Raw genomic sequence first — 269,945 nt, forward strand, 5'->3', positions numbered from 1 at the left:
GGCCTTGACAGTGAAGATGTGAGGAAATATATAAAGCTTTATCCTGGCCAGTGTTTGCAAAGCAAAGCTAAGACCAGAAGGTTTTGGCCAAACTAAATTATTTGGTCCTTTTTTTTTTTTTTTTTTTTGTGGTACGCGCGCCTCTCACTGTTGTGGCCTCTCACGTTACGGAGCCCAGGCTCCGGACGTGCAGGCTCAGCGGCCATGGCTCACGTGCCTAGCCGCTTCGCGACATGTGGGATCTTCCCGGACCGGGACACGAACCCGTGTCCCCTGCATCGGCAGGCGGACTCTCAACCACTGCGCCACTAGGGAAGCCGCTATTTGGTCCTTTTTATAAGGGTAATGATGCTGCTAGTAAGGGGGATAAAAAATCAAAATGGAACGGTGGGGGGGGTGGTAAACAGTCCATTCCCAAGGTTGTCTAATTAAGTTTCTTGTATACCCTTCTAGAAATGTTCTAAGCACATATCCTTCTTTCATAAAACAAAAACAAAAACTCGGACTCCCATTGTATAGCTCCATTGTTTCCCACTTACTCTATTTTGTGTATCTTGCCGTATCCACAGAGGTCAGCCATATCTTTTTTTTTTTTTTTTTTTTTTTGGCTGCATCATGTGGCTTGTGGGATCTTAGTTCCCCGACCAGGGATTGAACCCAGGCCCCCTGCCTTGGGAATGCAGAGTCTTACCCACTGGACCACCAGGGATGTCCCTCTATTTGATTTTAATACTTGGAAAAGCCCTGAGTTGGGTAAGATTCTTAGGTAGTAAGTTGATATTTGGGACTCACATTTAAGCAAAGCCTGAGTTTCCCTTACCAAGTATGAAAGCCAAATACCTTTAGGGACTGGACAAGTAAAGGAATGGAGGGCAGAGGGATGGGTAGGATCAACGGGAACCAAGGTCAATTGTCAAATGTATATTTTATCTAAAAGCAGCCTTCCTGCTCCTTCTAAAGCGTTGGCCAAACCATGTGCCCTAGCTTTATAAAGATTTTCTATTTATTTATTGGCTGCACTGGGTCTTCGTTGCTGTGCGCGGGCTTTCTTTAGTTATGTTGAGCAGGGGCTACTCTTCATTGCGGTGCATGGGCTTCTCATTGTGGCGGCTTCTCTTCGTTGCAGAGCACGGGCTCTAGGCACACGGGCTTCAGTAGTTGTGGCACGGGGGCTCAGCAGTTGTGGCTCGCGGGCTCTAGAGCACAGACTCAGTAGTTGTGGCGTATGGGTTCAGTTGCTCTGCAGCATGTGGGATCTTCCTGGACCAAGGCTCAAACCCGTGTCCCCTGCATTGATTCTTAATCACTGTGCCACCAGGGAAGTCCAATATAAGGATTTTCTTATTTGCAACAATAATTATGTCTCTCATTAGTCATTTCCAAAGCTAAGTCCTCCCCAGTTGCATCAGCTATTCTACATATGATGGCAGTTTCAGACCCATTTCTTCTGGATAAGATTCACCTGGTCAGTGTGCCAGAAGCATATTGATTGCTTCCTTTCTGCCCAGAATTTTAGGTGCTGAGGGTACAATAGGAAAGGATAAGACTTGGTCGGTGAGGAGCAGAGGTTGCAAACTAGTGGCCACAGATGTTGGCCAGAATTGTTTTAAAAATGGTAAAGTTCACCTGATCTTGATTTGGGGCTTTTTCTGGAAAATCAATAGATTTTTCTTGCTGAGAGGCAACCAACTGGAGCAAAGTAGTAGTGAAGCAGCTTTGAGCAGAGTTCTCTAGTTCACTGCAGGCCCCACCACTGCTTGGTTACTTTTGTACCAAACCTTCTAGTTTTCTTCATTAAGGGCAAAGAGTGGGTCTTACAGTCCCACAAAGTCTAGCACAGTGCTTGTGGGGATTTAGGTTTATTGAATGAAGAATCAAAGTCAAGAGTGTGTTTCTGTCCCAGGACACAGTGTTCCTTTGAGGTACCGACAGATGGGCTGGTACCATTTGATTCAGACTTTCCTAAATGACCCTATGTCAGCTGCCTGGGAGGGCAGCTACTCTGTAGACAGATTTGGTGCTCCCTGGTGAGACAACTCTCTTCATGGCACCCTCTGCTCAGGCCATTGAGCCCAGTTCACAACCACCTGCAAGTCCCCTCCTCCAGGGTCATGCAGTGTCCCTGCTGGCTGGCACAGAGGAGCATCCGTTACTGGTGCAGTGAGGGAAGCTGGTAAAGGGACAAGAACAGCCTTGATTTTCTGCTGAGCTTCAAAGGGCCATAAACCAAATCAACTCACCTTATTTGCCTTGCTCTGTCATCTAATTTCCCATCCCGAGGCTCCTGGCCTCACATGTGTGGTCAGTTATGGCTTAGTGCCAGGGTGGGAAGGGCATAGACCGAGTCTTATTTGCCACAAGGTATTGCACAAATTACTTCTGGAGCCTCAGTTACCTTGTAATGTGGGGATAAACCAGTTCCTACCCCGTAGGGTAATTGTGAGGAGTAAATAAAACAACGTGGGAAGGTGCTTTGCACAGAGCCTAGCACTCAGTAAGTGGAAGCTGCTGTTTGAGAGTGAAGACGTTCACTCCTTTGGCTTCAGGGAGTATAGTGCCTGGGGTGAAGCTGAGGAGGGGAGGAGAGAGCCCATCTGTTATCCCTGATGCCAACCTGAAGAACCTGCTGTTCCATGGCGGAGCGACCCCGGAGCCAGGGGCCAGAGCCAGCACAGCAGTCAGTCCCACCAAGGCAGGGCTCCCTTCCCTGACAGCTGCCTGTGGGAGGGGGTGAGGAGGTCTCTAGACCCTGCCCTTCTCCAGCATGCAGCTTCTCCAGTCCTTCTCTGGTTGAACAAGAGAGGAAGGGGAGGACCAAAGCATCCCACTGTAGCCAACACGTGGGCCACCAGAGGCCCTGCAGGGAAGGCTGTGCAGATGAGATGATGCAGCTGGAGTATGGTCAGACCACCTCTCCCTGGAGCTTGTTCTTCCCTCCCCTTTCTCCCATGGACCCTGTTTGCACCTCTTCTCTTCCTGCACTTCCCCTTCTCAGTCTTGCCCCTTGCTATTCAAAGTGTGGTCTGCGGACCAGCAGCATCAACAGCATCCTGGAGCTCGTTGGGTAGGCAGAATCTTGGGCCTGCCCCAGACTGCTAAACCAGAACCTGCATTCCAACAAGACCTCTGGGGGACCATTACCTGTCAGTGTCTGAGAAGCACTGATCTGGGGTATCCCGTGCCTCAGTCCATTCCCTCCCTTTAGGACTGGACCTCCTCTGGTAGTGCCAATGGCTAGGAGTAGGGGCACCTAGAAGGTTAGTCCCTCCTCCTCCATCCACCATTATTCTCCAGCTAAAACAGTAACCCCCAGTGTCTTGGGGAAGCTTCATAGAAATGGCACAGAAACAATGCAGGAAAGCTTTGTGAAGATCCATTTTTTTTTTTTTTTTTTTTTTTTTTTTTTTTTTTTTAAAGATCCATTTTTGTGAGCAGTGAGAAATCAAAAGAGAAGTCCCACAGATGGGGAAGGTCTGTGGCAGGAGTGGAAGCATGCTTTGGTGCTCTGAAGGCCAGGGGAAGGGACAAAGTGTACTTTATGACCCAATGAGAGACAGGATGTTTTGTCTCGGTTTCTGGGGGAGGCAGACCTGGTGGCTCAGGAATTTACCCTGAACACTGAAGTGCTGGCTTTCCTCCCTGTCTCCATGGGTCTCTAATGCCTCCAGTATTTCATTCCTCTCACTAACTTGGGAAGAGCCACTAGAAAATGCTCCAGTCTGGGAGATAAAGGTTCTTGGCCAAGATGCTAATCCTTTGAAAGGGTTTTCTCTCGGATTGATGGCCGCCGAGTTTGCTCTGAGATCACCACCCACAGGACCACTATCCCCCTACAACTGAAAAGATGGCAGCAGCAGAATCACCAACACAGCCTCGGAGGGTTTGTGGCCTGGCAGAGTTGAGAAGATGACTTGTCGCAGGTGGGAGGAATGACCTTGAGGAGCTGGGGAAAGTCAGATCTCTGTGGACATAGCTCCCGGCTCCTGCCCCTGGACTGTGATCTGAACATTTTAACTTAAGAGGTTACTGACAGGAGACTTGCTGAGAGCTCTAAGTTTCTGCTTCTTGGGGATGTCAGATATTGCCAAGTCTTTTCCCCATTTAATGGAGTCTGAAACCACAGTGAGACCAAAAGAGCCATGGAATGATGCTGGCCCCAGATCAAGGACTCCTGCTCATTCTGAGCATTGACTCAAGGTGGCATTCCATTGTGTTGCTCTCTCAGCTGTTTGCATCCTGCCTCCAGGAAGGAGCCAGGGAGTCTTCTCTCTCCTCCAGTCTCATCTCATATTAATGGAAGTAAAAGAAGTTAACTTCTCAAGTTGCAAAGATTCAGATTTTGCAGTCTAGAAAAGCAAGGTAGGCACAAAGTCTATGAAGTCACATGCAGTGTTGGCAGAGTGGATCCACATTTACCTACCAAGCCTCAGGTCACCAAAACTTGAACCTTGAGAGGACTTTGGGGGCAAAATATCTCTTTATTAAAACATCTCAAACATTAACCAAAAAAGTAGACCACAAGCTTTGAAAACAAGTCTATCTTTTTGTTTGTTTGTTTGTTTTTGGTTGTACCATGCGGCTTGTAGGATCTTAGTTCCCCAACCAGGGATTGAACCTGGGCCACAGCAGTGAAAGTGCCAAGGCCTAACCACTGGACCGCCAGGGTATTCCCAAGTCTATCTTGATACAGTTAGATCTTCCATGTGTCTTATTGGTCACAGCTTTAACCTTTGTTTTATCTCCAGACTTTGATTTAAATTTGCCTATTAATTCACCTTGAATTCTACTTTTAAGTTTATCCATGAAATATTTGGGGCACCCACTATGAACATTTGCTAGGCCTCAAAAAGGAATGTCCACTTCCTCCAGAAGTTCGCAACATACTTAGAGAGAAAGAGGTCCATACGTGAACTAGCTAAACAAATGCAATAAGTAATATTAATAAATGAGTAATTTAGAAAGTTTTTTCTCTGCTAAGTGGATTGGAGAGGAAAGGAGGCTTAGCGGGCTCTGAAAAGCATCTGGCTGAGACAAGGCTCAAGCTAGACCACAGGCAGGTGGGAGGGAAACTTGGCCTGGTCCCAAACTGGTAATGGGTACTGTGGTCTGGGTGCCCAGGCTGGGCATTGGGAGAGCTGGGGATTAAGGTTGCCAGAGTGACACAGAACTAGGTTGTGACCAGCTAAGGAATGAGGAACTTTGATAGCTTTCTTTTTAAATTTCGTTTTATTTTTCTCAAAATTATCAATGCACATACTTTAAAAAGTCAAATGATTCCACCAGGCTTGTCATGAAAATCAGTAGTACTCTGCAACCCCTCTTCCCTTGCTCCCCAAGAAATAATCACCTTCAATTCTTCCAGCTGAAACTTTTTGTATTGACTTCACTATCTCCACATGAAATATATTACCACTTAACAATATTTCAGTATTAGGCCTAATCAATTGATTTTATCCAGTGGGAGGTGGAGATTTTGCTCTGTTCCCTCATCGTCTCCCATGATACTCACATACTTCCAGGCCCTCCATTTTCTCCATATAATTGTGTCATTTTGGTTGGATCAATATTAAATGTTGATATTACCAAGAATACATAGACCTTATTTGCAGCTAAGCTAGGACAGATACTTATGACTTACTTCTCCTTTCTGACACAACTTTAGTTTTTCCTGGAATTAACAATCTTGCTTTGTTTGTTTGCATAATTTTCTATGTATCTATCACTAATTCAAATTGTTACCATTTGTATATATCTCCTAGTATTTCGTCTATTTCATCTTGAAGAGCTCTGTCCAGAGCCTGCTGCCCTGTTCTCCACCTGCTCATGCTACTTCGCAGGTGAGGATGTGACTGCAGTTCCTTTGGGCGTCCTGTGTGACATATGTGGAGATGTCTGGTAACACTCTGATTCTAGGTTCTTTATTTTGCTATTATTTTTCTTTCTAGATGCTTATAGGATTGTTTTCACTGTACTGAAATCTCACGATGATGTGTCTTATTGTTGGTCCATTTTTTATCCAGCACCCATTATCCATTACACCAGGTGTTCCAGATACTTTCAGTCTAGGAACTCCTGTCTTTCAGTGTAAAGGAGTTTTCTGAAATCAATTCATCCTATAATTTCATTCACTCAGATGTCTCTGTTTCCTATTTCTGGAATTGTTTCCTTAAAAGTTAGTCTTTATTTTTTCTCTCCTATTTTCCATATTTTTGTCTTTTTTCCATATTTTATCTTTTTGATCTCCTTTATGGAAGATTTCCTCAGCTTTATGTTCCAGCTCTTCTGCTATACTTTTTATTTTTTTGCTATCATGGTTTTGAGGTCTAAGGACTCTTTTACATTCTGGGTGTTATTTTTGTAGCAAGCAATTTTTATTTTGTGGCTGTAACATCTTTTCTTATCTCAATATGTTCTCCTATCAACATAAAGTCTTCACTTATCAGCACAGTAGTCAGAGTGACCCTTTTAAAATATGTCACATCATGTCATTTCTCTTAAAATTCCACAGCAGCTCCACATCTGACTCACAGGAAAAGCCTGCATCCCTGCAATGCGATGGGGCCCAACACGGTCTCCCCCTCACCTCCCTGTCATCGGCTGCTCTACCTCTTGTTCACTCTGCTTCAGCCACACCAGCCTTGTCAGTGCTCCTTGACTTCTCTGAGCCTGCTCCCAACTTAGAGCCTTGGCTTTAGCAGTTCCTTCTGCCTAGAATGCAGAAAAAAGTAACAGTGAGTTAGAAAGTGACAATTGCTACGGAAGAAGAGTTGAGCAGAAGGGAGATGAGGAATGCTGATGCTAGGGATGGATATGATGGAAATGTGAGTAGGCTGCAGTATTAAACAGAGAGGCCAGGGAAGGTCTTACTGAGAATATGCAATTTGAGCAAAATCTTGAAGGAACCAGCTCCATGTTAAAATCTCTCTGGACACAGCCAAGACTGTGGTAGTATTTCTGGTCACCAGGGTTCAGCCCAGGGTTTTCCTACTACCTGGCCAATTTTCAGGCTTTGAAAATTAATAACTTAATTTATTTAAATGTGGAATTATATTAAATAAAAGAGTAAAGACCTCCTTTATAAACAGTATGCTCTTGTATTCTTCCAAAAAAATTCAAATATAAAACTATATACAGATACTTTTTAAACTCTTTTCATTGTGAAATATAATACATATACAGAAAAGTGGGGTGGGAGAGAGATGCAAGAGGGAGGCCATATGGGGATATATGTATATGTATATCTGATTAACTTTGTTATACAGCAGAAACTTAATACACCACTGTAAAGCAATTATACTCCAATAAAGATGTTAAAAAATAATGATAATTAAATTAAATTTTAAAAAAGAAAAGTGCACAAAACATAAATGTATGGCTTAAATTTTTATCATAAAAGTGAAAACTCGAGGAAGTACCTTCCAGGTCAAGAAGCACGACATGGGCATCCCAGAGAGATGGAGCAGCACAGGCAGCATGGTAAGAAGCAACAAAGCAGTCATGGCCTGAGAACTACCAGGCTTCTTTATGGCTGGTAGGTTGTAATAGGAGAGGCCTTGGGAGAGGATTCAGGCAGGTGAGATCTTGGAGAGCTCTCTGTGCCATGGGAGAGAGTCTAGCTTACTGTCCCCTATCCCAGCTGGGGATCCAGCCCTTCTCTTCACTCTCAGGTCATACTAGAGAAAGTATGACTTTTCTTCTGTGTCTGAGACTAGAAGATTAGAACAGGAAACCTCATTTTTTGATCAAGCTCATCAAACTCCTCTGACACTGGACAAAAACAGACTCCTTTGGGTAAAAGATGAGAAGAGGCACTTGGCTCATGAAAAGATTCAAGAACACAAAAGAAAATGGATCAGAAGTGGAGGAGAGAGGCTTCCAGTAACAGGGGAAACTTGTACAAAAGGAAGATTCATAATTGTACTTTCAGGTGAATCTCAGGATTCAGAGGTAGACACTCAGAGAAGAGAATATTAGGTACGATTTTATGTGAGAGTTTATAAATGGAAATGAAATGTATTATTAAAAATATAAATTACTAAAATTGACTCAGGAAGAAATAGAAAATCTGAATAGACCCACTAACTCTAGAGGATAGGAAAAGGGTCCTCAAAGGTTTTAGCTGCCCAAATTTTCAGGTTGGACAATAGTATGGAAAATTTTTGGCAAAATCTTCAAGAAAGGTAATTAAAAAAAATTTTTCCCCAGGCATATTTTATTATTTTTTCCCTTTTAGTTACAATTTTTGTCATGAAAGTGATTTCTTGTTCATTCTTTTTTTTTTTTTGGCCACCCCATGTGGCATGAGGGATCTTAGTTCCCTGACCAGGGATTGAACCCATGGCCCCTGCAGTGGAAGCGCAGAGTCCTAATCACTGGACCACCAGGGAAGTCCCCCTCATTCTCTTTTAAAAATTTATTTTATTGAAATATAGTTGATTTACAAGGTTGTGTTAATTTCTGCTGTACAGCAAAGTGATTCAGTTATACACATATATACATTCTTTTTCATATTCTTTTTCATTATGGTTTATCACAGGATACTGAATATAGTTCCCTGTGCTAATCAGTAGGACCTTATAGTTTACTCATTCTATATATACTAGTTTGCATCGGCAAACCCCAAACTCCCACTCCATCCCTTCCCCCACCCCACTCCCCCTTGGCAACCACAAGTCTGTTCTCTATGTCTATGAGTCTGTTTCTGTTTCATGGACAGGTTCACTTGTGTCATATTTTAGATTCCACATATAAGTGGTACCATATGGTATTTGTCTCTCTGACTTACTTCACTTGATATGATAATCTCTAGGTCCACCCACGTTGCTACAAATGGCGTTATTTCATTCTTTTTTATGGCTGAGTAGTATTCCATTGTATACATGTACTGCATCTTCTCTATCCACTCAAGAAAGATAAATTTTACGTTATAGAATCTACAGCATGAGAAAAATTTAGAAGCATCACTATTCATTTTATAACCCTAGTATAACCCCAATATCAAAGCTTGTCCAAATGAATTTTCTTTTTTTTTTTGGAGGTACGTGGGCCTCTCACTGTTGTGGCCTCTCCCGTTGCGGAGCACAGGCTCCGGACTCGCAGGCTCAGCAGCCATGGCTCACGGGCCTAGCCGCTCCGCAGCACGTGGGATCTTCCCAGACCAGGGCACGAACCCGTGTCCCCTGCATCGGCAGGAGGACTTTCAACCACTGCGCCACCAGGGAAGCCCCAAATGAATATTTTTAAAAAGTATACATCAATCTCACTTATGATTATTGATTTTTAAAATGTAAATAAATTATAAGACCAAATCCAGCTGTGGATTAAAACAAATAAGCAAAGTCAAATTTATATTAACAAAATCCGAGGGGCAGCTTCAAGATGGCGGAAGAGTAAGACGCGGAGATCACCTTCCTCCCCACAGATACATCAGAAATACATCTACATGTGGAAAATGCTCCTATAGAACACCCACTGAACACTGGCAGAAGACCTCAGACCTCCCAAAAGGCAAGAAGCTCCCCACGTACCTGGGTAGGGCAAAAGTAAAATGAAAAAACAGACAAAGAATAGGGACGGGACCTGCACCAGTGGGAGGCAGCTGTGAAGGAGGAAAGGTTTCCATACACTAGGAAGCCCCTTCGTGGGCAGAGACTGCGGGTGGCGGAGGGGGGAGCTGCAGAGCCGTGGAGGAGAGCGCAGCAACACGGGTGCGGAGGGCAAAGCGGTGAGATTCCCGCACAGAGGACCGGTGACGACCAGCACTCACCAGCCCGAGAGGCTTGTCTGCTCACCCGCCAGGGCGGAGGGGGGCTGGGAGCTGAGGCTTGGGCTTCGGTCGGATCCCAGGGAGAGGACTGGGGTTGGCGGCGTGAACACAGCCTGAAGGAGGCTAGTGCGCCACAGCTAGCCGGGAGGGAGTCCGGGAAAAGGTCTGGAACTGCCGAAGAGGCAAGGGACTTTTTCTTCCCTCTTTGTTTCCTGGTGCGTGAGGAGAGGGGATTAAGAGCGCTGCTTGAAGGAGCTCCAGAGACGGGCGCAAGCCGCGGCTATCAGCGTGGATCCCAGAGACAGGCATGAGACGCTAAGGCTGCTGCTGCCGCCACCAATAAGCCTGTATGCAAGCACAGGTCACTATCCACATCTCCCCTCCCGGGAGCCTGTGCAGCTCGCCACTGCCAGGGTCCAGTGATTCAGGGACAACTTTCCCAGGAGAACGCATGGTGCTCTTCAGGCTGGTGCAACGTCATGCCGGCCTCTGCAGCCACAGGCTCACCCTGCTTCCATACCCCTCCCTCCCTGTGGCTTGAGTGAGCCAGAGCCCCCAGATCAGCTGCTCCATTAAACCCGTCCTATCTGAGTGAAGAACAGAGGCCCTCAGGCGACCTACGCGCAGAGGCGGGTCCAAATCTAAAGCTGAACCCTGGAAGCTGTGCGAATAAAGAAGAGAAAGGGAAATTTCTCCCAGCAGCCTCAGGAGCAGCGGATTAAATCTCCACAATCAACTTGATGTACCCTGCATCTTTGGAATACCTGAATAGACGACAAATCATCCCAAATCGAGGAGGTGAACTTTGGGAGCAAAGATATATATATTTTTTCCCCTTTTTCTCTTTTTGTGAGTGTGTATGTGTATGCTTCTGTGTGTGATTTTGTCTGTATAGCTTTGCTTTTACCATTTATCCTAGGGTTCCATCTGTTCGTTTTTTTTTATTACTTAAAATTTTTTTCTTAATAATTTTTTAATTTTTATTTTAATAACTATTTTACTTTACTTTATATTATTTTATTTTACCTTCTTCTTTCTGTTTTTTCCTCTCTTTTATTCTGAGCCATGTGGAGGACAGGCTCTTGGTGCTCTAGCCAGGCGTCAGGGCTGTGCCACTGAGGTGGGAGAGCAAAGTTCAGGACACTGGTCCACAAGAGACCTCCCAACTCCATGTCATAACAAACGGCGAAAATCGCCCAGAGATCTCCATCTCAATGCCCAGACCCAGCTCCACTCAATGACCAGCAAGCTACAGTGCAGGACACCGTATGCCAAACAACTAGCAAGACAGGAACATAACCCCATCCATTAGCACAGAGGCTGCCTAAAGTAATAATAAGGCCACAGACACCCCAAAACACACAACCAGACATGAACCTGCCCAACAGAAGGACAAGATTCAGGATTATCCACCAGAATACAGGCAGTAGTCCCTTCCACCAGCAAGCCTACACAACCCACTGAACCAACCTTAGACACTGGGGACAGACACCAAAAACAATGGGAACTGCAACCCTGCAGCCTGCAAAAAGGATACCCCAAACAGTGAGTTAAGCAAAATGAAAGACAGAAAAACACACAACAGATGAAGGAGCAAGGTAAAAACTCACCAGACCTAATAAATGAAGAGGAAATAGTCAGTCTACATGAAAAAGAATTCAGAATAATGATAGTAAAGATGATCCAAAATCTTGGAAATAAAATAGAGAAAATACAGGAAAAGTTGAACAATGACCTAGAAGAACTAAAGAGCAAACAAACAATGATGAACAACAAAACAAATGAAATTAAAAATTCTATAGAAGGCATCAACAGCAGAATAACTGAGGCAGAAGAACGGATAAGTGACCTGGAAGATAAAATAGTGGAAATAACTACTGCAGAACAGAATAAAGAAAATGAATGAAAAGAACTGAGGACAGTCTCAGAGACCTCTGGGACAACATTAAACACACCAGCATTCGAATTATAGGGGTCCCAGAAGAAAAAGAGAAAAAGAAAGGGACTGAGAAAATATTTGAAGAGATTATAGTTGAAAACTTCCCTAATATGGGAAAGGAAATAGTTAATCAAGTCCAGGAAGCACAAACAGTCCCTTACAGGGTAAATCCAAAGAGAAACACACCAAGACACATACTAATCAAACTATCAAATATTAAATACAAAGAAAACATATTAAAAGCAGCAAGGGAAAAACAACAAATAACACACAATGGAATCCCCATAAGGTTAACAGCTGATCTTTCAGCAGAAACTCTGCAAGCCAAAAGGGACTGGCAGGACATATTTAAAGTGATGAAGGAGAAAAAACTACAACGAAGATTACCCAGCAAGGATCTCATTCAGATTTAATGGAGAAATTAAAATCTTTACAGACAAGCAAAAGCTGAGAGAGTTCAGCACCACCAAACCAGCTTTACAACATATGCTAAAGGATCTTCTCTAGGTAAGAAATACAAGATAAGGAAAAGACCTACAATAACAAACCCAAAACAATTAAGAAAATGGGAATAGGAACATACATATTGATAATTACCTTAAATGTAAAGGGATTAAATACTCCCACCAAAAGACACAGACTCACTGAATGGATACAAAAACAAGACCCGTATATATGCTGTCTTCAAGAGACCCAGTTCAGACCTAGGGACACATACAGACTGAAAGTGAGGGGGTGGAAAAAGATATTCCATGCAAATGGAAATCAGAAGAAAGCTGGAGTAGCAATTCTCATATCAGACAAAATAGACTTTAAAATAAAGACTATTACAAGAGACAAAGAAGGACACTACATAATGATCAAGGGATTGATCCAAGAAGAAGATACAACAATTGTAAATATTTATGCACCCAACATAGGAGCACCTCAATACATAAGGCAAATACTAACAGCCATAAAAGGGGAAATCGACAGTAACACATTCATAGTAGGGGACTTTAACACCCCACTTTCACCAATGGACAGATCATCCAAAACGAAAATAAATAAGGAAACAAAAGCTTTAAATGATACATTCAACAAGATGGAGTTAATTGATATTTATAGGACATTCCATCCAAAAACAACAGAATACACATTCTTCTCAAATACTCATGGAACATTCTCCAGGATAGATCATATCTTGGGTCACAAATGAAGCCTTGGTAAATTTAAGAAAATTTAAGTTGTATCAAGTATCTTTTCCGACCACAACGCTATGAGACTAGATATCAATTACAGGAAAAGATCTGTAAAACATACAAACACATGGAGGCTAAACAATACACTACTTAATAACGAAGTGATCAGTGAAGAAATCAAAGCAGAAATCAACAAATACCTAGAAACAAATGACAATGGAGACAAAACGACCCAAAACCTATGGAATGCAGCAAAAGCAGTTCTAAGAGGAAAGTTTATAGCAACACAATCCTACCTTAAGAAACAGGAAACATCTCGAATGAACAACCTAACCTTGCACCTAAAGCAATTAGAGAAAGAAGAACAAAAAAACCCCAAAGCAAACAGAATCCAACAGCACATTAAAATGATCATACACCATGATCAGGTGGGGTTTATTACATGAATGCAAGGGGTCTTCAATATATGCAAATCAATCAATGTGATACACCATATAAACAAATTGAAGGAGAACAACCATATAATCATCTGAATAGATGCAGAGAAAGCTTTTCACAAATTCAACACCCATTTATGATAAAAACCCTCCAGAAAGTAGGCATAGAGGGAACTTTCCCAACATAATAAAGGCCATATACGACAAACCCACAGTCAACATTGTTCTCAATGATGAAAAACTGAAACCATTTACACTAAGATCAGGAACAAGACAAGGTTGCCCACTCTCACCACTCTTATTCAACATAGTTTTGGAAGTTTTAGCCACAGCAATCAGAGAAGAAAAAGAAATAAAAGGAATCCAAATTGCAAAAGAAGAAATAAACCTGTCACTGTTTGCAGATGACATGATACTATACATAGAGAATCCTAAAGATGCTACCAGAAAACTACTAGAGCTAATCAATGAATTTGGTATAGTAGCAGGATACAAAATTAATGCAGAGAAATCTCTTGCATTCCTATACACTAGTGATGAAAAATCTGAAAGTGAAATTATAAAACACTCCCATTTACCACTGCAACAAGAAGAATAAAATATCTAGGAATAAACCTACCTAAGGAGTCAAAAGGCCTGTATGCAGAAAATTATAAAACACTGATGAAAAAATTAAAGATGATACAAATAGATGGAGAGATATACCATGTTCTTAGATTGGAAGAATCAACACTGTGAAAATGACTCTAGTACCCAAAGGAATCTACAGATTTAATGCAATCCCTATCAAACTACCACTGGCATTTTTCACAGAAGTAGAACAAAATAATTTCACAATTTATATAAAAACACAAAAGACCCCGAATAGCAAAAGCAATCTTGAGAAAGAAAAATGGAGCTGGTGGAATCAGTCTCCCTGACTCAGACTGTACTACAAAGCTACAGTAATCAAGTCAGTATGGTACTGGCACATAAACAGAAGATAGCTCAATGGAACAGGATAGAAAGCCCAGAGATAAACCCACGCACATATGGTCACCTTACCTTTGATAAAGGAGGCAAGAATATACAGTGGAGAAAAGATAGCCTCTTTAGTAAGTGGTTCTGGGAAAACTGGACAGGTACATGTAAAAGTATGAAATTAGAACACTCCCTAACACCATACACAAAAATAAACTCAAAATGGAATATAGACCTAAATGTAAGGCCAGAAACTATCAAACTCTTAGAGGAAAACATAGGCAGAACACTCTATGACATAAATCACAGCAAGATCCTTTTTGACCCACCTCCTAGAGAAATGGAAATAAAAACAAAAATAAACAAATGGGACCTAATGAAACTTCAAAGCTTTTGCACAGCAAAGGAAACCATAAACAAGACCAAAAGACAACCCTCAGAGTGGGAGAAAATATTTGCTAATGAAACAACTGACAAAAGATTAATCTCCAAAATATACAAGCGGCTCATGCAGCTCAGTATCAGGAAAAACAAACAACCCAATTCAAAACTGGACAGAAGACCTAAATAGACGTTTCTCCAAAGAAGATATACAGATTTCCAACAAACACATGAACAAATGCTCAGCATCATTAGTCATTAGAGAAATGCAAATCAAAACTACAATGAGATATCATCTCACACCGGTCAGAACGGCCATCATCAAAAAATCTAGAAACAATAACTACTGGAGAGGGTGTGGTGAAAAGGGAACACTCTTGCACTGTTGGTGGGAATGTAAATTGATACAGCCACTATGGAGAACAGTATGGAGTTTCCTTAAGAAACTACAAATAGAACTACCATATGACCCAGCAATCCATCTACTGGGCATATACCCTGAGAAAACCATAATTCAAAAAGAGTTATATTCCAAAATGTTCATTGCAGCTCTATTTACAATAGCCAGGAGATGGAAACAACCTAAATGTCCATCGACAGATGAATGGATAAAGAAGATGTGGCACATATATACAATGGAATATTACTCAGCCATAAAAAGAAACAAAATTGAGTTTTTTGTAGTGAGGTGGATGGACCTAGAATCTGTCATACAGAGTGAATTAAGTCAGAAAGAGAAAAACAAATACCGTATGCTAACACATATATATGGAATCTAAGAAAAAAAAATAAAGTTCATGAAGAACCTAGGGGCAAGCCAGGAATAAAGACACAGACCTACTAGGGGAGGGACTTTATATGGGGAGGGGTAAGGGTAAGCTGTGACAAAGTGCGAGAGTAGCAAGGACATATATACACTACCAAATATAAAATAGTTAGCTAGTGGGAAGCAGCCGCATAGCACAGGGAGATTAGCTGGGTAGTTTGTGACCACCTAGAGGGGTGGGATAGATAGGGTGGGAGGGAGGGAGATATAAGGGGGAAGAGATATGGGAACATATGTATGTGTATAACTGATTCACTTTGTTATAAAGCAGAAACTAACACACTATTTTAAAGCAGTTATACTCTAATAAAGATGTTAAAAAAATCTATGATGTACTTCATTACATTAAAGGAAAAAAATCATATAACCCTGTTGATAGATGCCAAAAGGCATTAGATAAAATTCAACATGTATTCCTGATTTAGTAACAAAAGGAATTAAAACTCTCTGCTCAGCTTCAAAGAGGTAGACCTTAGCATCATAAAGAATACGAAAAATCAACAGCAAATGCTATATAGTAAAATACCAGGTGCATTCTAATTAAAATCAGAAATAAGGTCAAGGTGCTCACTAACACCTGTTATTCTGGTTAAAGCAAAAGCAGGCATAAATCTCAGCTCATAGACTCAAGTTTGCAAGAAGTTAGGTGTTCCAGTTTTTTTTTCTGCTTTTTAAATAATTTCATTGAATTTCAATCATGAGTCACTGTTATATATACCAGATGATCGAAATTTACTCTTGGTCATTATGAGAGTTCCCCTTCCTGCCAGATTTGCCATCTCAGTTGGAGTGGGGAGGTATCCAATACCAGGGAAGGGAAGCATCTGGCCCATGTGTATCCACAGTGGCATTTGCTGTGATGAACTTTGTTTTGTCTAAACCTCAGATGTTGGTCCATACATGTAGCTGTGGTGTTGTTGCTTGTTCTCAGCTGCACAGTTTCTTAAGTTCTGTCTCTCAGCTCCTTCTGCACCCCATTTGGGCACCTGAGAACGTTAGGTGACCCTTGTGCCTCCATTGTGGGAGTGTCTCAGGTTCGTCACTGCCTTTGGGCTCCTTCTGGACACACGTCAAATTATTCTGCTGCTCCCACCCCCATGCTGGGGTGCATGGAAATTGTGTGGGCTTTCTCCAGTCCAGTTGCCCAGCTCTGCCCATAGCCTTTTCATTTCTCAAAGAAATGATACAGATATGCTGCTTTCCAGGCTCTACCTAGAGAAAGGGCATGGATCCCTTCTGATTCCAATTTCCCAGTCTATCAAGGATACCTCGTTCTCCTGCTGGCAGCTCTTCCCTTCCACCCCCCACCCTCCATTTATGTCAATGCTTGGGCTTCTGGGAGAGGGGGACAGGATGGATGCAGGGACACATTGAAGTTTTGAACCCAGTTGCTTCCCTCTAACTCTTCTCTTTTCTCTGAATCCAGAGCCTTTTATTTAATCTAAAGAAACACTAAACTAAAGCACATTCATCTAAACATCAAATAATTTGTAGTGAGTAACCTTTAGTTTAACTTCCAATTGTCATGAGTTAATAATTTTGGTTTATACCACTGTTCAATGAGATGAGTCTGCCAATCATGCATTTGGATGTTGTGGCAGCAACAAATTGCTGTAAAGGGTTATAAATTCTTGCTCTTGATATCTGTACTTAACTCATCATGGGCCAGTGACAAACAACTCATGGACCAGCCATGGTCCAGAGGCCACAATCAGTAACTTGATTCAAAGGCTTGGTCACCTCCACATATGCTTTTCTAAATCTGGTAGACATTTGAAATTAAAAATTCCAAGGACTTGGGGACTTCCCTGGTGGCACAATGGTTAAGAATCCGCCTGCCAATGCAGGGGACACGGGTTTGATCCCTGGTCTGGGAAGATCCCACATGCTGTGGAGCAACTAAGCCTGGGCACCACAACTACTGAGCCTGTGCTCTAGAGCCCGGGAGCCACAACTACTGAGCCCATGTGCCACAACTTCTGAAGCCCATGTGCCTAGAGCCCACGCTCTGCAACAAGAGAAGCCACCGCAATGAGAAGCCCACGCACTGCAACGAAGAGCAGCCCCTGCTCACCACAACTTGAGAAAGCCCGCGAAGCAAGGAAGACCCAACTCAGCCAAAAATAAATAAATAAATATTTTTTAAAAAGAATGTAGTTGTGGAATGGAGAAGAGCAAAATGTGGTGTCGAGAGGGACAGTCAAGAGCAAGGGGGACGAGGGAGCCCTTTTCCAGTTTCCCTCACCTTGGTGCATCAACCCCACAAGGAGGCTGGAACTGTGCAACTCAGATTGGGGCTTGAACCCATGGTCTTTTGATTGAGGCCACACACCTGGTCTCAGGACTTAATGAAGCTCAGGTTCTTGATGTCTAGTTACAGAAAGAATTCAGTGAGAGACAAAATGATAGGTAAGAAGTGGATTTATTTAGAGAGAAACACACTCCATAGAGTGTTGGCCATCTCAGAAAGCGAGAGAGGCACTAGGGTATGGGGTTGTCAGTTTTTATAGCGGTGGGTAATTTCATAGGCTAATGAGTGGGAGGAGTATTCCAGCTATTTTGGGGAAGGGTTGGGGATTTCCAGAAATTGGGCCACCGCCCATTTGTTGACATCTTATGGTCGGCTTTGGAACAGTCATGGCGCCTGTGGGTGTGTCATTAGCATGCTGATGTGTTACAAGGAGTGTTTACTGAGGCTTAAGTTCTAGTGGAAGTCTCGTCCGCCATCTTGGACCTAGTTCGTTCTAACCATTTATGTCATGTCCCAAGGCTATGTCATTCTTTTAAAGGTTGTTCCCTGCCCTCTTCGCTCCTGTTTCAGAACTAGATCTTTAGGAAGCTCCAGCTCATGCTCTTACAGCCTCATGACCAGCAAAGTAAAAGGCTCTTCCCTGCCAGCTTCAGGTAGAAAAATCCCAGAGAGTGTTCTGCTTGGCCAGTGTGGATCATGTCTCCATCCCTGCAACCATCACCATGGACAGGAAAATGGGGTTTTGCAAACTCCCCAAGAACTACATAGTTAGAAAGTAGGGAAGCATTTCCTAAATGACAGTGGAGCTGTTCTGGCCAGACAAAACAATAAATGGTAACTGCACCTGTGAGAATATAGGCTTGGCTGCAAGTGACAGAGACCAAAAATAATACCACCTTAAACAGATAGAAATGGTTTTTTTTCTCTCATGAAAAGGTCCAAGATGGTATAACATCTCAGCTCTATCATGTTGCCAGAAGCTCTGGCTCCTTCTCACTTCTTGCTCTGCCCTTCCTGCTCTGTGTTGCTTTTGACCACATGATTCAATATGGCTCCCCAGCCCTCTGCATTCCATCACTGTAGTGGAGGAAGGGGGAAAGAAGAGGGGGACAGTATACTCCTCTTTATGAGCACAATCCAGCACTGAGTCCCATGGCCCCATCTAGCTGCAAAGGAAGCTGGGCAGAGCTGACTTTATTCTTGGCAGCCATGTGCCCAACTAAAAATTGTTATTCTGGAAGGAAGAGGGAAGAAATATTGGGAGACAACTTGTCTCCAAGACTATTTCCAAATATTATATTTATGGGCATTTAGGGAAAAGACTACTGGGATTCAAAAAAATTGGTTGATAAGCCACAGTGAAAAAGGACCAACTTAAAGTAATATTTCTCAGTCACATCTTACAAAATGCTTCTTCTAAGGCATGCTAATAGGTGTGACAGGGAATCAGAGTTCCATGATCAAATTCATTTGGGAAATGATGGGCTAAATGCTAGGGGTTCTTCTTGTTGTTGTTGTTTTAATCACATGACTTCTGTGATGCCCTCATGGACACTATGACACACCCGGGAGGACACAGATTGCATTCACACTTACTGACATCTCCATGAGGAGTGTTTTCAGGAAACCAGTTGGAAAATATTATCTTCAAAAAGGGTCATCTTTTTCTCCGGCTCTCTAATTGACATTTTTCCATTGTAACTCCTACATTAACAAAGATAACTACTATACGTATGGTCATTTTTCAGTTTGTTTCTACTAAAACTTTTGTGTAGGCCCCAAACTGGGTCAGCTTTGGAGAGGTGGAGAGATCTGTGCACACAGTCCCAAAGGTAGGGAAGAAAGAGCATCTACCTCAATGGGGTGCTGACCAGATTGATTTAACTGAAGTCAAGTACATGCAGAGTTGGTTAGTGTCAGATGATGACAGACTAGGAAAATAATTAGACTATCCAGCAGGCACTGAGGAGTCCTTGAAGGTTTTTGATCAGGGAAGTGGTATAAGTATATTTGTATTTTAGCAAGATTATTTCATGGTAGTAGGTGTGACAAACTGGAGATGGGAAGAGGATGTACAAAGTAAATGAAAGTCACTTTTGTAGCCAACCAAGTTCACATGGTACCAGGCCCAAATGTTTCTCTGTACACTCTAGCAGATTTGGCAGGTTAGGAGGGACCTTGAAGACAGGGCAGTGCAATTCAGCGGGTAGAGCCACAGCCCCTTAAGAATGTCCTCAGACGATAAGCTTCTATCTTCTGGAATTAAGGTGACCCCAGGTCTGCAGTTCGGCACGTCTAGGTACTGTTTCTCCCACTGTTTCTTAGCCTCAGCTCCATTCACAGCTCTGTCTCTGTGGGCATCCCTATTATTGACATCCCTGACCCTGATTCCTGGGCCTTGGGAGAGGTTAAGCTGCCCTTGAAAGTATCACAAAGGTCCACAAGGATGGGTGGTCCAAGGGCTATTCTGGGCATGTAGATGGTCCCAACACAGACCACAGAAGGCCAAGGTCTGCTGGCTTTGTGCAGCCCAAATGTAGGCCAGTCAAACCCCCTAAAATGGGGGAACAAGAGCATGAATGAGTCAAAGCTTTCTTGTGTTTACTTTTTGGCATGGTTTCCTACAGAAGGACTCAGAAAACCTCCACGTGGCCAGAGTCTGCCCGTCACTATGCTAAAGTTGCTCCAGTGAACTTAGAGGCCAAACTTAGTGAATCCTGGGTCTTGAGACACATAAGAGGCAGCATCAAGGCAGGCCACGGCTCCTTCTTGGGTGAGCCAGATTTTTAAATTTCAAAGTTTAATTTTCTTTCTTCTTTTTCCCTTTTGCTTTTAAATTGTTATTGAAGAATAATGTAACATTAAAAAATTATGCATAAAAATAATTACCCTCAGGGAATTCCCTGGCAGTCCAGTGATTAGGACTCAGTGCTTTCACTGCCAAGGTCCCAGGTTCAATCCCTGGTTGGGAAACTAAGATTCTGCAAGCTGCACAGTGCAGCTGAAAAAAAAAAAGAAAAATTACCCTCAGCCCTTTCCCTTAACACAATCCCACATGTTTCGTATTTGATTCCAGTTTTTGTCACTGGAACATATTTTTGTACGTAATTGTATTCATAGCACACATGCTATTCTGTACCATTTTTTAAACCTGGCATTAATTAATTTTCAGGTTGCTTGAAAAGATAACCTAACAACAGTAAAAAAAAAAAAAAAAAACTTTTAGAAATACTTTTAAAATTACCAGCCCTCTTAACCTTCTATCCCAGTCTTGTTTCAAGTTCCCAATCTGGAGAACCGTTAAAATACAGAGGTTGTCTGGGTAGGCCTGATCAAATCCCACAGGCCCTTTAAAAAACAGCAGAAGAAGGCAGAAGAAAAAAAGATTCTTCGCATAAGAATGACTTTACATATCATTCCTGGTTTGAAGACTGTGGGGACCACATGAGAAAAATGTGAGTGGCATTAAAGAACTGAGAGTCAGCAGCCAGTGAGGAACAAGTCCTCAGCCCTCTAACAACAAGAAATTGAATTCTGCCCACACCCGAAGGAGCTTGGAAGTAGATTCTGCCCCAGTAGAACCTCCAGAGAGGAATGTAGACCTGCGCACACTTCAATTTCAACCTTGTGAGACCCTGAGCTGAAGAACCAGCCAAATCTGCCCAGATGCCTGATCTATAGAGAAGTGTAAGATAATAAAGAGGTGTTGTTTTAAGCTGTTAAGTTTATGGTAATTTTTATGCAGCAACAGGCAACTAATACAATGCCTCTTCTCAACCATCTTAGTTCTCATATATGGTTAGTAATAATTTTTGATGCTTCATATTTCAAATCCTTCTGCAAAGGATGAGAATTGTTTACAATAAGGTGAATCCATTTTATCATGGACCTATTTGTGTGTTATCATTAATTAAACGATGTGCCACAGATTCTGAAAGCAATGTGCATGTAAAAAAAGCCTTTTTGGATCAGGAATACCCACAAAGAATCACTACTATACTCCTGAAACAGCTTGGTTGAAAACTGGATATTTATCATAGACAGTCATTTTTCAGTAGAAAAATTTCACAGAAATAAAACATAACTAGGTACATTATTAGCTTACATAATTAGGACATAGCTTTAAAAATTTCCCCTTTTTCCTGATGCTGGAAGCCCTCTATTTGCCTCGACACCCTAACTAGATGGGAGATAACTAAACGTGTCTACTAGTCGGAAGCCTTTCCTACAAAGTGTTTTATACTTTTTCTGTATCTTTAGTCTTTTCTTAAAAAAAAAAACAACTTTCTTTTCGGATAAATGATGCAAGTTCATTTTACAAAAAACAGAATATATTAGATGAGCAAAAGGGAAAAACATTTACCTGCAATTTCACCATATGTAGGGAAATAAACTCTCATATATATAACACTTCGTAATACTTTTCTGTCTATCTCTCTACATGCACATATTGATATCTATATTCATCTTGATATATATGTATATATATATACACACATATATATATATAATTGCTATAATTATGAATCTATATATTCTTACATGTATATTCAGGTCCCAGTCTTTCTCCAGCTCCCCATCTCCACACCCGTTTCTGCATCTGTCTGTGTATTTGTGTGTTCTTGACTTGCTCCTGCCCTGCATTAAGCCACACATAGTCTAGTGATCCATACTTCCTGAGCTGAGACATTCCCTAATGACTGGAGTCAAATATATTCCCACTTCCAAATTTTACCATCCAAGTTTTACCGGGCATCTACAGATGTGATCTTCTGATTTTTGAGTACCTCCTGACAACCACTCCATTGCCATTCACCTGGAAACAAGACATTGTCAGCTCCTAACAAATAAGAAAGAACAAAAAAACAAACAAAAAATCCCATACATCTTCTGAGAAGTCTATTTCTTTTCCTCTGCCACACTTGCTCCAGAGCAACCAGCAACAATAGTAACAAACAAACAAAACCTGCCAGCTATTTGCCCAAGAGGAGTAAAATCCTTTTATGCAAATATTTGTTAAGTCTTCTCCCACTCAATAATTAAATACTGCTTTCCACTTCTACCTGGATGAATGGAGCCAATGTGGTGGAAGAGTACCACCTGTCACCTGCCACAGCCCTTAGCGCTAGTGCACCTGGAACAGGGGTATGGCAGAGTAGGTGCTGGGCTGTGCTTTCTCACCAGTCAGATGCCTGGGTAATCAAGACAACTTCTTCAGGGTTCTCTTCCTTAGATTTCCTTCTTTCCCTGTATCACTTCCCCACTTCTTCCTGGAATCACTTCCAGACAAACTACACATACACAGAACCTACTTTTGTAGGAACTCAAACTAAGACTGGCTGGAGGTCAATGGGAGCACCTAGAAGCTTTAAACAGGGGCTCAGATATGTGTGAGTTGGCAGCTAGGGACCCTAGCGATCAGGAGATGTTAAACAAAGAGGTCAGTCAGGAGATGAAGACGCTCATGTCCGAGAGGGGTGATGAAAGCCAACCCAAGTCAGTGATGTTCTGTCTGATCCCAGAAACATTCAAGGTGTAAATTTCATGAATCACAGGTGTGTGTAACTCTGGAAGGAGGTTCTTTGGTTATGTTTGGGGTTTTGACATATTTGTTTTTGAACACATGCTCTTTTCCTCTGCTTCCCAGTCTTGCCTTTTCTGGAATGCTCCAGAACTCTAGGAGGACAGAGCAGCATTTCACATCCTCCATCAGGAAAGGCAGCATCCTCCAAGGAAGAATGACTCCATCCTGACTGGCCAGCATAGTGACCCAAGGGCAGTCCCAGCCCAGTCCATAAGGAGGCCTGCCACGTTGGCAATGATGTGTCACCTACTTGGTTTACTGGCCATAACTAGCCTGACCATGACTTAGCAAAGCTGTGAAGTTTCCCCGTCTGGGCCAGTGTGGGTGTGTAGGCAGAATAGAGCAGGGGGTGAGGGCAGAGGCCTGGGCAGAATGCCAAACCTGGGAAATTTTGTGGGCTACAACATGGCGGCCTCTTGCTACCCTTACTCAGTTTTGCTCTTGCTTCTCTGATCCTCACAGGGATGGGGTTTCCAGTGCAGCCCAGCCCCCATCATGGTATTGCCTATCCCCAGTGCAACTCCAAGCTGACCTACAGTTGTAGTGTCGGCATGCCAGGGGCATGACCTGCACCTGAACAACCAGTGAGTCACAGCCTATGTGGTCCAGTCCGTGGGCTGGTCACTTCCTGTCCTTCATTCTGGAGCCCTGCCCCAGAGTTCAGTCATTAGGCCCTGGTTTTAACCCAGTTATTCCGAAAGTATCCCCGTGTGAGTCCAGGGAGCCTGAGAAGCTGGTGGCAGTAAGGGGTCTCTGCTCTGGCCACCTGGCCTCCTCTAGGCCCAGGCAAACAGGCCATACCAACTGCCTGTCCCCAGCCTGCTAGTCTCTAGGAGATCATCAGAGCAACTTTGCTGCCCGTAACAATAAGGGCTGTTGGTAAAAACAACACACTGCTAAGGGAGGTGGATCAGGGACATCAAAGAAACAGAGAATTCTCTCTTCCAGTCTCCACCAACACAAAGCATCAGCCTCATTTCTCCTTATCAGGAGCAATGTCTGGTCCACCTCTCAGACCACATGTCTGGTCCACCTCTCAGGCATCTGAGCCTGAGACGTTCCCTTCTTTAGCAACATAGGTCATGCCATTCATGAATAATTCCACTTTGTTAAGAAGTTATTCCTTATAATGAAGCCAAACCTGCTTTCCTATATTTTCCATCATTTCATATGTTTATTGTATATTTGTATTTCATTCACAAAATATCATAAATTTTGTTCAAATTTTTAAAGTTATTGCTATAAAGTTGTGCCAATTTTTTTAATTTATTTTTTTATTATTATTTTTTTTATCTACTCATACCCGACCAGGGATTGAACCCATGCCCCCTGCAGAGGGAGCACAGCACCAAGTCTTAACCACTGGACTGCCAGGGAAGTCCCAATAATTTGTTCTTAATTAACATTTTTCAAATGTTATTTTTGTTTTTTCCTTTTTTTCTTGGATAATACTTTTCAAACATGTCTATTTTATTGTTTTTCTTCCAAACAATTAGTACTTAGTTTTATTTAGGGGTTTCATTTGTCTTCATTTCTGCTTTTTAAAAACATCTTTTTTTTCCCTGCTGTGTTTACAGTTTTTTTTTTTTTCTTAAATTTTTGGCTGTGTTGGGTCTTTGTTGCTGTGTGTGGGATTTCTCTAGTTGCGGTGAATGGGAGCTACTCTTTTTCTTGGGAGGGGCTTTATTTTACTTTATTATTTTATTTTTTTTAACATCTTTATTGGGGTATAATTGCTTTACAATGGTGTGTTAGTTTCTGCTTTATAACAAAGTGAATCAAAGTTATACATATACATATGTTCCCATATCTAGTTCCTCTTGCATTCCCTCCCTCCCACCCTCCTTATCCCACCCCTCCAGGTGGTCACAAAGCACCGAGCTGATCTCCCTGTGCTATGCGGCTGCTTCCCACTAGCTATCTACCTTACGTTTGGTGGTGTATATATGTCCATGCCTCCCTCTCGCTTTGTCACAGCTCACCCTTCCCCCTCCCCATATCTTCAAGTCCGTTCTTTAGTAGGTCTGTGTCTTTATTCCTGTCTTACCCCTAGGTTCTTCATGACATTTTTTTTTCTTAAATTCCATATATATGTGTTAGCATATGGTATTTGTCGTTCTCTTTCTGACTTACTTCACTTTGCATGAGAGACTCTAGGTCTATCCACCTCATTACAAATAGCTCAATTTCGTTTCTTTTTATGGCTGAGTAATAGTCCATTGCATATATGTGCCACATCTTCTTTATCCATTCATCCGATGATGGGCACTTAGGTTGTTTCCACCTCCTGGCTATCGTAAATAGAGCTGCAATGAACATTTTGGTACATGACTCTTTTTGAATTATGGTTTTCTCAGGGTATATGCCCAGTAGTGGGATTGCTGGGTCATATGGTAGTTCTATTTGTAGTTTTTTTAAGGAACCTCCATACTGTTCTCCATAGTGGCTGTACCAATTCACATTTCCGCCAGCAGTGCAAGAGTGTTCCCTTTTCTCCACACTCTCTCCAGCATTTATTGTTTCTAGATTCTTTGATGATGGCCATTCTGACTGCTGTGAGATGATATCTCATTGTAGTTTTGATTTGCATTTCTCTAATGACTAATGATGTTGAGCATTCTTTCATGTGTTTGTTGGCAATCTGTATATCTTCTTTGGAGAAATGTCTATTTAGGTCTTCTGGCCATTTTTGGATTGGGTTGTTTGTTTTTTTGATATTGAGCTGCATGAGCTGCTTGTAAATTTGGGAGATTAATCCTTTGTCAGTTGCTTCATTTGCAAATATTTTCTCCCATTCTGAGGGTTGTCTTTTGGTCTTGTTTATGGTTTCCTTTGCTGTGCAAAAGCTTTGAAGTTTCATTGGGTCCCATTTGTTTATTTTTGTTTTTATTTCCATTTCTCTAGGAGGTAGGTTAAAAAGATTCTTGCTGTGATTTATATCACAGAGTGTTCTGCCTATGTTTTCCTCTAAGAGTTTGATAGTTTCTGGCCTTACATTTAGGTCTTTAATCCATTTTGAGCTTATATTTGTGTATGGTTTTAGGAAGTGATCTAATCTCATACTTTTTTTTTTTTAATCTCATACTTTTACATGTACCTGCCCAGTTTTCCCAGCACCACTTATTGAAGAGGCTGTCTTTTCTCCACTGTATATTCTTGCCTCCTTTATCAAAGATAAGATGACTATATGTGCGTGGGTTTATCTCTGGGCTTTCTATCCTGTTCCATTGATCTATATGTCTGTTTTTGTGCCAGTACCATACTGTCTTGATTACTGTAGCTTTGTAGTACAGTATGTAGTCAGGGAGCCTGATTCCTCCAGCTCCGTTTTTCGTTCTCAAGATTGCTTTGGCTATTCTGGGTCTTTTGTGTTTCCACACATATTGTGAAAACATTTGTTCTAGTTCTGTGAAAAATGCCAGTGGTAGTTTGATAGGGATTGCATTGAATCTGTAGATTGCTTTGCGTAGTAGATTCATTTTCACAATGTTGATTCTTCCAATCCAAGAACATGGTATATCTCTCCATCTGCTTGTATCATCTTTAATTTCTTTCATCAGTGTCTTATAGTTTTCTGCATACAGGTCTTTTGTCTCCTTAGGTAGGTTTATTCCTAGATATTTTATTCTTTTTGTTGCATTGGTAAATGGGAGTGTTTTCTTGATTTCACTTTCAGATTTTTCATCATTAGTGTATAGGAATGCCAGAGATTTCTGTGCATTAATTTTGTATCCTGCTACTTTACCAAATTCATTGATTAGCTCTAGTAGTATTCTGGTAGCATCTTTAGGATACTCTATGTATAGTATCATGTCATCTGTCAACAGTGACAGCTTTACTTCTTCTTTTCCAATTTGGATTCCTTTTATTTCTTTTTATTCTGTGATTGCTGTGGCTAAAACTTCCAAAACTATGTTGAATAAGAGTGGTTAGAGTGGGCAACCTTGTCTTGTTCCTGATCTTAGTGGAAATGCTTTCAGTTTTTCACCATTGAGGACGATGTTGGCTGTGGGTTTGTCATATATGGCCTTTATTATGTTGAGGAAAATTCCCTCTATGCCTACTTTCTGGAGGGTTTTTATCATAAATGGGTGTTGAATTTTGTTGAAAGCTTTCTCTGCATCTATTCAGATGATCATATGGTTGTTCTCCTTCAATTTGTTTATATGGTGTATCACAGTGATTGATTTGCATATATTGAAGAATCCTTGCATTCCTGGAATAAACCCCACTTGATCATGGTGTATGATCCTTTTAATGTGCTGTTGGATTCTGTTTGCTAGTATTTTATTGAAGATTTTTGCATCTATGTTCATCAGTGATATTGGCCTGTAGTTTTCTTTCTTTGTGACATCTTTGTCTGGTTTTGTTATCAGGGTGATTGTGGCCTCGTAGAATGAGTTTGGGAGTGTTCCTCCTTCTGCTAAGTTTTGGAAGAGTTTGAGAAGGATAAGTGTTATCTCTTCTCTAAATGTTTGATAGAATTCACCTGTGAAGCCATCTGGTCCTGGGCTTTTGTTTTTTGGAAGACTGTTAATCACAGTTTCAATTTCAGTGCTTGTGATTGGTCTGTTCATATTTTCTATTTCTTCCTGATTCAGTCTTGTCAAGTTGTGCATTTCTAAGAGTTTGTCCATTTCTTCCAGATTGTCCATTTTATTGGCATAGAGTTGCTTGTAGTAATCTCTCATGATCTTTTGTATTTCTGCAGTGTCAGTTGTTACTTCTCCTTTTTCATTTTTAATTCTATTGATTTGAGTCTTCTCCCTTTTTTTCTTGATGAGTCTGGCTAATGGTTTATCAATTTTGTTTATCTTCTCAAAAAAACAGCTTTTAGTTTTATTGATCTTTGCTATCGTTTCCTTCATTTATTTTTCATTTATTTCTGATCTGATCTTTATGATTTCTTTCTTTCTGCTAACTTTGGGTTATTTTTCCTTCTTTCTCTAGTTGCTTTAGGTGCAAGGTTAGGTTGTTTATTCAAGATGTTTCCTGTTTCTTAAGGTAGGATTGTATTGCTATAAACTTCCCTCTTAGAACTGCTTTTGCTGCATCCCATAGGTTTTGGGTCATCGTGTCTCCTTTGTCATTTGTTTCTAGGTATTTGTTGATTTCCTTATTGATTTCTTCAGTGATCACTTCATTATTAAGTAGTGAATTGTTTAGCTTCCATGTGTTGTATTTTTTACAGATCTTTTCCTGTAATTGATATCTAGTCTCATAGCGTTGTGGTCAGAAAGGATACTTGATACAATTTCAATTTTCTTAAATTTACCAAAGCTTGATTTGTGACCTGTTATATGATCTATCCTGGAGAATGTTCCATGGGCACTTGAGAAAAATGTGTATTCTGTTGTTTTTGGATGGAATGTCCTATAAATATCAATTAAGTCCATCTTGTTTCATGTATCATTTAAAGCTTGTGTTTCCTTATTTATTTTCGTTTTGGATGATCTATCCATTGGTGAAAGTGGAGTGTTAAAGTCCTCTACTATGAATGTGTTACTGTTGATTTCCCCTTTTATGGCTGTTAGTATTTGCCTTATGTATTGAGGTGCCCCTATGTTGGGTGCATAAATATTTACAATTGTTATATCTGCTTCTTGGATCAATCCCTTCATCATTATATAGTGTCCTTCTTTGTCTCTTCTAATAGTCTTTACTTTAAAGTCTATTTTGTCTGATATGAGAATTGCTACTCCAGCTTTCTTTTGGTTTCCATTTACATGGAATATTTTTTCCATCTCCTCACTTTCAGTCTGTATGTGTCCCTAGGTCTGAAGTGGGTCTCCTGTAGACAGTATATATATGGGTCTTGTTTTTGCATCCATTCAGCCAGTCTGTGTCTTTTGGTGGGAGCATTTAATCCATTTACATTTAAGGTAATTATTGGTATGTATGTTCCTATTCCCATTTTCTTAATTGTTTTGGGTTTGTTATTGTAGGTCTTTTCCTTCTCTTGTGTTTCTTGCCTATAGAAGATCCTGTAGCACTTGTTGTAAAGCTGGTTTGGTGGTGCTGAACTCTCTCAGCTTTTGCTTGTCTGTAAGGGATTTAATTTCTCCATCAAATCTGAATGAGATCCTTGCTGGGTAGAGTAATCTTGGTTGTAGCTTTTTCTCCTTCATCACTTTAAAGATGTCCTGCCAGTCCCTTCTGCTTTCAGAGTTTCTGCTGAAAGATCAGCTGTTAACTTTATGGGGATCCCCTTGTGTGTTATTTGTTGTTTTTCCCTTGCTGCTTTTAATATGTTTTCTTTGTATTTAATTTATGACAGTTTGATAAATATATGTGTTGGTGTGTTTCTCCTCAGATTTATCCTGTATGGGACTGTCTGTGCTTCCTGGACTTGATTAACTATTTCCTTTCCCATATTAGGGAAGCTTTCAACTATAATCTCTTCAAATATTTTCTCAGTCCCTTTCTTTTTCTCTTCTTCTTCTGGAACCCCTATAATTCAAATGTTGGTGCATTTAATGTTGCCCCAGAGGTCTCTGAGACTGTCCTCAGTTCTTTTCATTCTTTTTTCTTTATTCTTCTCTGCAGTAGTTATTTCCACTATTTTATCTTCTAGGTCACTTATATGTTCTTCTGCCTCAGGTATTCTGCTATTGATCCCTTCTAGAGTATTTTTAATTTCATTTATTGTGTTTTTCTTCATTGCTTGTTTCATCTTTAGTTCTTCTAGGTCCTTGTTAAATGTTTCTTGCATTTTCTCTATTCTATTTCTGAGCTTTTGGATCATCTTTGCCATCATTACTCTGAATTCTTTTTCAGGTAGACTGCCTATTTCCTCTTCATTTGTTAGGTCTGGTCGGTTTTTATGTTGCTCCTTCATCTGCTGTGTGTTTTTTGTCTTCTCATTTTGCTTATCTTACTGTGTTTAGGGTCTCCTTTTTGCAGGCTGCAGGTTCGTAGTTTCCATTGTTTTGGGTGTCTGTCCCCAGTGGCTAAAGTTGGTTTAGTGGGTTGGGTAGACTTCCTGGTGGAGGGGACTAGTACCTATATTCTGGTGGATGAGGCTGGATCTTGTCTTTCTGGCGGGCAGTTCCACGTCTGGTGTTGTGTTTTGGAGTGTCTGTGGACTTATTATGATTTTATGCAGCCTCTCTGCTAATGGGTGGGGTTGTGTTCCTGTCTTGCTAGTTGTTTGGGATAGGGTGTCCTGCACTGTAGCTTGCTGGTCGTTGAGTGAAGCTGCGTGTTGGTGTTGAGATGGAGATCTCTGGGAGATTTTCGCTGTTTGACTTTACAAGGAGCTGGGAGGTGTCTTGTGGACCAGTGTCCTGAAGTTGGCTCTCCCACCTCAGAGGCACAGCACTGACTCCTGGCTGCAGCACCAAGAGGTTTTCATCCACACGGCTCAGAATAAAAGGGAGAAAAAGTAGAAAGAAAGAGGATAAAATAAAGTAAGGTAAAATAAATTTTTTAAAATAAAAAATAATTATGAAGAAAAAAATTTTTTTAAGTAAAAAAAAAAAAAAACAACGGATGGATAGAACCCTAGGACAAATGGTGAAAGCAAAGCTATACAGACAAAATCTCACACAGAAGCATACACATACACACTCACAAAAAGAGGAGAAGGGGAGAAAATAATAAATCTTGCTCTCAACGTCCACCTCCTCAATTTGGGATGATTCGTTGTCTATTCAGGTATTCCACAGATGCAGGGTACATCAAGTTGATTGTGGAGATTTAATCCGATGTTCCTGAGGCTGCTGGGAGAGATTTCCCTTTGTCTTCTTTGTTCACACAGCTCCCAGGTTCACCTTTGGATTTGGCCCTCCTCTGCATGTAGGTCGCCGGGAGGGCGTCTGTTCTTCGCTCAGACAGGACGGGGTTAAAGGAGCCGCTGATTCGGGGACTCTTGCTCACTCAGGCCGGGGGAGTGAGGGGTACGGAGTGCGGGGCGACCGTGCGGCAGCAGAGGCCAACATGACGTTACACCAGCCTGAGGCACGCCGTGCGTTCTACCGGGGAAGTTGTCACTGGATCCCGGGACCCTGGCAGTGGCGGGCTGCACAGGCTCCCCGGAACGGGGGTGGGGATAGTGGCCTGTGCTCGCACACAGGCTTCTTGGTGCCGGCAGCAGCAGCCTTAGCGTCTCATGCCTGTCTTTGGGGTCCACGCTTTTAGCCGCAGCTCGCGCTCGTCTCTGGAGCTCCTTTAAGCAGCGCTCTTAATCCCCTCTCCTCACGCACCAGGAAACAAAGAGGGAAGAAAAAGTCTCTTGCCACTTCGGCAGGTCCAGACTTTTTCCCGGACTCCCTCCCTGCTAGCCGTGCACTAACCCCTTCAGGCTGTGTTCATGCCGCCAGTCCTCTCCCTGCGCTTCGACCGAAGCCCAAGCCTCAGCTCCCAGCCCCGCCCGCCTCGGCGGGTGAGCAGACAAGCCTCTCTGGCTGGTGAGTGCCGGTCGGCACCGATCCTCTGTGCGGGAATCTCTCCGCTTTGCCCTCCACACCCTGTTGCTGTGCTCTCCTCTGTGGCTCCGAAGCTTTCCCCCTCAGCTACCCGCAGTCTCTGCCCGCAAAGGGGCTTCTAGTGTGTGGAAACTTTCTTCCTCACGGCTCCCTACCGCTGGTGCAAGTCCCGTCCCTATTCTTTTGTCTCTGTTTATTCTTTTTTCTTTTGCCCTACCCAGGTACGTGGGGAGTTTCTTGCCTTTTGGGAGGTCTGAGGTCTTCCGCCAGCGTTCAGTAGATGTTCTGTAGGAGTTGTTCCACGTGTAGATGTATTTCTGATGTATCTGTGGGGAGGAAGGTGATCTCCGCGTCTTACTCTTCCGCCATCTTTCCCCTCTTCCCAGCTATGTCTTTTTCATGGCCCAGACCATAAACTAAAACCCCAAGCCAGTGTTTCCCACACTGTGTTCCATAACATCAGTCCTGTAGATATTAATAGGTGATATACAGAAAGGGTTCTGTTTGGGGACTGCTGAATTAAACAAAAAGAACTGACTACAATGGGTACCTCAGAGCCTCTGTATTTTCTAGTGCATTAATTGACTTAATATGAGCAGGGAAGAGCATGGTTTTGTGTCCCAACCTAATCTGGAACCCAGCCTTTCTGTGTGACATCAAGGGTAATGTTTCATAACAGACACTGCATGCCACTGCTATTCTCTTTTTTGTTGTTGTTATTAGATGTTTATTTTTACTTTTAAAAATTTAAGCACAGTTAACTTATAGTGTTGTGTTAGTTTCAAGTGTACAGCAAAATGATTATTATACATACATTTTTGTGTGTGTGTGTGTGTGTGTGTGTGTGTGTGTGTGTGTGTTTGCGGTATGCGGGCCTCTCACTGTTGTGGCTTCTCTCGTCGTGGAGCACAGGCTCCGGACGCGCAGGCCCATCGGCCATGGCTCACGGGCCTAGCCACTCCACAGCATGTGGGATCTTCCCGGACCGGGGCACGAACCCATGTCCCCTGCATCGGCAGGTGGACTCTCAACCACTGTGCCACCAGGGAAGCCCCATACATGAATGTTTATATGCCACTGCTATTTTCAGATATGCTCCTATGAAGTCTTTTGTTTGTCTTGGTCAAATTTTATTTAGCTCAATGGTTAGAGCCTGTACTTCACTCCACCCTCTCGGTGTGCTTGTATCATGATTCTGCAATCCAGTGTTTCTGCTACCCCTCTAGAATTCTTACTGTAGACACATCAGATCAGCCTGCCACCTATGTTCTCATGAAGTGCACAGATAAACGCTTTGGAAGAACAGGACCAAGGACAGAGGCTTGCAGTGTGCCTCTGGAATAGGGAGGACACACACATTTCACTGGTATTTTGTAGATGCTGCCTAAGCCAGCACTTCTTATACTTCCTTATGCAGGTGAATTACCTGGGAATATTTCTTAAATGCAGACTCTGATTCAGTAAGTTTGGAGTAGGGTCTGAGATTCTGCATTGCCAACAAGCTCCCAGGTGATGCTCTTGCTGCAAGCCCTGGGACTACATTTTGAGTAGTAAGGTATTAGAGCACTGAACTGAGAAGGATTCTAAGGCTACATTTGTGCTCAGTGGGAAAGAGTGCCATGATCAATTAGTAATGTGTGCCATGAACAGAGGAATGAGTTGTGAATACATGCCATCTTTGTCCTACAGCTCTCTCTCTATGTTGAAAATGATTTATTATTTAAGATAGTAGAGAAAATAAAAGTCATAACTAAGAACGTTAAGCAAGCATGAAAATGGATGTCTATATATTCTAGATGGCATACATTCCAAGATGTATTTTTATATTTTTAAAAAGGCAAAGTTGGACTTTTCTCTGCCATATTTGCTAGGAAGGCCCATCTCTATCTTTTCTGAAGTGAGTCATTAGGTTTTATCATAGGGATTTTTATCAACTGTTACTATCCAATCAAAGAATTCAAAATAAAATGATGCTGCTATATTACCAAAAAAAAAAAAAAAAGGCAAGGTTGGAGAATGAACTTTACACTACTTTCCTATTTGTGTAAAATAATAATATACTCTGACAGTACCAAGAGTTGATAAAGCTATAGAAATTTCTTATACTGCTAGTGAGAATATAAGCAGGTATAACCACTTTGGAGAACTAGCTGGCATTATTATTAAAGTTGAAAGCGTTTGTACTCTATAACCCGGTAATTTCCCTTCTGGGTACACACATGAGAGAAATTCATGCACCTATGCACCAAGACCCATGGACAAGGATGTTCACAGCAGCATTGCATTTAACAGCCCCAACTGCAGACAACTCAAATGTCTATCAAGAGGACATTAAGATGGAAAAATTAGAAAATTTTTAAATGGAGAAATTGTGATGTTTCTTTTTTGTTGTTTTATTGTTTTGTTTTGTGGTAAATTTCTAACGAAATACTACATGGTAATAAAAATGACAAAACTACAGCTATGTGAGGATGAATATCACAAACAAAATGTTGATTGAAAGAAACAAGACTCAAAAGACAATACAAGACTCAAAGGATTATACAGACTCCATTTTGTAAATTTTGAAAACAGGAAAAATTAAATTATATCACTTAGGGATATATATGAAGGTGCTAAATTTTTTTTTTTTTAAGGCAAGGAAGTAACTATCACAAAAGTCAGAATCATGGGCACCTAAAAGGATGAGTCAGTTATGACCAGGGAGGGGCACACAGGGAGATTTGGCAAGGGAACTTCTCATTTCTATTCCTTCACCTGGGTGTTGATGAGTTGTTTTTTTGTTTGTTTGTTTTTTTGCGGTACGCGGGCCTCTCACTGTTGTGGCCTCTCCCGTTGCGGAGCATAGGCACCGGACGCGCAGGCTCAGCGGCCATGGCTTACGGGCCCAGCCGCTCTGCGGCATGTGGTATCCTCCCGGACCGGGGCAGTGTCCCCTGCAACGGCAGGCAAACTCTCAACCACTGCACCACCAGAGAAGCCCCGATGAGTTTTTTTTTTTAGTTAAACTCTACATGCAAGTTTTTTTGTTTCTTGTTTTGCATTTTTCTTTATGCTATATACAACACATACTATATATAACAAACTCATATTTTTATAAACATGTGTGATTATTTGTAGATAATTTGGAGGGAAGGAGACACAGAAAACTGGTAATCATGATTGCCCTGTAGAGGAGAACTGGGGGTTGGAGTATCCAAGTGACAGGTTGACTTTTCATTTTATTTCTTTAGTTCAGATTGAGGGATTCTTTCTATTAAAAATAATTAGAAACCAGTATCTCCCATTGCCTACCTCTCCCTCAGCTCCACAAATTAAAAAATAGCACCATTCTACTTATACATAGAGCCTGTGACTGACATTATTCCATTTGCCAATTTCTAATCTCCCTCATATCTGGACATAGGGGAGGATTCTAATTCCCTGTCCCCTTAAAGTTAGGTATGACCATCAACTTGCTCTTGCTAATGAAATAAGGACAAAAGTGACATGTGCCACATCTAGGAAAAAGCAACTAACAATCAGTACGTGTCCTCCATCTTCCTTTCTCTCTGTGGTGGTGACCAGTGGTGTTTCAGATGGGGCAGCCCTGTTAACTTGTTTCCTGAATTGCAATGTACATGTAATGTGAGTGAAAAATAAACTCTAGTTTTGAGCCACTTAGATTGTTGTTTGATACTGCAGCTTTACCTAACCTATACTGACTAAAACAGAGCCCTCATTTTTCCAAGCACACAGTTTCATGAAGGCTTGAGCTCTAAGTACTTATTTTCCCTTTGATGACCATACTCAAACATCCATCTTTTAACCTATTCCCTCTAGGAAAAGATTAATGACCATGAGTGATCATGGTGGTTTCTTTAGGTGTCCAAAAGATGAAAGTCAGATCCTGTGAAGTTTAAAGAAAAATCCAAAAGGATGGTCATCTATGGAAAGGACTATCTTACACATTTCCACATAGGTAGACTCAGGTGAGGGATAGTATGGTTCCTTATGGGGAGGAGAAGAATGGAGGTTAGAAGAGGGACAAAGGATGCTGATGAGGCCTACTCAGTCATGAAGGGGTTTTTCTAACCCAGTTCCTCTGCATTTATTTCCCCATAACCCTGAAGACCCTCCTAGTCTGGCCCTGGAGAAAGGATGCAGAACCTGGAGGAGGGTCTACCTGTCAGAATGGGGTATCAGAAATAGGGAAGAGGGGGCATTTCTCAAGAGTGACTGGGCCATGCGTGCTCTCTAATGGAAGGGACATGTGAGTTGAAGACTTAGAAGACTTAAATAACTAAGTGGATCTGAATATCAGCCTCTTCATATGTCCCTGTTAAGTTTGCTTTTACTTGTTCAGTCCATCATTCTAGCCCATGGGAATTGCCCTAAAACCTGGTATTATCATCTCATGTAGTAACTATTCCTTCAAGCTTGAGTCATTTACAATTTGATAAACATTTTTTCATTCCAAACCACTGATTAATACGTTAAACAGACAAGGACAGTACAGGCCTCCATGGGGCACTTTTAAAGAGTACTAAGGTAAGACTCCTTTAACAAAGGATCCACACAATTTCTTGATTATGTGCACAAAGTTATCTCAAATTCAGATAGCTTATTACCATACAAAAATATTGGGAAGTATTGGGATTTGGCTTGTAGCAGGGGATACTATGTAAGGCTATGGGCTTTTATCTTTGAGATCCATGAGCATCTTGAAGTATTGTTAAATAAATGATAGTATTGATTAAGCTATAATTACTGCTGGTGATGTGTCTGAAATTCTCTCTTCCTTCTGGGCATGCATACAATTTTTTCCAGCCCTCAGGATTTTAGGAACAACCTTTGGAATGTATCACATAAGGTCTACTAATCACTTGGTACATTGTGTTCTTTATTTCTTTTATCATGTAGTTATATAATAAGATACATCTTATCTTTCAGTCTAGTTGTAGTCATCAGCTTTCAGGAGGGTCCTCATGATAATCACCTCATGGTATTCTTGCCCTTGTGTAGTCTCCTCCCATCTTGAAGTAAGGCTGGCCTGTGTGATCAATAGAATATGACAGAAGTGATGGTGGGTGTCTTCCAAAGCCAGATCAGAAAAGGCAACACAGCTTCTGCCTTGGCCTCTTACATTGCTTGCTCTGGGAGAAGCCAGTCTCCATGCCACAAGACCATTCAGCAACTTCATGGAGAAACCCATAAGGAGAGGAACCAACTTGCCAGCCATGAGAGAGCTCTGGCCAAGCCTCCAGGTCACTGCAGTCCTGGCTGACATCTGTGACCTCAAAAGAGATCCTGAGTCAGGAACACAAAGCCAAACAACTCCCAAATCCTTGCATGGCAGAAACCATGGGAGATGAAATTTATCACTTCAGCCACTAAATTTAGAGTATTTGTTACACAGTGATAGTAACTAATGTACAAGTCCTTGAGCTCATGGCATTAATCAATATCCTTAAGGTTGAAGATTTGGCAGGGGATAGTGTAACAAACAGATGGAAAGTTAGGTTAGGGACAAGCCCTGCTTACCAGACTTACCAAAAAATTCTCCCAGAAGCTTTTCTGGCTAAATCCCAGGACTTCCTACCATATGCGTGGAGAAAATCAGGCTCTTTCTGCCCCTAAAACATGTTTACTTCAATTCATGAGAAATTTAGTGAACACCTGCTATGTGACAGGTCCTGTGTGAGATTCTGGGGGTCCAAGAACAAGTCATACTGCTTTTCCTCCAAAAGTCCACATTTTAGCTGAAAAGGCAACCTCGCATACAACTAATAAGTGGGTAGTGAAACAGCAGTTCCTGCCATGCTGTGATAATGGGGCTGGAGGGCTTGGACCAGAATGGGGGCACACAGGTGGTGAGGCCTTGAGAAAAAGCAATGTCTTCCCAGATGAAGTGGGAATGCAAGGGCAGGAAACAAGCATTCATTCTAGGCAGAGAGGGCAGGCAACGTGAATTAACAACCATCTGATGAGTCCAGGGGACTGGAAGGTTGAGAAGGAGCCAGTCTGGGAAGGGCCTTGAAAGCCATGCTAAGGAATATGGACTGTCTCCTGTAAGTAAAGAAGGGTAAGTGATGCAGGATGATATTAGGAGCAATCTGGGTGGGTATTAAAAGGTTTCAAGCTGGACCAAAGTCAATCCTAATAGTTTTACAAAAAGGCACCATACACTTCTGTACTTTAATTGAAGCCAAGAAGAATTAATAGGGACTCCCCTGGTGGCTCAATGGTTAAGAATCCCCCTACCAAAGCAGGGGACACAGGTACAAGCCCTGGTCCAGGAAGATCCCACATGCCCCGGAGCAACTAAGCCCATGTGCCACAACTACTGAGCCTGCACTCTAGAGCCCGGAGGCATAACTACTGAGGCTGCGTGACACAATTACTGAATCCTGCACACCTAGAGCCCATGCTCCGGAACAAGAGAAGCCACTGCAATGAGAAGCCCATGCACTGTAACGAAGAGTAGCCCCAGCTCGCCGCAACTAGAGAAAGCACTTGAGCAGCAATGAAGACCCAACGCAGCCAAAAATAAGATTAATTAATTAATTTTTAAAAAGAAGAATTAATAAAGAGAAAAATTTATTCAAAAACTAAGTTAAAAAAATTTATAGATTAATATCAACAAGACATATGAACAGTAAAATTTGCTGTTATAAACAAGCACTACACATACTGTATAGCACTTTGGGTCAAACATGTTTAGGAATATTTGCACCTTGGGTGGCTATAACTCTATATATTAATGATATAAATATATTATCTTTGTCACTGCATTCTAATAAAAATGTGACATACATTTGAGCGCATGAACACCAAGTATTAATCATTAATCTTAAGCTGGTTTGGGTTCAGCAAATTGTTCCTAGTAAAGTGTAAATTTTTTTTTTAAAGGAAGCATTTATTATAAGGATATGAGGTACATCTTTACAATACAGAAATGCACTAGGCTGCAGGAAGGGACTGGAACTAAGAAGTTGAACAAGTCAGGAATCCAGGCCATAGTTCCCTTAACCTCTCTTACCTTTACCTTTCTTTGCATTCTTGTTCTTCTCATTCTCTTTTACTTTGTCTTCCTTCTCTTCCTCCTCCTCCCCCTCTTTCTTCTCTCTTTCTCTTCTCTGCAGATTGGCTTTCTCTGCTTCTTAGGCCTTACTGCTGATGGCTACGGTGGTATGCTGGAACTAGCTCTTACAGACTCTTGAAAGAAGATTGTTATTTTTAGGAATTTTGTAGTCTAGCTCTTAAACACACCCATTATTAAAAATTAAATTATAGGGCTTCCCTGGTGGCACAGTGGATAAGAATCCACCTGCCCATGCAGGGGACATGGACTCGAGCTCTGGTGCAGGAAGATCCCACATGCTGCAGAGCAACAAAGCCTGTGCGCCACAACTACTGAGTCTGCACTCTAGAGCCCACAAGCCACAACTACTGAAGCCCACGTGCCACAACTACTGAAGCCCGTGTGCATAGAGCCCATGCTCCTCAACAAGAGAAGCCACCACAATGAAAACCCCATGCACCACAATGAAGAGTAACCCTGCTCTCCACAACTAGAGAAAAACCAGCACGCAGCAACAAAGACCCACTGCAGCCAAAAATAAATAAATAAACTAAATGTATATTAAAAAAATTAAATTATATAGGGACTACCCTGGTGGTGCAGTGGTTAAAAATCCACCAGCCAAGGATTCTTCAATATACACAAATCAATCAATGTGATACACCATATAAAAAAATTGAAGGATAAAAGCCATATGGTCATCTCAATAGATGCAGAAAAAGCTTTCAACAAAATTCAACACCCATTTATGAAAAAAACCCTTCAGAAAGTAGGCAGAGGGAATGTACCTCAACATAATAAAGGCCATATATGACAAACCCACAGCCAACATCATTCTCCATGGTGAAAAACTGAAACCATTTCCACTAAGATCAGGAACAAGGCAAAGGTTGCCCACTCTCACCACTATTATTCAACATAGTTTTGGAAGTTGTAGCCACAGCAATCAGAGAAGAAAAAGAAATAACAGGAATCCAAATCACAAAAGAAGAGGTAAAGCTGTCACTGTTTGCAGATGACATAGAGAACCCTAAGGACACTACCAGAAAACTACTAGAGCTAATCAATGAATTTGGTAAAGTAGCAGGATACAAAATTAATGCACAGAAATCTCTTGCATTCCTATATACTAATGATGAAAAATCAGAAAGAGAAATTAAGGAAACACTGCTATTTTCCATTGCAACAAAAAGAATAAAATACCTAGGAATAAGCTTACCTAAGGAAATAAAAGACCTATATGCAGAAAACTATAAGACACAGATGAAAGAAATTAAAGATGATACAAACAGATGGAGAGATATACCACGTTCTTGGATTGGAAGAATCAATATTGTGAAAATGACTCTACTACCCAAAGCAATCTACAGATTCAATGCAATCCCTATTAAGTTACCAATGGCATTTTTCACAGAACTAGAATGAAAAATTTCACAATTTGTATGGAAACACAAAAGACCCTGAATAGCCAAAGCAATATTGAGAAAGAAATACAGAGCTGGAGTAATCAGGCTCCCTGACTTCAGACTATACTGCAAAGCTACAGTAATCAAGACAATATTATACTGGAACAAAAACAGAAATATAGATCAATGGAACAGGATGGAAAGCCCAGAGATAAACCCACACACATATGGTCACCTTATTTTTGATAAAGGAGGCAAGAATATTCAATGGAGAAAAGACGGCCTCTTCAATAAGTGGTGCTGGGAAAACTGGACAGCTACATGTAAAAGAATGAAACTAGAACACTCCCTAACACCACACACAAAAATAAACTCGAAATGGGTTAAAGACCTAAAGGTAAGGCCAGACTCTATCAAACTCTTAGAGGAAAACATAGGCAGAATACTCTATGATATAAATCACAGCAAGATCCTTGTTGACCCACCTCCTAGAGAAATGGAAATAAAAGCAAAAATAAACAAATGGGACCTAATGCAACTTCAAAGCTTTTGCACAGCAAAGGAAACCATAAACAAGACGAAAAGACAACCCTCAGAATGGGAGAAAATATTTGCAAATGAAGCAACTGACAAAGGATTAATCTCCAAAATTTACAAGTAGCTCATGCAGCTCAGTATCAGGAAAAACAAACAACCCAATCCAAAAATGGGCAGAAGACCTAAATAGACATTTCTCCAAAGAAGACATACAGATTTCCAATAAACACATGAAAGAATGCTCAACATCACTAATTATTAGAGAAATGCAAATGAAAACTACAATGAGGTATCACCTCACACCAGTCAGAATGGCCATCATCAAAAAATCTACAAACAATAAATGTTGGAGAGGGTGTGGAGCAAAGGGAACCCTCTTGCACTGTTAGTGGGAATGTAAATTTATACAGCCACTATGGAGAACAGTATGGAGGTTTCTTAAAAATCTAAAAATAGAACTACCATACAACCCAGCAATCCCACTACTGGCCATATACCCTGAGAAAACCATAATTCAAAAAAAGTCATGCACCACAATGTTCATTGCAGCTGTATTTACAATAGCCAGGACATGGAAATAACCTAAGTGTCCATTAACAGATGAAAGGATAAAGAAGTCGTGGCACATATATACAATGGAATATTACTCAACCATAAAAAGAAACGAAATTGAGTTATTTGTAGTGAAGTGGATGGACATAAAGTCTGTCACACAGAGTGAAGTAAGTCAGAAAGAGAAAAACAAATACCGTATGCTAACATATATGGAATCTAAAAAACAAACAAACAAACAAACAAAAAACAGTTATGAAGAACCTAGGGGCAGGACAGGAATAAAGATACAAATGTAGAGAATGGACTTGAGGACACAGGGAGGGTGAAGAGTAAGCTGGGACAAAGTGTGAGAGTGGTATGGACTCTCTCCATGAGAGTATATATATACGGACTTATATATACTACTAAATGTAAAATACATAGCTAGTGGGAAGCAGCCGCATAGCACAGAGAGATCAGCTCTGTTCTTTGTGACCACCTAGAGGGGTGGAAAGAGAGGGTGGGAGGGAGACGCAAGAGGGAGGAGATATGGGGATATATGTATATGTGTAGCTGATTCACTTTGTTATAAAGCAGAAACTAACACACCATTGTAAAGCAATTATACTCCAATAAAGATGTTAAAAAAAAAAAAAAAAAGAATCCACCTGCCAATGCAGGGGACACGGTTGGAGCCCTGGTCCAGGAAGATCCCACATGCTGCAGAACAACTAAGCCCATGCACCAGAACTACTGAGCCTGCACTCTAGAGCCTGCGAGCCACAACTACTGAGCTCGTGTACCACAACTACTGAAGACTGTGCAGTTAGAGCCTGTGCTCCCCAACCAGAGAAGCCACCACAATGAGAAGCCCGTGCACCACAACAAAGAGAAGCTCCCACTCGCTGCAACTAGAGAAAGCCCACACACAGCAACAAAAACCCAGTGCAGACAAAATAAATAAATTTTAAAAATTAAATTATACAAATTTAAAATACATACATTTGGCCTTCCCTGGTGGTGCAGTGGTTGAGAGTCCGCCTGCCAATGCAGGGGATTCGGGTTCGTGCCCCTGTCCAGGAAGATCCCACATAATGCGGAGCGGCTGGGCCCGTGAGCCATGGCCGCTGAGCCTGCATGTCCAGAGCCTGTGCTCCGCAACGGGAGAGGCCACAACAGTGAAAGGCCCAAGTACCACAAACAAACAAAGAAACAAAACAAACAAACAAAAAACAAGCATACATTTTATTAAAACTGAAAGTAATAAATACTTGAAAGCCATCAATTCCTAATTTTGTATTTTACTACATTTTCTATTGTCTATGCTCTGGAGGCTATTTGTATCTATTTTATCTGTATGTTGGAAATATGATATAATGGAATAGCATTGTGCATCCAATTCCAAGTCTGCATTTGGTTTATCTTCATGTCTGTAGCTTGAAATTGGCCATGATAGGAATATTTACACCACAGAAACTGGCAAAAATTATCATCAAGACTTGATTCATTGTTTTGTTGATTGTCAAAACTTAAGAAAGTAATAGTAAAATGTTAATAATGCAGAGTAGACCACGTGAAAGTATTATCCATTCAAAAATTAAACTTAATGGGACATCCGTGGTGGTCCAGTGGTCCAACTGTCTCGCAATGCAAGGTACATAGGTTTGATCCCTGGTCGGGGAACTAAGATTCCACATGCTGCTGGGCAACTAAGCCCACACACCACAACTACAGAGCCCACGTGCTCTGGAACCTGCGTGCCACAACTAGAGTGAAGCCCACACACCACAACAAAGAGCGTGTGTGCTGCAACGAAAGATCCCGCATGCTGCAACTAAGACCTGATGCAGCCAAAAAATAAATAAATAATATTAAAAAAAATTAAACTTAAAATAGTGTATTTTGAACTCCAAAATAGTATACAATTTACATTTTTTATATATGTAGGCTTTGGACTGGGAATAGCACAAAAATTTGAGGAAATATTCTTACAGTGTTCAAAAACCATCATATTTTTCAGCAAAGAAGTCCTCATGTCACTGATAAATATATAAAGATTTTTTTGTAAAGTTTTTTTTTTTTTTTTTTGCGGTACGTGGACCTCTCACTGTTGTGGCCTCTCCCGTTGTGGAGCACAGGCTCCGGACGCGCAGGCTTAGCGGCCATGGCTCACGGGCCTAGCTGCTCCATGGCACGTGGGATATTCCCGGACCAGGGCAAGAACCCGTGTCCCCTGCATTGGCAGGCGGACTCTCAACTACTGTGCCACCAGAGAAGCCCCCTTTTGTAAAGTTTTGAAATATGTTTTTGTTGTTTTACTTTTACCTTCCTTGGTAACATAAATGAAAATTCATGTTCATAAACATTCATGTTGAAGCTATACTCACTCATCAATTGCAACTATAATTTTGCTACAGATACAAGGGTTCAGCAAAAATCAATGAAAGTTTTCTGTTAGAATCAATTGGCTAAGTGGAATTTGCAATAAACAGTATTGTATATTTTATTATCTATAAATTTTAAGCCATACATCCTTTATTTTATTTTACTTTTTTTTTTTTTTGGTTGCATTGGCTCTTCTTTGCTATGCACAGGCTTTCTCTAGTTGTGGTGAGCGGGGCTACTCTTTGTTGTGGTGCAAGGGCTTCTCCTTGTGGTGGCTTCCCTTGTTGCAGAGCACGGGCTCTAGGCATGCGGGCTTCAGTAGTTGTGGCTCATGGGCTCTAGAGTGCAGGCACAGTAGTTGTGGCACAGGGGCTTTGTTGCTCCTCAGCATGTGCAATCTCCCCAGACCAGGGCTCAAACCCGTGTCTCCTGCATTGGCAGGCAGATTCTTAACCACTACGCCACCAGGGGAGTCCCAAGTTATATTATTAAAAACAATGCTTTGCAGATTGGGACACAAAATCATAACCATATGCTGGTTTACAAGCCACATCTATAATGAAGTACCAAAAAAGTATAAAATGGAAGACAAGTAAAAATTCTATCAGGGAGGAGGGAAGATGGCAGTGTAAAAGGACATGCATTCACTCCCTCTTGTGAGAGCACTGGAATCACACCTAACTGCTGAACAATCATCGACAGGAAGACACAGGAACTCACCAAAAAAATACCCCACATCCAAAGACAAAGGAGAAGCCATGATGAGATGACACGAGGGGCGCAATCACAAAAAACTCAAATCCCATAACTGCTGGGTGGGTAACTCACACAATGGAGAACACTTATACCACAGAAGTCCACCCACTGGAATGAAGGTTCTGAGCCCCATGTCAGGTTTCCCAACCTGGAGGTCCAGCAATGGGAGGAGGAATTCCTAGAGAATCAGACTTTGAAGCCTAGAGGGATTTGATTGTAGGACTTTGACAGGACTGGAGGAAACAGAGACTTCACTCTTGGATGACACACACAAATTATTGTGTGCATCAGGACCCAGGGGAAGGAGCAGTGACCCCATAGGAGACTGAACCAGAACTACCTGCTAGTATTGGAGGGTCTCCTGCAGAGGAGGGGGGTGGATGTGGCTCACCATGGGGACAAGGACAGTGGAAGCAGAAGTTCTGTGAAGTACTCCTTGGCATGAACCCTCCCAGAGCCCACCATTAGCCCCACCAAAGAGCTGGGTAGGCTCCAGTGTTGGGTCACTTCAGGCCAAACAACCATCAGCAGACAAGTGGATTAAAGTTTTACTGAGCTCTGCCCACCAGAGCAACACACAGCCCTACCAACCACCAGTCCCTCCCATCAGGAAACTTGAACAAACCTCTTAGATATCTTCATCTACCAGAGGGCAGACAGCAGAGGCAAGAAGAACTACAATTCTGCAGCTGTGGAAGGAAAACCACATTCACAGAAAGATACACAAAATGAAAAGGCAGAGGACTTTGTACCAGATAAAGGAACAAGATAAAACCCCAGAAAAAAACTAAATGTGGAGATAGGCAACCTTCCAGAAAAACAATTCAGAATAATGATAGTGAAGATGATCCAGGACCTTGGAAAAAGAATGGAGGCAAAGATTGAGAGGATGCAAGATATTTTTAACAAGAACCTAGAAGAGTTAAAGAACAAACACCTAGAAAAATTAAAGAATAAACAAAGAGAGATAAACAATACAATAACTGAAATGAAAAATACACTAGAAGGAATCAATAGCAGAATAACTGAGGCAGAAGAACGGATAAGTGACCTGGAAGACAGAATGGTGGAATTCACTGCTGTGGAACAGAATAAAGAAAAAAGAATGAAAAGAAATGAAGACAGCCTAAGAGACCTCTGGGACAACAGTAAATGCAACAACATTTGCATTATAGGGGTCCCAGAAGGAGAAGAGAGAGAGAAAGGACCCAAGGAAATATTTGAAGAGATTATAGTCGAAAAAATCTCTAACATGGGAAAGGAAATAACCATCCAAGTCCAGGAAGCACAGAGAGTCCCAGGCAAGATAAACCCAAGGAGAAACAGCCGAGACACATAGTAATCAAATAGACAAAAATTAAAGACAAAGAAAAACTATTGAGAGCAACAAGGGAAAAACAAAAAATAACATACAAGGGAACTCCCATAAGGTTAACAGCTGATTTCTCAGCAGAAACTCTACAAGCCAGAAGGGAGTGACACCATATACTTAAAGTGATGAAAGGGAAGAACCTACAAACAAGATTACTCTACCCAGCAAGGATTTCATTCAGATTCGAAGGAGAAATCAAAAGTTTACAGACAAGCAAAAGCTAAGAGAATTCAGCACCACCAAACCAACTCTACAACAAATACTAAAGGAACTCCTCTAAGTGGGAAATGCAAGAGAAGAAAAGGACCTACAAAAAACAAAACCATAACAATTAAGAAAATGGTAATAGGAACATACATATCGATAATTGCCTTAAACATGAATGGATTAAATGCTCCAACCAAAAGAAACAGGCTTGCTGAATTAATACAAAAACAGGATCCATCTATATGCTGTCTACAAGAGACCCACTTCATATCTGGGGACACATAGAGACTGAAAGTGAGGGGATGGAAAAAGATATTCCATGCAAATGGAAATCAAAAGAAAGCTGGAGTAGGAATACTCATATCACATAAAATAGACTTTAAAATAAAGAATGTTACAAGAGACAAGGAAGGACAGAACATAATGATCAAGGGATCAATCCAAAAAGAGGATATAACAATTATAAATATATATGCACCCAACATAGGAGCACCTCAATACATAAGGCGACAGCTAACAGCTATAAAAGGGGAAATCATCAGTAACACAGTAATAGTGTGGGACTTTAACACCTCACTTAAACCAATGGAAAGATCATGAAAACAGAAAATTAGTAAGGAAACACAAGCTTTAAATGACAAAATAGACCAGAAAGATTTAATTGATATTTATAGGACATTCCATCCAAAAACAGCGGATTGCACTTTCTTCTCAAGTGCACATAGAACATTCTACAGGTTAGATCACATCTTGGGTCACAAATCAAGCCTCAGTAAATTTATGAAAAATGAAATCATATCAGGCATCTTTTCTCACCACAATGCTGTGAGATTAGAAATCAATTACAGGGGAAAAAATGTAAAAAACACAAACACATGGAGGCTAAACGATACATTACTAAATAGCCAAGAGGTCACTGAAGAAATCAAAGAGGAAATCAAAAAATACCTAGAAAGAAATTACAACAAAAGCACGACAATCCAAAACCTATGGGATGCACCAAAAGCAGTTCTAAGAGGGAAGTTTATAGCAATACAAGCCTACCTCAGGAAACAAGAAAAATCTCAAATAAGCAATGTAACATTACACCTAAAGAAACTAGAGAAAGAAGAACAAACACAACTGAAAGTTAGTAGAAGGAAAGAAATCATAAAGATCAGAGCAGAAATAAATGAAACAGAAACAAAGAAAACAATAGCAAAGATCAATAAAACTAAAACCGGGTTCTTTGAGAAGATAAACGAAAGACTCATCAAGAAAAAGAGAGGACTGAAATTAATAAAATTAGTAATGAAAAAGGAGAAGTTACAACAGACACCACAGAAATACAAAGTATCCTAAGAGACTACTACAAGCAAGTCTATGCCAATAAAATGGACAACCTGGAAGAAATGGACAAATTCTTAGAAAGGTATAACCTTCCAAGACTGAACCAGGAAGACATAGAAAATATGAACAGACCAATCACGAGTAATGAAATTGAAACTGTGATTAAAAATCTTCCAACAAATAAAAGTCCAGGACCAGATGGCTTCACAGGTGAATTCTATCAAACATTTATAGAAGAGCTAACACCCATTCTTCTAAAACTCTTCCAAAAACTTGCAGAGGAAGGAATACTTCCAAATTCATTCTACAAGGCCACCACCACCCTGATAAAGCAGACAGAGATACTACAAAAAAAGAAAATTACAAGCCAATATCACTGAACATAGATGCAAAAATCCTCAAGAAAATACTAGCAAACAGAATCCAACAACACATTAAAAGGATCATAACCATGATCAAGTGGGATTTACTGCAGGGATGCAAGGATTCTTCAATATACACAAATCAATCAATGTGATACACCATATTAACAAACTGAAGAAGAAAAACCATACAATCATCACAATAGATGCAGACAAGGTTTTGACAAAATTTGACACCCATTTATGATAAAAACTCTCCAGAAAGTGGGCATAGAGAGAACTTACCTCAATATAATAAAGGCCATATATGACAAACCCACAGCAAACATCATTCTCAAAGGTGAAAAACTGAAAGCATTTCCTCTAAGATCAGGAAAAAGACAAGTACGTCCACTCTCACCACTATTCTTCAACATAGTTTGGGAAGTCCTAGCCACGGCAATCAGAGAAGAAAAGGAAATAAAGGGAATACAAATAAGAAAAGAAGAAGTAAAACTGTCACAGTTTGCAGATGACATGATATTATACATAGAGAATCCTAAAGATGCCACCAGAAAACTACTAGAGCTAATCAATGAATTTGGTAAGGTTGCAGGATACAAAATTAATGCACAGAAATTTCTTGCATTCCTATACATGAGTGATGAAAAATGTGAAAAAGAAATGAAGGAAACACTCCCATTTACTACTGCAATGAAAAGAATAAATACCTAGGAATAGAGCTTCCCTGGTGGTGCAGTGGTTGAGAGTCCGCCTGCTGATGCAGGGGACACGGGTTCATGCCCTGGTCCAGGAAGATCTCACATGCCATGGAGCGGCTGGGCCCTGAGCCATGACCGCTGAGCCTGCGCGTCCAGAGCCTGTGCTCCACAACGGGAGAGGCCACAACAGTGAGAGGCCTGCATACCACAAAAAACAAAACAAACAAAAAAAACCCCAAAAAATCTAGGAGTAAACCTACCTAGGGAGACAAAAGACCTGTATGCAGAAAACTGTAAGACTGATGAAAGAAATGAAAGATGATACCAAGAGATGTAGAGATATACCATGTTCTTGGATTGGATGAATCAATATTGTGAAAATGACTATACTACCCAAAGAAATCTACGGATTGCGTTCCCTATGAAATTACCAATGGCATTTTTTACAGAACTAGAACAAAAAATCTTAAAACTTGTATGGAGTCAGAAAAGACCCCGAATAGCCAAAGCAGTCTTGAGGGAAAAAAACGGAGCTGAAGGAATCAGACTCCCTGACTTCAGACTATACTACAAAGCTACAGTAATCAAGACAGTATGGTACTGGCACAAAAACAGAAATAGAGATCAATGGAACAGGATAGAAAGCCCAGAGACAGACCCTCACACCTATGGTCAACTAATCTATGTCAAAGGAGGCAAGGATATACAGTGGAGAAAAGACAGCCTCTTCAATAAGTGATTCTGGGAAAACTAGAGAGCTACATGTAAAAGAATGAAATTAGCACACTCTCTAACACCATACACAAAAACAAAATGGATTAGAGACCTAAATGTAAGACTGGACACTATAAAACTCTTAGAGGAAAACATAGGAAGAACACTCTTTGACATAAATCACAGAAAAATCTTTTTTGATCCACCTCCTAGAATAATGGGAATAAAACCAAAAATAAACAAGTGTGACCTAATGAAACTTAAAAGCTTTTGCAAAGCAAAGGAAACTACACACAGGACAAAAAGACAACCTTCAGAATGGGAGAATATATTTGCAAACGAATCAACAGACAAAGAATTAAACTCCAAAATATATAAACAGCTCATGCAGCTCAATATTAAAAAAACAAACAAGCCAATGAAAAAATGGGCAGAAGACCTAAATAGACATTTCTCTAAAGAAGACATACAGAGGGCCAAGAAGCACATGAAAAGCTGCTCAACATCACTAACTTTTAGAGAAATGCAAATCAAAACTACAATGAGGTATCACCTCACACCAGTCAGAAAGGCCATCATCTACAAAATCTACAAACAACAAATGTTGGAGAGAGTGTGGAGACAAGGGAACACTCTTTTACTGTTGGTGGGAATGTAAATTGATACAGCCACTATGGAGAACAGTATGGAGGTTCCTTAAAAAACTAAAAATAGAATTACCATAAAACCCAGCAATCCCACTACTGGGCATATAGCAAGAGAAAACCATAATTCAAAAAGACACATGTACCCCAATGTTCATTGCAGCACTATTTAAAATAGTTAGGTCATGGATGCAACCTAAATACCCATCGATAGATGAATAGATAAAGAAGATGTGGTACATATATTCAATGGAATATTACTCAGCCTTAAAAAGGACTGAAATTGGGTCATTTGTAGAGACGTGGATGAATCTAGAGACTGTTATACAGAGTGAAGTATGTCAGAAAGAGAAAAATATCGTATATTAATGCACATATGTGGAGCCTAGAAAAATGGTACAGATGAACCAGTTTGCAGGGCAGAAATTGAGACACAGATGTAGTGAACAAACGTATGGACACCAAGGGGGGAAAGCGGCAGGGGCAAGGGGATGGTGTGATGAATTGGGAGATTGGGATTGACATATATACACTAATAAGTATAAAATGGATAACTAATAAGAACCTACTGTATAAAAAAATAAATTAAATAAAATTCAAAAATTCAAAAACAAATTCTATCAGGGAAATACCAAAAAAGAAAACAACGTAGTAAATTGACATCAACAGGTAAGATTCAATGTGGTCTTGTTACATTGATAAAATTCACAATTTTACTATTATGCATTAAAATGTTTGAAATAAAAATTGTTTGCAATCTTAAGAGGAAGTAAATAAAAGGTAATAATTATAGAGATTTACCTCACTCTCAGTATTAACCTATCAAGGAAGATTAGCAATAAATAACACTCTAGAGGATCTGAATACCATACTTAATAAAAATGATTTATGAATTAAAAATCAACACCTATCCTTTAGAAGCATAGAATATGTGATTATAATCAGCATCCAAGGGATACTGGAAACACACACTATTTACTAGACTAAAAAACAAAATCAAAACCCAAAAAAACCACAGTATGGGGCTTCCCTGGTGGCTCAGTAGTTAAGAATCCATCTGCCAATGCAGGGAACATGGGTTCGAGCCCTGGTCCAGGAAGATCCCACATGCCGCGGAGCAATAAGCCCGTGCACCACAACTACTGAGTCCACATGCCACAACTACTGAAGCCTGTGCATCTAGAGACTGTGCTCTACAACAAGAGAAGTCACCACAATGAGAAGCCCATGCACCACAACGAAGAGCAGCTCCCTGCTTACCACAACTAGAGAAAACCCACGTGCATCAACGAAAACCCAACGCAGCCAAAAAATAAATAAATAAAATAAAGTAACATAAATAAATTTAAAAAAAAACCCACAGTATGTTTGCAGAAGCAGAAAACATCCAGGCCACTTTCTCTGAGCATATTGCAGTAAAAGCTATAGGCGAAAATAAAAGTTTAAATTAAAAAAAAAAAATTAGCTACTTGGAAAAAAATTTTAAATCACCCTCCTAAATAACATTTAAGGGAAAGAAGAAAGAAAAATCAAACGACAACTGTTTAGAAAATAAAAGTATACATCAAAATTTGTGCCATAGTACCAAAACTGTATTCAGAGGAAACTTCATGTCTTTTAAAGTTTTCAAAGTTAGTAAGACATAATGAAAATACATTAACTAATATAACTCAAGAAGTTGAGAAAATAGCAATGAGGTAAAACTAGGGAACATAAATAAAAGAAATCAATCAGTTAAAGGTATCGACTAATAAATTAGGATACTAAATATACTTTTAATTTTTATTTATATTAATTTTTAAAGAAAGATCAAACTTTGTCACTATTGAATAATATTTATCATGACAGTATCATAACTTTTCAGGGATTCTGTCAGGAATGATACAACACAAACTCACCTAGATTATCTGATTGTCATACTTGTGACTTTGTTGAAGCCATAGAAACTTTTTATTAAAAAAATTAATAAATCATGAACATTTATTAAGCAAACTTTTAAAAAAATTATTTATTTGTTTATTTATTTATTTAGGGCTGTATGGGTCTTCATTGCTGCATGCAGGCTTTCTCTAGCTGCAGCGAGTGAGGGCTACTCTTCAATGTGGTGCTCCGGCTTCTCATTGCTGTGGCTTCTCTTGCGGAGCATGGGCTCTAGGCACGTGGGCTTCAGTAGTTGTGGCACGTGGGCTCAGTAGTTGTGGCGTATGGGCTTAGTTGCTCCGCGGCATGTGGGATCTTCCTGCACCAGGGATCGAACCCATGTCCCCTGCATTGGCAGGCAGATTCTTAACCACTGTGCCACTAGGGAAGTCCAACAAACTTAAAAAACAAATTATTTGGAAAGATTGATACAATGGACAAGTGTCTAGCAAGTGTATCATTAGGAGTGATCATATCCAAGATTTTAGAGATTAAAGGGTTTAAAGAACTTTGGGGAATTAGAAAAGAATTCACAGATTGAGAGAAGAATTAAGAAAAGTTTGATGGGAATAGCATGTTCAACAAATCACACAAAAGAACAGGGAGGGATCATTCAATAAATCATATTAGGATAACTGATTAGTAATTGGGAAGGAAGATACTTAATGTCTTCTTTCACATAATTTACCAAAAATCAATTTACAGTATATTATATGCTTTCTCTAAGGCTGATTTTTTCAGCTTTTTTAACGAAAATTTTTAATTGTGGAAAAATACACATAATATAAAATTAACCATCTTTACAATTTTAAAGTGTATAGTTTATTAGTACTAAATACATTCACATTTTTGTGTATCTAATCTCCAAGACTCTTTCATTTCGGAAAACCTATACTCATTTAACAACATGTCCCCATTCCCTCCTCCCCTCCACCGCTGGCAACCAGCATTCTACTTTTTCTCTTGATGAATTTGATGACTGTAGGTACCTCAAATAAGTGTAAGTATATGGTATCTGCCTTTTTGCGATTGGACTACTTCACTTAGCGTAATATCCTCAAGATTTATTTATGGTATAGTATGGGCCAGAATTATCTTGCTTTTTAAGGCTGAATAATATTCCATTGTATGTATATAACATATTTTCCTTATTCATTCATCCATCCATGGATACTCAAGTTGCTTCTATATTTTGGTGATTACAAACAATGCTGCCATGGGAATTCCCTGGCAGTCCAGTGGTTAGGACTCCATGCTTTCACTGCTGTGGGCCTCGGTTCTATCCCTGGTTGGCGAACCAAGATCCTACAAGCCACTCAGTGCAGCAAAAAAAAAAACCCCAAAAAACAAAAAAAAAACAAACCAAACAAATAATGCTGCCTTGAACATGAGTGTAATATCTCTTCAAGATCCTGCTTTCAATTCTTTTGGTTGTATATCCAGAAGTGGAACTGCTGGATCCCATGGTAATTCTATTTTTAATTTTTGAGGGGAACTGCCATAATATTTTTCATTGTGGCTGCACCATTTTACATTTCCACCAGCAATACACAAGGGTTCAAATTTCTCCACATCCTCACCAACACTTGTTATTATCTGTTTTTTTGTTTAAATTATAGCCATCCTAACAGATGTGAAGTAGTACCTTATCATGTTTTGATTTTCATTTCTGTAATGACTAGTGATGTTAAGCATCTTTTCATGTGCTTTAATAGCTGTTTGGAGAAATGTCTATTCAAGTCCTTTGCCCATTTTCAAACAGGATTTTTTGTTGTTGAGTTGTATGAGTTCCCTATATATTCTGGATATTAATCCTTATCAGATATGTGATTTGCAAACATTTTTCCCATTCTGTGGGTTGCCTTTTCCTTCTGTTGATTGTGTCCTTTGATGCACAAAAATTTTAACTTTGATGGAGTCCAAATTTTTCTATTTTTTCTTGTGTTGCCTGTGCCTTTGGTGTCATATCCAAGAAATCATTGTTGAATCCAATGTCATGAAGCTTTTCCCCTATGTTTTCTATAGGTCTTTCATCCATTTTGAGCTGATTTTTGTATATAGTGTGTGGACTTAAAAAATTATTCACAACCTAAAAGTTGAGAGTTTTGCTTAATTCAGTGGGAATTTTTAGGACTTCAAGCCTGGGAGGCAGCATCTCAAGTAACCCTGAGAAAAATACTCCGAGGAGGCTGGGAGGGAGCCAGGTTATATAGATGTTTTGCAACAAAGGGCAAGTAGTCAGGAACATCAAAAGATTATTGTTAATTAAAGAAAACCAGATATCCCAAGTTAAGGAATTTAGCTCTTTTCTATGTATGGAAATACACTCTACGACATAAATCACAGCAAGATCCTTTTTGACCCACCTCCTAGAGAAATGGAAATAAAAGCAAAAATAAACAAATGGGACCTAATGAAACTTAAAAGCTTTTGCACAGCAAAGGAAACCATAAACAAGACCAAAAGACAACCCTCAGAATGGAGAAAATATTTGCAAATGAAGCAACTGACAAAGGATTAATCTCCAAGATTTACAAGCAGCTCATGACACTCAATAACAAAAAACCAAACAACCCAATCCAAAAATGGGCAGAAGACCTAATAGACATTTCTCCAAAGAAGATATACAGATTGCCAACAAACACATGAAAGAATGCTCAACATCATTAATCATTAGAGAAATGCAAATCAAAACTACAATGAGATATCGTCTCACACCAGTCAGAATGGCCATCACCAAAAAATCTAGAAACAATAACTGCTGGAGAGGGTGTGGAGAAAAGGGAACACTCTTGCACTGCTGGTGGGAATGTAAATTGATACAGCCACTATGGAGAACAGTATGGAGGTTCCTTAAAAACCTACAAATAGAACTACCATACGACCCAGCAATCCCACTACTGGGCATCTACCCTGAGAAAACCATAATTCAAAAAGAGTCATGTACCAAAATGTTCATTGCAGCTCTATTTACAATAGCCAAGACATGGAAGCAACCTAAGTGTCCATCATCGGATGAATGGATAAAGAAGATGTGGCACACATATACGATGGACTATTACTCAGCCATAAAAAGAAACGAAATTGAGATATTTGTAGTGAGGTGGATGGACTTAGAGTCTGTCATACACAGTGAAGTAAGTCAGAAAGAGAAAAACAAATACCATATGCTAATATATATATATGGAATCTAAGGGGAAAAAAAAGGTCATGAAGAACCTAGGGGTAAGACGGGAATAAAGACACAGCCTTACTAGAGAATGGACTTGAGGATATGGGGAGGGGGAAGGGTAAGCTGTGACAAAGTGAAAGAGAGGCATGGATATATATACACTACCAAATGTAAGGTAGATAGCTAGTGGGAAGCAGCCGCTTAGCACAGGGAGATCAACCTGGTGCTTTGTGACCGCCTGGAGGGGTGGGATAGGGAGGGTGGGAGGGAGGGAGACGCAAGAGGGAAGAGATACGGGAACATATGTATATGTATAACTGATTCACTTTGTTATAAAGCAGAAACTAGCAGACCATTGTAAAGCAATTATACTCCAATAAAGATGTTAAAATAAATAAAAATAAAATTTAATTGTCTTTTTTAAAAAAAACAAGAGTCTGGGCTCACTGAACTCATTCTTTTGATATGCACCTCAGCTATCTGGGACCAGTATCCTGAGTTTTCACATCCTGAGTTTCCTCAGGGCTCACATTGGAGGGCTGCAACTACTGATGACCGTGACATCCTTTGTTTACTGATACATCAATAAATATTCCACTTCTCAGGGGTTAGGTAAGGGTCCAACTTCATTTTTTTTTTTTTTTTTTTTTTTGCATTTGGATATCCAGGTTTCCCAACAACCACTTAATGAAAAGACTGTCATTTCCCCCATTGAACAGTCTTGGCACCCTTGTCAAAAATCACTTGACCATATATGGGTGGCTATTGGCACAAGACCTCAGTTTCCTTAGACATTGCAGCTGACTTCCTCCAGGGTGAATGATCCAAGGTGACACAGCCAAGCTGAAGAAGCCATCCGCCATCATTTCTGCAATGTCTTATTCATTACACAGGTCACCACTGTAGCCCCACAACCCCGTTCAAGGTGGGAGGGGATTGCACAGGGGCTGGAGGTGGGGATCACTGGGGACCACCTTGGAGACTGAATACCATACCACATAGATAAAAATATGAGCTAACATGACTGTAGTGCTTATTTTGAGCAAGGCACTGTTCTAACACATTAATACATTTAATTCTCCCTATAGCCCTATTAGGTAAATATTGTTATTTTACATATGAGAAAACTGAGGCACAGAGAAGTTCAGTTAATGGCCCAAGACTCCACAGCTAGCAGGAATGGAGGCAGAACTTGAACTCAGATGACCTGGTGCCAGAGTATTCCTGTCACACAGGATACACCACTGCCTCAGTGGGCACTGAATTGGTGAGCAGTAAAACAATGAAGATTAAATCAAAAGGGTGAGAAAGAAGATAAGGGAAACAAAAATAGAGCAGGGGGGAAAAAAGCAAGGGTTCGGGGACAGAAAACCAGTGAAAAGAAAGGGAGAAAGTAGATCAGTAAAATGGTGATGGTTCAAAATGGAAGCTATAGAAGGCAAGAAGAAAAAGCAGAATAAGACTATAGCTTAAAATTCTGCAAAGAAAGATTAAGAGTTTTGGAAAGAACAATCAAGGGAGAAGCACAAAGCTGAAACACATGGAAAGAAGGTTTACAAAGCTATCAAACAAACTGAAACAAAACACATGCATAAAAGAATAATCAGTGAGAAGGTTAAAAAGGATATAGTAGAGGGTAGGAACATCTTGCTTGAGGCAGCTAAGAGGCTGGAATAGGGTTTTTAGGACACTTGAAGCTCCTCCCCTGTCTGAAAACAGACAGGAAAGTCTCAGGCACCCTCTGCATCTGCAGCCTCCCTCTCTGTGGCTCACAGTCCACTAGGCTGGGCCCCTCACTGCCACCTCAGGAGGCCTAGGGCAGAGTTTTCTAGAACACTACTTCTCAAAGTGAGGTCTTTGAACCAGCAATATCTCATCACCAGAGCTTGATTGGAATGCAGAGTCTTATGCCCTCTGACTCAGCAATTTACAACTGAGATACAGCAAAAGTTAACATTTTAACATATTTCCTTCAGATCTACCTTTTTTCCTTAATAAAATATTAGAGATATCCATTCCTCTGTTGATGGACATTTAGGCTACTTCTATGTCCTGGCTATTGTAAATAGTGCTGCAATGGACATTGGGGTGCATGTATCTTTTGGAATTATGGTTTTCTCCGGGTATATGCCCAGGATTGGGATTGCTGGGTCATATGGTAGTTCTATTTTTAGTGTTTTTTTATTTTTGTGGTTCGCAGGCCTCTCACTGTTGTGGCCTCTCCCGTTGCAGAGCACAGGCTCCGGACACGCAGGCTCGGTGGCCATGGCTCACGGGCCCAGCCGTTCCGCGGCATGTGGGATCTTCCCAGACCGGGGCACGAACCCGTGTCCCCTGCATCGACAGGCAAACTCTCAACCACTGAGCCACCAGGGAAGCCCCATTTTTAGTTTTTTAAGGAACCTCCATACTGTTCTCCATAGTGGCTGTATCAATTTACATTCCCACCAACAGTGTAAGAAGGTTCCCTTTTCTCTACACCCTCTCCAGTATTTATTGTTTGTAGATTTTTTGATGATGGCCATTTTGACCAGTGTGAGGTGGTACCTCACTATAGTTTTGATCTGCATTTCTCTAATAATTAGTGATGTTGAGCATCTTTTTGTGTGCCTCTTGGCCATCTGTATGTCTTCTTTGGAGAAAAGTCTATTTCGGTCTTCTGTCCATTTTTGGATTGGGTTGTTTGTTTTTTTGATATTGAGCTGTGTGAGCTGTTTGTATATTTATATTTTGGAGATTAATCCCTTGTCAGTTGCTTCATTTTCAAATATTTTCTCCCACTCAGAGGGTTGGCAAAGCAGAAAGAGAGACACAGACGTAGAGAACAAATGTATGGACACCAAGGGGGGTATGGGGTGGATTGGGAGATTGGGATTGACATATGTATACTACTATGTATGAAGTAGATGGTTGGTGAGTGCCAACTGTATAGCACAGGGAACAAAAAAGAGAGGGTACAGTCTGTTTGCAGGACTTAAGTTAACCTTAAAAATGCATTCCAATATATCAATACATTAGGTGCAGACAAATACTGTTTGATTCCACTTATAGGAGGTACCTAGAATAGGCAAATTCATAGAGTCAGAAAGTACACTGAGATGCCACGGGCCAAAAGGGGGCAGTGGGGGGAGTGGGGAGGTGGAACAGGGAGTTAGTGCTTAAAGGGGACAGAGTTTCAGCTTAGGAAGGTGAAAAATTTGGGAGATGGATGATGGTTAGAGCTGCACAACAATGTGAATGTACTTAGTGCCACTGAACAGTACAGTTAAATATAGTTAAAATAGTATGTTTTATATTATGTGACTTTTACCACAATAAAAAATATTTTTTAAAAATTAGAGGTATAGTTTCTTCCCACATCCACTCCCTCTCTCCCCTCAGTTCTCTTTCCTTCCCTTGAGATAGCTGCTAATATGAAGTTGGTATGTTTCCTTTCCTGAAGTTTATTTACACCTTTATTGTAAATGATAGAATAAACACAAAATTTTGTGTGCATTTCATTTTACGTAAATATTATCATATCCTATGTACCTTTCTGCAACTTGCCTCTTCAACTCAGCGCTGAGTCTTTTTGTTTTTTACCCATACCCCCTACTGCGGAAACACAGACTCTTAACCATTGGACCACCAGGGAAGTCCAGCATTGAGTCTTAAATGTTTGTTTGTGTTAACATATAGAGGCTGAGTTCACTCATTTTAATAGCTGTATAGTATTCCTTTGGTGTAATATTGTGAAATGTATTTATTAGTTCTCTTGAGTAACAGTTGGGCTGTTTCCAATTTTTTGCTATTACAAAAAAAAAAAACAGAAAAGAAATGCTGAAATGAACATTTGCATATCTATGTGCACACGTGAGAGTTTCACAAATGCAAACACCTAGAAGAGGGTTTTCTGGGTTGCCCCGTATTTATATCTTTATATTTACTGGATATTGCCAAATTGCTTTCCAAAGTGATTGAGCCAACTTACTCCTGCCAACCAAGTGCAAGTTTTTCTACGTTCAAACCCTCACCCTCACTTTATTGTCTTGGTGTTTTAGACACTGTGGGCTGGCTAACCAAATACCCTGGTCTAATCCTTTTTGCCTGGCATACCTCTGTTATAGATATTGGAAAACTAAATATATTCCTTTCTCCCTTTCCTCTGGGGAGGCCATGAAACATAGTTCTGGACACTGTATCGCTCATGTTTTATTAAAGAAAAAAATAAGAAGTAAAATTTGCAAAATATCAACATTTGTTAAGAATTGATTGTAGGTACATAAGTCTTGCGTTATATCATTCCCTGTTTTTTTCTGATGTGTGAAGAATTTAAAAGTTTTTCCTTTTCTGACAAGGAGGATGGGTTCATTAGCTTTGCTCTCTCTTCCCTGATTCTGTCTTTAAAACTGGGTGAAATCCCTGAAGGCACACCAGCTACCTTGAAATCAGGTAGCTGAGCTACTGAACTGATGTCCACAGTTGCTTACCTCCAGACTTCTTGTTATGTGAGAAAAAGAATCTCCCATTTGTCAGTCACTGCTACAGTCTCCTTCCGTATCTGCAGGAGGAATTGGTTCCAAGATCCCCCTGGATAACAAAATCTGCGGATTTCAAGTCCCTTGTCTATAGTGGTGTGGTGCTCACGGCCCTCTGCATCAGCTGGTTCTGCATTCTCAGATTCAACCAACCATTCCATCTGCAGCCTAGTGTCCTTAGGTCTTCTTTTATTTGCAGCCTAATGCATTCCTGATAAATATAGCCAGGCTTGCTAATTTTTGCCAGTCTGAAGGATGTAAATAGCATCTCATCATGTTTTAAGATGCATTTCCCTGCTTATGGAAGAAGTTGAGCTTCTTTCTATATGTTTCATGTGTTTATTGGTCATAGAAGTCATCATTTGCCCATTTTCCTTTTGGGTTGTTTGTCCTTTCCTCATTAATTGTAGGTTAAAAAAATATTTTGGATACCAATCCTTTCTCAATTATATGCATTACATATATCATCTTCCAAGCTGTAGCTTTTCTTTTATTTCCCCCAGTTTTATTGAGAAATAATTGACATTCATCACTGTATAAGTTTAAAGGGTACAGCATGATGGCTTGATTTACATATATTGTGAAATGATTATCACAATAAGCTCAGCTAGCATCCATCATTGTAGCTTTTCTTTTTCACTTTGTTTATGGCTTTCCATGACATGTGTCTGTAAAAATGTCTTAAATTTCAATGTAGTGTAATTTGACAGTATTGAATCTTATTAAGAGTTCTTGGGACTTCCCTGGTGGTCCAGTGGCTAAGACTCCGTGCTCCCAATGTAGGGGGCCCGGGTTCGATCCCTGCTCAGGGAAATAGATCCCACTTGCCGCAACTAAAAGATCTCACATGCTGCACTAAAGATCCTGTATGCCACAACCTCACAGGCCGCAATGAAGATCCTGCATGCTACAGCTCAGACCTGGCTCAGACAAATAAATAAATAGATTAAAAAAAAAAAAAAAGGACTTCCCCAGTGACACAGTGGTTAAGAATCAACCTGCTAGTGCAGGTGACACGGGTTCGAGCTCTGGTCTGGGAAGATCCCACATGCTGCAGAGCAACTAAGCCCCGGCACCACAACTACTGAACCCGTGTGCCACAACTATTGAAGCCCGCACACCTAGAGCCTGTGCTCCTCAACAAGAGAAGCCACTGCAATAAGAAGCCCTCGCACCACAACAAAGAGTAGCCCTCACTCGCCACAAGTAGAGAAAGCCTGCGCGCAGCAACGAAGACTCAACTCAGCCAAAAATAAAAATAAATTAAAAAAAAAAATTCTTCCCTATCCAGAAGGCATAAACATACTCTTCCAATATATTCTTCTGAATGTTTTACTTTTAATATTTAATTTTAATTAATTAAATAATTAAATTTAATATTTAAGCCTTTAACCCACTTGGAATTTATTTTGAGTGTGGAATAAGCTAGGGATCAGGTTGGTGCTTTTTTCTATCTGCATAACCAATTGTCCCAGTCACATTTATTGCAAAGTCCACTCCTTTTCCTGCATATTTGTAACTACACCACTCTTATGTACTATGGTGGGTAAACCCTAATATGATCCCCAATGATCCTGCCTCTCAGTACTCAGGTTCTTATGTAGTCCTCTCCCCTTGAGTGTGAGCTGGACATAGTGACTCACTTTGAAAAAATGGAATACACATCAGTGAGGGTATGTGAGATTAGATTATACCCTTATGAGATTAGATTATTATAAGGTGTGGCTTCCATCTTGAGTTTTCTTTCTCCACTCATTCTGGGGGAAGTCAACTGCCATGTTGTGTGAGAAGCCCTCTCTATGGATTGACCCATATAGTGAAGAAGAGGAGCCTCTTGTGTTAATGAGCTTGGAAGTGGATTTTCTTCCCTTCATAAAACTGCAACTCTGGCCAAAAACTTGCCTACAACCACATGAGAGACCCTGAGCCAGAACTACTGTGCCACTCTTGGACGCCTAATCCTCAGAAAGTGTGTGGTAATAAATGTTTGTTGTTTTAAGCTGCTAAAATATGGGATAACTTGTTATACCGCATTACTTAACTGATACAAATACCAATTCCATATATGTGAAATTCTTCAGGATTTTCCCTAAAGACAATTATATTATCTGCAGATAATGACAGGTTTTTGTTTTGTTTTGTTTTGTTTTCTTTCCAATACTTTCACTTTTCATCTTTTTCTTTTTCAATCTTTCTTTATTGTGAACAAATGTACTGACAGAGGCCATCCTTGTTTCTATCTTTAAAGGTAATACTTCTAACATTTCACCACTGAGAATGAGGTGTTTTGTTTTAGTTTTTTTGTTTGTTTTGTTTCTGTTTTTGTTTTTTTCAGTAAAATTCTTAACAACAAAAGACAGGTTAAAGTAATTAAGTAATTCTCTTCTGTTTCTAGTGTGCTGAGTGTGGCCCCTTCCATATCTTAGAGCTTCAGGGTGCCTAGGCCCACATTCAAATACCAGAATCAGCCTCTCTCAGCCTGAGGCCTCCGCTGATCCCCCCCAAAACTTAGGAAGACTGCTCTGCCCCAGTGAAGAGAAGTCTAGACTTGCTGTGGAATCACAGCTCCAGGAGCAGTACTCAAGCAATGACTTTCTCTTAGGAATTGGACTTCAAATCCCCTAGCTCCCTCACCCCTCTGGTGGGATCATTGTAAGGGTCTGCTTCTGGGGAACCCAAAAGAAGACTGTTTTCATAAAATGGTTGTTGAATTTATCATTTGGGTTTTTTTTTTTTCTGAATCTATTGAGATGACTTTTGTTTCTTGATCTGTAGCTGGGAAATTATATTGCTATTCTCTACTGGCTAAATGACATCATTTTCTTCCTGGGATATTTCCTACATTGCTGCATTTGGATAGCTAGTGGTTTATTTATAATTGTTATATGTGTAAAGTGAAACTGAACTGTCAATTTCACTGTCCTTTCTGATTTGGTGTCAGGGTTACACTAGCCGTGGTCAGTGACTAGCCTCATACAAATTGTTCAATCTTGCTTCTGAGTTTGGGTAAGATGGAGGTTTTCTGTTCCTTGAAGATGACAAAAGTGCCTATGAGGACATCTAGGCTTGGTGAAGTATTTTTGTGCCTAGAATTTTTATTTGGATTCAATTTCTTAAATGTATAAATCTATTCAAGTTTTCTATTTCTTGAATAATTTTTGGTAAGTGATATTTTTCCAGGTAATTGTCCACTATATCTCATTTTTCAAATGCATAGTTTAACATACAGAGCTCAGAGTTTTAGGAGAGCTGCTCATCTCTCCTCCCTTGCAGGGCTGGGCAGACACAGAAAGGTGGCAAAGAAAAAAGATATTTTTGTTCATCTCTGAGATAAGCCTCAAAAAGACATGGAGGAGGAGCTGTTAATTTCTCAGACACTCCTAGTTATATTCGTTAAAGACTTTTCATTGTAATTTTTAAAAAACTCACTAACACATTCTGAGTGTGTAGGGGATAGGGTGAACAAGGGCCCATAGGCTAGGCAGAGGCACCAAAGGTGACTTTAGGTGAAGGTGAACACCAACTGGGCAGAGAGGAGGTTTTCTTGGCAGGATGATAAGGCAAGATGCTTACTTGGCACAGAGGCCACAGCCACATGATGGAGACCTAGAGGCCAAATCAAGGAGGTAGAACTTCATCCCATAGTTACCTGGTTCCCCACATTTTGCCAAATACACCATTTTGGAGAGAACTGCAGGGTAAGAGAGGGGTGAAAGACACAGACTTTTTCTTAGTACTTTTTTTTTTGGCTGCATTGGGTCTTCGTTGCTGCACATGGGCTTTCTCTAGTTGTGGCAAGCAGGGCTTACTCTTCGTTGCAGTGCACGGGCCTCTCATTGCGGTGGCCTCTCCTGTTGCGGAGCACAGGCTCCAGGCATGCGGGCTTCAGCAGTTACAGCACGTGGGCTCTAGAGCTCAGGCTCAGTAGTTGTGGTGCATGGGCCCAGTTGCTCCGTGGCATGTGGGATCTTCCCCAACGAGGGATCGAACCCGTGTCCAGGTGGATTCTTTTTTTTTTTTTTTTTTTTTTTTTTTGTGGTACGCGGGCCTCTCACCGCTGCAGCCCCTCCCGCCGCGGAGCACAGGCTCTGGATGCGCAGGCCCAGCGGCCGCGGCCCACGGGCCCAGCCACTCCATGGCATGCGGGATCCTCCCGGACCGGGGCACGAACCCATGTCCCCTGCGTTGGCAGGCGGACTCCCAACCACTGCGCCACCAGGGAAGCCCAGCAGGTGGATTCTTAACCACTGCGCCACCAGGGAAGCCCTACATATGTGTTTCTGTAGAGTTGCAGTCAAGAGGTCCTTCTTAGTACTTTTAAGCCCTATTTTAACATAACTTGGTGGGGAAAGGGAGATAAGGATAAAGAGATAAGGGAGAGGCTGGATCAGTAGAGGTAGTGCCCCTAGAGCAGCTAAGTCTTAGGTGTGACCAGGGTGGGAAAAGCCTGTAATCAAGTGGGAGAATTTGACCTGGGTGTTGGGAGGAAAGGATGTGAATGTAGCCTTGGGACAAGAATGCACAAGGGGTTTGGGAAATCCAGTGCTTTGCAGCTGTGTGACCTCGGGCAAGTTACTTAACTCCCAAAGCCTTGGAATACCAGAATAAGGTCTCTGACTTTCAACTGAGTTCCATGCAATTTTAAATTCATGTGGCTTTGCCACAGGGATCTGAGAATCAGTGGGGTGGGTGGAAACTTTGGGACATATTTCCCAAGGCCCCGTCTTCAACCTTAGTAGCACCCGTATTCTATCTCATTTGTGCACCGGGGCTCAGAGCAATAGTGTTGTTTGGGAAAACAAAAGATTCTGTGGTTTAAAAATTAAAATACTAAAGAGAAACTGCCATGGATATTCAACAACCACTGGGATTTTTAAAATGATGAAACATAGCGTTCTAGAAAAGTAAATGCACAATGATATGCAAAATGGATTAGAGAAGGGAGAAATTAGAATCTTGGTTCTCAAGGAGTGGTCTGTGGACCAGGAACATCAGCATCACCTGAAAGCTTGTAAGAAAGGCAGGATCTTGCGCCCTGACTCAGAACAACTGAATCAGAATTTACATTGACTTTAGATGATTTAGAAATACTTCAAGCCTCTGTTAATGCGGGCCCAAACCAGGGGCTTCATTTTTAGTGACCTGCTAGGACTGAAACCATGTAACTCAGATTGGGACTTGAACCCACATGCCAGGACTCGAACCCAGCCAAAACCCACATTGGGACTTGAACCCATGGCCTTTTAACTGAGATCACACACCTGCTTTCAGGACTTAATGAAGCTCAGATTCTTGATGTCACAGAAAGGATTCAGTGAGAGGTAAAGTGATAGGTAAGAAGTGGATTTATTTAGAGAGAAACATATTCCACAGAGTGTGGGCCATCTCAGAAGGTGAAAGGTCTTGGGAGAAACACACTCCACAGAAAGAGTGTGGGCCATCTGAGAAGGCAAGGCAGTCCCAGGGTATGGGGTTATCAGTTTTTATAGGGGTGGGTAATTTCATAGGCTAATGAGTGGGAGGGTATTCCAGCTATTTCGGGAAGGGGCGAGGATTTCCAGGAATTGAGGCACCACCCACTTTTTGACCTTTATGGTTGGCCTTGGAACTGTCATGGTACCTGTGGGTGTATCATTTAGCTTGGTGATGTGTTACAATGAACATATACTGAGCCTCCAGGTGTAGTGGAAGTCAACTTGTCTGCCATCTTGGACTTATTTGGTTCTACTCAGTTCATGTCATGTCCTTGGGCTATATCATTCTTTTAAAGCTTGTGCCCTGACCCCTTCCCTCTGTTTCAGGACCAGGGAGGTCCAATAAATGAAGGAGGAGCCCACTGTTCGAGACTCATGAATGGCAAAGAGACCCCACTCCTCACCCCTAGGGGGGAAGGACCCTCAGATCCAGCCTTGAAGACGGTGGTCATACCAGAACAGAGGTATTGCTAGGAATTTTGATTTTTCAAGAGAAGCATGAAATCCAGATTCCAATGTTTAATCTCCTGACTTTTTAATCTTGACAGCCAATTTTTTAAATTGTTCCTAATTTTGAGAAAAAAAAAACTGAAAAGAGAATAATAAAACAAACTTGTTTTCTTTTAACCCAGGGTTGGGGGGTGGCAAACCAAGGAGGGTATGAAACAGTGTATATGGTATACTATGTGTCTTGGTTTGGGTTTCTCCCAAGGTAAACTCTGAGACCAGAATTTGAGTGCAAGTAGTTCATTTGGGAAGTGAGCTTGTGGGAAGTGAAGAAGTGAAACAAGGAAGGGAAAGCAGCCTATAATGAGTGGCTTATTCAACAAATTACTGCTATGGGAAACTGGAGCCCAATGCTGCTGAGAAGCTCTTGGAACCAGTGTAGAACTTGCACTCCCAGTTATCCCACCAGAAGGATAGGTGGCGAGTTGGCATGTTAAGATACCACTTCCTGAGCTTCTTGGATGGAGCTGTTCCTGGGTAGGAGTAATTCCCCCCTACACACGGCCTGCTGTTAGTGCTTAAAATAGTCTTCCCAGCTTCCGTCAAGTCTTCAGGCACAAAACTACACTCTTGGTAAGTGAGTCTGTAGGAGCACACTGACAAGAGAAGGTCCAAAGGATACAGCAGAGTACTGACAGCAACTGCTATGCAGCTGTTTGCGTGAGGAAGTTCTTTTTATTTACCTGTGGCCCAAATGTGTATGGATATGAAAATACCAGAAAACAATAAGAATGGTTGCTGCTGGGGAGGATAATTGGAGAGAAGGGACAGGGATGTCAGGGAGGCTTTCATCATGGATCATTTTACCTTTTGAATTTTGAAACTGGTGAATGTATTACTTATTTTTAATCAGTACAATTAAAGCATAGAGTTTTAAAAGTGTCCTGCAAGAAGAGAAAAGAATAAAAATAGATTACAAAATGACTTGCATGTGACATCTGAATTCAGGAAAAAGGAGATAGGTGGTGGGTGAGGAGAAGTAGAACACACTTAAAGGAAAGACAGGTGTTCAGATAGGCTGAAGTGATGAGTGTGTACAGTGACTAGGCAGCTCAGATATCTGATTCCATGCTACTTTATATATTTTAGTATATTAAATTTTGTGTAGCACTTAACTAAATGGGATTTAATACTTTTATCTTTACCAGGCTATGCATTCTACTTCTTGGTACAAACATTAGGGTCACCAAACCATGAGATGGGTTTTGAAGGCAGCCAAACACAGTCACCAACATTCTTCCTAAAGTGTGTAAACGTTGACTGTTATGGATCATCTCTTCCTTTTTTTTTTTTGGCCACACAGCCTGGCTTGCGGGATCTTAGTTCCCTGACTAGGGATTGAACCTGGGCCCAGCAGTGAAAGAGCTGAGTCCTTACCACTGGACTGCCAGGAAAATCCCAATCATCTCTTCCTTAATATCAAATGGAGTCTCCAGGAGTCCTGTTTAAAAAGTAACTGCCCTCCATGAATAGCCAACACAATGTTGAAAAAGAACAAAGTTGAAGGACTTATACTTCCTGATTTCAAAAATTACTACAAAGCTACAGTAATCAAAACAGTGTGATACTGGCATAAAGATAGATATATAGATCAACAGAATAGAATAGAAACCCCAGAAATAAATCCTTAAGTCTATGGTCAATTGATTTTTGTCACAGATCTCAAGACAATTTAATGGAGAAAGGACAGTGTTTTCAACAAATGGTGTTGAGAAAACTGGATTTCCACATGCAAAAGAATAAAAGTTGGACCCCTACCTTACAACCATATACAAAAAAATTACTCAGGGTGGCTCAAAGACCTAAACATGAGAGCTAGAACTATAAAACACTTAGAAGAAAACACAAGGAAAATCTTTATGAAATTGGTGTTTATAGCTGCGTTATTCACAATAGCCAAAAAATGGAAGTAACCCAAGGTGTCTGTTGATGGACATCATGGACAAAATGATGTTTTATCAAAAAAAAAAGAAAAGAAAAGATTTCCCTACATCATCAATAATGGGAGAAAACAACAATGCTTCCAGATGTCATGCACTGAGAAGGATACAACATCACATTTGTGATTCTTGCCAAAAATGTTTAACTCAAATCTAATCACGAGGGAACATCAGCAAATCCAAATTAAGGAACATTCTGCAAGATAAGTGACCCAAACTCTTCAAACACATCTACATCATGAAAGACAAAAAAAAAAAAAAAAAAAAAAAAAAAGCAAAGAGGAACTTCCCTGGTGCTCCAGTGATTAAGACTCTGCCTACCAATGCAAAGGACATGGGTTTGATCCCTGGTCTGGAAGATCCCACATGCCGCAGAGCAACTAAGCCCGCGTGACGCAAATACTAAGCCAACGCGCCGCAACTACTGAAGCCCATGTGCTGCAACTACTGAAGCCCATGCACCTACAGCGTGTACTCTGCAAGAGACACCACTGTAATGAGAAGCCCACGCACCGCAATGAAGAGTAGCCCCTGCTCGCCGCAACTAGAGAAAGCCCACACACAGCAACGAAGACCCAGCACAGCCAAAAAAATAAAAAAACAAACAAATAAATAAATAAAAGCAAAGAAACTCCTGCAGATTAAAAGATTAAAGAGGCATGACAGCTAAATGCAACATGGGATCCTTAATTGGATTTAGGATCAAAAAGAAAAATATATACAAAGGACATTATTGGGACAATTAGGGAAATTTTAATATAGACTGAATATTAGAGATCGGTACAATAACAATGTTAAATTTCCAGAGAGTGATATTGTGGTTGTGTAGAATGTTTTTGTTTGTAGGAAATTTATGGTGAAGTGTTTAGAGGTGAAATGCCATGATGTCTGCAGTAACTCCCAAATGTTTCAGCCAGGGGAAAAAATGAGAGAGAGTAGGTACAATTGGAGAATCTAGGTGAACGATTATGAGTGTTTATTATATCTTTCTTGGGACTTTTCCTGAGGGTTTGAAATTTTCAAAATACAAATTCGTGGATTAAAAACAAAATAAAAACAAAATTTGGGGTTAAAAAGGAACTGTGCCCATAGGTGCAAACTACTGTGGATTTACAAATGTGCCCAGATGTGGGCTCAAGGAGGGCAGATACCTCACCTCTGGGTTTTCTAGTAGAGGTGAACAGAAAAGCCAGATTTATCTGCTGCTGCGGTGGAGTCAACAGGTAGTGAGTCAGAAGCCAAAGATGGGGCGCTGAGATGGGCTGTGCCCTTGGAGCGATGGGCAAGGATGTAGAGTCAAGGAAAGAGGTACAAATGTATGATTTCCAGTCCTGATGCTTGGCTGGGCTTCCCTGCTCAAAAACATCTCTGCCACCCCTATTGCAGTGCCTAACAAGAGAGACATTACCTTACTCTCCCAATAAACTCATATTAATTCATTAAACAAGTAGGTGCTGAGCATCTACTACTGGGGTACAAAAACGGACAAGACTGATGTGGTCCCTCTACCTCACAGAGCCCAGAGTCCAGTCTTGAGGACAGATGGGGAAATGGTGTGACAAGTGATTTGGAAAGGCCCCATAACCTGAGCTGGTGAACTGGGCAGCGGAAAAGGCTCCCCAGGGGAAAGTAATCAGCAAGTTGGGGAGTAAGACAAGCTAGCTGAGGGTTACAGGAGATGAAGGTGTTAAAAATGAAGAGAGGGGGCTTCCCTGGTGGTGCAGTGGTTGAGAGTCCGCCTGCCGTTGCGAGAGATGCGGGTTCGTGCCCCAGTCCGGGAAGATCCCACATGCCGCGGAGCGGCTGGGCCCGTGAGCCATGGCCGCTGAGCCTGCGCATCCGGAGCCTGTGCTCTGCAACGGGAGAGGCCACAACAGTGAGAGGCCCGCGTACTGCAAAAAAAAAAAAAAAAAGTAGAGAAAGGGAAGTGGGAGGCATCAGTTTAAGTGTGCTTTCTTCAAGGGACAGAATTCACACAGATTTCTTTGAATCCTAGCTCTTCACCTTAAACACTGTGCAGCATTGAGCAAGTTGCTGAACATTTCTGGGCTCTGGTATCTCAGAATGAAAATAGAGAAAATAATGCCTCCCTGCAGTGTGAGGGTGAGAAAAATATGGTGCAAGGAGCACCTGGTACCTGGTAGATACACATAAATATTAATGTGGCACTCTCTTCTCTTCTCCACCATCTTATGTGCGGTTAAACTTGCTCCTCGCCATGTCTTGTAATGAGACTTGCAGGATCAAGTGATTCCTGGCCAAGAAACAAAAGCAGTATTGTCCCATTCCCCAACGTATTAGAATGAAAACTGATAATACAACAGGTAAAATTCGGAGAGAAGACATTGGAGCAGAACCAAGCGGGGTCTATAAGCAGCCCCACACATGAGGAGGCAAACATATTTATGCTGTGTCAAAGTCACTTACATCTTACCATATCACCCTGAGAACATCACTATCTGAACAGCTGGATGTATTTTATTGGGAAAATGATTTTTCTCTTTGTGTCAGTGTTTCTGCACTAGTGCTTTGGCTTGGTAATAAATATGTAAGACCTTTTGTTGGAAGGAAAAAAATGTCAATGTGAACTTCAGTTTCACAATTTTGCCTGAGGCCAGCTCTTGCAATACATGTACATGTATGTGAAAAACTCAGATAACCAGTGTCCAGAATGTATGAAGAACTTTTTTTTAAACCATGATGAAATGCTATTTATTACCACTTAAAACCTCTTACTAATTGTCTATAGGCACAAAGCACAAATTTCCATATCTTAAGTTACCAGTTGGTCATTTTATTTATTTATTTAACATCCTTATTGGAGTATAATTGCTTTACAATATTGTGTTAGTTTCTGCTGTGTAACAAAGTGAATCAGCTATATTAATACATATATCCTCATATCTCCTCCCTCTTGTGTCTCCCTTCTACCCTCCCTCTTGTGTCTCCCTCCCACCCTCCCTATCCCACCCTCTAGGTGGTCACAAAGCACCTAGCTGACCTCCCTGTGCTATGCGGCTGCTTCCTACTAGCTCTGTATTTTACACTTGGTAGTATATATATGACAGTGCTACTCTCTCACTTCGTCCCAGCTCACCCCTGCCTGCATGACCTCAAGTCCATTCTCTATATCTACGTCTTTATTCCTGCCCTGCCACTAGGTTCATCAGTACCATTTTTTTTTAATTTTTCAGATTCCATATATATGTGTTAGCACACAGTATTTGTTTTTTTCTTTTTGACTTACTTCACTCTGTATGACAGACTCTAGGTCCATCCACCTCACTACAAATAACTCAATTTCATTTCTTTTTATGCTTGAGTAATATTCCATTGTATATATGTACCACATCTTCTTTGTCCATTCATCTGTCAATGGACATTTAGGCAGCTTCCATGTCCTGGCTATGGTAAATAGAGCTGCAATGAACATTGTGGTGCATGACTCTTTTTGAATTATGGTTTTCTCAGGGTATATGCCCAGTAGTGGGATTGCTGGTCATATGGTAGTTCTAATTTAGTTTTTTAAGGAACTTCCATACTGTTCTCCATAATGGCTGTATCAATTTACATTCCCACCAACAGTGCAAGAGGGTTCCCATTTTCTCCACACCCTCTCCAGCATTTATTGTTTGTAGATTTTTGATGATGGCCATTCTGACTGGTGTGAGGTGATACCTCATTGTAGTTTTGATTTGCATTTCTCTAATGATTAGTGATGTTGAGCATCCTTTCATGTATTTGTTGGCAATCTGTACATCTTCTTTGGAGAAATGTCTATTTAGATCTTCTGCCTATTTATGGATTGGGTTGTTTATTTATTTTTTAATTTTATTTAAATAAATAAATTTATTTATTTATTTTTGGCTGCTTTGGGTCTTTGTTGCTGCACGCAGGCTTTCTCTAGTTATGGCGAGCAGGAGCTACTCTTTGTTGAGGTCGCGGGCTTCTCACTGTGGTGGCTTCTCTTGTTGTGGAACATGGGCTCTAGGTGCATGGGCTTCAGTAGTTGCGGCACGTGGACTCAGTGGTTGTGGCCCATGGTCTTAGTTGCTTAGTTGCTCCACGGCATGTGGGATCTTCCTGGAACATGGCTAGAACCCGTGTCCCCTACATTGGCAGGTGGATTCTTAACCATTGGGCCATCAGGGCAGTCCCTGTTTGTTTATTTAATATTGAGCTGTATGAGCTGTTTATAATATTTTGGAGATTAATCTTTGTCCGTTGATTCGTTTGCAAATATTTCTTCCCATTCTGAGTTGTATTTTCATCTTGTTTGTAGTTTCCTTTGCTTTGCAAAAGCTTTTAAGTTTCATTAGGTCCCATTTGTTTATTTTTATTTCCATTTCTCTAGGAGGTGGGTCAAAAAGAATCTTGCTGTGATTTATGTCATAGAGTGTTCTTCCTATGTTTTCCTCTAAGAGTTTTATAGTGTCTGGCCTTACATTTAGGTCTTTAATTAATTTTGAGTTCATTTTTGTGTATGGTGTCAGGAAGTGTTCTAATTTCATTCTTTTACATGTAGCTGTCCAGTTTTCCCAGCACCACTTATTGAAGAGGCTGTCTTTTCTCCATTGTATATTCTTGCCTCCTTTATCTAAGGTAAGGTGACCATATGTGTGTGCATTTATCTCTGGGCTTTCTATCCTGTTCCATTGATCTATATTTCTGTTTTTGTGCCAGTATCATACTGTCTTGATTACTGTAGCTTTGTAGTATAGTCTGAAGTCAGGGTGTCTGATTCTTCCACCTCTGTTTTTCGTTCTCAAGATTGCTTTGGCTATTAGGGTATTTTGTGTTTCCACACAAATTGTGCAATTTTTCATTCTAGTTCTGTGAAAAATGCCATTGGTAGTTTGACAGGGATTGCATTGAATCTGTACATTGCTTTGGGTAGTAGAGTCATTTTCACAATGTTGATTCTTCCAGTCCAAGAACATGGTATATCTCTCCATCTATTTGTATCATCTTTAATTTCTTTCATCATTGTCTTATAGTTGTCTGCATACAGGTCATTTGTCTGCTTAGGTAGGTTTATTGCTAGGTATTTTATTCTTTTTGTTGCAGTGGTAAATGTGAGTGTTCCTTCAATTTCTCTTTCAGATTTTTCATCATTAGTGTATAGGAATGCAAGAGATTTCTGTGCATCAATTTTGTATCCTGCTACTTTACCAAATTCATTGATTAGCTCTAATAGTTTTCTGGCAGCATCCTTAGGATTCTCTATGTATATTATCATGTCATCTGCATACAGTGACCGCTTTACCTCTTCTTTTCTGATTTGGATTCCTTTTATTTCTTTTTCTTCTCTGATTGCTGTGGCTAAAACTTCCAAAACTATGTTGAATAACAGTAGTGAGAGTGGGCATCCTTGTCTTGTTCCTGATTTTAGAGGAAATGGTTTCAGTTTTTCACCATTGAGAACAATGTTGACTGTGGGTTTTTCATATATGGCCTTTATTATGTTGAGGTAAGTTCCCTCTATGCCTGCTTTCTGGAGAGGTTTTATCATAAATGGTGTTGAATTTTGTTGAAAGCTTTTTCTTCATCTATTGAGATGATCATACGTTTTTTATCCTTCAGTTTGTTAATATGGTGTATCACATTGATTGATTTGCGTATATTGAAGAGTCCTTGCATTCATGTAATAAACCCCACTTGATCATGGTGTATGATCCTTTTAATGTGCTGTTGGATTCTGTTTGCTAGTATTTTGTTGAGGATTTTTGCATCTATGTTCATCAGTGATATTGGTCTGTAATTTTCTTTTTTTGTGACATCTTTGTCTTGTTTTGGTATCAGGGTGATGGTGGCTTCATAGAATGAGTTTGGGAGTGTTCCTCCCTCTGCTATATTCTGGGCGAGTTTGAGAAGGATATGTGTTAACTCTTCTCTAAATGTTTGATAGAATTCGCCTGTGAAGCCATCTGGTCCTGGGCTTTTGCTTGTTGGAAATTTTTTGTTTCTTTTTTTCGGCTGTATTGTGCCTTCTTGCTGTTCGTGGGCTTTCTCTAGTTGCAATGAGCGGGGGCTACTCTTCATTGCAGTGCATGGGCTTCTCATTGCGGTGGCTTCACTTGTTGCATAGCACAGGCTGTAGGTGCACAGCCTTCAGCAGTTGTGGCTCATGGGCTCAATAGTTGTGGCTCGCAATACAGGCTCAGTAGTTGTGACACATGGGCTTAGTTGCTCCATGGCATATGGCATCCTCCCAGACCAGGGATGAAACCCATATCCCCTGCATTAGCAGGCAGGTTCTTAACCACTGCACTTCCCTGTTGGAAGAATTTTTAATCACAGTTTCAATTTCAGGGCTTGTGATTGGTCTGTTTATATTTTCTATTTCTTCCTGGTTCAGTCTTGGAAGGTTGTGCTTTTGTAAGAATTTGTCCATTTCTTCCAGATTGTCCACTTTATTGGCATATAGTTGCTTGCAGTAATCCCTCGTGAGTCTTTGCATTTCTGCAGGGTCAGTTGTTACTTCTCCTTTTTTTTTTTTTTTTTTTTTTGTGGTACACAGGCCTCTCACTGTTGTGGCCTCTCCCATTGTGGAGCACAGGCTCCAGACGCACAAGCTCAGCAGCCATAGCTCACGGGCCCAGCTGCTCTGTGGCATGTGGGATCTTCCCGGACCGGGGCACAAACCCATGTCCCCTGCATTGGCAGGCGGACTCTCAACCACTGCGCCACCAGGGAAGCCCTACTTCTCCTTTTTCTTTTCTAATTCTGTTGAGTTGAGTCTTCTCTCTTTCTTTCTTGATGAGTCTGGCTAGTGGTTTATTGATTTTTTTTAGAGAACCACCTTCTTTTTTAAAGAACCACCTTCTAGTTTTATTGATCTTTGCTATTGTTTCTTTCATTTCTTTTTCATTTATTTCTCATCTGATCTTTATGATTTCTTTCCTTCTGCTAACTTTGGGGCTTTTTTTTTGTTCTTCTTTCTCTAATTGCTTTAGGTATAAAGTTAGGGTTTTTTTTTGAGATTTTTTTGGTTTTTTGAGGTAGGATTTTATTGCTGTAAACTTCCCTCTTAGAAGTGCTTTTTCTGCATCCCATAGGTTTTGGGTCCTCGTGTTTTCATTGTTATTTGTTTCTAGGTATTTTTAAATTTCCTCTTTGATTTCCTCAGTGATCTCTTGGTTATTTAGTAGTGTATTGTTGACCCTCCATGTGTTTGTATTTTTTACAGTTTTTTTCCTGTAATTGATATCTAGTCTCATAGTGTTGTGGTTGGAAAAGATACTGATATGATTTCAATTTTCTTAAATTTACCAAGGCTTGATTTGTGACCCAAGGTATGATCTATCCTGGAGAATGTTCCATGAGCACTTGAGACAAATTGTATTTTGTTGTTTTGGATGGAATGTTGTATAAATATCAATTAAATCTATGTGGTCTATTGTGCCATTTAAAGCTTGTGTTTCCTTATTTATTTTCATTTTGGATGATCTGTCCATTCGTGAAAGTGGGGTGTTAAAGTCCCCTACTATTATTTTTTTTAATTAAAAATATTATTAGTTTATTTATTTATTTTTGTCTGCATCGGGTCTCTGTTGCTGCATGCAGGCTTTCTCTAGTTGCCGCGAGCAGGGACTACTCTTTGTTGAGGTGTACGGGTTTCTCATTGTGGCTTTTCTTTGTTGTGGGTTTCAGTAGTGTGGCACGTGGGCTCAGTAGTTGTGGCTTGTGGGCTCTAGAGCGCAGACTCAGTAGTTGTGGCACATGGGCTTAGTTGCTCTACGGTATGTGGGATCTTCCCAGAGCAGGGCTCGAACCCGTGTCCCCTGCATTGGCAAGCTGATTCTTAACCACTGTGCCACCAGGGAAGTCCCCTCCTACTATTACTGTGTTACTGTTGATTTCCCCTTTTACGGCTGCTAGCATTTGCCTTATGTATTGAGGTTCTCCTATGTTGGGTGCATAAATATTTACAATTGTTATGTCTTCTTCAAGATCAAAGGATCGTTAAGTAGCATCCTTCTTTGTCTCTTGTAATGATCTTTATTTTAAAGTCTATTTTGTCTGATTTGAGAATTGCTACTCCAGCTTTCTTTTGATTTCCATTTGCATGGAATAGCTTTTTCCATCCCCTCACTTTCAGTCTGTAGTGGGTCTCTTGTAAACAGCATATATACAGGTCTTGTTTTTGTATCCATTCAACCAGTCTATGTCTTTTGGTGGGAGCATTTATTCCATTTACATTTAAGGTAATTATTGATATGTATGTTCCTACTACCATTTTCTTAATTGTTTTGGGTTTGTTTTTGTAGGTCCTTTCCTTCTTTTGTGTTTCTTGCTTTGAGAAGTTCCTTTAGCATTTGTTGTAAAGGTGGTTTGGTGGTGCTGAATTCTCTTAGCTTTTGCTTGTCTGTAAAGGTTTTAATTTCTCCATCAAATCTGAATGACATCCTTGCTGGGTACAGTAATTTTGGTTGTAGGTTTTTCCTTTTCATCACTTTAAATATGTCCTGCCACTCCCTTCTGGCTTGCAGAGTTTCTACTGAAAGATCACTATTAACGTTATGGGGATTCCCTTGTATGTTATTTGTTGCTTTTCCCTTGCTGCTTTTAATATTTTTTCTTTGTATTTAATTTTTGATAGTTTGATTAATATGTGTCTTGGTGTTTCTCCTTGGATTTATCCTCTATAGGACTCTGCACTTCCTGGACTTGATTGACTATTTCCTTTCCCATATTAGGGAAGTTTTCAAGTATAATCTCTTCAAATATTTTCTCAATCCCTTTCTTCTTCTCTTCTTCTTCTGGGACCCCTATAATTTGAATGTTGGTGTGTTTAATGTTGTCCCAGAGGTCTCTGAGACTGTCCTCAATTCTTTTCATTCTTTCTTCTTTATTCTGCTCTATGGTAGTTATTTCCACTATTTTATCTTCCAGGTCAGTTATTCATTCTTCTGCCTCAGTTATTCTGCTATGGATTCCTTCCAGAGAATTTTTCATTTCATTTATTGTGTTGTTCATCATTGTTTCTGCTCTTTAGTTCTTCTAGGTCCTTTTTAAACATTTCTTGTATTTTCTCCATTCTATTTCTGAGCTTTTGGATCATCTTCACTATCATTAGTCTGAATTCTTTTTCAGGTAGACTGCCTATTTCCTCTGTATTTGTTTGGTCTGGTGGGTTTTTACCTGGCTCCTTCATCAGCTGCATATTTCTGTGTCTTCTCAATTCGCTTAACTTACTGTGTTTGGGGTCTACTTTTCACAGGCTGCAGGTTCATAGTTCCTGTTGTTTTTAGTGTTTGCCCCCAGTGGGTAAGGTTGGCTCAGTGGGTTGTGTAGGCCTCCTGGTGGAGGGGACTGGTGCCTGTGTTCTGGTGGGTGAGGCTGGATCTTGTCTTTCTGGTGGGCAGGGTTGATTCATTGTCTATTCAGGTATTCCAGAGATGCAGCGTACCTCAAGTTGATTGTGAGGCTGCTGGGAGAAATTTCCCTTTCTCTTCTTTGTTCGCATACTTCCTGAGGTTCAGCTTTGGTTTTGGTCCCACCTCTGCGTGTAGATTGCCCTCAGGCTTCTGTTCTAGCCCAGACAGGACAGGGTTAAAGCAGCGGCTGATTAGGGGGCTTTGGCTCACTCAGGCCAGGGGGAAGGAGGGGTACAGAATGCAGGGCTCGCCTGTGGTGGCAGAGGCTAGCATGATGTTGCAACAGCCTGAGGTGCACCGTGTGTTCTCCTGGGGAAGTTGTTCCTGCATCATGGGACCCTGGCAGTGACGGGCTGCACAGGTGTCCAGGAGGGGAGGTGTGGATAGTGATCTGTGCTTGCACACAGGCTTCTTGGTGGCTGAAGCAGTAGCCTTAGCATTAAGCCTCAGCTCCCAGCCCCCACCCACCCTGGCGGGTGAGCAGACAAACCTCTCAGGCTGGTGAGTGCTGGTCAGCACCGATCCTCTGTGCAGGAATCTCTCCACTGTGCCCTCTGCAGCCCTGTTGCTGCGCTCTCCTCTGTGGCTCCAAACCTTCCTCGCCCCCACCCCCACACCCCCGCCCAGCCCCCGTCTCCACCAGTGAGGGGGCTTCCTAGTGCATGGAAACTTTTCCTTCTTCACAGCTCCCTCCCAGAGGTGCATGTCCTGTCCCTATTCTTTTGTCTCTGTTTTTTCTTTTGCCCTACCCAAGTATGTGAGGGTTTTCTTGCCTTTTGGGAAGTCTGAGGTCTTCTGCCAGCATTCAGTCTGGCAGTCTGCCAGCGTTCTTCTGCCAGTCTGAGGTCTTCTGTTCTGTAGGAGTTGTTCCACAAGTAGATGTATTTTTGATGTATTTGTGGAGAGGAAGGTGATCTCTTCTCCACATCTTACGCCTCGCCATCTTGAAGGACCCCCCTCCTGTTGGTCATTTTATATTAAAAAAATACTTTATTGAGTGTGCAATTTAAAATTGAGTGTATTTTACAGAGTGTGTGCATCCATGAGCACAATCAAGTTTTGATCATTTTCATCACTCCCATTAGCAACCATTCTCCATTTCGCTCCAATTCCCCCAGCCCTAGGCTACCACTAATCTACTTCTGTCTTTATGGATTTGCCTATTTTGGACATTTTGTATAAATGGAATCATACAATATGTGGTCTTTTGTGACTTGCTTCTTTCACTTAGCATGTTTACAACGTTCCTCAATATTGTGGAAGAACTCAGGAATTAGTAATAAGAGACAAATAATTTTTTAAAATGGGCAAAAGTCTTGAACATTTCCCAAAAGAATATATTACAATGGCCAATAAGCACACGACAATATGCTGTTTATCACTGTCATCAAGAAAACATAAGTTAAAATTACCTCAAGATACCTCTTTACACATACCAGAATAGTTAAAATTTTTTAAATTGACAATACCTAGTATTAGAGGGTACGTGCAGCAACTGAAACCCTCATACACTGCTGGCAGGAGTGTAAAATGGTGCAATCATTTTAGAAATCTGACTGGCAGTTTCTAGTATAGTAAAACGTACAACTACCCCATAACCAGCAATTCCACTCTTGGTATTTATCCACATGAATGGAAGATATATTTATCGGTAAAATGGCTTGTACATGAGTATTCATAGTAGTCTTAGTCATAAGAGCCAAAAATTAGAAAAATAATTCCAAATATCCATTAACAGTATCTTCATACTGAAACAGGAGGGAAGAAGGCAGGGCACAACCTTTGAAAGAATGACATAGCCCAAGGACATGACATAGACTGAGTAGAACAAAATAGGTCCAAGATGGCAGACAAGTCAACTTCCACTAGACCTAGAGCCTCAGTATACGCTTATCGTAACACATCAGCAAGCTAAATGACACACTCACAGGTGCCATGACAGTTTCAAGGCCAACCATAAGGATCGAAAAGATGGCGGTGGCCCAATTCCCAGAAATCCCCGCCCCTTCTCGAAATAGTTGGAATACTCCTCCCACTCATTAGCCTATGAAATTACCCACCCCTATAAAAACTGACAACCCATACCCTGGGGCCGCTCTTGCCTTCTGAGATGGTCCACGCTCTGTCTATGGAGTGTGTTTCTCTCTAAATAAATCCACTTGTTACCTATCACTTTGTTTCTCACTGAATTCTTTCTGCAATGAGATATCAAGAACCTGAGCTTCATTAAGTCCTGAAACCAGGTGTGTGATCTCAGTTGGAAGACTGTGGGTTTTGGCTGGGTTCAAGTCCTGGCTGCGTGGGTTTGAGTCCCAATCAGGATTTTGGCTGGGTTTGAATCCTGGCTGCATGGGTTTGAGTCCCAGTCTGAGTTTTGGCCAGGTTGGAGTTCCATCCACGTGGGTTCAAGTCCCAATCTGGGGTGCATGGTTTCAGTACAATGGAATGAAACACCTCTCAGCAATAAGAAGGAATGAATGATTGCTATATGCAACAGTAAGGATAAACCTCAAAAACATCATGCTGAGTGAAAGAAACCAGACACAAAAAAAGTATATATACTGTGTGATTTCATTTATGTGGCAAAACTAATCGATGGTGAGAAAAGTCAGAAAATGGTTACCTCTTGGGAGGTTACTAACTGGGAAAAGGCATGGGGGGAATTCCTAGAGTGATGGAGACATTCTGAATCTTGAAGTGGATGGTGGTTACATGGACGTATACAAGGGTAGATAGTCATCCAGATGTCCACTTAAGAAGATCTGCACATGTTACTCCATATAAATTATACCTCAGGTAAAAATGTTAAAGTTGTTCCTTGGCTTTGACCAGCAGGCAACTTATTCTTGTTTGGTTCAGCACTCCGGCAACACCCCCCACACCCCCTCCACTCGTGCTGTACCTTTAGTCATAGCAACACTAAAAGAAGATGGGTATTCTGCTTTTTGAGCAGGGCTAGGGCTGACCCTGGCTTGCGGGTGGGGCTGGCAGTGGTGGTGGGTGGCTCAGGGCAGCTACTCAGCAGTGCCCTACCAGGGGGAAAAAGAGAGTCAAGATTTATAGGGAGTTTTGACTCAGAAAGGAAGGAATTTGCTAGAATGAAAAGTTGTGTGTGAAGCACCTGGCACTGGGCTAGGAACCTTGTACTTTTGATCTCATGCTTCCTTCTGCTCCTTTTTGAGGTCCTTGCACACCTGCCTCCTCTTTTTGGCCCCAGGGCCAACATGCCTCTTCAGAGAGGCTGTCCTGGATGCTGTATCAACATGGCACCTACCCCTTACTCACTCTCATCTTGCTCCATTTGAATAATAAGTCGTGATCTGGAATGATCCCCTGGTATCTGTTGATTTGTCCTTGACTCCATTTTAATTGTAAACTCCAAAAGAGCAAAGACCATGTCTGCCCTGTGTGCTGCAATAACTGCAGGCTTAGTGCAGTGCCCCACTCAGAGTAAGTCCTCTACAGATATTTATGGCATCAGTGAATAGTAGCTGTTATGAAGCTGGAGCTATTACTGATTTCACTGTTGTTGAATCAAAGAGGAAAAAGGTGGTTTTGAGAAAGAGCTTAGAGGAGGCTGAGGGGTGGCAAATAGTGGGGAAGTCCAAGGTTGGTGAGAATGACAAAAAAGTCAGTGAAATTGGAGATTGGCTGGTGATGATGGAGATGGGGGCTGATGGAAGATATAAAAACTCAGGGAAAATAGTTTCGTTCCAACAGAAACAAGAATCAGAAAGTTTTGAGGCCCATAAGCCCAGGCCAGGCCTTGGCTGATTCTCCCCTGTTCTGTTTCTCCAGAATGAGGTATCCCTGCTGCTCTGTGGCCTCCCAGTTTCCACTGGGTAGATTCGTGAAGATGAGGGCCAAGTCTTTATCTCCAGCCCTAAGCTGTCTCCCAAGCTCCTGACTCATGTTTCTAAATATCATCAGACATCCCTAGTTTGGTGTCCCACAGACATGCAAACCTTAACAAGCTCCAAACACAAAGTCCTTTTCCCCCTCTGGTTTCCAGCCTCTCGACTCTCTACTCACAATCCTGTGTTCCCAATAACACAGTGTCATCTGTGAAGTTGACATCTAACCATCCACAAAATTGGGCTCTTAGATGATTTTCATCTTTGGTCTTTCTCTCCAAATCCTCTGTCTTTCAAATCCTGTCATTCCTAATAACAACAATAAAAATAATGATAATTATTATTTTTATGGCTGCCATTTAATTGTTTCAACAATATTTTGAGAAAGGTACTAGCCATGGGACCTTAGGCAAGTTAACCTCTCTGAGCCTCAGTGTCTTTGTCTGTTGTGTGGAGACAAGAATTGTGTACCTCATAGGGTGGCTGTGAGGGTTACACTAAGGATAACAATGGTAAAGTTTTTGGAACAATCAGTATCTTGATTGTAGCAAAGTGCTCGGTAAACATTATTGCCACTAATATTATTTTTTCACTATTATTATAATTGACCCATTTTGCAGGTGATGCCCAGTTAGGTTAAGTAACTCTTCCAAGCTCACATAGATGGGTTTTTCCAGTCTGGTTCTTCATGTCTATCCCTACTGCCATAGCATTAATTATCACTTCTCATCTAGACTTTTTCATCACCTTTTTTTTCTGTTTTTTTTTTTTTTTTTGCTCTACGCGGGCCTCTCACTGTTGTGGCCTCTCCGTTGCGGAGCACGGGCTCCGGACGCGCAGGCCCAGCGGCCATGGCTCACGGGCCCAGCCGCTCCGCGGCATGTGGGATCCTCCCGGACCGGAGCACGAACCCGTGTCCCCTGCATCGGCAGGCGGACTCTCAACCACTGCGCCACCGGGGAAGCCCCATCACCTTTTAAGTAGTCTTCTCTCCAGCCATTTCTTTGCCTACTCTCCATTTTCCACACTTAGTGCAGAGAGTTTAAGAAACATCTCAAATGCCTATATGCTTTCAGTGCTCCGCCCAGATGCTCAACCCACCCAGGGTTCCATTGACAATTTCCTTATGTCACTCACCTGGTTTCTCTGTGCTTTTGCTTCCAGTGGCCTACATCTATATTCTCTTTAGAGGACTGTCTTATATCTGTACTGGGCTACTGGAACTGCTCTGCCTAAAAGCACAGAGAGGACAGGAGCTTATGACTGAAAAGTGCTGACTGAAAAGTGCTGGGGTATGAGCAGCCAGCTCCCTTGCCTTGAGATATAATTTATGCTCCAGAACTACCCTATGAGATCAGGATGAGGCTGAGACCTTACCTAAAATTGCCTGTCTTAGCTTCTGATCTTTTCCTGTTCTGTTTTCCCCACTGTCTTACCAATTTCTCCTGGCAGTCTTTCCTTCATAAATCACTTGCAAACAAACCCTATCTGAAGTCTGCTTCTGGAAAATCTGATCAAAGACATTGGGTCTTAGGGTGATATACAAGGCTCTCAGAAATTTGGCCTGGCCTCTGTCTTTAGTTTTGTAGTGCTTGACCTCTGTGAATGAACTATGTAGTATTTGTCTTGTGGATCACCTGGAGAAGAGAGAATTTGACTCTTAGGTGAGGCATCACAGTGTAGGCCAGCCAAGAAACTCATGACATGGTGTAGGAGACTAACCTGAGTACTGTGGAAAAGCAGGTGGGAAGAATCATTGACTAGAGAGAGAAAGGTAATATGCAGATTCTAGTACACGTTTATTGCAGAAACTTCAGAACTTCAAATACAACAAAGAAACTGATAGTCACTTGTTTTTGTTTTGTTCTTTAAAATATTTAATTTATTTATTTGGTTGCTTTGGGTCTTAGTTGCAGCAGGCAGGCTCCTTAGTTGCGGCTCGCTGGCTCCTTAGTTGAGGCTTGCCAACTCCTTAGCTGTGCATATGAACTCTTAGTTGCGAGATGCATGTGGGATCTAGTTCCCTGACCAGAGATCGAACCTGGGCCCCCTGCATTGGGAGTGTGGAGTCTTAATCACTGTACTACCAGGGAAGTCCCCTGAGAGTCACTTGTAATCCTACCACCCATGGATAATTACTATTGATATTGATATTTTATTGTATCCCTGTTAGTTACCTGTTGCTGTACAATAAATTATCCTCAAATGTAGAGGCCTAAAACAAAAGTAAACATTTATTATCTCACTTCTGTGGTCAGGAATTCAGGACCAGCTTAGCTGGGGCTCAGGCTTAAGGTCTTGGGAGGTTTTAGTTTAAGGTATCAGCTGGGCCTGCAGTCAGCTGAAGGTCTGACTGAGACTGGAGAATCCTCTTCCAAGATGACATGCTCACAAGGCCTTTGGCAGGGGGCCTCAGTTTATTGTCATATGAACCTCTCCCAAGGGCTGCTTGAGCATCCTCATGACATGGCTGCTAGCTTCCCCTAAAGCAATGATCCAAGAGAGAGCAAGATGAAAGACACAAGGTTTTTTATAACCTAGCCTCAGAAGTCACACACTGTTCTTTCTGCTATATTCTTTGATTACACAGGTCAGCCCTATTCATTGTTGGAGGGATGTTTACCCTGTTTACCCATGTTTACCCTGTAAACCATTCACCTACCCATAAAACATTCACAAGTGTGTGAATAATAGGGGGCAAGGGTCACTGGGGGGTCATTTTGGAGGCTGGCTATCACAATCCCCCTCCACTCTTCTCTCTCATCTTCTATTTATCTCTTTTTTACTGTACACACTATCTTTTGTAGGAAATAATACAGGTTGCTCACCCAACTGCCATTCCCTTTTTCTTTCTTGTTAATGGAGCACCAACTCATTAAGGTTTTATTTTTAAGGATTCTTAGTAGCAGACAACATAATCTTCTCTAGCAGAAAGTGATATGTGTTGCTCAAAGAATCATTGGCAGGGCTGAAGAAACATGGTCTATGTTAGAGGTAGGTACATTATGGCCAGCAGGCTTGCTGCCAATTTTTATAAATAAAGTTTTACTAGAACACAGTCACACTCATTTGTTTACATATTGTCTCTAGTTGCTTTCACACTACAATGCAGAGTTGAGTAGTGAAGTTCTAATGATGGCCACTGGAAAAGAGTTCCTTGCTCTTAAAAAGCTGCATAGGCAAAATAGTCCCTCTTCTTCAGTTGGGCATTACTGTGAATGCATGCTACACCTGGAACAACGTTGCAACCATGAGGAGAGTTAAGCTGATATGTTAAAGAGATGGGATGGAAAGATGAAAAGAATTTGGGTCCGTGAAGATGTCATTAAGCTACTAATTAAACCTAAACCCATCCTTACCTCTGGGTTTCTTGTTAGCAGAGAGAATACATTTTCCTTACGCACTTATATTCTTTATTCCTTACACATAAATAGGACTCCGCATTCTTTGCTATTTTCAGGCAAAGGTAATCTAATTTATATGCATTTCAAACTGCTTTTGGCTTAGATTTCATGAACACTTTTTCCTGTCATTTGATATTTTTCTACATCATCAAACAAAATGGTTGCAAAATGGTTGCATAACACTTGTGTTGAAATGTATTTAACAATCCCTCTTGAGAATTCCCTGGTGGTCCAGTGGTTAGGACTCCACTTTTCCACTGCAGGCACGGGTTTGATCCCTGGTAGGGGAACTAAGATCCGTCATGCTGTGTGGCTCAGCAAAAAAATAAATAAATAAATAAATAAATCCCTCTTATTAAATATTTACATTTCCCATTTTTATTATTACAAATCATGCTATGATAGACATCCATGTCTGTAAGTCTTTGCACACATTCATAATTATTTTCATAGGATAAACTTCTATGGGTAGACTTGTAAGATTAAAAGGTAAGCACTTTTTAAAGTCTTACAATATATATTGCTAAGGTTTCCAGAAAGGTTGTACCAATTTAACTCCCACCAGGAGTGTGGGAAAGTTTTCATTTCCTCATATCTTCACCAACACTGGGTATTATACAGTCTCCTGTGCTGGAGGAGCCCCCTCAGGTTCATCTCTGGGGCTTCACTCCTCTCCAACTGCACTCTCTCCTCCTAGATGATCCTATTGGATCCATTGGCTTTATTTATTTTTTAAAATATTTATTTTATTTATTTATTTAATTTGGTTGCGCCAGGTCTTAGTTGTGGCTGGCATGCTCTTAGTTATGGCAGGCGGGCTCCTTAGTTGAGGCTTGCCGGCTCCTTAGCTGTGGCATGTGATCTCTTACTTGCAGCATGCAGGTGGGATCTAGTTCCCTGACCAGGGATTGAACCCAGGCCCCCTGCATTGGGAGCGCAGAGTCTTAACCACTGCACCACCAGTGAAATCCCTCCATTGGCTTTAAATATTACATAGCACTGATGACTCCCAAGTGTGTAACTCCAGCCCAGTCCTCCTCCCTGAGCCCATGTACACGAATCTGGATGAAGCTATCCAATTGTTCCCTCTTGAGATGTCACAGATAGAAGTCTCCCAGACTGTCCTCCATCCCAACCCTCCTCCATTCTTCCCATCTATGGAGTGGCCCCTCACCTACCTGGCTTCCCAAGCTCCAAACCCAAAAGCCTTCCTTGATTTCTCCCTTTCCTTTATGCTCCATATACAGCCTGTTAGCAATCCCTGTCATTTTATCTTCCAAGGATATTTTGAATTGGCCTCCTTATCTCCATTTCTACTGCTCTCACCCCAGGCCAAGCCACCATCTTCCATCTGAACTACTGTAACTCCTCTCTGTTCTGTTTGCTTTACCCTTGACTCCTCCAATACATTAACCACATGGCAACAGAGTGATCATCTTAAAACAGAAATGAGATCATGTTATTCCCCTGCTTGTACCCTCTAATGACTTCCTATTATACTTAGAAACCCTGTTCCATCTGAGCCCCTCATGACCTCTTCCTCAATCTCATTTCATCACATTCTCCCTCCTACCTTCCATGTCCCACTCACACCAACTGCTTTTCAATTTCTCAAACATGACATGCTCTTTCCTGTCTCAGGACATTTATCCTTGCTATTCCTCTTTCTAGAATGGTCTTTTCACAGCTCTGCATAACTGGCTTCCTTGAGTCTTGGCAATAATGTCCCCTCTTTAGTCCTTCTTTACCACTTTACCTAAGATGGCCCCCCAACCTGGATTACAGTCAGCCCCTTTTATTGTTCCTTTTTAGCACTTACCACAGACACAAATATTATTTACTTGCTGGCTGCCATTTCATGTCTTAGAACACAAGTCTACTGGGTACCAGAAGCCCAGCCAGACGTTGGGTATACAATTATTTCTCTTCTGACCTCCCATACTTACCAGTATGTAGGCTCACTGGGGCAGGTGAGGTGAGTTTTGTCAATGATGTCTAGCCCAGTGCCTTCCAGGTAACATGTGACCGGTGAAGATTGGCTATACTAACTTATATCAGATGTAAGTGGTGCAGCCAACAATCTGGGCACAAAGGACCTGAATTCCAAGTGACCTTATATAACTGGAGACGTTATCGAAAAAAAAGAGAATGAAATTTAATATGGATGGAGTGTAAACATAGCCCATGGAAAGAATGAGTGTGTGATATTACGACTCAAAACAAATTGTGGGCTCAGTTCTACAGCTAGATTAGGCCTCTTATACTAATAGGTATTTTGTATTTGTAAAGGGCTATGAAAAACATTTGCAGAAAACATGTTCACAGTAATTATATCATTTAATCCTTATACCCACCTAGGTGGTAGATAGAGTAGACAGAATTGTCTTGAGTTTGCATAATAGGACACCTACGTGTAGCTTGGTTAAATGGTTGCCCCAAGGTCACTCAGCAAGGCAGAGATGGGGCAGGGACCCTGTGCCTTTTCTCTAAGGCTGCAGGAATAGTATGTCACATTTATCCTAGCACTAAAGAATATTCCAAATTAAACCTTCACATCCTACAGTATATATACACACATCCCTGTTTCCTAAAGTGCACATTCCTGGAGACAATAACTTGTATCAGTTCACCTTCTTGGGCCTGACCTTTTGCCCCAGAACCCACTCGAGACTGGGGCTTCATTGCCACTTTCTTTTGGAGATGGACCATGTTATTTAAAATGGGGAATACCCAATTTATTGGATATAAATCTGTTAACTGGATTTTTTTCTAAGTCTAGTTGTTGCATTTACTTAATAAAGACTTTTTGTAGTATACATACAGAAAAATGCACATATCACAAGTGTGCGGCTTAATGAAATCTCACAAAGTGAATATGCTCGTGTGCCTATAGCACCCAGATCAAAGCAAAGAACGTGGCCAGCTCCTCGGAAGAACCTATGGTCTTCTCTTTAATCATTATCCCCCGACAGGGCAACAGCATCCTGAATTCCAACAGCCTGGATTAGTTCTGCTTCTTTTCTACTTTATATAATTACTGATGGATTTTTATTCTTTTTCCATTTTTTCCCCAAAGACTAAGTGTCTCCATGAGGGTCTAGGTTCAAATGACTCCCTTATTGAATAAAGTTTTATTTTATTTTTACCCTGCATTTGAGGCCTTTTGTGTTTTACCTCTAATTTGTGTTTCTCTCTTAGCTTCCAGTTCTCCAGGAACCTGGAAGTTAATCCTGAGTCTTTCTCTCCCTTCACATCTCACCTTCCATCAGTGGCCAGACCCCATTGGTTCAGTCCAACCTCTGAGATCATTAAGTACTTACTGAGAATCTACTGTGTGGCAGGCACTATTTTAGCTGCATGCAGAGTTATATAGATCAAGATCTCTGTCCTGGAGGAACTGACAGTTAGTGAGGGAGGGAAGTGAGACAGAAAAACAAATCATTTCAATATAAGTCCATTCTAAATACTAGGAAGTACCCCAGGCTACACTTACACCAGCTGAGGGGCTCAAGAGAGGTTTCTAGGAGAGGCCAAGGTGAGACTTAAAGGATGAGCAAGAATGATCCAGAAGAAAGAGTAAGATGTCCAAGCAGAAGAAACAGCTAAGCCCCTGAAGGGCTTTTGAGGGGAAAACAGAAACAGACACAACCACACTCCCCCCACCCCCACCCCTAGTGTTTGAAGCAAGCAGGAGGAAAAGGAATCTGAGAAGGAGACAGAAAAAAAAATGGTCAGAGATGTAGAAGAACCAGAAGGAAATGCAGCCACAAAGCCAAGGAAAGAGAGCTTTTCCTGAGGGAACATAGCACTAGCTATGCCAAATGCCTCCAGAAAGTTCTAGTAACATGCATACAGAAAAGATCCCTTGGATTGTGCAGTTTGGAGGAAATGGCTAATCTACCTGGGCAGTTTCAGAGGAAAATAGGGACAGAACCAGATTGCCAGAAGGTGAAGAGAGGAGGGATGTCAGGATGAGGAGACAGGGACAGGGACTGGAGGCAGCTCTTTCCAGAAGCTGAGCTGAGAAGGAGAGAGAGGTACATGAACTGGGAAGGAGGCAGGTTTTAGAAAGGAGTGGTCAGTGCCGGAATGCAGGGCAGGAGGACAGCTGAGCGAGGGAGGCCTCAGAGGGCTCTTTAGTCCAGAGGCTGGGAAGAGGGAACACACCGCTCATGAATGGTCTCCTGGGAGCAGGAAGCAAGTAGGGAGTATGGACAGATAGGGAATTTGAGGTTGATGGGGATGGGTAAGAAAGTTCACCTGTGAGGGACTTATAAAGGGTGGTCTTTGTCCTTTTGTATCTGACTTCTTTCACTTAGCCTAATGTCTTCAAGAATCATCCTGGTTGTAGCACATATCAGAATTTCATTCCTTTTTAAGGTCAAAAAATATTCTATGTATAGATGTACCATAAGATGACATCTTCACCACCAGGCTGACCACCAAGAGAGACAGCTGTGGGTACCAGCAGTCAGGTAACAGTGTCCTCAAGGTACAAGGAGAGGCTGGGAGTGCAGGTGAGAAATCTGCAAGGAGTCAGCAGATAAGAGGCTAAGGCTGCCTCGGCAGGAGGGCTGGGCTTGGTGGAGAGAATACCAGCGTCTTTGTGGCTGACAGGGCTGGGCTTCAGCTGCGCTGGGTGTGGGGGTGAGAGGGGCTGAGGAGGGAGGGATCTGAGGTCAGGAGGGGCTGCTGAGCAAATGGGGACATGGAGGAGGCTGAAGGGGCAGGGGACATGTCTCCTTGAGCATCCTCAGTCATAAATCCCTGTGCTCTCCAGTGTGTGTTTGTGTCAGGTAAATTCCCTGAACTTGTATTCTGGGTTAAGGGTGCATGCATTTAAACAGATATTTTAACAGATATATGTGCATTTAAACAGACAGATATCTCTAAATCCTATTCCAGAAAGGGCAGACCAATTTAGACTTCCTCCCACAGATTTTGAGAGGATTCATTTCCCTTTGCCATAACCAACCTTGGATGTTATTAATCTTTGCCAATCTGATGGGTGGAAAATGATGTAATGATGACTAAATTTTTGTTCCTTTTTGGGGAATAGAGGCCCCAGTCCTCAGAGAGGGACTGGGTTGTGTTCTGTAGTGATCAACCACTAAGCACATGTCCCTCCAGGCCTCAGGCTAGCTCTTTCCTGCCTGCTCACCACCTGGATGCTGGTATTCTCGCTTTGCCGACCTCAGTTCCAGACTCCAGAGAGATATTGGAAATAAATATTGTAAAGATAGCCCCGAGCTACAATTACCTCTCAAAAATAAAACAGCCTGGAAATGACAGAAATTTCAATCAAATTATCCAGGACACAAGATGTTCTTGATAAATTCTGTTGATTTAGTTTAGAGAATGGAGGGGGGGAGGAAAAAACCCTGCTTGTACCAACTCTAATAGGAAAGGAAAATGAATAGGAAATAAAAGGAAATTAATAGGAAAATATTCATGTATTTTTTGAATTAATAGTTAATTGATGATAAAAATAATTATATATAAATACGGATGTATTCAAGCACTAAATAAGCATTTTAATCCTCACAAAAACCCTGGCAATGTTGAAGTCAGGGTCAGCCTCTGACATCAACTCCAGTCTGCCAGCAGTAAAAAGTAGTACTTTGTACAGAAAAAAAAGAAAAGCAGCTGGAGACGACAGAGATGGGTCTTGAATGCTGTCCTGTCTATACTGTTTCTTTTTACCCAGTTTTTCTGTAGACCAGGAGGCCCTGAAGAATTTCTAGGAGGGGTGTGAGGTGGTGGTCAGTTCTGTGCTTTGAGATGATTACAATGATGGCTTTGGGAGATAACTCTTGAGGCCAAGAGGCCAGAGAGAAGCTTTTTCAACAGTCTGAGGAAGAACAAGTGAGGGTTTGGGATGGTGGACACAGAGAAGAGAATTCCAGACACACTTTCCCACTCCAGCTGACCATAGGTGACAGTCAAAGTCAAAGTTGATTTCAAAGTTTCTGGTGGCAAAATGAGAAACCTCAGATAGAAGCAAGTTTGTGAGAGGAGGATAAACAGTTCAGCAGTGGAGGTGCCATATTTAAAATTCCTGGGGACTTCCCTGGTGAGAAAACTCCGCGGGCCTGGGTTAGATCCCTGGTCGGGGAACTAGATCCTGCATGCCACAACTAAGAGTTTGCATGCTGCTACTAAGAAGTCCGCATGTTACAATGAAGATCCCGCGTGCCTCAACGAAGACCCGGCGCAGCCAAAATAAATAAATAAATAAACAAATATTAAAAAGAAAAATTCTAAAAAAAAAAAAATTCCTGGATAATATCAAGGAGAGGTTATCTGGAGGACAATTGGAAATGTGTGCCTAGAAGTTCAGAAAGATGTCTGTCTGGTCTGGAGAGAGATTTTGGGAGTCATGAGGAGATGGCTGATCTTTGGAGGACAGGGCAGGGGAAAAGATGGAGAGAAAGGAGATATTAAGGAAAACAAACATTTTTAGAGGTGAGCATAGGTAACTCTTACATCTCTGAGAGGGAAATGGGGGGGGTGTAGGAAAAATTGTAAGACCCAGTGGTATTATTGCTAGAGAAGAGTTTTGAGAAAGAGGGTGAAGTCAATGGAATGTTACAGAGCCATCGAGGAAGAAAAGGACTGCAAACAGGCAACTGGATTTGGCAACTAGAAGGTCACTGGTGACATCGAAGAAAGCAGAGAGTGACAGCACCTGAGGAGTGATGGGGAGGATAGGAAGGAAGACAGGCAGGAAGGTGGGAGAGGCCAGGCCAGAGGAAGTTTTTTAGGATAGAGAAAATCTGTAAGTGAGGGAGAGGGAGACCCTGAGGATGCAATAGTTAGCTCTCCCGTTTCTGCACTCGGGCTTTCTCTAGTTGCAGCGAGCAGGGTCTACTCTTCCTTGCGGTGCTCAGGTTTCTCACTGCGGTGGCTTCTCTTGTTGCAGAGCACGGGCTCTACGCGCGCGGGCTTCTGTAGTTGCGGCTCGCGGGCTCTAGAGCGCAGACTCAGTAGTTGTGGCTCACCGGCTTGGCTGCTCCCTGGCATGTGGGATCTTCCCGGACCAGGGCTCCAACCCGTGTCCCCTGCATTGGCAGGTGGATTCTTAACCACTGCACCACCAGGGAAGTCCTGTTAACTCCCCTTCTTTTATCTGAGATATCTCATCCCTGGCTGAATAAAACACTTAGTACCTTCTTCGCGGCTCCACACTGATACCCCCACCCCCCCGCCCCCCCCTGCTCGCCGAAAAAAAAAGGTTGGCTGGAAAAGGCTCTCTCTGGTATAGGAGGATGGTAGAGATGTTAGATGGACAGGGCAGTGTGAATTTTCTCACTGGTCACAGAATTTTTGTCCCTTATTTTCTCCATCTTCAATGTGGATCAAAACACCTGGTCTTCCAGGGTGTACTGAATTTTACAAGCCAACTCTTGTATTTTAAAAATACATGTTATTAGAGAAGTAAATAGGATGACATTATTGATTCTCAAAGACTTGGACCACATCTCTCTATTTTATAAAATTCCCACAGTTGATGGTCACTCCCCCGCCCCCCCATCGATATCTGTGATATCTATAACATCCAGTCCCTCAAACTGTGTAAAACAGGCAGAAAACTCTGATGATAAAATCTGTTCCTCCCCCTGTAAGGTCAGACACCATTCACGGTTCTTTAGCTCTCTCGAGTTGCTTGGGGCACTAGTCGGTTATTACTCGGTTGTAATAGCAACTAGACTGCAGCCTCAAGATGGAAGGTGCTATGAGAGTGCTAATTATTAGGTTTTTGTTTGTTCGTTTGTTTAGCCATGTGTTCAGATAGTCTTCAGTAGTGCCTCGCAAAGGGTAAACCCCAGAGAACAGCATTATCATCACCTGGGAATTTGCCAGAAATGCAAAATCTGGAGCCTCACTCCACACCTCTGGCCTCAGAAGCCCTGGGGGTGGGGCCCAGCCACGTGCATCTTGAGGCAGTTAAGGTGAAGTCGCGCTAAAGATTGAGCGCCACGGATTTACCTGAGGCCTTTCCGCTCAGCCGCCCTTACCCAGCGGCATCTCAGGCTGCACCCTGACCCACGGAATCAAAACCTGCACTTAAACACGACCCTCAGGGGAGTCTGAGAAGCCTCGGTCTATATTACCGTGTTTGTATAAGGTAATGAGGACCTCTTCCCCAGTAAGTTAAAAAACCTGACAGCCTAACTGGAGAAACGGTGAAAGCGCCTTGACATCCAAACCATTGAGCCCAAGGCGCCGCAGATTGCTTATCTTCACTGAGAAATGACGGCTCGGTGTCAGGCTGAGTAAAAAGGGGGTACGAGGAGGGGGAGACTCCGGGCGAGCACTCCGTATTCCAGGTGGGTCCCCAGAAGCAGGTGTGACTGGAAGGCAGGAGAAGGGGGGCGCTTTCCACGCAGGGGGGCGGGAAATAAAATGAACTTGGAGGGCGGAGAGGACGACGAGGGGGGGCGCCTGGGAGGCCAAGCGGCTCGCTTAGCTTGGCAGGCGCTGAGGGGGAGCCCCTCCCTCGGGGGAGGCCAGAGGGCGGGGGTCGGGCGCGGAGAGGGAGGTGGGTCCGGGCCGGCGCGGGGGCGGGCGGCTCTACAGCTCCCCGCCCCTGGCCCGCCCCTCCGCGGCGCCATTTTGCAGGCGGCTGTTGCGGGGACCGTAGGCTGCGGCGGTTACTGCGGAGCCGAGGCGCGGCGGCAGGACGGGAGCCCGGCGATCTGCAGCCAGGTGAGAGCCGGGCCGCCGCGCCCCCCGCCCGGCCCAGGGGCCGCACCTGCCGGGCCTGGCCGCGAGGGGCCCGCCGCGCCCACGAGGCCGGCCAGGCACGGCCCCCGCGCGCTGTCAGCGGCGCGGCCTGCGCCCCCACACCCTGGCCCGTTTCCGGGGTCCCCCGGCCACCCTGACCGCGGGGCCCCGGGATGCCCGGCGACCCGCAGCCCCGCCGGGTCCCCGGGCGCTCAACCCTGCCTGCGGCCGGGGCCGCCGTGCGCTCGGGCCCTCAGGCCGCGCCGCGGGGAGGCGAGTGGGGTCCCCCCCAGGACCCAGTCGCCGCCGCCTCCTCCCCGGCCCTCGGCCCGCGCGGCCTGGGGTCGCTCTCCGGTCGGCCGTCCGCAGGCGGTGCGCGCGGGCATCTCCGTGCCCCCAGGAATGCAGGGCCATCAAGAGGGGCAGCGGAGGGGGGTGACTTTTACATTTTTGCCTTTTTTCTCCCCTACAGTGGCTGCGCCGAGTAATTTTAGGAGCTCTCGCTCCGACCCCAGGGCCTTTCTGTCTGGCCAGTTCCCCGGGGGTCGCCGTCCCCCTTGTTGCCACCTTGCTGGAAAGAGAAATTGTCATTTTCGAGTGTGACTAGTTTATCGGCGCAGAAATTTCTCCTTCCTATGACTCTAGATGTCCCTTTGATGGGCAGCTGATAGGGATTCGGCCTACAGGCTGGGGGTTTTAAGCATGACTGATGGGAAATTCTTGATTGTCAATCCAAAGGGTAAGTGAGGGCAACTGCGGGTGGAAGAAAGTCACTTATAAGGGATTTCTGGGTCTGAGTCATTAGCAATTGCTGACTACTTTTAGTCGTGCAGTGATGGGAGAGAGGAGGGGGAAGATGCTGTCCCTGCTGATATTTGGACGTCTGTGTGCAGAGAAGGCTGGGCAGTGTGAGGACGTGCACAGTCTGATTTGAGCTGTCGTTAATTGGCATGTGATCTCCCTCACCCAGTTTCTTCCTCTCTGAAGCCAGAGGTTAGCATCACGGATGGTTGGAACATTTTAATTTTTATATTTTTGCATTTGAATGCTGTTGGACTAGGGCCTCGCCCTTCCAAGTTGTCTAGACCTGCCTTTTCACCTTTGCATATGACTTGGCCCACTTGACCCCTGAAGGTGAGTCTGGTGAGATTTATAAAAAGGGCCTTTTGGCTCAGAAATTCTGAATTCTGTACAGGGTCATGGTTGACTCTATCAGGGTCACTTGTGAACCTATCACTACTGGTCTCTTTTCACTCATCCAAAATTTAATAGCTTTGGGTCTCCTGCCTTCTAGAAGCCCAGCAGTGGGTGTGCACAGTGTAAGCCCTCATGACACACCTGTTAGTTAAAAGGGGGTGAGTAGATGTGTCCAGCTGACAACCTGTTTCACCTGACAGCCTGAACATGAGCTATCTGCTTTCTAGACTATATCGTTGCCAAAATGGTGACCAGCTTCTTTCTTTGAATACCAGGGCATTTCTCTTTTGGTTTCTTTGCTTGGAGTGAGGAGTGATTTTTTTTTTTTTTTTTTTTTTTTTAAAGAAACTAGGTATTTCAATAACTTTTCGTAGTAGTTCCCTCCCGCTCCCAAAGATGGTTGTGTGGCAGCTGACTGTGGCACAGCCAAGCTGAGTTTTAATGTCTGTTAGGATGTTTGAAAACTGCTTATGAAAGTACCTGTGTAGAATATTGGATAGGGTTTTGCTAGGTTTCATGCAACACTGCCTATCTGGTTTGTGTAGCAAAGGCTAGTGGATTTATAATAGCATTGCAGAAATGAGTTAGATGTACATCAGCTAATTTGGTGACAAGTGCTGTTAATCCAAATATTATTGACTAAAGCCCAATCTTTTGCCTTCAAGTAGCCTAAGGTCTAGTGTGTTGGATACTGGAAATCCTGAGTTGGTTATTGCCACCATCTTCAGTGTCTCCAGAGACAAACCGGGGATCCATTTGGGTACTCATTTCTGGCATCACTGGTGACTTAAGGGTTTTTCCCATTATGGTTAAGGGAATTAAAAGTCAGCAGTCATAATTTGCAATTATATAGTGCTTTGTACTTGTAAATGAAAGCTTTTTAAAAACTTTATTTAATCCTCTTATGCTGTATTATTTATTTATTTTTGGTTGTGTTGGGTCTTAGTTGCTGCGTGTGGGCGGCGAGCGGGGGCTACTCTTTGTCGCCGTGCTCGTGCTTCTCGTTGGGGTGGCTTCTCTTGTGGAGCACAGGCTCTAGGTGCGCGGGCTTCAGTAGTTGTGGCATGTGGGCTCAGTAGTTGTGGCTCACAGGCTCTCGAGTGCAGGCTCAGTAGTTGTGGCCCACGGGCTTAGTTGCTCCGCGGCATGTAGGATCTTCCTGGACCAGGGCTTGAACCCATGTCCCCTGCATTAGCAGGCGGATTCTTAACCACTGCGCCACCAGGGAAGTCCCTCATGGTATTCTAACTTAAACATTTTGCAGTCCTTCCCTGACCTGTTTCCAGGCCTTGCCTAAAAACCTCCCAACATGCTAGTCTGTTCCCAGTGCCAGGTAACCTCATTAATTCATTTTCATTCCCTGCTGTTTTTCCAGTTATTCTCTCCTCAGAGGGCCTGAGTCTGGGCTTTCTTTCTTTCTTTTGCTGGGGAGCATTCCTGCTTCAGGTTAAGCTGTGAGCTACTACTAAGCGGTTTAAACTGGTCCTTTGTGCTCCTTGTGGCACTCTCTTCATTTTCTCCCTGGCTTTGCTATTTCTGGCCTGTTGTTTTGTCACCGGTTCTAGATTGTTGTCTCTCTAAGAATTGAGGTCTGCTTGCAACTTATGCTTTTCACAGGCCTCCCCACATTTAATACATGTATTGACTGCCGACTGTGTGCCAGGTAACGATCTTGGTGCTCCAGTTGCTGCATAGAGATTTCTTCCCCACACAGAGCTCACACTCTAGTGTGGAGGCAGACAATGAGACTTTGTGCTCTGAAGAAGAATCTGGCAGAATTGGGGGTATTAAGTGTTGCCGTGGGAGCTGAAATTGTAGGAAATGTAGAACGGGAAGCTCTGAGTCATCTTTGAGTGAAGATGTGAAGGAAGTGAGTCATATGGATATCTGGGGGAAGAACATTCCCGCAGAGGAAACTGCAGATGCAAAGGCCCTGAGGCAGGAGAAAGAGAATAACAATGGGAGTTGAATCATTTAAGGCTGTGTGGCACCTAGGAAGGCCTGTAGATTTTACTTTGAGGTGGGGTAGGAGCCATTGGAGAGTTTTGAATAGAGGAGGGATAGAGACATGCTGGTTGTTGATGTGTGAGAATAGAATGAAGTCAGGGTGAGCAGGGTAGGGCTGCAGGGCAGGCAGCGAGTACAGGGCTGAAGATGGTGATTGAGTGGAAGTGGGTGCCGGTAAGGTGGTGGTGAGAAGTGTCGGATTGTCAGGTGGGGCTGAGGAGATTGCTGATGGACCATCTGTGGGGGGTGAGAGAGGGAGTTCAGGGCAACGGCAGGGTTTCTGGCCTAAGGACCTAGAAAGAAAGTGGCTGCCCCAGGAGCCACATGCCGCATGATGACAGCCTGATGCAACTAAATGCAGTGGTAAGGAGAGGGTGGATGTTTTGGGGGAGGTCTTCTTCCATGGAAATGTAACTCTTCTTGGGAGCTTCTCATTGTCCTTTGTCTTAATTCTCTCCTCTGAGCTCAGGCGGGTAAGTCCCTCACCTCAGGTCTAGGTGGCCTCTAAGATCCTCCTTACCCCATGAAGGAAAGTTCCATCTACTCGTTGTTTCATAACCATGTCTTGCATTACTTCATATTTTTGTTGTTGTTGTTGTTATGCAGGCCTAAAATCTAAAGGTAGCACAAAAAGCAAAAATTCGGATTCATGAAAAATGGCCTCTGACAAGTCCCTACATCTTAGAAAGTGTGGTAGACATGATTTGCATATACACTATATACAGAAATATCTAAGTATTCAAGTGTAATGGGTACAGTAGTGGATACTGCATAGGCTCATGGAGAATCATACTTAGGACTTCAATCAAGTAGTCTCACTGCCTGTGAACTTTTCAGCAACTTAAGGGTGCAGCTCTCAGCCTCTTCCTGTTGGCCATGGTCTTGACCCCAGTTCTTCCTTCATCATTGTTTCTCTGTAGCCTTGATGAGTTCTTCAGTTTCCTCCTTCAGTGAGGGGGTCAGGGTTGCACTGGGCCTCATGTTGCCTGGTTGCCACAAACCATGGCTTTTTATGGTCTGTGGTCCAGAAAGCCTTCTTTATTCATGGGTTCTTTCCACAGTTTTTCCCAAAGCAGCTGATCTTTAAGTCTCCTTGTGTCAGTTGCCCTGGGGCATCTCAATGAGTGCCTGGTGGCCACCTCTCTCTCATTTATGTGCATGTGACTCTTACTGAGTTGAATCTTCCTATCTTCTAAGTTGAACTCAAGAGCAGTTTAAAACTCCTCTCTCCAGGAGCCTCTCTAAGCAGTAGAGGGGACCCAAGAAAGACTAGACAGTGAGCCCCATGTGATAGGGCCAGTGCAATAATGATGGTGCCAGTGGTTATTGGCTATGTGCTGAACACTTGAGTTCACTATTGTTGGTTTCAACAGCTGGCAGCCAACATGGTTCTGGTCTGCATCTTATCAGTGAAGGAACTGGAGCTTGATAAACTTTTCTAACTTAACTCTTGGGTCTTGAATTCTGCTCTTAATGCGCCAGTAAACCTTGGGACCCTCAATGATAGAATGCTATTCCCAAGTCTTGCCTGAAGGTCTGTGTTTCTTAGCTCCTGTTGGCATAGAAGAGGGCAGGGAAACTAGTGTCAGTTGGTCAACGGGTGCTTTGCCTAGCACTTCCTGTGTTTACTAATGGCATTTAATCACAACAGCCCTATGGTAATAGGTATTACTATTCCCATGTTACATCTGAGGATGCTGAAGTTGGTGGTGGGCAGCTCCTTGCCCAAGGTCATAGTAGCTGAGTCAGAATTTGACCGAGGGCTGGTCTGATTGCCATGCTCCATTGGGTGGGTGTGGGGGAGGGGGAGGTGGGAATGGCGTGAGTAAAAGTGGAGAGGCTTGTGAGAGGCGCTGAATGTGTCAGGATGGTTGGAGGGAGGCTGAGGCTGAGGTAGGTGGAAAGGGTGTACAGAGCTTAAAGGTCCTTTTCATACTATATTATGGGGCTTGAATTTTGTCTGGAAGACCACTAAGAAATTCCCAGAAGGGGAGTGACTTGTAAAGATGTGCATTGTAGGAAACTCTGGGGCAGTGTGGAGGGTACATGCTGAGGCTGAAGGAGAACAGATCGTCCTCGCTTTCTCCTGCCTCCTCTTATCCATCCTGTTGTTCATAACAGGCTCAGTGTTTTCTTCTCTGCACCCCAGCTTGGGTCCTTTGTTCCTTCCTTTCCCTCATTTATTCCTGCAGGCTCCTCCCACAACCCCCTACCCCAACACATGCACAGTTCCTTTATACAGGCTTCCTTTGAGGTGGCTTCGCTTTGTTCAAGTGAAGACATACATGACCCAGCGTTAATTAAACCTGCATTAACTTTTCTATTCTGGACCAAGGCTTCATTACAGAGGTCTTGGTATAATGACTCTCTGGATGGTCTTCTCCCCCGCTTCTGATGAGAAGCACTGCTTGAAACGCTGTTTCTCACAATTCAGCTGTATTGGGATTTCAGTCTCCAATTCGGTATGGCTTTCTTGTCCCCTCTGCAGTGCTGGCTTAAATTCTTTGCTGTCTCCGAAGACATATCACCTGGTTGGGGGTACAACCTCTTCCTTGTCTAACATGATAGATGTTAAACTTGAGAGTTTCTCATTCAGAAGGTCTGGGATGGGGCCTGGTCTGCATTTCTAACCAGTTCCCAGATGATGAGGATGCTGCTGATTGGGGAACCACCAGCACCTGTTTTTGTAAATCAGGTTTCACTGGGACATAGTCATGCCCATTCAAGAGACCATATAACCTGCAAGCCTAAAATATTTGCTATCTGGCACTTGTAGAAAGTTTGCTTATCCCTGCTTCATAGTAATACTTATGTGGTCAGTGCTGAAAAGTTTGAGTTCAGGACTTCCCTGCCAGTGTAGTGGTTAAGAATTTACACTGCCAATACAGGGGGCGTGGGTTCCATTCCTGGTCGGGGAACTAAGATCCCACATGCCGTGTGGTGCAGCCAAAAGACACAAAAAGTTTGAGTTCATATTTTATTATCAAGAGCTCTTCCTTTTTCTTTCTTTTTTAAAAAAATATTTATTTATTTATTTAGGCTGCATGAGCTCTTGAAGCACGTGGACTCTTAGTTGCGGCATGCAGATTCCTTAGTTGTGGCACACGAACTCTTAGTTGCTGTATGCATGCAGGATCTAGTTCCCTGACCAGGGATCGAACCCCAGCCCCTCTTGCATTGGGAGTGTGGAGTCTTACCCACTGGACCACCAGGGAAGTCCCTCAGGAGCTCTTTCTATATTAAGACATTGCTTCACAAATTATTCCACAGAAGTATGGTATGGGGGAATATATGCATATTTTGAAGTGTTAGAGAGTATAAAAAGCATGACACTTTTAAGTCTTTTTATCTAAAATTAATGTAAAGTTTATATTCTATTCCAGAAACATCAGTGCTTGGTTTAACATGAAACACTTTTCCTCCTTAATCTTTGAGTAAAGTTGATGCTGCTAGACGTGTTACATTTGATCCTGCTTTCACTTTGTTTGAGAAATATGCTATTAAGATATGCATTTTAAAAAAGTGCTAGAGAGGGTGTGGAGAAAAGGGAACCCTCCTACACTGTTGGTGGGAATGTAAGTTGGTGCAGCCACTATGGAATACAGTATGGAGGTTCCTCAGAAAACTAAAACTAGAATTACTATACGATCCAGCAATCCCACTCCTGGGCATATATCTTGACAAAACTATAATTCAAAAAGATACAGGGACTTCCTTGGTTGTCCAGTGGTTAAGAATCTGCCTTCCAATGCAGGGGACACGGGTTCGATCCCTGGTCAGGGAACTAAGATCCATCTGCTGCGGGACAGCTATGCCCGCACTCCACAGCTATGCCTGTGCTCCGCACCTACTGAGCCCACGTGCTCTGGAGCCCATGTGCCAAAACTAGAGAGCCCACATGCCACAACTAGAGAGCCTTGCGCCACAACTAGAGAGCCCGTGTGCCGCAACTACTGAGCCTGCATGTTCTGGAGCCCCGGCGCCACAACTAGAAAGAAGCCCGTGCACTGCAACAAAAGACCCCACATGCTGCAGTGAAGATCCTGTGTGCTGCAACTAAGACCCAACATGGATAAACAAATAAGTAAATAATTTTAAAAATTAAAAAGAAAGATACATGTACTCCTATGTTCATAGCAGCACTGTTCACAGTAGCAAAGACATGGAAGCAACCTAAATGTCCATCGACAGATGAATGGATAAAGAAGATGTGGTACATATATATATATAATGGAATACTACTCAGCCATAAAAAAGAGCAAAATAATGCCATTTGCATCAACATGGATGCACCTAGAGATTATCATGGTAAGTGAAGTAAGTCAGAAAGAGAAAGACAAATATCATATGATATCACTTATATGTGGAATCTAAAATATGGCACAAATGAACTTATCTATGAGACAGAAACAGTCTCATAGACATAGAGAACAGACTTATGGTTGCCAACGGGGGAGGAGGGGGTAGAGGAGGAATGGAGTGGGAGTTTGGGGTTAGTAAATGCAAACTATTACATGTAGAATGGATAAAGAACAAGGTTCTACTGTATAGCACAGGGAACTATATTCAATATCCTGGGATAAACCATAATGGAAAAGAATATAAAGAATGTGTACATGTGTATAACTGAGTCACTTTGCTGTACAGCAGAAATTAACACAACATTGTAAATCAACTATACTTCAATAAAAAATAAATTTAAAAATATTTGCATTTTTTGGTCATAAGTTGCGAATATATGCTCTATGCTTTGAATTCAAATCTGTCAGTTTATCTTTCCCATGCCTTCTCTAGCCCAAGATTTTATAAATATGCATGTATATTTTCTCTTAGTTCTTTTTTTAATATTCAGCTATAATTAGTATTTGTGTTAGAGTATGGCATGAAGTAAGGATTTTTTTCTCTACATTAATTCCAACACCATTTATTCATTAATTCATTCTTATTAACTTATTAACCATAATAATATGCTGAATCCTTATATCTGTCATGGGACTTAATGTGTTATTCCATTTATCTGTGTATTCCTTAGCCATGACCTTGCTATTTTCATCATAATAATCACTTTATAGTAGGCTTTACTATGTAATAGTGCCTATGCTCAATTTTTTTCCCAGTATGTTTCAGTTTAGGGTTTCAAAATAACTTTTAATGGGCAGTTTCATTGAATGTATGTTAATTTGGGGAGACTTCTCATCTTTATAATATTGAATTGTTCTGTCCATAAACAAATCTTTTGATTCATACAGATCTTTAATAGGTCTCATTTTTTAGATTCTTCCTAATGTATGGTCTACAGATCACTTATTGATTGCTCTTTATTTTAAAATGCTTGCTATTTAGAATAAGGTGATTTTCCTCCTTCTCCCTTACATATATACTGTTTCCTAATTGGTATAAAGCAAGTATACTGCATGCAGTCTATATCTCTTCTAACTGACCTCTAATGTTGTTCAGCTTAGTTAATGCTAGCCAAAATCTGTACACTTAACAAAATAAAAAGTTATTTCTTGCTCACAGGTTCTCCCCTAACTGGTGAGTTGGGGATTTAGACTCCTTCCATCTTATAACACAATTGACTTCAAACTCTGGCCTCTAAGTTTGCCAGACTTTGGCAAATTTTGTGTATGGACGATTTTTTTTATGGGTCAAGCTTGGAGTTAGTAGTATTTTCTTCCACAGTCTCTTAGCCCTATCCTAGGTGCAAGGGAGCTGGGAAACAGAGTCATTTTGTGTGTCAACAAGGAAAATGAAATAGCTGGTGCTGGTGTACTACCTAACCAAACTCTGTTATTCTTACTTTTCAGTTGATTCTCTTTAGTTTCTTAGATAGGCAGTCATAATAGCTGCAAACCATCATTTGTTGTTTTTTTTCCTTCTTAAATACCTCTTTTTCTTAATATAAACTGCAGACTACTTACAGAACAGGTTTAAATGTGGTAGTGGTCCTTCTTATTTTCAATATTTATTGGAATGCATTATTGTATATAATCTTTAATGATAGTAAAGTGTCGTATTTTCAATGTCTTTTTCACTAAATTACAATATACATAGTGTTTTGAATGAACAAAGTTTGTCACCTTGACATTGACCCTGGAATTTTATGTACCATAAAAAAAATTCTTTGTAGAGTCTGTTCCTGTTTTTGTGGTAATTCTCCAAATTCAGTTTCCATGCTGATTTAAGGATGACCTCAAATTTCTTGCTGGAAGGAATTATACAAGTTATATCTTTCCTTCAGGTTCAGATATTCTGTGCTGTTTGCATCTTTTGTGTCAGGGATTCTGACCCTCAGTCTTTGAAAATGTTCTCTCCCTCAGAGAAGTTTTGTGGGTTCTTGTTTCTCATTATTTTTTCATCCCTGTGAAGATAAACAATATACTAGCAATATCGATTTTTCCCTTTTCTGTTCTCCTTTTTGTACCTGCTTTTTGACACCCAGTGTAAGTTGGGGCCCTGCATTTCCGGCAGGGATCCTGAACATCCTAGGAGCAGGAGGCTCCTCTGAACCCACGCAGAAGTCCTGGGAGGTAAATGGGGTAGGGAATCTTTTATTACTTCACTAGATCAATAAAAACAGACATGGGGTCCAATTCACTTTTTCTTTTTTAAATTAATTTATATTTTGGCTGCGTTAGGTCTTTGCTGCTGCGCGCAGGCTTTCTCTAGTTGTGGAGAGCGGGGGCTACTCTTTGTTGTGGGGCGTGGGCTTCTCATTGTGGTGGCTTCTCTTGTTGCGGAGCCTGGGCTCTAGGTGCATGGGCTTCAGTAGTTATGGCACGTGGGCTTGGTAGTTGTGGCTCTTGGGCTCTAGAGTGCAGGCTCAGTAGTTGTGGCGCACGGGCTTAGTTGCTTCGCAGCATGTGGGATCTTCCCGGACAAGGCCTTGAACCCGTGTCCCCTGCATTGGCAGGTGGATTCTTAACCATTGTGCCACCAGGGAAGTCCCCAGTTCACTTTTTCTAATGTTTAGTTCATTGCCTAGGGTGATGCTCCAAAGTGGTTTCAATTTTCTTTCAATTTGTTTTTGACTCTGAGATCTTGTACTTATTGTTTTGTTTCTTTTTTTGGAGGGGGGGGTCGGCACACCAAGCGGCTTGTGGGGATCCTTGTTCGCCGACCAGGCATCGAACCTGAGCCTGCCTGCATTTGAAGCGCAGTCTTAACCGCTGGACCGCTAAGGAAGTCCTTTGTTTTGTTTCTTGAATAGGTGTCAGTCAACTTCTACAATATATTTTCTAGACTTTGTTTTGACTGACTCATTTTTCATCAACATATATATGTCTGTGTGTCTGTGTGTGTGTATCTCAAAAACAAGTGTCACAAAAACATTATATGCTGTGTATTCTGATATTTTCTATTTCTATTTCACTAACTAAAAAAATTAGTGTGTCACCCAAAGCGATTTTGTGATCTGGTCATGAAATATAAGGCTCAGAAGTAAGGCCTTTGAGTTACTACGAATAAATAACCTTTTTATTGTATGGTAAAGGAACCATATGAGGTTCTGTGGGAATGACAGGGAAGGGGCACTTGACCGGCTAGCCTTAAAAAAAAGCATTATTGAGATATAATTCACACACCATAAAGTCTACCCTTTGAAAGGTACGCTTCAGTTGTTTTTAGATTTGTGTAACCATCACCACTATCTAATTTCAGAACATTTTTTTTCACCCCAAAGAGAAACCATACCTATTAGCAGTCATTCCCCTTTCTTCCCTCCCCCTACCAGGCCTTGGCAACCACTAATCTGTACTCTATTTCTGTGAATTTGCCTTATCTGGACATTTCATATAAATGGAATCATGCAATATGTGGTCTTTTGTGATTGGCTTTTTACTTAGCATAATGCTTTTATGGTTCATCCACCTTGTTGCAAGAATCAGTGCCACATTTTGTTTATCCATTAATGAGTTGATGGACATTTGGGATGTTTCTAGATTTCAGCTATTATGAATAATGCTGCTGTGTACATGCATATACATTCATGTACATGTTTTTGTGTGATCATGTTTTTAATTTTCTTTGGTAAATATCAAGGAGTGGAATTACTGGATTATATAGTAATTCTGTGTTTAAAATTTTGAGGAACTGCCAAACTTTTGCAGAGTGGGTGCATCAGCAATTTATGATGGTTCCAGTTTCTCCACATGCATTATTGTCTGTCTTTGAGTATAGCCATCTCAGTGGGTGTGAAGTGTGTCTTGTGGTTTTTATTTGCATTTTCCTAATGGTGTGGAGCATCTTTTCATGTGCTTGTTGGCCCATTGTATGTCTTCTTTAGAGAAATGTCTATCAAATCCTTTGCCCATTTTTAAATTGGATTGTCTTTTTATTGTTGAGTTGTAAGGTTTCTTAATATATTTGACATATGAGTCCCTTATCTGATATATACTTTACAAATAACTTTTACCATTTTATGTGTTGTGTTTACTTTCTTGCTGGTGTCCTTTGAAACTTCGAGTTTTAAATTAAACTTTCTGAAATTTTAATTAAAAACTTATGGTTTTTAATTTTGTTAAAGTCCCATTTCTCTTTTTTTGTTGCTTGTACTTTTGTTGTCATATCTAAGAAGATTTACCCCTGTGTTTTCTTTGAAGAGTTTTATAGTTTATCTCATAGATTTGGGTCTTTGATCCTGTTTGTATATGGCGTGAGGTAGGGATCCAACTTCATTCCTTTATGTGTGGATTTCCAGTCATCTCAGCAACATTTTTTGAAAAGGCTATTCTTTCCCCCATTGAATTGTCCTGGCACCCTTGTCAAAAATCACCTGACAAATGTTAAGATTTATTTCTGAATTCTCAATTTTATTCTGTTGATTTATATGTTTATCTGTATACTGGTACTATACTGTCTTAATTACCACAGCTTTGTATTAAGTTTTGAAATTGGAAAGTGTGAGTCCTCCATTTTGTTTTTTTTCAAGATTGTTTTGACTAGTCTATGTCCTTTGCATTTCCATTTGAATTTTAGGATCAGTTTGCCAAATTTTTGCCAAAAAAGCAGATGGAATTTTTGATAGTGATTACACTGAATCTGTAGATCAATCTGGGTAGTATTGTCAAGAATTATATATATATTTTTTAACATCTTTATTGGATATAATTGCTTTACAATGGTGTGTTAGTTTCTGCTTTATAACAAAGTGAATCAGTTATACGTATACATATATCCCCATATCTCTTCCCTCTTGCATCTCCCTCCCTCCCAGCCTCCCTATCCCACCCCTCTAGGTGGTCACAAAGCACTGAGCTGATCTCCCTGTGCTATGCGGCTGGTTCCCACTAGCTGTGTATTTTACATTTGGTAGTGTATATATGTCTGTGCCACTCTCTCACTTTGTCCCAGCTTACACTTCCCCCTCCCCATATCCTCAGGTCCATTCTCTAGTAGGTCTGCATCTTTATTCCCCTCTTGCCCCTAGGTTTTTCATGAACATTTTTTTTTTTTAGATTCCATGTATATGTGTTAGCAAGAATTATATATTTTTAATTGAAAAATTTCTTGAGAATATATGTATCTGCACTAGGAGCAATACATTCTGATATTTTCTTCTAGTCTGTTCCATTCTTTTATTTATTTTTTAATTAAAAGTTGCTGGCCCCAGCCCGCTGCATTGATTACTCTGGTGAGTCATTATCTGATGTTTGAAAAACATGCTTCAAGTCAGTGGTCCTTAACCTTGACAGCAAATTGGAATCAACTAGGGTGCAGTTGATCAGAATACAGCATAAGCATAGAGGTTTTAAAAAATCCCGCAGGTGATTCTGGTGTGCAGCCGGGTTTTGAGAACCGTTGCTATAAATGAACTAAAATGCAGATATTTACCGCTTTTAAAGACTTTGAATAGTTGACTAAACATACTGTGAGATCCTCGTGTGGAGCATTAGATCACTTTGGTGAAGAATGTATTAGAGAGGTCTATGCACTTTCTCTTAATTTAATATAATCACTGATGTTATTCTCCCAAGAAATGATTTTGCTTTTGACTTCCTCCCAGGTATGTGTAGTTGTCCCTAGTCTGTACAGAGAGCAAGGATAGAGTGGAGTCCCTGGAGAGTGTCTGTTATTTCTCAGGAATTTTAGTGTTCTTTTTCTTTTCGCTCTAGGAAATGGGGTGATCTGCGAAGAATATGCAGGAAATTCACAGTGATTTTAGGGATTATGATATGGAGAACACAGAAGCTGTTGGTTAGAATCACTCTTAAAGTATATGTAGCAATTGGTCAGAATTAAGATAAGAATTACTGGAAAAAGATCTGGAAGTGGGACTGGTATCCTGTTTTAGAGATATTAAGGAATATTAGGATTGTGGTGAAAACTCATACACAAAATAGTTTCGTTTACTCATTGATGATCCTTTTTTTTCTGATTTATTTGAAAGTAAAATGTGTGTATATATGCATGCATACATGTATGTTTATTTGTGTGTGTTTCAAAATAGAGATCATACAGGGCCTTTTTTTTTTCTTTTTTTTTTTTGCTGTGGTGAACATAATACAGTGGTGAACAGCCTTGTACAGAAATCTATATGCATCTTTCTGATCTTTTTTTCTTCAGACTACATTTTTGGAGGGGATATCATTTGCATTTTTAAGGCTTTGATACATATGTAACATATATGCCAGATACTTCTGCATCCAGGTTAGGGAATTACTGTTATTATTTAAACTTAAAAAAATTTTTTTAAACAATTTGGGTGAAGGATAGAACCATGTTTCTTTTGCTTTTCTTTGATAACTAGTGAGTTTGAACACTTTTTAATGAGGTTTTTTTGCCATTTGTATTTTGTTTGGCTTACTCATTTCTTTCACCAATTTTTCTAGTCTTGTGTTCATCTTTTTCCTGGTGATTTATAGCAGTTCTCTTTTTTTAAAAAATTTATTTACTTTATTTTTGGCTGTGTTGGGTCTTCGTTGCTGCGTGCGGGCATTCTCTAGTTGCAGCGAGTGGGGGCTACTCTTTGTTGCGGTGTGCAGGCTTCTCATTGCGGTGGCTTCTCTTGTTGCGGAGCACGGGCTCTAGGCACGTGGGCTTCAGTAGTTGTGGCTCGTGGGCTTAGTCGTTGTGGCTCACGAGCTCTAGAGTGCAGGCTCAGTAGCTGTGGCACACGAGCTTAGTTGCTCCGCGGCATGTGGGATCTTCCTGGACCAGGGTTCCAACCCGTGTCCCCTGCATTGGCAGGCGGATTCTTAACCACTGCACCACCAGGGAAGCCCAGCAGTTCTTTTTATATCCAGGATATTAGCACTTTAAAAAATATTACAGATATTTTGCCCATTTTGCCTTATAATTTTATTTTATGATGTATTCAAGACATACATTTTTTATTTGTAGTTCATTTTTCTTGGGGTTTAGTTTTCAAAATAAAAATCTAATCTTTTTTCAAAGGAAATATTTTTCTTAAAGATGAATAATCAGAACATGATTTTGTTTAAAATATTTTTTAGATTTCAGGTTTGCTTGTCTGTTAAAATATGCTTGGGATAATCAGCTGAATTAAAAAATAAAATTTGAACTTGAAGAGTTTTCAACATCTTGGTCCCAGTAAATGGGAACTTTAAGTGGTATGGTCTGAAAGTTGGGTGCTCTTATTCTAAGCAGCCAGAAAGTGAGGCTAGGTGTCATTTATAAACTTTCCACTCAAGTTTTAAATTTCGGTACTTTTGGTGTTTAGTGCTTGACCCTTTGGGCACATATGTCTATTTTGAGTTGATGGAGGTCTTGTGCCTTAATTCCTTACTTTTGCTCCAGTACTATTAAAAAATAGAATTTGAGACTTCTGCATCATACTTTGATAATAGCCTTATGTGACTCTGATGATATCCTTTAGGCTTTTTTCAAAAAATGGGCTTCCCCTTGTATTCCAGGTCTCTAGAAACACTCATCCTAACTACATTTTAGGGCTAACTCCTCGAGGTTGTGGGCCGGGAACTTAGTGTAGCAGAGGCATGGAGTAGGCACTAAGAGCCCTCTGCCATCCTGACACTGTTTTCCTCTCCATAGCTTCTCAGGAGAAATGAGTCTGGTCTGGGTTCTGGTTATCCTGCTGCCTCTACTGGGTGTGAGTCTCTGCTGCAGGATTTCTAAACCCTTTGTGTTCCTTCTCCCACCCTCCTTTGTTGAGCACCGTCTTTGGGCAGAGTGCTGGGTCAGGCACTGGGGCACAGTTTGGGAGAAGCAGCCTGTCTGGGACTCTGGCATGACCATCTCCAGGTCTTCACTAGTTTTGAGTTCAAAATTTTGACTCCCGGTATTTTAATCTGGTCAGTATCTAATTGTGATCACTCCTAGACATTTTGGAAAGGTTTTAGAGTTTTTTTTTTTAATTAAGGTATAGTTGATTTACAGTGTTGTGCCAATCTCCGCTGTATAGCAAAGTAACTCAGTTTTACACATATAGACATTCTTTTTTTATATATTATTTTCCACTATGGTTTATCCCAGGAGATTGGATATAGTTCTCTGTGCCATACAGGGAACCTTGTTGATTATCCGTTCTAAATGTAATAGTTTGCATCTACCAACCCCAAATTCCCAATCTTTCCCTCTCCCTCTCCCCCTCCCCCTTGACAACCGCAAGTCTGATCTCTATGTCTGTGAGTCTGTTTCTGTTTTGTAGGTAGGTTCATTTGTGCCATATTTTAGATTCCACATGTAAGTGATATCATATGGTATTTGTCTTTCTCTTTCTGACTTACTTCACTTAGTATGATAATCTCTAGTTGCATCCAAGGAGGTTTTGGGTTAGTGTACATAAAACAGGCTTTTCAGCTTGATTGAGCTGGGCAGTGCTCATTCATACACTGAGGCACAGTCTACTAGGGAAAATGGAACCATTTGTGTTAGCTGAGTTTGAGTTACTATCACCACTGATCTTTGCCATTGGCTTGTGATATTAACTTGGTCATTTTGCCAAGAATATAAATCAGGCATTACTGCCTGATTTAGGTAATTAGGTAGATTGGCAAGACCCCCATTTTTCTTGAACTAAGTTTTTATTATCCCATTTGTAATATGGGATTAAATAAGTGAAGGAAAGGCATCTTATTTTTTTTGAAAGACAGTTGCAACTTAAGCATGTGGGCAAAAATTTTTAGTGACTCTTTTTGCATATGTATTTATGAATTTTAAACTTTTTTTCTAATCACAAATATAATACAAATTCATAAGTAATGTATAAAACAAAAAAACATAAAGAAATGACACCACTTGGAATCTGACACCCAGGGAGGATCACTGTTAATGTTTAGGTAAGTGTCTATACTGCCTGGCTTTTCAAATAAGTGTAGTTTTTATATAAAAATGGTATTCTGCCTTTTTTCCCCCCACTTAGTAGCAGTTCATGACTATTTCCCCATGTCATCAGATAGTGTACTATAGAATGGCTTTGTAGTATTTTATCATAAAGTACTTTACTGTCATAATTTACTTAGACTTGTTCTACAACTAAAGTTAATATAATTATACTCATCTAGTTATTTTCTTGAACAGTGATTTTATTAAATATGCATTTTTTAGAGATGGATGTTACATATATTAAAATGATTTTGAGCAAAAACATCTGGCTGAAAATAATGGTGACTGTTTCTCTGATCTTGGAATGGAGAGGGACTTTCTAAGCATGAAAGTGATAGAAGAAATTGCAAAAAGATACTAGATTTGACTTAAGAGAAATTAATTAAAAAAATCCTTCATTTCAGGTGGTACAAACAAAATGGAAAAAGCAGTCTTTTGCTCTTTCTGGGGATAATTTTGCAACCCAACAAAGAGTTAATGTGCTTAATTTATAAGGAGCTCTTACAGATGAACAAGAAAAAAAACAAACCTATTGAAAAAAATGGGCAAAAGGCACTTACAGTTCATAAGAGAACTGTAGACATATGGATCAAAGAAATCAGGATTAAAACCAGATGTCATTCTTTGCATGTCATATTTGCAAAAGTTAAAAAAAAAATCTAGGAATGGCAAGTGAGGTTAACATACAGTTTTCTTCTCTTGTGCTTTCTTTGTTAGCTTGTCAGTTTTTCCAGAAGAAATTGGGAAGGTTACCAATTTCCCATTTCTTACCAGGAAGATTAGGAAATAACTGGCCTGTGAATTTGTCTGAGTCTGGCACCTTTCTTTATTCTTTTTTAAAATAAATTTATTTATTTATTTATCGGCTGCGTTGGGTCTTCATTGCTGTGTGTGGGCTTTCTCTAGTTGCGGCAAGCGGGGGCTACTCTTTGTAGTGGTGTGCGGGCTTCTCATTGCGGTGGCTTCTCTTTGTTGCCGAGCACAGGCTTTAGGCACGCGGGCTGCAGTAGTTGTGGCATGCGGGCTCAGTAGTTGTGGCACGCGGGCTCTAGAGTGCAGGCCCAGTAGTTGTGGCACACGGTCTTAGTTGCTCCGGATCTTCCTGGACCAGGGCTTGAACCCGTGTCCCCTAAATTGACAGGTGGATTCCCAACCACTGCGCCACCAGGGAAGTCCCTGGCACCTTTCTTGTGAATAATTCTTTGCTTTCGTACTTTTCTCTATTTGTTTATTGTTACTTATTCAGGATTTCAAAAAACAGTTTTCCTAAAAAAATTGCTCATTTCATCTAGATTTTCAGGTACATACACATGTGCTTCTTTTATAAGTCCTTTAAAATATACAAACTAAATGAAGAGTATATAGTATTTTTGTGTTTGCCCTTGTTTTCAGAAGATATTTTTTGTTATATTCAGCAAGTATCGTTATAATTTTAATTGAAGAGGTTTTGTTTTTGTTTTTAAATCAGGAGTAGGTGTTTTGTCAGCCTGTTTGGCATCTACTGAATTGATACAATGATTTGGCTGCTCATAGTTTCTGACTTGTGAATGGTATTGGCCCTGGGGTTATCTCTTTCCTGCTTCTGAAGTGTTAACATCCCTTTTTAAGGAAATGGTAAAATGCAAAAATGACAATTCTGTATTATTCCTACCACATTTTTTTGGTGACTTTTTTTTCCTCTAGGAAATCAAAGTCTGGCAACCCCAGCATGTAGCACTTTTGCACACCCCAATTAAGAAACAAGAGAGGACTTCCCTGGTGGCTCAGTGGTTAAGAATCTGCCTGCCAATGCAGGGGACACGGGTTCGAGCCCTGGTCTGGGAAGATCCCACATGCCGTGGAGCAGCTAAGCCTGTGTGCCACAACTACTGAGCCTGCGCTCTAGAGCCTGTGAGCCACAACTACTGAGCCCACGTTCCACAACTACTGAAACCCATGTGCCTAGAGCCCGTGCTCTGCAACAAAAGAAGCCACTGCGATGAGAAGCCCGCGCACCGCAACGAAGAGTAGCCCCCGCTCACCGCAACTAGAGAAAGGCCACTTGCAGCAACGAAGACCCAATGCAGCCAAAAAATAAATTAATTAATTAACTTATTTAAAAAAAAAAAAAGAAGAGAAGCACTGTGAACAGTTTCCTGTGAGTGGGGAGTGGCCTTTGTTGGGGGAAAGTCGGGTGACACGTCATTGTTCTCCCTCCACGTGACGTTTCCTCTGAAATGCTCTCAAGGGCCTGGGCTATGATGTCAGCTGGGTAGCCTTGTGTGCAAAGGGCAGGTTTTCATGTTTCCAGAGTACAGTGGAGCCTACGAAGGGGAGGGGTGTTACAGGGCCACTTGACAGAAGTTCAAGGATGCTCACTTGATAACTCAGTCTTGTTTTTGTTGAGTGGCTCCTCCTGCTTAATTCCTTTCTCAAGATTCCTTTCTTAAAAATATGTTTGCATTTCCCCAATATTACTGATAGAACCTCTGACCCAATTCTGTGTTTTGGTCTCTGATAGTTGTTCAGTAGCGTAGAAAGTGAGTTCTTCCAAACACTCATCTTACCAATCAGCTTAAAAAAATACTTTCCAAAAATAAGTATTCATAGAGTCATAGTACTTTCACTTTCAGAATTTTTCTGTGATTTGTCTAAATGATATTTTGTTAATTGCAACTTTGCCATCATGGAACCTTTTTTTAAAACAATATTTTTTAGCTTTTTAAATGATTTATAAAAGAAGCATATGCATGTTGGAAAATAATTCTAACTTGTCAGAATTGGATAAAGCAAATTTTGAAAGTCATACAGACTCTTATGCCCCCTACACTCAAGGCAGCTTGATGTTTAGCCATCCCAACCCATTCCTGTGTCCACAAGTATGTTCTATGTAATTATACTTTTAATAAAAGTCAGATTATACTATACATGTTGTGCAACTTGCATTTTTCAAAGTACAAAGTATATAATTTGTTTCACTAAAAAAAGATATTCTTTTAACGCTTTTCTTGTTACTTTTTTCCATGTTCTTCCCACTATTCCTCTTCTTGACTAATCTTCACTGATGGATACCTCCCTTTTGACTCTGTAAATTTTTAATAAACATAACTTAAAATTGATTTATGGTTATGAAGATTTTATTTTGGGAAGTAAATTACCCCCCCGTTTTTTTTTTGGCAGGAAAAAACCATAATTTCTCTATTCATATTCTAATCATTTAAAATGACTAGTATTTTTTGTCCCAAACAGCAAAAGACCAATGTTTAGTTTCTGAAATTAAAAAAAAAAATACAGGATCACTGGACACTCGTTGAAGCCTGGAACGGGTATAACTCTGATGGCATTTGTGTGCTTATTTACCTAGAGTCATCTGTGAGTGACAATGCTAAGTTGCCCTAGAACAAACAGTGAAGTTGAAAGATTCACAGCCTAAATATTTTCCAGTGAAGAACTTGTTGGTATCTGGCTAAACTATAGTCATCTCATACGTTTTTCTTTATAATGGAGGGTCAGGCTCATAACTGGTGTTGCATTGACTATTCCAGAGACGCTTGCCTGAGTCAGGCTCTGGGTTTTTATTGTGAAATGCATGCATAGGTACAAGCATGTATAAAACACGTTCATTTAATAAACAGTAAGATGAATATCTGTCTACCAAGCTTAAAAAAACAGAACGTGACCCAGCTTTTTTGGAAGCACACCCCGCCCCGCAACGTATTGATACATTTTTAAGAGGCTTTAAGAGAAAGTGATTTTTGAGTAATTAAGTCTTCTGTTTTCCCACAAATACAGTACCTGCAGTTTATTCTAGTGGTGGCATTGAAGGCAATGTAGAGTCATAATGAAAGGTGAGGGTTCTGCTGTCACAGTCCTGATGGGCTCTGTCCCCTATCTTGTCACGTCTCCTATAAGCTCCAGGACCTTGACCAGGAGGCCTCACCCCTTCTGGGTTTTCTTACTTATAAAGTGTGGGCCCAGTTTTTCCCAAGGGTTGTTGTGAAGATGGAATTTCACACATAGGATATATAGTACAATGCCTGGCACATAGTGAGAACTAAAATCTTTTAAAAGTTTTTAAAATTTGAGGCCCTGTGCTAGGGAATATGGAGTTAAAACAATTATCAAGAAAGCCCACTGGGTAACAAAATTTACTTCTTCTGGTGCTCTAAAATACTGTCTTTCAAAATATTTTGTGCAAATGGAGAGTTAATTTTTAAGGGACTGAAAAATTTGTAATCCTACCTAGGGATGCATTAGGGCCTTGGAGATATTCCTTTAGAGGGAAGAAGTAATAGAGCGAGTTCTAGGATTGAGCATGGCCCATTGAAAAGTAGACTGCATAAACCTCCTGCCAGGTTTATTATTACTTTTTATTTTGATTTACCATTTGTTTTTCTCTGGCTAGGCCTTAACTCCACTAACCGGGACTCCACATGCTGTTTTGAGCTTGAGCTTTGGCAGCACAAGGAAATGTAGCTCAGCAGCTTGTAATGGAAAGCATAAGGACAGGTCTGCATCTGAAACACGATCTTTCTTGTTCTGCATTTTGTGAGAGTTGTACTGACGGTCCTTTTGTGCTTGACTTTGCCCTTTGCACATGTCAGCAAAGGTCTAAATGCAATCCTGGGAATAATTATTAGGTTAATGCTAATGATAAGGTAATACTTCTTTAATAAAGGCCAAATTCCACATAAGTAGCTTAAACTAGAAAACAAACAGGCACGGTCTTACCACTTATACTAATTACAAGGTAGGAGGTAAATATTTTCATTTTCATTTACATGCTTTTGACTTTTTTTTAATCCACTAACATTTGAGTGCCTGTTGCTGTTGGGGTTCTTGGTCAGGGTCACAGGTGTGAAGCCTGGGGGTAAAGAAATTGAAGACCTGTTCCCTTGCTCTTATTCAGGTATTCAGCAATTTAAGTAGTGAGACTAAGCACAAATACATTACTAAGGAACATTACTTTTTTTCTCTCCTTTCCTTCTACCATCTCCCTCATCCTAAAGCTTGATGGGCGTTTTGGTTATTTAAAAATTTTTGCTATTATAAATAATAATGTAGTGAAATTTCTTGTACATACTTTGGAGAGACTACCCATAAGTAAATTTCTAGCCATAAAATTGTTGGGCACAGTGATAAGATTTTCCAGTTTTTTAAATTTTGATAGATACTGGCAAATTGAAGATTGAGAAGCTGCAAGAATTTATATTCCTACTGATAAACATTCTCTCATTTTGTCTTGTCAAGACGAAATTTATTCAGTATGGTGAATGTCAAACACTACATCAATGGTATTTTTGTCTATTTAATTTTAATTTACATACAGTGAAATAAATTCACTAGGTGTACAGTTATAAGAACTTTCAAAAATGCTTAGAGGGAATCATGCCTTTTTAAAACATATTTTTTATTTTCTAATAGAAGCTATGCTTGCTATTTTAAAAAATAAATAAAACTTGGGAAATTACAAAAATTAGGAAGAAGAAAATATCCTTGAATCCTCTACTTAATGACATCACTGTGAATATTTTTGTGTATTTCTTTCATTCCTTTTGTTTTCTATGTGTAGTTTTTTTTCCTTAAGCCATCATCATTAAATTATATGTTTTGCATTCTTAAAAGTAATAATTGCTAAAGATAAGGGAGGTGAGGGGAAGGCAGCTGTGTTTGGGGATATCTGCAAAATAAATGGTCTCCCAATCCCAGAGTTTCAGTTACCATTTTTCTATTTCAATTCACAAATCTCTTTCTCTGCTCTGTTCTTTCATAGAGCTTCTCTCAATTTCTGGTGGTCTTTGTTGGACACTTGTCAGATGTACATGCCACCACCAGCTCAAATTCAACACGTCCAAACTTCATTCATTACTTGCCTGTCAAATCCATTTACTTATTTCTGAAGGGGGAACATTCTTGTTCTCCCAGAGGTCATCTTTGACACCAAGTCTTAGATTTTTCTTTTTTTTAGAAATCACTCCCACTATCCATCCCTTGTTGTTTCCATCGTCCCACTTGCCAAGATCCGTATAGTTGGATTAACGCAGTAGCTTCTTGATCTCTTATCTTGAGTATCCAGCGGTGGACTCTTGCTAACTCTTATCATCTGTCCAGAAGCTCATGTGTCATAAAGCTGTGTTGCATTCACATTGGACTTTGGAGACTCCGAAGATCCTGTGAGGCGTTTTCTTCCTCCATCTAGTGTGCCGTGGTTAGCCTGTTTTCATGCCTACCTCTGGACTGACCCCATGGTGGCCTCCTGCTCAGGACTCTCCATCTTTCAAGGCTGGTGCCAAGTCCCAGTTCCCAAAAGTCATTTCTGACAGTTTCAAGCCCTGTTGAATTCCTGCTTTTCTGAACTCTCATGCACTGTTTGATAATTAGGCAGTGTTTCTTTAGTTCACTAGTTGTTCCAGTCTGTCTAGGTACATTGCTTCACATGTACTCCCATTTCCATTTCAGTGCTTAGACAGTTGTGGCAGTTCAGGAAGCTAGCCAAACAGTTGGTTTATTCCATTTTCTTTGAGACTGTCAGTACAGATGCTAAAATATTGACCTCTTACTAAACTGGGAAAAAGAGAAGCCTTGATAGTACCTTTCATCATTGTTAACAGGAGCATATAGGCACTTCCCTGGTGGTCCAGTGGATAAGACTCCGCGCTCCCAGTGCAAGGGGCCTGAGTTTGATCCGTGGTCAGGGAACTAGATCCCTTATGCTGCAACAAGAACCCGTATGCCGCAACTAAAAGAGCCCACACGCGACAACGAAGAGGCCACACGTGACAACAAAGATCCTGTGTGCTGCTGCTAAGACCCTGCTCAGCCAAATAAATAAGTAAATAAATATTAAACAAAAAAAAAAGAGCATACAGGTGAGAGTTCACTGCCTGGGCGTTCATAGCTGAGAGCAACAGCTCTGCCCAATACATGGAGCCTACAGACTGGGTGCTGATTCAGGCTCATTTTAGAAGTTGATTGAACTGCCACAGATATGGAGGGACTTAGATATAAACTGGATCAAAAACTGAGCAGGGAAGGGAAATTTCTATTTTATCGGAGGCTGATTTCTGAGAGGCCTCACTGTGTCTGGTAGTTCTGGTGTTTTTGGTTTACAGATTCTTCATGCCGTTGACGTCAGTGTCCTACTTTCTCGTTACTAAACATGTTATATGAAAATGCTGTGTTGTTTATAGTTTGATCAGTAGCAACAAGAGAAATATTTACCAGAGAAATTGAGTAGTTTTGCAAAACTATATAAACACTGATGATGATTACAGAGCTTGCATAAGAAGGTAAGGAAGGAAGATTGTAATGGTTATATAAAGAGATTCGAAGCATATTAGAACAACTCTGGCCTTTTCAGTTGGATATATTTTAAAATCAACATGTTAGGGTTGGATTAAGACCAACTGTCTATAAATTGTCTAAGTTGTTTGCTGACTTTCTGTTTGGTATGGAAAAACCTCATCAATAAATTTGTCCCATTCCCTCTGATGATAATTTGTTTTAAATACAGGTATTTTGTTTTAGGTTTGCCATGTAAAACCAGAACCTGCAATTTAGTAATTATAAAGCCCTTTTGGATTTGAGTAGTGTTTACCCTTGGATGGACCCTGTGTTTCATTTAGATTTCTTATGCTGGTTCTGAGCTTCTCAAAAAGAGCCTCTGACTCCCCTTTTGGCCTTTCAGCTTGTGCTTGTTACCACGTGGATTTCTGCTTTGGCCTTTTTCACATCTGACTCCCTCCCTCCTCCCAGTGCTGTGAGTGAGAAATTAGGTTATGGCACTTGTTCACCTCCATCATAGTGCAGGCTGCAAAGTTGATTACGTAGGGTATGATATAGGGTTTGCTTTGATATTTGGACTAAGATACATGGCCATGCCTCTGTTGTGTATATGTGTATTTGTAAAAAGGTGTCAGAACACACTCTTTGAATGGAGTCTGATTACCATGGTTATCTACTATGAAATAACATTTACTTTTTTTTCCTGATATCCATTTTCTTAGACTGGTGCTGTCCCATACAATTACAGTGGGAGTCACATATGTAATTTTCTAGTAGCTATGGTGAATAAAGTTAAAAACAGGTAAAATTTATTTTAGTAATATATTTTATAACCTAATGTATAAAAAACATTATTCATGTAATCAATATAAAAATTAATGAGATTTTACTTTTTTTTTCATGGTAACTCTTTGAATTCTGGTGTGTATTTTACATATCTCAGTTGGACTGACCACATTTCAAGTGCTCAGTAGTAATATGGGGCTGGTGACATTGGGTGGCACAGCTCAAGACCACATTGCTTTATCTACTGAGTTGTCAAGTTGTAAGCTTTTGGATTCTGGGGTATTTCATAATGTAAGACACTTCAATTTAAGGACTGCCTAATAAAATATACTCATAGTTGAGCGATGTTTCTATCACCCCTTTCTCATTTTTTTCCTGTTAAATGGAGAGGTTTCCCATTGCCTGAAAATTGTTTCTGAACCAATTTCACAATTAGATCGATTGATAGGCAGTATTTCTGGATGTTAATCCATTTATTCCCTCGCTTGAGAAGTAGAAAAAAAATTCTTAACATAGCATTTAAAATTTGTATATATATGTAATTTTTTTTAAGTAAGAAGTACAGTACTATTGTTAGATAAAAATGGGCTTTGGAAGAGTTGAAATCAGAGAATAAAAGGATATGAGGAAATACAGGAAAATCAGGAACCCCTGAACCCGGTAGGTTTGCAGCACATTAAGAACGCCTACCTTCTTAACCACACCTTTGGTTCCCTTAGTTACTCAGGTGCTCTCAGCAAATCACAGAAATGAGGAACTTAGGCATTTTGTTACAGGGAGACCCATCTGTCCGCTGCTGTTTGGGGAGCGAGCACATTGACTACATCAGTTGGGTGTGTTTCTTCAGCACTGGTTTTGAGTGCCTTAGCTTCTTTTTTCTAGTTTGTGTTGCCTTCATATTTATTTCAGTATTGACCTTATGCAGTGATTTAAGGTTTAAAAAATTTGAAAGTGATACATATACATTCTAGAAAAATAAGAGGAAAAAAATCAGTTTTAATCCTGTCATCTGGAGAATCTGTTTTTCCGTGTGTGTGTGTGCGCACGCGCGTGCGTGTGTGCGTGCGTGTGCGTGCTTAAGTGTGTGTGGCTACAACTTTAATAGGATTGTCATGTATGTTTTGTAACCTGCCTTTTCCTCTACTCAGTGACACAGTCAACACATTTCCATGTCAGTGAAATGTTATTACCAATTTTTTAATCCCCATAATATATTATTATAAGAATTAACTCATGATTTAACCAACCAGTTTTCTATTTTTAGACATTAATAATTTACCTTCCAGTTTTGGATTATTCTAAGCACTATTTAGTGAACATTCTCACTTTGAAAAATTTGAGCCTATTTTAATTATTTTGTTATGATAAATTCTTTAAGAATAGGATTGTTGGGTCAAAGGTTAGGTGTATTTTTAGAGCTTTTGATTAATGTTGTTAAATGGCCATCTAGAAATGTTAAAGCCAGTAATTACTCCCACTAGCAGTATATCCAAACTGCTTTCCTGCTTAAGGGACGTTAAAAATTATTAAGTAATTTTATGATTTGCTGAGTGAATTATAAGTAATACATTTTATTTATGATCTTTTGGATTTCTCACATTTTTCAGAAGAAAGCTTACACATGATTATATTCCCATCAGCAATATAGTGAGAATCACATTAAAATTAAAAAGGAATCTTGATGTGTTAGGAATTCTTACAGCCAAGTGGACTGCTTTTAAGTGTGTGTGGCTAAGGTGTCCTAAATCCAATTCATCAGAGAACCTGCCTTCCTGACCTGGTGGCTCTGGATAAATTTTGGGGTATACCCTTCTGAAATCTTTTATTTTGCTAGTCCAAACTTAGGAACCAGATAGATTCAGGAAAATGTGGATTCCTCACTGCATGAACTCAAAAAGAGCATAAATTTGGATAAAGAAGGATACTTGGCATGAATTGCGTCATTGCTTTGGAGGGAACAGTGAAGGAAGGTGAACAGTTTGACTTGGATTTTGAGGGGTCTGGAAGGAATTTGCTGAGGAATTGATCATTTAAACAGAGATCTGAAGTATGAATAGGAATTCTCCAGATGTTATAGCATTCCAGGTAGTGAGAATAGCAGGCTGTGTTCTCCAGCCTTGATGCCTATCAGTTTTGAAGTTCACATCAGTCTGTGATACCATCCTCTCTCTACTTTGTGCCATCATCTACCAACTTCTTGGCCATTTATGTGCCTTGGATGTTGGCTCCTGGCTTGCTATGTTTCTTTCCACTGTGTCTTCTAACATCGTCTCTAAGTTGTTGGCTTATCCAGCCTTCAAACCTCACTCTCCCTTTACATTATCTTTTCCAGGAAGTTTTACATCCAGTTCACTTCAGCTTTCTTGGGCCTTGTTATCTCCCAGATGATACTTTGGGAACCTTGAGCTTGGAGAATCTCCCCTCTGCACACATCCTGTCCTTCCTAGCTCTCATTTATTCTCCTCCAGCAGTCCTTGTTCCTTGGGCACTTCGGTGTTCTCTGGCTTCCTCTTGCCTTCCCAACCCTTCTTACCTGCTGTGGACTTCAGGGAGTCTCGTTACTGTCATCTCACCAACACCTTGGTTTTCTCATTCTCTGAATTGGCCCCATAACTTGCCAACTTTCGTCAGTGGCACAGTCCTACTTGTTTAATTTTTCTATCTTTTTTTGTTAGTTGCACTCTGCTGGAGAGAAATTGGATAACAAGGTGACTTTCTCCTTTACATATTTATAAGTTTTGGGCTCAGCTAGATCCTTGACTTTTTTTTTCCTTTGTCAGTAATTTTACTCATTCCTTTCCCATATCTCATCCTTGGCCTCCTTCTTCTCCACCATGACCTCCACTTTTTAGTTCATTAAGAAAATAAGTCATCAGATAAGTGCTCCCTCAACTTCCTGTCTCATTGAGTGTTGAGTAATAGTGACTATCTCTATATATCTCTACCCACTTTATTCCACAGAGGACATGAGGCAATCACTACAGACAGTCTGTGTGGACCTGTTGTTACAGATTCTGAAAGTTTTCTACCCAGGATTACAGGAGAACTGCTTATTGCTCCTTATTGGTATACTTAGAATTTCAGATCTTCAATTTATGGAGAGATGTTTGTGTTTTCGCAGAAAATAGGATTTTAGAAGTAACACAGCCCTTGGAGAGGGGTGGATTAAATCACCTCCCAAGGTGACAGAGCTCATTTGTGGCACAGTCTGGGCTGGAATCTCCATTAGTAGCCTTTCTTTATCCAAAATAAAAATACTTTAGTTTTTTTTCCCCCCTTGGAGAGGGGTCGGATTTGAGGTGAAGAGTACATCAGATTTATTTGTAATTTAAAATAAAAAAGGTAGTGGATATACATGGAAAAAAATTCAGAAAGTACATGAAGACAGATATAGAAAGTAAGTCTCCCTTCTGTCTGCTCCCAGTTTCCCTCTCTGGAGGCAACTGCTTTTACCGGTTTTTGCATGTGTTTTGCATGTGTTTTGTGTGAAACTTCTGGAGTTTTTTTGTTAGAATTTTGTTTTTAATTGGGAAATTTCAAATATAAAGAAATTGAAAGAATGAACCCTCATATGTCAGATACCCAGATCTAATAAGTCTAACCACATTGTCTTTGCTTTAGGGTTTTTTTTTTAAATAAGAAAATAAAACATTTTAAATATCCTTTTTGTATCCTTTGCTAATATCATCTTCTCTCTCTCTCCTAGAGGTAACTTTGCAGTCCACAGTTTTACTTTTGTATTATATGTTTCCATATCGATAAGTCAACATACAATATTGACTGATTTAAAACCCATAATAAAAGATCTCATGTGGTATGAGTTCTGCAGCCTACTTGCTCATTCAGGTATGTTTTCAAGCCATGTTGATCCAAGTGGCTAGAGTTCACTTGTTTTAACTGCTCTGTTTTATTCCACTGTTTAAACATACCAGAACTTATTTATATATTCTCCTGTTGATGTGTTGGTTGTATACTGTTAAAATGGGGTGGAGTATGCTGAGAAGTGGCATTGCTGAATCATAGGGCACACACATCTTCAACCTGCTGGATGTTACCAAATTGTTCTCCCAAGTATTTGAACCAATTTACATTTCTGGCAACAGTGGGAAAATTCCTGTTTATCCACAGCCTTTCCAACACTTGGTATTATTAAACACTTTTATTCCTGTATTATCTGGTAGGTGTGAAATGATACCACATTTTAATAGGCATATTCCATGGTTTGTTTATCCATTCACTAGTTAAAGGTGAATGTTGTTTCCAGGTTTGGGCTATTGTAAACCACTGTAAACATTTATGTACAGATTTTTGTTTGAGCAAAAGTTGTCATTTCTCTGGGTAGATACCCAGGAGTATATTGCTGGATCTTAGAGTAAGTGTGTGTTTTAACTTTATAAGAAATGGCCAAACTGTTTTCTAAAGTGGTTTGCCATTTTAACAAACCCATCACGAGTGTATGAGAGTTCCATTTGCTCTGTGTCCTTGTTAGCATTTGGTATTAGCAGTTTCTTTTTGTTTTAGCCATTCTAATAGGAATGTCTTTTTTTAACCCAAAAAATTAAATTTTAAAATGGATTATATTTTTAAATGATTTAAAATAATTGATATTTGCCTTTCTTGGTCTTGCATGTTCTTTTTTCCCCCTTTAATTCAAAATCAGCATTGTGTTAGGGTAACCAAATAATGATAAAGAGATGGTATAGTGCAGCCTAACATTTGCAGACTGCTGCTAGAAAGCTTGGTAAATGTATTTTTTTTGCTGCTCTCAGCAAAGTTCATATGGTTATGGAATCTTTGATTTACTGGTTGGGGATTTTTAAAATTTGGTTTTATTTCTGGAAAATGTGTATTAAAACTTTATAGTGAAGAGTATTGAGTCCCCATTTTAATGACATCATCCACCTACTTATGTAGACTGCCCCCCTCCCAGCTTTGAATAAGATTCAATTTGAGGGTGCTTGTTTCATTACTGAAAGCAAACATGCAAAAACAACAGATATGGACCAACACCCTTATTTTACAGAGCAAGACATCTGAGGCCCACTGGATAATGTCTTTCCTGCACTTACACCATCGTGCATGGTCTGCAGAACCATGGGCTTCTGGATTCTCAGTGAGTTCTGTTTTCCCACTACCCCTTGTATTCGACTTCAAGGAACTGACCAGAACACACTGTAATGTGAATCGTTAGTTTGAAGGATGTAGTCTTCACAGTGGATTTACTTTCAGAATTGAATACACTTACTTTTACTTTTATTGCTGAATTCTGGATGTGCTGTCAGCACATATTCCGAGTTGTGCTTTGAGATTATGAATGAAAGGCCAGCCTCTAAGTGTCTGCTGGAGAAGCCAACTTAATAAGTCTTTGATGGTCAAGGGGAACAGTGAATTTATTCACCTCACACAAATGTGTATCCTTTATTGTGATCCTTCCATTTGGTTCCTCTGAAGGAAAATAGAATTTAGCCAGGTTTGAAATATGTACTGATTTATTTCCTGTTGAAAATTTAGTGACTGGGTTTATTCCAAATGTGTTGTCTTGCCAGATTTTCTTTCTACGTGTGTGGGTTTTTTTTTTTTTTTTTTGGGAGGGGGTAATAGTTTTGGCTGTTCTATTATACCCAAATATGAAATAGTTTCTTTTTCACATAATCTGGCTCCTTTTTTTTCTTATAGTTTCACCATTCCTAGAGTATTGATTCATTTACATGGCTCAAGATGTTTCCTTCAGCCAGTGGGAAGAGGGAAAGGAGGGAGTATGTTTACTCCAACTCACATCCCATTGGCCAAAACATAGTCACACGGCCACATCTAGCTGCAAGGGAGGCTGGGAAATGTTGCCTGAATTTAATTGGTTGTGTGCTGAACTTAAAATCAAGGCTTTTTATTAGTCTAGTTATTAATTGAATGACAGAGGACTCACACCTGGTGGTCTCTGACAATTAAGTAGAGAATTTGCCACGTGAATGAAAACAATACATAGAAATAAGTTGGATATGAAGTTAAAATGTATTTCAGTTCTGTCTACTTTTCTGTGTGAAATTTTACAAAATATTAAAAAAATTTTATATTTTATAATTTATCTTAATGAAGTGCCATTTAAATATTGTAACAGGTAGAGGGTGTTGTTAATATATTTGCTTTTAGTGTTTACAGAATTCCTTCCCCCCCTCCCCCCAGGTTATCTTATTACAGGATCAGAGTAGTTTTGTCCAGTTGCTAACTCTAAATCTCCTTTGTTGTTTTACTCAGTTTTACAACAGTAGGGACACTGAAATGTCAGTATGTAACATTTATTTGGAAAGGCAGAAATAGATAATCACCAAATGTGTAAGGTTTTAAAAAAATAGTTTAAATTTGTCCTTAAAGGGAAAAGATAAATCAGAGAATACATTAATCAAATTAGATATTTTCAAATACATAATTATTTCTGAAGAATTAAACATTTTTTTCAGTATTTGGCCAAGTTTAGCCTTTTGGTTGTTTTGCCTAATTTTTGGTCCTAAATTTACTGACCTTATATGGGTGCCAAGAATTGAACTACTGCTAATTTTGCCTCCTAATACATTGGGAGGGACAAAATTAAGACTTAAAACTTTTCCACAAAGTAAAAACAATTTAATCCCACTTTACAGAGGTAACTGGTATAAGCAGCTTGGTGCATCACCTTTTGCTTTCTTAGCACACTTGCACGTGCATGTATACAGTACTTTAAAAGAGGGTCATCATATGAGTTAATGCTAGTGCATAGGATGGTTTTTTTTCTGTGTTCATTTGTAAATGGCTACCGTTCTGAAGTATCTTATTCTAGTGCCCCCCCCACCCCACCAATTCATTTTCTTTGTAGACAGATCCATTACCTGTGAATAATTCTTTTGTCTTCCCTTTTCTATTATTTGAACTTTAAAAATCTTTTTCTTACTGTATTATTTAGAACTTCCAGAACAGTTTTCTGTAACGGAGGCCATCACATTCCCTTCTGTTTTTGGCTTTAATATAACCTTTCTGGGTTTTTCAGAGTAAGTATCTCATTGGCTTTTGGCATGAGATAGGGATTCTTTTTGAGGACATTTTTCTTCTGTATTGGAATGCATGAAGAATTTCATTCAAAAATTGATTTTGAGTTTTATCAAATGCCTTTTTGGTTTCTGGTTTTCTTTTTGGATCTTAATGGTTTTTCTTCCTTCTGCCTGTTGATATGAGTTGTAATACTAGCTTTTTTCCTTTTTTTGTGCTTTGTCAAGTTTGGAATCAGGGTTATGCTTAGGTTTCTAAAATGATTGACAAGCTTTTCATCCTTTTCCGGTGCTTTGGAGCTAAGTGTAAGGAGTAACTTCCTTAATGCTTGGAGACGTTTGCCTAGGAAACCACCTGGGTCCAGTGTGTTTTTGAATGGAAAGTCTCTATCTGCCTTGGCCTTAAGAGCCCTCTTGGATGTATTTATCAAATTTATCAGTTCTGTTGCTTATTTCCTAGCTAATTTTTTCCTCTTCCTCTCTTTAATTTTTTTTTTTAAGTTTCTTTAGAGTATTTTGTTGCTTATTCTTTTTTTGTAAGGGTATTTTTAACAGTCTCAATTTCACCTTTGACCTAACGGTTATTTGGGAGAAAGGCTAAAAATTTTGAAGTTGTTAAACTTTCTTTGTTGATAATTATTTTTTATGTGTTTTGACATTATGATCGGGCACTGAGAAGTGTTCCTTTTTTGTGGGGACTGAAATTTTCATTTGGCATGGTGGTCAGTTTCCACTAATGCTCTTTAGCTGTTGAAAATAAAGCTCTACTTTCTATGTCATGGAAAGTTTGATACTTATTATGTTAGCCTGATTCATTATATTGGTCAGATTCTCTAAGTGATGCAAAATAAAATTAACATAGAGATCAAGCCTGTGCTCATTACCCCTCCACCCTCTTGCCCCCTATCTTCTTGGAGGCAGATAGGTATGTTTATAGTGTTGGTCATTCTTCTGTATTGCTAACCATTATGGATCTTATTTCAATGAAATAATGTTCAGAACATAAAATTAACATATGAATTTTATAATATAGCAATGTAAAATGACCCTCTTTTTCCCCTTTTAATACTTTCTGGCATGAATTCCATTGTGTCTGACATTTAAAAATAATGATAAAGCAGCATTAATGTTGCTTTATTTTTGTTTCATTTTTAAGGTTTATCTTAGGCATTTATTTATTTATTAATAAACTTATTTATTTATTTTTGGCTGTGTTGGGTCTTTGTTACTATGCGTGGGCTTTCTCTAGTTGCGGCGAGCAGGGGGCTACTGTTCGTTGCGGTGCGCGGGCTTCTCATTGCAGTGGCTTCTCTTGTTGTGGAGCATGGGCTCTAGGTGTACAGGCTTCCATAGTTGTGGCACACGGGCTCAGTAGTTGTGCCTCACAGGCTCTAGAGTGCAGGCTCCGTAGTTGTGGCACACGGGTTTAGTTGATCCGCGGCATGTGAGATATTCCTGGACAAGGGCTTGAACCTGTGTCCCCTGCGTTGGCAGGTGGATTCTTAACCACTGTGCTACCAAGGAAATCCAGGCATTTAGTTTTTGACAAACCTGGGAATATTTTTAATGGAATGAATTTAACTAATTTACAGGTTTAGTTTTAGTCTATAGTCTGTTTCAAATTCTAATAGTAGTTTCTCTAAAAAAAAAAAAAAGACTTTCTTCAGTTGTCATAGCTAAAATCTAATGGTATTTTCCCATTCCCATCTGTTTGGGAGAAGGGCTTTCAGCATCTTCTCATTTCCTGCATTCAGTCTTTAATGTACTCTTGTTCAATCTGCTTTGTTTTTAATTACGTTTTTAACATTACATAGCACATTCTTAAAGAATAATTTGATATATGCAGTCAATTTTTTTTTTTTTTTTGTGGTACGCGGGCCTCTCACTGTTGTGGCCTCTCCCGTTGCAAAGCACAGGCTCCGGACGTGCAGGCTCAGCAGCCATGGCTCACCGGCACAGCTGCTCCGCGGCATGTGGGATCTTCCTGGACGGGGGCATGAACCTGTGTCCCCTGCACTGGCAGGTGGACTCTCAACCACTGTGCCACCAGGGAAGCCCATATGCAGTCAATTTTATAACTGGGTTTATGTCCTGATCTTGATGGGTTTGGCTGGTATACATTGTTAGCAACCCTGTTTATTAGTGACCACTCCAAATTTTACCTCTTATGTGGCTGGAATATAGCCTCAGGCTTTGCTTTTTTTCTTTCTCAGCCCATGCATATCTGAAATTGCAGTTTTGGGCTTTAACACATGAAGGGCAACTTGTTTGATTATAAAATTCTTTGGGAAACCCTTTTCTCCAGTTTTCTATAGATCTATATTTTCTATTGACTTCTGGTGTTTAATACTGCCTTGGAAAATCCTGGGGCTAATCTTAATTATTGCTACTGCTCAAGTAAACCAAACATTTTCTCCATCTCCCTGGGTGTTTCTATGACTTTTTCATCCTGTAGTTAAAATATTTTGCCAGGATGTGTTCAAGTTAAGTTTCTTCTCTAATTTTGAATGACTCTGGTGTGCCCATTTCTATACTCAGATTTTTCTTAATCTCAGAATTAGTTGTGGTTTTTTCTATATCTGTTTTATCTTTAAGTCTCTTTCATTGTTCTTTTTTAAAAAAGTTTTATTGAGATGTAAATCACATACCTTAAAGTTCTCCCATTTAAAATGTACAGTTCAGTGGCTTCTAGTAAATCATACTTGTGCCACCATCACCACAATCAAATTTTAGAAATTTTCTTCATCCCATAAAGAAATCCCAAACCTATTAACGGTCACTCTCCATTCCTGTCCCCCCATTTCTACCCCAGCCCCAGGCAACCACTAATGTTTCTGTCTCTATAGATTTGCCTATTCTGGACATTTCATATAAAATGGAATCCTACAGCATGACTGGCTTCTTTGTTTTTTAAGTCCATTTAATAAGCACTGGATTATTCATGTCTTGGCTTTGCTCTTTGCTTTTTTCCCTTCATGGTACTCATCTCTGAACTGTTGTTGCCTTTCTGGACTTTTCCTTGTCTAGGAGTTTCTCAAGCTTGTCCTCCACCTTTCAGTTTTCTGCTGTTTTCTGCAGTTTCACTTCTCTTTAATGCTTCTAAGCTAATTTTGTGCTTTTTGTTTCCTCTCAGTTCTTCCCCACCCCAGTTGTTGTCTCTTGTTCTTAGTCCATTTTCTTCATATAATCATCCGATCCTGTTTCCTTTGTTGATACACAACTGTCTTTGTTTTTTATTCTTTTTTCCTTTTTTCCAAATTGAAATTTTCTTTTGGTTCCTACAGTAGAACCTTTTTGAAGTTTGAGTCTTCACAGAACATCCTGATTATAGTTCTTGTATTCAGGATACAGAAACTGGAGTATTTTTCCCATAGGCCACACACTGGGTTAGCTCACCTTGGAGCAAGGGACTACCTGGGTATGTTGACCTGATGGGTTGGGTGTGTCACGTGTGACCTGTGTTCTGGGCACTTGTGGTTGTGAATCTCTTGCCCCTGAACAGTTAAAGTGCTTGCCTTTCAACCATCTCCCCAGCTTCTGCTATAGCTTCTCCCCTAGTCAAGTGGCATCTTCCTCTTATGCTCACTGCTGATTTCCTTAAGATTATTCATGAATAAGTAACACTTAGAGCTACTTTTCTCTCCAGGAGTTGTCCTTGTTCTTCTTCTGCCTTTATCTCAGGGATCCCATCTTCCAAGATGCATCTTCTGCCTAGCTGTTTCTCATCTGAGTTTCATGGTTTTCTGTCTGGATTTGGGAAGTGCAGTGGTGTTGGGGAGATGGGGGCAAGTATTTGCCCTCTCACAGCAGAGGCGAGGTGACCATTGCCTAGGTTTTGGTAGGCCCTTGCCTGGAGTCAGGACTGGAAGGGACAAAGTCTGACTGCAGCTGCGGCTTCTTCCTTCTCACTGGTACCAGATTGTCAGTGTATGTCTGCCTTTTTCTATGTCTTCATGGCACTTTCACTGTCCAGTGGGGCCTCTGCAACTGGGAGTGTACACGAGGTGCCACATACAGCGGGGCTCCAGCAGTTAGAGCTCTCAATGTTATGGTTATTGTTGGCTCTGCCTGTAATCTAATGAAGAAATCATACCTTCAGATCTATTTTTTTTTTTTTTTTTTTTTGCGGTACGTGGGCGTCTCACCGCTGCGGCCTCTACCGCTGCGGAGCACAGGCTCCGGAAGCGCAGGTTCAGCGGCCATGGCTCACGGGCCCAGCCGCTCCGCAGCATATGGGATCCTCCCGGACTGGGGCACGAACCTGTGTCCCCTGCATCGGCAGGCGGACTCTCAACCACTGCGCCACCAGGGAAGCCCCCAGATCTATTTTTAATCTCTGAAAGTCTTTGAGCTTTGAAAATAGTTGTCTTTGGGCCCCTGATTGGGGAAATGAAAAATTACCAGGGAGTAAAATTAATCTCCCTTTTCACTGAGCTGAAAGCAGTGTGGGTGGACTTGTTCATCTGAACGGAAGGGTTTGGAAAGATAGGTTTTTATTTGCCTTATTTGTGTGGGTTTGAGAAATGTAATCGCAACAGCTGCTTGGTTTCCACAATAGAATATCCAGCCTGCCACATAGAAACCTGCTACAGATTGATGGTAAACAAACCATACCAGAGGTATGCAGTAACCATTTGTAACCAGAGGGTGGCTATTGTGTAATACAAAGTAGATAGCATTTCTGACTAGGTGGTGATGTTATACAATTTTGGTGAGCCTGTGTGGGTTATAAAAGCCAAAATTCCTTCAGCACCTGAAGAGTCTTATGCTGAGCATCAGAAGGATCCCAGCCTCACACAGATCCCAGCACAGAATTGGTGGGTAGGGCACTGAATACAAAATATTGTGGGGGGATACAGTAAGATTTCACTCTTCAGGTAAGACCATTTCTTGGTACAGAAGCTTTGCTTTGGGGAATTAGTGTCTGCATCTGCCTATGTCTGTGCATCTGGGTTTATGGGTGTCTGTTTCCATGCACATGCATCTGTGACTATGTGTGCTCCTGTCTATGAGACTGTGTGTCTTGTTGTTGTTGTTTTTTTTTTTCCTGCGAATATGTGGCTATGTGTGTGTATGTCTGTGTAGGTGGGTGAGGAGCCTATGGCTCAAGTTTCCTAAGCTGGGTTACCAGAAAATCTCCGCAGTCTTTCTTGGTGCTGTCAGACATTATTTGAATATTAATAACATTAAGATTTATGCAACCCTTAGAAGGCGATGCCCTTCATTAAATATGTGAGAGTGACAATAAAAACCTGATCTGCAGCAATTAAAATGTTAGATTCAGTGTTTTTCAGGTGCTCATTTACCTTATTTTCTGAGTGAGGTCCAGTCCTGGGACTTCCAAGGCCCTCTGTGCTCTTTTATGTTTTATTTTATACAAAATTTTAGGGATTTGAGGAAAAGTAAGTACACAGGCAACAAGGAACATAGATTAAACAAACCTCAGAGAGAGCTGGAGCCTCTTTTATAGCTGAATACATCTATTTATACTCCTTTTAAGGTTTGGGGGTTGTAAAAATGTCAGGTTTTGACACCAAAAAACCCAATACATCTGTGCCATAGGATTCTAAGTAATTGTAGTCTCTATATTGAATGGATGTGGGTTGTTTTTTTTTTTAATGGATTAGGAGGAACATGCTTCTCTGCAGAAAAAAATATATATATAACAAACAGGCATGGGATGTTTATTAAAGGTCAGGAAAAAGGCTCCCATTTAATGAAGGTCAGGGAAAATTTATTTCAATCACTGTGTACTTGGTTTTAGTCTAGAGAAGAATTACAGTGTCCCAGCCCCAGGTAATTGCAGTGCAGTGTAGTCAAACCCACTGTTCAGCCATCAGTTAATCCATCAGGGTAGGTGAGATTTCAGAGTGCCCCTTTCCTTATCTTGGGAGAGTCTGTGGGGAGGAGGAGACAGAACTCTTAGTAAACTGGAATAGGGAGCAGGAGGGCTTGGAGGGGAGAAAAAAATATTGCAGAAGAGATTTGCAAATAGGATTTCTTCCAGACTATAGGAAGAGAGCAGGTGGTTGAGAGAACTATGTAACTGTGCCAAAGTCCAGCAAAACAGAGCAGGTGTAATGGGTAGTCAGGAAATTAAGGAAAGGTGGGGCTTGACCTCTCTCTGCAGGTGAGAGAAAGAAATTTGGTTTTGGCAGTTGGGGCACAGGAAAGGTGAGAACATTCCAAAGAGGAATGGTGTGGTCTGAAGGGTAATTCAGGGAGAGAGCTGATTAGTCCATTTGAGCTTGAGGCATGGAAATGCTTCTCCCAGCACATGAGCAGTGCCTTCTCTTCTCCAGCGGAGCTAGCAGTGGCAACAGTAGCTAGAGGTGAGAGATGAGTTACCTGTGTGCTAGAAATGGAGGATGAAGCAGGAGCTGGGGTGGTACTGAGGGGGCACAGGGTTAGCAGGGCAGAGCCATGCCCTGGAGGTTACTTAAGCACCCAAGTCTGTTGTTGTACTGGAAAGGTGGGGGGAGACATCAAATGACAAAGGTTACTTGGAGGTGTGGAAGAGGAGAAAGTGTCTTTCTTTTTATTCCCTGACAGTAACTGGGGGCTTTCCTCAGCTTCCTCCAAAATGACCTTCAGACATAACATCTCAGGTCTTTTCTGGCTGTTCATCTTTAGAACCTTGTTCTGTTAGTCTGTAAGGGAATAGGAGCAGTTTTCATGCTCTCAGTGATTGCTTTGTCTGTCACTTGCCCTTGGCTTTTGTCCAAGGGTATATCACCCTCTCTGTGCCTCAGTTTTAAACTGTGGGGATAATAACAACTCCTCCTAGAATTTTTATACAGTTAAGTGATATCATGTTTGTATCTTGGATATAATAGTCAGTTTTGCATATGTTTTATCTTGTCATTAAAATTCCATATAAAATTAGCTTTTCAGTGGCCCCTGTACATTAAAAATAGTATTAATACACTAAAAATAGTGTTTCCATAAAAATACATTATTTGTACAAAAAGTGGTATGTTAAATCACACAGTGGAAATAAATGCAATAAAATCCATCTTGATTCTGCTTGAGTTTTCTCAAATATCTGTTTATATTTTAATTCTGGCCCACAGACTATACCTTTTGCTCCACTACCTCTCCCTTACCCTCTCTCTTATCCCAGCCACATGGTTTCCTTGAGTGAAACTGGAGGGCAGGGATTAGGTTTTGTTTTGGTTGTATGGCTAACTGACCCATGGAAAAATTCTCTTTTCCTCATATATTTGAATGCTTTTTTATGTGATGAACACTGTGTCTCTGCCCTATCCCTGCCTGGTTGGGAAGCTGGACCAAGAAGCAGTGTGCTATTGAAACATGGAAGTAGAGGAACAGCTAACCCAAGAATGCTTCCTATAGGAGGAGACTTTTTGGCGGTACGCGGGCCTCTCACCGCCGCGGCCTCTCCCTCTGCGGAGCACAGGCTCCGGACCCGCAGGGCCAGCAGCCATGGCTCACGGGCCCAGCCGCTCCAAAGTACGTGGGATCCTCCCGGACCGGGGCACAAAGCCGTGTTCCCTGCATCGGCAGATGGACTCTCAACCACTGCGCCACCAGGGAAGCACAGGAGGAGACTTTTTGAGCTAAGACCTGGGAGCTCTGCAGGTCAACATGGTTCATATGGATAGTACCTGGGGCAGGAGAGGCACAGTGAGGATGATGAGTGTTAAGGTCTTGTCATAATTTTGAATAAAGTTTGGGGAAGAGATTTCTGTTGTATGGTACTAGCCACAGCATCTGATACCTACGACCTACAACATTAGGTCAGAAAAACAGAGATCACTGATGACTTTGTATTTTAAAGCCACCAAACTAACAAAACATCAGCTGCTTTGACCTTTTACTGTAAACTTGACTCCATCTTTCCCCTAATTGAGCAGTCAATGAGTCATTGTTTTCTCCTCTAGACAGCACGACCACCAATTTTCATGGCTCAGGCTGTGTGTAAACTGACATCAGCAAAACAACCTGTCTTGGGCTGGATGTAAGCTTCTTTAGGATTTAGAGTCTATTTGGGACTAGAGCTTATTCTGTAGCAAGGGCTTCCCAGGCCAAGTCTCTGGAAGAGACTGAAGGTGTCTTCTGAAGGCAGAGCATATTCTTTAACATCTTCCATCATTTTATCAGTTAGGCATGTCATCTTATGCTCCAAAAATATTTGCTTTCAATTAGGAATGATCTTCCCTGCTCACCTCATCCCACAGATGTTCCAGGAATATTTGCCGTGTCTATCTAGTGGCTTTGCATCCTCTCTGGCCCACTGTTGAGGACCCTGACTATATTTTTAGGTGATTCCTAAGTATTTGAGCAGCATTCATCCGGGGGCCCTTTCCCTTCCACTTTGCCTGTAGGATTGTGCCATGGGCGCCTCATAGGCCCAGAGGCTCCTGAGGTTCTCAGCATGTGGTTTCTGAGATGAAACCTGACAACCAATCCTGATTCCCCTTCAGAAATCCGGTTTTATCTAACTTTTTAAAAGTCTCTTCTTTTTAAGGGAACAAATTGACAAACCAAGACAGTGACAGAAGCTTACACAGCTCATTGGGGTGCAACAGAGCCTGTCTTGATTGCAGTCACTGAGGTGGTTTGGTTTAGGGCTCTGATAGATTTTAAAGAAAGGCCACTCTGAGGCCATGATTCTGGGTGCTCTCTCCATCCTTGTGGCAAGGGGATGTTATGATATTTTGTTAATCAGTGTCATCATCTTGTACCACTTCGGCAAATTATTTCTGTGAGTATGTTAAAGTTCAGCAAATAACCTGATTTAAATTGGGCACTTGAAATATGCCTTTTGTGTCACTGGGCAGAACTTTAGTTTGTATCAGTGACTTTTAGGCTCTTTTTGACTGACCCACAGTTTTTACCTTGAAACTCTGGGTTACCCTTATCTTGTGAGATGTGCTCTGAATTTTCTTTATTCTGTTAAATTTCATTTTTCTGCAAATTCTGGTTGAGATCCAGTTGGTTTCATGGCCCACTAGTGGGTGGTGACTTGCAGTTTGAAGAATAAGAGCAAGGGTTCTTAGAGTGTTTTGGAAAAGGCTGTAGGATGATCCCCCCCCCCCCCCCCAGTTACACCATAACTGTAATCACAAGGGCAAATGATAACCACTTCTTACAGGTTCATTTCATTACTGTTTAAATGGAATAATGATAGCTAGCCAGGGTCAATGTCAGAATTCTAAACCCCCTAAAGCAAGACGGTATGTTAGGCAACGATTTAAGTCATTATATTTAAAGGAAGTTTGATCACGTACAAGTTGAGGATATTTGTTCCAGTAATCTTTCTTTTGGCTTGAATTAAAAGCATTTAGGTCAAATGTTAGCATTTAACAGAATTTAATGGAGCAGCCACAGTTCAACTATAATCCCCTAATGATCGGATTTAAGCAGAGAGCTACAAATTGACTTTTTAAATGTGCTTTATCATTGAACCTGGCCAGCTCTGAAAGTTCTTGTTTGTATCTTGGGAAGGACCAGATTACCACTTGGCAAGTTGAGGTTTTGAGTTTCCTTATCCCAGAGTTTTCTTTCGTGATCATATAGTCTCACCTGTCTAGATAGATTTCTGCAAGTGGGGAAAATAGCTTTATCCCACCCCAGGTTGCCCATCCAGAGGTGTTGATCTGAGGACCACTAGCATCAGAACATTTGTGCATTTGTTAAAAATGTAAGTCCCAGGTTTTGATGCAGGTCTGTGGAATCAGAATTTGGGGGAGGGGACATTTTTTTAAAGTTGGTGGGATTATGGGAGTTAAAATTTTTTTTTCTTCTAAAATCAACTTTACTGAGCCATAGTTTACATACAGTAAATGGATATACATACAAATGGAGCCATCAGAATCATAGTTAAGTTATGGAACATTTCTGTCACTCCGTAGGTTCCTTCCTCTGCCTCTGGAGTCCCTCCTTCCCATCTTAGCTGTTGTAGATCACCACTGTTTCCTGCCACCGAAGATTAGTTTTGTCTATAGGGATTCAGGCAGCACGTCTTGTGTCTGGCTTCTTTCACTCAACGTTGTGTCTGTGCGATTTCTCCATGTTATTAGGTGCATCAGTAGTTGCTTCCTTTTAATTGCTTAGTATCCCTTTGTGTGGACCCACCATGTTTTGTTTATCCATTTGCCTGTTGATGGACATTTCTGTGTCTTGAGTTTGGGACTGTTATAATAAAAACAGCTTTGAATATTTTTCTGCCACTATATGTGTCGAAGAAATCTGCATGTTGAATAAGATTCCCAATTAAGTCTTAGGTACATGAACCATTGATTCTTATTCTCTCTATTCCTTTTTAAATTTTTTAATTTACTCGGTTGTGCTGGGTCTTAGTTGTGGCTCATGGGCTCCTTGTTGTGGCATGCATGTGGGATCTAGTTCCCTGACCAGGGATTGAACCCAGGCCCCCTGCATTGGGAGTGTGGAGTCTTTAACCACTGTGCCACCAGGGAAGTCCTTCTCTATTCTTTTTTTTCTTATTCTTTATCATTTTGGAGAACTGTAGGTTTTTGTATCCAGATCAAGTGATGGATTTGCTTTGCAGTTACGTGTTCAATGTAGTATTCGTTCAGTGCCATCTATTTGGGGTAAATGTGGCTCTCATCAACATTTGTTGAGTACTGTTTTATGAACTGGAATATAAAGATGAAGTGTACACAGGGGGATTCTATCCTTCAGAGGACTCTTAGTGATTAATTCATTCAGCCATAGAGTGTTTTGTATGTTGTGTACTAGGGACTACTAGGAGCTGATGCTGGGAATACACATTTTCTTAGCATTTGATTGTGCTTCCAAGAAACACAAAAGATGTTGGTATTATGTTCCAGGAGCAGTTTGGCCCTTAAATCCGCTGTTTGGGTAGTACCATCATACTTTCAAGTCAGGTGGCCATGGTAAGCCACAGTTGAAAAAGTTGACACTGACAGGGGAAAAATGGTCAGATAAAAAAATTCAGTGCAAAAGAAATGATCACTGGGGCTTCCCTGGTGGTGCAGTGGTTAAGAATCCGCCTGCTAATGCACGGTACACGGATTCGATCCCTGGTCCGGGAAGATCCCACATGCCGCAGAGCAACTAAGCCCGTGTGCCACAACTACGGAGCCTGCAGCGCTCTGGAGCCTGCGAGCCACAACTACTGAAGCCCGTGTGCCACAACTGCTGAGGCCCGTGTGCCTGGAGCCCGTGCTCTGCAATGGGAGAAGCCACCACAATGGGAGGCCTGTGCACCACAACAAAGAGTAGCCCCTGCTCTTAGCAGCTAGAGAAAACCTGCATGCAGCAGCGAAGACCCAATGCAGCCAAAAATTAAATAAATGAATAAATAAATACATTTATTTAAAAAAAAAAGAAAGAAATGATCTCTGGCTGAATAGCTGATGAAATAAACACTGATTAAGAATTGTTATTCTGCATTTGTGCATGATTATCGGTGGCTAGAGAGCTGGTGGCTCAATCTTTAGGGAATTGAAAGATTTGTTGAAGATCTAAATATTTTCCTTTTCTATTTGCTCATAGCAGAATTTCCCAAATTGCTATTTTCCCACCCTATGAGGCTTACATTTATTGAGGTTGATTTATTATTTTTTGAATCTTCAGTGATTTCTTGCTTGCTCTAAGGTAGGGATTTTTAACTCTGGCTGCAGGAGAGTTTTATAAAATCTAAATGCTCAGGCTATACAGTCCTATTCAGTAGACTTTCTGGGTGGGTAGAGAGTATTTTTAAAGTTTTTAGGTGGTTCCAACATAGAGTCAAAGTTGAGGATCACTTCTTGGGGCAGCCTTGGCTATTGATACGCCTCTTTCATTGTTAGTTCCCTCCTTGCTAAGTATAATTTACAAAGCCTTGTCTTTTCTCCATTCTCTGACGACAAAAATTACAACTTTAAACATAAGAACTTTACTCCACACCACTTTGCAATTATAGAGTTGTGTTCTGATCTCTCAACAGAAAGGACTGAATGGCTTTGTATCCCCTTGTTAAGGGAAACTGATCACTTCTCTGGATTTGATATGGGTGCTGATGTGGCTCTTGGGGGAGAAAGAGAGCATAGCATTCATTGTTGAGTAAATAACTTCAGGAAAAATAGAGGAATAAAAGGAAAAAGATAAGTCCTTTGCTGTCCCACCAGTCAACATTTTGGTTAACATTTTGGTGTGTATATGCGTGTGGCACACTTATCCATACACAGTGGGTTATTTCTGTACATACTGCTTTTTTCATTGTATAAATTTCCTTTAATTCTTTTCACTGCATTATTTTAGAAAATTGATATCTTTTATTATTAATTATTACTGAGATCTACCCTCTTAACAAACTTTTTTTTTTTTTTTTCTTTGTGGTAAGCGGGCCTCTCACTGTTGTGGCCTCTCCCGTTGCGGAGTATAGGCTCCGGACGCACAGGCTCAGTGGCCATGGCTCACGGGCCCAGCCGCTCCGCGGCATGTGGGATCTTCCCGGACCGGGGCACGAACCCGTGTCCCCTGCATTGGCAGGCAGACTCTCAACCACCGCGCCACCAGGGAAGCCCTTAACAAACTTTTAAGTGAACAATACAGTATTGTTAACTATAGGCATGATGTTGTACAGCAGATCTCTAGAACTTATTCATCTTGCTTAATAAACTTTATACCTGCTGAAAAGCAACTCCCCACTTCCCCCTCCCTGCCAGCCCCTGGCAACCACCATTCTACTCTGTGCTTCTATGAGTGACTGTTCCAGATACCTCACATAAGTGGAATCATGTCATGTTTGTCCTTCTGTGACTGGCTTTAGTATAATATTATACTTTAGAAAAAAAAACCCTGTTTCCTTATATAACATAAGGCAGACATTTTCCCACGTCAATAAATATTTCTGTGCCATCTTTTCTTAAAAATTATTTATTTATTTGTTTGTTTATTTTGGGCTGCGCCGGGTCTTTGTCGCTGTGTGTGGGCTTTCTCTTGTTGCTGCGAGTGGGGGCTACTCTTTGTTACGGTGCACGGGCTTCTCCTTCTGGTGGCTTCTCTCGTTGTGGAGCACAGGCTCTAGGGTGCGCCGGCTCAGTAGTTGTGGCTCACGGACTTAGTTGCTCCACGGCATGTGGGACCTTCCCGGACCAGGGCTCAAACCTGTGTCCCCTGCGTTGGCAGGCGGATTCTTAATCACTGCACCACCAGGGAAGTCTGTGTGCCATCTTTTTAATGGCTGCAGTGGCATTCCTTTGTATGAACATACCGTAGTTTTACCATTCAATTCCCTAGTGTTGGATATTAGATTTTTCTTGATTTTTGGTCTTATTAACAATGTTAACACGCACAATTTTGTAGCTAGATTTTTATATGTCCTAATTATTACCTTAAAATACATTCCTAGAAGTAGCATTTCCTCAGGACATATTAGAAGTGAATATGAATATTTATAATTCTTGATACATATAACCAAATTACCTTCTTATTAGCAAATTTGTATTTCATTAGGAGTGTTCGTCTATTTCTCTAACACTGTCCAATAAGGGTATTATAAATAACTGATGTAGGTTAAAAAAAAAGTATACCTCATTTCAATGTACTTTTGATTTTAAACAAGGATCGAACATTTATTTTTCTATTTGTTTTTGTGGGAGACTAAGGATTAGAAGCTCATATGTCTTGCCCATTTTTATAGTAAGGATTTTTGTTTTCTGTTTATTGGTTTGCAAGAGCTCTTCAGATAGTAAAGATATCAACACATTATCTTACCTATATTATATTTTGTTTTTTGATTTTGTTGGATTTTTGTCCATACAGATATCTAAAAAAATTTATATTGTAAAAATCTATCAGCCTCCATCTCTTTTTCATCTTTAATGATATACTAAAAATGGAGTCCCCTACCCTAACATTATATAGTCATTTAGTGGCTTTATTACTTTTTTGGATTTTATTAATAGTGAACCAGTTGTCTTGGCATGTTGTATTGAAAAATCCATACTTTGTTTTAAGATTTAAATGCTTCCCACATCATATATTTGTCACTTTGTGGGTTTTCTGTTGTGTGACCTATTTGTCTCTTTTTATACCTAAGTTGAACTCCTCTGTTTACTACAACTTTAGGGTCCCTTTCTGATAGAACATGTTCTTCCTATTCTTTTTTCAAATATTTATGGCTACTTTTGCTTATTCTTCCACAGGAATTTTAGCAAGCCCCCTTTTCTCCCCCTTTAAAGTATTAATTGATTTTTATTAAATTTATATACTTTATGTTTGTAGGAGAATGTATACTCTTATAGTAGCTCTCTTATCCAAGAATATTGTCTGTTTTTCTGGTTATTTTATGGCCCTTAATAATAGGTTATAGCTTTATTTGTAAAGATCATGCTCATTTTTGTTAAATTTATTAAGTATTTAATGTTGTTATTACCATTCTAAACAGGATTCCTTCATCCTCTTACCTTTGGAGTCAGCAGACTTTTCTGTAAATATCTTAGGTTTCATGGACCAGATGGCCTGTGTCATATGTTCTTCTTCCTTGGTGTTGTTTACAACCTTTTAAAAATGTAAAAATCATTCATAGCTGGGGACCACACCAAACCAGGCCACGCAGTGGTTTGCTAGCTTCTGATCTAGGTGCTTATTGCTGGCAACTGGGAAATGTTAGAATCAGTCAGCACTGAAAGAGCCTTGCTCATGTGTTTGTATCTAGCCATCTATGCAAAGATTCTCTACAATTTTCATATCTCTTAATATGGCTATAATTCACTCTTTTCCTTTCAAATATTTCCCCTCATCTTTCTCTGTCAGTTGAATGATAGCAGTGATGTCGACAACCTGGCTTGTCCTTGACATTAATGTATCTGTTGTATCACAGATAAGTTTGATATTGGCTGTTACTTTTCTTTTCCAAGATTAAGAAAGAGTATTAAGCAAGAATGACTGTTACATTATATGAAGTACCTTTATTATTATATTTTTAAGCATCATTTATTCGTTCTACATATTTTGGGGAGCCTTTAATACAGGTGCCAAGTTAGGCACTGGGGATAATGCCTCTTGTTCTGCACCTGTCTGGCTGAGCAGGTAGACATTATCTTGTTGTATCGTAACCATCTTTATGGTTCCCAGACGCCATGATGAGGTGTGGTGATCAGAGGCAGCACTGATGGGAGTTACCCCAAGGGAAAGGGGCGAGATGAAGGGTGCCTATTTTGGAGGGACAGCATGTGCAAGGGCCTGAGGGCTAGAGGAGAACCCAACACCTTCAAGGAACTGAAAGATGGAAACTATAGCATAGCGAGGGCAAATTTCACCATAGGCTTCACAGTGGACCTGCAGCCTTGTTAAGGAATTTGGGTGTCATTCTCTGGCTAATTAGGACGCCATCAAAGGGTATGGTAGTTTCTGTAGCATGGCCGTGCCCGCTGCAGTAGAGCTATCAAGATGGAACAAGAAAATGAGACGAGGCTGTTGTGCTGTTGAGATGATGGCTCGTGCCACACAGTGGCCAGAAGTGTGCAGATTTGGGGGTTCCTGGTCTAAGGGGAGCAGGCTTTAGCCCTGGAGAAGGAGCTTGGCCGTTTCTGCCCCTTGGACCTCCCTCAAAAATCACAAGGAGGACAGAAAGTACCCTGAAGACAATGTTTAAGGCCAGCTGGCCTGGACCTTATTCGCTCAGGGAGGTTGGCTGTAAACTGAGGATAGTTTTATGTCTTGTTTGTACAAACATTGTTAGGACAGGAATACTGATTTAAGTTTGAATCCTGCTGCTGCACTGCTTATAGCTGTGTGTCCTTTGGCAAGTTACTTAACTTCTGTGAAGCTCAGTTTCCACTTTTGTGGAGTTAGTGTGCCTATCAAGTAATACTATGCTTACTAGGGAGAAATAATTGCCATTTATATAATGAGATGTAAGACATGTGTCTGGCACACATCGGCGCTTAGCTGGAAAACTGCTGTCATTATTACTGTTTTTGTTATTAGTGAATCTGATCTTTTATCCCCCAGCATCTCCTTTCCCCTTGTCATGTGGTCAGGGGCAAGATAGCAGTGGCTTTGCTTATTCTCTTTCTTTTGCAAGGAGTAGGAAGTGGCGTCACTGGGCACTGTGGGAGGACAAACTTTCCCTGGTGTCAGGTTCCCTGGGAGATTTTGCCTTTTGTTTTACCACAAATTCTAACACAGGCCCTAAACTCCACCTTTTTAAATCTTTTGCTGCGTTTGCCTTTGGGCCTTGGCATTTCCCCACACAAAAGTTCAGGTCTGTGCATAAAACACTCTGATCTCAGGTTGATGCGTGGTTTCTGGCCTTCAGGCTGTCTTCATCAGTCTTGAGTACTTGGCTGTTGAATACTCTGTCATTTTGGAACTTAAAAAGATGCGTTTTTGCTTTCAGTGTTCATTATCTTCTCCCTTTCTTCCTCTTCTTCTTCCCTCCATTTGTCCACCCTTCCCAGGCTTTGCAGCCCTCTGCCCCAAAGCCTTTCTCGAAGCTTCCTGCCCTGTGCTTTCTTTGGCCCCAAAACCTTTCATGCTCATTTGGGTCTATATCTTCAGGACTCTCTGAAGGCTGCTGTTGGGTAAGAGACAGGCAAAGGGAGTGGATGGGCCCCCTCAGTATAGCTTGTGAGGGTCGGTTAAACATTTGGTAGGGAAATGGAGTACAGAGTACTTGACGAAAAGTGGTCTTGTCAGGATGGAATTGGTCCCCCTCTGTTCCTGGTGATGGGGAGCAGTGGGGAGGGTTGGCTACTGCAGTGGATGTGCACATCTGAAACAAACATGAAGATAAAATTAACTTAGTAGAATAAATGTATTCTACATTAAAGTCCTGTCATTTTTCCCTAAAGTTAACGTGGGTCTGCTGGCATCCTAATGGCAGTGGGGCTGGATGTAGAGCAAAGAACTTATTGGTCCCTCTGAATGTGACTGTAAGGCAGGTGGTCTTGTAAAAATCTAACAATTTCACCATCCTCTTTGCTTGTCCTGTCTTCTGGCAAACATAAGCTCTTGGTCAAGGTAAAAATGTCAGGGCTACTTCAGGCAGATTTTATATTTAGGTATGTTTGCTGTCACACTGTATCTTTTTTTTTTTTTTCAGATCTTGGGAAGCTGATGGATGGCAGTGGCTAAATCACAATGTAGAAGATTGATGGATTTGATTACATAAAAATAAAAACAGTTCTAAAAGATCATTCACAAAATTCATGAGCAAACAAAAAGCTGGGATAAGATATTTGCATCAAATATAACAAAAAATTACTGTCTGTCCTGTGCATGTTTAGCAGCACTCCTGGCCTCCACTTATTAGATACTAGTAGCTCTCCCCTAGTTGTGAGACCAAAAATGCCTCCAGACATTGCCAGATGTCCCCTGGAGGAAAAAAATCACTCATCGTTGAGAGCTGCTGCTTTAAAGAGACATGTATATAATGTGAACAAGAATGCAAAATGTGCATGAACATTTAAACCAAAAGAGCCACCTCAAAAAATTTTGGTGTGTGCACCTAGCTCGATTCTATAGAGGCAACTTGATATTCTGGCAACTATTTCTTTTATTTTTTCCTTTTTGCCCTCTAACTATTGAATTTTCAAATTTTGTTAATTCTTTCTCTTTTTTTATTTGTTTCTATTTCAGTTTTTCCCCTGGCTCATCTAAAGTATTTGTTGAATGAAGTGTGCGTAAGAGAATTCTTTGAACAGAAGTTTTCCTACTTGTCTTTCCAAACTTCTTGTAGGTTTGCCTTCACATTTGCAGGACAGCTTGTCTGGGTTATTCATTCCTTGTGGGAAATTAATTGGTGCTAAGGTCTATACGCATTGTTCTAATCTGAGTGCCAGTGAATGTTTTCTGTCCCTTCTCACCCCTACATGCTTGTGGTATTTTTTTCTTTATCTTAGGGAATTCCCTGGCAGTCCCATGGCTAAGACTCTGCGCTTTCACAGCCAAGGGTGCAGGTTAAATTCCTGGTCAGGGAACTAAGATCCCGCAAGCTGTGCTGTGTGCCCCCCACCAAAAAAAAGTAGAAACACCTAGGCATGTTTGATTGTACGTGTGCCAATCCTGGAAGGGATCCCTTGTGCCCTCTCTCTTTTTTTTAAATAAATAAATTTATTTATTTATTTTTGGCTGTGTTGGGTCTTTGTTGCTGCGTGCAGGCTCTCTCCAGCTACGGCGATCAGGGGCTACTCCTCGCTGCAGTGCACGGGCTTCTCATTGTGGTGGCTTCTCCCATTGGAAGCACGGGCTCTAGGTGCATGGGCCTCAGCAGCTGTGGCACGCAGGCTTCAGTAGTTGTGGCTTATGGGCTCCAGAGTGCAGGCTGGGTAGCTGTGGCTCATGGGTTTAGTTGCTCCGTGGCATGTGGGATCTTCCCGGACCAGGGCTTGAACCTGTGTCCCCGGCATTGGCAGGTGGACTCCCAACCACTGCATCACCAGGGAAGTCCCTGTGCCCTCTCATTTTTTAAGCCAAATTCTCCAAATGCTTTTTAATCTTTTGGTGGATCTCTTTTATTATTCAAGTAATACTTCTGTTGTTTGAAATTGAGTTTTTAATATTTTCTGCTGCATGGGATTGTTTCAGTAGCTTCCTGCCTTTGACTTTTACTTGGATTTTCTCTTAGTTTGGAGCGTTGTCCAGATTCTCTAAGATTCTCCGAGCATGTCAGATCCACCTTGGGTCTTGATTCTCCTCGGACCCTTTCTTATCTCTTGCCACTTTACTTCCCCAACCCCCTTTTTTGGGGTTGGATTACTTTTTTAGGTTTATGTTGTCATTTGATTTGATATTGAATGTTTCGGTTCTGTTTTTTGTATGGCATTCTAGCCCATTTAAGCTCACCTTGCCACCTTCCTGGAATTCTGTATGGCCATTTAATCCTAGGTTGGTTTTGTCTCCTCTTTTTTGTGCTTTTCAGTGTCTTCCCAGCCTTTAATTGGGCACCTGTAGGAAATTCAGAATTATTTTAATATCCATACAATTGTAGTAAATTGGCTATAACTGAACTGTCTAGTATGATTGCCACCAGCCACAAGTGGCTATTTAAACTTAAATTTGATACAGTTTAAAGGTTCAGTTTCTCTATTGCACTAGTCACATTTCAAGTGCTCAGTAGCCAGTGACTAGTGATGACTGTATTGGACAAGGCAGATGTAGAACATTTCCATCATTGCAGAAAGTTCTATTGGATAGTGCTGGGCTCTAAGATAGATACCATAATGCATGTCAAAAAAAATCCCTCTGCTATTTCTTCTCCCTAGTATTCTAATATTTTTGGTGGTTCACTTTGGTGGTTCCCCACCCACCGCCCGCTCCAAAAGGTGATTCAGAATCTGAGTGACTATAAATGAAGGTGGATGGGGACTTGAAAAGTGTAATAAGTTTTTTTGGTGTTTGGATATAATTTGTACTTCGACTTTCCCATGCAGGAAACACAGTGCCTGTGTGTCCTGTACTGTTTGAGTGCTTGATGTAATTTGGCTGCTTTCTCTTTTTCTAGGTGTGCTGAGAGATGGCACTTGTGGGGCGCATCTCTGCCTGAGAATTGGCACTGGAAGAGCTGACTCTGATCCTGGGCTCCTTGTGTGAACAAGCCTTAACTTCCAGCCACTTCAGTCCAAAGGTCAAATTACTCGTTTTCTCTTAATGATGGGTATTGGTAAGAACACTACATCCAAATCCATGGAGGCTGGAAGTTCAACTGAAGGCAAATATGAAGATGAAGCGAAGCACCCGGCTTTCTTTACTCTTCCGGTAACAGCATTTCCTGTCTTTTTTCTTCTTAAGTCACTCTAAAGTAGTTTCTGCATTGACTAGGATTAGCTTTTTTTTTTTTTTAACCCAAAGAAAGTTTAGTATTAGTTTTCTTTTTTATTTTGTTTTGTTTTGTTTTATATAGCAGGTTCTTATTAGTCATCAGTTTTATACACATCAGTGTATACATGTCAATCCCAATCGCCCAATTCAGCACACCACTATCCCCACCCCACCGCGGTTTTCCCCCCTTGGTGTACATACGTTTGTTCTCTACATCTGTGTCTCAACTTCTGCCCTGCAAACTGGCTCATCTGTACCATTTTACTAGGTTCCACATACATGTGTTAATACACGATATTTGTTTTTCTCTTTCTGACTTACTTCACTCTGTATGACAGTCTCTAGATCCATCCACGTCTCAACAAATGACTCAATATTGTTCCTTTTTATGGCTGAGCAATATTCCATTGTATATATGTACCACAACTTCTTTATCCGTTCGATTGTTGATGGGCATTTAGTTGCTTCCATGACCTGGCTGTTGTAAATAGTGCTGCAATGAACATTGGGGTGCATGTGTCTTTTTGAATTATGGTTTTCTCTGGGTATATGCCCAGCAGTGGGATTGCTGGATCATATGCTAATTCTATTTTTAGTTTTTTAAGGACCCTCCATACTGTTCTCCATAGTGGCTGTATCAATTTACGTTCCCACCAACAGTGCAAGAGGGTTCCCTTTGCTCCACACCCTCTCCAGCGTTTGTTGTTTGCAGATTTTCTGATGATGCCCATTCTAACTGGTGTGAGGTGATACCTCATTGTAGTTTTGATTTGCATTTCTCTAATAATTAGTGATGTTGAGCAGCTCTTCATGTGCTTCTTGGCCATCAGTGTGTCTTCTTGGGAGAAATGTCTATTTATGTCTTCTGCCCATTTTTGGATTAGGTTGTTTGTTTCTTTAATATTGAGCTGCATGAGCTGTTTATATATTTTGGAGATTAATCCTTTGTCCATTGATTCGTTTGCAAATATTTTCTCCCATTCTGAGGGTTGTCTTTTCGTCTTGTTTATGGTTTCCTTTGCTGTGCAAAAGCTTTGAAGTTTCATTAGGTGCCATTTGTTTATTTTTATTTCCATTTCTCTAAGAGGTGGATCAAAAAAGATCTTGCTGTGATTTATGTCAAAGAGTGTTCTTCCTATGTTTTCCTCTAAGAGTTTTATAGTGTCTGGTCTTACATTTAGGTCTTCAGTCCATTTTGAGTTTATTTTTGTGTATGGTGTTAGGGAGTGTTCTAATTTCATTCTTTAACATGTAGCTGTCCAGTTTTCCCAGCACCAATTATTGAAGAGACTGTCTTTTCTCCATTGTTTATCTTTGCCTCCTTTGACATAGATTAGTTGACCGTAGGTGTGTGGGTTTATCTCTGGGCTTTCTATCTTGTTCCATTGATCTCTATTTCTGTTTTTGTGCCAGTACCATATTGTCTTGATTACTGTAGCTTTGTAGTATAGTCTGAAGTCAGGGAGTCTGATTCCTCCAGCTCCGTTTTATTCCCTCAGGACTGCTTTGGCTCTTCAGGGTCTTTTTTGTCTCCAAATTTTAAGATTATTTGTTCTAGTTCCGTAAAAAATGCCATTGGTAATTTGATAGGGATTGCTTTGAATCTGTAGATTGCTTTGGGTAGTATAGTCATTTTCACAATATTGATACTTCCAATCCAAGAACATGGTATATCTCTCCATCTGTTGGTATCATCTTTAATTTCTTTCAACAGTGTCTTATAGTTTTCTGCATACAGGTCTTTTGTCTCCCTTGGTAGGTTTATTCCTAGGTATTTTATTCTTTTTGTTGCAATGGTAAATGGGAGTGTTTCCTTAATTTCTCTTTCAGATTTTTCATTATTAGTGTATAGGAATCCAAGGGATTTCTGTGCATTAATTTTGTATCCTGCTACTTTACCAAATTCATTGGTTAGCTCTAGTAGTTTTCTGGTGGCTTTTTAAGGATTCCCTATATATAGTATCGTGTCATCTGCAAACAGTGACAGTTTTACTTCTTCTTTTCCGATTTGTATTCCTTTTATTTCTTTTACTTTTCTGATTGCCATGGCTGGGACTTCCAAAACTATGTTGAATAATAGTGGTGAGAATAGACATCCTTGTCTCGTTCCTGATCTTAGAGGAAATGCTTTCAGTTTTTCACCATTGAGAATGATGTTTGCTGTGGGTTTGTCATATATGGCCTTTATAATGTTGAGGTAGGTTCCCTCTATGCCCACTTTCTGGAGAGTTTTTATCATAAATGCAAGTTGAATTTTGTCAAAAGATTTTTCTGCCTCTATTGAGATGATCATATGGTTTTTGTTTTTTTTTTTTGCTGTATGTGGGCTTCTCACTGTTGTGGCTTCTCCCGTTGTGGAGCACAGGCTCCAGACGTGCAGGCTCAGCAGCCATGGCTCACGGGCCCAGCCGCTCCACGGCATGTGAGATCTTCCCGGACTGGAGCACGAACCCGTGTCCTCTGCATCGGCAGGCAGACTCTCAGCTACTGTGCCACCAGGGAAGCCCGATCATATGGTTTTTATTCTTCAATTTGTTAATATGGTGTATCACATTGATAGATTTGCGTATATTGAAGAATCCTTGCATTCCTGGGATAAATCCCACTTGATCATGGTGTATGATCCTTTTAATGTGTTGTTGAATTCTGTTTGCTAGTATTTTGTTGAGGATTTTTGCTCTATATTCATCAGTGATATTGGTCTGTAATTTTTTTTTCTTGTAGTATCTTTGTCTGGTTTTGGTATCAGGGTGATGGTGGCCTCATAGAATGAGTCTGGGAGTGTTCCTTCCTCTGCAATTTTTTGGAAGAGTTTGAGAAGGATGTGTGTTAGCTCTTCTCTAAATGTTTGATATAATTCACCTGTGAAGCCATCTGGTCCTGGACTTTTGTTTTTTGGAAGATTTTTAATCACAGTTTCAATTTCATTACTTGTGATTGGTCTGTTCGTATTTTCTGTTTCTTCCTGGTTCAGTCTTGGAAGGTTATACCTTTCTAAGAATTTGTCCATTTTTCCAGGGTGTCCATTTTATTGTCATAGAGTTGCTTGTAGTCGTCTCTTAGGATGCTTTGTATTTCTGCGGTGTCTGTTGTAACTTCTCCTTTTTCATTTCTAATTTTATTGATTTGAGTCCTTTCCCTCTTTTTCTTGATTAGCCTGGCTAATGGTTTATCAATTTTGTTGATCTTCTCAAAGAACCAGCTTTTAGTTTTATTGATCTTTGCTATTGTTTTCTTTGTTTCTATTTCATTTATTTCTACTCTGATCTTTATAATTTCTTTCCTTCTGCTAACTTTGGATTTTGTTTGTTCTTCTTTCTCTAGTTCATTTAGGTGTAAGGTAAGATTGTTTATTTGAGGTTTTTCTTGTTTCTTGAGGTAGGCTTGTATAGCTATAAACTTCCCTCTTAGAACTGCTTTTGGTGCATCCCATAGGTTTTGGATCGTCATGTTTTTATTGTCATTTGTTTCTAGGTATTTTTTGATTTCCTCTTTGATTTCTTCAGTGATCCCTTGGTTATTTAATAATGTATTGTTTAGCCTCCATGTGTTTGTGTTTTTTACGTTTCTTTCCCTGTAATTGATTTCTAATCTCATAGCCTTGTGGTCAGAAAAGATACTTGATATTATTTCAATTTTCTTAAATTTACTGAGGCTTGATTTGCGACCCAAGGCGTGATGTATCCTGGAGAATGTTCCATGTGCACTTGAGAAGAAAGTGTAATCTGCTGTTTTTGGATGGAGTGTCCTATAAATATTAATTAATCTATCTGGTCTATTGTGTCATTTAAAGCTTGTGTTTCCTTATTAATTTTCTGTTTGGATGATCTGTCCATTGGTGGAAGTGAGGTGTTAAAGTTCCCCACTATACTGTGTTACTGTTGATTTCTTCTTTTATAGCTGTTAGCAGTTGCCTTATGTATTGAGGTGCTCCTATGTTGGGTGCATATAAATTTATAATTGTTGTACCTTCTTCTTGGATTGATCCCTTGATCATTATATAGTGTCATTCCTTGTCTCTTGTAACATTCTTTATTTTAAAGTCTGCTTTATCTGATATAAGTATTGCTACTCCAGCTTTCCTTTGATTTCCATTTGCATGGAATATCTTTTTCCATCCCCTCACTTTCAGTCTCTATGTGTCCCTAGGTCTGAAGTGGGTCTCTTGTAGAGAGCATATAGATGGGTCTTGTTTTTGTATCCATTCAGCAAGCCTGTTTCTTTTGGTTGCAGCATTTAATCCATTCACGTTTAAGGTAATTATCAATATGTATGTTCCTATGACCATTTTCTTAATTGTTTTGGGTTTGGTTTTATAGGTCCTTTTCTCCTCTTGTGTTTCCCACTTAGAGAAGTTCCTTTAACATTTGTTGTAGAGCTGGTTTGGTGGTGCTGAGTTCTCTTAGCTTTTGCTTGTCTGTAAAGCTTTTGATTTCTCCATCGAATCTGAATGAGATACTTGCAGGGTAGAGTAATCTTGGTTGTAGGTTCTTCCCTTTCATCACTTTAAGTATATCATGCCACTCCGTTCTGTCTTGCAGAGTTTCTGCTGAGAAATCAGCTGTTAACCTTATGGGAGTTCCCTTGTATGTTATTTGTCGTCTTCCCTTGCTGCTTTTAATAATTTTTCTTTGTCTTTAATTTTTGCCAGTTTGATTACTATGTGTCTCGGTGTGTTTCTCCTTGGGTTTATCCTGCATGGGACTCGCTGCACTTTCTGGACTCTGGTGGCTATTTCCTTTCCCATGTTAGGGAAGTTTTCCTCTATAATCTCTTCAGATATTTTCTCTGGTTCTTTCCCTCTCTCTTCTCCTTCTGGGACCCCTACAATGCAAATGTTGTTGCATTTAATGTTGTCCCAGAGGTCTCTTAGGCTGTCTTCATTTCTTTTCATTCTTTTTTCTTTATTCTGTTCTGCAGCAGTGAATTCCACCATTCTGTCTTCCAGGTCACTTATCCATTCTTCTGCCTCAGTTATTCTGCTATTGATTCCTTCTAGTGTAGTTTTCATTTCAGTTATTGTATTGTTCATCTCTGTGTGTTTGTTCTTTAATTCTTCTAGATCTTTGTTAAACATTTCTTGCATCTTCTCGATCTTTGCCTCCATTCTTTCCAAGGTCCTGGATCATCTTCACTATCATTATTCTGATTCTTTTTCTGGAAGGTTGCCTATCTCCACTTCATTTAGTTTTTTTTCTGGGGTTTTATCTTGTTCCTTCATCTGGTACATAGCCCTCTGCCTTTTCATCTTGTCTGTCTTTCTGTGAATGTGTTTTTTGTTCCACAGGCTGCAGGATTGTAGTTCTTCTTGCTTCTGCTCTCTGCCCTCTGGTGGATGAGGCTATCTAAGAGGCTTGTGTAAGTTTCCTGATGGGAGGGACTTAGTGGTGGGTAGAGCTGACTGTTGCTCTGGCGGGCAGAGCTCAGTGTAGGATTAGCTTTAATACTCCTGTTTTCAGCGAAGGTTAAGGCATTTGAAAACCAAATGCTTTTCACGAGAGAGAGGCTTTGGGAACCCTGTTGGCTGACAGTGGTTTTTGCTCTGCCTAGAGTCACCTGATGGGATTAACTCCAAGAAGGAAGCATGCCTTGCTGTGAATATTGTGAAACTGGCCCAGTGCTTACTGTGTACTGGAGGATGTTGAAGGCTTAATTTTATCTCCAAAAATGTGTTTTTGTGAAATAACCTGTCACCCAACTTCATACTTGTATTTCAAGGTGGAGGAATGAATGAATGACATTCATTGTTTGGAACCCAAGTGTCCATGACTTGTATTATGGCAGTAGCATCAAAGATAGAGGTATTTTGCCTGGACAAGTTATATCAGTCAGAGAAGGTTGATTACACACCTTCATTATATTCAATGCTAGTATTTTTTCAGATGTAGGATTATGACTTGATGTGTATAAAGTTACCTAAAGTGTTGGTTTAAGAAAGAAAAAAGCTCTTTAGTGGGAACTTGCTTCAGCTGTTTTTCCCTTAATATAGGAAATGAGGTTAATGTCAAGAATACCATTCTAGGATTCCTTAAAACATGGTCCTAGAATTTGCCTCACTGAAACATTACCCAGTAAGAAAGACGTGAACACGGCATCTTTAAGTATGTTGGTTGCCCTGATTTACTGTATTTTGAATTTTACTCTGTGAATTCAGAGAGATGTTCCACTGATTTTACAACTGGTGTTACTTGTTTTCCTTCTTTCTGTAAAGTGAAATTTTGAAACTAGATTTTCTGTTATACTGAAGACTTAAGGTCAACACAGATTATCTAGAGGAAGAGATGTCAGGTTTCCAAGTTTAAATTAGAGCATCTCTGAAAAGTGAAGAGGAAAGTTCATGCCTGAGTATTGACTTGTCTCTCCTGTGGCATTTGCCCAGCAGACCATTCACCCTCACCCTTCTCCACTTGAGAGACAAAAACTTGAGTACACCTTAGCCACCCACTTGCCTTGTCATTTTGGCTTAGAGTTTTAGGCTTATTTTAGCATTCAGATTGTGATATTGCACCGTTAGCAGTTAAATTCACCAGCATGTTATCAGTTTTCATGTTCACTGTTGTTTCTTGTAGCACTCTCCTTCCCTCTTTGTTCACTTTTCTTTTAAACTACACCAAGGGACTGTGAATGGTCACTGACTTTGTCTTTGCACATCTGAAAATAACTGTATTTTGCTCTCAATTCTTGAATGAACTTCTATTAATTATACACTCCCGTTCTGTCTCCATTTCTCTTTAACTGCTTTCTCATGGTTTGTATATCTTTTTCTAGTGCTTCCTTTTGGCTGGATTCCCTAGTGTTATTTTACAATTTATTAATTCTTTGTGTACAGTCATGTGTTTATGTTGAAGTTTTATTGCAGTGATTCTTTTCTTATTTCTAAAATTACTATTTGGTTTATATCTGCCTTTTTTTTTTTTTTTTTTTTTTTTGTGGTACACGGGCCTCTCACTGCCGTGGCCTCTCCCGTCGCGGAGCACAGGCTCCGGACGCGCAGGCCCAGCGGCCACAGCTCACGGGCCCAGCCGCTCCGCGGCATGCGGGATCCTCCCGGACCGGGGCACGAACCTGTGTCCCCTGCATCGGCAGGCAGACTCTCAACCACTGCGCCACCAGGGAAGCCCTATATCTGCCTATTTTTGTTCTTAATTTCTTGTATGTATGTATTTGTTTTAAAATGTTTGTACTTTTAAATTATTGAGGACCCTAATGTACTAAAGTATTTTTCCAATTGTTCTACTTTCTTCTGGTGTGAAATCCTTGTTTCTTTTGATATTTTCTTCTCTCTCTCTGCCACTCCCCAATTTTTTCCTATAGTTTTGCCTTTTCCTTTCCTGGATCCAGTCCAGAACCTGTTCTTACAGTGGAGGTCTTCCTGTCTTCCCCCAGTGGGTACAGACCATAACATGAAGGAGTGAGGAGATCCGCTGGCCCCTGAGCACTGAACCTGGTTCTGGTCCTCCCCTTGTGTGGGGACCCTTAAGTCCCTGTTTTTCCATGGGAGCTGCCTGACTGAGGTCTTCCAGGCTCAGAGTCTCGTGGGTCCCAGTGTCCACCCATTCATTGCTTTATGTTTCTTGTATTCTAAAAGGCTTGTCTGTTTTTAGCCTTGCCTATTTTGGGGCTTTCCCAACTCCATTGTTATTTAGGGGTGGGGTTGGGACGGAGTATTCCTCAAAGCATTAATTTCCAGATCCATCTTCAGCAGGATTACAAGTACATGGGAGCTGGGAATGTGGATATAATATGTAGTTAGACATAAATATAATGTGAATATAAAGTAATTTAACACTAGAGCAGTTTCATATAGGGATGTTATGGAATTTTTACTCTAGTCTTGGGCTATAAAAGTAGGCATTATAAAGGGAGAAGAAAAAGAGGAGTAATAGAGTTGGAATCATGGGATTGAGCTAGTGGGAGGAGAGCGAAATATCAAGGGGATAAGCTGTTAAGGTCAGCACATGAATCATCAGGATGACTTAGAACAGGGATCCCAAGAAGTGTGTTAACATGTGCTACCTCGAGCTTATGAGAAAATGGAAGGTGAAATAATAGAAGGAAAACAGATGAAAACAAAAGCCTATCCAAAAATTTTTATAAAGAAATAGTTCATTTGTTGGAATTTGGGGTTGTAGAAAGTTTTTTTAGAAAATATTTTGTAATACAATAAAAAGAGGAAGAGTAGTGCCTATATTTAATCACTAGTGAAATTGCTACCCTAAGAAAACTTAGACAGTAAGATAGAAGACCATTTTGAATGATTTGCTTGTTGATAGGACAGAGGTAGGAGGCTAGGTTAGAGCTGGTCCCTTTTCGCTGCCCAACTGGTAGGATTATTTTGGTCCCTGCCTCTCTGCTCTTAGGAAGTGTGTCTGTCTCTCCCTGTTCCTCATTCAGGGACCACAGGTCTACACACTAATTTCATAGACTCTGATAGCCTTAGAGGTGAAAGTGGCTTTAGAACTTTCCAAGTGGTTCTTTGGGAAGGTGAAATGTAGGGATTTGCCCAAAGCATCTAGCTCACATGGTGTGTTAATTAAGTAAAGTTTATATCAGTTGGATCACATAGGCTCTTGTCCCCAAGGAGTTCACAGCCAGTGAGCAAGGCAGGAGCTGCACATTAGCAACACTAACAACAGGTACAGGGCATTTATCTTCTGAGTTTCACAGATGTTCTTGGGAACGGTCTTCGAAATAAAGAGTTGGGAGTGGTGGTGATTAAACTGCTATAGCTGATGCTCCAGTGGGAGCAGTGGTGAAAAATGAGGCTCAGTTTTGTTTCCTCCAGCTACTTGTCTGTGTGAGCATCTGACTGACTTCATGGTTCTGGTTGTGTTTTTCTTTTCTTTTCCCTATAATGTGGCCACTCAGTGCATTTGAGAATTGGTATTTTGGATTATAGGGTTAGTCCTCCTAAGAGAATCTCTAGGGTAGTTTCAAATATAGGTGATATTTTGGCTGACTTTAAAACACATCTCCCATGGAAAATATGATTGCACTAGACAAAGAGAGGTGTGGGTAAGAGGCAGGAGGTGTTGAGGTGGGGAGAGGACCCTGGCTGTGTTGGGCCCTGGATGCAGGGGCAGCTGAAATGGACCTTGAAGTGAAAGGAGGCAATGTTGGAACATGTTGGGATAGTGCAGAGGAAGGGATCAGCCTGAGCCAAGTCAGGGGTAGAAGAGGAAAGGTGTGGAGGAATGGTGTTAGAACCATTAGGCTGGAAGCCTAGATTCTGGGTGGTTCCTGAATGATTTGCTAAGGGATTTGGAAGTTTCTACTCTATCAATAAAAAGCTCTGCAAGAGTTTTGACCAGGGGAATAACCCAAAAGGTTGTGCTTTAGAACAAACTGGAGTAGGGAACGATTAGACGAAGAAAGAAAAGTGTTGTTATAGTCACCTCTGGCTGCTATAACAATTTACAATAGACAGGGTGACTTAAGCCACAAACATTTATTTCTCACAGTTTTGGAATCGGGGAAGAACAAGATCAAGGTACTAGCAGATTTGATTCTTGGTGAGGGCTCTCTTCTTGGCTTTTGATAGCTGCCTTCTCACTGGATCCTGACAAGGCTGACAGAAGAAGCTCTGGTGTCCCTTTTCCCTCTTATAAGAATACTGAGTCTATTATGAGGGTTCTACCCTTATGATCTTATTACCTTCCAAAGCCCCTTCTTTTTTTTTTTTTTTTTTAACATCTTCATTGGAGTATAATTGCTTTACAATGGTATGTTAGTTTCTACTTTATAACAAAGTGAATCAGTTATACATATACATATGTTCCCAAATCTCTTCCGTCTTGCGTCTCCCTCCCTCCCACCCTCCCTATCCCACAGCTCCAGGTGGTCACAAAGCACGAAGCTGATCTCCCTGTGCTATGCAGCTGCTTCCCACTAGCTATCTACCCTGCGTTTGGTAGTGTATATATATCCATGCCTCTCTTTCGCTTTGTCACAGCTTACCCTTCCCCCTCCCCATATCCACAAGTCCATTCTCTAGTAGGTCTGTGTCTTTATTTCTGTCTTACCCCTAGGTTCTTCATGACTTTTTTCCTTAAATTCCATATATATGTGTTAGCATACGGCATTTGTCTTTCTCTTTCTGACTTACTTCACCCTGTATGACAGACACTAGGTCTATCCATCTCATTACAAATAGCTCAGTTTTGTTTCTTTCTATGGCTGAGTAATATTCCATTGTATATATGTGCCACATCTTCTTTATCCATTCATCCGATGATTCACACATAGGTTGTTTCCATCTCTGGGCTATTGTAAATAGAGCTGCAATGAATATTTTGGTACATGACTCTTTTTGAATTATGGTTTTCTCACGGTATATGCCCAGTAGTAGGATTGCTGGGTCATATGGTAGTTCTATTTGTAGTTTTTTAAGGAGCCTCCATACTATTCTCCATAGTGGCTGTATCAATTTACATTCCCACCAAGAGTGCAAGAGGGTTCCCTTTTCTCCACACCCTCTCCAGCATTTACTGTTTCTAGATTTTTTGATGATGGCCATTCTGACTGGTGTGAGATGATATCTCATTGTAGTTTTGATTTGCATTTCTCTAATGATTAATGATGTTGAGCATTCTTTCATGTGTTTGTTGGCAGTCTGTATATCTTCTTTGGAGAAATGTCTATTTAGGTCTTCTGCCCATTTTTGGATTGGGTTGTTTGTTTTTTTTGTTATTGAGTTGCATGAGCTGCTTATAAATTTTGGAGATTAATCCTTTGTCAGTTGCTTCATTTGCAAATATTTTCTCCCATTCTGAGGGTTGTCTTATCATCTTGTTTATGGTTTCCTTTGCTGTGCAAAAGCTTTGAAGTTTCATTAGGTCCCGTTTGTTTATTTTTGTTTTTATTTCCATTTCTTTAGGAGGTGGGTCAAAAAGGTTATTGCTGTGATTTATGTCATAGAGTGTTCTGCCTATGTTTTCCTCTAAGAGTTTGATAGTTTCTGGCCTTCATTTAGGTCTTTAATCCACTTTGAGCTTATTTTTGTGCATGGTGTTAGGGAGTGATCTAATCTCATACTTTTACATGTACCTGTCCAGTTTTCCCAGCACCACTTATTGAAGAGACTGTCCTTTCTCCACTGTACATTCCTGCCACCTTTATCAAAGATAAGGTGACCATATGTGCGTGGGTTTATCTCTGGGCTTTCTATCCTGTTTCATTGATCTAGCTTTCTGTTTTTGTGCCAGTACCATACTGTCTTGATTACTGTAGCTTTGTAGTATAGTCTGAAGTCAGGGAGCCTGATTCCTCCAGCTCCACTTTTCGTTCTCAAGATTGCTTTGGCTATTCTGGGTTTTTTGTGTTTCCATACAAATTGTGAAATTTTTTGTTCTACTTCTGTGAAAAATTCCAGTGGTAGTTTGATAGGGATTGCATTGAATCTGTAGATTGCTTTGGGTAGTATAATCATCTTCACAATGTTGATTCTTCCAATCCAAGAACATGGTATATCTCTCCATCTATTTGTATCATCTTTGATTTCTTTCACCAGTGTCTTATAATTTTCTGCATACAAGTCTTTGGTCTCCTTAGGTAGGTTTATTCCTAGATATTTTATTCTTTTTGTTGCAGTGGTAAATGGGAGTGTTTTCTTAATTTCACTTTCAGATTTTTCATCAATAGTGTATAGGAATGCCAGAGATTTCTGTGCATTAATTTTGTATCCTGCTACTTTACCAAATTCATTGATTAGCTCTAGTAGTTTTCTGGTAGCATCTTTAGGACTCTCTATGTATAGTATCATGTCATCTGCAAAGAGTGACAGCTTTACTTCCTCTTTTCCGATTTGGATTCCTTTTATTTCCTTTTCTTCTGTGATTGCTGTGGCTAAAACTTCCAAAACTACGTTGAATAAGAGTGGTGAGAGTGGGCAACCTTGTCTTGTTCCTGATCTTAGTGGAAATGCTTTCAATTTTCCACCATTGAGGATGATGTTGGCTGTGGGTTTGTCATATATGGCCTTTACTATGCCTACTTTCTGCAGGGATTTTAGCATAAATGGATGTTGAATTTTGTCAAAAGCTTTCTCTGCATCTATTGAGATGATCATATGGTTTTTCTCCTTCAATTTGTTAATATGGTTTATCACACTGATTGATTTGCTTATATTAAAGAATTGCATTCCTGGAATAAACCCCACTTGATCATGGTGTATGATCCTTTTTTTTTTTTTTTTTTTTTTTTTTGCGATACACGGGCCTCTCACTGTTGTGGCCTCTCCTGTTGCAGAGCACAGGCTCTGGACGCGCAGGCTCAGCAGCCGTGGCTCACGGGCCCAGCCGCTCCGTGGCATGTGGGATTTTCCCAGACTGGGGCATGAACCCGTGTCCCCTGCATCAGCAGGCGGACTCTCAACCGCTGCGCCACCAGGGAAGCCCTGTATCATCCTTTTAACGTGCTGTTGGATTCTGTTTGCTAGTATTTTGTTGAGGATTTTTGCATCTATGTTCATCAGTAATATTGGCCTGTAGTTTTCTTTCTTTGTGACATCCTTGTCTGGTTTTGGTATCAAGGTGATGGTGGCCTCGTAGAATGAGTTTGGGAGTGTTCCTCCCTCTGCTATATTTTGGAAGAGTGTGAGAAGGATAGGTGTTAGCTCTTCTCTAAATGTTTGATAGAATTCGCCTGTGAAACCATCTGGTCTTGGGCTTTTGTTTGTTGGAAGATTTTTAATCACAGTTTCAATTTCAGTGCTTGTGATTGGTCTATTCGTATTTTCTATTTCTTCCTGATTCAGTCTTGGCAGGTTGTACATTTCTAAGAATTTGTCCATTTCTTCCAGTTTGTCCATTTTGTTGGCATAGAGTTGCTTGCTTGTAGTAATCTCTCATGATCTTTTGTATTTCTGCAGTGTCAGTTGTTACTTCTTTTTCATTTCTAATTCTATTGATTTGAGTCCTCTCCCTTTTTTTCTTGATGAGTGTGGCTAATGATTTATGAATTTTGTTTATCTTCTCAAAGAACCAGCTTTTAGTTTTATTGATCTTTGCTATCGTTTCCTTCATTTGTTTTTCATTTATTTCTGATCTGATTTTTATGATTTCTTTCCTTCTGCTAACTTTAGGGGTTTTTTGTTCTTCTTTCTCTAATTGCTTTAGGTGCAAGGTTAGGTTGTTCATTCGAGATGTTTCCTGTTTCTTAAGGTAGGATTGTATTGCTATAAACTTCCCTCTTAAACTGCTTTTGCTGCATCCCATAGATTTTGAGTCATCGTGTCTCCATTGTCATTTGTTTGTAGGTATTTTTTGATTTCCTCTTTGATTTCTTCAGTAATCACTTCGTTATTAAGTAGTGTATTGTTTAGCCTCCATGCATTTGTATTTTTTACAGATCTTTTCCTGTAATTGATATCTAGTCTCATAGCATTGTGGTCGGAAAGGATACTTGATACAATTTCAATTTTCTCAAATTTACCAAGGCTTGATTTATGACCCAAGATATGATCTATCCTGGAGAATGTTCCATGAGCACTTGAGAAAAATGTGTATTCTGTTGTTTTTGGATGGAATGTCCAATAAATATCAATTAAGTCCATCTTGTTTAATATATTATTTAAAGCTTGTGTTTCCTTATTTATTTTCATTTTGGATGATCTGTCCATTGGTGAAAGTTGGGTGTTAAAGTCCCCTACTATGAATATGTTACTGTCGATTTCCCCTTTTATGGCTGTTAGTATTTGCCTTATGTATTGAGGTGCTCCTATATTGGGTGCATAAAGATTTACAATTGTTATATCTTCTTCTTGGATCGATCCCTTGATCATTATGTAGTGTCCTTCTTTGTCTCTTCTGATATTCTTATTTTAAAGTCTATTTTGTCTGATATGAGAATTGCTACTCCAGATTTCTTTTGGTTTCCATTTGCATGAAATACCTTTTTCCATCCCCTTACTTTCAGTCTGTATGTGTGTCTAGGTCTGAAGTGGGTCTCTTGTAGACAGCAGATATATGGGTCTTGTTTTTGTATCCATTCAGCTAATCTGTGTCTTTTGGTGGGAGCATTTAGTCCATTTACATTTAAGGTAATTATCAATATGTATCTTCCTATTCCCATTTTCTTAATTGTTTTGGGTTCGTTATTGTAGGTCTTTTCCTTCTCTTGTGTTTCTTGCCTAGAGAATTTCCTTTATCAGTTGTTGTAAAGATGGTTTGGTGGTGCTGAACTCTCTCAGCTTTTGCTTGTCTGTAAAGATTTTAATTTCTCCATCAAATCTGAATGACATCCTTGCTGGGTACAGTAATCTTGGTTGTAGCTTTTTCTCCTTCATCACTTTAAATATGTCCTGCCAGTCCCCTCTGGCTTACAGAGTTTCTGCTGAAAGATCAGCTGTTAACCTTATGGGGATTCCCTTGTGTGTTATTTGTTGTTTTTCCCTTGCTGCTTTTAATATGTTTTCTTTGTATTTAATTTTTGACAGTTTGATTAATATGTGTCTTGACGTATTTCTCCTTGGATTTATCCTGTATTGGACTGTCTGTGCTTCCTGGACTTGATTAACTATTTCCTTTCCCATATTAGGGAAGTTTTCAACTATAATCTCTTTAAATATTTTCTCAGTCCCTTTTTTTCTCTTCTTCTTCTGGAACCCCTATAATTCGAATGTTGGTGCGTTTAATGTTGTCCCAGAGGTCTCTGAGACTGTCCTCAGTTCTTTTCATTCCTTTTTCTTTATTCTGCTCTGCAGTAGTTATTTCCACTATTTTATCTTCCAGGTCACTTATCCGTTCTTCTGCCTCAGTTATTCTGCTATTGATCCCATCTAGAGTATTTTTCATTCAATTTATTGTGTTGTTCATCGTTGTTTGTTTCATCTTTAGTTCTTCTAGGTCCTTGTTAAATGTTTCTTGCATTTTCTCTTTTCTGTTTCCAAGATTTTGGATCATCTCTACTTTCATTATTTGAATTCTTTTTCAGGTAGACTGCCTATTTCCTCTTCATTTGTTAGGTCTGGTGGGTTTTTATCTTGCTCCTTCATCTGCTGTGTGTTTTTCTGTCTTCTCATTTTGCTTATCTTACTGTGTTTGGGGTCTCCTTTTTGTGGGCTGCAGGTTCGTAGTTTCCATTGTTTTTGGTGTCTGTCCCCAGTGGGTAAGGTTGGTTCAGTGGGTTGTGTAGGCTTCCTGGTGGAGGGGACTAGTGCCTATGTTCTGGTGGATGAGGCTGGATCTTGTCTTTCTGGTGGGCAGGTCCACGTTTGGTGGTGTGTTTTGGGATGTCTGTGGAGTTATTATGATTTTTGGCAGCCTCTGTGCTAATGGGTGGGGTTGTGTTTCTGTCTTGCTAGTTGTTTGGCATAGGGTGTCCAGCACTGTAGCTTGCTGGTCATTGAGTGAAGCTGGGTGTTGGTGTTGAGACAGAGAGCTCTGGGAGATTTTCGCCGTTTGATATTATGTGGAGCTGGGAGGTCTCTTGTGGACCAGTGTCCTGAAGTTGGCTCTCCCACCTCAGAGGCACAGCAGTGACTCCTGGCTGCAGCACCAAGAGCCTTTCGTCCACACGGCTCAGAATAAAAGGGAGAAGAGGTAGAAAGAAAGAATTAGTAGAAGGAAAGATTTAGTAGAAAAAAAGGAGGGAGGAAGGAGGGAAGGAAGGAAAAAAAGAAAGAAAGATGATAAAGTAAAATAAAGTGTAAGGTAAAATATAATAAAGTTATTAAAACAAAAAAAATTAAGAAAAAAAATTTAAAAAAAAAACCAGAATGGGCAGATAGAACCCTAGGACAAATGGTGGAAGCAAAGCTTCCACACAGAAGCATACACATACACTCTCACAAAAAGAGGAAAAGGGGAAAAAATTATAAATCTTGCTCTCAAAGTCCACCTCCTCAATTTGGGATGATTCGTTGTCTAAAGGAGTGAGGGAGGGAGGGAGGGAAGGAAGGAAGGAAGGAAAGAAGATAAAGTAAAATAAAATAAAGTTATTAAAATAAAAAATAATTATTAAGAAAAAAAAGTTAAAATAAAAAACGGACGGATAGAACCCTAGGACAAATGGTGGAAGCAGAGCTATACAGACAAAATCTCAAACAGAAGCATACACATGCACACTCACATAAAGAGGAGAAGCGGAGAAAATAATAAATCTTGCTCTCAAAGTCCACTTGTTCAATTTGGATGATTCGTTGTCTGTTCAGGTATTCCACAGATGCAGAGTACATCAAATTGATTGTGGAGCTTTAATCCGCTGCTTCTGAGGCTCTGGGAGAGATTTCCCTTTCTCTTCTTTCTTCTCACAGCTCCCAATGGTTCAGCTTTGGATTTGGCCCCGCCTCTGCGTGTAGGTCGCCGGGAGGGCGTCTGTTCTTCGATCAGACAGGACGGGGTTAAAGGATCCGCTGATTCGGAGGCTCTGGCTCACTCAGGCCGGGGGGGACGGAGGGGCACGGAGTGAGGGGCAGAGGCCGGCGGGACGTTTTACCAGCCTAAAGTGGGCCGTGTGTTCTCCCGGGGGAGTTGTGCCTGGATCCCGGGACCCTGGCAGTGGCTGGCTGCACAGGCTCCCCGGAACGGGGGTGGGGATAGTGACCTGTGCTCGCACACAGGCTTCTTGGTGGCGGCAGCAGCAGCCTTAGCGTCTCATGCCCGTCTCTGGTGTCCGCCTTTTACCTGCGGCTCGTGCCCGTCTCTGGAGCTCCTTTAAGCAGCGCTCTTAATCCCCTCTCCTCACGCACCAGGAAACAAAGAGGGAAGAAAAAGTCTCTTGCGTCTTTGGCAGGTCCAGACTTTTCCCTGCACTCCCTCCCGGCTAGCCGTGGCGCACCGAAGCCCGAGCCTCAGCTCCCAGCCCCGCCCGCCCCGGCGGGTGAGCAGACAAGCCTCTCTGGCTGGTGAGTGCTTATCGGCACCGATCCTCTGTGAGGGAATCTCTCCCCGCTTTGCCCTCCGCACCCCTGTTGCTGTGCTCTCTTCCGCGGCTCCGAAGCTTCCCCCTCCGCCACCCGCAGTCTCCACCCGCGAAGGGGCTTCCTACTGTGTGGAAACCTTTCCTCCTTCACAGCTCCCTCCCACTGGTGCCGGTCCCGTCCCTATCCTTTTGTCTCTGTTTATTCTTTTTTCTTTTGCCCTGCCCAGGTACATGGGGAGTTTCTTGCCTTTTGGGAGGTCTGAGGTCTTCTGCCAGCGTTCTGTAGGGGTTCTGTAGGAGTTGTTCCACGGGTAGATGTATTTCTGGTGTATGTGTGGGGAGGAAGGTGATCCCCGCGTCTTACTCTTCCGCCATCTTCCCGGAAGCTGGCCCTTCCTTCTAATCACGTTGGGAGTTAAGGCTTCAACATAAGAACCTGGGAGGGGGGGCCAAAATGTTCAATCCATAACAGGTATCTGTTGCAATAATCATTTAGCAAATATTTATTGAACACATTCTGTATAAGAGGTGGCCCTTATCTATGCATAAAACCTTACAACTTACTCTTTTCCCTCAAGTAGTGAATGAGCCAGAGCAGTGAGTAGACAATTCCAGCACAGTAGAGTGAGCACTGCAGTAGGGATTCCTATAGCGTGCAACAGGAGCCCACTGGAAGGCCTCCAGACTCTTTTTGGGATGACTCGTTGGGGTGAAGACAGGTTAGGACAGGGAGAGTCAGGGAGACCTGAGAGATACCAAAGTCTTAAGCATGGGTAAGTGCAGTAGGAGTGGAGGTGAGGCTGACAGAAGAGATGCCAAGGAGATTTTGAGGGCTGAGAGAGAGGACTGAGAGTTAAGGGTGATATTAAGATTTATATAAAGGAAACTGGTTGTGTGATGGTACCTTTGCAGAAAATAAGGAGTCCAGGGAAAATCATAGGTTTGAAGGGTGGGGAAGATGGAAGATAATGGGTTTCATTTGAACAATTGTGGATTTGAAATGCTGATGAAACTCCTAGATCCTCTAGGAATTGGGGGTGTGGAACCTGGAGCAGAGAGAGAGCAGGAGTGCAATAATAATAATAATAATAATAATAATAATAAATTTTTAAAAAGACTTGGGGCTAAGGTGGCTGGTGGCTGAATCTGAAGAGGTAGATACTGCTGCCAGGGAGAGAGCTGAAATAGGAAGAAAGGAGAGTTGAGGACCTCACTGCTGGAGATGCCCACATGTGGGTGTCTCAGAGCATTGGCACCAGGGCATCACTGCCTGCTAGGGCCTTACTTCATCCTGGCTTTCCAAAACATAAACATTGAAGAGTGACCAATAGGGCAGCTCTGTATTCGTTTTTTTCTCTAGATCTGTGCCATCCCTAGGTTCTCTAGCTCTTGTGCTACCAGCTACTAGCCACATCTGGCTGTTTAAATGTAAGTTAATTAAAATTAAATAAAATCTAAAATCTAGTTCCTCAGTTGCACTAGTCAGCTTTTTTAAAAACTTGCTGGTAAGGGCCTTCCTAGACTCTAAAATGCAGGCTCTTATTTCCTTGTTTGCTTTGGAGTCTGAAGCTGGGCCTCAGGCTGGCTGTTAAGATATTTAGAGACTGGTGTGCTGGAGTGTAGGGAGGTGGGGCAGTGGGAATCAAAGCTGTCTGTTCCTCAGAACCAGGTTTGGGGAAGGTATCTCGAGTGGGTTGCTGGTGGGGTGTGTGTTCAGGGTCTCACTTGGGCATCCTGTGTTAGATAACTGCTTCCTCAAATGTCACAAGTGCTGATTTTTAAAAAACTCCTATGGGAGGAAATCACAATGTCTTTAAACAAAATAAAAGAAAGACCCATGAAAATAAAGAGAAAAAGAATAAGTCCATAAATAGAGGAAGAATAATGAATGGATCACATTAAGAACAAGAGACATGCAAAGCCCCAAGGTTGATAGAAATTAGATCATATGATCAGTGTTGATATTAAATAGAAGGATAGCAAAAGGTCTTCTCCTTATCCCATGGGAATCTTGTTAGGCAAGTTTGTGTGCTTTTAAAGGCAGCTAGGAAATGTGTAAGGGGTGAATGCAGCCTGGCAAGAAATTGGAACCAGAAAAACAAAAAGAGTCTCGAAGAACTGCCATACCCTAAGGACACCGGCCGGGGAAGCACAGCCAGGACAAAGTCATGTGTTGCCTCTACAGTCCTCCTATGTTGGTAGCTCCTGTATCTTCTGAACCTGGAAGGGCATCCAGGGAAAACCAAGTAAATAGCTTAAACTTACTGTTGGCAAAGGCCCACCTATAATACAGTCTGATGTTTCCACCACCCAGTTCTGGGCTGGGTGAAGTGCTTAGGGTGCCTTAAGTTTTTATTTTCTCTCCTTCTATAGGCTCTGTGAGAATATTTGAGTCTCCTCTCTTGGGTACCAAGAGTGGATCATTCAGTCTGGAGATATTATGGACAGAGGAATAGCTTTATTTGGTTCAGTTTTAACAAGGAATGGGAGAAATACTCATCAGTGTTCATACAAATCCGCTATTTGTTTCAGATTTCCCTAGTGTATTTTCTTCAGAGCCATATAATGTTAGGAACCCATAATGCCCCCAACATGGTGGGTACCACACAAACCTGGTAATAAGCTACTTATAGCCCGCTTGAGGTGTGAAGTAATAGAAAATATATAAGTTGGTCTTTGCCCCTGGTCCCTGGCACAGAACCCCTGTGTAATTTCTGAACTCCTGAACTCCTTGTAATTTCCTAAGTGAAAAGAACACTAGGAGCATCATGTTCTAACAAGATGACTCTGCGTGGGCTTCTGGATGGTGACTGGTCACCAAAAAGACCAAACCGTGATTTGAAGCTTGGCATTTTCAGCCTCATATCTCATCCTCTAGAGAGGGAGAGGGGCTATAAATGGAGTTAATGATTGATCATGCCTACTTGAGGAAGCCTCCATACAAGCCAATAGTAGAGAGTTTGGAGAACTCCTAGGTTGGTGAAAACATTCACACCAGGAGGGTGATGCACCACAGCTCCACAGGGACAGAAGCTCCTGTGCTCGGGCCCCTCCTAGACCTCACTCTCTTTATCTCTTCATCTGGCTGTTCATCTGTATCCTTTATCATATCCTTTAATAAACTGGTAAACATAAGTGTTTCCCTGAGTTCTGTGAGCTCTAGCAAATTAATCAAACCTGGGGAGGGGGGCGTGGGGACCTCCAATTTGTAGACAAATTGGACAGAAGTTGTGGGTAAAGCTGGGGTTACTACTTGAGATTGGTATCAGAAGTAGCAGGGGCAGTAGTCCTGTGGGACTGAGCCCTTAACCTGTGGGCTCTGACACTCTTATCTAGGTGGACAGTATCAGAGTTGAGTTAAATTGTATTGGGTTGGCCAAAAGGTTCGTTCGTTTTTTTCCATAAGATGGCTCTAGTAGCACTTAGTTGTCTTTAACTTCATTCCAAACAATTTTGTTAGATTGTATTGTGACAGCTGTCATATCAGCGTGCATTTAAAAAAAGACATCAAAATTGGTGAATTTTTGTGTAGCCATTTTAATGTTGAAGATGGAAGAAAAACAACATTTTTGGCATATTATGCTTTATTATTTCAAGGAAGGTAAAAATGCAACAGAAATGCAAAAAAAAAAAAAAAGGATTTTTGCAGTATATGGAGAAGGTGCTGTGACTGATCGAATGTGTCAAAAGTGATTTGTGCAGTTTCATGCTGGAGATTTCTTGCTAGATGATACTCCATGGTTGGGTAGATTAGTTGAAGTTGATAGTGATCAAATCGAGACATTAATTGAGAAGAGTCAATGTTATATACCACACGGGAGATAGCCGACATACTCAAAATATCCAAATCAAGTGCTGAAAATCATTTGCACCAGCTTGGTTTTGTGAATCGCTTTGATGTGTGGCTTCCACATAAGTTAAGTGGAAAAAACCTTCTTGACCATATTTCCGCATGCAATTCTCTACTGAAACGTAATGAAAACGTTCCGTTTTAAAAACAAATTGTGATGGGCGATGAAAAGTGGATATTGTACAATAATGTGGAATGGAAGAGATCGTGGGGCAAGTGAAATGAACCACCACCAACCACACCAGAGGCCAGTCTTCATCCAAAGAAGGTGATGTGTATATGGTGGGATTGGAAGGGAGTCTTCTATTATGAACTCCTTCCGGAAAACCAAACAATTAATTCCAACAAGTGCTGTTCCCAATTAGACCAACTGAAAGCAGCACTCGACGAAAAGCGTCCAGAATTAGTCAACAGAAAATGCATAATCTTCCATCAGGGTAACGCAAGACTGCATGTTTCTTTGACAACGAGGCAAAAACTATTACAGCTTGGCTGGAAAGTTCTGATTCATCCACCATATTCACCAGACATTGCACCTTTGGATTTCCATTTATTTAGATCTTTACAAAATTCTCTTAATGGAGAAAATTTCAATTCCCTGGAAGACTGTAAAAGGCACCTGGAACAGTTCTTTGCTCAAAAAGATAAAAAGTTTTGGGAGAATGGAATTATGAAGTTGCCTGAAAAGTGGCAGAAGGTAGTGGAACAAAAGTTTGAATACATTGTTTAATAAAGTTCTTAGTGAAAATGAAAAATGTGTCTTTCATTTTTACTTAAAAACCAAAGGAACTTTTTGGCCAACCCAATAGAACACCTAGCTGGTGTCACCGAGAATTACTTGCTGTGGAGAAAAATCCCTACACATTTGGTAGCAGGAGTGTCAGAAGTTAAGTATTCTGTGTGAGTAGTAAAGGAGGTACCCAGGAAAGAAAGATGCAGGAGGTAGACCAAACTGGGTTTTTCTAATATAGCAGGAGGTATGGCAAGTTGACAAACAAACCATAGTGTTAGGGTTTGAATTCAGTAAGGGTGCTGTGAGAGTGCCCACAAGGGACCCCTGCCCAGCCACAGAGGAGATCACATCAGAGTCCTGAAAATGTCTGGGTGTAGCAGGTCCAGGGGAGGGAGAACGAGGGCCTTTCGGCTGGGGGAACAGTGGAACCATGTTCACTCTGGGCACAAGTTCAGTGTAAACAGTACACCAGAGTTGGGTTGGGCAATGGAGGTGCTCATGAACGGTTGTAGCAAAATCAATTGCATTCAAATTTTAGGGTAGAGAATTCCTGCTGTGGGCACTGGGAGTGGAAGGATCTGGGGATTGGAAGGAGAGTTAGGATATTAGAGCAGTTCAGGTGGGAACTGATCGTGACCTGATCTGGGAGAGTAGGAAGGAAAGGAATTCTTTCCTTTCCAGACGCTCCATGTGAGGCGCTGGGAACACAGGTTCCTACTGCCGTGAAATTGATCTCCTGGTGGTGGTGAGAGGAGGCAAAAAATAAACAACTAAGCAGAAGCATCATGTAGTGGCTGGTGACAAATTCTGTGAAGAAAATAAATCAAGGAAGGGGGATAGTGAGGAATAGAATATAAAGTCAGATAGGGGTGATTCAGGACTTGCAGACTATTGATTAATTTATCCCTTAAAAAAATGCACTCGGTATTTCCCTCAGGTTCAGGGGTCTAGGAAACAGCAGTGAATTAAACAGCAAAAAACCCTGACCTCACAGAGCTTTCCTTCTGGCAGGGGAGACAGGTAATGTACACTAAAAATAAGTCAGTTGTGTAGGTGTTAGATATTGATAAGTACCAAGGAAAAAATAAAACCAGGAAGAGGGATAGAAACTGGTAGGGGTGGTGTGTTGACCTTTCAGGTGGCCAGGAAAGGCTGCACTAGAAGATGGCATTTGAGTAAAGGCCTGAAGGAGTTGAGGGAAGCCCGTCATGGTAGTGTGAGCAGCAAGTGCAAAGGCACTGAGGTAAGAGGCACTTGGTATATCTGAGGAACGCTGAGTAGGTGGTGCTGCTGGACAGAGGGTAGGGCAGGGTCAACAGACTGTGTAGGCCTCATTGGCCCTGGTAAAGATTTTGGCTTTTCTTGAGTTAGATGAAAAGCTGTTGGTGGCCTTTGAGCAGAGGTGTGACATGCTCTGCCTAGTTTTAAAGGATCATTCTGGCTGCTGAGTGGGAAGCCAACTGAAGGAGGGGAGTAGAAGAGCATTCAGGAGGTGACTGCCATAGAGCAAGTGAGCTGACAGGGCTCCAGCCAGGGTGCCAGTGGTGTAGTGGTGGTGACCAGTGGTCAGGCACTGGAGGAGAGCTGACCTGGATGCTGATGGACTAGACGAGAGTAGGGGCAAGAGAGAGAAGACAAGGATGGTTTCAGGTTTCCCCCAAGCATCTTGGAGAGGAACTGGCCAAGTACTGACATGGAGCAAGGCGGAGGGAGTCGTCATGAGTTTGGTGTTGGCCATGGAGACACTGGATAGAAAGTTGGTAAGGGAAGCAGTGTGGGCTGGAGCTATTCACTGGAGGTTAGCAGTGTGGAGATGGTATTTAAAGCCAAGGAATTAGATGGCATCTCCTGGGGGTAGATGCCCCTAAGAGAGAAAGGGGGTCTGAGGGCCCTGCACTGAGGAGATGCAGTGTTTGGAGGTATGGAGGCTGAGGAGGGCCAGCAAGAGGGACAGGTAAGGAGTGGTGGCTGAGGTGGGAGAGAGACCTCAAGAGAGGTCATTGTTTGAGCAGGAGAATGGCATCCTTCTTGCGTGCGTTTGCAGTCAGTGAGGAAAGCACTGTGAAAGCCAGGTGGATGAGGAGTAAGGATGGATTGCTTGATTTAGCCAAGTGAGCACCAGAGAGGACAGTGAGGGCTTGTAGTGATGTGCCATGGTCCCTAGGTAGGGTGAAGAGGGAATTAAGGTTGATGCAGGGGCTCTGGGGCTCAAGATGTTGAAAAGGCATTTGGGTAAAGGGTTTGGCAGTCCTGCTGAGGTCAAGAAACTGGGAATTGGGGTCCTTGGGGGCATCTAAGAGGAAAGATAGGTGGATGAGGAAAAGGCAGCTTTGAGAGGTGCTGAAGAGGTAGATGTGACCAGATTTGGTGCTGGGTTGGATGTGGGTACAACAGGAAGTCAGGAATGACCTGAAGGGGTTAGGGTAGGGCACCTGGGTGTATGGTGACACCCGTCCATGAAAAAAGAGACACACAAACAGAACACAGGGTACTTTTTTTGTTTGTTTTTTAGTTGGTTTGGGGAAGTAATGAACTGATAGAGCAGAATCTTTAATTCTGTATCCTTCCATCATGCTTTGTATTCATTTACAGTCAGGAAAGTCATGATTCCTTTGCATCTGAGGTCTTTTCCCTTTTGTCTTCTAGCAGCCAGGAAGCAAGTCTTCCTTCTTTTGCTGAGAATGACCGTCTGAAATCAGATCTGAACATGATTTATATTGTCATCATCTAGCACAGAAAACAGCTTTCTGATTCACAGTTAGGAAGAGGATTGTAAAGAGATCTCTCTCTCTCTTTCTCTCTCTCTCTCTCTCTCTCTCTCTCTCTCTCTCTCACACACACACACACACACACACACACACACACACACACACACACACACACACACACACACACACACAGGCATTATAACATTTGGGTTTGCTGGGCAGTCCTGGTTTATGCCTGTTGTCCATACTTCTTGTTACAGTTCCCCTTTATGCTCATAAGAGTCCTGGTTTGGCTGATATATGGTCAGCTTAATTACAAACAAATGTAAGCATATAAATAGCTGAAAACATTTTTGGCTCTTGAGAAACTTTTCAAAAAGTCATATGTTTTATTAGACTTACATAAAAAAGCCCTTCTCTGATTATAAAAGTAATCCATGCTCACATTAGGAAATTTAGAAAATACAGTAAAGTATTTAGAAGATAAAGGTTATTTTTGCATTGGATGGTTATGGAATTGATCAGAAAACAATTGGTTCCCCTCCCTCCCCCATTTTGTATTACTACAGGTGGGTTTTCTTCTTCCTGTAAATTTACACTTGTGCCAAATTGGAAGGAAGTCAGAGAAAGAGGCCTGGTCCAGGCATAAGAAAGTATATGAAGAACAAATAACCCAGGAGGGAGAGGTTTGGGTGGCACCAAGGTGGGGGAGGGGTGGCCAACAGCTTTATAAAGAAGAGGTGAGACGTCCTCCTGGAAGAGATCTAAGACCCCAGGGCAGTGGCTGGATGGGTGTGCTATAGGGGGTGGTGAGCATCTCAGAGCTGTGCCCACGTAAGGATGAAGCCAGGGAGACAGATGGTCCTCTCCTTCCTTTACTTTTTCCTGTCACGTCCCTCTACTTCCTCTCCTTTCCTTCCCTCTCCTTTCTTCCCTTTCTTTCCCTTCACTTCTCTTGTCTTTTCTTCTTGTAAGAGAAGTGACTTTGGCAGACATGGGGAGGGGTGGGTGAAGAAACCATATAATGGTGTTAGTTCAGAAACATGCAGGACAGGGAGAGACCAAAGAAAGAGGCAGACACTCCAGATTGGTAGGTGGCAGGTTTAACAAGCAAGGGAACTTACATGCAAGGCTTTTTTCTTGGGTGGCCTCAAGAGGAGTGGATCTCCACACCTCCCCTCCAGAATCTTAAAGTTTATACAGAGGCCTCAACAGGGTTCAGTCATGTATCCCATACAGATGGCCCCTGTTGGATGTGCTCTCTCAAAGCTGTGTCCTTGGAACAGCTCACACTCTGGGAAGTGGGCAGAATGTACATTCCAAGGATGGGGGTGGGGAGCCTCCAATTGCCCAGGTCCAGCTCTAGGGTCAACTGGTGGTCACGTCCTCTTGATGACCTCATCTTTGATTCCCCTGGGCCCCTGACTCTGTAATGGCAGATTTGAACATGCTCATTCTCAGCAGTGAAAAAAAGGCACAAGATTTTTTTTTGGTGTAAATAGTCCTTTTAAAAAGAGTGAATAAGGAAGCCTGGAACATGTTCTTGTTCATATGACTTTAATACCAGGTGCTGTGGAGTTCCTTCTTGTACATTTCCTAAATAGAGAGTTCAGAGTTGTTAGATCTTAAAATTGAAAGTTTTAGTTGGATGATAATAATAGTTGTTTTAGAAAATGTTCTTTTTTTGTAATAATAATTAGAAATTGGGATTGAGATTGTGTCGTTCTAAGAAGAGGATGAAGAGAGAATATATTTCCTGGAGCCTGCCCAGAGAATTGGTTTAATTCCCCTCTTTCTGTAAGATAAGAGTTTGAATCTACTGCATAATGGCCATGATTTAGGGGAGGGAATGTTGATAGGTCAAAATTTAACAGCCAAAATGAGCAGGCTTTTCTATTTAAAAATGTATGTGTGGGAAAAATTTTTTATTTTAGAAAGGGGATATGCCAATATATGCTTTAAAATAAAAATACTGAAAAGATAGGATGCAAATGAAGGTTTTATGTATGTTAAGAGATTCTTTTCCTTACCTCTTCCTTCCTTCTAGAGTTTTTGATATTTTAAAAATTAATTTTTCTGCTCTGGTTTTGAGTTTCAGATAGTTTCTTATATTGCAGCTTTTCATTTGAATGGAGTTTTGGTAGTTTTAAATGAAATCAGAGATGTTAGTAATACAAAATGCCCATCTATTAATTGGGACACATACAGTTTGGCATGAACTATCTTAAAATAAGAGTTGCTCTAGTCACCTCCTAGAGCAGGTTTACAAAGTTGATTGGCATTTTGGCTGATTATCTCTTACTTGCGTTGTGTGAGGCCAGATCCATAGAATTTGGGCCTTGAAGGACATCTTGTCCCATCTGCTCTTATTCAATGCTTGCTTTGTGCTCCAAGCTATACCAGACGTGAGGAGAATGCAACAGACATAGTAGCCTAAGCTTCCTATCTTCCCTACCCTATAAGGCCACCATCAGCACCATCCCTGCTGCCACTGCTTTCTTTGGGTCCTCATTATTTCTTGCCAGGATCACCAGGACAGCCTCCCTGCCTCCTACTCTGTTTCCTTTCCCACCCCTCATTGTCATTCCTGCCTGTCTTTTGCATTTCCTAGACTAGTTAAGAGTTCTTTTTCTTCTAGGTGTTTACACCTGCTGAACACCCCCAGCTTTGAATTCTCCATTCCTTCATTACCTGTATTCACCCAAGCTAGGTAGGCAGTCTCCTGAGCTTTAATGATTAGAGGTAAGATATTTCAGATTGATTTCTTTACCACAATCTAAGCCCAAAATTCTGTTGGAGAAAAAGCTTATTTCCTGTTAGGATTTAATAAAGTAGTTGAGGAGGAAAATAGGTTGTGGGAAGTTGCATGGTAGTAATTACCTGGTCATTCCCCCTCCCCCTTTTACATTTTACATGTTTTAAAGTATCTGTATTTCTCACCAGGCTTGTTGTCAGAATGAAATGGAAGTAGTAAAAAAACCAACGTGTTCTTTCACTGTACCTTTTTTCTAGCTTGTATATGTTTATTTTCTGTCAGTTTTGTTATTTGTATAAATTAACTCATTTAGAAAAGAAATATGTTCACTGCAGAAAATTTTGAAAACATAAAACAGTGTAATGAGGAAGAAACCAAATCAGTTAAAGTCCCATCAGCCAGAAAAACAACATACTAATATTTTGGTGTACTTCTTTCCAGAGACTTGAAACAAATATTTGGGTATTCTGTAAAATTCTCTCTCTCTCTCTCTCTCTCTCTCTCTCTCTCTCTCTCTCTCACACACACACACACACACACACATAGATACAATCTGCTTTATAAAGCCCTTTAACTTCATATTATATCCTGGCTTATCAGTGTCATTGAAATACGTAATTTGTAGTGGTGACATGATAGCAAATCGTGGACCTTACTTATAACTTCGTTGGGACCTTGGGTTGTTTCTAATTCTTTGCTATTATAAATGACAGACTAGTATATGTTAACCTTATTGTAGCAGTTTATACTCTTAGCAGCTATGTGAGAGAACCCCACCCACCCCCCTACCCCACCACTGTGCACACAGGCCAATGCTAGATGTTAGATTTAAAAATCAACAAGTCGATAAGTGAAATCTAATTGTTTTAGTTTTGAATTTTAATAGGTGGAAAACTTTTCCCCCATGTTCCTGGCCATTTATATTTTTTGTGAATGTCTCTCTTCTTCACCCCTCCCCTTTTATCTCTGAGCTATAGTGATGATCCGAAATAGCTCAGCTGTCAGAGTGGCACACAGGGCTATTAGAAGTTACAGTTGCAGAGAAAATGCCTGGATCACATAGCAGTTGGAGGGAGAAACTGTAGCACTGCTGGCCAGAGCTATGCCTGCCGTCAACCAATAGCCCCAGGGTAGGAGGGGGAGATCACATTTGGTTCCATCTATGGAGGAGCAGCTTGGTGTGTGGAAAGATGTGGCTTTGGGGCCTTAACTGTAAGTCTCAGTTTACCCCTTGATACCCGTGAGAAACCGTGCGTTCACTCATCCTTGAAGCCACAGCCACCTGGGATGTTTGAAAAGTAAATGAGATTACACATAGCAGCATCAGATCATATACACAGTATGCAGTGAATACATGTTTGTTCCACTCCTCTTCTCCACTTCTGCTGTGCCTCTTAAACCACAGAACCCAGGCAGATGGGAGGATCAGAAGGGGGACTCAAGCCATTGACTCTTTTACAAATGTTAACTGGCTTTGGGAAACAATCCTTCTCTGATAGGCTTCTTCAAAGGCCTGCACAAGTATGTGGACCAAGGGAGGGTGGGCACCTGTAGAGTGATTATCTAGATTTTATTTAAAGCCTCAGCCAGAATCCTGAAGGAAAGAGTTTGAGGTCTGGAGTAAGGTCTGCATTGCAAATATGACTCAGACCCCGAGGGAATTACTCTAGGTATCTAGTTTTCTAAAAGGGGAATGCAAATAGCATCTCAGAGTTGTCTCAGGGTTGTCACAGGGATAAAATGAGAAAATATATGTAAATTTATTAACATGGTACCTGGCATTTGTGAAATGTGCAATAAATAAGAGAATAAGGAGAAACTAGTGGTTAGTTTAGCTAAAATGTCAAAATACTTTGACAGAGTTTTTCGACCAAAACATTGGAAGTCGCACTAAGATGGGGGAGAATCTTCTTTGCTCCATTCCATCTCCTTTTGAAGGCTCATCCTTGTGGCCATATTCATAGAAACCAGGAAAGAAAGAAGTCCAGATGGAAGGAGTCCTGCTCTCATGTTGGAACCGGTGGTGAGGGTCAGGAAAAGTTTCCATATTAATACATGGTTGGGAAGCAGGGTGTGTAATTCTATCATCGAGTGTGTATGCGCAAATGGGCTGGTACTTTCGCAGACTGTCTGTAACCAGCTTTACTGAGTTTATTAACAAGGTGCCCTGGACCTCTTTCCCAAAAAGTTCAAATGGATTTGCCTCGTCCTCATTAGCAACAACATGGTATTTATCTTAGAAGATGTACCATAATTTTAATTGGTCCTGAAAGGAAGTTCTAGTTTTAAATTAGTATTTATTTTTTAAACATTAGGTAATATATTTATATAATTCAAAATTTAAGAGTTCAAAGGGTATTGAGTGAAAAGCCCCTTGCTTGGTCTTGCATGCACCAATTCTCCCTACACACTACCTTTCAAGAAATAGTTTGTGAATATGTAAGCAGATCCCCTTTTACACACGTGTGTGCATCTAAATATCTATGTCTATAGCTCTGCTCTTGCTTTAGCCACTTATATATCATGGATGATGTTCTGTATGTACCTACGTCAGAATATAAAGCGCATCCTCATTCTTTTGGTAACTCCAGAGCATTCTGTGGTATGGATGTATCGTAATTTATTTAACTTTCTAGATAGGCATCTAGATTGTTTCTAATATTTTGTTATTACAATTTGCACTTCAGTGAATAACCATGCACATGACAGTTCACTCAGATGTAATAGAAGGATAAATTTCTAAGAGTGGGATTGTTGAGGCAGAGGGTGTGTGCCTTGGTAATTTGAGGGGTACAACTAAGTGACCTCTGTTGAGGTCATTTCGTCTCCATTTGCAGGGTGAGTGCCTGTTTTCCTGTAGGCTTGCCAGTGGAATGTGGGTCAGACTGGGCCTTTGGCCAGTTTAATAGATGAAAAGTTTAGTTTTAATTTGCATCTCATGAGTGAAGTTGAACATCTTTTCAAATATTCAGGAGCCATTTATATTTCCTTATTTTCCTGTTGGAATGTTCACCTTTTTCTTGCTGGTTTGTAGCCCTTACATATTTGCATGTCAGAGAATTTAGCTTTGTTATCTATAAAGTGTTAGTGCCTGGAAAGAATGGAAGACAATGGCCCTCTTTTGGGTGGTGTGCCGTAACCTGCTGGGTGCCCTTGGGATTTTTACTGGAGTCAGTCTGAGGATGGGGTAGGGGTGGGGGTGGTCCAAGGGACATATACCTAGTTAAGCTCTTGCAAACATTGCCTTGAAGGGAAGATATCTGGTGAAGTGCCCAGCCCAGTGCTCGGCATGAATCTATGCCCAGCAACATTAGCTTTCACCGTCACTGCGGCTGTGAGATGTGTGTGGGAGCAGGAGGAGCACAGACAATGTTCGCAGTACGAGCCAGTGATGGCACATCAACCCATCCAGCCCTTTGGGGTAGGGGCTGGCTTTAGAGAGAGGTGAGGTACCTTCTGCTCCTCTTGAAGGACAAGTCATGCTGGGGGGGCAGGTGGGACACACCTGGAACCCTGAGGGATTCTCTGGCTGCTGTGGCCCCAGGAGCTTTCTGGAGAAGGCTGAAGAAATTCAGAGCTACCCTAAGACCTGGGCTGGGCTGGGGCAGTGCAAGGGAAGGAGGCTGTGCTTTGTAGGGTTAGCTGGGCTTTTGGCTGCAGTATTGGTTGCTTCTGATGGTTTTGCTTGCACGTAGCCACTGGGTGTGTCACAGGGAGCTGCTGTATTTGAAGAAGCAGTGGAAATAAGATTAGGGGCTTTGCTGCCTCTGCCAACTTTAGGGTCAGTAGCATTAAATTAGATCTACCAGCTAGATCTTTTGGGGTGTCATAACCTAAGATTGACAAGCTCTGGAGGTTTAGCATATGTTGTATTATACTCACTTTGATTTATTTTTCATGGCAATTAATCTTGAAGTTTCAAATAATTTGAAGGTAGGTGGGAGATTTTTATGTTCATTAAAAGGAGGCTTGGGTTAAAGGCTGTGAAACAGTAGTCTTGATATCATCTTTATTTAAAACACATTTTAATTGTAGTATAGATACATATATCAGAGGAAATAATGGTGTGTGTAGGGGGGTAAGAATAAGGTGTGTTACCTCCATACCACATTGCTTGTGGGATCTTAGTTTCCCAACCAGGGATCGAACCCAAGGCCCAGGCAGTGAGACCGTCAAGTCTTAACCACTGCACTGCTAGGGAATTCCCACCTTTTTATTAAAAGAATAGAAAGCACTTACTTTGGGGACCTTTATTACTACTCTGAAAATGATTGTTTTAGTAGAAAATGGCTCACTTGACTACCAGACACATGACAGTCAGTGGTGGGTAAATTTTGCCAGATCTGCAATAGGTGATAAATTGAGCTCTGAACGTTCTTATCAGAGGTGCTGGGTTTCCCTGGTACCTACATCCTTTACCTTCTATATGAGTAACAGGCTCATCCAGCTGTCAGCTTAAATTGGCATTGCTGTCATAATGATGCTCAGTGTGGGACTCCTGGGCTATCACTCCTGTCACTCCTGCTTCCTATACAATTTGACCGTCTCAGGATTACTGTTCAGAAACAAATATTTTAACGTTATTGTCTTAGTGGAAATAAAACACATAAGCAAGAAAGACATATTTACTGAGCAGTAGACACATACCCCCACCAAAGGCAGCATAGCCTTTTTTTGTTGGAGACAAAACCAACTGGAAAAATTTAGGCAGAGAGAACCTGCTTTCCTAAACTGATTGAGTGATTGTATAATATTAGTTTAGGCAAAAAAAATTTAAAGCCACAAGTTTGATTTCAAATAGTTCTGGGGGGAGAAAGGACATGGTTCCCGAAAAATGTTAAAATAATCTGCTGATATATATATATATATTTTAAAGAAAAACATGATCAGTTCCCTGAGATGAAAGATTTCCCTCTGTTATCTGTGATGCTATTAATAACACAAAAGAAAATCCATTTTTATTAAGTTTAGAAAGCTTTCTAAGACATGTTTTATTTCCCAGTTGAAATAATATTTAGAAGTTCAAAAATATGGAGCTTTCATAGTATCAGCAACATTTTAATCTTTTTCTCTTAAAGAAAACAAAACAAAACTCTATGCCTTTCCTGAAGAACTGATCTGATTTTTTTAAATTAAATTTCATGTTTTTAAGAAAATGGACCATTAGAGTGGCTAATTTAATATGCCAAAGGGAAAATATTAGTGAAACAACTAGTGTTTTACTTTCAGTGATGTTTAGTCACTCCCTGCACATAGACACAGGAGACATAGCAGGTCAGTGGTCCCTTTCTTCTATAGCCTTGGCTTCCCCCTGGTGCTGAATTCCCCTTTCTCTTGAGTGAAAACCTGTTTCATCTCCCATTTGCTCCAGAATCTCCTACCTTCTAGGTTTGTTCCCATTCTCAGTTGGAGCGCTGATGGAGCAGGGGCCTGGGAAGAAGGGGCGCATTTTCCTCTCTTAGGGGTGAGGATGGCTTGGAGAGAGGCAGTGGCTCAGCTCTGGAGCATGAGACTTCCAGGGAAGGTGGGCTCTGAGGTCCCCAGGGATCGCTTTACCTATGGAAATATGTTAGAAATCGTAGGTCAATAATATTTACAGTTGAATAAACTTCGCACACTGGCCTGGGAACGTAAGCTTCTTTACGGGGTGATTTCTGTGGATCAAACATATTTTGAATTGACTTACAAACTTCTGTTGTACCAGTTTGTCACTCTGTCTCTCCCTACACAAATCTCTTTGGGACCAGCACCTCCATCCACCGGCCACCTGGGTGAGTGAACTGGACAGCAGCCCAGATGCTTTACCCCTCTGCCCGCAAAATCCAGTCCAGGCCTGGGATGTTGCCTATCGTACTGTGGTGGTGTCTCCCCCTGCACTCGCCCTGCAGAGCTGCAGTGCTGTGGTGCTACGGCTCCTGTCTGGGCAGTCCCCAGGCAGTATTAAGGCCATGTCCTAGCTCTCTCTTGAACCAGACTACCTTTCCCAGAGCACTGTTAAAACCTTGGCTCAGGCCACTGTCCCTTCATGTCTGGCAGTTGCCTCATAAAGGGTCTGCCCGCCTCTGTTCCCGTCATCATCGCCTTTACTTCACCCCACCCTTCCACTCTCCCGCTGCAGTCAGCATGTTATCCAAAGCCAGATGTGGCACACTGGATCATGGCACACCTGTCCTGGGCACCACGTCGTGACTCCCTGCTGCATCCTTTGTTCAGTCACAATTCTGTAACCTGACACCCGTTCCTGGGGCATGTCAGGACTGCATCCTCATTGCCTGGGCAGAGTAGATTCTCAAACAGTGTTTGTTGAATGAATATGTGAGCCTTTTCCTAGTCTGGGGACCATCTCATTTTATAGTACCTATTTATTTAATTGTGTGTGTGCGAGATTGCAGTAAGTCAGGGGAGGAGTGAGAGTTGCCTACTCCTGCCAGAATCTACTCTTTGGTGACACATATACAGATTAAAAAAAAAATATTGAGGTGAAATTCACACAACAAAATTAATAATTTAAAAGGGAACAATTCAGTGACATTTAACACAATCACAGTATTGTGCAACCATCACCTCTGCCTAGTTCCAAAACATTTTCATCACCCCAAAAGAAAACCCCATACCCATGAAGCAATTTTGCTCTCTGTGGCAACCATTGATGAATGTAGATGGTTAGTTTTAGCTGGGATAGGACTTTAAATCAGGCCTGGGTTTTTCGGATGACTAAGTAATTAAATGTTGTTTGAAGACGGTTCATCCTGAGTGTGTGTACCTCTTGGCTTCTAAGTGGGTTGAGTGCTGCTGTGATATGACTTGGAGCATGGTTGTAATAGTGAGTTAGAGTTTTATGTTGTGGACTTGAACTTGGTTTGGAGCATGTATCCTGCTGGCAGCTAGTTTTATAGGCAAACAAATGCCACAAATTCAGTCGGCTGTGTAAAAAGCTATAGCATGACTTAGAGTTTTAAAAGCAACTCTTTATTTGAAATAAAAATATTTTATCCTGTAAGAATTATGTACTACTTAATTGAGATTTTTGGAATACTTTAAAACTAGCCTTAGACTTGGGTTATATAATCTATATGACCTTTAATAAGAAATTAAAATGTTCTCTGACCTGATTTCCTCAAGTGCAAAAATAGGTGGATTGAAATCTCTCTGGACTGCCTTAGTTAGTCCAAGCCATGCTGCTTGAATCTTTAGTCTTTTTAATTTCTTCCCTGTTATAAAAATAAATTGTCCTCATTAGAGAAAATTATCAAAATATATAAAGGGAAAAAGAGGGTGAAAATGGCCCCACTGCTTAAAGGCAATCACTGTTACTGTTTTGGTATACTGGTGTACGTCTTTTTTTTTTTTTTTTTTTAATATCACTCTATCTATCTAATCTGTGCCAAGTCTTAGTTGTAGCACTCGGGATCTTAGTTGTGGCATGTGAACTCTTAGTTGTGACATGCATGCAGAATCTAGTTCCCTGACCAGGGATCGAATACGGGCCCACTGCATTGGGAGCATGGAGTCTTACCCATTGGACCACCATGGAAGTCCCTGGTGTACATCTTTTTATTAGCCATTTTAAAAAGCAGTATCAAATAACACGAATATACTGATTATAAAAGATCCAAATGCTAAAGAAGGGTTGGTAATGAAAAATGAAAGCTACCCATCATTACTCCTTGCACCTAGGGCAACCTACATAGTAGTTTGTGACTTTTCTGGATCCTTAACCAAACATTTGGACAGATAGAGAGGATATTAAAATTTTATTTTATTTAGCATAATTGGGATAATTCTAGGCTTACTGTTTTGTGGCTTTTTAAAAAAAAACAGTATTTCTTGGACTTGTTTCCTTGTCAGTACATCAGTTTTATTCCTTTATTTTTTTGCGGTACGCGGGCCTCTCACTGTTGTGGCCTCTCCCATTGTGGAGCACAGGCTCCGGATGCGCAGGCTCAGCGGCCATGGCTCACGGGCCCAGCCGCTCCGCGGCATGTGGGATCTTCCCGGACCGGGGCACAAACCTGTGTCTCCTGCATCGGCAGGCCCAACCACTGCGCCACCAGGGAAGTCCAGTTTTATTCTTTTAAAAAAACTTTTTTCATTAAATGAGTCAATCTACATAAAGTGCCCTTTTTTTAAAAAATTTATTTTTTTTTTTTGGCTGTGTTGGGTCTTCGTTGCTGCGCGCAGGCTTTCTCTAGTTGAGGAGAGTGGGGACTACTCTTCATTGTGGTGCCCGGGCTTCTCATTGCGGTGCCTTCTCTCGTTGCAGAGCACGGGCTGTAGGCGCACGGGCTTCAGTAGTTGTGGCTCACGGGCTTAGTTGCTCTGCAACATGTGAGGGATTGAACCCGTGTCCCCTGCATTGGCAGGAGGATTCTTAACCACTGCGCCAACAGGGAAGCCCAGTTTTATTCTTTTAAATGGCTGAATATTGGGAATTCCCTGGTGGTCCAGTGGTTAGGAGTCGGCACTTTCACTGCCGTGGGTCCAGATTTGATCCCTGGTCAGGGAACCTGCAAGCCATGTGGCAGGGCCAAAAAATTAAAAACTTAAAAAAAAAAATGACTGAATATTATTCTTGAAATGGATATATGATAATTTAACAACGTCTGTCTTTTTGATAAACATTTAAAGTTTTCTAAGTGTTCAGCATTGTAAATAATGCTGCAGTCATCAACCTTGAACATAGATATTGCATAGATATTTCTGGAGGATAAGTTTCCGTGAGTGTAATTGCTGGCTCCAAGAAAATGCCTGTTTCGAATCCCAGTGCTAAGTTCCCCACCACAAAGGTCATTCCACCAAGAACATAATCTCCCTACACCCTGGTCAACACCAGATTCGTCTTTTAAAATTTCCCCCTAATTTATGTTAAAAAATGAAATTATATTTTGTCACTTCTATAATTTTACGTAAGGTTGAACAGCTTTTTTTTGTGTCTCATTGGATATTTTAATTTTTTTTTCCCCTGTGGATCATAGACTCCTATCCTTTGGGTTATTTGTATTACGGATTTGCAGGTGTTCTTTTTGAATTACTAATACCAATCATTGTTACGTGTTGCACTGTGTTTTCTCTTACACCATCACTCATCTTTTACTTCTCCTTAGTGTATTTTATAACACCAGAATTTAAACTTTTTGTGTGGTTTTTCTTTTTTCCTCTGTATTTAAAAAATGTGTTGTTATTCATACATATAATTATATTCAGTATTATTTTTTTCAAGATAGATTCTTAAAAATGGAATCATTAGGCTAAAGACTAAAAATATTTTAAGGTTCTTGCAGTCAGCCAGGACCTAAGGAGACTATGCGTTATCTCACCAAGGGTAGGCATGAAGACGGGTCGTGACCTGCTGGGTGCCCAGGTGTTTTCTTTTGATTCTTAGGATAATTTCTAGTCCATACCTTTAGGGCCCAGAAACTCAATTTTGTTGGCGTAGACAGCCCCTGCCCATCCACATCCCTCCAATGCCACAAAGAAAGGCACACACCAGTGGGCTAGTTTATTTAACTGCAGTGAGAAATATAAGTTAGTATATTTAGTATATAGCAGTGTGTGAATTGCTCTAACTGGCACATTTCTTCCCTGTAGGGACATAGAAGTAAGTTGTTATCAGGCGTTACCTGGGAAGGGATCTCAACCAAGGCAGCTCAGAATGCCTTTCACCCGCTCAGAAACTGCAGCTTTGTCCTCTCAGCCAAGCCTCCCTTGTCCCTGGAGGCTGTTGAGGGTCCTACTCCTTGTAGTTCCTTTGGGTGTTGCATTTCTGGTCTCCTTCAGCTGACCCCCATTCATGCAGCCTCACTCTGTAGAAAACATGGTACGTTTCTCCATCAAAAACACGTGTGATCACTGGTGCAGCGCACTTGTCAGGAGTTTCATTTAAGAAAACTTAAAACTTGGCTAATCTGATAAGTGAAAATGCAGTTTTTTTCTTTGGGGCAAAATGTTTTCATACAACAGAGCGTATAGGGTGAAAAAAGCCTCTAAATGAAGTGTTTCCCTTCAGGTGGTGATCAATGGAGGTGCCACATCCAGCGGTGAACAGGACAATGAAGACACCGAGCTCATGGCAATATACACGACAGAAAATGGCATCGCAGAAAAGGTACTCCTTGCATCAGCCCCAGCCACTCACCCACCACTGCTGTCCCAGATCCCCTACAAGGAGGCAGATATCCATCTGGAGTTTTGTCTCTACCCTCCTGAGTGTGTGTGTGTGGGTTCTCTTTACAATGGAAATAGAAGGAGTGATGAGGATTAGAAGTTACTAATTTTTAATTGTTTTAATGGCAACATTAAAGTGAGAACCATGTAGAGGTCTTTATCTAGATATTTTTAAAACCTCAGCCAGGATGCCAGAGGGAAGCATTAGGTCTGGGTGCTAATATGACTCAGACCCTGAGGGGGTCTAAAGCTTTCTGGGCCTTAGTTGCCTCATCTCTAAAATGGGTATAAAAATATTAGCATCTGTCTTAAAATTGTTGTGAGTATTAAATGAAATAATATGTATAAAGTTATTAGCATTGTGCCTGGTACATACCATGTGTACAGTAAATAGGAGACACCAGTAGATAGGTTATGTAGACTGTGAAAGTGCCTTGGACAAAGATCTTTGAAAATCATGCTGAAGTGGGAGAATCTTTTTTTCCACCGCATCCCCTCTGCTTGACAGGTCAGTCTATGTGACCGTAGAATGTGTGACCATGTTCATAGAGGCCAGGAGAGAGCTGCCTGGAGAGGGTCCACATGGCTTGATTTCTTTTTCTCTTTGTATCTGCCACTGTGCCTAACACATATGAAAAGTATGATAACATGGCATTTCCAGACTGCATTGCAGCCCTAAGACTTCTCAATTTCATTTGAGTTTCACTTGACAGACTTTTAAAACAGATTTTATTTTTACTATCATCAACTTATATAATGATGCATTATATTCTAGAACCACTGTACTGCACTGTAAACAGTATATACTGTGTATTCTAGTAACAGACCACTAGGAAGTTGATATATACAATTATAATACCCAGCTTGGGTATTAGTGCAGTAAGTTTACAGTGTAATCATGAAAATGATAAAGAACAAAAGAAATTATATTGAAATTCTTAAATAATCAAATTTTTTGTGTCTGTGATTTCTTTCTTTTTCTCTTTCTCCCTCTTTCTTTTTCTTTCTTTCCAGTTTGGGAGATGGAAATTTCATTTTGGCTGTCTTGACCAATATGGCTGTTATTTGGTCAAGCTATTCTAAGTTTTGTGGAAGCTAGATTCATGCTGAGATGTTGAAATTCCTGCAGTGTTGGTTTCCAAGTTGCTCCTCAGAGCACAGATTGGAGCAGCCATGGTTGTGGCTGTGGTCTGCAGCAGAGACTCATTCCACAGGGCAGGATCTGGGAGGGGCCCACTGCCTGTCTGGCTTGGGTCTCAACATCCAAGAGGTACATCTTATAGCAAAGTGCTTCTGTTTTTACAGACTTGTTGGGCTGCATCCAATCCTCAGTTATTTGGGCCTTAATCAGAGAGTCACCAGAATTTCCAGGCTGTAGGCTGTCATGAGTTTTGATGTTCATTATCCGGAAGTTGATGGCTGTCTTTTAATATACGATATTTGTTTTTCTCTTTCTGACTTGCTTCACTCTGTATGACAGTCTCTAGGTCCATCCATGTCTCTACAAATGACCCAATTTCATTCCTTTTTATGGCTGAGTAATATTCCTTTGTATATATGTAGTTTATACTGTGATGGCTGTCTTTTTTTTTTTTAACATCTTTATTGGGGTATAATTGCTTTACAATGGTGTGTTAGTTTCTACTTTATAACAAAGTGAATCAGTTATACATATATATATGTTCCCATATCTCTTCCCTCTTGCGTCTTCCTCCCTCCCACCCTCCCTATCCCACCCCTCCAGGCTGTCACAAAGCACCGAGCCAATATCCCTGTGCCATGCGGCTGCTTCCCACTAGCTATCTACCTTACTATGTTTGTTAGTGTGTATATGTCCCTGACTCTCTCTCGCCCTGTCACAGCTGACCCTTCCCCCTCCCCATATCTTCAAGTCCCTTCTCCAGTAGGTCTGCGTCTTTATTCCGGCCTTACCTCTAGGTTCTTAATGACATTTTTTTTTCGTAAATTCCATATATGTGTGTTAGCATACGGTATTTGTCTTTGTCTTTCTGACTTACTTCACTGTGTATGACAGACTCTAGGTCTATCCACCTCATTACAAATAGCTCAATTTCGTTTCTTTTTATGGCTGAGTAATATTCCATTGTATATATGTGCCACATCTTCTTTATCCATTCATCCGATGATGGGCACTTAGGTTGTTTCCATCTCCTGGCTATCGTAAATAGAGCTGCAATGAACATTTTGGTACATGACTCTTTTTGAATTTTGGTTTTCTCAGGGTATATGCCCAGTAGTGGGATTGCTGGGTCATATGGTAGTTCTATTTGTAGTTTTTTAAGGAACCTCCATACTGTTCTCCATAGTGGCTGAACCAATTCACATTCCCACCAGCAGTGCAAGAGTGTTCCTTTTTCTCCACACCCTCTCCAGCATTTATTGTTTCTAGATTTTTTAATGATGGCCATTCTGACTGCTGTGAGATGATATCTCATTGTAGTTTTGATTTGCATTTCTCTAGTGATTAATGATGTTGAGCATTCTTTCATGTGTTTGTTGGCAGTCTGTATATTTCTTTGGAGAAATGTCTATTTAGGTCTTCCGCCCATTTTTGGATTGGGTTGTTTGTTTTTTTTTATTGAGCTGCATGAGCTGCTTGTAAATTTTGGAGATTAATCCTTTGTCGGTTGCTTCATTTGCAAATATTTTCTCCCATTCTGAGGGTTGTCTTTTGGTCTTGTTTGTGGTTTCCTTTGCTGTGCAAAAGCTTTGAAGTTTCATTACGTCCCATTTGTTTATTTTTGTTTTTATTTCCATTTCTCTAGGAGGTGGGTCAGAAAGAATCTTGCTGTGATTTATGTCATAGAGTGTTCTGCCTATGTTTTCCTCTAAGAGTTTGATAGTTTCTGGCCTTATATTTAGGTTTTTAATCCATTCTGAGCTTATTTTTGTGTATGGTGTTAGGGAGTGATCTAATTTCATACTTTTACATGTACCTGTCCAGTTTTCCCAGCACCACTTATTGAAGAGGCTGTCCTTTCTCCACTGTACATTCCTGCCACCTTTATCAAAGATAAGGTGTCCATATGTGCATGGGTTTATCTCTGGGCTTTCTATCCTGTTCCATTGATCTATCTTTCTGCTTTTGTGCCAGTACCATACCGTCTTGATAACTGTAGCTTTGTAGTATAGTCTGAAGTCAGGGAGCCTGATCCCTCCAGTTCCTTTTTTTGTTCTCAAGATTGCTTTGGCTATTCGGGTTCTTTTGTGTTTCCATACAAATTGCGAAATTTTTTGTTCTAGTTCTGTGAAAAATGCCAGTGGTAGTTTGATAGGGATTGCATTGAATCTATAGATTGCTTTGGGTAGTAGAGTCATTTTCACAATATTGATTCTTCCAATCCAAGAACATGGTATATGTCTCCATCTATTTGTATCATCTTTAATTTCTTTCATCAGTGTCTTATAATTTTCTGCATACAGGTCTTTTGTCTCCTTAGGTAGGTTTATTCCTAGATATTTTATTCTTTTTGTTGCAATGGTAAATGGGAGTGTTTTCTTGATTTCACTTTCAGATTTTTCATCATTAGTATATAGGAATGACAGAGATTTCTGTGCATTAATTTTGTATCCTGCTACTTTGCCAAATTCATTGATTATCTCCAGTAGTTTTCTGGTAGCATCTTTAGGATTCTCTATGTATAGCATCATGTCATCTGCAAAGAGTGACAGCTTTACTTCTTCTTTTCCGATTTGGATTCCTTTTATTTCCTTTTCTTCTGTGATTGCTGTGGCTAAAACTTCCAAAACTATATTGAATAAGAGTGGTGAGAGTGGGCAATCTTGTCTTGTTCCTGATCTTAGTGGAAATGCTTTCAGTTTTTCACCATTGAGGATGATGTTTGCTGTGGGCTTGTCATATATGGCCTTTATTATGTTGAGGAAAGTTCCCTCTATGCCTACTTTCTGCAGGGTTTTTATCATAAATGGGTGTTGAATTTTGTCAAAAGCTTTCTCTGCATCTATTGAGATGATCATATGGTTTTTCTCCTTCAGTTTGTTAATATGGTTTGTCACATTGATAGATTTGCGTATATTGAAGAATCCTTGCATTCCTGGAATAAACCCCACTTGATCATGATGTATGATCCTTTTAATGTGCTGTTGGATCTGTTTGCTAGTATTTTGTTGAGGATTTTTGCATCTATGTTCATCAGTGATATTGGCCTGTAGTTTTCTTTCTTTGTGACATCCTTGTCTGGTTTTGGTATCAAGGTGATGGTGGCCTCGTAGAAGGAATTTGGGAGTGATCCTCCCTCTGCTATATTTTGGAAGAGTTTGAGAAGGATAGGTGTTAGCTCTTCTCTAAATGTTTGATAGAATTCGCCTGTGAAGCCATCTGTTCCTGGGCTTTTGTTTGTTGGAAGATTTTTAATCACAGTTTCAATTTCAGTGCTTGTGATTGGTCTGTTCATATTTTCTATTTCTTCCTGATTCAGTCTTGGCAGGTTGTGCATTTCTAAGAGTTTGTCCATTTCTTCCAGGTTGTCCATTTTATTGGCATAGAGTTGCTTGTAGTAATCTCTCATGATCTTTTTTATTTCTGCAGTGTCAGTTGTAACTTCTCCTTTTTCATTTCTAATTCTATTGATTTGAGTCTTCTCCCTTTTTTTTCTTGATGAGTCTGGCTAGTGGTTTATCTATTTTGTTTATCTTCTCAAAGAACCAGCTTTTAGTTTTATTGATCTTTGCTATTGTTTCCTTCATTTCTTTTTCATTTATTTCTGATCTGATCTTTATGATTTCTTTCCTTCTGGTAGCTTTGGGGTTTTTTTGTTCTTCTTTCTCTAATTGCTTGAGGTGCAAGGTTAGGTTGTTTATTCGAGATGTTTCCTGCTTCTTAAGGTGGACTTGTATTGCTATAAACTTCCCCCTTAGAACTGCTTTTGCTGCATCCCATAGGTTTTGGGTCGTTGTGTCTCCATTGTCATTTGTTTGAAATGAATAGTAGGGAACATTAATTCTTCAGGTTTTTAAACATCTGTAGCTGTACCTTTTACTGATCTGTTGGCAGGAAAAATATCTAGTACACTAAAGTTAGCACATTTCTGCTAGACATTTATTGTTTGTGTGAACATTTTTTTCATCATCTAAACTTTGATAGGTGTGTATTTCCTTGAATACTAGTGAAATAGAGTATCTTCCTATTTTCCTGGTCTTTTTTTCCCTTATATTACGAAATGACAAGGATAGTGAGAGTTATCATGTGTTGAATAGTGCTAAGCATCCAGACCCTTGGCTGAATGCTTTAAGCAACCTGTCACATTTAGTCCTCATAGCAACCCTGTTAGAAAGGTGCTATCACTATCCCTGTTTTAAAGGTGAAGAAAATGAAACGTTTAGGTCCTTTGCTGTCTTAAATTTGTGTAAAGAAGACTTCATACCAGAGGATGCTGCCCTCTGGGATCTTGCTTTTCAGATGGCATTGAAAGGCTATCTGAACACCTGACTGTGAAATAAGAATGGACCATTCAAGAAGAGACAAGAGAACTGAGAGCAAGAGAGCCTGTCCTTTGCATTCCCCATATTCACAGGTTTCTTAATTCATTGTAATGTATTCACTTATTTTATTAAAAACTTGACTTTTCTGATGTCCATTAAAACTCTTGAAGTTCTTATGATAAATGCTGGCTAATATGATATTAGCTATAAGATACTCATCTTGGAATTTGCTTAAAGGGATTTTTTTTTCCTGAAAGGATGAGAAGGATAATGCCTCAAATCATCAATCATGAGTCCATAGGATGGACCTCAGTATCATTGGGACTCTTAGATTAGGGGTGTTGAAGGACTTGAACTTCATAATGAGGGTATTTTTTTTAAGTGTTTTTTAGTTTTTACCTTTTTTGACTTATGATTCCTGCAGATTCTCTTTAAGTTACCTTTTATCCCGGTACTAGCTGGTCTTGAAAAACAAAGTTCTCTTGAGCATACTTGTTTAACATAAACAGTTCAAAATTGTATTAAACAGTTTAAAATGTGCTGCCTCCATTCTTGGTCTACCCCACATAATTGGCAGCGGGCAGTCTGGTGTGTATATTCCACATTCTTTTCCACTCATGCCCGCACACATATCCGAGAGTGTTGTACCATGGATGGTGAGCCACTGCTAGTCCCCACCCCACCTACATAATGTATACCTCACCAGGTTAGTAAACGTATATGGAATTTTTTTATTTTTAAAATTAATTTTAATATCTTGAATAATCTTATGGTTTTAAAAATCATTCTCTCTATATACACCTATTATTTCTGAACTGTTTGAAAGTAAGTTACAGACATAATGCTCCTTTATTCCTAAATAACTTCAGTGTGTATTTCCTAAAAACAAAAACATTATGATACAATTATTATTGATAATTGGTTGATTTCATTAATTTCAATTTTAAAATAAAGCTTAATAATTTTCATTTCCTCAGTTCCAGTAATGTCCCTTACAGCTAAATAATAAGGAGTTAAATAGATAAAGCTTAGTTACAGGATCCAAATCAATATCACTTAATGCATCTAATTGTTAATGTGTATCTTTTTTTATTAATTAATTAATTTATTTTTGGCTGCGTTGGGTCTTCGTTGCTGCATGTGGTCTTTCTCTAGTTGCGGCGAGCAGGGGCTACTCTTTGTTGTGGTGCGCGGGCTTCTCATTGCAGTGGTTTCTCTTTGCAGAGCACGGACTCTAGGTGCACGGGGTTCAGTAGTTGTGGCATGTGGGCTCAGTAGTTGTGGCACGCAGGCTCAGTAGTTGTGGTGCACGGGCTTAGCTGCTCTGTGGCATGTGGGATCTTCCTGGACCAGGGCTCGAACCCGTGTCCCGTGCATTGGCAGGCGGATTCTTAACCACTGCACCACCAGAGAAGTCCCGTTAATGTGTATCTTTAGTCTCCTTTGATCTGGAACAGTTCCATAGTGTTGTTTGTCTTTCATTACCTTGACATTTCTGAATAGTATGGGCCAATTTACTTTGTAGTATGTCTCAATTTGGTTGTCATACTATAATTTTATCTTGTATTTTTCATTAGTGAGGTTGCATCTCTTTTTCACATGCTTAAGAGCCACTTGTATTTCCTTTTCTGTGTACTTTCTTTCATATCTTTTATGCCGTTTTAAGTGTTGGTTCTTGGTCTTTTTACTAATTTCTAGGAGAGCGTTGCCCTTTTTGATAGGAGTTACAGATGTCACCATTTGGCTTATGATTTTTGCCATGTAGAGCTGATAAAAAATTATGTAGTTAAATTAGTCAATCTTTTATGGATTCTGGATTTTGAGCCATGGTTAGAAAGCCCTTTTTTTATTCTAAATTTATAAGGGAATTCTCTTCTTGTTTTCTGCTAGTACTTTCATGGTTATTTATGTTTAATAAATACCCTGATCTATTTGGAATTACTCTTAAGATATGGCTCCAGCTTTGTTTCCCAGATGGCTACCCAGTACCCCGACCCCATTTATTGAATAATCTCATCTTTTCCTCAAGTGATATGAAATACCTTTGTCATATACCAAATCCCCAATGTAATTAGGCCTATTTCAGGGCTTTATATTCTGTTTAGATGTTCTGTCTATTCAGGCACCAGTACCATATTTTTATTGTAGGCTAATGGTGTTTTATATCTTTTAGGGCTAGTTTCTCCATGTTGCTCTTTTTTAGAATTTTTGTAATCATATTTATGAGCTGTAGAATCAGCTTGTCTAATCACCCTCATCATCCCCCAACAACCCCAAAAATACCTATTGGTATTTTTATTGGGATTGCATAGATTTAGTAATTCGCTTAGAGAAAATTGGCATCTATATGATGCTTAGTCTTCATGTTTAAGACTGTGATAAGTCTTTCTGTTTGTTCTGTTCTTCTTTTGTATCTTTTAGGAGGGGTTTTGAAGTTTTCTTCATTTATGTCTTTCATATTTCACAAGTTTATTGATAGGTAGTTTATCTTTCTCATGTCTATTTGTAATCAAACTTGTTTGTCCATTATATCTACAAACCTTGTAAACTGTTGATGACTATGTATTGGTTTTATATTCCATTACTTTACTGAATATCTTGTTTTCACTTGATTACTCAGATTTTCCAAGTATACATTCATGTCATTTGCAAATAGTGATAAGTTTACCTTGCCTTATCTAACTTTTATTCTTGTAATTTCACTTTCTTATCTAGAATAAGAAAACGAACTTTCTTTACTAGAGGTATCTAGCATTGGCTAGTACCTTCAGTAAAAGTAATGGGGGTAATAGTGGACATCCTTGACTTTGGTGGTTATAGTTTCTCTATTATGATAGTGGTTTTGGCCTAAATAGATACATTTCACTATGTGAAGGAAATATCCTTATTCTTAATCTATTGAATCTTTCAAAATCAAGTATAACTTTTGAATTTTGAGCAGATGCTTTCTGTGTGTTATAGAGATGATCATTTGATTTTCCTCCTAATATCTCTCAATATGATCTATTGAGAGATAGATCAGCAACAACTGAGGCTGTCAGTGTTGAACCATCAATGCATTCTTGATGTGTATGATCACAATATATTATTATTTTTTAATGCATTGCTGGATTTTGTTAATACATATTTCTTTAGGATTTGAGCATTAATATTCATGAGTGGGGTTGATCTGAAGTTTTTTTTGGGGGGTGGTAGTGTCATCTTTGGGAGGTTTAGATATCAGTATTATGTTTGCTTCACAAAAGATTTTGGGGAGGGACTTCCCTGACAGTCCAGTGGTTAACACTTTGCACTTCCACTGCAGGGGGTGCGGGTTCAATCCCTGGTCAGGGTACTAAGATCCCACATGCCATGCGGCTTGGCAAAAAAAAAAAGATTTGGGGGAGTGTTCTTTTCCTTAAAAAACATGGGAATTTGTGTCTGTCTATGAAACATAAATATTACATGTAATATGTTGAGTGTGTGTGTATTTAAAAGTTTGTTAGCGTTCCCTATAAAATCATCTGAGTCTAGTATTTTTTTTTGACATACCTTTGAGAATTTCTATTTCTTCTTTGGGAATCAGTCAGTTTGGGACTTATTTTATTCTGGAGTCAGTTTTGGTAAAGTATTTTTTTCTAAAAATTTGACTCATTCTAATTTTCAAGTTATATACATAGAACTGAGCAAAATGGATTTTTATGTTTTTTAATTCCTTTATTCTGTGATTATTTCCACTTTTTTTCTGATTTTTTATGCTTGTCCTTTCTCCTTCCACATTGCTCCATTTTTATTTCCCTGGATTAGCTAGTTGGGTTTTTTTTTAATTTAAAAGAACTAAATTTTAGATTTGCTTAGTGCAAATGCTTTTCTGTTTTCTAATGTATCCGTTTTTTATTCCTTTATTGGTTTTCCTGTTATTTTCTATTATTTTTTGAGGCATATGCTTAGTTTGTCTTTTTGTTTTAAGTGCAAAGACTATGAATTTTCCACTAAGCACTGCTTTAGCTATATCCAGTGGATTTTCATAGTTAATTCTAATAAATTTTCTATTTTCTAAATAGTTTTCTATTTTGGATCATATTTCTTCCCCTTTGCCCTTTAAGGGGACATTTAAAAATTTCCAGATAGAGGAGGGTTTTTCTTTTTCTTTTGGCTGAGTCAGGTCTTAGTTGCGGCACATGGGATCTTTTGTTGTGGCATGCAGGCTCCTCATGGTGGTGCGCAGGCTTCTCTCTAGTTGTGACGTACAGGCTCCAGAGCGCATGGGCTCAGTAGTTGCGGCATGTGGGCTTAGTTGCACTGTGCCATGTGGGATCTTAGTTCCTGCACCAGGGTCAAACTGGCATCCCCTGCATTGCAAGGCTGATTCTTAACCACTGGACCACCAGGGAAGTCCCTGGAGGAGGGTTTTTTTGTTTTGGTTTTGTTTTTGTTTTTTGCTGTACGCGGGCCTCTCACCGCTGTGGCCTCTCCCGTTGCGGAGCACAGGCTCCGGACGCACAGGCTCAGCAGCCATGGCTCACGGGCCCAGCCGCTCCGCGGCATGTGGGATCCCCCTGGACCGGGGCACGAACCCGTGTCCCCTGCATCGGCAGGCGGACTCTCAACCACTGTGCCACCAGGGAAGCCCCAGGAGGAGGGTTTTTGATTGTCTGTTTTTTTAATTTCCAGTTTTATTGTATTGTGATCAGAAAATGTTACTTGTATTATTTTTTGGAATGTATTGATGTGTTCCTTATGGTTGAATTTTTGCAAATATTTTTTGTGAATTTCTGTGTTCTAGATAATTGAAAACAGTTAAATATTTAGGTTATATTTTATTAGTTATTACATCTTTTCTTTTGCCTGCCATTTGGTCTGCCATAAATTGAGAGATTAATTTCCCATTATTGGTATTTTTTAGATTTCTCATATTTCTGAGATATTTTGCTTTATAATTATCGACTCTCTCTTATTTGTACATAGACATTTATAACATGTTTATGGTGAATTGTACCTTTTATCATTTAAAACATACTCATATTTGTCTTGGTTATTGCTCTTTAGCTAGAATACTACCTTGTTTGAAGATAATTAAGACTTTATTTGTATTTTTCTTTAGCTTTGCTCATTCTTAGGTGTATCTCTTATATACAGCATAGAATTGAGTTTTGCTTTGAGAAGGTCTTAAAATCTTGTTCTTTCAATAGTTGAGTTTAGCCTGTTTACATTTAGTGATAATGACAAGTATCTATTTTATTTATTTGTGTGTGTAGTTGTGATATTTAAAAACTTCTGTACTTTATTCTAGTGGACACCTATATAATCATAACTATAGAACAATATACTTAACCCTTTATTTCATTGTCTTCTAGTTTCCTACCATGAACAGTAACAAAATTACTGTTTTCCTTCCTTCCTTTTGCTCTTTCTCTCCTCTACTATCTGATTTTGGTCAGAAATATTACTTTTGCCCATCATTATAATTGATTTGTTAGCTTCAAGTATCATCCTTTGACTTCCAGCTATATTAGATGACAATTAATTTACTCTACCGCTTGCCTTTTTCCTTTTCACTCTCACATTTTGTTAATTGTAATGACTATCTTTTTGGTGCATTTATATATTCTGGCAATCTAATCCCTATTTTTAGTTTTTTTTTTTTTGGTATTTTGGAATTTTTGTATTTTATTTTTAATTTATTTTTTGTACAGCATGTTCTTATTAGTTGTCCATTTTATACATCTAATCCCTATTTTTAGTTTTATTTCTACAGTTAATTTGAGACAAGCCTTCTGCTGGTTTCCCTAATAATTTCTGGGTTGACCGAAGTTCACCCTCTAGGCCCTTGATATTCAAAGCGTAGTCCATGCACTAGCATCATTGACATCATTACCTACATGTTAGAAACGTAGAATCTCTGCCCCAACCAAGACCTGCTGAATCAGAATTTGCATTTTCATACAATTCCTATGTGATTTGATATGTTCACTGAAGTTAGAGAAGTAACACTATAGTAGTAGTTTCCAAGAGAAGAGCTGGATCATGGGAATAGTTTTGGATGAGAATTTATCTATAGCATTTAGCCTTGAAGGAGAGTTCAACTGGGTGTAAAATCCTTGGGACATCGTTTGGATCCTGACTCAAATAAATCAGCTGTAACAAAGTTTTGATACAATATGAAAAATGTTTTAAAAGCATTGGGTATTAGGTGATATGAAGAAATTGTTAATTTTATTAGCATGTAATGGTATTTTGCTTCTTTTTAAAAGTTTTTATCTGCTGAAGAGACATACATATGTGTTTATGGACAAATTTATGTATTTTGAGGATTCAGTTTAAAATAATCCATCCCCTTACCCCAGTAAAGTTGGAATGGTATGGGGAATAGATTAAAGAAGAACATAGGGCTAATAAGTTTTGAAGCTGGAGTTGGGGATAGTTATAGGGCAGGCATTTCATATTCCTTCTACCTTTGTATATGTTTGAAAAATTCTATAACACAAAGTTAAGAAAATAATTGAATCATAATAGTTTGCTGTTTTCCCATTTTCTGGTGTTGAATGTGGCTATGAAGAACTCAGGCTGGTTTTTTCTTTAAGTCAGTATCTTGATCTTTTTGCCTGTCCTATTCTTTATTTATCTTTGATAATCAGTAACTTTAATGACTATCATATGATAATAATCATATCATAAGTTTTGATGCTGACCGGGGTCAGTTTTTCCTGGCACTTTCAATATTTAGCTTCAAGGCTAATGAATGTTGTCTTGAATTATATCTTTATTTTTTGTTCCATTCTCTTCTTTTGGTTTTCTTATTTGGGGGCTCCAATTATGCATATTTTGGATCTCCTTTGTCTGCCTTCTTTATCACCTCTCTCTAATCTTTTTTTCTCTTACATTTTTTTCATGTTGTCTCTTCCCTCTTGTGCTCCTACCACTTTCATCTTTCTGTTTTTCCCCCTTCTGTCCAGATTCTTTCAACTCACATTTTATTTCCCTTTGTTCTTAAATTTTTTAATACAGTTGATTGAGTTTTCAAAATATCTGAATCCTTTTTCATTAATTTATTGAGTACTTAGTGCATCTTTCTAATTTGTAGGCATATCCTTTAGTTCTTGGAAATTTCTTATTTCTTTGATTCCTATATTCTGTTTTCTTCCATAAAAATTGTTATTATTTCTTGTCTTTTGTTTTAAGCAACATTTTTATTATGCTCAAAGATTTGGGATGGCGCATCACGGGCTGGTTGCTTCTGTCATGCTGGCATGACTTTTTTTCCTCCCCCTCCCCTAAATATTTATTTTTATTTATTTATTTTACTTTTGGCTGCATCAGGTCTTAGTTGCAGCATGTAGGATCTTTCATTGTGGCACACGGGCTCTTTATTGCAGTGCGCGGGCTTCTCTCTAGTTGTGGTGTGTGGGTTTTCTCTCTCTAGTTGTGGTGCACAGGCTCCAGAGTGCATGGGCTCTGTAGTTGTAGCATGCAGGCTCCAGAGTGCGTGGACTCTGTAGTTGTGGTGCGTGGACTCTGTAGTTGTGGTACGCAGGCTTGATTGCCCCGCTGCATGTGGGATCTTAGTTCCCCGACCAGGGATTGAACCCACATTCCCTGCATTGGAAGGCAGATTCTTTACCACTGGACCACCGGGGAAGTCCCCGTATTTGTCTTTTTGTTATTTTGAGCATATATATTTGACTTTCAACCCTTTTGTTGAATTTTTTTTTCCTATTTTGTTTTTAGTTTCTAAGATCTCTTTTCCTGTTTTTTTGTTTGTTTGTTTGTTTTTATTTGCTGATTAAAGCTTTTAAAACGGCAGTGCTCTCCTCCCAGGTTCAAAATATTTTTATTTTTGTGAAGACACAGGTTTCTCCCCCCCCACCCCCAATATGTTTTCTTTCTACTACATGGACCCTATTTCCTCTGTTTATTTGGCTCTTAGTTTTGGAGGAATGTGAGGCAATAAAAAATATGACTGTAGGGTCATTGTGTGTGGATGAAGTTTGTCTACTGATGGGCCTTTCCACTGAGTAGGGAAAGCTGTCTTATCACTGTAGGGTCTAGAGATGGCAGTGTCTTGTCTCTGAGGCTGATCAATTCCTCTAGAAATAAATCCTCTAGTCTCCTCCTGTGGGTATATAACCTGGCTTCCGGCATTTGGAAGCAGATGAGGATCCCGCTGTTCACGCTTGCATTTAACCCCACATAGCATTCTTCAGTCTGAGGTGTTTCTGATTTGTATTCTTCAAACAATACATTTTTGTGTCTTGTAGGATGAAGACAGCAGTAGGCAACAGGGTGTCTGATTGGTTTGCAGAGTTAAATCCCATCTTCTTTCCATCCCTACTCTGTCTTGTGCCTCCAAGTATAGAACCTTTCTGGACTTCTGTTGGTCAACCAACTTGCTTCTTTATACCTTCCCTCTCCAGGCACCTATGTTTTAGGTTCCTTCCCTCTCCTAAATGGGTCACAGCTCATACAAATGCTTTGCATATTCCAAAATATGTTATTCTCATTTCTCTTTCTACTGTTTTCTTTGTCCTTGTAGATTTGTGTCATATTTATTCTTAGTGTTTTTAGGAGTTAGAGGAAATGACAGATGTGGTCAATCAACCATGTTTTACTAGAACTCAAAAACTGGTTATTGAAAAGACCAGTGACATTGATCTTTGGTGGACCTGATTAAGGTGAAAGATGAGAAAGCACTAATGCATATTAGCAATGTGAAAGGAAATATAAGAAACATGTATAAGAGAATATTAACTACAACTTTATGATAATCAATTTGAAACCCTATAGCAGGGTTAGCAAGCTGCATCCTGCAAACTAAATCTGGCCCAACACTTGTTTCTGTAAATAAAGTTTTATTGGAACACAGCTATAACTCATTTGTTTACATATTGTCTAATGTTCTTTTGCACTATAATAGCAGAGTTGAGTATTTGTGACAGAACCATATGGCTCACAAGGCCTAAAATATTTACTGCATAACCCTTTATAGAAAGAGTTTGCTGACTCCTGCTGTAGAGGAAATTATTTCCTAGAGAAAAAGACTACAAGTGACTTAAAAGTGCTGTACTAGATAAATAACCATAGGAGAGATTGGAAAGGTTATTAACGATCTTTTAAGAAGTCTCCAACAAGAGAACTGAATTCTGAGTTCACTAATCTTTGAAGAACAGGTAATTTCCTTTTCCTTTACATTATCTTAGACCATAGAATAATATGGAAAAGCCTATTCAAGATGATATCATCAAATTATTAATGTAGTCATCTTTTAAAGAAACCTCGCTGTTGGAGCTTTTTGGTTTGCAGTTTTAAGAGAGTTCATATTGTTCATGCAGTGGTAACAGAATGTGGTACCAGGGTCCACAGTGACCAAACACACTCCTTCTGTCTCTGGGAAGGGTGGTGCAGCATTTTTCTGACAGAGTTCACTGATCCCCTTGACCACACAATTCCCTACTTTTTCTTAATACCATTTGTGGACTTTTTACATTAGTTCCATTTCTGAGTTGTAGAACCACCCTCATTACTAAGAAAAATTGTGTGTGTACAGTATATGTATATATGTTTGTGTACACATCTTAATCTTAGCCTTCCAGGCCTGAAAGAGGACAGATGCAGTCTTTTCATTTCTGTTCATCTGTTTTATAGTTAAAACTAGTCATTTTGGAATCATTAGAATAATAATGCGTATAATATTATTGTAACAGATTGTACTAATGTAGTAATTGTAGTGTTACTATACTCTGTTTTCAGATATTTCTTTTTGTTACTTTGTGAGCAGTAACATTCCCCATCTGTAGGTCATATGATAGTGTTGAATTGTCCTTTTTATAGTGAGTCCCCAGTATCCATAGTTGCATCATGTCAGCAAATGGTCAACTTATTTCAGGGATTTCCAAGACTGATTTGGGAGTCCCAAATCAGGTTCAGTGGTTTGCTAGGAGGACTCAGAATTCAGAAGAGCTATTACACTCCTGGTTACAGCCTATTTGAGAGAAAGGGTCAGATTAAGATCAATGGAAAAAAACATGTAGGGCAAGGTCTAGAAGACACAGAACAAGCTTTCGGTTGTCCTCTTCCTAGTGGAATCATGTGAGCAGTGCTTAATTTCCCCCGAAACAAAGTGTGACAACACTGAAGGAGTGTTGCCAGACCCTCTGGAGTCAAACTGATACCATGTGGCCCAAGGCCCCATCATCAGTTGCATTGTTAGCATAATCTATGAAGGGCAGCTCAAGGCTTCATTCAGGTAAACAGATACACTCTTAAGAGGCAGGATATTCCAAGAGCACAGAGGTTATCTTCCAGGTGGCAGGCAAGGGCCAAACTTCTCTTTGAAATGTGCAGGGTTTGGACAATCCAGACCTGCTGAGTTAATCCTTTACTGTACATCACCACATATCAAGTTCCTCATCATATGTACTTTCTCTACCACCACTACAAACAAATTTTAAATGACACTTATAATAGGTTTAAACCCATTTAATAATGCAGATCTGCCAGCATCCATTTTTGAATGGAAGAAAAAGTTCTTTCCGAAAGGTCATATTCAATTCACATTTGGATTAGATAAAATGTCAATTTACATCAGATGTTTACCTTTAGGCTTTAGAAGGTAAGGCTGAATTGTGTCACTTCTTTCGTTCAAGAGTATTTGGCCCCCAAATCCCTGTGCATGAAAAATGGAGTGATAAACATAAGGAGTCAGCATCTTTCAAATGTGGATCAAATCCATTGGAAAGGGGGTACAAATTGGGCTAGGTGTGGACAAGGATCAGAATGTTATCATCTTTATCTTTTTTGTGGCACATCTTTTTATTTTATTTCCTCTTAGGCACTTTATGTTATTAAAAAACTAAAAAAAAAAAAAAAAATGCACATCTTGGATTCCAAGAAATTGTTTGTAGGGTTTTAGAAACTACAGCAGTATTGAGGGTATATGGGGGAACCCCTGAGTTTTCAGTTTGCTCAGATACTGGATGAGTTCAAAAGTGATGCTGAAGCTGAAGCTGACTGGAAATGTCTAGACTATAACCTAAAGTGTCTGGTCTTTGTAAAGATTCTGGCTTATAAAGGATGCAAGGCTTAACATTTAAAAAAATCTTTAGTAATGGTGAGAGGAAAAGAAAAAAAAAAGTTCCCTGAAGTATAAATACATTTTTAGTCTGTTTTTTAAAACAAAATTTGAATCATCATATCTGTATACCTTTGCTCTCTTCACTCACCATTATGTCTGAGCAGCAGTGTTTTAAAAGAAGGGTGTTTAGGTACAGAAGTCTTTTTCCTTGCAGGGATGGAATGGGATAGGAGGGACAGATTAGTGCTCTCTGTTGGAAAGTGGTTAGCATTTTGTAACATTGCTTCATTAGGGTTACTACCCAAGGGCAGCTCATGCCAAGGTATTACTTTGTAGTCTCAACCTTGGGAGCATCCCTCTCCATGCAGTGGGTGCCCAGTCTTGGGGAGAAGCTCTGAGCAAGTTGGGTGCTCTTGGGTGTGAGTTGATGGAAGGAATGCTGAAGCCCCAAATCCTGAGAGCAGACTGTCCCACCAAGTGAGTGTGCTTGACACTGTGTCAGAGGTGACCAAGGCTTAATTTTACAGGAGAGCAACAGACACTTTATAAAGTTGTTTTTCAGTAACAGTAGCCTGTGCTGAGTTAACTTTAGTCCTTGCTTCCATTAAACAACTTGTTTTCTCCCTCTCGTTCACAGAGCTCTCTTGCTGAGACCTTGGATAGCACGGGCAGTCTTGACCCCCAGAGATCGGACATGATTTACACCATAGAAGATGTTCCTCCCTGGTACCTGTGCATATTTCTGGGGTTGCAGGTAAGATGATTCCTTTGGAATATAACCACCAGCAGATGCTTGAATTGTCTGTCTGGATTATTTAAAATTCAATTTTTATTTTTTATTTATTGACAACTTTAATATAAATTACTCTTTTAAGAATGTTGAATGGGAATTGTTAACATGAACTTCATAACAGTGAAAGGAGGAAAACAGGAGGAGTAGGTTAATCATGGAATGAAAGAAGGAAAATGTTCAGGGAATAAGCAAGAGAAACGACATGGAAGTAAGGGGAAAAGATCATAGATGTGTGGAAAGGGGAGAATAGAGGGAAGATAAAGGTAGAAGAATAGAGAAAAAAAGGGTTAATGTTCATCTCTCATGCCTAGTTAATCAACCACAGTCACCGTCAGTTCTGCCATGAAATATGGGTGACACTGAGAAGTGCTGTGTTGGTCAGGGCATAAATGTGGAGGCTTCAATCTTATTTTTAAAGGAAGGCAAACTTCGCCTCGGTGGTGTCTGCTTTGTCTGCTGCAATTTCCAGTGGGAGCAGAGCAGGGAAGCTGCCAGGGGAGGGGTGGGGGCATGGGGCGAGAGGTGACCCAAGCTAATGCAGGACTCCTGAATCTTTGGTACCCACTCCCCCCCCCACCACCACCACTCCCTTTTCCCACTTACGATTGAAGTGGGGCTTTAGGAGAAAGGGGATGACATGGAAGCCTCTTTGTCCAGACACATACCCCTGGCCTGTGTTTGCCTTGGTTTTGAGGTTTCACTTTCCATTCTTTACGTTTGAATGATCAGTTCATGCTGAGAAAATCAGTCCCGTTATCCAGAGAGGTTTATTCACTTGGAGGTGAACTGTACCTGATGAGAGCTGATGCTTTGGTCCCGTTTCCAGGCCCCTCCCCTTAGGTATCAAAGCACTTGGTAACCTGGACAGAAAGGCATCTAATAAAGAAGACATAACCAAAGGAGCTGACTGGTCTTGGCAAATAATTTCCCTAGGGCTGAGTATCTGGAATCAGATTCAAGAAACTCGTTTTTTGAAATGTTTATATTATAGATGTTTCTAGAAGTAGTCTTCCCTGTTCAGATAGGATTGGGAAACCCTGTGTGCATCATGCCCTTCTTGACAGTGCACAGCACTCTTAAACTTGTGAGCAGCTCTGGGAAGTCCTGGATGAGAATGTTCTCTTCCCCTCACCAAACACCTATTAGTGTTACACAGTTAGGCTTTATGGGCTGCAAGCAGCACATTTTGGCAAACATGACCAGAGATGGGGAACTATTAGGAAGAAACGTAGGAAGTTTGCAGAACAGAAGTAGGAACTGAACAGGCAGGCCTCTGGGAGGAAGGGAAGTGAGCAGTGAAGGCTGGAATGTCCTGCCAGGGCCACAGGGAATGGGGGAGGGGCCCTAAAGGAAGAGTGGGATGGGCTCTTTCTGGAGGATTCCCACAGCTACTGTGTGACCCTAGCCCTTCCCTGATTGCTGTTAAACAATGCCAGACCATAGAAAAAGATGGAAAACGCCTTGTGCAATGAAGCTTGTAACTTTAATCCCCAGACCTAAAAGAATTAAAAAAAAAAAAAAAGGACGAATTATCTCAAGAACATAGATGTAAAATTCTACATAAAATATTGGCATATCAAATCCCAGAAGAAAAATCTAGCATGACTAACTAGAATGGTTCAGTGCCACACGGTTCATGTTAACAGATTAGAGGAGAAAGACCTATGGTTTTAGCAATTGATGCTGAAAAGCATTTTAAAAAAGCAAATATTCCCAGTAAGAATTATATAAATAAAACACTACCAGTGTTTGTGTTGAGTACTTCCTTTGTGCTGGTCTGGATTCATGCAAGTAATAATTAATAATACAAGTTAGTGATAAGACAAGAAAATGTAATGGAAAGGAGAAATGCAAAAAACAGAGATGATTTGGCATATGATAAGAGTGTGTATCTAAAAAACCAAATTCTTCATGTGTGTAACTTTTTAAAAACAACAGGGGGGTGGGCAAAGTTAGGGTAAAATCAGAAAAAATACAAAGAAGGGTTTATTCTTTTCCCCTCTGTCTCCCTGTTACCCGTAGCATTACCTGACGTGCTTCAGCGGCACCATTGCGGTGCCCTTTCTGCTGGCCGATGCCATGTGTGTGGGATTTGACCAGTGGGCCACCAGCCAGCTCATCGGGACCATTTTCTTCTGCGTGGGAATCACAACTTTGCTGCAGACAACTTTTGGATGCAGGTGAGATTGGGGCACTAAATTGGGGATGCTGAAGCACCCATGAAGCATTAAGTACTGCCATTCACCTAGGGCTGCTTAGAGGGACTGACTGGAGTATAGGGAGGTGTGTCCTAGTGGCATTTGCCCTGCCTTCCCCCAACGCTACTGTGTTTCTTCTCTAGATGGGTGGCACCGCTTCCCACCTAGTTGTGCAGGCTGGAAACATACTCACTCTCAGTTCCTTCCATCCCACCAGTTGGCAGGGCAAGTTTTCTCTCCAGTACCCCCTCCCTGCCCCCATTCCTGAAGTTCAGGCCTAGACTGTTCTACTAGGTTCCTAGTTGGTTTCCCTGCCTCCAGGGCTACTCTCCTCTGCCCTGCTCTGTGTGCTACTCTAGTGCTGTCTTTCAGTGTTTGCATCTTCCTGGGTGTTACCAGGCTACAGGCCTCCTCCCTGTTTAAAAAAACAGATGTGCCCACCCTGTAGACTTCTCCCTTGTTTTCTGTCCCACCACCCTTCCAGCCATGTCCCTGCGCTCTGCAGTCCCCTTCCCTGCACTCACCCAGGGGTGAGTTCCTCCCCGAGCCCACCCTGCTGTCTTGCCATCCTGTGCTTGTGCTTCGCTGCAGCCTTCCAGTCCTGGCTTGCCCCTCTCCTCTCTGTGAAGCATCCCTGACTTCCCAAAGCCTCCTTTCTCTCTGAATTCCCACACATGCACCTTGTGTATGTTCTTCTAATGTGGCTCTTATTCCACTTTGTCCTTTTTTGTTTGTGTCTTTTCTTGCTGATTCGTGTTTCCTTCCTTGATGCCAGAACTGCGCTTTGCATGCCCAGTCCCCAGCTTAAATGGGTATGGAGCTGGCATAGGTAGGAAAAGAACTGTCCTGTCTTACCTCCTCCTGCAGGCTTGCTTTGTCCCCTCCTGTCCCCTTCTTCCACCCTCTTCACATGCAGCCTTTTCCTCTACCCTAGGGTGCTGCTCAAGGGGTGGAGCCTGTGGGGACAGGACTGTCCTCAGGGGGAGGACAGCAGAGTAAACATGCGAGTTCTGTCTCTCACTCCATTACAGACTGTCTGCCTTCCCTGCTAGGAAAATGGGAGCAAAGGCAGAGGGAAAAGAAGGCAGCTTGGGAATCATGGAGTGTATTCCAGTGAGTCAGAATCCTCAGGGTGACCTTTACTTGAGGGGGGGCGGGGCAGGAGAATATGGGAAGAACAGTGTTAGGGCATCCTGGTTGGCGACATAAGCAATGTCCTCAGGAGGGATACGGCAGCTCCCTAGCAGTTCTGCTGATGGAAGGAAGGCTGTGAGGGCTGGCTAGCTCTTGGGGTTCTCAAAACCCCAGCCCCTGCAGGACTGCCTGCAGCCACCATGCTGAGCAGATCCCTTACCTCAGAAGGGAGGGTCTTCTTAGGGGACCCCTGAGGGAAAGTCAGGGTGTTATTGACCTGTTAGGGGAAGGAGATGTGTTCAGGCATTCCAGAGAGGACTTGATTCATTTTCTTAGAGCCCAGGTAGTTAAATTTGGCTGGCAGCATCTTTCATTCTTTTGACACAGCATTCAAGGTTCTGTATTTCAAAGCCAGAAAGGATTAGAAAGCTTTTATTGACCGACTCAAGTGTACACAGGACACTGGTTCTCTGGGGAAATATTCTTTTTCTAAACAGCTAGCTCATCAGGGAACTTGTAGCACAAACCATCTGTAAATTTGGGCAGTGCCTCTAGTTGAGAATTGTTGGTTGACTTGAAGAGGGAATGAAAGACGTGTTTACTGAGGTACAGCAGGTACCAGGTGCAGCTCTGCCTTGGTCTCATATCAGGGAGGCTAACCCTGACTGACAGTTGAGCCTGGCTGTGCTGGGCACAGTTGCCTAATGGTGACATAGTAGGGAGAGTTTGGGGTAACTTTTGGTGTGTGCTTTCAGTTATGGGAGGGCACCCGTTCAGGACCCTCTTGCCCATCGTTGGGGCACAAGAGACCTAAACAGAGCAGCCTGGGTCAGTGCAGTTTACCCCCTCCCCTCCCCCTGAAGGAGCACAGTGGAAGGAGGGGAAGATGGGAAAAGAGGAGTCAGTTAACTTTTGCTCTACTCCCTTCTTTGTGCTACAGCACCTTTTTCTTGCCTGGAATCCTTGCCTCCAGCTCCCATCTAGTAGGGAAACAGTGAGAAGGCACTCAGCGCCATGGTTTCCAGCTCCACAAAGCCTCAAGCTGTTGTTGATACATTCTTTTTAGTTTTATCCAGCATATATTTGAGGGCCTGCTGTGTGAAGGTGAACCCAGATGATGAGGTGGGTGAGAGGCATTTCCTTCCCTGCCTGGTTGGTCACCACCTCTGGAGTTTGTTTGCTGTATCTGTTTATTCATGTGTCCCATCTCCTCCATCCTCTGCATCTCCCTGTCCTTCACCCTTTTCTGTTAAAACTCTTAACTCCTCTTTACCCATCTTCCCTTCCTTCCATGGTGCCCAAAGAGGCAGGGCTACCCCTACTAGCTGAATCACCTCTCACACCCTTGCCCCTGGTTTTCCTGTGGGTTTCGTAAAAGAAGAGCAGAGATCTCAGGAGTGGCCAAATATCCCACTCCTCTAGTATTTCCAGCAGACCAAAATTGGCACTCAGACCTCAGTAGAGTGGGGACCCACCTCTGGCACCCAGTACTTACTCAGAACGGGGGCAGGGTTGAGCATCCCTTGGCCTATTCCAGGGGACCCACCAAAGCCAGAGCAGCAACATTGCCAGTGTTAGTTAAAATCAAGTTGTTGAATATTGTAATGATCAACTTTAATCCCATGGGCAGTCAGAATCTACAGTTTCCAGTAAAGCATTAGCTTATGCCACATGGCAAATGATGGTTTCTTTCCCATTCACACACGGGGGAGTGAAATGAGTGAGTATGAGAAGTTAGAGGGACCTATGCAGCGTTATGACTCTGGACAGAAGACCTCTCCAGCTCCCAGTTTCCTTTTGTGAAAATGACAGGAGGCTCTTCCTAAGGTGTCCTGTGGATGACATTTGCCATCACTGTGTTTTTGTAGATTATTAAAAGCTCTTCCTAAAATACATTTGGGAAGTTACAGAGTATGAATAATGTGAAAAGCCTTTTAATTCTGCTGCTTGCTAACATAGACCCTTATCGTAGACTGTGAATTATCATCTTAACAGACTTGTGCATTTACTTCCTGATCACAACAGGATCAAACAGATAAAGCAGTTGGGGCAGAGGGAATATCAAGGTGGGACAGTGGGAAAGAAAGGCTGAAGTGCCAAGAGTGGGGTTTATTCCCAGTATCACAGACATAGGATTGCAGATGGCCTGTACATGTTTGTTGGTGTTTGTTTGCAGTTCACACTCATTTCCTTAGGCAGAGAGCTGCAGAAGGAAAATCATGTTCAGCTTTCATGATTTCTGGGACAGATTTTCAGACTTTTCCAACTCTGAGTGGTTTGCCATGTGTGTCTGAGTTCTGTCCGTTTCTTCGTGTGTTTACCTGTTGAGTACCCAGTACTCCCTTGCACTGGATGTAGTGTGTACATGGGACCTAGAGACCAGCCATAGTCCATGCCTCTGAGGGGTGGGGCCTGTATTGTGAGGAAGCTAAGACCATGATCGCAGGTCTAGAACCGAGGTAGGAAGTATAAGCATTCCCATCCTCTGGGCTGTGGCCAGGTCATCCCTGCTCCGTGTTTCACACGGGCACTCTGGTGAAGAGTGGCATGCTGTTCCTGGAAAGTTGTTTCATTCCATAAAAATAACCAAAATTGATATGGAAAAAGTGAGGGTGAAACAGATGTGTGCCTTTGCAAACCTGAACACAAGCTCAGAATGTCGACTTTAAGATGCTGTGTTGTAAAATCCTCCTTTGGGGGCATGTTTTCCATGGGCTGGGCTGGCTAAGGACACAGAAAATGTGTCTGATGCAGCGTGTGCTGCAGACCCTCCTTCCTTCTCCCCTGGCATGAACATGCTTTCCTTTCCTCCAGAGATCATGACTTGTTTTGAAATGGAGGTCATATGTCTCTGCCCCAGTTGTGTGACTTCTGTGGCTTTAGTGCTTCCCAGGGCTTCCACCTGTTGGAGATGGGCAGTTTCTGTGACAGCTGCTTCTTCCATCCCCCTCCTCCCATCCAGCCTTTTCCTTCTTCCTTCTTTTCTTTGACCTTTATCCCCTGCAGTTTGCTTTCAACGAGGTCTTTACTGTCGAGTGCCCTTGGGTGAGGTTTCAGATTGCTGAAATCAAACCTTATTCTGATTGATTTCAATCCAACCTACCCCTTGGGCTCTTTCCAGGAATTAGTAAAAAACCTTTAAAATCCCAAGAGCAGGGGCAGGGTTCAGAGTCCCCTAACTCAGATGTTAGCCAGCCAGCAGCAGCTATGCCTCCCTGGCTTTGGGGAGGACTCAGTTCATGTATAACCTAGGCTGCCGTTGTCTTTTCCATCAGAGACCAAGCTTTGATAGCAGCTCTGAGCTTCCCAGAGCCCTTGTCCTCGGGTGTTATGCATAGCTGGGGGTGAAGGAGGGCCCTCTGGGATGGACCCTGCCCCCTTGCACACCATGCTGACCTCCAGCTTTCCCTGAGGTGTGCAGGTGCTGTGTTTGGGGACCACATCCAGCTTTTTGTTCCAGGTGCCTCTTGGAGGCCTTTCTCTCAGCTCTCCAGCAAAAGAAAAAATTGCAGGTGGAGTGGCCCGTTTCTTGAGAGCCTCTCTTGGCCATAACAGGCCTGCTGTAGACACACAGAATATTCCTTTGCTGAGAAAAGGTAGGGTTTTGGCTAAGAGAGTCATTGTAGCTGGTGCAGCAGCCTGGTCTCTAACAGAGTTGTCTGCCTTGAGGAGAGAGCTACCCCGTCTTCCATCTCCTTTGGTTCTGGGACCTGTACGGTATAGGAGGCAGCTCCAGGATACTTTAAAGTCTCAAGTATAAGGCTTTGAACTCTTAACTGTTGATAAAATTTAGAAGAATGGAGAGATGCAGTGCTTGGATAGGGGTAGGGGAGACTGGGATTTTCCCCCACATTCTTTTCCTGTATATGTGTTTGTGTGGGGGTGTATGTGCAATTTTTTAAATTACTTGAGAATTTCAGGCAGCATGATGATGGCTCACCCCCAGATACTCTCCTAAGAATGAGGGTCACCTGTGTAACCGTTTACCACACCTGAGAAAGCTGAGTTATATCATCTAATATGCAGTCTATATTTAATTCCCCTAGTTGTCCCTAAAATATCTTTTATGGCTATTCCCTCCACCTCTCTGAACTAGGATCCAATCAAGTTCGTGTGGTGCATTTGTTTGTTGTGTTTCTTTGGTCTAGTAATAAACAGTCCCTACATTTTTCTTCCACATCATCCTCTTCTTAAAGAGTCCAGGCCAGTTGTCTCGTTGAGCATCCCGTGGTCTGAATATGTCCGATTGTGTCCTTGTGGTGGTATTTGATTTGTTCCACAATCCCCCTATTTGTTGTAAACTGGGAGATGGGGCCAAAGGCATAGTTGATTCAGGGTGAACATTAAAATTACTGTGTAGATGATAGTGAGCCTGTGATGTTAAGCAGGCTCTTAATAGCAAGTCGTAGGTTTTTCCTGCCTCCATGTAAAAAAAAAAATTACTGTTTATTTAACTCAAAGAATTATAGGTAGTACATTAAAAACATGGGGGCCATTGAGAACCTGGAGGTAGTGACCTTGGAGGAAGGTTTGCCCTCACCAGCTGTGTTGAGGGGCTCTGGCTTCAGAGGTGGCGTCACTCCCATTCTACTGTTTACCAGCTCTGTGGCTTTGGGCAAGTTACCTAGTCTCAAAGTCCCCTTTGCTCCTCCATAAAATGATAATAATAATAATAAAATTGTTAGTGAGCATCAAATAAGATAATGCCTGGCACTCGCCCACACTTGCCTGTTGGTGCTCATTATTTTAGTGGACCCTCTGGAAGGGTGGGTGTAGGTGAGGCAGATGGGGGTGCAGTGGGCAAGGCTGGTATGCCAAATGGAGCAGCTTGTCCTTGATGACATGGCAGGGGTTGGGTGTGCTCCTTGGCCACATGGCCACAGGTGGACTTCTTCAACTCTAGCTTTTCTGGGTGGTCTCCCCATTCAGTGAACATGCTGTTTCTCTGTTTGCTAATATTTCTGATGCTCCAGGAGACTAGGAGACTAAGTCCTCTTAGTATATGTGGGGTTAATGAACTTAGTTCCCCACAATCTTTTTTCTTTGAACGTCACATCTCACTTGCCCCGTATGTTCCCACTTGTTCTAAAATGCTCATCTTCTTCCTCATGGCCCACTAATTCTCCCTTTTATCATTCCTTTTCAGGCAGGTGACTGCCTGGCGAAAGCTGTACAGGGATAGAGCAGCACTACACAGGAGCAGAGGATAGAGCTTCTTGTCAAATACCCAGAGGGAAACTCTTTTCTTTTTTTTTAAATTTTGTGTTTTTTGTAACTATTTGACTTCACTCTAGTATTCTAAGGACCATGTTACCATCCTCCCCCATTTCTCCTCCCAGAAAGACACTTTATAGACATAATTTTTTAAGTCATATCTATTGAGGGGTAATTGACATACAGTAAAATTTTCCCTTTTTCACTTGCATAGTTAGATGAGTTTTTACCCATGTGTACAGTCACTTAATCACCACCACAACCAGCAGATAGAGCATTGCCACACCCCAAAGAATTCCCTTATGCTTCTCTGTGACTGGCTAGATCTTTAAGTAATAAAACAAACTTTTGACCTGAAATAGTTGATACTATCATGCTTGAAAAGGTTATCAAAATTGTACCCAGCCAACCCTCCTAAATTGCTGTGCTCTGTCTGGACGAAGCCTTCTGCTGGGAGCTGGGAGAGGAGCCAGTCGGCTGCTTCCTACTGAGGTTCCCTAGGAGTGTGTCTAATTGGAAGTGTTGACTGAGATAGTTTATATAATTTTGATATTTACATATAAGACCAGAATATCATGGATTTGAAGATAAAGGTTAGATTTGCCTTTAGTTAAAAGTTTTCTTTGAATCAACTGAAAATGGATTAGAGATCCAAATGTAAGAAACATGATACTATATAACCATTAGAATAAAACGAGGGCAAATTCCTTTATAACTAGAAGTTGGGAAAGACTTTTAAACTAGGATTCAAACTCCAGAAACAATAAAAGGATAATAAATTTGATGCCATTAAATGTTTTAAAATTTTTAAGCTTTGCATTGTAAAAATATACCATAAACAAACAAAAATGACAAACTGGAGAAAATATTCATAATATAGATAAGTTCTAATATCTCCAATATAGAAAGAACTCTGAAAAATCAAAGTTAAAAATTACCAAAAATGGTATAGAAAAAAAGGACAGAAGACATGAATAGCTACATAAAAAGCTATATAATGGCCCTTCACCATAAGAAAGGATCAAATTGACTTTATAATAAGAAATACAAACTAAAGCTACCCTGAGATACCATTTGTCTCCTTTGTCAGATTAACAAAAAATGATTTTTTTTTTTTGCGGTACGTGGGCCTCTCACTGTTGTGTCCTCTCCCTTTGCGGAGCACAGGCTCCGGACGCGCAGGCCCAGTGGCCATGGCTCATCTGCCCAGCCGCTCCGCGGCATGGGGGATCTTCCCGGACCGGGGCACGAACCTGTGTCCCCTGCATCGGCAGGCAGACCCTCAACCACTGCGCCACCAGGGAAGCCCCAAAAAATGATTTTGACAGGCCACTCTGATGGCAAAGCTGTGGGAGAACAGGCATTGTTACACATTGCTGTCAGGAGTGAAAATAATTCAGTCCCTGTGAAGAGGAATGTTACGATATCTAGAGTACATATGCATTTATCATTTGATCCAGCAACCTACTTCTAGAAATTTACCCTGGAGATATACTCCCACAAATGCAAAATAAATACAAAAAGTTTTTTTTTATTGCTGTGTAATTTGTAATGGGAAAATAGTTAACACAACTTAAATGCCTATCTGTAGGAGACTACCATACATCACACAATGAATTACTATGCAACCCTGAGAAAGAATAAGAAAGATTTCCATGAACTGGTATACAGTAAGTTCCGGAATATATTGAAAAAACAAGTTGCAAAAGAGTGTGTATATGTTTGAAGAAACAAGAATAAGTTAGAAATTAATAAAAATGGTTAATGATCAATAAGTCAGATTTGGGGGTTGGAGGGGATAGGAGTGACATTTTCCTGGTATATCTCTATATGGTTTGATTTTTTTTTTAACCGTAAAATGTTCAGCATATCCAAAACATAAAATCTAAAAGGATGAAGAAACACAAACCCTAAAATTGAATACAAACAGAAACAAGTGAACCTAACTTTATGTCAAATTGCTGACCACATGGAGAAAAGAATTAATTCACAGACTTTAGAACATAGTACTTTGCACACTCTGAATGGGATATATTCTAAGAAAAAGAAAACACAGAGAAGTCTTAAACTTAGTAGTCTTGTTAGTAGTGACATTGGTATAATTCTGGAACTGTGCTGCTCTGGGCAAGTTTGAGACAATTTAATTATTAAAAGGAATAGTCATGGAAGTATATTATTAAATTGAATAAAAAATGAATCCATGTGTCTATGGTGATATTCAAAAAAAAGGGGGGAGATAAAAATTGGACAAAAAGGGAGCCGAGAACAATTCCTAGAGGAAGTGGTATTTTCTCTGTGCCTTCAATGTTGAATAGAAATGGAGCATTAGCAATGAATTGATGACATAAGAGATGAGCAAAGGCTCAGAGGCAAGAAAGTAGACCGCTTGCCTGGAGTGCAGGCATGTAAAGTGGCCAGTGAGAGACTAGACTGGGGAATGGGTTCAGGTCACCTGGACACCGAGGAGGAAATGAGGCACCTCCAGCAGGGTTTTGAACACAGTAAGAACTTGTCTGGGGCTGGTTAGGTTCTTTTGCTGTCCTGGGGCTAGAGCCTGACATGGGAATGTGTCACTACAAAGGTGACTGTCTGCTCAGGGATTTTTTCTTAATGGCATCCAGCAACACTATTAACTTTAAAAACTTCCATCTGCAGAAATCCATTTTTGGGGTATCTTCACATATTTAAGATACACTTCACATATTTAAGATACACTTAAGGTCGGCAAAATTTTTTCCATAGAGTGATAAGCAGTGAATATTTTAGGCTCTGTGTTCTCTGTTTTGACTATTCAGCTCTACCATTGAAGCATAAAAGCAGGCACAGACAACTTGTGAATGAGTGAGGGTGGCTATGTCCCAGTGAAACTCTACTCAATGAAAACAGTAGTTTGCCAGATTTGTTTCACTGTCCAGTTTGCTAACCTCTTATGTAAAGAAAAGTACAGTTTAATTGGTTTCCTCTCCAGTCATCAGTAGAGAATAAAATAGCAGACAGTCCTGTCTGCTTGCAGAGCCCAGGGATCTGAGGTTTAGGTGATTGTGTGAGTGAAGAGCCTCAGGAATTGACCAGCTTCATGCTGGGGAAGTGCCTGAAAAGCCACTTTATCAGCTGAGAATATCAAGTGCTTTATCATCTTCAAATCTCTTTTTTGGAAAATTGGCTTTGTTGATTTTGATTTAGGGGAGCTCTTGTTTAATGAAGTAGTGTGCTCTCGCTGCAACTTTCCCTAAGAATATTTCAGTCAAGCCACTGATTTATGCTGCCAGTTATGGAGACCACACTTCACTGCTGGGATACTTACTGTAAGCCTGCTGCTTGTCTTTCAGCCAGAACTGCTTGTGGCAGGCAGTGTGCGTAGCTGCAGAGTGAACACATAAGCCGGCATGTGCATCTTTTACCAGGTCATCTTGGGAGACTTTGTCTGGGGCAGCACATGTGAGAATTTTCTGTTAGCACCCACTTTCAAAGGAACCCAGGGGCCTGGTTGTGTGAAAGTGAGTGAGCTCCTTTGCAGCAGTGCTCTCAAGGCCTTTGGTCATGGTGAAAGCCATAAAATGCACTCCCTGAAAGGTGCCCAGGCAACAGGCAGGTTCAAACTGAGACTCATGTCACCGGGAGTGGAGCCCAGAGCCAGTCTTCACTTTCCCACATCCAGTGAGTCACCAATGCAGGGTTGATTGCAGTGGTCCTAAGGATGAGATTTCTAAATGCAATCCATATTAATCCATATTACATTGCTTGAAACATGAAATGATAGTAAAACAGATGCTGTTTGGACCATTTGAAGTAGCATCCATTCCTGATTAGATGCTGACCTCCCTTTACCCTTTCAGTACATTTCTGAAAAATCGTGCTTAAGGAATTTTTGTAAATCAAGCAGCGTTTTCCTTTTGCTATACATTCCCACTTCAGGGGACCTTCACTCCACTTTTGATGGTACTATGCGCCAGGCCCCTCCAACAGGTAATTTATTAATGGATGGTTGTGGAGGGCATGCCCATGGGAGTGGCCGCTAGCATTGCATCTGGTTTGTACTGTGCAGCCTGCCTCTGTGTCTTAAAGCCAGCATCTCTCAATTGATTTCATTGCAGGATTAAAATGGCCAGGAGAACAAAAGAATCTTAACCCTCATATAGCTCAGAATAGTGTGTACCAGCTCTGGACTTGTAAAGCGGCTACATGTCCTTCAGCCAGAGCCACTGTTTCTCAGTCCAGTTACCGTATCACTCAGGGCAGAATATGCTGCCAGCTCAGAGGAGAGCATGCTGGCTTCCTATCCTGCTGGCCAGGACACTGATTCAAGGCTGCTTAGGAGTATTTAAGAATGATCTGGACATCTAGGAGTTCCTAACCTTGCTAACCAAAGGCTAGTTTCATATTTTACCCGCAAAGTAATGTTAAAGATAGTGATTGAGTTCCCATGTTAGCCCATTATACATCTCTAATAATAAATGACAAAATCTTTTGAATTTGAGTAGTACCAGTGTTCATAAAGTCAATATGAAGTATCTAAAATGTGATTGAATGATGGCATCTGAGGATCTCTGCATTTAGTTTGACATTGGAGGCAGGAAATTTAACAGAGTCTGCAAGCTTTCTGGGTCCTTTAAAAATAAGAGTTCGAGCACTTTTGAGTATTTTTTATGATTAAGAAGAATATTATATCTACTGTTGATTTGTAACTTACAGTTTTCCTTTTCCTCAATAGATAGATAGCTCACGTGATTTTAATGCTTACCCTCAGTGATTTAGGGCAGTTTTTGACTTACAAAATGGAACGACAGGGGGAGATAGATTTTTTTCCATGATAACCAATAAGAATTTGAAAAGGAGGAGAAAGAAGAGGAGGAGGATGGTAAAATAGAAGATGTACACTGATGTTTATTAATAAGGAGCTCACAAGCTCAGCAGGACAGAAACATCCAAATGCCCGCATCCCCCACCCCCAAGGGGAAAGGTGGTGATGGCAGGGGCTGGTGTTGGGGTGCTGGCACTGACCACAGAGCTCCCCCAGGGCCCACCCTGGGGCTGTCTGTGGGGAGAGCAGCAGGAGGGGAGGACGGAGAAGCCAGCATCCCTGGCTGTGTGGCCGAGGACATCTTTGCAGACTGGGGCTCTTTCTTCCAGGTGTGCCTGCATTTACTCATGTGCTGTTTGTCTATGGAAAAGACTGTTAAGCTGTCAAATAGTGAACTACCTCGGTAGTTCCTGATGCCGTGATCATGGTTTTGGTCTCGTTTCTTTTAGGTTACCCCTGTTTCAGGCCAGTGCTTTTGCATTTCTGGCCCCTGCTCGAGCCATCCTGTCTTTAGATAAATGGAAATGTAACACCACAGGTAATTGCAGTTATTTCCACATATGTCATTGGGGTCCTTTAATGCAGGTGATAGAAGGGAGGCCTGGGCGTGCTGCCCCCAGCAGTGTTAAATCCTTTCTGGAATCAGGCACAGAACACACAACCAACAAACAGCTTAGAACGCTCCAATCTGTGGATCATGTTTCTGTCTCTCTCTATCCACTTGTTCATCCCTAACCCCAAAGCAAGTAAGGACCAGAAAAGGACCTCATTTCTCTGTGCTAATGAAATTGATAAATATGGGGAAAGAATAGAAAAATATTTGTGCTATTTTTCTGCCTCTTTCTTTCAGTGGATTTTTTTGAACCACCAGTTAAACAACTCTCTTTGCTGCAATAGCATCCCTTCTCTGAAACATCTCTGCTTTTTAAGGATCTGGCTGCTTTGGTTTTCTGCAAATGACTTTCATTCCCCCTCCCATTCTCCTCATAGTGATTGCAAAGATCCTTAAATAACCCAGTAAGGTCAGGAAGAGATCAGATAGGGGATTTGAGGAAATCACATAGACCTGTTGTACTCTCAAAATATTGTTAAATTTTTAGGTTATAGGAGCAAAGTTTTCTAGCCCTCGTTTCCTTCCTTGCTCCTAGGAGTTGCTTTGTGACCACTGATTTGATTTAGGAACAGGAAAAGGGCCTCTGTTTTATCTAGGTTTTTAAAATCTCAATCAGGCAACCTTGCTATTGGGCATGTCAAAGAGCTGCTTGCAAAGGTTGGTCTTTGTATTAGGCTGGGACTAGCAATGTATATCACTAGTTCAGTCAGCTTTTGAGAAGCCGGGAGCGCTTGTTGATGAATAAATTTGGTTAAATTAGCAATGGGGGAATCCACCTCTCAGTATGATATGCCATAGTGTTGTAACTTGAATTTTAGGGATGAGTATTTATACAAATATACTTAGAACAGGGAGGAAATTCTTCTTAAAAAGAGTGAAATGAATATGTCCCGTGAAACATCAGTGTCACTCCAAGAAAAATTTTGTCTTTGTTTTTGTTTTTAAGATGTTTTGGTTGCCAATGGAACAACGGAGCTGTTACATACAGAACACATCTGGTATCCTCGGATACGCGAGGTAAAAGATAAACATTGTCTGCTTATGGCTTCTTTGTGTTTCTACTTATTTTCAGTGTTGGTCGTGACCAGTAAATTGCAGTTGCTCTTTTTCTGTTTCAGGTACTGACATGTTCATTTCTGTTGTTAAAGTAAATGTAGATGGCATCACTGTAAAATAAAGCATGCAGAAATGCTTTGTGTGACCAGACAGTATTGTTTCTTACCCTCTTTTCCATCCTCCTTTCTCCTCCTCTCCTCATGTGTACCCACAGACCTGTCTGCTTACACCCTCCGGCATAACAGCTCCCTTTGGAAGGAGCCACAGAGTCGATAGGTTGCAAAACTATTTATTCTGGCCTCAGTGTTTGCCTGTATTGGTGGAAGGAATTAAAGACACTTGTCTGCTTCAGTGTACTTGAATAGAACAGGGCGTAGGAGTCCTTAGGTATGAAGAACAGCTGACAGTTTATCCGGATTTTCCAAAACCTATAAGATCATTCACCATTAGTTCAGAATTAACACAGATATGGCCATTCTGCACAGTAGAAACATTCCTTTAGAATTTTTGTCAATAACACTATCTTCTGAATGTCCTGCAGCGACTTACTTTTTAAAGTCAAGAATCTTTGTATTGCATTGTTCCTCTGAGGCTGGTTATGAATGTTGTGTCTTAAATGAGAATTATAAATTATGTCTGTCTCAATCAGTGAGAATAGGCAAGCTGACTTCGTGTCCAGTGCCCATTTCTGTAATACTCTTACATTAGTCAGGTTATACTTAAGTTTGCTAGATCCCAGTAACCCCCACTGGTTTCTTTTGGGGTTTGCCAGGAATTTTCCAGCTATGTTATGCCTGTTATATAATAACTTGGTGTCTTACAGAATTCTCAGTTGTCGTTGCAGGTGACATTTAGAGTGTGTGATGTATAAGCAGCTTGCTCTTACGTCTGTGTCCTCTCTTGCTTCAGATCCAGGGAGCCATCATCATGTCCTCATTGATAGAAGTGGTTATCGGCCTCCTAGGCCTGCCTGGGGCTCTGCTGAAATACATCGGACCCCTGACCATCACACCCACGGTGGCCCTCATTGGCCTCTCTGGTTTCCAGGCGGCAGGAGAGAGAGCAGGGAAGCACTGGGGCATCGCCATGCTGTAAGTGTTCCAAGACCACTCAAAAGTGAACAGTAAAAATCTCCCCTCTTCCCAACACTGAGGGACAGCCTCTTTGAATGTTTTGAACATTTATATGAACTTCAGGAGACACTTAAATTAAGATTAGTCTGGTAGTTTAAACTTTATTTGCTTCATGCCAGGGAATTATTGAAGTAACATGCAGCCAAGGTATTCCAAAGACAGATTTGGCAGTGATGTGTAGAGGGAGGGTTGTAAGGTTTTAAACTTTGGGATGGGAGTAAGATGGTGACACCATTAACTCTTGACTTTTGTGGTCATGCCAAGTCTCATACACATGAGCTGGAATACCAAGAAGCTGAATCCTTTAGATGAGACTCAAAAATACTTCCAGACTGGCAGGAGACAGAGATGCTGCAGGAGGTGTGTTGACATCAAAGGTGATTTGGCTCCTCGGCCAGATAGCTCTGCACATCTGTCAGGAAGCTGTTACTCTTTCCAGAGTCCTGCTAGTCAGTGCCAGTCCTTTTGCACAGTACTTGAAGTTGATTAAAGATGTCACTTACCCCTTTTTAAGTAATGTCAGTAAAGACATCCAGAACTTTATAAGATTATTAGAGCCACAGAATTCTATATACCACAGATAGAACCCACATTCTCTGTGTGTATCTGTAGAGCATATGTAAGAGTTGACCATATCATAGGGAAATGGTTCCAAGACTAGAATTTTACCGATCAGTAAAATTGCTTAAAAAATTTAATAACAATACAAGAGGATTTCTAATTGTTTATGTTTTGCTTTGTAAAATGTTCTGTAATTATTAAATAACAAGCAGTACTTGCTGAGCCTGTGCATCAGTGTTATATACCACTGGTTGTATATATTATAAATTAAGATAGGTACCAATGTTATCCCTGTTTAACAGCTAAAGAAATCGAGGGACAAAGATGCGGAGTTAGTTGCCTAGAGTCACACAGCTAGTAAGTGACCACGATGGTTTTCAAAACCCAAATAGTCTGACTAGAACTTAACCCATAACACTTAATTCTGCCTCTCTGTGTTAGAACATGGTTTACAAATAAAGTGAATCCTTGCATAATTGTAATCCATGTATCATTATAAATTAAGGTATAGGAAAATATCCAGTGTTGCTCTTAATTTTCTCATTTCACCAAAGGTTGTCAATATTTCTATACCAGGATGGGTGAGTATAAGGCACATAAGAATGTTCACTCAGTGAAATGCAGTAAGTTCCAAAAAGGAGAAATTGTATTTACCATCACGCAGTAAACTTTAGGAACCAATAATAAAAGAGTGAACAAAACCCCCAAACGACTTAGAAGCAAAAGAACACCATTGTAAATAACTCAGAGAGGAACTCAGAATTTCACAATTGCTGACAATTTAGCAAATGATGACGATAACAGCACTGGTCACACAGAGCAGTCAGTTGTTCTCAAGAAAAGTCAAATAAAAATGAAGTACATGAAGAGCTTATCTCCAGAAACTAGAAAAACATGATAAAAAATGAACACAGTGAAAGCAGGGGAAAGAATTAGTAAAGATACAAAAAACATGAAACAAATAGAAGTGATACATCCCAAAGGTGGTTCTTTGGAGAATGGCAAACATATACTATAGATAGGCTTCTGGCAGGGCTAATTAAGGTGAGAAAGGAATGCACGCACAAAGGGAGGGATAAAACTGCAGCTCCAGGGAAGATGTGTTGAATCTGTGTTCCTGCCCCGAAACTTAAAAAAAAGAATAATAGAATAGGTGGTTTCCCAGCTGTTTCATTTGATAAATAATCAAAATTGACTCCTTCTCCCCCTGACATCTGGATATTAGGGCTCCTCAGAACTTGGTCCTGGGCCTCCTCCTGTCCACATGCTCTTCCCCTGGGACATCTCATCCAGTTTGTGGCATCAACAGACATGCATTATGCTGGTGGCTTCCACAGGAACCTGAAGCCCAGGTCTCTGAACTCAGACTTACAGATCGAACCCCTGACTTGCCCTCTCCATTTGCTGTTACACAAGACATTTCAAACTTCAAAGGAAGAAAGCTCCAAACTTTTCATTCCCTCCTTGCCCCCAAACCAGTTCCTTCTGTCGTCCTCTCAGTGGCACAGCCACACACCCAGGTGCTTAAGCCAGAAGCCCTGCAGTCATCCTTCTTTCTTCACTTTTCCTCATTCCCCACGTACAGCCCATCATTCTGTCCTACCTCCAGAACAAACAAATCCCCAGTCTATCCTCTGGACTGTCATTGCCACCACTCCCAGCCATCACTTCCAAACTGGTCTCCAGCTCCTTTTTTGTTCCCTTCCTGTCCATTCTCAGTCCTGTAAAATGCTTGGCCATTATGTCTTCAAGGCCACCTCTTCTGTCTCCTCCTTTTGCTGGAATTCTAGAAGCTTTTAGGTCTTGTCATCACGATGTTGGAAACCTCACATGCTGCCCCTTGGTGGTCTGTTTACATCTCGGGCTTGGCACTCTTGGCCTCTTCTCTTTGGAATCTCAGGTGTTCATGGGAAATGATCTTGAATTACTTCAAAGATGCCCTCCTCCCCTCCATCCCTGCTTGTCTCTCTCTTTCTGGAACTTCTAGAATGTTGGTCCTCCCAAAGTCGTCCTCTTAACTTTCCTCTCCTGTCTTCCATCTCTTCATCTTTTTTCTGTATTCATAGGAATTTTCCTCAGCTTTATGACTCCTTCCATTGAGGTTTTTATTTCTGCTCTCCTGTTTTTTAGTTTCCAGAGCTCTTCTTTTGTGCTTGGGATATCAGCTGTATGAGGGCAGTCACCATGGCACCGACAGCACCTGGTTCACCATCTGTCCCAGGGCAGGCGTTCAGTGAGAACATTGTGAATAAGTGAAGGGGGAGGGTCGGGAGGTGTGAGCATACCCTTGACCATGGGAAGAAAAGTCAAGATGTTGTGGAAGGACTTTCATTCCTAAAGGATGTGCTCCATTGATTAGACAGTGAGTGTATTACATCTTCAAGGAACAGAGAATTCCTGCACTGTTTAAACTGTTCCTGGAGCTTTGAAAAAGAAGGGAAACTTCACAGTTCTATCCTAATGGCAAATCCTGACAGAGCTAGTGCAAAAGGGAGATCCTGGACCAACTTTTTCCTTCCTGGGGTTGTGTAAAACCCTGAGCAAATATATTCAGGTAGTAGCATCTAAAACTCAGCATTTTTGTCTACTGTAAGGCTCCGTGCAATCTCTAAGATGTAAGTGTATAGAAAACTTTCAGAAAAGAGCCTTAGTAGACAGCTCTGCACATACTTAATTTTTGAAGTGCTACATCTATAAACATAATCTGAAAAGAATGTTCCTTGGAACATGGTTTGGGAAAACGCCGCTATAGATAATATAATAAAAGGGCAATGTATTTATCATTTCAGGAACTCAAGGATGATTAAATATTAGAAAATTTATTAATAAAATTCATTATAGGTCTCTGGTGGGTTTTATTAATAAAAATCATGGTGACAAATTTTTAAAAATTGATCAAGTTCAACCTGTATCCCTACTGCAAACTGTTAGCAGTGATAAATAAGATTCTTAAATGCCCCGTACATTAATGGTGAAAGACTTAAATTAGGCCTGCCTATTGAAATCAGAAACTGAGATAAGCATGTTTATTATCAGTATCATTTAGAGTTGTTCTGGATGTGTAGCCAATGCGTAAGACAAGAAAATAAAATAATATGGATCAATACAGAGAAAGTCAGGGAGAAGGAAATGATGACTTGCCCTTAACAATAATTAAAATACATTCCAGAATTTAATAACAACACTGTGACCTGAGACAGGGTGGACATTGGTAGAGCAGAATAGGAAGGCTAGAAACATAACCAATAAAAAAAACTAATATTTAGTATATGATGGCAGGTCATATTCAAAATCAGTGAGGAATGGGAGAACTGTGTAGGAAGATAATTATTTGGAAAAAAGCTAGATTTCTGGTTTATATCAGAAATACATTTCAATTACTTACATACAGAAAATAAAACCATGAAAATGCTACAAGGAAACCTACATAAGTGTATAATCATAAAAAAACAGGTTAGATAAAGCAGATATGGAAAGAGGAAGATTGATTTTACTACTGATGAATTTAAAACTCATATCAAAAACCAATGAAACTAAATTTTAAATGAATCTGGGAAAATATAACAAACTCCACAAGAAAGGCTAATGTTCCCAATTCATAGAGTTTCACCAATTAATTTAAAGGAGAGAGAGTCCTGGTGGAGTAGTGAATGAAGGGTATTGTACGAACAACCACTTAACAGAAAAAAAGAAATACAAATAAACCAATTAGTGTTTAAAAAGGGTTGCCCTCCCTGGTTATCAAATTGCATATTCATATGGAACGTTTTAGCAGTGGGGGTATTGGTGCTGGGTCAACATGGGCTCCTGAGTCAGCCGATAGATGTGGCATTTAGAGACAGATTCTCAGGGAAGAGGAAATGGGGTGAACCAGTACCTGCCGTTTCTAACATGATGCATAAGTCCCATGTTTTTCCTGAGAATATTTATTTTCTGTTTACTTTTCTTGTGGATAACTTAGAACCTATTCAAAAGTAGAATAGTGTAATAAATTGCCATGTACCATCACCAAATGCTCAAGAAAAGTCTCATTTTGTCTGTACCCCCAAATTCATTGAAATTCTAGGATTTTGAGGTTTAATAATAATTAAACAGAGAAATCTAAAGTAAAGTAATGGTCCCTCCCACACACCCCCATCCCTCTAAAAAATCTTCTCATGAATAACTAACAAAAATGTAGTATTTATCCTTCCATATTTTATATTATTGATGCAGAAATACAAACATGTGCACATATACAGCTTTACCATTATTTTATAATTTGTTTTTCATTCCAATAATTTGTCGGGGTCACATTTCCAAGACAATGTGTTTAGGTCTTTTTCATTCTTTGTACAACTGCACAATGTTAAGTAGTATGAAATAGTCTATATTAAACCATTCCCCAGTTGATACTCAAGCACGTTGTTTAAAATATTTGCTGTTGCAAACAATGCTGAAATACCTATTCTCATGTGTAAAGAATGAATATTAAAATAAATGATGATACAGTTTTTTAAATTGATGAAGTTGGTAGGGATTTAAAAGTATAAGACCCTGTGTTGCAGTGAGTAGCAAATGGACACTCTTTTTTTAAAAAATTTATTTTATTGAAGTATAGTTGATTTACAATGTTGTGTTAATTTCTACTGTACAGCAAAGTGATTCTTATATACACATTCTTTTTCATTATGGTTTATCACAGGGTATTGAATATAGTTCCCTGTGCTATACAGTAGGACCTTGTTTTTTTATTTTTTGTTTGTTTGTTTGTTTTGGGGTTTTTTTTGGCTGTGCCACGCGGCATACAGAATCTTAGTTTCCCGACCAGGGGTCAAACCCGTGCCCCCTGCAGTGGAAGCATGGAGTCTTAACCACTGGACCACCAGGGAAGTCTCAGGATCTTCTTGTTTATCCATTCTATATACAATAGTTTGCATCTGCTAATCCCAAACTCCCAGTCCATCCCTCCCCTCCCCCCTCCCCCTTCGCAACCACAAGTCTGTTTTCTATGTCTGTGAGTCTGTTCTATTTTATAGATAAATTCATTTGTGTCATATTTTAGATTCCACATATAAGTGATATCATATGGTATTTGTCTTTCTCCTTCTGACTTAGTATGATAATCTCTAGGTCCATCCATGTTGCTGCGAATGGCATTATTTCATTCTTTTTTATGGCTAAGTAGTATTCCATTGCATATATGTACCACATCTTTTTTTTTTTAAGTGTACGTGTTTTTTTTTTAATTGAAGTATAGTTCATTTACAATATCGTGTTAGTTTCTGTACCACATCTTCTTTATCTATTCATCTATCTATGGACACTTAAGTTATTTCCATGTCTTGGCTATTGTAAATAGTGCTGCAGTGAACATTGGGGTGCATGTATCTTTTTGAATTAGAGTTTTCTCCAGATATATCCCCAAGAGTGGGATTGCAGGGTCATATGGCAACTCTGTTTTTAGTTTTCTGAGGAACCTCCATAGTGGCTGCGCCAATTTGCATTCCCACCAGCAGTGCAGGAGGGCTCCCTTTTCTCCACACCCTCTCCAGCATTCGTTTTTTATAGACTTTTTAATGATGGTCATTCTTTTTTTAAAAGATTAATTAATTAATTATTTTTGTCTGCATTAGGTCTTCGTTGCTACGCATGGGCTTTCTCTAGTTGTGGTGAGCAGGGGCTTCTCTTGTTGCGGAGCATGGGGTCTAGGCGCTCAGGCTTCAGTAGTTGCAGCACACGGGCTCAGTAGTTGTGGCACACGGGCTTAGTTACTCCGTGGCACACGGGCTTAGTTGTTCCATGGCATGTGGGATCTTCCCAGACCAGGGCTCAAACCCATGTCCCCTGCATTGGCAGGCAGATTCTTAACCACTGCAAATGATGGCCATTCTGACCAGTGTGAGGTGATACCTCATTGTAGTTTTGATTTGCATTTCTTTAATAATTAGTGATGTTGAGCATCTTTTCATGTGCCTGTTGGCCATCTGTGTGTCTTCTTTGGAGAAATGTCTATTTCGGTTTTCTGCCCATTTTTCAATTGGGTTGTTTGGTTTTTTGTTATTGAGTTGTATGAGCTGTTTGTATATTTTGGAAATTAAGCCCTTGTTGGTCACATTAGCAGATGGACATTGGTCTCTGTGTGGGATTGTAAATTCACCCAACCTTTCTGTATATATTTAGCAGTTTGTATCAAACACTTTTTAATAAGGTGTTCACTGTTTGACAGATCTGTTCTAGTCCTAGGAACTTGTCATAAGGAGACATTCAGACTGGTACCAGAGAAGGATGATTCATTGCAGTTGTTTCTGTTGCTCCCAATGTCGTACCTTAGGGGACATGTTTAAATAAGATGTGGTACATCCAGTAGATGGAATGCTAAGCAGCCACTAAGGTGCTGATGCAGGTTGCCATCTCTTGAGGTGAGGGTGTTAACTGAGGCTGCAAGCTAGTTGGGAAGCAGCATGTAAAGTATGATTCGAGTTTGGTCCAAATGATGACCTGTTTGTGCTCTAGGGGCAAGGATGACATCAGATAGTCCTGTCTCCCTCTCTAATCCTGGTGCCTGGGACCCGATGACATGCTCTAAAACAGGCGTCCTCAACTCCCAGGCCGCGGACCAGTACTGGTCCGCAGTCTGTTAGGTACCAGGCCGCACAGCAGGAGGTGAGTGGCGGGCGAGTGAGCGAAGCTTCACCTGCCGCTCCCCATTGCTCACATGACCACCTGAACCATCTACCCCCCATCCCACTGCCGTCTGTGGAAAAATTGTCTTCCACAAAACCGGTCCCTGGTGCCAAAAAGGTTGGGGACCGCTGCTCTAAAAAGCCCTGGGAATTGATAGACCAGAATGCTGCATGCTTATCGCCCAATGTGAGATGATGAGTAGTCTTCAAGATTTTGGCTCTTTTTGCTTATCAGCCTTTTATAATTTTTCTACATCTTAGTATGCATTGCTTGCATAATATAGGTAAGGTTAAAACAAAGGCAGACATCTATAACACACACGCGTACACACACACACGCATATATACACACATCCCTACACACACACACACACACACACACACTCCTAACCACAACACACACACCCATATACACACACCCCTACACAAACACACACCCCCTACACACACACACACTCCTAACCACAGCACACACACCCATATACACACACCCCTACATACACATATACACTCCTAACCACAACACACACACACACTCCTAACCACAACACACACCCCCATATACACACACCCCTACACACACACACACACACACACACACCCTACACACACACACACACACACTCCTAAAAAAACCAAAAAAAAACAAAAAAAACAAAGGTAGACAAACAAACAAAATGTAACGAGATGGAAAACACCTGATGTGGTGGACAAGAACCCTGGCCTGAGGATCCGGGCTCAGATCCTGTCCCTTATGTGCTAGGCCAAGTCTTATGAACTCAGACACATCACCCACTGCTGAGCCTCTGCTTCTGCCTCTCTGCAGTGGGGCTGCCTGCCCTACCTGCCCCACAAGTGTATTTGAGGATAAAAATAGAAGAGTAGTGTTCACCTGCCCAGTTCACTTACTCAATTTCAGTTGCCATATTTGAGCCTGAGATCTGGGTGACCTTCCTTGTATTCTGTTATGTGTTTCCTTTCCATTTTTAAACGTGCTTTGAAAAGTGAACACCATAATGCAGGTGTAACTGTCAGGTGGGATGTTGTCTGCAATAATTATAACAGTAATAATAGATACCAGGCTTTTTTGGATTTTAGTATATACTTTGGAAGGAAACCAATAACTTTTTTAAGACATGAAAATTTTACGTTGGTCTAAGTTTAAAATACACCTGTTTTAGTATCCCTCATTATCATATTGGTTTTTGTTAAACTTCACCTTCCTGGGGGAGTTGGAATAACTTGGGCACCATTTATGTTTTCATCCTTGAACTGGTACTGGTCTGATGACTTTGTGGTGGTACCAGGTCAGCAAAGTGCCTGCATAGGTGGGGAGATGGTAGAGTGGTGGCTGGCTGCAGTCAACACCTCAGGTGGAATGTGACCATGAAGCTACAGTTGACCAGCTCTTAATGAAACTGATAATTCCATCTCACCAATTAGAATTGCGCCCAGGAACACTTAAGCTTAACTTTGACTGAGAATCAACTCTTCCTGCCAACTCTACCTCAGGTTGTAAGGGAAAGAATGAGTCCCTATGGGTGATGAGACATATTGTTGTACTCCTTCATCATTTCAGCGGTGGGAAGCCATCCCACACCTGCCACACATGGGGCACCAGACAGATGAGGTTGTGTTGGGTCCTGCTGCAGGGGGGTGACCAGCCGACCTGCCTCCTGCAGCATTCAGTGTACCTGGGTCAAGAGTGTGGAACTCGGTAGAGAGAAACTGTTGAGTCAACCCAGGCATCCCTGCCTTCACAAACAGTGCGGCAAGGTAGTTCAGAACCCAGGCTGTAGAGCTAGACCTCTGGCCCACGTAGCTGCATGATCTTGGACTGCTGGCTTTGTTTCTCTGTAAAGTGGATGGTTATAGAAGCCGCTGTAGAAGGCTGGGATGATGGGCAGGAAGACCTATGTGTAATGTCTGACACAGAAACCTCTCAGGAATATTATTATTAATACTGAATTCTACTGTATATAGCTTTCTTAAATATTGAAGTTTTACTTTTTGCTTTTTAAAAGTAATTTATGTTCCTTACAAGTAAATCAGAAAATACAGAAAAGTGGGGGGAAAAAGGTCACAAATCACATTGCCACCTGAAGCCAATCCTTGTGAGCATTTTGGATCCTGTCCTTCTTACCTGTTTGTATGCATGCATGTGTGTGTGTACATGCACTCTTGTGTGGTAGCTGCTTTTTAGTTAATTTATAGTTGTAATTATACTGTGCAGTATGTTGTATCTGGCATCTTGTTTTTTTCCCTTACATAGTGTGAGATTTTCCTATCAGTGTGTACATTCTTTGGGTTTTCTTATTCTATTAAGGAATATTTAGCGAAAGCATTTACATGACAATTTCATTTCCATATCTAGAAATGTTAAGATCTAAAAATCATTTCCAAAAAATATGATTTCCCAAATGATAGAGGACGAGCAGCTTTGTAGAGAAATGAGTTGAACACGTGTGGTCAATTTTGCCATTGAAGATTTGAGTATTATTTTTAACACAGATATAACAGCCTTTAACCTAGATCATTTTCTTTCTCTCCTCAGGACAATTTTCCTAGTATTACTGTTTTCTCAATATGCCAGAAATGTTAAATTTCCTCTCCCAATTTACAAATCCAAGAAAGGATGGACTGCATACAAGTTACAGCTTTTCAAAATGTTCCCTGTGAGTAGTCACCTTTTTTTTTTTTTTTTTTTGGCAATATTGCCTTTGGTTCATATGTAAAATGTTTATATGAGAAGAGGGGTTTTAAGCAGGTCATCCTGGGGGGACCATGTCTGTGTGATGATATCAGGGTACTAATGACCACCCAAATCACCATGGACCTAAAATTTAAAAGCAGTGGAAGTTTCCAATGCTGGAGTCCTTTTAGCAGTATGTGAGAGGACATTGATTGTCCTTGGAATTGAGGGAGGTCTGACTCCATGTGGCCTTTCCAGGCCCATTATCCATTATTCTTATTTTACTAGCCAGATTCGGACTAAATCACTTCACTACATAAAATTGCTCTCTCTAAATGTGATTCCATTCAAGGAATAGTTTCTAAGCAGATCCCTTATGTATTTTTTCTGCAAAGTACTGATGATGATGGGCTCTGGGGTATGATATTCCGACTGCAGGAAGGCGTCTTTTGCCAACAACCACCACTTCTGTTGGCCTGACAGAGCTTTTTCCTTTGACCACTTCAGATCATCCTGGCCATCCTTGTGTCCTGGCTGCTCTGCTTCATCTTCACAGTAACAGATGTCTTCCCTCCTGATAGTGCGAAGTACGGCTTCTACGCTCGAACTGATGCCAGGCAGGGTGTGCTTCTGGTAGCCCCGTGGTTTAAGGTCCCATACCCATGTAAGTATTCTGGTGGCCAAGAGGGGTCAGGAGCCCACAAGGGCCCAACCTAGAGGAGTTGGAAGTTGGCAGGAGGCTCTCCAACACGAAAGGCCTTCTTTGTCCCAGAGCATGCCCTGGAAGTCTTACCATTCTGGCCCTTAGAGGATTAGACCGCAGAAAAGGGAGGCAGGAGGCTTTGTCCCCAGAGGGCCATAATTAACACACAGAGACTAACCAGCTCCCTTCTCAGGTATACTGGTTGTTTCTTTTGGTTCCACTAAGGGAAAATCCCAGACATAAAGGTGTCTCTTGCCAGATTTGATCTCTGGTGGCCAGGATTTGAGGGCAGCTGCTTAGAAAGGCAAGTACAGAGCTGCACAGTACCCAAGCCACTGAAATGAACAGACTTGAGTGGGAGGGGCCTGAAGATTAGCAGATGGCTCAAGCATGATGGAGTTTGTATAATCTTTTAATGGGTAGCTATAATTTTTTTTTAATTTGGTCACAGCTGTCAGGTAAACTAATATTCATTCACAAATGGATGGATGATGGATCTTACGTTATAATTTCAGTGTTGGGTAACTCTTGGCCAGGTGGCAGGGATGTACAATCCCCATCTGTGAGGTATCACTTGGATTCATGTGTAGCGTTTTCTAGACCCCAGCCCCGAAAGTGATTGGTGTGAACCCAGTGATGATTGCATGCTTGTTGTTGTATTGTAAAGAGTCTGTTCCTGGCATTTAAGGTTTTTATTAGAATGGAAACCTGAACTTAGTTGGGTTGTGCCAATTTATGCCCCTGTCCAGCAGTTACATTTTCATATTTTATGACAAGGAGGAAAAGCCAAGGATATTAAGACTGGGTTAGAGATAACTGTTCTAAGGACTTCCCTGGAGGTCCAGTGGCTGGGGCTCTTGTGCTTCCATTGCAGGGGGCACGGGTTCAATTCCTGGTCAGGGAACTAAGATCCCACATGCCATGACATGGCCGAAAAAAAAGAAAAGATAACTGTTCTAAGCATGTTAAATGATAAGGATGCTGGCAGTTGTTCCTTCTGGTCTTGACACATTTACAAACACTGTAAAAAGCTTAGTCTTTCTAAAAAACATTCTCATCAGATTATATGGTATAAGTATGTATTTATGTATACACAAATTCGTCCCCCCATTCTCCCCCAGTACATGGTTCATAAACATACATGTAATCTGAGATAAAGTGAGTTTAAAAGTCGATTGGTGAGGGAGTCAGGGGAGGCATGGGAGGGCAGGTAGGAGGAAGCCCCCACGGCACATGCGGGGTGGTCCTCGCTGCCTGTGCATGTAGCTCCCAAGATGAGCACAAATAGAAACACAGAGTGGGGTGTCCAGGAGAACCAGCTGTGCGTGTGTTGAAAGACCAGAGAGATTTTGCTCAGGTACCATGGGGCCCATGCACAAGGAGGCATAACTGAGTTGGACAGGACCTTAATGTCATGACAGCAGAGAGTGCTGTCTGGCTCCTCTTGACAACAGCCCTTGACTGCCACCAGCTTCTCTATTGCCAGAGCTCCCCTAGATAAAGAGCTACTTCCAGAGCCAGAGGATGTAGTCTTATGTACTCTCTAATGATTTGGCTTAATCCAGAGACAAGTTTTCATATATCTAGAGCAGTGGTTCTTAGTCTTTAATATGCTAAGAATTACCTGGATTAGTTGTTAAAATACAGATTTCTGGTCCAAAACGTCAACAGTGCCGAGTTGAGAAACCTGCTATAAAGTAACAAAATAAATTAAAGCTTCTAGATAAGAGGAAAGATGAAATAACAGACTTAAATAGAAGGCTGGAAGCCAGCAGGTTTAAAATTTAAATAAATAATCTGAAGGAAAAGGGATCAAAAATTAAGATTACAAATTTTAAATGTTGAAGAAAATGGAATAAATATTTTTAAAATAAGGACTTCAGGCAAAGGGGAAAAAAATAAGAAAGCAGTAAAAAAGTAAAAAGACAGAAAATAAAAGGCAATTTCTGAAAAATAATAAATGGCAAAATGAAACAAAAATCCAACCCCCAAAATCAAGATACTAAAATGAAACCACAGTGCTACATCAGCAAAGGTATCCATATAAAAGGTTATCTAGAAAACACAAAATGTTGCTTGATAAAGAAATCATCTTCATGAGAAGAATCCATTCCAAACCAATCCAGAGACGAGATGTTGACCAAGCCAGTTGCTGGTGGGTCTGCACCTTGAACCCCTGACCACAGGCTGCCTCTGCACCCCCTGGTCAGCTCCCACAGGGTAAAGTGAGCTCCAGGCAGGAAAAGTTCTGTCTACACATATACTCCAGGCATATTCTGCACATCTTACTTTACATGTCATCTTTTTCTTCCCAAACTTGTGGTTGCTCCCATTACCTATGAGACAGAAACCAAACCCCTCCAGGGGGCTGGTCAAGGCCTTCCAAACCTACCTGCCCCATGCTGCACACCCTCCTCTGCTGAGCACTAGCCTATTCCTGCCCAGCTGCATCCATCCACTGATGCTCAGGCTGCTGCTGCCTACCCAGAACGCCCTCTCCACCTGTCTCCTGCTCTCCAGGCCCTTCTTGGATAGGGACTGTGCTACTTCCTGACTTCGTAACTGGTACTCATTGTGACCTGGTTTGGATTGCCTTCATTTGAAGTCTAATCATTGCACTGGTTCCAAGATCTTTTAGTGTTCTGATCCCTCAGTACACTGTTGGCCCCTGCACAAGATAACACTTTATACATTTCTTTTTTCACTGTCCTTTCTATTTAGTAGCTCTATTATAACTAATGGTTCAGGGAAAGAAGGTCTAGGTACTTTACAAAGAAGTCTATTCGTTCTAACAGTGAAGGTTCCTCATGCTATTTTTATTAAATAAGATCAATGGTTTTTGGTATCCAAATAGATATACTTTTAAAGAAAAAAAAACCCTACTAAAAATTAAATCTGGATAGGATACTCAAAATGAAGCTACCTGGGGACTTTGCTTTGCTTTCTTAAAGGAAACTCTTTAATCTTCCATAACATGGTTTACTTAAAAAAAAAAAAGTGCTGGAATTATACTAGAGAAGGGTTATCTATACTTTGTGCCATGCTTTACTGTTGGGATTTAAATTTAGCTGGTGATTTTTCATTTGACGCCACCCCCTGGGCAGGAGCACTATTTTGTATCATGCTTGCACAGCAGGGCTAAAAATCCTCTTCATACAAATTCCTATGCCAACAAAGCAGGCTGTGTTGAACTGTAATTTAACAGACACTGAGTGTGGCTTTGAAGCAAGAAGAGAAGCACCCACCTCTTCCAGCCAAACAATTTCTTCTTTTAAATAAAGCAGATCAATCCTGGTTATGGTTGTCTTCATCCAACTCAGAAACTGTTCCCAGGCGTATAGTGCACTGATGACCTAGGTGTAAAAATAAATAGTTTCCATGAGCTTCAAAAATCTGAGTGGATCTTGTAGAGTCCTCTAACATACTGAAGGACTCAACGTCCTGAAAACTTTTGCCTGCCTCTCTAAGAAAGTTCATGAGGCTTTCATGCTTGTTTTCCTTCCTTAGTTCAATGGGGACTGCCCACCATCTCTGCGGCTGGTGTCATCGGCATGCTCAGTGCGGTCGTTGCCAGTATTATCGAGTCTATCGGGGACTACTACGCCTGTGCAAGGCTGTCGTGTGCCCCACCGCCCCCCATCCATGCAATAAACAGGTGCGTTCCTGAGAAAAAACAAGCTCTTCATCGGGCCCAGCGCCTCATACTTTGCTCTTTGGTTTGGATAACCAAGAGTTTCAACATGAAGTAGCCAAGCCCCAGGGGTCTTTATTGGCTGTTTGTTTTGGACAAGTCACCGCCCCCATTTTGCCCTGATTTTCCTCATCCATAATATGGAGCAGAATTCCCACCCTTCTTCCTCATGGTAACAGTTGTATAAGACATTCTCTGTGAGATCACTCCAGACCTTAAACTCACCAAAACAAGTACCAGATACTGCCATTGTTCTGTGCTTGGTTTGGGTCATGGATGTATTGTCCCCTTTGACTTCTTGTTTTCCCAGCTGTTCTATTCACAGTTACAATTCATATATAGAGAGATAGCAGCAGGAATAAATGAAGTCTGTAGAATCTAGAGGTTTATGAGCTGTGGGGTTTATATTCTCGGCACATCTGGTCTTTAGTTTCTGGATGCTGGGGGCAAATTGGGCCCTATGGAAGCTGCAGAGAAGAGAAAATAGCCCAGATCATTCCGCCTTTCCCAGCCAGCTGCCGCCCTTCCAGAAGGAATTGTGTGTGATGAGATCCAAAGGGCTGGTGTCTTAGCACCTCTTGCATTGGTTCTGTTGGGGTTTAGAGTCCTGGTTTTTCTGTTTTTCTCTAATGGAGTTATTGCATATGAGTAAATTACTTATATACTGATTCTTTTAAAAGTTCTAATGTTTACAAAATTACAAAGCATTTCCTTTCTGATAAAACTATATAGTAATAGGAAAGGAATCAAATCAATGGATGACCCATGTTTGTCTTAGATTCCAACAAATGACTTTATATTTCTGGCTAAAATCTTTTAATTTGGAATAATTTTTAAACATTTGTGTCTGATGTGTGGTTCAGAGATGTACTTCTCAACGTTGAATGAGCATGGAGAATACTGTTAAAATGCAGGTCTTCAGATCTGGGATGGGGCCTGAGAGTCTGCATTGCTAACCCCTCCTGGGGAGTGTGGAGGCTTCAGGTCTGTGGACCCTGCCTTTGGGTCACAACCATTTAGAGTGTATTTCAGAGTATTTCTCCCATGGAATGAATGTTTTTCTTTCCCCCATTCCTTTACGTTTTAGGGGGATTTTCGTGGAGGGTCTCTCCTGTGTTCTCGATGGCATATTTGGTACTGGGAATGGCTCTACTTCATCCAGTCCCAACATTGGAGTTTTGGGAATTACTAAGGTACAAATATTTTTCTAATTAAATGGTTGGGCCTCTAAATGTTGATCCATTTCATTGATTGGTCTGGCCACTGTGAGTTCCAAAAGGATGGCCTCCAATTCCGAGATCATCTTCTTCCCCATCTCTTATTTTTTCATTGATGGGTTTATGGAATGCTGATAGAGGTCTCTTTCGCCTTGACTGACCTGGGTAGGCAGGCACTCTGGTGCTATTCCTTCATACATTCCACAAATTTTTATTAAGCACTGACCCTTTGCCAGGCTACTGTTCTAGGCACTTGGGATACATCAGTGAATAAAAAAGAGAAATATCTCCATCGTCTGTGGAGTTTAGATTCTAGCAGAGGAAGACAAGCAATAAATAGTAAGCATAATAAGTATGACAGAAATATGGGGCAGGGTCGGGGATCAGGAGGGTAAGTGTTAAATCGGGTAGTCAGGCTAAGCCTCGTTGAGAAGATGACTTTGAGCAAAGACCTGATGGAGCTGAAGGAGGGAATTGTGCAGGTACCTGGGGAGGGGCATTCATTCCGGCAGGGCAACCGCCAGTGCAAAGCCTATCATAGGAGCAGGCTGGCACTCTGCAGATCAGCAAGGAGGCTAGTGGGGCAGGAAGCAGAGAGGGAAGTGGGAGTGGGCCTGGTAAGAGCAGATAAGGTTCCTGGGGTAGCTGAGGGCCAGGTCCTGCAGCCCTACAGGCTGCCAGGGGCCGCGTGGAAGAGGGGGCCGCAGGGTGTGACTTGATCTGATTTTTTTTTTTTTTTTAAGAATCACTATGGCTGCTATGATGAAAGAAGAACATGGTGGGCGGGAGAGAGGGTAGAAACAGGAGACCAGTTAGGAGATGGCACTAGTTCTAGATGAGAAATTATATTACTCATTACAAATAAATCAATCTTACAGTAACACAGTTTTCAAACTGCAGCAGCATCATTCTCTTTCAGATGAAATCGGCTGTGGAGTTAAGTGGCAGCACAAGCCACAGCGAGTCACTCAGATTGAAGCAGTGCCTGGGTCTGAAGTCCTCCCCACTCGTCTCTCCTCCCCACCCCACTCCAAGCACAGACACCACAATCCAGCCTCAGTAAAAAGGAGGCTACTTCTTGGCCTTTCAAATTTACTAGCAAATAAATTTTATATCCCAGTTGCTTTGGGCCAGAGCTTGCTGTTTGCCCAGGGTGTTGAGGAATGCAGCTCGGCCCTGGCCATTGTATGTTGCACAGCTAGACACCGTTAGAACTGGTTCACCACCTAGGGTGGCCTGCATGAGTCAGAGGTCTTCCTCCTGAACTTGAGAACTTGGGGGTGGGCTGGAGCCTTCTAGAACTGTTTGACCTCTTTAAAATTAGAAATCCTCCTCCAGCCCTCTGCAAGATTATATAACCAGATAAAAAGAAACCAGATACTTAGTTTGGTTAATTGTAACTGCAAATCCAAGTGAAAGGGAGCAGGGCATGCACTGTGCAAGCCTGACATGCTGGTTGATTTCCTGTAAGTTGGCCAGGCCATCACAGAGCTCAGCCTCAGGTGTGCTGGTGGTGGCCCCACCTGCTGCCTGTTGCTCCTGGCACATGACATGTGAGGGCTGCCTGATGGGCACTTCCTCCAGGATGCCTGGGTCCTATTGCTGCCCATGGTGAGAGCAGATGCTGAGCATACAGAGCTAAGGGAAGGGTCAAATGGGCACCAAATGGGGCATAAGCCACTCACTCTTTAGCCAGTTTGCTGCCATGAGCCTGTAGACATATAACTAATCCAAAATAACAGAGTAGTAAAATTATTATAGATGGAGGGACTCTTGGGGAAACAGTTTAACAAGCCAGCTCCCTTTCTGCACCTTTTTAAAACACATCATCACATAATTTAACCAATGTCACTGTAGGGAGTAAGTAGTGCTGTCATTAAGGTTCCTTCTAAAACTTGACTGAGATGGTTTGGGGAATAATTATCTTTATTATAATTTTGATAGTGCTAGCTTATTCTGAAAAGGCACCCTGCCCGCATTTTTTAATTGAACCAATTGATCTTACCTCAGAATCCCTTTGGACCCATTTACCCTAGGCAAAGGCCTTATCCATTTGAGAGCAATATCAGCCCTGGAATTGGTTTCCATTGCCCTGACTCACAAGGGGGTATAATTGAGCCATCTACACAGATGCCTTGGGGTGGGGAAGTAGGACTTGCACCAGAAACTTCTCTGTGGCCTGAGCCATGTGGCTGATGGAAGATTCCTGCCCAGGAAAAAGGAAGCACAAGGTTATAGGCAGTATTCTGCCTCTTGTCCAGCTGAAGGACTTGGGACAGTCATTTTCTGATTAGAACTCAGATCTGAAATCTGACAGTTCTAGATCTAGATCTGTGTTATCTAATATGGTAGTCAGTAGCCACATGTGGCTGGTGGCCACAGGAAAGCACAGATACAGAACGTTTCCATCACTGTATGAAATTCTTCCAGACACCACTGTCTGGACCATTGTATCAGACTTCCAGAACAAATAGAAAGAGGGTGATATGTGGCTCTTCCAGAGAATCTACCTCCATTTCCTGGCAACCCCACTGTTTGCTATCTTTTATCCAGTTATGGCGTTCCATGTACAGACATGGACATTCTAACTATTTGATCAGAGTTGAGGCTGCCTACCCCATTGTGTGTTCTGAAGTTCTGAGGGTTGAATGGGTTGGATTCCATGTGCAGGACTTCTCTGCTGAGTGTGTTCCAGTGTCTGTCCCACAGAGAAGGGCAGCATGACATGGTAGGGAGGTGGCTGCTTTGGATCCAGCCTTGGTTCCATCACATTCTCCTAAAGTGACCACGGGCAAGAAACGTCACCTCTCTGAGTTTCTATACCCTTGTCTATAAAGACAACTCGCAAGGTTTTGGAATTAATAACTTGATGTAAAACACTTAGCATGTGCTTAAATAAGCAAAATAGAGATACTGTTATATGATATTTAGCCCTAAGTTTATTTCTAGGAAGAGTAAACACCATCTTCCCTGGCTGGACTATCTCTTTGATGGTATCCAGAGGGAGGTCATTTCTCCTCTGCAGCATACCACCCTGTTGAACACTTTGGAAAGTCAGAAATGCAGTGTCGATTTTTCAGTGGCCCTAGGCAAAGCCACAGTTCAGGAAGGAGATCAGAAGGGAGTCTGGGAGGTGATTCCAGGGAGTGGAGAAAGGAGATGTGAAGGCTCCATGTAAGCACCAGCAGGGCAGGGATTTTTAGGGCTGTGTCTCTTGTGTTTGGAACAGAAATGTGTAATAGGCACTCACTTAATGTTTGTTGAACAGAAGAATGGCTAACTTGCTGCTTTTTTTGGACAGCATCTAAGGCAGATCAGCCTTCCTTGCATGGTTTTCATAAAAGATTTATTGTTTCAGGCATCCCTAGGGCCAGCTCAGCCCTCCCCTCTGCACACCTAACTGGCCTGACCCTGCTGGGAGGTGGATCCCTCTGTCTGGTTGCTCTTTCTCTTAACTCATGCCTCAAGACCATCTCCAGGGAACCCTCCCCAACTTTTCAGAGTTTTCTCTTCCCACTGGACTCCCACACAACATAACAATTGCAACAGTACAATTATTTTATCATAAGCTTGTGACTTACTCATCTTTGTATCCACCACCGCCCCCCATCCCAGTTTCCCAAGTGCTGGTCACGTAGTAGGTCCTTGAAAATGCTGAAAAACAAGCTATTTGTAAATGAAAGCCTTCCTAATCATGTATTACAGCCAAGTGTAAGTCACTTTTGCTCCGTTTGCCAGTTTGCATGACCTTTTCACCGCTCCCCTGAACATAGTGGTGGTATAATGGGAGGAACTGTAAATTGGAGTAATGGACGCTAGGCTTCAGTGTCAGCTGTGACTGATTCTAGCTGGACAGCTCAGTAAAAGATTCAATTCTTATTCTGAAATTGACCTTTGGGCACATTGAGAAGCTGTCGGAAGGTCCAGCCCAGCATCATCCAGTAGAACAGTGCAATAGTGGAAATGTTCTGTACCTGCACTATCCCCTGTGGGAGCCCCCAGCCACACATGCCTACTGAGCACTTGAAATGTGACTAGTACAACTGACGGACTGACTTATACATTTCATTTCATTTTAGTTACTTAAAATTTAAGTAGCCATCTTCTATTCACTGTAAGTCATACATAAAGCCCTGTGGACACTATTCCGTTTCTGGAACCTCTTTTATCCAGTTTACGTCCTCAGGATGTTTTCCTGGGAGAGGCAGCACAGAGTAGGGGCCAACAGTGTAGGATTCTTGAGCCCAGTGCTAGCTCCATCTCTCGCTACCTGGGTGACAGTGGACTAGATGAACGCTTCTAGAAGGCAGAGATCAAGCTTAACCAATAAAGTTGGGACCACATGGGAAATGCTTTACATGGTGCTGCAGAAGTCCAGAGTTGGGGAAGCCAAGCCTTGGAATCAAAGAAGGCTTTGCAGAAGAGGTAGCATTGGGGTTGTATTTTGAAGGATGTGTCTGAGAACTGGCCAGAAGGGGGATGAGAACCCGAAGACTTAGGCAGGGGACTGACCTCCCAAGTCACGATGTTAAAGAGGTCACTCCATCATAGTGGAGAGGACATGTGGGCAGAGGAAAGGCCAGAGGCAGCAATTTCAGGTGGGAGGCTGTCAAATAACCTAATGCTTCCCAGGTGCTGTTCAGACTACTTTATATTGCATCTCATTTAATCCTCAAAGCAGAAGCACACCGTTCATTGTTACAGAGATGAGGATCCTGCCACCCAGAGAGGCTAATGCCTGTCTCATAGTTAGAGGTGGAGCAGAGACAGGAGCCAGGCAGCTCCTGCACTCTTTGGTCTCCAGGCTGTGCCACCTCTAATGAGTAATACACCAGGAGGACAAGTAGGTCCAGAAATGTTTGGGGGTTTTGTCTGATTTGCCAGAACCCAGAAGAGAAGCAGGGGCCAAGTGTAGTTTTTGCATTTGAGACACTAGAAGATCATCCTGGCCAGTGACTGTGGGCATTAGAAACCCAGGACCAGAGTGCAGGAGCAGGTGCACACTGAGGTGACATTGCCCAGGGCTCGGAGACGCAAAGGCTGAGCCCCAGGATCCCCGTAGTCAAGGAGAGCAGAACAGTCAGCTTCTGGCAAGAACCGGATGGGATGGGAACAAGGAAAGGTGGTGGTAATCTTTTTACTCTAGTTGTGTTTATAGTAATATTTATGTGTTTAGAGTATTGAGATCAATCCTCATTGTGAAATGAGACTGAACCCTCTTAACTAAAAGTTTTAAGAGTAATCCAGATTTTGTCTGTGGGTTTTGTCACATTTTCCCGTGGGGCCTGAGTACTTGTGTGTGCTGCTGGAGGGCCTCAAGGTTAACGCCTGTCTCTGCCCTCTGTGTGTCCCACAGGTTGGCAGTCGTCGGGTGATACAGTACGGTGCAGCACTCATGCTGGCGTTAGGCATGATTGGAAAGTTCAGTGCCCTCTTCGCCTCACTCCCGGATCCTGTGCTTGGCGCCCTCTTCTGTACTCTCTTTGGTAAAATTCCATTTCCTTGATAGCCGGCTTCCTTCTCAGGCTCCTTTTCTTTCTTCACATTTGCTAAGGAATCCCTTCAGTGAGATTGAAGGTAACGATAAATTTCTTTTTTAAAATACAAAAGGATATACCTTAAAAACATATAAACAATATATCACTTTCTGAGTTGAGTTGATGTTAAAGGTAGAATAATTGAGCTAGGAAAAATCAAATTAAATTTTATTCCCTCTAGTTGCCATTTCTAATTGATTTAAACTCAGATATCTTCCCTTCTGGGCCATTTAAAACTGACCATTTTTATGATGGGACTTGATTTGATCTCTGTGCCATTCAGCTATAGTAATCAGGGACTTGATATTTGCGTGCATTTCCCAATGTAATTGAAATTGTTTGAATCAAGTTTTTGAGGGAGAGCCAATGTCCTTAGTTTTTTGCCTGGTCTAAAAAAAGCATAGTGTGATGTTTATGCCCCTTATTTAGGCCCAAATAGTGCCTAGGCCGAGGGTCATTTGGATCAGAGACCCAGGTGGTCACATTTTGGTCCCTGTCCTGTCACTACACAGTCTCCCAACCTGTTTCTGATGGGACCAAGAAAGGACATTGTAGGGAGTCTGTCTTCAACAGTGTATCTGTCATCCATGCCATAGGTGAGATAATGGAACTTGTGGTCTAATGTTTTTCTCTCCAGGAATGATCACAGCTGTTGGACTCTCTAACCTGCAGTTCATCGATTTAAATTCTTCCCGGAACCTCTTTGTGCTTGGATTTTCAATCTTCTTTGGGCTTGTCCTTCCAAGTTACCTCAGACAGAACCCTCTCGTCACAGGTAGGGAAAACAGGCCTTGAATCTTGTGGGGAAGTTAGAACCACAGCCAGCACTTCACAAACAGCTCATCACCAGTTGGAGGGTACTTTAGAACTTCAGGAATCATTTTGTTGAATGTTCATCTATGTTTTTCATTGAAATCCCACTTGGCTGAAGCTTATCTGGAAGCCCTTTGCACTCCTAACCACCTGTTTTCCATAGCAGGTGAACCATTTTACATTCCCACCAGGTATGTGGGACACAGTGATTTCTATTTCTCCATATTCTCACCAAACATGTTATTTTTCTGTTGAGGATCATTATATTTTTAAATATAGAAAGTGTGTGAACTTCTGTCTTAATTTATCTCATTCATGTGATAACCTCTTTAGAAATAAAGTTGCTCCTAATTAAAAGAAGCTAAGCACTAATTAGTAACCCAGAATTCTGAAGCCCTTCGTTTGATTGCTGACCCCACAAATATTTTTGTTGTCTTGTTATTCACTTTGTAAAATTTTCAGCCTTACAACAGCCATCTTTTATATTGATTTTTTTTTAATCTGCAAACAACACCACCCTCCACCCCCAAAGTCTTCATAGTTCATTACAGGTTGAACTTCACTGTATTAGATTTATCATCTGTGAACCATTGTTAGGAATTTTCCTTATGGAGATAACTTTTGATTATTGTTGAAAGCATTCATAGTAGTTTAACATGTTACTGGCAAAAATTTATCTACACATGCATAGCAGAAATTTACACTTTTATGCACTGTATTGACGGACTGGCAATTAGTGTCCACCCTAGTGTTCCTTTCTAAGTCAAGAGCAGGCCTATTCTGGCTGGCAGTGACCAGTTGCTATGTCATTTTCAGGGATAACAGGAATCGATCAAGTGTTGAATGTTCTTCTCACAACTGCTATGTTTGTAGGAGGCTGTGTGGCTTTTATTTTGGATAACACCATCCCAGGTATGTGGTATATATCAAACATGCTTATTACATATGTGACTTACTTTTTTTGACAAATAAATATGGGAAGCAGGAAGAGTGAATCAGTTCAAAGCAATCACTGGTTAAAACTGTCTTTTCTAAAGTGGTTAAGATGACACTTTCAGCCACCTTTCATGAATCACTTTTTTGCTAATAAACTTAGTTTTTTTTTTTTTCCTTCTTGCTGAATTACATTTAAGAAAAAGCAGGTGAATTCCTTGCATATGGTGAAGTGGCAGCGGGATGCCTTAAGCATGCTCCAGCTGCCTGCCCTTCTGCTCAACCTTGCCTGGAGCTCTGCAGTTTGGCTTTCATTGACTTGTTCACACACTCCTGAGCCAGCTGCTACCAGTGGGCAGCACTTCTCTTTGTGGAGCCTGTCCTTTAAATGAGTCATTGCAGAGGCAGGCCACTGCCAGGACCAGTGCCTGAGAGATGTATGGAGGCAGCTCTCTCTCCAACACCCATAGCCCTTGTTTCACAGCTGGTGCGTTCTATGCCAAATGCTGGGTGATGGACTAGGATGTGATGTCGGCCCTGCCTTGTGGCCTTCCCAGCTTCCTAGAGGAGACTGCTTTGTATCGTTGTAAAGTGCTGCCATGGACGCACTGGTAGATTCATCCGCTGTCAAGGAAGGATGATGTTTATTCTGGAGCTTGAAGGTTTTATTGAGATTTTGCCCGTAACCTACCTCCAAAAAGCCTCAATCAAGAAGAGGTTACTAGGGGCACGAGGGGTGAACACATCTGGCAGAAGGAATCACACACATGAATAGGTGGAAGGTGTTCGATTTGTGGGAGGCCAGTAACATCCTCTTTCTCTCCTAAGTCAGCACTAAGTGAGAGAGAGACAAAGGAGTCAGGCAGATGGAAATTAAAGTCAATTTTATTACTGAAATGCCCATGGGAGGGCATAGCTTATATGTGAGAGGTTCCTAAGCCCTGCACCATAGAGTCAAGCTCAACACCCAGGCTCAGGCAGAGAAGTACATTGTTAGGGCTCCCATGTAGCTAAAAGCAGGTGCCAGTGCTCCTCTCTGCACTGGAAAGATTTTTGAAAAGGAGTCCAGGAGTTGCTGAACCCTGTAGGTCCAGATCTTTCTCCCTGACTCATCTGTCAGGGTACAGAATTGCCAGGAGTGTTATGCCAGTGGCAATTCATCCTCACAGGAGCACAACAAGTGGGGAATATGTGACAAATGCACCCCCCACCCACTGAAATAGAGCAAAACAGTATAAAAAGTGATATGTCTGGATGAGTGGTGGGTGGGTGTGCAATGACCAAGTGGTGAAGGCATTGTGAGATGTAATAATGACTCTGGGCCCCATTTTGCAAGATCAGATCGGCGTTTTAGAGAGAAGTGGTTCTTTTGAGGGATTAGTGATTCTTAGATTTCTGGATTGGGCATCAACTACTCCTCAAGTGTTCTTTGTGTCATCCCATTCCTTTCAATCTATGAGACAGCAGCAGTGGAGAATCTCAATTCTTGGTAGAACTATTTAACTAAACATTCCATTGTTCTGTTTTTGTTTTGTTGTGTGTGTGTGTTCCACAGGTACTCCAGAGGAAAGGGGAATCAGGAAATGGAAGAAGGGCGTGGGCAAAGGGAGCAAGTCTCTTGATGGCATGGAATCCTACGACTTGCCATTTGGCATGAACATTATTAAAAAATACAGATGTTTCAGCTACTTACCCATCAGCCCAACCTTTGCAGGTTACACATGGAAAGGCCTCAGGAAGAGCACTAACAGCCGGAGTTCAGATGAAGACTCGCAGGCCACAGTATAGCCGTAGCTCGCCCTGTGGCCCAGCCGCAGTGAGGCATGAACCTGTAGTTCCTTGCTGAGTAACAAGCAGTAACATATATGTTTGTAGATCTGCATTTACATTGTCCACCCCAGAGCTAAGACAGATTACAAGTAGCTTTTTTGTTGTGGGTTGTGATCCTGTCTAATATGGTGTCTCACCTATCTTTTTATTTAAGCCCTTGACCCTTTGCCCTTGAGAGCATCCATTGCTGGCCATGGTCACTGAATTTGAAGTTCCTGTCCTCCCATGGGAGTGGATGCTTAAAGCCCACAGCGATTCCTTGTTTTCAGTCCCCTTCTAATACCCTGTGCTAGCTTTCTTACAGGCCACCTCCAGGGTCCAGGGGCTTTCTGTGCTTGGAAGCACCAGGACCTTCACCTGCAAAGACCTCCTCTGGTCAAGGGACACCAGTATCCTTGCATTGTCAAATGAGATTCTGTGTTCCCTGATACTCCTGTAGGAGGTGGCTGCTGGCCAGTTGAAAACAGTGACATGCTTACCCTATCCCCAAATCTGTGCATGGGTAAAGTCTGTACAGATATAATTAGAATGGAAATTGGGGGATTGGACGGGAAGGGAAGGTACCTTGAAATCAGTATCTGATTCTCAACTACACTTCCTTGGTGCCACCCTGGCCCAAGCTGGGCCAGCACATCTCATATTGGCCTCTTTTTGTTTACTAGTAGCTGAGACACTCTAGCTGGCATTTCTCACTCCTGGCTGGTGTGACGGGTATAGAGTGCCCATGAGGGCACCAAGCAGGTGTTTATGGGAGTCTTGGTTCTGCTGACATGTGGATGTCAGTTATTGTTGTGTGTATCTATTATTACAAGATTTTATTCCTATTTAATGTTATTGACTATAGATTTTTGAAATCAGTGTTTTTCCATGTGACCCTCTTACCTTACATCCCTATTACTTGTCCCTCACCTCCTATCCCCCATTAAGAAAGGAACCAGCATTTGTAAAGCTGTAGACACCGTCAGGGAAGCTTGTTGTCCTGGCTCTTAAAGGCCAGTAACCATTATTGCGGTTGTGTTTTGTATTGCTTGATACCATGAAAGTGTAAATACATAATGCTTAATCTATTTATCAAAACTGACTACTGGACCAGAGCCCAGAAACCATGGGTTAAGTTATAGTGAATTTGTTTTGTGAAGAAGGGAAGCTGGGGCAGGTGACAAACAGCCGCCATATTGAATGGTGCAGCCTCCTGGTAAATTAATCACTGCAGTTGTGTTGCCATTCATATCTGGCAGTTAAGGCTTAAGGAGACTTTCTGTGAGTTGCCATGTTGAATGTCCACTGGATTTTGATTTTGCAGAGGGGAAGATTAGATCCCCTGGCCAAATGCTGCCTTTCCTGTTTAAGTTATTGCTGAAGGTAGTAAGAAGAGCAGCTGGCAGGCCCCCTCTGTTGAATTCTAATTAATAATATTAAATTGTTTCTGATAAAAATGACTTTTATTGAATTTGGCTTGAAATTTGCAATCAAAGAAAAATCCTGAGTGACCTCGTTTCTTGAGGTAGTGCTTCTTAAGTATTTACCTGGTTGTTTACCAGGCAGTGAGCACATGGCAAACTTCCTGCGCCCGCAACTGGCTCAGCTTACCACACTGGGATGTCTTTGGCAGCATTATTGTGTCACTACAGCCTCCTTGATTCCTGTAAAGTTTGGGGCTTTAAGGCCTATTCTGGCAAGAACACTTCAGAGCCACTGCATTGTTTTGCCAAGACCTTCTTGCAGATTAAGTAAAGAACTTAGATTCTAAATTTAAATTTGTATGGTATGTTTTTTTGAAGTGTATTTGGTGCATATTTACTTTAGAAGCACACTGGTTAAATGATTTTCATCCGTTTGACTTGGTAAGCCCTCGAGGCTGACAGCCCTAGTTGTCCCCTTAGTTGCTTAGTTCCTTCTATTTGTATTTTGCTCAGCATCTCCAATTTCTCTCCTCTGAACAATGGGGAAAATTGTAAAACATCCCAGAGATTGCAGTATTCTAGCTCTCTAGATGAGCAGAAGGACCAAATATCCAAATGAAAGCCTCTGAACCATTGGTAATTCAGGAACAAGTTCCTTTCAGCTTAACTTGACCCAGGAATCTTCCCTCCCAGTGGGTAACACTCAGGGCATGTGCTTCAGATGTCTAGGAATCCTCTCCCTTCTGAAAACTCTCCTGGGCTGGGCTTATTGAGAGGTTTCAGATCTGCTGGTCTGGGGGGATATTTTCCATAAGCCTTCAAATGTGCAAAGAAGCCCTGTGCCCACACCTCCTATTGGAAAAAGAGGGGTTTTGCCTTTCTTGTTCCATTGGGGCCAACTTAGATTCTCTGTCCAAGGTGGGGGAAGGGGACAGGAGATTAGGAAGTCTGTCCTCTGGCTAGCAGATATGCTACAGAATGAGTCTGTAGTTGAAAGAAAAATATATTCATCTGCTTCTTGTGTTTAAGCACACACCTGAAGGGGAGGTTTGGGGGGACACAGTGGCCATGCACGGTCTGTGCCTGTGCACCTCCCACTTGCATTGCTGGGGCCACATACCCACTATGCTTTGGCCAATAGAATGTTTTAGGATATTTTGGATGTGAATGTCCTTGGGCAGGGCATTCACCCTCCAATTCCCACATGAACACCTACCCACCGTTTTCACATTTACATTGGTGATCCTGATGTGGAAAGTAGAAACTTATAAATGGGACAGTAGATGCTGCAATATCACTGTGGTGGCAAGGGCGAACCCACCACTGGTTTTGATAAAATATCTAAATGGTTCACAATGGGAAGTGGCTCCAGTCTTTGTAGGCGATTTCCATTCTCATTCTCACTAGGGAATTAAACATAGATTCATTGATACAGAATCTTTCTTAAGATGATTTCAAATGTTAGATTGTAGTAAGTTTCTTGTGATTGATCAAGGCCAGGGAAGTGGCTTAACCATGGGTCCTGATGGTTTCCCGTTTTCATGGTAACAGATTCACACACAGGATTTGCTTCATACTGTAGAATACTGACTTTCATGATGACAACCTGGTTTATGCATGAATATTACAGTATTTCCATATAGTAAAATAACATTTCTACCCAGGATAATAGTCACAGTTTTCCAGGGAGGGAATGATAATTTTCATGACAATGTCATGTGATGATAGAATTTCTCCATTGATGAATCTTTCGTATGTGTGTATACTTTATTTACCCATGCATATATTTTATGACCATGAGCTAAGTTGTTATTTCTTTAATTCATGTCTCTGCTGAAATATTGGTACTAGCAACTTAGACTTGAAGTTGGCAACTATAATCTTCCATAATATCGATGCCACAAAAGTGGTCAGGCCAGATAGGAGACGAACAAGGAGCTGTGGCGGAAGCCTCATCAGAACCTGTCTGGCGCAAAGAAAGGCAGCATCCTGCACACTCACCCCCACGGCTTGGGGTGGATGCTCAGCTGCAGGCAGCAGGCCTGGCACGACTGTTGCTGCCCCCTGGTGTGCTCACCCAGCTGTGCCCCCTGGACACGGTGGCAGCCTGAGCTCTCACAGGGCCCAGGGAGCCACTGTTGGCTTTAGGGAAACACCTGGGGCCTCACATGCCATGCGTGTTGTGCTCTGTCCCCTTATGATTTTGACACAGAGAATAGGATCTCCCCCACCCTCCACCCCTCCCGCAGTCACAACTGGAGTAGTGCAAGAAGATTGCCCGTTTTTGCCCACGTTCAGCATCTGCCCATGGACCTGTGAAGCACATTAGCGCAGAGGATCCCTTTTCAGCAGCCTCCACACATTCCTGTCCTTTTAGTCTGTTCTTGACTGTGCCTCGTCTTCACTCTACACTAGTAACATCCAGCCTCCTTAGAATTGCTCGGTGTGTTTCCCAACACTTAGGACACCCTTCCCAGTGGTGCCGTCTTACTGACAGTCAAGTTAATACCCTTTTTGTTCGTTCGTAACAACCTTTGTTTGACATGTTAATAAATTTCTGACTGTTCTTAAAACAGTGGGGATGCCTATATTTTCCTTAAGTTTTTGTGACTGACTTTGGCTATATACCTTTCTGGGATTTTTGTTTGTTTTTTATTTTGCATACTGAGGGTATTTGGGGTGGGGTTGTTTTTTGAGATGTCTAATTCTTTTATGGAGTTTTTAAAAAGAATTTTCATATTGTTTTTCTAACATGGCTTCATTAAACGTTTAAGTATTTTAAAAATATGTAATATTTGGACCAGATGTTGTGAATAATAGTAGAGATAAAGCTATTTTATTCTGTATTTTTAAAACTGTTCCGTACAAATAAAAGCTCTCCTGGACACAGTTCTGCTGTTCACATACCTTCTTTGGCTGGTCTTTAAAGAAACCTGTCATTATTTAAAAGTCATCACTTAGGGGAGGAAACTTGACTAGTAAAAAGTTTAGTTCAACAAGTTCATCTTTGTTAGATACATTGAAGACTCAAAGGAGGAAAACAGTTGTTGAAGTATCATTGGCCCCCACAGCTAGAGAACCACGGTGGGCTCCTTGGGAGGATGCCCAAGGGGGAAGGGAGACCTTGGTTAGAGGATGCACTCATGCTGGACTTCGGTGTGAAATTATGAGTCTCTTAGTAAGTTAGTGACATCTGGAGGCTGGAGACCTTTTAGGGACCAGAAAGGCTGTCGTGTCCACACAGTGGAATCAAAGGCTCCAGAGCAGTCTTGGGCCCTTCAGGCCGACTATTTAGGCTGGGACAGGAAATGCTGAAGTGTTGGTGCCAGAAAAAGCTCAGAGCCAAGCCTGAGGGCAGTGAGTGACAGCTCATTCAATCAGAGGCATGGCTCCTGGTGGGGTATGAAGACAAGTCCAGAAGTGTTTAATTGGTGTGTTTCTTAATTTAGAACAAACTTAGAACTCCTCCATCCCCATCTCTATCCCTGGTTTGTCTCTGGCAGTTTCAGCCATAGTGACCACCACAGCCACTCCCATAGGGTGTTCAACCTGCTGCTTCCTGTTCCCAGTATCCTGACCTATGAGCCACTGCTAGGCATCCAGTTACAAGGTGATAATGTCTTACCTTACACTATATACATGCGGAAAATATATGTGAGGTATTTAAAAAAGAATACCCATGTTCTCACCCCCAGTTGGGACAACAGCACATTTCAGTACTAAAGGCCCTGCCACCCCCAACCCCATGGGCCTCTCTCCTGGTACATCCCCATTTGGGTTTATCCTTTTCTTTTCTTCACAATTTTGCCATATATATGCATCCCTAAAAATTTACTGTTTAGTTTTGCGTGTTTTGGGACATTATGTAAAAGATGTATGTATTGTCAGATTTTACTCATTGTGAGATTCTTTCATGTTGGTACATAACTGATGTAGTTCATTCATCTTCACTGCTGGATAGTAAAACTTAAGAGTGACAAAGACAAAAATAATTCTGAAAGCTTCCAGAGAGAATGAGCAAAAACGAAGCCCTTTAAAGCTGGGAACCCATGGACTCCAGATTTTCCAACAGCAGCCCTGTTTGTGGAGTTACATTTTTAAGGACTGAAGAAAAAGAACTTTGAACTTAGAATTTTATGTCTAGCCACTCAAAGGCCCCCATTTAAATACTTTGGATGAAGTACTTAAATATGAGGAAAAACAAACCTAGGAAGTACTGTACGAGATAACTGAGGGAAAGGTGAGCAGTAAAGATCTGGGTTAACTTGCATCTTGGTCCTTTATGGCAGCTCTCAGGGAACCATAGACTGGGTGGCTTAGAAACAAAAATTTCTCACAGTTTTGGAGGCTAGAAATATTGGCATGGCAGATTCGGTATCTGGTGAGGACCTGATTTGGAGATAGCCATCTTCTCTCTGTGTCTTTACGTGGTGGAATGGGCAAAAGATCAAGCTCTTTGAGGCTCTTTTATGAGGGCACTACTCCCATTCGAGAGGGCTTCAACCTCATGACCTAATCACCTCCCAAAGGCCCCACCTCCTAATACCAACACACTGGGGATTAGGTTTCAACAGATGAATTTGGGTGGACACAAACAGTCTATATAACACCTGGTCATTAAAATGTAGTGAAGGCCAAAGGAAAGAAAAAATACCCATAATGTGCTCAAATTATAATTCCAGGCCATATCAACTTGGTGATGGGAGAAGAGAGGAGACTTACAGAGATGAGAGAAACAAGCCCAAATGTACCAACTATAACAAGCCTAACTGTAAATGGACTAAACTTGCCAATTAAAAGATAGTTTGTTAGGCCAGATAACAGAACAAAATCCTGATAATATGCTGTTTACAACACTGAGCTCAAAAGTGTGGCTGTGATTGTTGAAGGCTGGAGCAACTTATGTTCAGAAGTTGATAGTGGCTTAGAAACTATAAAAGTTTTATAGTTTTATGTGTGTTGAATCTAATACTAAAATATCTGGCTTGTAGTTTGCATGTCTAATTCTAGAAATTAATTTTTTGGTATATTTTACAAAAGTCTTAACCTATAATGGATTGGGAAAAACAAAAACCAATTGCTCCTTCACCACAGATATGTTTAGAAGCACTGTTTACACGAGACTGGTTTACATAAGGATGTGCAAAATTGCAAGTAAAAGAATGGGGGAAAAATCACATGGGGCAAATACTAACCATCTATTATATTATTTTCAGACAAATCCTAAGACAAAAAAAAAAAATTGTTAAGGATAGGGAGGTTCTGGGAGTTCCCTGGTGGTTAGGACTCAGTGCTTTCACTGCCATGTGCCTGGGTTCAAGCCCTGGTCGGGGAAGTAAGATCCTGCAAGCTGCACAGCATAAACAAAAGCGGGGAGAAAAAAAGGATAGGAAGGTTCAATTTACAAAGAGGAGTCAATATTAAGCACATGCACCTAATCAGATAGCCTCAAAACTTATGCAGTGTAAATGGACAGAACTACAGGAAGAAATTGGTAAGTCCACGTGCCAGTGGGAGGTTCCAATACTTTCCTTTGATAGGTCAGGCAGACAAAAGCTAAACAAGGTTAAGTGACCAAAGGGCATGTTTAGAATTCTGCATCCAACAATTAGAGAGTACACATTCCTCACAAGCACTCAAGGATGTTTCTAAAAGCTGTTCGTGTTCTAGGCACTAAAGCAAGCCTCAAAATTTTTTCAAAAATAGAAATCATATGGAATATGTTCCATAACTATACACAATGTTAGAAGTTAATAAATTTTAAAATCTCTATGTATTTGGATGTATAAAATATTGCTAAATAACTTGTTAGTTAGAGAAGAAACCAATAATGGACATGTTCTTTAATGAAGTTTATTGCTTGTCCCCTGTTGGTTCTGTTCGTGCATTCTTCTGGAATTCTGATTTTATGTTCACACTGCATCTCCCACGTCTCTAAGTTTCATGTAGTTTCACTCGTTCTATCTTTTTCCATTTCCTCTAAGTTCTGGGGGAATTTCCTGTGCAATGATCTAAGTCACTGACTTGATTTTCTGGAATACCCAACCTCTTGCTCATGTTTCTAGCGCAATTTTTGAGCAATTTGTTTTAGTAACTTTCAAACATGCACAAAAGTAGAGAGAATAGCATAATAGCCCCCCATGTGCCCATCATCCAGCTTAATGGGTATCAACTGCTGGCCACTCTTGTTTCATCTCCATACCTCAACTTTCCCTTCCCCATTGTTTTGATCAAATCGTAGACATTTCACTTCATTTATAAACATTTCAGTAGTTACCCCTAAAAGATAGGTTTTTAAAAAATTTCCTTCCTATTTATTTATTGGTTTATTTTGGCTGCATCGGATCTTAGTTGCAGCATGCAGGTTCTTCGTTGTGGTGTGCAGGCTCTTCATTTCGGTGCTCAGGCTTCTCTCTAGTTGTGGCACGTGGGCTCCAGAGTGCATGGGCTCTGTAGTTGCAGCACGCGGGCCCTCTCATTGTGGCACGCAGGCTTAGTTGCCCCACGGTATGTGGGATCTTAATTCCCCAGCCAGGGATCGAACCTGCGTCCTCTGCATTAGAAGGTAGATTCTTAACCCCTGGACCACCAGGGAAGTCCCTAAAAGATAGTTTTTAAAAAACCAAACAATTATCTTAAAAAATTAGCAGTGTTTATTTAATATTATAAATTTTTAGTCAGTGTTCAAATTTCCAGTTGTCTCATAAATGCTAGAGACAAGATCCACATAATGTCCACACGTTGCCATTGATATTGATTGATACATCTCTCTTGCTCTCTCACTCTTTCTTTCTCTCTTCCTTCCTTGAAGTTTATTTTGTTGAGCAATTTATTTGTCCTGTAGTTTCCTACAGGAGGTGCTGAGTGCATTCCCCCCAAACATACTCCTTTGCCTGGGGTGGGGGAAGCACTACTTTATAAGTGATTGTGTGTCCTTCCATCAGGCAGCATGTGGTCTCTCCTTTTGTGATGTTTACAGCCATGAAATCTCAATTCCCAGATCCAGTCGTTTATTAGGGGGCATTCCCTTTTTAAATTTGGGCTTTGTAATTGTAATTCAAATTAAAACACAATCTTCCATGATGCGATCTTTTCATAGATGCAATAACCTCTCAAGTCCACTGAAAATGTATCTTAGGAACTTTGCTTAAAAGTTTTCTCCCATGTCATATGTTTGTTTCATTGGGAAATGTTTCTTTCAGAATAGACACTTTTTTTGACTATTGAATCTTTTCATGTGCTTGGTGATTTTCTTTTTTCCCGACTGTTTATACTAAAGAAGATTTCTGTTTGTTCGGCAATAGGACTTATGGTGGATTTGATTAGTTACTTTTTCCCCCAAAGCCCATGACTTGAAATTAAAATCCTTTAGGCCTTTTGAGTTGGCCTCTCCTTGGACTTTTCTTCAATTTGGTTCCATCTGCATCCATTTACCAGACTCTTGTTTATTCAGCAATAAAGATATCTCATATTTCAATTTTATTACAAATACCTTTATATTTATGTGAATGTGTGCTTAAAAGAAATGAAAATATACTCCAAAACTTTTGATCATTATCTTTGGGAAGTGGGGTTACAGGTTACATTTATTCCTTTTTTTCTATCTTTTTATTTTTCTGTATTTTCTAACTATTTTAAATACAAATTACTTATATAAATGCTTTTTTCAAAGGGATGAAAACTGTATTACAATTTTTAATTGAAGTGTAGTTGATGTACAATATTGTATGTTAAAGGTGTACAGTATAGTGATTCACAATTTTTAAAGGTTATACTCCATTTACAGTTATTATAAGTATTGCCTATATTTTCTGTATTATACAATTTATCCCTGTAGCTTAGTTTATACCTAATAGTTTGTACCTCTTAACCCCCTAACCCTATTTTGCCCTTCCCCCCTTCCCTCTCCCCACTGGTTAACCACTAGTTTGTTCTCTATATCTGTGAGTCTGCTTTTTTGTTATATTCACTAGTTCGTTGTATTTTTTAGATTCCACATATCATATAGTATTTGTCTATCTCTACTTGACTTATTTCACTTAGCATAAGACCATCCAAGTCAATCCATTCCCTTTTATGGCTGAGTAGTGAAAATTGTATTATAATTGTATTCAGCAATATTGGAGTTTAAGAAATGGGAAAGTCCCTATACTCCTCTAATACTAATATAAAACATTGCACTTCCTCAAATTGTACTTAACATTAAAATAACAGTTGTAGCCAAATATATCTCAGTAAAAATATGAAAGTGCTGAAGCTAATACACCTTTTGTCCTGTATAGGAAGGTTTTGCCTAATAAATGACATGGCTTGTTGGATGAAATCTTCCAGAACATTCCATCCTTGGGAGGAAAAATAACCATGGTGAGGAATGACTCTCAGATGGTGAGATTTAGGCATCTGCCACTGAGTAGTGCCCAGAAGTCTATAGTGACCACCCTCTCGTCACTCCCTTCCCCCTAACACACACACCAAGGCAGCCCTTGCCTGAATTGGGCCAGTGCTATCTCCAGACACATGCCTGGCATAAGGGGCAAGAAAACTTCTCTTCCCTTGCTGTCCCAACCTTCCAACCTATGAAGACGCTGACCCTCAAACTTCCAATCTGTATCACCTATAAAGCAACTGTCTTTGGAGATTCACAGGTAGCAGAGAGCCTCTTATAAATGTACCTGTATGTGTGTGCATGTGTAATATATATATATGAACACATACATATCATTTATTTGTTATGTTTTACCTCTTAGGCAGCAGGTGATCCATTGTGGCCTTGGGAAAATTGTTGGAATGAGTTTGAAGCAGGATGAATGACCCTCAGAGAGGTCCTCCTAGGAATGAGCTTCTTGCCCAATAGAAAACTGTGAGAAAAATAAAAATATTTCACCTCAAGTAGCATCCTAACCATTTTTAATGTGGTTCAGGATAAGATGATGAGCTTTGCAGGTAGACGGATCCACACTCAAATTTTGGAAAGCCCTCTTCCCACTGTAGCAGGGACCACTAAGTTTCCCCCAGGATCTATTCCCCCATTTTTCCATGGTCATGGAATTTCAGAAGGGCACAAGACTATACTTCTTAGCCTTGCTTGTAAGGCTGAGTGTGATCATGTGACCAGACTCTGGCCAGTGAGCTGTAAACAAGGCTGAAATGTGCAACCTCAGGGTTATGTTCTTAAAGGGTAGATGTTTACCCTCATCTCCTCTCCTTCCCATTACTAAAAAGCAGAAGTGGTGGCCAACTGACTTGGTCCATTTACACAAGGACAACACCTGAGAGGGCAGGAGAATATGAAAGAAGGAGCCTAAACTGATGAGAGAGAGCAGCCCAAACATTGACATGAGTGAGAAATACACTTGTTTAAACCATTATTATTTGGGCCTCTGTTGTAGCAGCCAAAAACTACATCCTAACTGTTAGAGATTTTGTAGATCAAAAACAATCTAAAATTATAGGACACCTATCATATCATTCCATTTGCATGAAATGTCCAGAATAGACAAATCTAAAGAGACAGAAAGTAGATTAGGGGCTGGGGGAATTGGGGAGTGACCACTAATGGGTACAGGGGTTTTTTTGAGAGTGACGGAAATGTTTTAAAATTTATTGTGATCATAGTTGTACAACTCTACGAATATGCTAAAAAATGTTGGATTACATACCTTAAATGGGTGAATTGTATGTCAATTATATCTCAAGACTGTTATATTTAAAAAATAGTGATAATGGAGGTGGTGTTTCAGTTCGGGAAGATGAAAAGGTTCTGGAGGTGGATGGAACAATATGAATGTACTTAATGCCACTGAAGTGTACACTTAAAAATGGTTACAACGGTAAAGATTATGTTTATTTTACCACAATAAAAAAAAGAGAGCAGGAGAAAACAATCTAGCATTAGACTAGCAATTCACAAGCTTCAACCTAACAACTGACCAGCTATATAGGCTTTAGCATGTTCCTTAAACTCTGGTCCTCTGTTTTCTTCTCTTTAAAATGGAAGTGATACTCATCCAGAGTATTAGAAAGGACTATAGGAGTTAAGATATAGAGCCTCAACAAGCTAGGTTTCATTCCTCCTCAATTTCTCTCCTGGCCTTGCAGGCACACACACATATTTTTATAGAGCTATAATCATATTGTAGGTGCTTTAACTGGAAGGATTGGCCAGGCCAGAACTGAGACTTGGGTGTGTCAATCAGTAGAGTTGTGGGCTCCATCCTTAGTTCCTCTGTTCTCTAGAACAGCCAAATTCTTAAGTGGCCCAGAATTTTCCAAGAACTTCACAGATATCCAGACACATTCCCTGCATTTGACTACCTCCGGGGACTTTTGTGGGAGGTAACCTCAACTCCCTCTACCTATGGGACTCAGATGTCCGCTTGCATGTGAAGTGGATAGGATGGGGCAGCTTGTGGGGCACTGGGCTATGTTCCAAGCCAGATGTTCAGGGAGGAACAAAGAAGGAGAGAAAAAGAAACCCATTATTACTTCAGGGTTTTTTTTTCTTTATTGATGTTTTAAAGCTATCAAAGTAATACATGCTTATTGTGACAAGTGGAACAGTGCAATCAATACAAAGAAGTGAAAAGTGAAAACTATCCCCCCCACACTGTGCAGTAACCATTGTTACCCCCTGTGTATCCTTTCACAGTATTCTCCTTGTTAAACAAACTCATAGAATCATAAATACATGTATACTGTACAAGGGTTGTACTTGCCTATTTGGTTTTTTTAAAAATTTTATATTGGAGTATAGTTGATTTACAATGTTGTGTTAGTTTCAATACCTATTTGTTTTTATTGAAATAGGATAGTGGCATACTATACTCTACAACTGGCTTTTTTTTTTTTTTTTTTTTTTTTGCAGTACGCGGGCCTCTCACTGTTGTGGCTTCTCCCGTTGCGGAGCACAGGCTCCGGACGCGCAGGCTCAGCGGCCATGGCTCACGGGCCCAGCCGCTCCGCGGCATGTGGGATCTTCCCAGACCGGGGCACGAACCCGTGTCCCCTGCATCAGCAGGCAGACTCTCAACCACTGTGCCACCAGGGAAGCCCTTACAACTGGCTTTTTTCACTTTAAAATATAGTATCAGAATTCCTACAGATGGGACCTTACAGATCTATCTTTTCTTTTTTCCTGATATTTTATGCATTGAGATACAATTTAGCATAAACAAGATCTTCTACACACCAATTTCTTTTTAGTGCAGACTTCTTTCCATCTTTTCTGTTTGCTGCTTCTCTTCCATTCTCCTCTTCCTCTGCCTGTCCTCCAGCACTGCTCTACTCACGCATGTTAGCGAGCATTCATACATTTCTCTGTATTCATATACCCATATAAATATCTATCTCTCTCTACCTATTCACACACACATGCATCAACCCCACATACTCATTCATGTTTTGTCATTCTTTTCTCTACAAAAAAAATGGATCATCTTATACAAAATTTTCTGCGTCTTGCATTGTTCTCTCAACAATATCTTGCGGAAATCCCTAAGTCAGCTGACATCACTCCAATTCATTTTTTCCTAATGGTTTCATAATATTCCTAGCTGGGGATTCACTGTAGTTTATTCAAAGTTGAGGGATATTGGGATTTTCAAGTTTTAGCAATCACACATAGCTACAATAATCATTTTAGTACCTAGGTTTTAACAAATGATAAAGTATATTCCCAGGAGTGAGATTGCTGGGCTAAAGAGTGTGTTTTAAATTTTAAGGGATGTAGACAGATTGCTTTCCAAAAACTACAATAATTCTATTTCCAATAGCATAGTATGTGCATACCTTACCCTATTCCTCATCCTTCCATCTCTGCCAGCAATGATATTATTTTTCTTTTAATTTTTCTCAGTCTAATAAATATAACGATATCTCATTGTACTTTAACTTGCATTTCCTTGACCAGTAATGTGTTTGAGAAGCTTTTTTATATTTCTCAGCCATATCAATATGCTCTTCTATGAACTATCATAGAAGTTCATATTATCTGCTCATTTTTCTTTTAGGTTATCTTTTATATTGTGAAAGTTCTTTGTATACTATGGATAGTTAACTCTTTATCTGTATTGCAATTATTTTTTCAAATTTATTTGTCTTACTGTTTCTTGGCAAGAAATATTAGAAATAAAGTCAATAGACAAATAAATTTGGGAAAAAGAATTTTGATATTTATATAGTTAACTATATCTATCTGCGTCTCCAGAGCAAAGTGTGTTTTGGTTATGATAATCTCCCCACCCCTAGGTTGCATGTGTAGTCTAAGATTTCACTCTTGATTTTTTTTTTTTATATTTCTATACCAGTTTTTATTTGCTTTGTTAAAATTGTTGTGTCACCAATAAAGCCATGTAAGTAACTAGACTCTTAGTACACCTACCAAAAAAGATGAAATTATTCAAAACATATTAAAGAGACACGCTCTTTGTCAGAGTTCTTTATGGGCCACTTCCAAGATATAAGCAGAAGTTTCCCCATCAACTTTATGAGGAATCTGGTGGCAGTTGGGTTTCATAGAATCAACACCTCATACCTCTGGCAGAAGAGAGGAAAGTAACCATTTTGAAATATGCTGAAAGTGTTCTCCATAACAGGCCTACTTTCCAGCAAAATAGACTTCTCAAGACCCTTAGTTCCCTGGTGGAAGGGCATCTCCCTGATTCCACCTTTTTCTAGCCTTCCTTTTTCACCACCACACCATCAGGGCTCAACAATGGAGGAAAGCTGTCACTCTTCATTTTTATTATTTAATTTTTTATATTTAAATGTTTAATGCTTCTGGAATTTTTTTAAACATCTTTATTGGAGTATAATTGCTTTACAATGTTGTGTTAGTTTCTGCTGTATAACAAAGTGAATCAGCTATATGTATACATATATGCCCATATCCCCTCCCTCTTGAGCCTCACTCCCACCCTTCCTATCCCACCGCACTAGCTATCTATTTTACATTTGGTAGTGTATATATGTCAATGCTACTATCTCACTTTGTCACAGCTTCCCTTCCCCACCTGCCCCCCATGTCCTCAGGTCCATTCTCTATATCTGTCTCTTTATTCCTGTCCTGCCCCTACGTTCTTCAGAGCCACATTTTTTTAGATTCCATATATAGATGTTGGCATACGGTATTTGTTTTTCTCTTTGTGACTTACTTCACTCTGTATGACAGACTCTAGGTCCATCCACCTCATTACAAATAACTCAGTTTCGTTTCATTTTATCGCTGAGTAATATCCCATTGTATATCTGTGCCTCATCTTCTTTATCCATTCATCTGTCGATGGACACTTAGGTTGCTTCCATGTCCAGGCTATTGTAAATAGAGCTGCAATGAACATTGTGGTACATGACTCTTTTTGAATTATGGTTTTCTCAGTGTATATGCCCAGTAGTAGAATTGCTGGGTCGTATGGTAGTTCTATTTGTAGTTTTTTAAAGAACCTCCGTATCAATTTACATTCCCACCAGCAGTGCAAGAATGATCCCTTTTCTCCACACCCTCTCCAGCATTTATTGTTTCTAGATTTTTTGATGATGGCCATTCTGACTGCTGTGAGATGATATCTCATCGTAGTTTTGATTTGCATTTCTCTAGTGATTAATGATGTTGAGCATTCTTTCATGTGTTTGCTGGCAATCTGTATATCTTCGTTGGAGAAATGTCTATTTAGGTCTTCTACCCATTTTTGGATTGGGTTGTTTGTTTTTTTGATATTGAGCTGCATGAGCTGCTTATAAATTTTGGAGATTAATCCTTTGTCAGTTGCTTCATTTGCAAATATTTTCTCCCATTCTGAGGGTTGTCTTATCGTCTTGTTTATGGTTTCCTTTGCTGTGCAAAAGCTTTGAAGTTTCATTAGGTCCCATTTGTTTATTTTTGTTTTTATTTCCATTTCTCTAGGAGGTGGATCAAAAAGGATATTGCTGTGATTTATGTCATAGAGTGTTCTGCCTATGTTTTCCTCTAAGAGTTTGATAGTGTCTGGCCTTACATTTAGGTCTTTAATCCATTTTGAGCTTATTTTTGTGTATGGTGTTAGGGAGTGTTCTAATCTCATACTTTTACATGTACTTGTCCAGTTTTCCCAGCACCACTTATTGAAGAGGCTGTCTTTTCTCCATTGTATATTCTTGTCTCCTTTATCAAACATAAGGTGACCATATGAGTGTGGGTTTATCTCTGGGCTTTCTGTCCTGTTCCATTGATCTATATTTCTGTTTTTGTGCCAGTACCATACTGTTTTGATTACCGTAGCTTTGTAGTATAGTCTGAAGACAGGGAGCCTGATTCCTCCAGCTCCATTTTTCGTTCTCAAGATTAATTTGGCCATTCGGGGTCTTTTGTGTTTCCATACAAATTGTGAAATTTTTTTTCTAGTTCTGTGAAAAATTCCAGTGGTAGTTTGATAGGGATTGCATTGAATCTGTAGGTTGCTTTGGATAGTATACCAACTTTCACAATGTTGATGCTTCCAGTCCAAGAACATGGTATATCTCTCCATCTGTTTGTATCATCTTTAATTTCTTTCATCAGTGTCTTATAGTTTTCTGCATACAGGTCTTTTGTCTCCTTAAGTAGGGTTATTCCTAGGTATTTTATTCTTTTTGTTGCAGTAGTAAATGGGAGAGTTTCCTTAATTTCTCTTTCAGGTTTTTCATCATTAGTGTGTAGGAATGCAACAGATTTCTGTGCATTAATTTTATATCCTGCTACTTTACCAAATTCATTGATTAGCTCTAGTAGTTTTCTGGTAGTATCTTTAGGATTCTCTATGTATAGTATCATGTCATCTGCAAACAGTGACAATATTACTTCTTCTTTTCCAATTTGGATTCCTTTTATTTCTTTTTCTTCTCTGATTTCTGTGGCTAAAACTTCCAAAACTATGTTGAATAATAGTGGTGAGAGTGGGAAACCTTGTCTTGTCCCTGATCTTAGAGGAAATGGTTTCAGTTTTTCACCATTGAGAACGATGTTGGCTGTGGGTTTGTCATATATGGCCTGTATTGTGTTGAGGTAGGTTCCCTGTATGCCCATTTTCTGGAGGGTTTTTATCATAAATTGGTGGTGAATTTTGTTGAAAGCTTTTTCTGCATCTATTGCAATGATCATATGGTTTTTCTCTTTCAGTTTGTTAAGATGGTGTATCACATTGATTGATTTGCATATATTGAAGAATCCTTACATTCCTGGGATGAACCCCACTTGATCATGGTGTATGATCCTTTTAACGTGCTGTTGGATTCTGTTTGCTAGTATTTTGTTGAGGATTTTTGCATCTATGTTCATCAATGATATTGGCCTGTAGTTTTCTTTTTTTGTGACATCTTTGTCTGGTTTCAGTATCAGGGTGATGGTGGCCTTGTAGAATGAATTTGGGAGTGTTCCTCCCTCTGCTCTATTTTGGAAGAGTCTGAGGAGGATAGGTTTCAGCTCTTCTCTAAATGTTTGATAGAATTTTCCTGTGAAGCCATCTGGTCCTGAGCTTTTGTTTATTGGAAGATTTTTAATCACAGTTTCAATTTCAGTGCTTGTGACTGGTCTGTTTGTATTTTCTATTTCTTCCTGGTTCAGACTCAGAAGGTAGGGCTTTTCTATGAATTTATCCATTTCTTCCAGGTTGTCCATTTTACTGGCATATAGTTACTTGTGGTAATCTCTTATGATCCTTTGTATTTCTGCAATGTCAGTTGTTACTTCTCCTTTTTCATTTCTAATTCTATTGATTTGAGTCTTCTCCCTTTCTTTCTTGATGAGTCTGGCTAATGGTTTATCAATATTTTTTATCTTCTCAAAGATCAATCTTTTAGTTTTATTGATCTTTACTATCATTTCCTTCATTTCTTTTTCATTTATTTCTGATCTGCTCTTTGATTTCTTCCCGTCTGCTAACTGTGGGGGTTTTTTGTTCTTCTTTCTCTAATTGCTTTAGGTGTAAGGTTAGGTTCTTTATTTGAGATGTTTGTTGTTTCTTGAGGTAGGATTGTATTGCTATAAACTTCCCCCTTAGAACTGCTTTTGCTTCATCCAAGAGATTTTGGGTTGTCGTGTTTTCATTGTCATTTGTTTCTAGGTATTTTTTGATTTCCTCTTTGATTTCTTCAGTGATCTCTTGGTTATTCAGTAGTGTATTGTTTAGCCTCCATGTGCTTGTATTTTTACAGATTATTTTCTGTAATTGATATCTAGTCTCATAGCGTTGTGATCAGAAAACATAATACGATTTCAATTTTCTTGAATTTACCAAGGCTTGATTTGTGACCCAAGATATGATCTATCCAGGAGAATGTTCCATGTGCACTTGAGAAGAAAGTTTATACTGTTGTTTTTGGATGGAATGTCCTATAAATATCAATTAAATCTATCTGGTCTATTGTGTTGTTTAAAGCTTGTGTTTCCTTATTTATTTTAATTTTGGATGATCTGTCCATTCGTGAAAGGGGGGTGTTAGAGGTCCCCTACTATAATTGTGTTACTGTCTATTTCCCATTTTATAGCTGTTAACATTTGCCTTATGTATTGAGGTGCTCCTATGTTGGGTGCATAAATATTTACAATTGTTATATCTTCTTCATCCCTGATCATTATGTAGTGTCCTTCTTCATCTCTTGTAATAGTCTTTATTTTAAAGTCTATTTTGTCTGATATGAGTATATGAGATAGCTGCTACTCCAGCTTTCTTTTGATTTCCATTGCATGTAATATATTTTTCCATCCCCACATTTTCAGTCTGTATGTGTCCCTAGGTCTGAAGTGGGTCTCTTGTGGAAAGTGTATATATGGGTCTTGTTTTTGTATCCATTCAGCCAGTCTATGTCTTTTGGTTGGAGCATTTAATCCATTTACATTTAAGGTAATTATCAATATGTATGTTTCTATTACCATTTTCTTAATTGTTTTGATTTTGATTTTGTAGGTGTTTTCCTTCTTTTGTGTTTCCTGCCTAGAGGATTTCCTTTAGCATTTGCTGTAAAGTAGGTTTGATGGTGCTGAATTCTCTTAGCATTTGCTTGTCTGTAAATGTTTTAATTTCTCTGTCAAATCTGAATGAGATCCTTGCTGGGTAGAGTAATCTTGGTTATAGGTTTTTCCCTTTCATCACTTTAAATATGTCCTGCCACTTCTTCTGGCTTGCAGAGTTTTTACTGAAAGATCAGCTGTTAACCTTCTGGGGATTCCCTTGTATGTTATTTGTTGTTTTTCCCTTGCTGCTTTTAATATTTTTTGTTTGTATTTAATTTTTGATAGTTTGATTAATATGTGTCTTGGCGTGTTTCCCCTTGGGTATATCCTGTATGGGACTTTCTGCACTTCCTGGACTTGATTCACTATTTCCTTTCCCATGTTAGGGAAGTTTTCAACTATAATCTCTTCAAATAGTTTCTCAGACAGTTTATTTTTCTCTTCTTCTCTGGGACCCCTATAATTTGAATGTTGGTGTGTTTAATGTTGTCCCAGAGGACTATGAGACTGTCCTCAATGATTTTGATTCTTTTTTCTTTATTCTGCTCTGTGGTAGTTATTTCCACTATTTTATCTTCCAGGTTATTTATCTGTTCTTCTGCCTCAGTTATTCTGCTATTGATTCCTTCTAGAGAATTTTTCATTTCATTTATTGTGTTGGTCATCATTGTTTGTTTGCTCTTTAGTTCTTCTAGGTCCTTGTTAAACGTTTCTTTTATTTTCTCCATTCTATTTCTGAGATTTTGGATCATCTTTACTATCATTATTCTGAATTCTTTTTCAGGTAGACTATTTCCTCTTTATTTGTTTGGTCTGGTGGGTTTTTACCTTGCTCCTTCAACTGCTGTGTATTTCTCTGTCTTCTCATTTTGCTTAACTTACTGTGTTTGGGGTCTCCTTTTAGCAGGCTGCAGGTTTGTAGTTCCTGTTGTTTTGATGTCTGCCCCCAGTGGGTGAGTTTGGTTCAGTGGGTTGTGTAGGCTTCCTGGTGGAGGAGACTGGTGCTTGTGTTCTGGTGGATGAGGCTGGATCTTGTCTTTCTCGTGGGCAGGACTGCGACCGGTGGTGTGTTTTGGGGTGTTTGTGAACTTATTATGATCTTAGGCACCCTCTCTTCTAATGGGTGGGGTTGTGTGCCTGTCTTGCCAGTTGTTTGGCATAGGGTGTCCAGCACTATAGCTTGTTGGTTGTTGAGTGGAGCTGGGTCTTAGCGTTGAGATGGAGATCTCTGGGAGAGCTTTCACTGTTTGATATTACGTGGGGCCAGAAGGTCTCTGGTGGACGAATGTCCTGAACTTGGCTCTCCCACCTAAGAGTCTCAGGCCTGACACCTGGCCGGAGCATCAAGACCCTGTCAGCCACATGGCTCAGAAGAAAAGGGAGAAAAAGAAAGAAAGAAATATAAATAAATAAATAAAAGTTATTAAAATAAAAAATTTAAAAATATTATTAAAAATAAAAGATTAAAAGTAATAAAAAAGAGAAAGAAAAAAAGAAGAGTGCAACCAAACCAATCAACAAATCCACCAATGATTACAAGCACTAAAAAGCATACTAAAAAAACAAACAAACAAAGAAAAACCAGACAGTCAGAACCTAGGACAAATGGTAAAAGCAAAGCTATACAGACAAAATCACACAAAGAAGAAGCATATACATACACACTCCCAAAAAGAGAAAAAGGAAATTATATATATATATATATATATATATATATATAAAGGAAGAAAGCAAACCCCAAGTCTACAGTTGCTCCTAAAGTCCACCACCTAAATTTTGGGATGATTCATTGTCTATTCAGGTATTCCACAGATGCAAGGTACATCAGGTTGATGGTGGAGATTTAATCCGCTGCTCCTGAGGCTGCTGGGAGAAGTTTCCCTTTCTCTTCTGTGTTTGCACAGCTCCTGGGTTTCAGCTTTGGATTGGCCCCGCCTCTGCATGTAGGTCACCTGAGGGCGTCTGTTCCTGCCCAGATAGGACGAGGTTAAAGGAGCAGCTGATTAGGGGGCTCTGGCTCACTCAGGCCAGGGGGAGGGAGGGGTACGGAATGTGGGGTGAGCCTGTGGCAGCAGAGGCTATTGTGACGTTGCAACAGCCTGAGGTGCCCTGTGTGTTCTCCCAGGGAAGTTGTCTCTGAATCACGGGACCCTGGCAGTGGCGAGATGCACAAGCTCCTGGGAGGGGAGGTGTGGATAGTGACCTGTGCTTGCACACGGGCTTCTTGGTGGCTGAAGCAGCAGCGTTAGCTTTTCATGCCCATCTCTGGTGTTCGCACTGATATCTGCAGCTCATGCCCATCTCTGGAGCTTGTTTAGGTGGTGCACTGCATCCCCTCTCCTCACGCACCACGAAACAATGGTCTCTTGCCTCTTAGGCAGGACCAGACCTTTTCCCGGACTCCCTCCCGGCTAGCTGTGGCGCACTAGCCCCCTTCAGGCTATGTTCACGCAGCAAACCCCAGTCCGCTCCCTGGGATCTGACTTCTGAAGCCCGAGCTGCAGCTCCCAGCCCCCACCCACCCCGGCGTGTGAGCAGACAAGTCTCTCAGGCTGGTGAGTACTGGTCGGCACCCATCCTCTGTGCGGGAATCTCTCCACTGTGCCCTCTGCACACCTGTTGCTGTGTTCTCCTCTGTGGCTCTGAAGGTTCCCCACCCACCGCCCAGCCCCCGTCTCCGCCAGTGAAGGGGCTTCCTAGTGTGTGGAAACTTTTCCTCTTTCACAGCTCCCTCCCAGAGGTTCAGGTCCCGTCCCTATTCTTTTGTCTCTGTTTTTCCTTTTGCCCTACCCAGGTATATGGGAAGTTTCTTGACTTTTGGGAAGTCTGAGATCTCCCAGCGTTCAATAGGTGTTCTGTAGGAGTTGTGCCACATGTAGATGTATTTTTGATGTATTTGTGGGGAGCAAGGTGATCTCCACGTCTTACTCCTCTGCCTTCCTGGAATTTATTTTTATGATTGTTTATTACACTAATTTATCTATCTGTTCTATTACATTAATAAGGTAAATCCATGCCTATTGTTCTTTTCCTTATATTTACTGGGTTTTATTTTCTAAAAAAAAAAAAAAACTATATTGTTTCATCACTACCAGCAGGAGTGGCCTGCATGGGATGGTGGGTATGCTGGGCTCAGGTTATGTGTGGGGCTATGAGGAGATGATGATTGGGAAGCTGGAAATAAAGAGGGTGGGTTTGGAGGCCAGGCCCAAGGGCTCCTCAGATTTGCTTCTGGGAATGGGTAGCCATGATAAAGGAGTCATGGCAAGCCATGGCCATGATACCAAGAAGGTTAAGAAATTCTTGGAAATCTAACTGCCTACCACAGTTGAGGTCCCATTTCTGCATCATGTGGTCAAGGACACAGGTCCTTTTGGCTCTTTGTGAAGGCAGCCATTTCTATATTTATGAAGCTTAGGAAATTGCTCTTGAACAATCTGCAGTTGTTCCCATCCTTTCCAGCACACTTTTGGGAAACAGTAATGAGGATTCAATGCACCACTGTCTCTATAGGGCTGGAGATTTTTATCTTGTCGGAGTTGAACTGGAGGCTGTGGCACAGAGAGTGCTAGGTAGACTTCAGGCATTTATTTATTCTGTGCTAACATTGTGTTAATCACAGTTTATCCAATCCCTAAGAAGCCCTGTTAAGATTCTAACTAGAATTACATTATATTTATTTATTACTTCCCAATAAAGTATGTGATATGTCCTTTTGCTTGTTTGGAATATTGTTTTTAAGACTTCTAAAAAGATTTTAAAGTTTTCTTCACATAGATCTTATGTTTTTCATTAGATTTGTTCATAAGAACTTAATAGTTTTTTGCTATTATACATGGAATATTTATTCAATATCTATTTCTCTGTGTGTATTGTATAGATCAGTTATTTATTTTTATATATTTATCTTATATCTAGCTAACTCACTAAATTCTTTTCTTAATCATTTTAGTTTTATTAGTCAGATTTTATTTTTTTTAATTTATTTAATTTATTTATTTTTGGTTGCGTTGGGTCTTCGTTGCTGCATGCGGGCTTTCTCCAGTTGCGGTGAGCGGGGGCTACTCTTCATTGCGGTGCACGAGCTTCTCATTGCAGTGGCTTCTCCTTTATTTATTTATTTTTTTGCGGTACGTGGGCCTCTCACTGCTGTGGCCTCTCCCGTTCCGGAGCACAGGCTCCGGACGCGCAGGCTCAGCGGCCATGGCTCACGGGCCCAGCCGCTCCGCGGCATGTGGGATCTTCCCGGACCGGGGCACGAACCCGCCTACCCCGCAATGGCAGGCGGACTCTCAACCACTGTGCCACCAGGGAAGCCCTGCTTCTCCTTTTGTGGAGCACAGGCTCCAGGCGCACGGGCTTCAGCAGTTGTGGCTTGTGGGCTCTAGAGTGCAGGCTCAGTAGCTGTGGCGTACAGGCTTAGCTGTTCCGCGGCACGTGGGATCTTCCCAGACCAGGGCTCGAACCTGTTTCCCTCGCATTAGCAGGCGTATTCTCAACCACTGTGCCACCAGGGAAGCCCTTCTTTTCTTTTTTTCTGGTCATACTGCAATTACTAGAGTTCCAAGATGGTATTGAATAATAATGATGATGTTGGGCATCCTCTGTAGTTGCTGATTTAGGTTGTTTGTCCATTTAGAATATTTGTCACTTAATCTTGGTAAATAGTCTTTATTATATATTTAAACAGTTTCCAGTTTTATTTAGCATTTTAATTAAGAGTGGCTGCTGATTTTTATCAAATAGCTTTTCACCATTTAATTATTTATTACATGGTCTTGTCTTTTAATTTATTGTAAGGAATTACATTGCCGGGGTTCCTGATTTTGAACAAGATTTGCATTCCTGAAATGCAGCACACAGGGCTTCCCTGGTGGCGCAGTGGTTGAGAGTCTGCCTGCCGATGCAGGGGACACGGGTTCGTGCCCCAGTCCGGGAAGATCCCACATGCTGCAGAGGGGCTGGGCCCGTGAGCCATGGCTGCTGAGCCTGTGCGTCCGGAGCCTGTGTTCTGCAACAGGAGAGGCCACAATAGCTACAGGCCTGCGTACCGCAAAAAAAAAAAAAAAAAAAAAAAAAAACACATGAAATGCAGCACACACTGTCACAGTGTCACACTCCAGGTACATGGCTGGATTCTACTTGCTAACAATCATTAAGATTTTTACAGCCATATTCACAAGGGCAATTGATTACAGTTTTTTAATATTTGTACTGTCATATCAGAATTGAGTGTTCAGGTTATTGTGGCTTCATAAAAGAAATTAGGAAGCTTTCAATCACTTGTCCATGACCTAAAATAATTTAAATAACACTGAAGATTTTCCTTCTTTAGAGGTAAATAAACATGGCTGTGAATCCATCTAGTTCTGGTGCCTTTTTGTTTCAGTGGTAGAGCTTTAATCACTACTCTCTTTTATTATAATTAATTTGTCTAATCAAATTTCTACTTTGGGGGTCAATTTTTCTAGAAAATTGTTTTCTCTAAGTTTCAAATGTATTTATACAGTGTATAAATGTATTTATACAGTCAAATGTATTTATACAGTGTTGGGTAAATATTCTTTGATAATTTTTATTTTACACTTTTCTGTATCTCTTTCTTCATTATCAAATTTTCTTTATTAATTTCCTCTTCCTATTTTCTTTTGCCTTAATTTTTTGCCTTTTTCTAATTTTTAAAAACTGATCACTATATTCCTTTATCTTTCTAATTTAATAATGAAATTTTAAGGCTATACAGTGTATATTTATTTTCCTTTGAATACAGTTTTTTGCTGCTAATAGGTATTTATATGAATTGTTCTCCTCTTCATTGATTTCTAGATAGTTTCTAATTCCTATATTAATTTCCTTGGATATCTAGAAATCTATTTCTTAATTACCAAGTAGTAAAGTTTTTGGTTACTTAATTATTTCTAATTTTATTGAATTATAATTAGAAAATGTAGTCAAACACATGATCAGTCTTTACAAATGAGTTATGGGTATATAAAAATTATCTATTCTTTACTCAAAAGATTTAAGTATGTTGATTGTATTATACAATTACTCTATCACCTTCAGTTTACATTTATTAGACATGTCAAAATAAAAAAGAATTGTTTAAATCTCTACAATAATTTTTAAATGGAATTCTCCTCACATTTCTAGTAATTTTTGTTCTATATCTTTAGTTTCCACGTTGTTTGGTGTTTACCTGTTTATACCTGATATTTATAGTTATATCTTCTTTAGAAAGTGTGACTTTTATCATGATGATCTTCCTTATTCTATTTTGTGCTTTTAATTTTAAATTTCATGTTGTTCAGTATCAAAATTACCAGACTCTGGGGACTTCCCTGGTGATGCAGTGGTTAAGAATCCCTCTGCCAATGCAGGAGACATGAGTTCCATCCCTGGTCTGGAAAGATCCCACATGCCACGGAGCAACTAAGCCCGTGCACCACAACTACTGTGCCTATGCTCTAGAGCCTGCGAGCCACAACTACCGAGCCTGTGTGCTGCAACTACTGAAGCACGTGTCTAGAGCCCATGCTCCACAACAAGAGAGCCACTGCAATGAGAAGCCTGCACACTGCAAGGAAGAGTAGCCCCAGCTCACCACAACTAGAGACAGCCCACATGCAGTAGTTAAGACCCAACGCAGACAAAAAAAATTACCACACTTTTGTTAGTCACTAATAAATACAAGGAAGAGAGGTATTTGTATCTACTTGGTATCTCTTGCCCATCCCTTTATTGTTAGTCATTCTTTTTTTTTTTTTAACATCTTTATTGGGGTATAATTGCTTTACAATGGTGTGTTAGTTTCTGCTTTACAACAAAGTGAATCAGTTATACATATACATATGTTCCCATATCTCTTCCCTCTTGCGTCTCCCTCCCTCCCACCCTCCCTATCCCACCCCTCCAGGCTGTCACAAAGCACCGAGCCAATATCCCTGTGCCATGCGGCTGCTTCCCACTAGCTATCTACCTTACTACGTTTGTTAGTGTGTATATGTCCATGACTCTCTCTCGCCCCGTCACAGCTCACCCTTCCCCCTCCCCATAACCGCAAGTCCGTTCTCTAGTAGGTCTGCATCTTTATTCCGGCCTTACCCCTAGGTTCTTCATGACATTTTTTTTTCTTAAATTCCATATATATGTGTTAGCATACGGTATTTGTCTTTTTCTTTCTGACTTACTTCACTCTGTATGACAGACTCTAGGTCTATCCACCTCATTACAAATAGCTCAATTTCGTTTCTTTTTATGGCTGAGTAATATTCCATTGTATATATGTGCCACATCTTCTTTATCCATTCATCCGATGATGGGCACTTAGGTTGTTTCCATCTCCAGGCTATTGTAAATAGAGCTGCAATGAACATTTTGGTACATGACTCTTTTTGAATTTCGGTTTTCTCAGGGTATATGCCCAGTAGTGGGATTGCTGGGTCATATGGTAGTTCTATTTGTAGTTTTTTAAGGAACCTCCATACTGTTCTCCATAGTGGCTGAACCAATTCACATTCCCACCAGCAGTGCAAGAGGGTTCCCTTTTCTCCACACCCTCTCCAGCAGTTATTGTTTCTAGATTTTTTGATGATGGCCATTCTGACTGGTGTGAGATGATATCTCATTGTAGTTTTGATTTGCATTTCTCTAATGATTAATGATGTTGAGCATTCTTTCATGTGTTTGTTGGCAGTCTGTATATCTTCTTTGGAGAAATGTCTATTTAGGTCTTCCGCCCATTTTTGGATTGGGTTGTTTGTTTTTTTTTATTGAGCTGCATGAGCTGCTTGTAAATTTTGGAGATTAATCCTTTGTCGGTTGCTTCATTTGCAAATATTTTCTCCCATTCTGAGGGTTGTCTTTTGGTCTTGTTTGTGGTTTCCTTTGCTGTGCAAAAGCTTTGAAGTTTCATTACGTCCCATTTGTTTATTTTTGTTTTTATTTCCATTTCTCTAGGAGGTGGGTCAGAAAGAATCTTGCTGTGATTTATGTCATAGAGTGTTCTGCCTATGTTTTCCTCTAAGAGTTTGATAGTTTCTGGCCTTATATTTAGGTTTTTAATCCATTCTGAGCTTATTTTTGTGTATGGTGTTAGGGAGTGATCTAATTTCATACTTTTACATGTACCTGTCCAGTTTTCCCAGCACCACTTATTGAAGAGGCTGTCCTTTCTCCACTGTACATTCCTGCCACCTTTATCAAAGATAAGGTGTCCATATGTGCATGGGTTTATCTCTGGGCTTTCTATCCTGTTCCATTGATCTATCTTTCTGCTTTTGTGCCAGTACCATACCGTCTTGATAACTGTAGCTTTGTAGTATAGTCTGAAGTCAGGGAGCCTGATTCCTCCAGTTCCTTTTTTTGTTCTCAAGATTGCTTTGGCTATTCGGGGTCTTTTGTGTTTCCATACAAATTGCGAAATTTTTTGTTCTAGTTCTGTGAAAAATGCCAGTGGTAGTTTGATAGGGATTGCATTGAATCTGTAGATTGCTTTGGGTAGTAGAGTCATTTTCACAATATTGATTCTTCCAATCCAAGAACATGGTATATGTCTCCATCTATTTGTATCATCTTTAATTTCTTTCATCAGTGTCTTATAATTTTCTGCATACAGGTCTTTTGTCTCCTTAGGTAGGTTTATTCCTAGATATTTTATTCTTTTTGTTGCAATGGTAAATGGGAGTGTTTTCTTGATTTCACTTTCAGATTTTTCATCATTAGTATATAGGAATGCCAGAGATTTCTGTGCATTAATTTTGTATCCTGCTACTTTACCAAATTCATTGATTAGCTCTAGTAGTTTTCTGGTAGCATCTTTAGGATTCTCTATGTATAGGATCATGTCATCTGCAAACAGTGACAGCTTTACTTCTTCTTTTCCGATTTGGATTCCTTTTATTTCCTTCTCTTCTCTGATTGCTGTGGCTAAAACTTCCAAAACTATGTTGAATAAGAGTGGTGAGAGTGGGCAACCTTGTCTTATTCCTGATCTTAGTGGAAATGCTTTCAGTTTTTCACCATTGAGGATGATATTGGCTGTGGGTTTGTCATATATGGCCTTTATGATGTTGAGGAAAGTTCCCTCTATGCCTACTTTCTGCAGGGTTTTTATCATAAATGGGTGTTGAATTTTGTCAAAAGCTTTCTCTGCATCTATTGAGATGATCATATGGTTGGTTTTTCTCCTTCAGTTTGTTAATATGGTTTATCACATTGATAGATTTGCGTATATTGAAGAATCCTTGCATTCTTGGAATAAACCCCACTTGATCATGATGTATGATCCTTTTAATGTGCTGTTGGATTCTGTTTGCTAGTATTTTGTTGAGGATTTTTGCATCTATGTTCATCAGTGATATTGGTCTGTAGTTTTCTTTCTTTGTGACATCCTTGCCTGGTTTTGGTATCAAGGTGATGGTGGCCTCATAGAAGGAGTTTGGGAGTGTTCCTCCCTCTGCTATATTTTGGAAGAGTTTGAGAAGGATAGGTGTTAGCTCTTCTCTAAATGTTTGATAGAATTCGCCTGTGAAGCCATCTGGTCCTGGGCTTTTCTTTGTTGGAAGATTTTTAATCACAGTTTCAATTTCAGTGCTTGTGATTGGTCTGTTCATATTTTCTATTTCTTCCTGATTCAGGTTTGGCAGGTTGTGCATTTCTAAGAATTTGTCCATTTCTTCCAGATTGTCCATTTTATTGGCATAGAGTTGCTTGTAGTAATCTCTCATCTCTTTTATTTCTGCAGTGTCAGTTGTTACCTCTCCTTTTTCATTTCTAATTCTATTGATTTGAGTCTTCTCCCTTTTTTTCTTGATGAGTCTGGCTAGTGGTTTATCTATTTTGTTTATCTTCTCAAAGAACCAGCTTTTAGTTTTATTGATCTTTGCTATTGTTTCCTTCATTTCTTTTTCATTTATTTCTGATCTGATTTTTATGATTTCTTTCCTTCTGCTAGCTTTGGGGTTTTTTTGTTCTTCTTTCTCTAATTGCTTGAGGTGCAAGGTTAGGTTGTTTATTCTAGATGTTTCCTGCTTCTTAAGGTGGGCTTGTATTGCTATAAACTTCCCCCTTAGAACTGCTTTTGCTGCATCCCACAGGTTTTGGGTCGTTGTGTCTCCATTGTCATTTGTTTCTAGGTATTTTTTGATTTCTTCAGTGATCACTTCATTATTAAGTAGTGTATTGTTTAGCCTCCATGTGTTTGTATTTTTTACAGATCTTTTCCTGTAATTGATATCTAGTCTCATGGCGTTGTGGTCAGAAAAGATACTTGATACAATTTCAATTTTCTTAAATTTACCAAGGCTTGATTTGTGACCCAAGATATGATCTATCCTGGAGAATGTTCCATGAGCACTTGAGAAAAATGTGTATTCTGTTGTTTTTGGATGGAGTGTCCTATAAATATCAATTAAGTCCATCTTGTTTAATGTATCATTTAAAGCTTGTGTTTCCTTATTTATTTTCATTTTGGATGATTTGTCCATGGGTGAAAGTGGGGTGTTTAAGTCCCCTACTATGAATGTGTTACTGTCGATTTCCCCTTTTATGGCTGTTAGTATTTGCCTTATGTATTGAGGTGCTCCTATGTTGGGTGCATAAATATTTACAATTGTTATATCTTCTTCTTGGATCGATCCCTTGATCATTATGTAGTGTCCTTCTTTGTCTCTTTTAATAGTCCTTATTTTAAAGTCTATTTTGTCTGATATGAGAATTGCTACTCCAGCTTTCTTTTGGCTTCCATTTGCATGGAATATCTTTTTCCATCCCCTTACTTTCAGTCTGTATGTGTCTCTAGGTCTGAAGTGGGTCTCTTGTAGACAGCATATATAAGGGTCTTGTTTTTGTATCCATTCAGCTAATCTGTGTCTTTTGGTGGGAGCATTTAGTCCATTTACATTTAAGGTAATTATCGATATGTATGTTCCTATTCCCATTTTCTAAATTGTTTTGGGTTCGTTATTATAGGTCTTTTCCTTCTCTTGTGTTTCTTGCCTAGAGAAGATCCTTTAGCATTTGTTGTAAAGCTGGTTTGGTGGTGCTGAACTCTCTCAGCTTTTGCTTGTCTGTAAAGGTTTTAATTTCTCCATCAAATCTGAATGAGATCCTTGCTGGGTAGAGTAGTCTTGGCTGCAGGTTTTTCTCCTTCATCACTTTCAGTATGTCCTGCCACTCCCTTCTGGCTTGTAGGGTTTCTGTTGAGAGATCAGCTGTTAACCTTATGGGGATTCCCTTATGTGTTATTTGTTGTTTTTCCCTTGCTGCTTTTAATATGCTTCTTTGTATTTAATTTTTGACAGTTTGATTAATATGTGTCTTGGCGTATTTCTCCTTGTATTTATCCTGTATGGGACTCTCTGTGCTTCCTGGACTTGATTAACTATTTCCTTTCCCATATTAGGGAAGTTTTCAACTATAATCTCTTCAAATATTTTCTCAGTCCCTTTCTTTTTCTCTTCTTCTTCTGGAACCCCTATAATTCGAATGTTGGTGCGTTTAATGTTGTCCCAGAGGTCTCTGAGACTGTCCTCAGTTCTTTTCATTCTTTTTTCTTTATTCTGCTCTGCAGTAGTTATTTCCACTATTTTATCTTCCAGGTCACTTATCCGTTCTTCTGCCTCAGTTATTCTGCTATTGATCCCATCTAGAGTATTTTTAATTTCATTTATTGTGTTGTTCATCGTTGCTTGTTTCATCTTTAGTTCTTCTAGGTCCTTGTTAACTGATTCTTGCATTTTGTCCATTCTATTGTCCATTCTATCTCCAAGATTTCGGATCAACCTTACTATCATTATTCTGAATTCTTTTTCAGGTAGACTGCCTATTTCCTCTTCATTTGTTAGGTCTGGTGCATTTTTATCTTGCTCCTTTATCTGCTGTGTGTTTTTCTGTTTTCTCATTTTGCTTATCTTACTGTGTTTGGGGTCTCCTTTTTGCAGGCTGCAGGTTCGTAGTTCCTCCTGTTTTTGATGTCTGTCTCCAGTGGCTAAGGTTGGTTCAGTGGGTTGTGTAGGCTTCCTGGTGGAGGGGACTAGTGCCTGTGTTGTGGTGGATGAGGCTGGATCTTGTCTCTCTAGTGGGCAGGTTCACGTCTGGTGGTGTGCTTTGGGGTGTCTGTGGCCTTATTGTGATTTTAGGCAGCCTCTCTGCTAATGGGTGAGGTTGTGTTCCTGTTTTGCTAGTTGTTTGGCACAGGTTGTCCAGCACTGTGGCTTGCTGGTCATTGAGTGAAGCTGGGTGCTGGTGTTAAGATGGAGGTCTCTGGGAGATTTTCGCCGTTTGATATTATGTGGAGCTGGGAGGTCTCTTGTGGACCAGTGTCCTGAAGTTGGCTCTCCTACCTCAGAGGCAGAGCCCTGTCTCCTGGCTGGAGCACCAAGAGCCTTTCATCCACACGGCTCAGAATAAAAGGGAGAAA

General features: G+C 40.9%; 1 protein-coding gene across 3 annotated transcripts; it reads left to right on the forward strand.

Annotated features, from left to right (window-relative positions):
• The first annotated feature begins 92,538 nt into the window (after positions 1-92,538).
• SLC23A2 (solute carrier family 23 member 2) lies at positions 92,539-243,451 on the forward strand. Of its 3 annotated transcripts, XM_027118229.1 has the most exons (17): positions 121,041-121,057; positions 122,235-122,324; positions 143,675-143,928; positions 180,904-181,002; positions 198,212-198,328; positions 200,390-200,547; positions 212,164-212,252; positions 213,274-213,344; positions 214,293-214,474; positions 224,297-224,417; positions 224,942-225,098; positions 228,645-228,792; positions 229,916-230,021; positions 235,402-235,531; positions 236,220-236,357; positions 237,212-237,307; positions 238,884-243,451. In XM_027118229.1, the coding sequence occupies exons 3-17, from the start codon at positions 143,821-143,823 to the stop codon at positions 239,114-239,116; spliced, it is 1,953 nt and encodes a 650-aa protein (XP_026974030.1). In that variant the 5' UTR covers positions 121,041-121,057; positions 122,235-122,324; positions 143,675-143,820; the 3' UTR covers positions 239,117-243,451. The 3 variants fall into 3 exon arrangements, with proteins under 3 accessions (XP_026974029.1, XP_026974030.1, XP_026974032.1); XM_027118228.1 differs by lacking the exons at positions 121,041-121,057; positions 122,235-122,324 and adding an exon at positions 92,539-92,638; XM_027118231.1 differs by lacking the exons at positions 121,041-121,057; positions 122,235-122,324; positions 143,675-143,928 and adding an exon at positions 160,810-160,834.
• Positions 243,452-269,945: the final 26,494 nt, after the last annotated feature.

Source organism: Aethalodelphis obliquidens, unplaced genomic scaffold (genome assembly GCF_003676395.1).
Source record: "Aethalodelphis obliquidens isolate GAN/ISIS:26980383/991018 unplaced genomic scaffold, ASM367639v1 scaffold18, whole genome shotgun sequence".
Lineage (NCBI taxonomy): Eukaryota > Metazoa > Chordata > Mammalia > Artiodactyla > Delphinidae > Aethalodelphis > Aethalodelphis obliquidens.

What these genes read in the sequence shown, in the direction of transcription:
- SLC23A2 (XM_027118228.1), top strand. Translation starts at nt 143,821, where the DNA reads ATGATGGGTATTGGTAAGAACACTACATCCAAATCCATGGAGGCTGGA. An exon ending in CGGCTTTCTTTACTCTTCCG is followed by an intron (nt 143,929 to 180,903) that starts GTAACAGCATTT and finishes GTTTCCCTTCAG; the next exon opens with GTGGTGATCAATGGAGGTGC. An exon ending in ACAGAACCCTCTCGTCACAG is followed by an intron (nt 236,358 to 237,211) that starts GTAGGGAAAACA and finishes TGTCATTTTCAG; the next exon opens with GGATAACAGGAATCGATCAA.